Consider the following 274,657-nt stretch of genomic DNA (forward strand, 5'->3'; position numbering starts at 1 on the left):
TCTAATTATTTGAGGCATTTAATTTCTGACACCAACACATCAATAAACACATGTAAATATGGTCACTCAAATCCCACCAGTTAGCAGGACGTCATTCAAATATTCATGAATTCATTAAGAATATAGTTATATCTTTTTAAAGAAGGTGAATAATGGAAATGAAAACAAAATTAATAAATTTCCATAGAACATTCATAGATATTCCAAAAGAAATTTAAGGAATATAGGGTTGGGAGTCCAGTTTGAGAAACAATTGTTATTGGCTATTCTTTGATGCATTTAAAAATATATTGGTTTCTTTTATGTTTAGACATGGCTAAGTGCTACATTCAAAGGGAAAGGTGAGTGGGCCTGGGGGAGAGGACCCCAGCAGTCAGTTCAATGTGAGAATGCAGTGCTAGAGTCACGGTGCCACAGGAGTGCCAAGTAGCCTGAATGGCCCAAGAGCAGAGCAGTGAGAATAAGCTTCATGGGAGGAGAAGCTGAATGGAGCCTTAGGCAGACAGTACAGAACAGTGACATGCATCCCGAAGGGTGGTCCATGAAAGGGGGGCTCAGGGCATCCCAGGACTCATAGAGAAACACCACACACAGAAAGATCTGGTATGGCCATCAGAGTAATGATGCTAAGGCTATGCTCAATTTTGATCATTGAGGTCAACATATTTTACCCAGTCAATTAAATCAATGACTTTCCTTCACCCTTTCTTCTCTCTACCCGGTGAATCAACAACTGTGTAGCAAGCAGAATTAACTGACAGGCTGCTTTGCCAACTGTAGCCCTTATACCACATTAGACCATATTAGATTCAATATTCTACCCCCAGCAATCAGGTTCCTGGGAAGAGTAGCCATGACCATGCTTTAGGAATGCGTGGTCCTCTTATGTGTTACTTTGTAGTGAGTGAGTTGGGAAAAGTCCTTACCGGGTGTATTGGTTGTGGTCCCAGGCACTGAAGGTTTGCCAGTGACATCAACACAGGGACTTGATTAAGGTTTCTAAAGCTTAGTTTCAGCTAATACTGATTAAATTCTTAATTTTCAAGCTTTAATTTTTTGAATAGGCTACACATTTATATGGTATAACATTCAGAAGATATAAAACAATATTTAGTGAAAAATCTTCTTTCCACTGGTGTCCCTAACCACTCATTTCCCCTCCCCTGAGGAAACCAATATTGCAGTCTTGGTCTCCTTCCAGAGATAATTTATGCACAGACAAGCAATCACATATATATTCTTAAAGAAAATAATTGACTAGCATCAGATTTTCTTATTGTAAATGACATTGGGAATGTATTTTCTTTCATTTAAGGGGGAAATGGTTATTAGTTTTTCAAATTCTAAAATAGCACATATTTATTATAGAAAATCTAGAAACTACAAAAAGGAAAAGGAAGAAAATGAAAATTCCCCATTATCATACCATTTGGAGATAACCTCTGCTGACCTACAATGATTTATACTTCCTTCTAGTACTTTTACTTGGTGCACACAATATATTACGCTGAGGTCTTTTTGTTTTCATTTATGATAGTGTTTCAACCTTTCCGAGTCATTAAATGTGACTTCTCCACACCGTTTTTAATGGCTTGTTTGTGTAGACCATAATTTATTTACCAAGGCCTCTTGTTTGCAACTCAAGTTGATTACAATTTTACATCATTACAAACCTTCACATGTTCAGTCTTTATTGATGATGTGGTAATTTAGCTGCAAGTTTCCTAAGGGAAAAACTGTGCTTATCTTGATTAGTTATCTGCCTACAGCAGAGTGCCTGGCTGTGTGAATTTAACTATTAAAAGACCAAATTTGCAATAAAAATGCAATTTTAAGGGAAATTAAACCTCAAAAAGTATTTATCTAAGTGAAATTAAACATCAGAAAAGATTAGTTTTCTGATTTCTCAGGTAAATTGCTTTTTGGACAACTGGACAGCATTCTTTCACCTATGGCTACAAATCCTGTTGAAGACACACCAAGGGCTTGCTTATGCTCTCGCATAAAAAGAAGAATTGTGGGCTTCCCTGGTGGCGCAGTGGTTGGGAGTCCGCCTGCCGATGCAGGGGACACGGGTTCGTGCCCCGGTCCGGGAAGATCCCACATGCCGCGGAGCGGCTGGGCCTGTGAGTCACGGCCGCTGAGCCTGCGCATCCGGAGCCTGTGCTCCGCAACGGGAGGGGCCACAACAGTGAGAGGCCCGGGTACCGCAAAAAAAAAAAAAAAAAAAGAAGAAGAAGAAGAATTGTGACCAAGGCTCTTAAATACAATAACAAGGTCACAAAAAGGGTCTTCATTTTTGGTAAGCCGCACTCTCTGTGATTCTTGCTGTAGTAGGACAGAAGGGTACACTTTACACCACTGGAATAAAAAGGCTCTAGGGCACCCATATCAGCTGAAAACATCACATAAAACACTCTCCACATATGACTGTAAGACAATGCCATTCAACACATTACAAAAAGCTACTTTCTGTAAACAATCCCCTGTTCCTCAGGGAAGGTCTGTTTTAAAAGATGATGGTCACTAGGCAATGGTGGTCTAAGTTTACTTTTCTTCTAAGCCAGGCAACTGACCCCTTTTAGCTTGGTCAGTCTGCAAAGAAATTTTTTCCACCCTTAACTGTGAGTCTCTGTGGTGGGAACAAAGAAGGATGCTTCCAGGGCAAGAGGCAGACAAGGGAAAGAGGAAGGCAGATAGAGCAGGACGTCATGGAAGTTCCACTTGTGACTCAGCCAAAGGTTAACACCCGAAGTTAAAAAGAATGTCCAGAGACTGCCGGACCCTGTGTTGACAAAGCCTTTGCCCGGCCATAAAGACATCCACAAAGACCAGGGACACTGAGTGCTTGGTGGTAACAAGAGTGTCAGGGACCATTGCATTGGGACTCCTCCTCTCAAGGGAAACATGCACAGTCAGGCCCAGGTCTAGGTTTACCCTTGAGCATGTGAAAAGAAGTCCCCTGCAAATCTTTGACTTTGAAAACATTTACAGAGAGAGAAGAGAAACAATCGCAGGCTATTTTCTTCTCTGGCAACTAGACGTTTGTCTATGAGCAGCAGGAAGCTCTTTCCTGCGTCTGTCTTTCCCTGAAGGTTATGAAAATCACCTCCACTTCTCGTTAATTTTTTCTATGATGATCCTTAAGATGCTGATGGAGAAATTTCCAGTAATCCCGGAATGATACTTTTAACCTTAACTTGGCCCATGTGTACCCCAAATGCATCTGACTTCACAATGGATCCAACACACCAGAGAAATTACAGTTCTGCCTCTCTCAGCAAAAGTTCATAAAGTCAGCACTGTAAACTTTGAAACATATGCCACCATTCTTTTTTTTTTAACTTTTATTTTTAAATAATTATCGACTCACAGAATGTTTTAAAAATAGTAGAGAGAGTTCCCTGTAGTTTTCCCCCAGCTTCCAATATGAACATCTTATATAGTTATATCAAAGCCAGGAAACGGACATTGACATTGGTGCTACTGCTACTATTCATTTTGACTTCTGACAGCATAAGAACTGAAAGTCCTAAAACCTAAGAGAACGAATAAATTCCATCTCCTGATAAGATCTACTGCTACCAGCTTCAAGTTCTCCACACTTCACCCTGCTCAGACTCCTTTGGTTTTGTAATACGCATGCCTTCTTTAGGCAGAGAAATGCGGTTCCTATAATCCCTCATCTTGAACACACAGAGCAGACCTCCCTTGCCCCTCCTTCCTCGTGCCCAAGAGAGGCTTCCATCCTTCTACCAGGAAGGGGAGGTGCAATCTTTGGGGGGGTCTCCCCTGGTGCTGTACTTTAATGGTCTTTTGCTTTTTAACATTTTTGGGGAAATAATTATAGATTCACAGAAAGCGGCAAAAATAATACAGAGGAGTCCTTGGTACCCTTCACCCAGTTTCTCCCGGCGCTTACTTTAATGTTCATTTGTTAGGTTACAACGTTTGGAAAAAATAATCAATTTCTGTTTGTTTTTTTTTTAACTAGGAAATATAGAAACTTTCCTTTAAGTCCTTTCATCCAGTGAAAGGAAATCTATCATACCCAAGACTCTCTTATTCAAGTGACTGGGGCTAATTATTAACCAGTTAATTGAAAATGTTGGAACCATAAAACGATACACAGATCTTAGATACCTCATTTTAATTTGGCTCATGTCAAGATGTAAAATCAATCTTTTGGTATAGGGCTGTAGGAAAACTATTTGTACCTCAATGGAAAATGATGTGTTGTCTATAGTGTACTTTTCTGCCTTATCAGATTGATTCTGTACATCTATAGTGTGGGTAACTGCTAGACATGCAAATTCTGTCCCATCTGGTAGAGATGGGCTTCCCCCTCTCCTGTGGAAGAGCCAGTCTGTGTCTATTTGTATATTCAATTCAAAATTACTCCATGTAATTTAAAAAAATTTTTTCTTTGAAGCACTTATAACATCCGCCTGGTTCTTTCATTTGATGAGTTTAATAGAATCTTAACATGTGTTCATTTTTATATCTGAATGAGAGTCATGATTTTATCTTTTTGTTAGGGTCAAGGCTATTTCCTTTGAATATTTGTCCACTGTTGAGAGTTACTTCTCTTTTTTTCAAAAACCACACTCATAACATGTCACAGACAACAACGATTTCCAGTTTCACTCTCTGTAAAGTGGAAATAGAGCTTAAAGATTGGCAAGCTGAGTACTTCTAGATTTGTAAAACTGCTTGTTCCTTGCCCCAGTCACTTTCTCCCAGGGTGGGTTTTACCCATTCCTAACTCCATAGCAATGTTACTTAGTGACTCACCTCCATCTAGGGCTTCCAAAGCATTCATCCTAAGTTTCACAGAAATAAGAACTTTTTTCTTTTGAGACAGGCTGTGATCTGGAACCTGGGACCCTTTGCTGCAGTGCTTGCACCTGGACAAATGTCTCCTCCAGCAACAGAATACAAAGAAACTATAAGGCACTAAAAATAACTGCACACATGCGCAGTTGGGGCGAATTATGAACAACAAGATACAAAAAGGCCACCAATCAACTGCCGCTTCTGAGGAGCTGGGAGCAAAAGCAGGGTCCTGTGCATGATCCCTGCGCAGGGCACCACCAAGGAGGTGGGCAGACCACCTAAGCCCCCCCTCTGGCCCCCCCAGATCCACCCCCACCCTCGCCCCATTAAGGGACCAGCTCGCCCCTCCCCCAGCCCCCAGGGAGCGAGCAAGGGCACCTGTTACTTGTTTTTGCTCCCTGGTGCTACAGCACGAGTCCCAGTAAAGCCTTGCTTGAATTCCTTGTCTGGTCTCTTATAATTTCTATTGATTAAAGAGTCCAATATAGATACGGGGGGGGAGGGGGGGATGAACTGGGAGATTGGGATTGACATATATACACTACTATGTATAAAATAGACAACTAATGAGAACCAACTGTAGAGCACAGAGAACTCTACTCAGTGCTCTGTGGTGACCTAAATGGGAAGGAAATCCAAAAAAGAGGGATATATGTGCATGTATGAGATTCACTTTGCTGTACAGCAGAAACATACAACTTTGTAAAGCAACTATACTCCAATAAAAATTAATAAAAAAAAATAAAGAGTCCAAGGACCCAGGTTGGTAACACTTTTACACTTATATTTCATTAATTTATAGCTTATATTTCACTATCTGGGGAAAGAATATTTCAGGAGGGCGAACAGTAAATATAAAGCCCTGTTTGCACTCAGGGTAAAATTCTACTTCCATTACCCAGTTTAAAAAAATCAAACCTGGGTGGGGATGGGAGGAGGATTTTGTCAGTGACTGGGCCCCGAGCATGGCTACTGGTGATGTTTGCTTTCTCTGTTGCCCTCTGGACCAGCATCTTGGGTAGGTTCAAGGGCACAAGGGGACCTGGCCACGGCGAGAGTGGATTCTAAGCTGCTGGGAGGGTGCCGTCCAGGGCAGCCCTGGCAGAGTTGGCTTCACTGGGGCCCCACTGCTGGTGTCCATTGATTTGACTGTCTTCACCCTTCTTGTCAGGCTGTGGGACCTCCTTTAGTCTGTTTGCATTCCATCCTCTGGTTCACAGCCAGGCTCCTTCCAAGTCTGTCCCATGTCTGTCCTAGCAGCTTGACGGACACCTATAGGAAACCCAGACTGACCAGCCCCTTCCCTGAACTTCCTTATTATCTCTCTGCAGCCCTTTTCCTCCAGGTGCTAATTTCCTTCCAGGTGTATTTCCCTGTGCTTTGTCCTTTGGGTCAGTACATTCAGGGTTCTCTGAATCTACAAGCTTGTACGTTATTCACAATTTGCTTTCTCCTCTGCAGCCATGCTCATCGCTCTGGGCCCAGAAAAAAGTCTCCTGACTCCATCTCCCACTGAGCCCTCCTTTCTTGAAAGGCAATGAGCTGCAGTTAAAGGCCCACCTCATATGCACACACGATAGTTCATCCAATTCGTCCTAGAGAGCTGAGTTCAGATACATGATGTTATTTTGATACATAGAATTTAAGAAGGGTAGTTTGTTTTCTTTCACATTTGTACCTTACATCACCCTGGGAGGTATGAAGGCATGTATGTTTTATGATCCCTGTCAAATGACACATGACACATGAGAAAAATGATCAGAGACTGTAATTAACCTGACCAAGGTCACACAGCTAGTAGGTGTCTTTATTCAGTGCATGGGCCCCTTGGCCCATCATCTCTGATTCCTATACCCTACAAACTTCCTTTTGGTACACTTTGGATAGGATAGGTGTGGCCCAGGGGCATAAATTATTTTATTTTTTTTTAGAAATTATTTTATATTTATCAGTTTTCTGATGTTTGGTTTATAAGCTCCCAAATTGTAAGTTCTATTTAAAATGAAGGGCCGTTGATTACAATAATCAATTATGTGCTCACTGAGATACCCATGTGTATCTAAATAGATGAGGGAATAAAGAGCGATATGTCCCAAATACTAGGCACCTAATTTTATACAATTAACAGGTACCTTTCAGTAAAGGGAGACACATCACCTTTTGCTTCTCTTATGTAAATAAATTTATTCTTCCACAGAATGGTTCTGTGGAATTTCTTTTTCCCATTAGTCGTCATTTACTCCTTGTCCTGTTCTTTCAGGAAATGTAGTTGGGGTCTTAAAGACAGGCTTGCAGCTTTGCATTAGCACTTGGCCTTCATCAAGAAGATGGAAAAGTTTTCAATAGAAGGAAGAAACCTACTAATTATGTATTCTTTTGAAGACATCCTTTCAGTTAAAGAGTTCTTCAAAGGACAAAAAAGTGGCATTCAGGTAACGACTTTCTGGAGTTTTGCTTAAAATTTCACTGCAGTTAAAAATTAATACTTCTTTGTCCATTATCTGTGAATGATTCAAGAACCAGGTTAATTTATCAGTCAGGAGGAAGGACCCCTGTGAAACTGAGTAGGGTGAGGGGGAGAGCAGGCTCTGGGGCTTGGAAGGTGGGGGCAAACTCCTGCCAACTTGAGCAAAGAGATGGGATCAGGGGCTCCCTCTTGTGGGGGGCTCTGGGTGAGTGAGGCCTGGGGGGCTCAGCTTGCCCCATGGAAGCCTCAGTCACAGAGGGATTCTCCACCTCCAGCAGGGCGGGGAGCTGGGGGAAGGAGCCTCAAGTAAAGAAAAAGGCAGACGCCTTTCTCCCTGGGACTTCTGAGCTCTGAAATCTGAGTGCCCATTGGCCCATTCCCAGAGGCGGAGCAGTCATCATGCCCCACCTCATCTTGCAATTCCTGCTCAGCCCCTCCCAGCAACCATGCAGGCTTTGGAGGGCATCATACAAAGATGCCTCCATTTTTCTGTTTGAGATTTTATTTATGCTCTCCTCACTTCTTGAAAGGCACTGAGCTACAGTTAAAGGTCCTTCCCATACACACTTTGAAAAATGTTGAGACCAGAGTAGAATTATAACAGTTGAGAGGTGAAAGATAGGAGGGAGGCCAATAACCTCAGAAAGATACTTTAGGTGAGCCTAAGGCATAGCCAAAAAAACCCCACAAACAAACAAAAAACAACCCGACAAGAGGCACACTTTTCCATAGCACTAAATTCCTAGAGAAGCTTGTAGGGCATTTGAATTGGGGCTTATGGCAACATAATGGTGTCTTTAATAGATACTTTTAGAACATATAATCTTCAAATGATCATTATTATATTAGCATTTTACAAAAGCCCTTGGCATATAATATTATAAACCCTGTCTCTGTGACAGCATTTCTATTTGAGTAAGAAACTCTTAGTATATAATTTTGGCTGGACTCTGTGTGTGTGTGTGTGTGTGTGTGTGTGTGTTTTCTGAGTTTCCGTATACTCCACGTGCCCTTGCTGCCACATTCCACCAGGCAGCCTCTTCTTTATTTCCATGTAGCACAGTGGAAAGCAGAGTGTGTTTGCCTGCAACTGTTTCTGACTGCTGTTCTCCAAAAGCCCAAGCCTTGGTTTATATGGCAGAGAGAAATTCCCATTGCCCAGTGATTATCCTGTGCTTCCCAAGGTTCCCTCTCTCTTAGTAATGATGCGGGGTCATGTGACTTGCTCTGGCCAATGAGCTGTGAGTGGAAGCAAACATATGATTGCATCAATATAATTGTGTGTGTGTGTGTGTGTATACGTGCGTATTAACATAAAATGTTTGCATTTGTTCTGTAACTTGATTAAAAAATAACTCAATAACATACCTTGGAGATCTTTCTACATTATTATAAATAAACTTATTTTTTAAACTACTATATTACAGTGAGAATATACCATAATTTCAACTACTTCGTTATTGATGGACATTTAGATGATTTCCATTATTTTGCTATTATAAAAACACTTTTACATATTCTCAAGGAAACCAAGTGGAACGGCTTGGTAGAAAAGTATGTACTTTTACAATTTTTTAAAAACTGATTTAAAAAATATTCTATTATGGCTTACCTGGTGGTGCAGTGGTTGAGAGTCTGCCTGCTGATGCAGGGGACACGGGTTTGTGCCCCGGTCTGGGAAGATCCCACATGCCGCGGAGCGCCTGGGCCCGTGGGCCATGGCCACTGAGCCTGCGCGTCTGGAGCCTGTGCTCCACACCGGGAGAGGCCACAACAGTGAGAGGCCCACCTACTGCAAAAAAAAAAAAAAAAAAAAAAAAAAAATCTATTAAATTCAAATTACTGGTATTTTACCTGGAATTTTCACAATTAGATTCATCAGTGAGAATGTTGTAATTCGTTTAATGTTATCCTCTTCCTCTCTTCCCTCTTCCCTTCACTCCTCAAGAAGTGTGAGTATTGATCTAATTGGATCAGATTTCAGGATGCTACTGGCGCCAAGGTTAGAGTGTGAAGCTGTCCACCAGGTGTGTTTCTCCCTCTGGCACTTAGCTCTTTCGCAAAGGGGAGAAGAGGGCAGCAAAACCAGAGCTTAGGTCTTCTGGTGGGCAGACCCTCTTCTCTCCTCCTCCCACCCATATTTGCCCCTCCAGGATTGGCAAGACGCTGGTAGAGAGATCTGAGCTTAGAAGCAGAGAGAGGCCCTAGCCTTGTGCCCAAGTCTTGTGCACACAAAGTGTTGCCAGGTCACCCTGACCTAGGGTTAGAGGGCCCTAAGATGAGGAAATGTCTTATCTCCCCTTGCCATTTCCAGTTTGTCTACTCCTCTCCTTAGGAACCACAAGATGAGGATGACTCAGCCAAGGCAAGATTCAGGCCCATTCCTGAATATCGCTGCCATATGATCAAAATCTCATCCCAGGAGTGTTGGTTTTGCCAGCTTTTGGTGTAAGCATCTATTTTGAAGAGTGATTTAAAATTTTCAAGTGTTTGGGACTTCCTGCTTAGATAACATATTGTTGTTCAAGTCTTAATTCAGCTATTGGGATATGACTGTAGACTCAAAGGCATCCAGTTCATTGAAAAGCGACACTGAGTTGCCAAGGGGTTGATTAACAGGAAGTGTGGAAGGCAGAGGCAATTAGAAAATGGACCTGCTTTATGCCATTTAAAATTGAAATGTGTTCTGTTACAAGCCCGTTCAAGTCCAGTGAGGTTTTCATTGTGGCATTAATATCCAGTTCTAAGTGAATACTGTACAGCTGAGACGGCAGAACATTTCTTTTGGAGAAAGCTAAAGCCAACAATTGATCATCACAGCATGTAAGTACGAGGGTGGGGTGTTGAGGCAGGCTGCCTGGGTTCAAGTTCTCCAGCCACCCTTTACTTGCTGAGTAGCCTTGGAGAAGTTGCTTGATCTTATGTCTCAGTTTCCTTGTCCGTCAAATGGGGATAATCATGGTATTTCCCTCCTGGAGTTTTTGTGAGGATTGAATGAAGTGATATATTTAAAGTGCTTAGAGCATTGTCTGGCATTCAAGAAATTCTAGCTATTATTTTTAAATGTCGAGTAACAGTGAACATAGTAATTGTCAAGGGCAGAAGAGTTATCCTTAAAAGCTCTGTTCCTCATGGAAGATGTTAGGTTGAGAGCCGCGAGCCTACAGTCACTCCTCAAACAAAGAACAGTGAATTGAAGAACATCACAATATATACAAATGTCTGTTTGGACCTTGCCCACCCCAACTATCTCAGGCAGCCCCTGGGCAGCCAAACTCGCTGGACCAACAGTGCCAACCAAGGTTCAAGAGCAACTGCTGCCTGATCCAGGTGCTTCACTCTCCACTTCCTCCTTTCTTTTTTTTTTTTTTTTTTTTTGCAGTACGCGGGCCTCTCACTGTTGTGGCCTCTCCCGTTGCGGAGCACAGGCTCTGGACGCACAGGCTTAGCGGCCACAGCTCACGGGCCCAGCCGCTCCGCGGCATGTGGGATCTCCCCGGACCGGGGCACGAACCCGTGTCCCCTGCATCAGCAGGCGGACTCTCAACCACTGTGCCACCAGGGAAGCCCCACTTCCTCCTTTCTATTTGGGAATGCTACTGTGTAGCATTAATTCTCTCTCAGACTCTTTCTCATACATACATACAATTCTCTTGAATTAACATTCTAATTTTTCTCTGGTTCCAGTTTCTGTGGTGGGCTCAGGAAAATTGCTTTTCCTCCTTTTTTTCATTTATCATCATCCCTGCCCCTTGCCCACCGAGATTCTAATCATGACCATAAGCCCAGCAGTGCCAGTGATAGGCTTGTTTAAGGAAAAGGAAAAACCATTCAACCTGAAAAGTAACCAGCACAAAGGTCAAATAACAATGTGAGGGCTGTCACACGGCAGGACGCAGTGCCAGGAATGTGGCACTGACAACTGATGCTCTGAGTCTGGACAGGTGGAAAGAAATGACTGGGGCTGGTGTGTCCCCAAGGGCCAAGTGAAGACAGAGGAGCTTGAGCTCGCCCTGTAGGCCCTGGGCAGGTCTGTGGCTCCCAAGTTGTGGTAATTCAGGTGAAGGGGGTGTTGGAGTAACGGCACGTGTGATCAAAGGGAGGGACCAGGTTAGTCTCCCTGCTGGAGGGTTTGAGTTGTGGACAAAGAGGCTGAAAGTACAATACGGGCCCTGAATGATAAACTCAGGTTAGACATTACTTTAAGGATGGGAGTGAAATAAAAATGTCAATTACTGAGTTTGATGGTAGGATACAAAATATCTGTAAAATGTAAATTCAAAACAAACGTGTGACAGTTCAGTCCAATGGCATATCACAACTGTGCTAAAGGTATTCTTATGCCAGACCAGCAAACAAAAATGAGGTGAACCATCCTGTGGCTGGCTGAAGTCCGTATCAGCTTTGCAATACTTCAAAATGACCTAAACTGCTCACTTATCTGTCTACAATTTAAATAATTAATATTTAACATTCCCAAAGAATTTATGCTTATAGGCACATAAACATAAATGACAGAAGCACAGAGTCATCTGCAGTGACTTGCATATAATTGGCAAGTGTCCCAGGGAAGGGACAAGGCATGGGGTGATGGTGGAGACAGGAGCGCCTGGTGTCACAGCACGAGGCAGTGGGTTTTGGCTCAGCGGATGCTGTGTGCTCCGTCTCACCCACGTGACCCAAGAATATGAGTCTGGCAGGGTGTGGACAGCAGGGATTAAGGTGGCATTGGCAAACGTGGGTGTGGGCGTGGCCGCTGTGCTACTAGCCTTCTGAACAGGATCTTCAGTACTGCTGAGTTTTTGTTTGTTTTTTGGGGGTGTGGTTGGCAGACGTCATTTGCAGGGCCAATGGTACACAATCTACTACCTTTGCGTAATGATTTATGATCTGAGATCAAACCTTTCCGTACTTTTAAAGTTATAAAGGCATTAAAAGAATGTAGGAAAAGTAAACCCCGGAGACGAAGTAGACTTTTCTGTCGAGGACAGAATTATTCAGTTCTAATATTAACTATGTTTTATTAGATCTTTGAGCCTACAAATAATCTGGTCACTTTTTGAGTTTTAAAATCTAAGACAGGGCTTCCCTGGTGGCGCAGTGGTTGTGAGTCCGCCTGCCGATGCAGGGGACACGGGTTCGTGCCCCGGCCCCGGAGGATCCCACATGCCGCGGAGCGCCTGGGCCCGTGAGCCATGGCCGCTGAGCCTGCGCGTCGGGAGCCTGTGCTCCGCAACGGGAGAGGCCACAGCAGTGAGAGGCCCGCGTACCGGAAAAAAAAAAAAAAAAAATCTAAGTCACAGTTTAATACCCCAATACATATAGTAAAACAATTCTTGCCTGTGGGATCTCCTCTTAAGGATTTAAAGACGCTTTTCACAAGCACAATTTTATTTCCGAGTGACTGAAAAATCACAGGCGCATATTTTGAGCTCTTTGCTTACTCGTTAAGCTACAGATAAAGTAAGAGAAAATAATGCCTATAGGAATACTTATATCCAAAGATATGAGGAATTTTGGTAACTGAAGCGCCCTACCCAACCTGTTGCAAATTTGCAAAACCGCACCTCACTGTTCTTCCAATCCGTCTGTCTCAGCCGGACCCGGTACCCAGTCCCGCGCCGCCCCACGGGGGAACCGCCTGGGAGCCCCACCCCCTCTCCTCTGGCTCCGCCTCCAAGGGGGCCTTGATTGGCGGTGTCCGAGCAACCGCGGCGACGCAGTGGCGACGCAGAGGTCAACAGGTTGCGCTCGGGTCACAGAGATATCGAAAGGCTGGAATCCTATCGCGCCAAGCGCGGATCCTGCGCCCGCTTTATCAACCAACGGGATGCGTGGCTCGCCCGTCCTCTCGGGCCAGACGGCGCCCCGAGCATGGGGGGTGGGGGTGGCTGCTGAACAGGAATCGCCTTGTCTTTCATCTGACAGGTTGCCTAGTAAGTGTGGGATACTATACCCTCACGTCAGAACCTCTGAGGTGCCGAGGTTTCCAGCAAGCTGCGTAGGGAAACCTTAGGATCATACAGTTTCCGAGCTGGACTAGCCCCCGCTTACAGATGCGGAAAGAGGCCCAGAAAAGCGCAGCGACTTGCTCTGACTCACTTCACTAATTCCTACGAGGGTCATACCCAGAAACAAGGAACCGACCCTTCCTATTTCAGAGCTCTTTGCACCATACCTCACTCCCAGGGAAAGCTCGGTCTCTCTGGTAGAGAACCAGCTTAGAAAAGTTTTGCCTGTACTATAGGCCAGCAGTAATAAGGTGAAGCAGGTAGAGTTTTCCAAATATTTAAGCTGAATTAATGCATAATTAAGTCATGCACGGTCCCTCAACCTCTGACCACATAGGACCCGCTCTCTTAAGGCGTCAGGACTTCCACAGGGGCTCACCGCGGGACAGCCCTGGGGCAGCTCTTGACCGCCTAGAACCGGCAGACCCTAGCAGCCCCAGGCTGGCTGTACACGGAGCCCCTAGTTACCTTGGTTGGGACCTTTTGGACTGTGCCAGCTTAATCAACTTTATATTTTTTCTCCAAATTCTGCCTGCCCGACCCTGCCTTCAGCTCAGACTTTCACTTCTTTTTTTTTTCTTTTTTCTTTTTTCCATTTATACTTCCTCTTTCTATTTAGGAACCCCCTTTCTATTTCCCCAAACTTTGGCTCTTGGGATAGCTTTTAAAACTTAGGGAAGTGCTCAACTGGGATTTGTGGTTTCTAACTTCTGGGTTCCTCTATATTGTAATAACCTCAGAAGAAGAAACTGAATTATAATAGTAATCATAACAGCATAGTAATCTCTGGGAAATGTCTGTTTAAAGAGACAGCTCTTTCCTGCCCTGAGAATCTTTGCCTTGTTTGAAGCTCAGGATTCTCAGTAATTCTGAGTGATCAATTTAATTCAACTCAACACCTGTACAAAGTACCTGCTGTGTATCAGGCACTTTGCTGAGGACATTCATGTAGTTCGTCCCTGTAGTCATTGAACCTTCTTTCAATCTAGGCAGGACAAACCTGAAGTGGCCAAGGCCGTATGGGTGAAGTATCAAAGCAAAAACTAGGGCTTTCCCAGGGGGAGGATGCAGAAGGTTGGTGAGAGGATCTGGAGAGTCTTAATGAAGGAGCAGTGTTGGAAATGGGCCTTCAAGGCTAAGATTCCATGCGGGAGAACGACCTGAGAGCAGCTTAGATGTAGGAAAGCAGGAAGGCTGTGTGGAAGGGTTGCTTGGTCAGTTTACTTGACAGCTTTGCTCTCGAAGGCTTCCTTGCTCTGATAGAGTAGCTCTTACCCCATCTGAGTAAATGATCCCTTCCGTCGGAGGTGCCCTTTCTCTCCTTCCTTCTTTGTTTTCTCTGGATAAGTTCAACTTTCCAGTCTTTCATTTCCAACAAAATGGGTATTCTCAAGCTAAAAAGCCTGAAGAATCAAGATCTGAATTAGAATGACTCATGTAGGTTCTCTGATCCAGTAGAGCCAACCAGACTTAAAAAAACACTTTTATTTAAAAAAGAATCATTCGAATGCAAAAGGGACTGGGGCATACACCTTACTTAGCTGGAGGATTCAGTTGCCTTTTGTTTGGAATGGAGAACACGTCCCTTTGGGTTAAAAACAAAAGCTATGACTCTTCTGAAATCTTCTTGAAGGTTCCAAATCCAGTTTAGTAGTCTTAGTAGGACAGTTTATGTAGCTGTGCTCCCTTTTTAGCCTAGGGCGTGTAGCTTCCTCTAGTAAGAAGACTACAGGAGGTGGATGAATGTGTTGGAGAAGGAGAAAGATTAACTGGAAATGGTGAAATAGTTAAAAAATATTCTGGGACTTCCTTTTTCTTGTTTCTGTTGGAACCACTGGCCAAATTTAAAAGTTCTTCAGCTGGCAGTCTCTGTTGGACAGATCTCAAAAAGAGAGTAGAAGCATATTGGTCTGCCTTCCTTGCTCTTTTCATGTTCTGTGATTCTAAAGGAGGAGGAGGAGGAGCCCAAACGTCATAGCTCTGGGGACATGGTGGGTAAAAAGAGGCTTGGAGAGGGCTTCCCTGGTGGCGCAGTGGTTGAGAGTCCGCCTGCCGAGGCAGGGGACGCGGGTTCGTGCCCCGGTCCGGGAGGACCCCACGTGCCACGGAGCGACTGGGCCCATGAGCCATGGCCGCTGAGCCTGCGCATCTGGAGCCTGTGCTCCGCAACGCGAGAGGCCCACGTACCGCAAAAAAAAAAAAAAAAAAAAAAAAAAGAGGCTTGGAGAAAAAGTGGGTATATGAAACAAAGTACTAAAGGGTAATGACTATTTTTTTGTTTTAGCTTCAAAACATCCATGTATTAACTCACAAACATGCAGTAATATAAAGGGTAATGACCTTAAAGGAATTTATTTGTACATAGTTCTTTCCAATACATCATGTGCTCACCCACACATAACTCATGTATTGCCACATTTGTTCCTTGCAGTGGACCTGGGAGTTAGGGTGTATTACCAATGTAGAGAGGAGGAATCGCTTGCCTAAAATGGCACAATGGACCTACACAGAGTTTTCATTCTAAATCTTCCCACTCCTACATGATGCTCTCCAGATACTCTTGTAACATTCTCATCAAATTGAGCCCTTGTAGAAAGATCTTCACCAATAGCATGGGTTTGTGTACCTTTGGAATTCAACATATATGGACAATACAAATTCACATAAACCTTAAAGTAGAAATCATTATCTTTAAAAACTTGAAAATGATGAGCCAGGAAGCTTATTGAGCCTGAGCTCTGATCATAGAGGTTAGTGCCCTGTCTTCAGTGAGGACCCAGGAGCCCTGATGGACAGCAGTCTTACTGGAAGGAATCCATAAGCTTGTACCGTAGGACCAGGTTGGAGGTCACTTATCACCATGGCAGAGTGGTTAAGAAACGGCTTTGACTTCTGCTTCTGCTTTACTGGCTATGGGTCCTGAACAAGTTCTTTACATTCTTGAGGCTTCCAATTCCTCAAAGGTAAGTGGGGTGATAGCAGTGGGTAACGGATACGATGATGAAGAATTTGTGGGTAGTGTCTTTAAAAAGCTCAGTTCCTGGCCAACAAATGGAAGTTGCTGCAGTTGGTTTTATTACTGTAAAGTTCACAGAACATAGACTCTGGAGTGGGTTAGAATCTCAGCTACACCCCCCACCAGCTGTGAGAACTGGGCAAGTTAGTTAAGCACTCTGTCTTGGTTTCCTCATCTGTAAGATGGGAATAATAGTACTACCTACCTCATAAGGTTATTGTAAGGAAAAGTATATACTACACAGAACATATATAAAGTTAAATAAATGTTTGCTAATAATAATACTTCTGACTTCTTTTCACGAAACCTCCCCAGCGTGGGTCCGATTGATTTCTGTTTGAATTTGCATGTCATAACACTGATACTTTCAAAAAGTAGGGTTAGAGCTTTAGAAATGGGAAAAGCGAGTTTTTCCATTGTTGAAAAATGTTACATTCCAGGGAAACACATTTATATGCATTGCACGTTCTAGATACAGAGGGAAGCAGAGGTTTCTACTCTTTCTCCAAGTCATGAGGCCCTGCCCGAAGTTGCAATGAGTGGGTTAAGATTACACTACAGTCAGGCTCCTCCTTCCCTGTGTGGGCACCAGCTATGTTTAGGCAGGGCTGGATCAGTTCGGTGTGTTGTATATTGCATTGAGTCTGGTTGGTTCCAGAACAGCTGGCTACATGAGCCAGAATGTTTAAGTACAACTTTCGAGTGAAGTCCCAGAGAATGAAACATGGGAAGGTGAGTCCCTGTATTCTATCAGGGCTGAGCCTCTGTCTGGTTCCCTCCATGTCCCTAGCTCCCAGTTAGCCACTCCACCTGAGAAAAGGTTTGTTTCCTTTCAGCGTTTTATCCTCTTTATCCTCTTTGGAAGAGAAAGGTCAGGTGTGATTATAACTGGAATACTGATGTGTCATGAAGGTTCAGGAATGAATGTTTATTCTCCAAAATGGAAGAGTTTTATATTTTTCTGATGATAAAAGTAAATCTTGGTTTAGAAGTGTTTAAGTAGTGTAAAAGTTTAAACAATATAGAAAAGGCGAAGACTACACGTGCCTCCACCACACAGAGAAAACTACTGTAAAAATTGGCATATATCTTTCTAGATGTTTTTCTGAGTGTCTGTGGGTATACACATGTAGATATTGAGTTTTATGGATACCTTTTAGCCATACATGTAGATATCTTCTTTGCCAACAAATATACAGTTTGTATTACAATTTTTACCTGATAGAATTCCAGCGAATGGTTGCACTGTAATTTATATTAAACCAATCCTTGGTTGATGTTAGATTGTTTCCAAGTTTTCGGGAAGTCTGATGTTGACAATTGCCCTTACAGGAGGTCCCTATGACTTAGATCCTAGTTCAGAGATGGAGGTACCAGGCTCATCTTCCACCATCTCTGAGCAGCAGCTGCGGTGGCAAGAGGGACCAGACCAGACCAGAGCAACACCAGAACAGACTTGGCCAAGCAGAGTCTCATCTCTTCTGAGGAATGGCTTCAACTGCATGGGCTTAAGAGCAACAAATTGACCTTGAAACAGATCTTGTCGCAGATTGGATTTCCACATTGTGAAGGTATAATACTCACAAAGCAACACTGGCTGGAGAACCCAACCAGCATGCTGCCCTTTAGCCTTTGAGGAGGTCACATCAGTTCTGAAGGTCCCTCAAAAGCACAGGTCTCTGAGTTTATTTTGATCTCACATCCTTATGGGTAAAAAAGGTTTGCGCACGGACCCCCAATATATGTATCAATATGTTATTTAGATGTACAGTCATCAATCCACATATTAAATATTAATAATGCTTAATTTCATTCTTTCTTCTTTTAAAGATAAAATAAAAGATAAATAGGAGTTATACCCCTTGTACCCCGCAGATGTCTTGCTCACCCCGTGGCATATGCAAACCCTTTTGGAGGCTATTGATTAGAACAATAGCTGTGTGTGGTTTCAGGGAGAAGGTGCTATTTTCCTGTTGTGACCTGCCTGTTAATGGTCCAGTATTTTCTTAAATGTCTTGGTTAGAATGTTAGTTTTCAAGTCCCAGGAGTACCGCCCTCCAACAGGGAATATGGAAATGTGTGAGGGTTTTTTTTTTTAAATGACGTGTTGACTTGAGTTGCTACTGAAATGTAGGGCCTGGGGACCAGGGATACTGAGTGTCTTACATTGTGTGATTGCCCACCCATTGGGTCTGTGCTGGTCCACATTTCAGTAACACCCCACCTGAGGGAAACAGTCCTTCAATCAGGGCAATTTTCATTACTAGGATTTTATTCTGAATTTGTCAGTTAATTAATCAATTAAACATATTTTTTGAGCAGCCATTAATACTGTGTTTTTCACATTTTTCACCAGTTCCCTTGACAGCTTTGTTCCATGCTGGTAATAAGGAAGATCTAGGGGATGTGGGTGTTACAGACTGATCTGGGGCCCCATCCTAACGGCAAGGCCTTGCTCTTCAGGGCTCAAGCTGTGCTTTCTTATTTATCCTTCCACAAAGGCTAGTACAGCCGACCCTGTACCATCTAAATACCTTTTAGATGTGGGGGAGTCTGCCAGAGTCAGGGTCTGTGGGATTCCTTTCTAAAGAAACAAACTGAAAGCAGTTTTATCTCATGTTTCAAATAATTATAATTCAGTCATTAATATTAGCAAAATAGCAATTCTTTATATTTTGTCAAGGATTTTTCCATTTAAGATCATGAAGGATATTGCTCCGTAATTTTCTTTTCATGTCCTTGTTAGGTTTTGGCATCAGGATTATGCTGGCCTCGTAAAATGATTTGGAAGTATTCCCTTCTCCTCTATGTTCTGGTGGTGTTTGTATATAATTAGTACTATTTCAACTTTAAATGTTTGATAGAACTCACCAGCGAAACTTATCTGAACCTGGAGTTTATAGGAAAAGTTTGATAAGAAATTCAATTTCTGTAATTGACGTAGAACTATTCAGGTTTTCAGTTTCATCATGTCAGTTTTGGAAAGTTGTGTTTTTCAAGAAATTTGTCCCTTTCATGAACATTTTCTAATATATTGGCAAAACATTTTTCAAAATATTCCCTTAACATTTTTTAAGTACCTATAGAAGCAGTAGTGATGTTCCCTCTTTCGTTCTTGATATTGATAATTTGTGTTTTCTCTCACTTTTCTTGATAAGTCTTGTTAGGGGTGTATCATACCTCTTTTCAAATAATCAAATTTTGGGTTTGTTGATTTTTTTTTTTCAATCCCTTGTTTTCTATTTCATTGATATCTGCTTTGATATTTATTATTTATTTCCTTCTACTTACTTTGAGTTTAACTTGCATTTCTTTTTCTATTTTAAGGTGGAAACGTAGATAAATGATTATAAATCTTTCTTCTCTTCTCATATAAGTATTTAAAGTTATAAGTATTCCTCTAAGCATTGCTTAGGCTGAATCGCAGACATCTTGATAGGTGGTGTTTTCATTATTATTGAGTTTAAAGTATTTATTTCCTCTTTTTCTTAGATTCATATTCTTAGATTTCTTAGATTCATAATCTTTTTTCTTAGATTCATGTTTTTTAAGAAATGCGTTTAATTTCCAAATATGTTAGGACTTTTAAAGATATCTTTTTTGTAGTTGGATTTCTAATTCACTTCTATTGAGGTCAGAGAACATCTATTAGTCTTTGTAATTGACTGACATTTAACTTATGGCCCAGCGTGTATCTTGCTGCACATTTCATACATGCTTGAAAAGAATGTGTATTCTGCAGTTGTTAGGTGGTATCTATAAAGGTTAATTAGGTCCAGATGCTTGGTAGTATTGTAGAGATGTTCTATGTCTTCAGTGTTTTTTTTTTCTAGTGGATTTGTCCATTTCTCCCTTTAGTTCTGTCAGTTTTGTTTGTGTAGTGTGAAGCTCTAAATGCATACACATTTAAGATTTTAATATCTGTCTGATGAATTGGCAAATTTTAATAATTTTGAAATGCCCATCTTTATATCACATGGTAGCCCTTGTTTTGACATTTACTTTGTCTAATATTAATATAACCACTACAGCTTCCCTGTGCTTCATTTTTACATGGCATGCATGTTTAGACTCTTCACTTTCAAATTATCTGTACTCTCTGTCTTTAAAGAGTGCCCCTTTAACCCAGTCTCATAATCTGTCTTTTAACTGTAGTTTGGGTCTCTACATTTAATGTAGTAATTGACTTAGATTTAGGTTTACCATTTCACTGTTTGTTTTCCATTTGTCCCATCACTTTCTTTCGCCTCTGTTTCTCCTTTCCTGACCTCTTTTGGGTACATTGAATATTTTTGTATTTCATTTAATTCCATTTTTATTTTCCATTTGAATTGCAATAGGATTTTAAGGTATACCATTTTCAAAAAAATAAAGTTGTTTTTTAAAATTTTTTATTTATTTTATTTTTGGCTGTGTTGGGTCTTCGTTGTGGTGCGCGGGCTTCTCATTGCGGTGGCTTCTCTTGTTGTGGAGCATTGGCTCTAGGCACACAGGCTTCAGTAGTTATGGCACACAGGCTCAGTAGTTGTGGCACGCGGGCTCAGAGGTTGTGGAGCACGGGCTAAGTTGCTCCGCGGCATGTGGGATCTTCCCAGACCAGGGCTCGAACCTGTGTCCCCTGCGTTGGCAGGCGGATTCTTAACCACTGCGCCACCAGGGAAGCCCAAGGTATACCTTTTTGCATTGCATTTTCAGTGGTTGCTCTAGTGATTATACCCGTAACTTGTCACGGTCTGGTAAAAGTTAGCTTTGCACTACTTCACGTAAAATGTAAGACTCTTATAACAGTATAGCTCCACTTATCCCCCACACCTGTCCTTGGTGTTATTGTTTTAGTATATTTTATTTTTACATATATCATAAACCTCACAATCCAGTGTTATAATTATTGCTTTAAAAAGTCATTTGTCTTTTAAAGAAATTGAGTGGGAAAAAATAGCATCTTAAAATCCACATATTTACTGTTTATAATATTCATCCTTCCTGTAAGATTTGAAATTCCATCTGGTGTTTTTTCCTAAAGAATTTCTTTTAAGCATTTCTTGTAGTGCTGGTCTGCTGGTGACAGAGTTTTCTCAGTTTTTGTTCATCTGATATTGTCTTTATTTTTTTTCTCTTTTTTTGGATGATTGATTGATTGACAGTTTTTAAATTCTGAAGTGATATATTCACAGGAAGTTGCAAAGATAATATAAAGAGATCCCACATACCCTTCATCCAATTCTCCCACTGGTATGTCTTATAAAATCATAGTATAATACCAAATCCAGGAATTTGACATTGATACACTGTGTGTGACTAATTCTATGTAATTTTATTTCCTGTTTAGATTTGTGTAACCACCACCACAATCAAGATACAGAACTGTTTATCACCACAAAGATCTCCCTTCCTTGTGGTACCCCTTTATAGGCATACAGATACTCTATCTCCCCAAATCCTTAACTCCTGGCAACCATCAGTCTGTTTTTCACATCTATAATTGTCTCATTTAGAGAGTGTTTATATATATGGAATCATATAGTACATGACCTTTTGGGACTGGCAGTTTTTTCACTTGGTATTATTTCTTTGAGGTTCATGCAAGTTGTTGCATGTATCAATAGCTTGTTTCTTTTTATTACAGAGTAGTATTCCATGGTATGGATGTACCACTGTTTGTTTAACCAGTCACCCATTAAAAGACATCTAGGTTGTTTCCAGTTTACAGATATTACAAGTAAAGCTGCTGTGAATAATTGTTTACAGGTTTTTATGTGAACATAAATTTTCACTTTTCTGGGATAAATGCCCAGGAATGCAATTGCTAGGTGGTATGTTAAGTGTATGTTTTGTTTTTATTTTGTTTTGTTAAGAAACTTGCCAAACTGTTTTCCAGAGTTGTTGTACTATTCACATCAGTAATATATGAGGGATCCAGTTTTTCCACATCATATCAGCATTTGGTATTGTCACCATTTAAAAATTTTAGCTGTTTTAACAGTTGTGTAGTGATATTTCACCGTGGTTTCAATCTGTATTTCCCTAATGTCTAGTTTTGTCGAATACCTTTTCATGTGCTTATTTGCTATATATCGTCTTTGGCAAAATAAATGTTTCTTCATGTCTTTTGATTGTTTTCTAATTAGATTGGTGTCTTAAATATTCATTATGTATTCTAGACAGAAGTCCTTTGTCACATACGTGTTTCACAGATATATTCTCCTAGTCTGTAACTTCTTTTTTCATCCTTTTAACAGAGTTTCTCAGTGCACAGGTGATGAGATCCAATTTATTTTTTTCTTGTATAGATCTTGCTAAGTCTTAGAGTTTTTCTCCCCCCTTTTCTTCCTGAAACTTTTGATATTACACTCTACATTTAGCCTGTGATTAATTTATTTTTTGTATAAGGTTGATTTTTTTGGACTATGGATATCCAATTTCTCCAGCACCTTTTATTGAAAAGACTATCCTTTCTCTTTTGAATTGCTTTTCTATCTTTGTTAAAAATTAGCTGGTTGTACTTATATGGGGCTATTTCTGGGTCCTCTGTTTTGTTCTGTTCATCTGTATGTCTGTCTCTCCACCAAACCCCATACTCTTGATTACTATAATTATATAATGTCTTGACATTGGGTAGACTGATTCCTCCCTCTTTATTCTTTTTTCACAATTGTCTTAACTACTGCTCTATTTTCTTTGCCTCTCCATATAAATTTTAGAATAACCATGTCTGTCTACAAAAATATTGCTGGGATTTTGATAGGAATTGCATTAAACCAGTATATCAATTTAAGGAGAAGTGGCATATTTACTATGTTGAGTCTTTCAGTCCATGAATATGGAGTATCTCTTCATTTATTTACATCTTTGATTTCCTTCATCACCTGTCTTGTAATTTTCAGTGTACAAGTATTGGACATGTTTTGTTAGATTTACTGCGTATTTCATTTTTCTGAGCAATTATAAATGAAACTGTATTTTTGATTTTGGTTTCCACATGTTCATTGCTAGTATGTAGAAATATGGTTGATTTTTTAATGTTGATCTTCTATCCAGTGACCTTATTGAACTCACATATTAGTTCTACGAGGTTTTCTTTGGTTGTTGTTGATTCCTTGGGATTTCTAGGTAGACCATCATGTCACCTCCAAATAGGGAAGGTTTTTATTCTTCCTTTCTGATCTATATGCCTTTTATTTCCTTGTCTTGTCGTGATGGCTAGAACTTGCAGTATTATGTTGAATAGAAGTGGTAAGAGTAGACATCCTTACCTCATTTCAGATCTTAGGAGAAAGGTTTCAGTCTTTAACCATTAAGTATGATGTTAGGTTTTTGGTAGATTAAAAAAAAAATCAAGTTAAGGAAGGTCTCTTATATTTCTAGTTTTCTGAGAATTTTTATCATGAATGGGTGTTAGATTTTGTCAAATGCTTTTTCTGTGTCAGTTGAAAGGTTCATGTGATTTTTCTTCCCTAGCCTGTTAATTTGGTTGATTATATTGATTTTTGAATATTGAACCAGCCTTGTATCCTGGAATAAACATGACTCTATCATGTTGTATAATTCTTTTTATACTATATATTGCTGAATTCTACTTGCTAATTTTGTGTTAAGGAGTTTTGCATCTGTATTCATGAAGGATGTTGGTCTGTAGTTTCTCTTTTTTTATACTGCCTTTGTCAGGTTTTGGTATCAGGGTAATGCTGGCTTCATAAAATGAGTTGGGAAATGTTCCCTTATCTTCTATATTATGGAAAATATTGTATAGAATTTAATTCTTTCTGTGTTCAGTAGAATTATCCAGAGAACTTATCCAAGCCTGGGGATTTCTTTTTCTAGAAGTTTTTAAATTACAAATTTCTTTCCTTAATAAGGTATAGGACTATTCAAATGATCTATTTTGTATTGAATGAGTTGTGGTAGTTTGAGTTTTTTGAGGAATTGATTCATTTCATCTAAGTTTTAATTTATGTGTGCAGAGTTGTTTGTAGTATTCCATTATTCTTTTGATTCTGTAGGGTTTTAAGTGATAGTCCCTGTTTCATTCCTGGTATCAGTAATTCATGTCTTCTCTCTTTTTATCTTTGTCAGTCTTGCTAGGGGTTTGTCAATTTTATTGATCTTATTAAAATACCAGTTTTTAATTTAATTGATTTTCTCTATTTTTCTTTGTTTAATTTCATTGATTTCTGCCTTGATCTTTATTATTTCCTTCTGCATGCTTTGGATTTTATTTTGCTCTTCTTTTTCTAGTTTCTTCAGGTGGGAGCTTTAGATTATTGATCTGGGACTTTTCAGCTCTTCTTATGTCAGGATTTAGTGCTATAAATTTCTCTCTTGAGACTGCTTAAGCTGTGTCCCTCAAATTTTCATATGTTGTATTATCATTTCATTTCATTATCAATTCATTGTATATCATTTCAGTTAAGAAAGTATTTTTTATTTCTGTTGAGACTTCTTTGATTCAAGGATTTTTTTTTTAGAAGCATGTTATTTAGTTTCCAAGAGTTTGGAGATTTTTCTCTTATCTTTTTGTTATTGATTTCTAGTTTGTTTCCACCTTGGACAGAGAACATACTCAGTTTCAATTCTTTTAAATTTTTCGAGGTTTGTTTTCTAGCCCTGGATATGGTTTACCTTGGTATATATTCTGTGGTACTTGAATGTGTATTCTTCTGTTGTTGTATGGAGTAATTTTAAAAATAAATGCCAATTAGATCCTGTTTATGATGGAGTTGTTGAGTATTCTTGCTGATTTTCTGTTTAGTTATTCTATCAATTGTTGACAGGAGTGATATTGAAATCTCCAACTATAATTGTGGATTTGTCTGTTTCTACTTTCAGTTCTATCAGTTTTTACTTTACATATTTGCAGCTCTGTTGTTTGGTGCATGTACATTTAGAATTGCAAAGTCTTCCTAGCAGATTGACACTTTTATAATTATATAATGTTCTCCTCTATCCTTAGTAATATTCTTTCCTCTGTAGTTTACTTTTTTTACATTATATGGCCAATCCTGCTTTCTTTTTTTTAATATTTACATGACTTATCTTTTTTGCCCTTTTACTTTTAACTTATATATCATTATATTTGAAGCAAGTTTTTATAGACACCTTATTATTGGGTCAGTTTTAAAATCCTCTTTGCCAATCTCTTTAAATTGTTGTATCTAGACCAATTATATTTAATGTAATTATTTATATGTTAGAGTTTGTCTGACATTTTATTTTTTGTTTTCTGTTTTTTTCCTGTTTTCCATTTATTTCTTTTTCTTGCCTATCTTTGGGTTACTTAAACATTTTTCAGAATTTTAAAAAGTTTATCTATAGTATTTTTTGAGTGTATCTCTTCACACAGCTCTTTTAGTGGTTGTGCTAGGTATTACATTATAAATATGTAACTTATCAAAGTCTACTGGTGTCAGCATTTTATCAGTTTGAATGAAGAATGGTAACTATTTCCCTTTATGTCCCTTTAATCTCCTCATTTATAATATGCTTTATTGTTTTTCTTCATACATTGAGAATCACATTAGGCTGTACTATACTTTTTGATTCAACCATCAAGCAGTTTAGAAAATTCAAGAAGAGAAATCTGTTTTATTTACCCATATTTATGCTTACTGTTTTCTTCCTTCCTGATGTTTCAAGGTTCTTTTATCATCTCCTTCCTGTTTATAGAACTTCCTTTATTTATTCTGTAAGAATAGCTCTGCTAGCAACATTTTTTTTTCTTTGTCTGACAATATCTTTATTTCTCCTTCATTCCTGAAGAATAATTTCACCAGATATAAGATTTGGGGTTGACAGTTCTTTTCTTTTAGCACTTAAAAGACATTGTGCTACTTCCTTCTGGCTTCTGTGATTTCTGATGAGAAATCCACTGTCATTAGAATTGATTACCTATATTAGTATGTAAATGTTTTTACCCTAATGTTTCTTTATTCAGTTCATTACATCTCCTTTATACACTTTCATATCATGTCCTCATTTTTAATCTCTTACAAGAATTTATGCATTTTACATCTGTTGATATTTATCATATTGGAAGTTAAAACTAAAACCCTTAAAAATATTTATTAATTCATGTAAAAGTAACAAACCCATTATATGTTAACATAACATTTTTAAGAAAAATGTTTTATAAAATAAAAATGGTAGAGAGAAGAGTGGCACTGTTTTACCTTTTTGAAAATCCCTTTAATATTTGTCCTAATAGAAAACAGCTAGATTCCCATATCTGCTTTTTTAAAAATAACAGCTTTATTGAGATGTAATTCACATACTATACGATTCACCCATTTAAAGTGTGCAATTCAATATTTACAGATATGTGCAACCATCATCACAGTCAACTTTAGAACATTTTCATCACTGCAGAAAGAAACTGTGTATTTTTTAGCTATGCACCCTGTCCATCAGGCCCCAGCCCAAAGCAGTCTACTTTCTGTCTCTATAGATTTTTTTGTTCTGGACATTTTATATAAATGGAGTCATATAATATGTGGTGTTTTGTGACTGACATCTTTCACTTAAAAAAATTAATTAATTTTTGGCTGAGTTGGGTCTTCATTGCTGCGTGTGGGCTTTCTCTAGTTATGGCGAGTGGGGGCTACTCTTCATTGTGGTGTGCGGTCTTCTCATTACGGTGGCTTCTCTTGTTGCGGATCACGGGCTCTAGGTGCGTGGGCTTCAATAGTTGTGGCACACAGGTTCAGTAGTTGTGGCTTGCAGGCTCTAGAGCGCAGGCTCAGTCGTTGTGGTGCACGGGCTTAGTTGCTCTGCAGCATGGGGGATCTTCCCGGACCAGGGCTCGAACCTGTGTCCCCTGCATTGGCAGGTGGATTCTTAACCACTGCACCACCAGGGAAGTCCCTGACATCTTTCACTTAATGTGATGTTTTAAAGATTCATCCATGTTGTAGCATGTACCAGAACTTTATTCATTTTATGGCCAAATAAAATCAGGAGATGAATTGTATGGATATTCCACAGTTTGTTTATCCACTTACCAGTTGATGGGTGGAGAGCTGATTCTTATTCTAGCAAGCAGTTAACTTGGTTGGACTCAAACTCTAAACTCTGCCTCCCTTATTAAATGAATGCAAATCTCACCAATTTCCTTTTTTCAAGGATTAATGCTACTCCAGTTTCTGCCTGTTCTTGATTGCTCTCTAGTGCCTTCAAGTAGCTATTTTAATATTTTGTCCAGGGCTTATAATTTTTTTTCTGTGTGAGAGTTAGCCAAGAAAATCTACTTCACCATTATTGGATGGGGAATTCACAATGACTTAATTTTATTTGGCAATACAGCTATGGAGCCTTATATAGATTCATCTTCTTCAATTCTCAGAAAATAGCCCTCTCTCTTGACTCCAGATAAATGCCTTAGGTAAAGAGAGAATGCTGCTGGTGATTTGACGCTGCTCTGTAAATGTCAGTCAAGATGTTGAAATCAGGGGCTTCCCTGGTGGCGCAGTGGTTGAGAGTCCGCCTGCCGATGCAGGGGACATGGGTTCGTGCCCCGGTCTGGGAAGATCCCACATGCCGCGGAGTGGCTAGGCCCGTGAGCCATGGCCGCTGAGCCTGCGCATCCAGAGCCTGTGCTCCACAACAGGAGAGGTCACAACAGTGAGAGGCCCACGTACCGCAAAGAAAAAAAAAAAAAAAAGAATGTTGAAATCTTAGAAATGAAGATTTTAAAGATTGAGAGATTTATTGAGTGAGGTTATTGCTGGTGGGATTCAAGTATCCATTCTTTGCTCTTTACTATTATGGACATTGAACTTCAAGACTTGTGAATTTTATCATTCCTGGTGATTTGGGACCAAACCTGGTCTCTAAAATTCAGCCTTGCCCCTTCTGCCTTTTCCAAGTAGGCTGTGATCCTGCCTCCCTAGAAAGGCAAAGGAAAGGAAGTGTTGGATCAAAGAGTACCACTCTCTCTACCACCTTTAGGACTTAATAATACTAACAGTAACAACAACAATAAAATAATTATCACAATAAAACGGCTCCATGAAGCCTTACCTCATCTCTGTCCTGCCAAATCATAATTAGTCCTTGAAACCTTCTGTTAGTTCTGCGAAGGAGTAAACATATGTTTCAGGAAGCAGTGTACTCCCATTCTGTAAGCACTGTATCTAGCACATAGCGGGTGCTCAATGAGTGTTTATGGGATGGATGTTGAACAGCTGAGCATATGCACTGAGAAGAAAGTGGTCTTGACATCCTGTATGAGTGTTCTGACTCTATTCCCTACTTGCTTCATCTCACTCATTTATTCATGAATCCCCACTCGAGAGAACAGTAGATAATATCTAAGTTTAATTTTTAAAATTCTGAAAACTAAGCCCAAGTCCTGAATAAAAGATTTCCGGAATTAAACACAGTTTCTATGTCATCTTTTTGACCTCTGCCTTAATCATTCTGGACAAAAGAACCAGGAGACCAAGAAACAAACCCTGTTCTTCCTCCCCGTTCATTCATGTATTACAGGATTTCACGTCATAAACAGTCACATTTATCATAGCACCTAGAAATACTTCATTATCTAGAACAGAATACTAAGCATCATGGATTATTGGTGTCCCTGGGGATATCATCTGATGTCAGAGAATAGCATTTTGAAATAAAAATAAGTGTTGATAATGTACCATTTTGACTGCTTTTCTTTATAAACATGCAGATTATGTGACGTCTCTGGGGAGACTTGTGGCTTCCCAGTATGCAGACAGCCTGTTTCCACGGATCTACACAACGGAAGATGGCAGAGCGTACAATGTAAGTCGGAGTTCCCTCGATGGCCAGGTCCTGAGACACGCAACTGAGGTCTGCATGGAGAGGCAGGCAGGCCAAGGTCTTATCAGGGCTGGAGGATTTCTTCTGACTGTGTGTAGACAGTGGTGAATGTCACGGCCCAGGAACTGGGGAGAGAAGCACTTGACCCATTAGAGATGAGAGCAGAAAGGTCTTGACCAGAGGTGAAAACCTTTGCATATCAACACTTTGTTTTGCCTGGAAAATAGAGAAACAAAGCAGTATGACAGAAGTTAGCTGGAAGGCAAGCGCAAGCTGCTGTTGTCTGGTAGATGCTCTAGGAATAGAGGATCCCTGATGCAGGTAGTAGTGGACAGAGATTGAGCGGCACCTCTTACTGGAGTCCTTCATTCCCAGCAATTCAACACGTGATTCCTGCGCACCCTTAACATGTCAGGCGCTGTGCACACCCCGGCCACCACAGGGAGCTCCAGAGACACACGTCCCATCATGTTGCTTCATGGATACTTTTTCATGTCACTGTACATTCATGTACCACCTGGATGGTTATTTCTTAACATTTAAAAAATGTACATTACTCTTATTTTTATTTTATTTTGGTGGCGCCGCGCAGCTTTTTTTTATCTGAACCACCTTAAAATCAATGTGGCAGTATTGAAAACATCTGTCTTTGCCATCTAATTCCACCCGCATGGCCCCTATGACATGGTCCCACCCTGGTTTCTGTGTTATGGTAGAGGTTTGTAGTAAGTGCCGTGAACTCTGGCGAGGGAGTTAGGAATTCTGCTGACACGGGGGTTTGGGGAGGGGGCTGGGATGAGAACGAAAGGAGTTGAAGGCAGAGGGGCCAGCATGAAACCGTAGAATTACATGGTGTGTTCCAAAGACACATTTTCCTTAACCATTTAGGTGTTTGGGGGTGTTGTGAAGATTGTTAGAGTTGTTTTTTTTTTTTTTTTTTTTTTGCAGTACGCGGGCCTCTCACTGCTGCGGCCTCTCCAGTTGCGGAGCACAGGCTCCGGACGAGCAGGCCCAGTGGCCACGGCTCACGGGCCCAGCCACTCCATGGCATGTGGGATCCTCCCCGACCAGGGCACGAACCCATGTCCCCTGCATCAGCAGGCGGACCCTCAACCACTGCGCCACCAGGGAAGCCCTGTTTTTTTTTTAAGTACCAGATCTTTTAACGTCTGATTCTTCACAGCATAGGGTACACTTTTTTCTTATTCCTTTTGTCTGTCTCCTGCCTCCCTACACCCTAAAAGGCCTTGCACGATTTTGCTTGACCTGTGTGAACGATGCTTTATTTGTAAGTCACCTTTCAGGGGCAGCCCCTAGAGTGTTGGTGGCAGCTCTGGGTGATCAAGTGATCCAGGTACAGTGGAGCTTGGCCTGAGAGACAAGAGGACATAGGACAAAGGCTGTGAGCGGGAGGCTGGGTAGTGGGGTGGCATCCCTTAGAGGAAGCCAGGCAGATGTGCTGGTATGTTTAGAAGCATTTTCAGAAATATTTTTGGCATATTATGCTTAGGCAGATGTTTCAGTGAGACTTTTTTTTTCATCTGCCTTTGCTGATCTCTCTTTTCTTCTACCTAATTTCTCCCCCAGCCCAACCCAGTTTTCTCTGGAGTGTCTGAATTTTATCTAGATTTGTTGAATACAAATTTTTTAAATTTAATTTTTATTTTTTATTAGAGTACATTGTTTATTGACATTGTTGTGTTAGTTTCAGGTGTACAAAGTGATTTAGTTATACATATACACATATCCATTCTTTTTCAGATTCTTTTCCCATATGTTATTACAGATTATTGAGTAGAGTTCTCTGTGTTATACAGTAGGTCCTTGTTGATTTTATATATAGTAGTGTGTATATGTTAATCCCAAACTTCTGATTTATCCTCCCCCCCACCACCTTTCCCCTTTGGTTACCATAAGTTTGTTCTCAAAGTCTGTTGAGTCTGTTTCCATTCTGTAAATAAGTCCATTTGTATCATTTTTTAAAATTCCACATATAAGTGATATCATATGATATTTGTCTTTCTTGTCTGACTTCACTTAGTATGATAATCTCTAGGTTGAATACAAATTTGATGTCATTTATGAAATGATACAATTCAACGCCAGATGCAAATATAATACAGATGCATTTTTTGTTATATTCATTCGTTTTATTTTTCAGATTCCATAATATTTGTCTTTCTCTGTCTGACTTATTTCACTGAGCATAATATCCTCCAGATCCATCCATGTTGTTGCAAATGGCAAGATTTCATTATTTTTTATGGCTGAGTAAAATTCTATCTGAGTAATATTCTATTCTATTGTGTGATATATGTATATATATATATATATATATATCACATCTCCTTTATCCGTTCATATGTTGATGGATACTTACGTTGCTCCCATATCTTCCATTATCTGGCTACTGTAAATAATGCTGCTATGAACACTGGGCTGCATGTATACCTACGAATTAGTATTTTCATTTTCTTTGTATATATACCCAGGAGAATTGCTGGATTATATGCCAGTTCTATTTTTAGTTTTTTGAAGAACTTCCATACTGTTTTTCATAGGGGCTGCACCAATTACATTCCCACCAACAGTGTAGGAGGGTTCCGTTTTCTCCATTTCCTGAGCATTTGTTATTTGTCGTCTTTTTGATGATAGCCATTCTGACAGATGTGAGCTGATATCTCATTGTGGTTTTGATTTGCATTTCTCTGCTGATTAGTGACGTTGAGTGTCTTTTCATGTGCCTGTTGATCATCTGTATGTCTTCTTTGGGAAAATATCTATTTAGATCTTCTGCCCATTTTTTCAATTTTTTTTATGGAGATTTTTTTCTTTATTGAGAAACTTAAGACTTGGGTACATCAAATAAAATCAATTTCTGGGGGGAAAAAATCAAAACTCGCAATAGAAAAAAAAAAGTTAACACTGTCTGTGCCATATCAGAACCCAGAGAATATAATCTTTCAATTGAAAAATTCTAGGCGCATTGACCTTTTGATACAAAATGACTTATTTTTTTTTTTTTGCGGTAGGCGGGCCTCTCACTGTTGTGGCCTCTCCCCTTGCGGAGCACAGGCTCCGGACGCACAGGCTCAGCGGCCATGGCTCACGGGCCTAGCTGCTCTGCGGCATGTGGGATCTTCCCAGACCGGGGCACGAACCCGTGTCCCCTGCATCGGCAGGCGGACTCTCAACCACTGCACCACCAGGGAAGCCCCAAAATGACTTATTAAATTTGCAATTTGTGGTTCTTGGTGTTGAGGTCCATAGGACAAGCTAGGGCATCTTCAAACCCTGAGCTGAATTCCATGAGGGTTTATTTGGCTTTTGAATCGGTTTGTCCTTGTCTAAGAGGTAGCAGCAGCAACAGAGCCCACCTTCTGGGCACCTTCTTTCTTGGCATGATGAGCCTGTAGGACCGCCACAGCTTCATCCACCTTGGAGCTGAGAGACTCGGGGACTCCAGCATGTGCAGCAGCTCCGAGTTGTCAATCTCCAGCAGCATCCCCGTAATCTTCCCGGCCAGGTTTGAGTGCATCGTCTGGATGAGCAGGAACAAACGTTCACCCAACATCTGCTTCTGTTCCTGGGGAGGGGGCGGTGCTGCGGCCAGCATGGAGGCAGTCAGCGGCTCCTGCCCCTGCACATGGGGTGCAGGCTGGGGTGCCTGCAGGGGCCAGTTGGCAGAGTGAGGGCTGTGGACACTGGAGGCATATCTGTAAGGTGCAACAGCCCGAGCAGCAGCGGCAGCAACAGCAGCATGAGGTGCTAGGTTCTGCCCAGCTGCGGAAACACCTCCAGACTGGCAGCTGTCAGTCAGCCCTTGCTGGGTGGCACCAGCCCCACCAAAGTCCATAGCCAAGCGGTCTGAGCACTCAGACCCGACTCTGAGTGGTAGTAGGGAGGCTGTGAGAGGCTGGAGCATTACCAGCTGGAGCCAGATGGCAAAGAGCTGGATGACGCCCAGACTGGCATATAGCACTTGGCATTCCTTGGACGCCTTGAGGTCTCCCACCTTGCTGCCAGTGTGGATTAGGCCTCATCTGTGCTAATTGGTTAGGTTATACGGAGGTCTTCCCTGAGCCTGTGGAACTGCTGGCACAAAGTAGCCCCCAGCTGCAGGCTGGAAGTGAGTTAAGATGGCATTGGCAGGGAGCGGTCTTATCCCAACCATCCAATGCATATACTGGTTGGTCAGGTGAGCCTTTCTCTCTTCCTGATGCATATACTGGTAGGTCAGGTGAGCCTTTCTCTCTTCCTTTCTCTGGGCCAGGGCGACATACAGTGGCTTGGAGCCCATGATGCGTCCGTTCATCTCTGTGACTGCTTTGGTTGCCTCTTCAGGGGATGAGAAGCAGACAAAGCCAAACCCTTTGCTTCTCCCATCCTCCAGCATTACCTTAGCACTGGTGATTGATCCAAAAGGAGAAAACTCTTTCCTTAACTTCTCATCATCAGTGGTGTCATCCAAGTTCTTAATGTAGAGATTCACCCCCTGATAGTGACTAATTCCCTCCTGTTTCAGCTGTTCAAATTTTCGCTTTTGTGACAAAGCAAAAGAGAGGCATGGACATATATACACTACCAAACGTAAGGTAGATAGATAGTGGGAAGCAGTCGCAGAGCACAGGGAGATCAGCTCGGTGCTTTGTGACCGCCTGGAGGGGTGGGATGGGGAGGGTGGGAGGGAGGGTGATGCATGAGGGAAGGGATGTGGGAACAGATGTATATGTATGACTGATTCACTTTGTTATAAAGCAGAAACTAATAAAAAAAATTTTTTCGCTTTAACTCGGCCTGCTGTTCCACTTTCTTCTGTGCACCGCCAAAGAAAATGACTTTCCCACTGATTTCTTTTCCATTCATCTCTTCCACGGCCTTATTGGAATCCTCGTGCTTTTCGTAACTCACAAAGCCAAAGCCTTTGGATTTCCCACTGGGATCTCTCGTCACCTTGACACTTACCAAACTGGCTGAATAGCTCTTTCAGACTCTCATCATCCACCTCTTCCCCAGAGTTTTTGATATAAGCATTGGTGAATTCCTTGGCTTTGGCTCCAAGCTCAGTTTCTCGCTCTTTTCGAGACTTGAATCTGCCCACAAACACTTTGTGGTCATTGAGGAGCATGCAGTTCATCTTCTCGATGGCCTTGTCGGCAGCCTCCTGGGTCTCGGAGTGGACAAAGACGTAACCCTTAGAGCCGTTCTCATCACACACCACCTTGCAGGACAGAATGTTTCCAAAAGCAGAAAAAGTATCATAAAGTGCCTTGTTATCTATAGATTTGTCCAGGTTTTTGATGAAGATGTTTCCCACGCCAGATTTTCTCAAAGAGATCCCTCTTTCTCAAAGAGATCCCTCTTTCTCAAGGAGATCCCTCTGAGACCACATGTTACGGATTGGCTTTCTCTTAATCACATCAAAGTTCATGGTATCCAAAGCCCGCTCAGCGTCAGCCGGCTGCCGGAAGTTGACATACGCATAACCCAGGGAGCAGCGGGTGATCATATCGCGGCACACCCAGGTGGACAGCACAGGCCCCGCAGGACTTAACTTTTCGTTTAGCACGGCCTCGGTGACATCTGAGTGCAGGCCACCCACGTACAGGGAGGCCATGGGGTAGCTGCTGGCTGCAGCGTTCATCTCCCCACCACCCTGAGCCCCGCCAGGAGAACTTCTTAGAGGGACCACACAGGACAAAGGGGGTTTCCGCTCGGAGCCGTGGCCCGTGCCGCGGCTCACAGGGGCCAGTGAAGCTCAGAGAAGCTGGAGTCGGCTCCACGGGCCGGAGACTGCCAAACCGCAGACAAAAGGCCCTCAAGAACAATATGGCCCTCCCTGGGAGTTTGCAGTTTTCAGCTGTCTGGCAGCTCCCAATTTCAAAAAATGAAAAAAATTAAAACGGGGACTGTCCTCCAAATTACAAAAATTCTTCCAGAGGCAACCCTGTGGTGCCCACGGTGGCCTCCGGAACGTGCGTTTCTCTATAAATATAGGCCTCAGGCTCCCGGCGGTTTAAGATTACGGCAGCCCGGGGAAACGGGAAACCAAATATTTGTCGGTGCCGACTCGGCAAGGCCCCGGGCTGCCCGAGCGCGCAGGCGCCACCCACGCCAGGCAGGCAAAGGGCAGCGCGGACACGTGCAGCGCGGAGGCCGGCGCGCGGGGGGCGGGTGCGGCGGGCTCGGGGGTGTCACGCGGCACGGCCGGGCGGCGTGCGGAAGTGCGCGGACGCGAGCGCGCGAGCTGCTCACCACCGGACCGCGGGCGGCGGCGGCTGCAGCGTAGGGCAGGCCGGAAGCGTGCTAAAGTGACTTACCCGCGGGTTCTCTGAGGAGGATTCACTCTTTTTCTTTCTTTCTTTCTTTTTGTTTTAAAAGACTTAAGAGCGTTTCCGGTTTTTTTTTCTTTTTTTATCTTTTTCTGTTTTTTTTTTTTTTTTTCTTCAGGCTGCTAGGCCTGAAAGCGGCGGAGGCTGCGGCGACCCCGGGCGGAGAGTGAGTTGTTTGTTTTTTTGATATTAATTTGTATGCCTCTATATTTTGGATATTAATTCCTTATCAGTCATATCATTTGCAAATATTTTCTCCCATTCAGAAGGTTATCTTTTCATTTTGCCAGTGGTTTCATGTGTTGTGCAAAAGCTTTTCAGTTTAATTAGGTCCCATTTGTTCACTTTTGCTTTTGTTTCCTTTGCCTTAGGAGACAGATTCAAAAAGATATTGCTGTGATTTATGTCAAAGAGTGTTCTGCCTATGTTTTCCCTAGGAGTTTTATGGTTTCCAGTATTACATTTAGGTCTTTAATTCATTTTGAGGTTATTTTTGTATGCGGTGTGAGAAAATATTCTAATTTTATTCTTTTACAAGTAGCTGTCTAGTTTTCCCAGCCTCTTTCGCATAAATTAATTGACCATAAATGCATGGGTTTATTTATGGGCTGTATGTTCTGTGTCGTTGATCTATGTGTCTGTTTTTGTGCCAGTACCATACTGTTTTGATTGCTGGCTTTGTAGTGTAGTCTGAAGTCAGGGAACATGATACCTCCAGCTCTGTTCTTCTTTCTCAAGATTGCTTTGGCTATTCGCGGTCTTTTGTGTTTTCATACAAATTTTTATAATTATTTGTTCTAGTTCTGTGAAAAATGCCATTGGTATTTTGATAAGGCTGGCGTTAAATATATAGGTTGCCTTGGGTAGTATGGTCATTTTAACAATATTAATTCTTCCAATCCGTGAACACAGTATATCTTTCTATCTGTTTGTGTCATCTTTAATTTCTTTCATTAGTGTCTTAATAGTTTTCTGAGTACAGGTCTTTTACCTCCTTAGGTTTATTCCTAGGTATTTTATTCTTTTTGATGTGATCGTAAATGGGAGTGTTTTCTTAATTTCTCTTTGTGATGGTTCATTGTTGGTGTATAGAACTAAAACAAATTTCTGTATACTAATTTTGTATCCTGAATTCATTGATGAACTCTGGTAGTTTTTTGGTGGTGTCTTTAGGATTTTCTATACATAGTATCTTGTCATTTGCAAATAGTGACAGTTTTACTTCTTCCTTGCCAATTTGAATTCCTTTTATTTCTTTTTTGTCGGATTGCTCTGGCTAAGACTTACAATACTATGTTGAATTAAAGTGGCAAGAGCAGGCATCCTCGTCTTGTTCCTGATCTTAGAGGAAATGCTTTCAGCTTTTCACCATCAAGTATGCTGTTAGCTATAGGTTTATCATATATTGCCTTTATTTTGTCGAGGTATGTTCCCTCTATATCCACTTTGTGTAGAGTTTTTTTTTTTAATCATAAATGGATGTTAAGTTTTGTCAAAACCTTTTTCTGCATCCATTGAGATGATCATATGATTTTTATTCTTCAGTTTGTTAAAGTGGTGTATCGCATTTATTGATTTGCAGGTGCTGAACCATCCTTGCATCTCTGGGATAAATCCCACTTGATCATGATATATGATCCTTTTAATGTATTTTTGGATTTGGTTTGCTAATATTTTGTTGAAGATTTTTGCATCTATGTTAATCAGTGATAAGCCTGTAATTTTCTCTTTTTGTGATAATCTGGTTTTGGTATCAGGGTGATGCTGGCCTGGTAGAACGAGTTTGGAAGTATTCTTTCCTTTGCAATTTTTGTGGAATAGTTTGAGAAGGATAGGTGTTAACTCTTCTCTAAATGTTTGGTAGAATTCACCTGTGAAGCCATCTGGTTCTACACTTTTGTTTTGGGGGATTTGTTGGGTTTTTTTAAATTACTGATTCAATTTCATTACTGATAATTGGCCTGTTCATATTTTCTATTTCTTCCTGGTTCCATCTGGGAGATTTGTGCATTTCTTCTAGGTTGTTCATTTTATTGGTGTATAGTTGTTCATAGCAATCTCTTATGATCCTTTGTATTTCTGTAGTGTTGGTTGTAAGTTTTTCTTTTTCATTACTGGTTTTATTGATTTGGGCACTCTCTTTTTTTTCTGTATGAGTCTGGCTAAAGGTTTATCAGTTTTGTTTATCTTTTCAAAGAACCAACTCTTAGTTTCATTGTTATTTTCATTGCTTCTTTAGTCTGTATTTCATTTATTTCTGCTCTGATCTTGATGATTTCCTTCTTTCTACTAACTCCGTGTTTTGTTTGTTCATCTTTTTCTAGTTCCTTTAGGAACTTTTTTCCCCTCTGCCTTTGCTAATCTCTCTTTTCTTCTACCTAGTTTCTTAAAGTACCCCTGAGCATTTTCAGATAAAAATCATTCTGTAACTAGAAAGATTAAACACAATCTGGAAACACATTTTTTTAAAAAGAGTGCTATATTTTTGAATAGATTTTATCACCATGTTTCCTTCTATGGGGAATTATCCAAGCGTTTTTCAGTTGAAAGATTGGAAGACTTCCTCCTGGATTATGTGGAGTTTGAAGGATCATCTATGAAACTGTTATTAATGTACAGTTCTTGATGGCATAGCCCATGACTCAGTGGGCCCTATTGTTCCTGGCTGCAGTGTGGTTCAAATGACTTGATTTGGTGTGCTTTTATTAATTTTATTTTATTTTGTTACTTTTATTTTCATTAAGTTGACAGCCAAATCAGAACTGATCTATCAGTATGTGGAACACTTAACACAAGCTGTGGAGAGCTACAAGCAGCGGATGGACTGGCTCACCAGCAACAGCCGGCAGATATTTGGTGTCATCTTGGAACAGTGCATCACCATAGTGCTGGATTTTGGCGGCATGCTGGAGGAGGAGCTTAATCTGTGCCAAGATACTCTAATCATGGTCCTCCAGGAGCAGGTGGCTCACATAGCCAAGTTCAATATCATATGGTGAGTTCCCATAGGAAAGGAGTATTTCCCTGAAATTTCATGAGTAATTTTCATGTATTTGGAGTTAAGGAGCATAACTAACACAGTTAGATCTGTGGGGAGGGAGGAGCTATAATCTTGTAATTTCCTAGAATATATCATTCCAGCAGAAAACCCACAATGAGTAAATCTTAAAAACTTTTATCTGCTTTGTATATGGCATCTTAGTTTTCAAATTAGAAGAGACTTTAAAACATTGTTTTCTTCAGCGTATGGTATGGCAAGGTCAAAATATAAGAATATAAATTCTTAAAATTAAAATTCCTTCACACGTTTTAGACTTTAGATTCAATAATGAATTCCAATGTCACAAATTTCACTGCTTTTCAGATTGAGTTTGCAGCTCAAATTGATTTCCCCTGTAAGTTGACCCCCTTTAATCAGAACAACAGGTGGCTGGCTTTATAGACTTTCCCATATTTCAGAGTTTTCACAATCAATTTTTTACAGATTCTTGGATTCAAGAGAATTTGGACTTTAGCACTGACTTCTCATGTGGAACAGTGGCTGTACTTCCCTGACAGAAAACGTCTGGATGAGAGGGACATCTATCTAATTGAGTTTTTCTTTTTTAAGTAAAATATTTTCAGCTAAACAGATGACACCTTTGAGGATGCTGCCTAATTGTGTTCTATCCCAGGTTTCTATTTCTGTCGCAGTTATATTATTGAAGGAATTAAGTGATTAAGTCTACAGTGCTTTAGCTTCCTTGGAAATGTGTAGCATAGATGCCACTCAGCCAGATTCTCTACCCAAAGGGCCACACAGAGGTAAGGCAGCCTCTGTATCTGGAGGTGGGCTAGGAGGGGCAAATCAGGCTGATTCATTTAGTCCAGGATTCACATAATTCTTATAATTACAAATTCATAAGTGATTTATAAAATTCATTTAATTATAAACACAGAGATAAACTCAAGTGGCCCTTGTTTTTTTGGGGGTATTCCATCACATTTCTAAGCTCAAATTAAATGATTGAATCAAAATGTCCCAGGATTTAAAAACTTATGCTCTGCTGAACGCAGAACAATACTATTTTTGATCCAAAAAAGGTAACTGATGGGAATCTTTCAGAACAATGAAAACAATGTAATAAAAGAATTAGAAATAAAATTGTGGAGTAACAAAATTGTTGCTGATTTGTAAATCTTAATGCTGTGAATCCTTAGAAACTTAACTATTCACAGAAGACAGTTGCATCTAAACCTTCCTATTTATGAAAATAACTTTCCCCAATAATTTTTTTGACATTAAAATTTTTTTATTGAAATATAGTTGATTTACAATGTGGTGTTAGTTTTAGGTATACAGCAAAGTGATTCGGTTTTATATATTTATATATATATATTCCTTTTTAGATTCTTTTCCATTATAGGTTATTACAAGATACTGAGCGTAGTTCCCTGTGCACGTTCCTCAGTAATTTTAATGCAATTGTTAATGTTCGAATTTTTGAGATTTTAAAATTATCCTGTAAACGTTGTTTTTCCCAGTCAGTACAGCTTATGGAAGGTCATAGTGCTTTGGAAACCTGCCTTAAACAGCTCACCTGTTTTCTTGGTAACTTTGAGAGGGCTGGGAGATGTGTTTTCTTTCTCTCAGCTCTGGTGACATTAGGTGTCTTGCTGCTTGTAGCTGTGAGACTGAGGGCTGACAGCTACATTGACCACTGCCAGTGACAGCCCCATGCGGTCCCTTTCAGGGTTTCTCAAGAGCCTGTGAAATGGCAGGAAGGTGCTGTTCCTGTGACGGCACAATCCATAGCCGCTGCCATCAGCTGGGTTGAGAAATCGCCTTTTGAGCTGGCTCTGAGCCAGACTAGCCGCTTAGACGCTCTGCTGGAGGCGAGGAAAGACGAATCGGTAAGTGTGTGTCTGTGTCTGCTCCCACATCACGAAGGTGGCTTTGCGCTTATTCCTTCACACTCAGTATCCGCATACTGCCTTCCAGCTGAGCTTGGGCCCTTCCAATTGCATCCCACAGAGACTGCATCCTTGGCATTCAAGAGCCCCAGCAGTCTTAATCCTGTTCACCTCTGAATTTGGAACCAATTGATAAATAGGTGACAGGCCCCGGATGGGGATCAAAAGAGCATCTCTGGTGATGGCAGGGCTGGACCAACCAAAATGAGACTCTAACACCTGAGCCTGGCTGGGCTTCCCCTAGGGGGCGTCATTGGGGCCGCAGGGCAGGCCCTTATTTAGCCGCTGCCAGGAGAGCCACGTGCTGCTCACAGCCCCCGAGCATTGAGAAGGGAAGGGAGTGAGGCCGTGAGTGTGCATCTCTAATGCTTCAATTCCACTCTTGCTCTCCTGACAATTAGATAAACCCATCTCTTATGGGAGGAGAGGTTGGAAGACTTGTCACTGAACCTTGAGGATGAGGAAATAGGGTTTCCCAGCATCCATGCTCTGAATCTTTCCCAGTTCCTCCTCTTCACAGATGGGTCCATCATGTGCTTTCCAAGGGGAAGTGTATCCCAGTCAGTGTGTCATCCATTCTTGAATGCCGATGCATTCACATAAGCTTTTTGATAAGGACCTTTCGGATATAAAGCTTTACCTGGAAGAAGTGATTAACTGGTGGTGGTTTATATCTCTTTTAGCCACAAGAGTGTGTTTTTGTGAGCAGCTCTAATGGTGGGACTGTTAAGGGTGGTGACAGGCTAGAGAGGAAGTACTCTGGGCACATGAGGTCCTTAGGCCAACCTTACTCCCCAGGTAGGGATAAGTCTGCTTTCTCTTGGGATACAGATGCTTAACTAATCCTTACTAATTGATTAATATTAATACTTAATTGCTTCTTCCACTCTGGAATCCCGGGGATTCTGCAGGTTTCAAGCTTTACTCTGCCGCATTAAGAAGTCCTTTCTTGGGCAAGGTGGCCATGTGCTGGCACCTTCAAAGGAGAGCTCCCAGTGGTCACCAGACTGTGTTTATTGATACCGAGGGTGATGGTTTGAAATTGGAAACATACTGTTTATCCTCAGAAAGCCAGAGGAACAAATGTTTCCCATTAAAGAAGAATGAAATGCAAGCAGCTTTGTTCTTTGGCCTTTTAAGTTTGTTTTAACATCATTTAAAATTTCAAATGTCTGGACACCTTAATAAGCATTCAAGAAATGGAATATTTCACAGGCTCTTGGATGTGTGTGTGTGTGTGCGCGCGCATGTGCACGTACAGGTGTGCTCTCCTTCTTTGTCTGTTTACCTGGCTCCCCGGTCATAGGTGGTTCTGGCAACCCGACCTGACTGCAAGATTTCCTGGTGACCTTGACTTTCTGTTTTACTTCCCTCTGGTTTGTATGTCTCCTTTCTCTGGAGGGTTTTTCCCTAGCCCAGGAAATGTGTAACAATTTAGTGAGTTCCAGGGAAGTTCTGTAGAAGAGGGATAACCAAGAAAGAAGCTTCCAGGCACTGGTCATCAAATGTCACGTGAAAACTCTTGAGAAGAGACCATGGGGTATGAAAGATGCTAAACATATTCAGACCATGGTATTCTTCACCCAGAGCTTATATCTGGTTGTGGTCCTGAGGAAAAGTTTAGTAAATGCAACTGCCGCACATATAAAAATGCATGCTCTGTGTCTTATGAGGAGTAAAGAAAAGCATGCATGGGGACTTCCCTGGCAGTCCAGTGATTAAGACTCCACACTTCCACTGCAGGGGGCATGGGTCTGATCCCTGGTTGGGGAACTAAGATCCTGCATATCTTGCAGAGCGGACAAAAACAACCCCAGAAAAGCATGCATGTGTTAGGGGTGGGGAGAGAAACGGTTCCCATAAAGATCTGCTGCTCTGCCCTGAGCCCCTCATGTCCACCCCAGTGAGTTTCCAGTTGATCCATGTGGCTGCAGTTTGCTATGAACAGAAAGGATTTAAGGCTTAAGAAATGTTTTGAACAGTAAATCTAAAACCCCAGTCTTTTCCTACTCATGATAACCTGCTTTGAGTTTTCATCTTCCTCCATGAGTGGATCCTGAGAGGAACCAAGAAAGTGGGTATTGTCTTGTGTTCAGAGATTAACAGGGAAGTGGGTTTTTGTACCTGTCCACGTGAAGAAGGAGGGCTGACTGATGGGCTTGGTTACGATGAAGGAGGATGCCCAGAGGCCACTGGCCTCCAGGACTGGTCTTTGTAACCATGGGTGGGCCAGGAAGATTTACCAGAGACAGATGACAGAGCGTGAGCCTTCGGGTCCAGGAAGAGCCCGGGCAGAGCGTGGGGTCTATTTAACTCGTGTATCTCATAGTGGCACATGAAGAGCACTGTTGATGGATGAGTTACTGGTGTACCCTGTAAAAAAGAACCTGGTGCATGGGAAGGGCGGCCCTTGGAGTATTGAGGAGTTGTTTAGAGGGGCTGGTGCTGCCTTCAGAGCCCAGGCATGTGTCTGGCACAGGGTTTCTACTCTGCAGCGCCCTCTGGTCTCTGGATGCATCTTTTGGAAGTTGGTAGCTTCCGTGGCCTTTTTGAGGAGGGGTGCTGTGTCAGTCAGGAGGCCCTGGATGGCCTGCTGACCAGGACGAGAAGGGTCCTTAGGAAAGAGATGGCTGTTTATCCAAAGCCCCAGTTCCCAGCTACCTAAGGGAGGGACCTGCCTTCTGCTTTCAAAGGCACCTGTATTTCTCTTTGTGTTCTCTCATCCTCTCTTGCATCTACCTGATAGGCACACATTTGTTTACTTTTCAAAAAAAAAGTCATATTCACTGAGAGACTAAGTGGGTGAATTAGAGGCAGACCCACATGATTCCATAAGGAACCTTCACCAGCAGACAGTGAGCAGAAGGCCTGGCCACATCAGTCATGACCCTGGCATTTCATTTTCTTCCTTGCTGCGGCTCAGACAGGCATCACATCTTTTCATCTTTGCCTTAGCATTGCCTAGTAATGGCAGTGCCTAGCATGGGCTCGATAAATGTTTGTTGAACAGTGAAGGAATAGAAAGGAAATAATGTCGATATTCTCGAGATTGGGGGTTAGATGTGGATCCCAGAGATTCCCATCCCCAAGCTATGGTACGGATTTGAGTTTTTTTTTTTTTTTTGCGGTATGCGGGCCTCTCACTGCTGTGGCCTCTCCCGTTGCGGAACACAGGCTCCGGACGCGCCGGCTCAGCGGCCATGGCTCACGGGCCCAGCCGCTCCGCGGCATGTGGGATCTTCCCAGACTGGGGCACGAACCCGTGTCCCCTGCATCGGCAGGCGGACTCTCAACCACTGCGCCACCAGGAAAGCCCTGGATTTGAATTTTTTTGAATTGAAAGGAGGTGGTCTGCATGGGACCAGGTGGGTGAATTTGCTGAGCCTTGTATGCCTGTGATGGGGATGTTGGGTTGGAATAGGGATCCTGAAGCCCAGGAGGCCGGAACGTTGGTGGCGGTCAGCGGTGTGAGGAGGAATCTGAGAAAGGAGCTGGATCAATAGCAAGGGGCAGCCACCACCCTGGGGGAGGGCGTGGTCAGAAAAATCCAAATGGGCTGAACCAGGGAGGGCGGCCCCAGGCGCAGGGAAGATCTGGAAGTTAGTTCCAAGCTCTGGAGTCGGTCAGCACTGTTGTAATGGTCAAAGTTATATGAAGGATAAGACAGATTTTGCTGGGCCTCTCACTGCTGTTTTGGTTGACTTTCATTTTTGTTTCCTTGCAAAGTGGGAATTCTTACACCCAGAGGCCTTGGGAGCTTCTGACACGCCGGAGCAGACGGCGGGCAGAGTGGAAGCAGCTGCTCCCAGTTTGGTTCTTCTTTTCCCCAAAACCCATGGCTGGGAAGATGGCAAGACCTCCTTGGTCAGGTGGATTGCAGGTTAACCTTGGGAAGCTGCAGAGCATGTGGCCCGACAGAATGAGACATATCAAGTGAAAACATAAAGGCTCCAACCTATTTTACGTAGTATAAAGTGGCAAGAGTTTTTGAGTCATGGTTAAATAGCTGCATGGAGCCCAAATATTTTTTATGTCTGGTGTTATCAAATTCGGTACAAATCAGCATTTAAGGCGATGCTGGTCAGTGCAGAAGCTGCTCCAGGTCCCCTTGCCCTCAAGGAGCACAGAGGTACTGGTTAAGGAGTGAGGATTCCCAGGAGGGTAATTCCCTTGAGCCAGACAACCTCCTGGACCCAACTTTTGGTCAGTGGTAGTGAGATTGGGGGTAGGAGCCTTGGATGGTGTGGGGACCAAGGAGGTGAAAACAGTGCCCACCCCTGGCCACCTTCTCGTCTCATGATCGCACCTCTCCATTTCTGGGAGTCCCCATCATCTCTAACATGTGAGGACCAGTCTCGCCATGATGAGCTGACAGACTGCAGCGGCTGAACAAAGCAAAGGACACAAGTTCGTGAGCTCAGGCAGGCTGGGTTCACTGGCTGCTCAGCCGGGTCAAATAACCTGTCCAGGCCTCAGTTTCTGCATCTGTAAACTGGTCATGATAACAAGCATTCAAATTGATGTTAGCTGCTCATCCCCAATAGCAGACGGCCTCAAAGCCATTTCACTTTCAAAGGCATTTTGCCAAATTTGGGGGGATAGTAGTAGGTAGCATATTTATCGTCCTCTCTGTTTTTCTAAATGTCATTATGTGAGCAGAAAGGAGAGGCAGAAAGGCAGTGTGCAGATGGAGGTGAGGCAGCTGGTCTCTGGGAAAGTGTATCCCTGGAAATCTAGAGCACAGGTAACGGGGAGTTGACCGAAAACACAGGCAACTAAGAAGCTGAGTAAGGACCTTAGTGAATAGTGAATAGCCCCATAGCCTTAATTAATGAAGGAAAGGAAATCCTGACTCACTGCTGGCTATAGCAATTTCTAGTTTGCTGAAGTCTCGAGGGAAAAAACATCTCTGTGTGAGGATTTCAGGCTCTTGGGTTATTGCCAGAGCAAAGAAGCTGTGTTTACGCAGCATGCAGTGGAGACAGAGGGAGTCAGAAGCTGCCGACAGACCAGCCAGAGTTGTTTGTCCTCACTCACTTCCCTGTTGATCTACCAAACCCTAGAATATACTCCCTGGGTCTGTTCCCCTGTCTTGAGCCATGTGTGTTCTTAGACCCTCTGAGAGGATGAAGCTGTCCTCATGCTAAACTTGGGCACCAACACAGCTGGTAAACTAGTAACTGCAGCTCACTGGAGCCTATTCAAGACGTCTTACAGAAGGTAGTGTCTAACACCGGGAAGAGAACAACATAGAATGCATTTTCTGGAAGAACAGTATTAGTTGTATAATTAGGAATCTGGAGAACACTTTCTTCCTCCTGTCAGTGTTTTTTCTGCTTCTCAGGTGACTGACTGGGAGAAATGTACAACCTTGCTCAGTCTTTACCACCCATGAGGTACTTCTGAAAATCAGGGACTTCGTGATGAAGGGCCTGAGAGAGAGAGTCATGGGGGCAGGAAGACTCTTTGTGCCCAGCCTGGGGAGGAATGTTGCTGAAGTAGGCTGGGCTCAGCTCCCACCCCGGCGGTCTCCTAACTCCCAGCCTGGCCCCTCTGCCACCCTCTCCCCACCTGCCTTCTTGGGCACAGCCTGCCCCCTGCTGCCGCAGACCAGGTGTCCTAAGCAGCTGGGAGCTGACCCTCAGCCCACCTCTCTCTGGGCCAGGTAGCTTTAAGTCCCAGCTTTGAACTCGAGGTCAGGTAATTGACTATTTACCTTCAGCTAATTGGGGATGTGTGATTAGAAGCTCATGAATCCTAAAGGGCTGGTGACATCTGTTTATCCCTTAAAACACAATACAGGGACTCCCCTGGTGGTCCAGTGGTTAAGACTCCCCTCTCCCAATGCAGGGGCCCACGTTTGATCCCTGGTCAGGGAACTAGATCCCACATGCATGCCGCAACTAAGAGTTTGCATGCCACAACTAAGACCCAGTGCAGCCAAATATATAAATATTTTTAAAAACACAATATATTTGCTGGGGGTTTCTGCCCCAGTTATTTGTGGAGACAATCACTTAGGGTGCTTTTAGGGGCAGGTTTAGATGATATGTGTTCCTGGCTCTACCTGTGGTTTTACTTTCTGTGATTTATATATGTACATAAGTGTATGCCATCTTGCTGAAGCTCAGTCATGAAGTCAACTGCATAATCTCCCTTTTCACAAGTGAAGAAACTGAACCTAAACCACTTGCCCGAGGTTACAGAACTCCTCAGTGGCAGGGGAGACCCTTAGAGCAGTGTAGTTAAGGGTGAGGCCCAGTGGATGGCATCGACATCTTTAAATTAAGCAGGGCATCGTCTCCTACCTGGGTGAGGTATTCATCTCCCAGATTCCTGGTTTAAAGGGTGTGTGTGTGTGTGTGTGTGTGTGTGTGTGTGGGTGTGTGTGGGTGGGTGGGTGTGGGTGTGTGTGGGTGTGTGGGTGTGTGGGTGTGTGTTTCCTGACTCCTGGCCTGGCGTGGCTCCTGACTGGCCATGTGAAATCAGGACAGCCTCACCTCCCCCAGGCGAGTGTGTGTCCCGGAGGTGAGACCAGCTGGGAGTATGCCCTCCTTCCCACACACAGCCTCAGACTGAGGATGCCTGAGCCGGCACTGCAGGATTCTGGCACCGCCATAGGGAATTGCTAATAAACTTCCTGCCCCCAGTGGCCGGGTGGACACATCCTTCATTCGTGGACTTGAGAATAGCTGCTCCTGACCTGCATAATTTATTCGTGGGCTCAGAGGAAGCTCTTCTCCAAATCCACCAACCATATCCTTCCCATGCAAAGCCTAACACTTCTTAGCACCGGGCCTTGAATATCTTACTTCCTGAATTTGGCCCCAGCACATGGTCATGAAACATTGAGCAGTGCTCCTCTTCTTTCTGCCCACTTATTTTTTTAAAGAGGCAGGTTTATAGAGAGTATATTGCCGATGAGTCTGGTTCACAGCTAGGGTGCATCAGGGAAATAAACTGTTGGTGTCACTGTTCTGCAGGTTGAATCCATTTATTACTTTGTGGTGGGGGATGTTCCAGAGGAATCCAAGGAGCTTCTCCTTCAGAGGGCTTTGGAGGTCCCATATCCTGTCTGCACGGTGTCCTTCAATGCCAGAAGAGAGGGTACGACAGCTTTCTTAAAGGATCTGAGTGCCAAGACCCGAAGCAGGTAGGCAGAAAACGTGCTGTGGGAAGACCGCAAGCGAGCTGCGTGCTTGCCCGTAGTCGACAGTGGGTCTTGATTCCTAACGGTCTTCCTGACCGGTCGGTTGCTGTGTTCTCCTCTTTCCAGTAGTCTTTAGTCTCCATTCACCTTTGCTCCTCTACCTGGCATTAATCCTGCCTTTTTTTCTGATGCTTTGACATTTTGGGGTCTTGCTGACCCTGGCAGACGGCGCCTCCCAAGGTTAGCTGATTCCTAAAGACGGTAAAAGACTCACCCGGGACGGAATGCACCTTTTATGTGCAAACTAACCAATCCAGCCCACACTCTGAATCCAGGCTCTCATACCCTAAGCACTGTCCCCTGCCCCAGTCACCCCAGGGCCAGGTACCTGACAGCTCAGGACGGCACCTGCTGAAATCATTCAAACTAGCCAATCCTAAGCCTGCTTACCCTGCCTCACCCATTTCTCTCTGCAGGATCCACAAGAAAGACTTGCCCATGTTTTCCCCTTGTTCTCTCTGCTTCCTGACCAAAGCCGGGGCTTCCCTGTGTGGCCCTGTGTGGTGTGGCATGCCCCCATCTCTTTGGAACAATATTAGTCGGTTCTGGCTGCCACAAGAAAACACCACAGACTGCGTGGCTTAAGTGACATATTTATTTCTCACAATTCTGAAGGCTGGGAAGTCCAAGACCAAGGTGCTAGCAGATTCTGTTTCTGGTGAGAACTCTCTTTCTCTCTTGTAGGCAGCTGCCCTCTTTCTTGCTGTGTCCTTCCATCCTTCCATGGAGGACAGAGAGAGACAGACAGAGACAGAGAGAGAGAGAGGGAGACACAGACAGAGAGAGAGAGGGCGTGTAAACTCTTTGGTGTCTCTTCTTAAAAGGATACCAATCCTATTGGATCAGGGCCCCACCCCTATGACCTCATTTAACCTTAATTACCTTCTTATAAGTCCTATCTCCAAATACAATCCCATTGAAGATTAAGGCTTCAACACAGATATTTGGGGAGGTGAGGGGCGGGGGCACAATTCAGTCCATAGCAGAAACTGTGAGTGGCAGACTATCTTTTTTTTTAACATCTTTATTGGAGTATAATTGCTTTACAATGGTGTATTAGTTTCTGCTGTATAACAAAGTGAATCAGCTATACATATACATACATCCCCATATCTCCTCCCTCTTGCGTCTCCCTCCCACCCTCCCTATCCCACCCCTCTAGGTGGGCATAAAGCACCAAGCTGATCTCCCTGTGCTATGTGGCTGCTTCCCACTAGCTATCTGTTTTACATTTGGTAGTGTATATATGTCCATGCCTCTCTCTCACTTCATCCCAGCTTACCCTTCCCACTCCCCGTGTCCTCAAGTCCATTCTCTACATCTGTGTCTTTATTCCTATCCTGCCCCTAGGTTCTTCAGAACCTTTTTTTTTTTTTGAGATACCATATATATGTATTAGCATATGGTTTTTGTTTTCCTCTTTCTGACTTACTTCACTCTGTATGACAAACTCTAGGTCCATCCAACTCACTACAAATAACTCAATTAAGTTTATTTTTTATGGCTGAGTAATATTCCATAGTATATATGCACCACATCTTCTTTATCGATTCATCTGTTGATGGACACTTAGGTTGCTTCCATGTCCTGGCTCTTGTAAATAGAGCTACAGTGAACATTGAGGTACATGACTCTTTGAATTATGGTTTTCTCAGGGTATAGGCCCAGTAGTGGGATTGCTGGGTCATATGGTAGTTCTGTTTTTAGCTTCTTAAGGAACCTCCATACTATTCTCCATAGTGGCTGTATCAATTTACATTCCCACCAACAGTGCAAGAGGGTTCCCTTTTCTCCACACCCTCTCCAGCATTTATTGTTTGTAGATTTTTTGATGACGGCCATTCTGACTGGTGTGAGGTGATACCTGACTGTAGTTTTCATTTGCATTTCTCTAATGATTACTGATGTCGAGCATTGTTTCATGTGTTTGTTGGTGATCTGTATATCTTGTTCGGAGGAATGTCTGTTTAGGTCTTCTGCCCATTTTTGGATTGGGTTGTTTGTTTTTTTGATATTGAGTTGCATGAGCTGCTTGTAAATTTAGGAGGTTAATCCTTTGTCAGTTGCTTCATTTGCAAATATTTTCTCCCATTCTGAGGGTTGTCTTTTTGTCTTGTTTATGGTTTCCTTTGCTGTGCAAAAGCTTTGAAGTTACATTAGGTCCCATTTTTTAATTTTTGTTTTTATTTCCATTTCTCTAGGAGGTGGGTCAAAAAGGATCTTGCTGTGATTTATGTCCTAGAGTGTTCTGACTAGGTTTTCCTCTAAGAGTTTTATAGTGTGTGGCCTTACATTTAGGTCTTTAATCCAGTTTGAGTTTATTTTTGTGTATGGTGTTAGGGGGTGTTCTGATTTCATTCTTTTACATGTAGCTGTCCTGTTTTCCCAGCAAAACTTATTGAAGAGGCTGTCTTTTCTCCATTGTATAGTCTTGCCTCCTTTATCAAAAATAAGGTGACCATAGGTGTGTGGGTTTATCTCTGGGCTTTGTATCCTGTTCCATTGATCTATATTTCTGTTTTTGTGCCGGTACCATACTGTCTTGATTACTGTAGCTTTGTAGTATAGTCTGAAGTCAGGGAGCCTGATTCCGCCAGCTCTGCTTTTCTTTCTCAAGATTGCTTTGCTATTCAGGGTCTTTTGTGTTTCCATACAAATTGTGAAATTTTTTGTTCTAGTTCTGTGAAAAATGCCATTGGTAGTTGGATAGGGATTGCATTGAATCTGGAGATTGCTTTGGATAGTATAGTAATTTTCACAATGTTGATTCTTCCAGTCCAGGAACATGGTGTATCTCTCTATCTGTTTGTATTATCTTTGATTTCTTTCGTCAGTGTCTTATGGTTTTCTGCATACAGGTCTTTTGTCTCGTTAGGTCGGTTTATTCCTAGATATTTTATTCTTTTTGTTGCCATGGTAAATGGGAGTGTTTCCTTCATTTCTGTTTCAGATTTTTCATCATTAGTGTACAGGAATGCCAGAGATTTCTGTGCATTAATTTTGTATCCTGCTACTTTACCAAATTCATTAATTAGCTCTAGTAATTTTCTGGTAGCATCTTTAGGATTCTCTATGTATAGTATCATGTCATCTGCAAACAGTGACAGCTTTACTTCTTCTTTTCCGATTTGGATTCCCTTTATTTCTTTTTCTTCTCTGATTGCTGTGGCTAAAAATTCCAAAACTGTTGAATAATAGTGGTGAGAGTGGGCAACCTTGTGTTGTTCCTGATCTTAGTGGAAATGGTTTCAGTTTTTCACCATGAGAACGATATTGGCTGTGGGTTTGTCATATATGGCCTTTATTATTTTGAGGTAAGTTCCCTCTATGCCTACTTTCTGGAGAGTTTTTATCATAAATGGGTGTTGAATTTTGTCAGAAGCTTTTTCTGCATCTATTGAGATGTTGATATGGTTTTTCTCTTTCAGTTTGTTAATATGGTTTATCACATTGATTGATTTGCATATATTGAAGAATCCTTGCATTCTTGTGATAAACCCCACTTGATCATGGTGTATGATTCTTTTAATGTGCTGTTGGATTCTGTTTGCTAGTATTTTGTTGAGGATTTTTGCATCTATTTTCATCAGTGATGCTGCCTATGGTTTTCTTTCTTTGGGACATCTTTGTCTGGTTTTGGTATCATGCTGATGGTGGCCTCGTAGAATGAGTTTGGGAGTGTTCCTCCCTCTGCTATGTTTTGGAAGAGTTTGAGAAGGAGAGGTGTTAGCTCTTCTCTAAATGTTTGCTAGAATTCACCTGTGAAGCCATCTGGTCCTGGTTTTTTTTTTTGTTGAATGATTTTTAATCATAGTCTCAATTTCAGTGCTTGTGATTGGTCTGTTTTTATTTTCTGTTTCTTCCTGGTTCAGCCTCGGAAGGTTGTGCTTTTCTAAGAATTTGTCCAGTTCTTCCAGGTTGTCCATTTTATTGGCATATAGTTGCTTGTAGTAATCTCTTATGATCCTTTGTATTTCTGCAGTGTCAGTTGTTACTTTCCTTTTTCATTTCTAATTCTACTGATTTGTGTCTTCTCCTTTTTTTTCTTGATGAGTCTGGCTAATGGTTTATCAATTTTGTTTATCTTCTCAAAGAACGAGCTTTTAGTTTTATTGATCTTTGCTATTGTTTCCTTCATTTCTTTTTCATTTATTTCTGATCTGATATTTATGATTTCTTTCCTTCTGCTAACTTTGGGGTTTTTTTGTTCTTCTTTCTCTGGTTGCTTTAGGTGTAAGGTTAGGTTGTTTATTTGAGATGTTTCTTGTTTCTTGAGGTAGGATTATATTGCTATAAACTTCCCTCTCAGAGCTGCTTTTGCTCCATCCCATAGGTTTTGGGTCGTCGTGTTTTCATTGTCATTTTTCTCTAGGTATTTTTTGATTTCCTCTTTGATTTCTTCAGTGATGTCTTGGTTATTAAGTAGTGTATTGTTTAGCCTCCATGTGTTTCTATTTTTTACAGGTTTTTCCCTGTAATTGATATCTAGTCTCATAGCATTGTGGTCATAAAAGATACTTGATACGATTTCAATTTTGTTAAATTTACCAAGGCTTGATTTGTGACCCAAGATATGATCTATCCTGGAGAATGTTCCATGAGCACTTGAGAAGATAGTGTATTCTGTTGTCTTTGGATGGAATGTCCTATGAATATCAAGTAAGTCCATCGTGTTTAATGTGTCATTTAAAGCTTGTGTTTCCTTATTTATTTTCATTTTGGATGATCTGTCCATTGGTGAAAGTGGGGTGTTAAAGTCTCCTACTATGAATGTGTTACTGTTGATTTCCCCTTTTATGGCTGTTAGCATTTGCCTTATGTATTGAGGTGCTCCTATGTTGGGTGCATAAATATTTACAATTGCTGTATCTTCTTCAATTGATCCCTGATCATTATTTAGTGTCCTTCTTTGTCTCTTGCAATAGTCTTTATTTTAAAGTCTATTTTGTGTGATATGAGAATTGCTACTCCAGCTTTCTTTTGATTTCCATTCGCATGGAATATCTTTTTCCATCCCCTCACTTTCAGTCTGTATGTGTCCCTAGGTCTGAATTGGGTCTCTTGTAGACAGCATATGTATGGGTCTTGTTTTTGTATCCATTCAGCCAGTCTGTGTGTTTTGGTTGGAGCATTTGATACATTTACATTTAAGGTAATTATCGATATGTATGTTCCTATTACCATTTTCTTAACTGTTTTGGGTTTGTTATTCTGGGCCTTTTCCTTCTCTTGTGTTTCCTGCCTAGAGAAGTTTCTTTAGCATTTGTTGTAAAGCTGCTTTGGTGGTGCTGAATTCTGTTAGTTTTTGCTTATCTGTAAAGGTTTTAATTTCTCCGTGGAATCTGAGTGAGATCCTTGCTGGGTAGAGTAACCTTGTTTGTAGGTTCTTCCCTTTCATCACGTAAAATACGTCCTGCCACTCCCTTCTGGCTTGCAGAGTTTCTGCTTAATGATTAGCTCTTAACCTTATGGGGATTCCCTTGTATGTTATTTGTTGTTTTTCCCTTGCTGCTTTTAATATTTTTTCTTTGTATTTAATTTTTGATAGTTTGATTAATATGTCTTGGCATGTTTCTCCTTGGATTTATCCTGTATGTGACTCTGCACTTCCTGGACTTGATTGACTATTTCCTTTCCCATATTAAGGAAGTTTTCAAGTATAATCTCTTCAAATATTTTCTCAGTCCCTTTTTCTCTTCTTCTTCTGGGACTCCTATAATTCAAATGTTGGTGTGTTTAATGTTGTCCCAGTGGTCTCTGAGACTGTCCTCAAGTCTTTTCATTATTTTTCTTTATTCTGCTCTGTGGTAGTTATTTCCACTGTTTTATTTTCCAGGTCACTTATCCGTTCTTCTGCCTCAGTTATTCTGCTATTGATTCCTTCTAGAGAATTTTGTATTTCATTTATTGTGTTGTTCATCATTGTTTGTTAGCTCTTTCATTCTTCTAGGTCCTTGTTAAACATTTCTTCTATTTTCTCCTTTCTGTTTCCAAGATTTTGGATCATCTTTACTATTATTACTCTGTATTCTTTTTCAGGTAGACTTCCTGTTTCCTCTTCATTTGTTTGCTCTGGTGGGTTTTTACCTTACTCCTTCATCTGGTGTGTGTTTCTCTGTCTTCTCATTTTACTTAACTTACTGTGTTTGTGGTCTCCTTTTCACAGGCTGCAGGTTTGTAGTTCCCGTTGTTTTCGGTTTCTGCCCCCAGTGACTAAGGTTGGTTCAGTGGGTTGTGTAGGCTTCTTGGTGGAGGGGACTGGTGCCTGAGTTCTGGTGGATGAGGCTGGATCTTGTCTTACTAGTGGGCAGGACCGGGTCCAGTGGTGTGTTTTCAGGTGTCTGTGACCTTATTACGATTTTAGGCAGCTTCTCTGCTAATTGGTGGGGTTGTATTCCTGTCTTGCTAGTTGTTTGGCATAGGGTGTCCAGCACTGTAGCTTGTTGGTCATTGAGTGGATCTGGGTCTTAGCGTTGATATGGAGATCTCTGGGACAGCTTTCGCCGTTTGATATTCCATGGAGCCGGGATGTCTCTGGTGGACCAATGTCCTGAACTCGGCTCTCCTACCTCAGAGGCACAGGCCTGACACCTGGCTGGAGCACCAAGACCCTGTCAACCACATGGCTCAGAAGAAAAGGGAGAAAAACAGAAAGAAAGAAAGAAAAATAAATAAAATAAAATAAAGTTATTAAAATAAAATATTTTAAAAAATTATTAAAAATAAAAAATTAAAATGTAATTAAAAAAGAGAAAGAAAGGAAGAAGAGAACAACCAAACCAAAAAACAAATCCACCAATGATAACAGGTGCTAAAAACTATACTAAAAAAAAAGGACAGACAAAGCCCTAGGGCAAATCGTAAAAGCAAAGCTATACAGACAAAATCACACAAAGAAGCATACACATACAGACTCACAAAAAGAGAAAAAGGAAAAAAATACATATATATATATATTTTTTTTTTTAAAAAAGGGGGAAGAGAGCAACCAAATTAATAAACAAATCTACCAGTGATAATAAACTCTAAATACTAAACTAAGATAAACATAAAACCAGGAACAAATTAAATGCAGAAAGCAAACCCCAAGTCTACAGTTGCTCCCAAAGTCCACCGCCTCAATTTTGGGATGATTTGCTGTCTATTCAGATATTCCACAGATACGGCGTACATCAAGTTGATTGTGGAGATTTAATCTGCTGCTCCTGAGGCTTCTGGGAGAGATTTGCCTTTCTCTTCTTTGTTCGCACAGCTCCTGGGGTTCAGCTTTGGATTTGGCCCCGCCTCTGCGTGTAGGTCGCCTGAGGGCGTCTGTTCTTCGCTCAGAGAGGACGGGGTTAAAGGAGCCGCTGATCTGGGGGCTCTGGCTCACTCAGGCTGGGGGGAGAGAGGGTTATGGAGCGCGGGGCGAGCCTGGTGACGTTGCACCAGCCTGAGGCGTGCCGTGCGCTCTCCCGGGGAAGTTGTCCCTGGATCACAGGACCCTAGCAGTGGCAGGCTGCACAGGCTCCCCGGAAGGGAGGTGTGGATAGTGACCTGTGCTCGCACACAGGCTTCTTAGTGGCGGCAGCAGCAGCAGCCTTAGCACCTCATGCCCGTCTCTGGGGTCCACGCTGTTAGCCGCGGCTCACGCCCGTCTCTGGAGCTCATTTAGGCGGTGCTCTGAATCCCCTCTCCTCGCGCACCCTGTAACAATGGTCTCTTGCCTCTTAGGCAGATCCAGACTTTTCCTCGGACTCCCTCCTGTCTAGCTGTGGTGCACTAACCCCTTCAGGCTGTGTTCACGCCGCCCACCTCAGTCCTCTCCCTGTGCTCCGACCGAAGCCTGAGCCTCAGCTCCCAGCCCCCACCCGCCCCGGCGGGTGAACAGACAAGCCTCTCCGAGGGGCTGGTGAGTGCTGGTTGGCACTGATCCTCTTTGCGGGAATCTCTCTGCTTTGCCCTCTGCACCCCAGTTGCTGCGCTCTCCTCTGTGGCTCAGAAGCTTCCGCCCTGCGACCCCCTGTCTCTGCCAGTGAAGGGCCTTCCTAGTGTGTGGAAACCTTTCCTCCTTCACAGCTCCCTCCCACTGGTGCAGGTCCCGTCCCCATTCTTTTGTCTCTGTTTTTCCTCTTTTCTTTTGCTCTACCCAGGTACGTGGGGAGTTTCTTGCCTTTTGGGAGGTCTGAGGTCTTCTGCCAGTGTTCAGTAGGTGTTCTGTAGGTGTTGTTCCATGTGTAGATGTATTTCTGTTGTATCTGTGGGGAGGAAGGTGATCTCCGCGTCTTACTCCTCCGCCATCTTGAAGGTCTCCTTGTAAACTCTCTTTTCAGTGGTAGCCGTCTCCTGATCTGTTGGCCTCACTATACCTGAATAATGATAATAATATCTACATTTCAAAACAACCCCGTCTGTGCATGTGAGAGAGTTTGTGTCTCTTGTAGAGAGAAACCAGCTACTTATGTGGTTACAAGGAGAATGACTGAGTTCTTTCCTAAGTCAGCCTGTCTAAAATGGGTAAAATGCCCACTCTTGAGCATTTGTTCTCAAATTTAGTTGCTCATCATATTGGCCTGGGAGACGTGGGCTCCACCTTGCAGGCTGATTTTGCACAGTAGAGGGGAGTCTGGGAATATGCAGTTAGGCTTTCATTTTGCAAAGCCTTTCACTACCTAGGAATCTTGATTAAAATGCAGATATCTTGACCACAGTCTCAGAGATTCTGATTTTTAGGGTCTAGGGAGGAACAGGGATATGCATTTTTTTTTTTTTTTTTTTTTTTTTCAGTACGCGGGCCTCTCACTGCTGTGGCTTCTCCCATTGCGGAGCACAGGCTCCGGACGCTTAGGCTCAGCGGCCATGGCTCATGGGCCCAGCCGCTCCGCGGCATGTGGGATCCTCCCGGACCAGGGCACGAACCCGCATCCCCTGCATCGGCAGGCGGACTCTCAACCACTGCGCCACCAGGGAAGCCCGGATATGCATTTTTAACAGGATCCCTGGTGATTCTGAAGACCAGTGCTCTGGCTTCTCATAAGCTCTTTGAAATCTTTTAACAGCAGGTGCTTGGTTTCAATTCTGGGCTCTTGAAACCCCCAAATACAGAAGGGGCTCACTGCCCCCACTTTCGCTAGTGGAGAGAGAAAAACCCAGCTGGCAGGGCCACATTTCTTGCTGGTCCTCTGCTCAGCTCACGTGGGACACTCTCTGGGAAGGTGAGAGGCCAGGGAGTAATTTAACACAGGAGAAGCTGCATTTCGGCCCCTGACTTTCAGGCCATGCTCCGTGGAGTGCGGGTTCTGCAGAAGAGGACGGGGTACACCCGGGCCCTTCTGTCCCTCCTCTAGTCCTGGAAAGTGAGGCCAACCCACGACCAGCAGTGCCCCTGCCTGCTCTGCTACCTGCCAGCCCACCTCCTCCCGGGGGTCCTGGATGGTCTCAGTGCATCTTTTGCTGTTGAGCCCCAGCTGAAGAGCAGTTATTATCAAACTGTAAAGGGCGTGTCCTGAGCATTTCAGCTTGCAGGGAGGCTGGACTCTGTGTCCCCCAGTGCCTGAGGCTGTGTCTGGACAGAGCCACCAGCTCTCAGGCACAGCGCTACACTCCTCAGACTCTCCAAAGAGCCTGTCTTAATGGTGATTTGCTTTCTGCACAAGCGAGGCTGTATTAGCCAGAGGAAATGTCTGCCCTGTTCTCTTTCCTAATCTGGAGAACAGATCAGAGTAGAAAATTCTGGGCAAAGGCTTTGGCACTCAGAGTGTGAGGGCTGTCAGGACAAACCTCGATCATCCCCGCATCTGTCCTGCAAGGAGGTCGTGGTGAGACAGGTGGGGACCTGGGACCCTTTACTGCAGTGCCTGCAGCTGGACAAACGTCTCCTCCAGCAACAGAATGCAAAAGAACTATAAGGGACTAAAAATAACCGCATGCATGGGTAGTCGGAGCAAGTTATGAACAACAAAATACAAAAAGGCCAAAACCCAGCTGCCATTTCTGAGGGCCTGGGAGCAAAAGCAGGGTCCTGAGCATGATCCCTGTGCACAGCACCACCAAGGGGGTGGGCAGACCACCTAAGCCCCCCCTCCAGCCCCACCCACTGATCCGCCTCCACCCTCACTGCTTAGCAAGGGAACCTGCTACTTGTTTTCATGCCCTTGTGCTGCAGCAAGAGTCCCAATAAAGCCTTGCCTGAATTTCTCTGGCCTCTTTTATCAATTTCTATTGATTAAAGAGTCTGAGAACCTAGGTTGGTAACAGTGGGACGAAGGAAACTGGGTATTTCTGTTTTGGAGGAAGCCCCTGCTGTCATTGTCCCAGTGTCACCTGAAACCCTTTAGAAATAGACAAGACTGAGGCCTTCTATGGCCGAGGCAAGGCCCACAGACCTCTCCCGCCATCTGCCCATCCTTCTGTCCATCCCAGCTCACGTTTCAGGATTCTTTTTGTGTCATGAGTGGTGATAGGCAGGGATGGTACTCTTGAGAGGCTGGAGGAGCATTACTCAGAGATCTCCTCTGCCATGTGAAAGAAATTTCCTGCTATTACTGATTTTTTGGATTCCGGACAACTGGCTTTGAGGGTGCGATTTGGCTGATCATCACCTGGAACACTACACCAGTGTTTAAAAAAAATTTTTTAATTGAAATACGGTTGATTTCCAATGGTGTATTAGTTTCAGGTATACGGCAAAGTGATTCAGTTTTATACACATATATGTGTATATATGTATACATGTGTGTATATATATATATATATATATATATATATATTCTTTTTTAGATTCTTTTCCATTATAGGTTATTACAAGATATTGAGTATAGTTCCCTGTGCTATACAGTAGGTCCTTGTTGGTTATCTATTTTATACACAGTAGTGTACATATTTTAATCCCAAACTCCTAATTTATGCCTGCCCCCCTTCCCCCTTTGGTCACTATAAGTTTGTCTTCTATGCCATGAGTCTATTTCTGTTTTGTAAATAAGTTCATTTGTATCTTTTTTTTTTTAGATTCCACGTATAAGTGATATCGTATGATATTTGTCTTTGTCTGGCTTACTTCACTTAGTATGATAATCTCTAGATCCATCCATGTTGCTGCAAATGGCATTATTTCATTCTTTTCAAGGCTGAGTAATATTCCATTGTATATATGTGCCACATCTTCTTTATCCATTCATCTGTCAGTGGACATTTATATTGCTTCCATGTCTTGACTGTTGTGAATAGTGCTGCTATGAACATTGGTACGTGAGCACTTTTTTAGCTTCAAGTTGCTCATGAATGCCCTGGGGATCTTGTTAAAGTGCACATTCTGACTCGGCATATCCAGGTGGGGCCCAGGGAACTTGCATCCCTAGCCAGCTCCCAGGTCCTGCTGCTGCTCCTAGGACCACACTTTGAGAGGTTGCCTTAAAAACGTGCCCACACTGAGTTCTTTTCATTATTGCCGATGCTCAGGTCCTGGGGAAGTGTGTATTTGCCAGGTGAAAGTTGACTGAAGCCCATCAGCAGTGGGCAGGTGAGCCAGCGCTGTCTCTTATCACCAGCTTTCAACAGTGAACCCGCAGGGCTCTGGGCACTGTTGGGCCTCTCATTAGCCTCTGGGCTTGTCAAAACTGTGTTTATATGATTGAGCCCTGGGAACAAAAGAATAAGTCTAAGCACAGGGTATCATTTTTCCACGGTCGATAAATACCATTTGGTTGAGCTAAGTATCCTCTAATGAACAGAAGAGTCATCAGTTAAAATCCCAATGGCTGGGCTTCCCTGGTGGCGCAGTGGTTGAGAGTCCGCCTGCCAATGCAGGGAACACGGGTTCGTGCCCCGGTCCAGGAAGATCCCACATGTCGTGGAGCGGCTGGGCCGTGAGACATGGCCACTGAGCCTGCGCGTCTGGAGCCTGTGCTCTGCAACGGGAGAGGCCACAACAGTGAGAGGCCTGCGTACCGCAAAAAAAAAAAAAAAAAAAAAATTCCACCTTCCTGTCTTTTATTTGTGGGAATTGACAAGGCATAGGGAAAAGCAGTGAACACCTGGAAGACACTTAGCACCACAGAAGAGCAAGTTCACAGTCTTGGGAGAATGAATAGTTAATGCGCAGATACCACTTACTAGCCTGATGCGGCATATCTCTTCCTGTTTCAGATTCCATGCATTTGCAGAGAGAACAGAGAGCCTGTAACTTCCTGCCTTCGCCATTCAGGATGGCGACAGTGTAATTACTTGGAATTCAAGGAAACTGAAAGGAAAACTCCCTCCAGGTACCTGGGATGGAAAAGAAACGGTGTACTTTATGTCTTAATAACTTCAGGTGATCCCTAGCCTTAGCACTAGGGCAGGACTCACCGTATCTTTTGTATTATTCCTGTGGTGCAAGGGCAGAGTTCATCGATGTTAGTGGGAAACTTGGCAGCCTGGCAACCAGGCATAAGTGTATTACCTAGGGAAGTGGCCTCAGTGAGATGTGTTTCCTAACTTGGGAAACTTCTGGAGACACGGCCCCAGGCGTGTCAGCGCACTTAGTTCTTGGCAAGGCAGAGCTGCTCTGTTGCCCAGGTTGGCTGGAAGCTGTAGCGAGGATGCCCTCACTTCTTGTGGGTTTTCTGTTGCTTCCCCATCAGTGATGGCGGTGTTTCTAGATGCACATGAGGGATGGACCTGCCTCTTGTGAGGGCCAAGGCCACACAGGAACCTCTATGGAGGCTGAATGAACTTCCCCTTTCATTCAAAGGATGTGATCAGAGAGTTTAACAGGCGTAGAGAACGAGGTCAGGAAATAAGTGAGAAATAGTACTGTGATTCGGGAAACCAGGACTACAAGGTTCCTCAGAAAGAAGGAGATGGGAGCTTCTCTGGGGAGCTGATGAAATTGCCAAGTGCCAAATACACTGAGTAAACGCCGCCGAGAAGAGCAGGGAAGGCAGCTCCTGTGGGACTGTGACATGATGCAGCGCAGGGGTAGTTAGAAGTCTGAGAAAGCCCATCCCCACCTCCACCTTCCTGCTCATTTTTACTTATCAACAGAAGGATTTCTAGCTTCAAACAAGGCAGGAATTACTCTTTGGGGGTTGTTTGGGGCTGGGGGAGAAGCTGCCATGCCTTTGAAAGTACACGTGCTTGCAAGTTTCCTCTGTTTACATAACTGTTGCAAAGGCTCCTGGGAGAAGGGCCCTGGGACTGGGTAGGAGGCGTTTGCAATCCCGGGCTAGGGGGTCAGGTGGAGACCCAGGCAGGGGGTTGAATCACAGAGTGTGTCCTAGACACACACTTTGTGGATTCAGATTCTTAGTGCCTCAAAGCAGAGCTGGGGAGAGGTCCCGTCGGGCTCGTCAGGGCCGCTGCCTTAGGTAACTTACAGCTTTGCTCTGATGGTGAGGTGGACATCTCCAGGGAATTTGAGAAAATGTCAATTGATAAGCAAGATTGATGCTAATCTAAGAAAAAAAATAATTTAGGATGTATGCCATGCCTTTGAAAGTAATTTACAAGATTAAGCCTAGTGGGCAATGAATCAATGAAGGTAAAGAATGTGAGATGTCACCAGCTCACCAAGGTGTGCCAATGACCATAAATGGGGTTTAATTTGGGCCTATGTGTTCCTTGGCAACTTAGTTATAGAGGGAAGCATGTCTGGCTGCATAGCTTACACTTTCAACAACTACCATCTTTCCAACCCCTGTGAAGCATACAAATCAAATTACAGATAAAAACATTTTTCTTAGAATGAAATGCTCAGAGCGTGGCCTGCCATTCTAATGCCATTTCAGTGATCACATGTTCTGAATTTGGGAAGAGTGTCCCCGATCCTAAATATGTGATCTTGTCTCCTCAATCCCTCAGAATGTCCCAGAAATGCCAACATTTCAGAGCCTACCTCTCCCACTCAAAAACTGGCCAGAAATCCTTGAGACGATTTTTGTGTGGAAAATGTGTGGTTTTCAACCTCACTTGGACTCAGAGGCAGTTCTCCAATCTTTCCCTGATCAGTTTCCCCTCCCTGCTTCTCCATCATTTGTCTCAAGCATTTATCAGTATGAGTTTCCTCAGGCCCTCTCTAGTTTGGCAAGGGAGGGTGTCTCCTCGGGAGATAATTTTGCCTTCTGTTGTGTAGAAAAGCCAGACTATCAAGTGAGGGGCTAGAGAAGCATTGCTCAGAGACGTGAACTGGCAACTGAAAGAAATGTCCTGCTGTTTCTGACTTTGAGGTTTCTAGATAATTGGCTTTTTAGCCTGTGAGTTACCATCACCCCATGTACCAGATCAATGCGAAAAACCTCTGTAGTCAAAATAATAGTTTTAAAAATTGTTGTGAAATATACATAACAGAAAATTTGCCATTGTAACCATTTCTAAGTGTTAAGTATATTCCCTAAATTCAGTAGTGAGGTGTCAAGTACATTCACCTTGTTGTGCAACCCAGTCTCCAGAACTGTCTTCATTTCGGAAAATTGAAACTCTGTACCCATTAAACAACTTCCCATTTGTCCCTCCCCACAGCCCTCAGCACTTAACATTCTACTTTCTGTCTCTGAATCTGACTGCACTAGATACCCGATATAAGTGGAGTCATACAATATTTGTCATTTTGTAACTGCCTTATTTTATTTAGCATAGTGTTCTCAAGGTTCATTCATGTCATAGCATGAGTCAGAATTTCCTTCCTTTTAAGGGCTGAATAATATTCTGGGGTGTGTGTGTGTGTATAGGGTGCAATATCTCATACTATCTCATGACATGATCCCAGCCATCCACACCTCCTGAAGCAAATCTCTCTGTTTCTAGAAAGGAATGGCTTCTCACCTTCACGAGGGTGGGGCTGGAGCCCTGGCTTGCACCGGGATCCCAGGACGTTGGCAGCACTTGGCTGGGTGGGTCATAATCTCAGGCTCCCAGGAGTTGAGTTCATGAACCTGGGCACTGAGTAGACTTCTCCCCTTTCCCTTCCAGGGATGACTTTCTGCCTTAGAAATTCTGCTTTCTTCCGGCACAGGCTCCATCCCATGTAGGAATGCTCCATCAGCCTCTGATGGATTCCCCTTACTGGGGTGAGCAGGATCTGTGATTTAGATGTAAGAAGCATGGGGGATCTAATATGGCAGGTGACGCTGACCTGAAGCTGTAGCTCTACACTTCTCCTCCTCATAGCCATCCTTCCCCTTGGCTTTCTGCCCAGAGTTGGGTGGGTCCCTGCTCATGTTTATATTCACAGGGCATACAGCAGGGGGGTGGCTGCTCTGTTGTGTAGCCAGCACCTTCCATGTAGGTGTCCTTGCCTCTTTCTCTGTTTAACTACTCTCTTTGACTATTTACTGGGGAGGGGATAGGGTGCCAACAGAGCCTAGATTGCTATGGGACCAGAGTGATGATGCCACCTTCTGGAGCTCCTCTGAGCCACCCAGTCTCCTGAAGTTTGGGTTTCCTTCCCTGTTAATGAGTGTGGGTTCTCTTCACAGTCTCTGTGTACTGTGAAATATTCATCTCACTTATAAGCAAAATAAAACAGAGGCATGTTGACTTTCCCCAAACTCCAGGCATTTTTCCTTGGAAAAGATTTCTCTCCAGGACTGAGCAACACTTTCCCCATTCTTGCCCTGGGTCTGGGCTCTCCCTCCCCCACAGTCTCCTAGCAGTCACTGACCGCAGGTTAAGGAGAAGGCCTGATAGGCAGGTAGCGGGGGTCTCCTTGTCTTGACACCTGGCTTGTAGAGATCTGTGGACAGTGCTCCTGCCTATCTTCCTAAAGTCTTTAAACATGGTGTTACTGAATGCAAGTTCATGTGCCTGATCCATAGTGAGGCCAAACAGTACTGAAATGTCAGAGTTTGGAGCAGAGAAAGGTTTACTGCAGGGACCCACAAGGAGATGGGTGGCTTGTGCCCCCAAAACCCCAAACTCCTTGAAGGGTTTCAGCAAAGCACTTTTAAAGGCCAGGTGAGGGAGGGGTGTGGTTAGTTGTTGCAGACTTCTTGGTGTTGGATTCCTTTGCTCTTGCAGCTGTCCACATAGGTCAGGTCACGATGTTCCTGTAAACCTCCAACAAGACAAATGTTATTCTCTGTTCTGCAACTTTCTATCTCTGTATGAATGGGCTCTTAAAGGTCAGAGCCCTGAGAGTAGGCTATCCTGTATATTTCAGGCTCTAGGCAACATTCTTTTACAAAAGGTGCAGAGCCAGCATGACTAAGCACAAGCAACAAAGCACAAAGGGTTAAAGTAAAAGGAACAGATCTAACATGGAGTCAGATTTGTTCTTCCCTGTTACAGTGTCAGCCAGGGCTTGGCTGCAGTGATGGTCTTCATCTGTCCTGTCTAGTAGAGCTTTGGCTGCTGCTGCTGCTGAAATAGTCCTTCTTTCCTCAGAGTCTGAAATAGTGGCCTGAAAATCATCTTCTACACCCCTCTATTTCTGGGTCTTCTCAGGGAGTCAGGGAAACTAATCATTAAAGCAAACTCCAACAAGTGACCTTTTTGCTGATTGCTTTGTGTCTGATCAGGACTTAAAAGTATTCTGTGATATTCTTTGAAACTCGTTTTCATCCCAGGCCACCGGTGTTCCCCAAGTCAGCAGTGACTTCTGAGAGGCCACACCCCTCAGCACTCCAGTTCCTCCTGGGTTACAGCCATCCACTGGAGATGAACTGGCTCCGGTGTAATGGTTTGTGGGGGGACACTGCCCACTGCCCCTGGCAGGCTCAAGTGAGGCCCCCTAAGTGGCAGATATGAATGTCTGGTCACAAAAACAAGTCCAGCCAGACACTTTCTTTGATTTCTAGAATTCAGTTTAATTTTTGATTCCAGTACCCTTCTATCCCAGTGGATTGGGGGGAAATTAACCCCAGTCATTACCAGGGACTCCTCCTGAGCTTTTCCCACAGCTTGGAGATCCTAGGCAGTGCTAAGGCATTGGGAGGGGTGTCTAGTAATTAGACATCTCTTCCTGCAAACCGCCCTATAAATACCCATTGTCCCCTGTCTCATGGCCACTCCAGGTAGAGCAGTTCTCTGCTGCTCCCATGCTGGCTTTGGATGTGGGAGTCGTTTGCAGACTCTGCCCCCACCCCCGTTCACCCTGCGCCTTCCTCCCAAGGTGCTGCAAAGACACGGAGCCAGTTCCCACCCTCTCCTGGGATGCTCTCCTCCTCTCCCCCAAGCCAAGGGGAACCTCCTTCTAATCTGGGATGACTCCTCTCTACCTCCTGCTTCTTAAAGCTGCCTGCTCGGTAAACCCCAGTGCCTCTCCTCAGGGGTTAGGCTTAAAAAGAAAAAGCCAGAATGTCTCGCAGCCTATTTCATCTTTCTGCTCTGCCTTCTTTAGGGCAAGGAGAATGGCTGCTTGAATGTGGAGGGAGTGGGTAGGGAGGAGGAAGTATAGGGATAACAGATTACCATCAAAAATATGATCCAACGACACGCATAAGTACGACCTTTTTATGAGAGTGAAACCCTAACCCCAGGATGGGTTTTCTGTGGAGGTAGATAATATAACTAGTTACTTTGTTTTTTGATTTTATAAAATAACACTTCAGGAATCAATGCTGGAGAATGGAAAATGGAGAGTTCGTGTGCTATTAAGTTGGTGCCACATGTAGCTTTGGAGCTGTTTTGTTAAATATGGGAGCCACTGACCACATGTGGCTACTGAGCACTGAAATGTGAGTCCAATTTGAGATGTGCTGTAAGTATAAAATACACCCTGGATTTCAAAGACTGAGTGAGGAAAAAAATGTAAATTATGACATGAATAGTTTTTAATATAGATTATATGTCAAAATGATAATATGAACATATGGGTTGTATCAAATATATTAATAAAATTAAGTTTTTCCTAAGATTTGGCTACTAGAAAATTGGAAATTATACATGTGGTTTACCTACTATTGAATTAGTATTGGATAGCGCTGCTCTAGAGCCATGCTAGCTGCCCCGTCGATTAAGTAGCTGTGTAACTTTGGGAAAGTCATTTAACCTTTCTGCTTCCTTTCCTCATCTATAAAATGGGAATAATAGATTGTTATTACTATATTATATTATGCTATATTATATTAGTTGTGTTAAATGATGAGGAGACAGAGAGGAATAAGGCACTGTCCTATGTTCAATGAACGCAAATACAGTAAAATCAAGAGCCTGGGCTTTGGAGTCAGGCCTGGGTTTGGATTTGTCACTTAGCTGTGTGATCGTGGTTGAGGTACTTAACTAATCTGAGCTTTAGCTTTCTTATTTATGAATGGGGATGATGATGTTTACCTTATGGGTTGTTAGGAATATATATATATATGCGTGTGTGTATATATGTGTATATGTGTGTATACACTGTATGAAACACTGTGTGTATACACACACACGTACACACACACACGCACAGTGTTTTATGTAGTACCTGGCACATAGTTAGCCAGTCAATAATTATAACTGCTGTTATGGCCATGACCATCATCATCCTGTGGGTTACCCTACTGTTATTACCACTAGGTAAGCAACTTAAAGGCTAAGTTTTTTTTATCACCTTTACTTTTCTTCTGTCATCCCAATTCTCATGTTTGTTTTAGTTTTAATAGTTTTTTAATAGTTCTGCTATTAAGTACATTCTGTTCTCACTTATAGTCCATCTCCTTTGGTTTCCCCAGCCACCTCTTGGTTGGCTAAAATTTATCTTCTAATAGTTTCCTCAAGGAGGGGATCAGAGGAACAATATTCCCAGGGTTTCCAAATATTCTTTTCTACGTCTTTATACTTAAGGGACAGCTTGGCTGGATAGAACGCCCTTGGCTCACTTTTTGTTTGTCTTGTGTGTGTTATGGGTGGTGCTCCAGTGTCTTCTCATAGTGTGTGCTGCTGAGAAGAAATCCAAGGCCAACTTGATTTTTTTCTTTTGTAAGTGACTTTATCTTTTTGCCTAGTTGCTCAGAGGTTTCTTTTATTCCACCAGCTTTATTGAGATAAAATTGACATATAGTATTGTGAAAATTTAAGGTGTACAATGTAATACACATATATATTGTGAAATGATTATCACACTAAGCTTAGTTAATGCATCCTTCACCTCACATAATTACATTTTTGTGTGTGTGGTGAAAACATTCAATTAGCAACCTTCAAGTGTATAATACTGTATTGTTAAATATAGTCACCACACTGTACATTAGATCCCCAGGACTTATTCATCTAATAACTGAAAGTTTGCACCCTTTGACCAATTTCTCCCCATTTCTCTCAGCCCCAGCCCGTGGCAACCACCATTCTACTCTCTCTTTCTATGAGTTTGGCTTTTTTTGTTTCCACATATAAGTGAGATCATACAGTATTTGTCTTTCTCTATCTGACTTATTTCACTTAGCATAATGCCCTCAAGGTCCATCCATGTTGTTGCAAATGACAGGATTTCCTTCTTTCTCATGGATGAGTAATATTGCATTGATACACTTCAAATTTTTATACCCATAAAAAATATATAAAATCACATTTTCTTTATCCATTTATCTGTCATTGGATGCTTCGGTTACTTCCATGTCTTGAATATTGTAAGTAATGCTGGAATGAACATGGGAGTGTAGATATCTCTTCAAAATAGTAATTTCATTTCCTTTGGGTATATACCCAGAAGTGGGATTGCTGGATCATATGGTACTTCTGTTTTCAATTTTTTTGAGGAACCTCCATCCTGTTTTCCATAGTGGCTTCACCAATTTACATTTCGCACCAACAGGGCACAAAAGTTCCCTTTTCACTACCTCCACACCAACACTGTTGTCTTTTTGATAATAGCCATTCTAACAGGTGTGCAGGGATATCTTTTGCATTTCCCTGGTAATTAGTGATGTTGAGTACCTTCCCATGTATCTGTTGGCCATTTGTATGTCTTTTCTGGAAAAATATCTATTCAAATCCTTTGTCCATTTTAACTGGATTGTTTGTATTTTGCTATTAAGTTGTATGAGTTCCTTATATATTTTGCATATTAACTTCCTCTAAGATAGATGGTTTGTAAATATTTACTTCCATTCTGTAAGTTGCCTTTTGTTTTGCTGATTGTTTCTTTTGCTGTGCAGAAGATTTTTAGTTTGATGTAGCCCCACTTGTTTATTTTTGCTTTTGTTGCTTGCTCTATTGGTGTCATATCCAAAAAAATTGTTGCCAAAACCAGTATCAAGGAGCTTTCCCCCTATGTTTTCTTCTAGTATTTTACAGTTTCAGGTCTTATGTTTAAGTCTTTAATCTGTTGCAAGTTAATTTGGTGAGTGGTATAATATAGGGGTCCAGTTTCATTCTTCCGCATGTGCATATTCAGTTTTTCCAACACCATTTATTGAAGAGACTATAATTTTTCTATTGAGGATTCTTGGCTCCCTTGTCAGGTATTAGTTGACTGTATATGCATGGGTTTATTTCTGGGTTCTTTATTCAGTTCCATTGGTCTGTGTGTCACTTTTATGCCAGTACCATATTGTTTTGATTACTATTGTGTTGCAATAGAGCTTGAAATCAGGAATCATGATGCCTCCAGCTTTGTTCTTATTTCCCAGGATTGCTTTGGATATTCAGGGTCTTATTTGGTTCCATATGAATTTTAGGATTGTTTTTTCTATTTCTGTGAAAAATGCCTTTGGAATTAAAAAAAATTATTAATTAGTTAATTTATTTAATTTTTGGCTGCATTGGGTCTTCATTGCTACTCACGGGCCTTCTCTAGTTGCAGCGAGCGGGGGCTACTCTTCATTGCAGTGCATGGGCTTCTCATTGTGGTGGCTTCTCTTGTTGGGAGCACAGGCTCTAGGCACGCGGGCTTCAGTAGCTGTGGCACGTGGGCTCAGTAGTTGTGGCTCACGGGCTCTAGAGCGCAGGCTCAGTAGTTGTGGCACACAGGCTTAGTTGCTCCACGGCATGTGGGATCTTCCCGGACCAGGGCTCGAACCCCTGTCCCCTGCATTGGCAAGCAGATTCTTAACCACTGTGCCACCAGGGAAGCCCCCTTTGGGATTTTAGTAGGAATTGCCTTGAATCTATAGATGGCTTTGGGTAATATAGACACTTTAACAGTATTAATTATTCTAATTCACAAATGAGATATTTTTCCATTTATTTGTGTCTTCATCAATTTATTTTATCAATGTCTTATAATTTGTCAGTGTACAGATCTTTCAACATTTTGGTTAAATTTATTTCTAAGTATTTTATTATTTTTGATGCTATTATAAGTGGGATTGTTTTCTTTATATCTTTTTCAGATAATTTGTTGTTAGTATATAGAAACACAACTGATTTTTGCCTGTTGATTTTGTATCCTGCAACTTTACTGAATTTGTTTATTAGTTCTAATAGGTTTTTTGGTGGAGTTTTTAAGATCATATCATCTGCAAACAGAGACTATTTTACTTCTGCCTGTCTGATTTGGATGTATTTATTTATTTTTCTTGCCTGATTGCTCTTGCTAGGACTTCCAGTGCTATGCTGAATGGGAGTAGTGAGAGTGGAAACTCTTTTCTTGTTCCTGATCTTAGTGGGAAATCTTTCAGCCTTTCACCACTGAGTATGTTAGCTGTGAGTTTGTCATATATGGTTTTTATTATGTTGAGGTATATTCCTTCTGTACCCAATTTCTTGAGAGTTCACTTTGTGTTCATTTATCATGAAAGCATGTTGAATTTTGTGAAATGCTTTTTCTACATCTATTGAGAGAATCATAATTTGGTGTATCACATTTATTAATTTGTGTATGTTGAACAATCTTTGCATCCCAGGGATAAATCCTACTTGATCATGGTGTATGAACCTTTTAATGTGATGTTGAATTTGGTCTGCTAGTATTTTGTTGAGAATTTTTGCATACATACTCATTAGTGATATTAGTCTATAGTAAACTTTTCTTGTAGTGTCATTATTTGGCTTTGGTATAAGGGTAGTGCTGGCCTCATAAAATGAGCTTGGAAGTGCTCCCTCTTTTCCAGTTTTTTGGAAGAGCTTGAGGAGGATTGGTATTAATTCTTAATCTGTTCAGATTTTCCTTTTTTTTTTTTTTTTTTTACAATTTAGATTGGTTTAATCTTGAAATGTAATCCAATAAGACTAAAAACTAAACATTTCACGTCCTGTACCAAATAGTAAAATACTTGAAGGCCTTCAGGATCCTTTGACTGATTAACATCAATAAGAGAAACTATTTTTGATGTGGTAAAAGAAATGTGTTCATCTCCAATTACAATTTCAAGCTCCTGCCAGCCAACCCTGTCAGAGGGCGGCCACAAAGCATCATCTTCTTTTGTAATTTACTGTCATCAATAATTCTCTTCAGTTCTTCCATTACACTCTTGTGTACCTAAGCCTCCCTTCTGATCATGACATCATTTTTATAATTGCTGTTGTTGGCATATCTAAGTTTTCTGTCCGGCCAAAACTCAAACTCCAGAAACTCGTGTCTAAACTTGCCCTTGTGCCTTACATAGTAGCGTAGGTAAAAACCACTGGCCATAGCCATCCTTGTCCCCGAAAAGCCCGCCGAAGGCCCAAACGACATGCCTCCAGGCACCTGGCCCAGATTTTCTTTTTCTTCATGATTCAGTGTTGGTAGTTTCTGTATTTCTAGGAATTTATCCATTCTTTTAGGTTATCCAATTTGTTGGCATGTGATTATTTATAATAGTCTCTTATGATCCTTTGTATTTCTATTGTGTCATATTTAGATTTCATTTCTAATTTTATTTGAGTCTTTGCTCTTTTTTTGGGGGGTCCATATGGTTTATTGAATGGATGGATGGAGAGAAAATGATGATGATGAGCAGCTGCCAACTCAAGAAAAAAACTCTTGGTTATTGAAGTCATCCAGGCACAGCAGAGGGACCAGGGCCAGCCTTCCCTGGCCCTCCAAGGGCACTGCTGTCAGGACTCAGAGCCAGCTAAAGGGGACGCCAAGCCCCCAGTCCCAGCGCTTTGCCCCTGATCTCTCATGCTGAGTGAACAGTTCTCCTTTGATGCTCTGAGCAGGCAGCAGGGAGCTCTTCACGTGGAGACCTCACTGTCCATTCTCTGCCCCACTGGTGTCCACGAACAATAGGAATCTTGGGGAGAAATACCAGCAATCCCAGATCCCAAGTCACCCCAAGGTCACTGACTCATGGGACTTCCTCAACAGTCTCCAGATCTGAGGCTGACCTGTTATCTGTGAGCCAGACATGCCTCTTGGGGGCACCATGTTGCATCTGTGGAGTCCACTAAGCAAAGGCACTGTCTCAGGGTTTCTACCTCCCACCGAACCGATCTGAACTCGTTCCAGTGTGAGATCCAAATATAGATGTATTGACTGGTTTCTGCCAGGAGACTCCTTAACTTCAAAGACAAAGTGAATCCCTGCAGTCGGGGCGCTAGCCTGGTCACCATATCACAGGGGTGGGGTGGGGAGCAAAGGCCTGAGCTCTGAAGGGAATGGCAGGAGAAAAAAGATAGTGTGTGAAAGATCCAGGGTTTGGAAGGGACAACTGGGCCCTTCAAACATGGAAAAATGTCTTTCAGTGACTCCTCTCCCAGTACTATCGATGACCAGGGCACAGGCAACCCATGATCACTGAGTCTTTGCTCTTTTTTCTTAGTCTAGCTAAAGGTTTGTCAATTTTATCTTTCCAAAATACTGTCTTAGTTTTGTTATACATATTGTAGCTTATTTATTATTGTAGCTTATTATAGTTGTTTTTAATATTATTGTTTAACTTCTGTGCTAGAGATAAAAGTGATATACACACCACGATTACAACATTTGGGTGTTCTGAATTGAACTATATAATTACCTTTACCAGTGAGTTTTATACTTTTATGTATTTTTAAGTTGTTACTTAGCATCCTTTCATTTCAACTCCCTTTAGGATTTCTGTAAGGTAGATGTAGTGATGATGAACTTCCTTTGCTTTTGTTTGTCTGTGAAATTCTTTATCTCGCCTTCATTTCTGAAGGACAGTTTTGCTGGGTATAGTTTTCTTGGTTGGCAGTTTTTTGCTTTTAGCACTTTGAATATTTCATATCATCTCATTCCCTCATGGCCTGAAGACTTTCTGCAGAGAAATCTGCTGATAGCCTTATGGGGTTCCCTTGTTCATGATAAGTCATTTTTCTCTTGCTGCTTTCAAAATTTTCTCTTTGTCTTTGATTTTTTTTTTTTTTTTTTTTTTGCGGTAGGCGGGCCTCTCACTGTTGTGGCCTCTCCCCTTGCAGAGCACAGGCTCCGGATGCGCAGGCTCAGCAGCCATGGCTCACGGGCCTAGCCGCTCTGCGGCATGTGGGATCTTCCCAGACCGGGGCACGAACCCGTGTCCCCTGCATCGGCAGGCGGACTCTCAACCACTGCGCCACCAGGGAAGCCCTGTCTTTGATTTTTTACATTTTGATGATAGTGTGTCTCAGAGTGATCTCCTTTGGGTTGGTCTTGCTTGGGGTCCTTGGGGTCCTTTGAGATTCTTCTACTTAGATGTCCATATCTCTTTCTAGATTTGGGAAGTTTTCAGCTATTATTTCTTTAAATAATCTTTCTGCCCCTTTCTGTCTTTTCCTTCTGGGACTCCTATGTTGTGAATATTCATTTGCTTGAAGGTGTCCCATAATTCATATAGGTTTTCTTCACTCTTTTTCATTCTTTTTCCTTTTTGTTCTTCTAATCGGCTAATTTCAAGTGTTCTGTCTTCAAGTTTTCTGATTCTGCTTCATGATCAAGTATGTTGTTGAGGCTCTCTATAGAATTTTTCAGTTCTGACATTGTATTCTTCAGGTTCAGGATTTCTGTTTTGGTTCTTTTTTATGGTTTCTGTTTCTTTATTAAACTCATTTTGTTCATGCATTGTTTTCCTGATTTTGTTCAGTTATCTGTGTTCTTGCATTTTACTGAGCTTCTTTAAGATGATTATTTTGAATTCTTTTTCAAGTAATCTGTAGGTCTCCATTTCTTTGGGGTCAGTTACTGGAGCTTTATTAATTCCTTTGATGGTGTCATCTTTGCCTGATTCTTAATGATTCATGTAGCCTTGCATTGGTATCTGTACATTTGAAGAAGCATACACTTCTTCCAGTCTTTACAGATTGATTTCCATAGGTAAAAACCTTCTCCTGTCTGTTCCCTGGGCTGATGGACTACCTCTGAAATCTCAGTTGTGCTGGGTTAGACCCAGTTATGTGGCTGTTGCTGGGTCTGTAGTGGGATCTTCAGTTGGCAGGCTTGTTATCAGGGGCTGGGACAGGTGTGGATCCTGTCTGGTCTCTGGGTGAATGGGACTACCTCCAGTACCTTGTTCAGTAGAATGTTGTGGGATAAGGATCCTCTTCAGGTTGGATCCTCTTCAGGTTCCACAGTTGGGTCCTTAGACAGCAGGTCTATTACTAGGTGTGCAGGGGGCATGGCTCCCACTAGATCCCTGGGAGGACTGATGCCTGGTCACTGGATGGGCCCCTAGGTGGGCAGGACTGGCCCTGGACCATGGCTGAGAGGGGCTGGAATGGGGCCCCAGGGTTGTTTGAGATTCTATAGCGATGTTTGAGGTCTACAGTCCTGGCCCTGGAGGCACAGATGTGTATGTCTCCCACCAGGTCCCGGGGCAGGTTGGGCTCAGTGGTGTGGACTGAGGCTGGGAGGGCCTGGAACTGAGTATATGTCCTTTTCAGAGTCTCTTGGAGCACAGACAGTAGTGTGTACTACTGGGTCCCTTGCTGGCAGGTCTGCTGGTGGACTGAAGCTGTGTTGAGGTTGGAGCCCAGTACAGGGCCCTTCTGGGAGTTCAGACTGGAGAGTGTCCCACTGGGGCCCTGGACCCTAAGGACTGCTGGCAGACAGAGGCTGTGAGGGGGTTAGAGGAAAGTATGGGGCCCTTTCTGGATCTCTGGGGATATAGACAGATATTTCTCCTGTAGGATCCCTGTGCCAGCAAGACTGTGGACAATGGCTGGGATGGGCTGGAGCCCAATTACAGGGCCTATTCAGAATCTACAGTCTGACTGAGTTTGGGGGCTTACCTCCAGGGACTCCCAGACTGTGGCCAAGAGGGGCTGGAACTGGTTCACGGGCCAATTCAGGGTCCACAGCTGGGACTGAGGGCTACATGTCTATTACCTGATACTCGGGTGAGCATGGCTCCTCCTGGGTCCTTTGGCATATAGTGCTGGGGACAGGACCAAGCCAAACAGGGCTGTAGTCAAGTCCTCAGGGGCACAAAGCTGTTTCTGTTTCTGTAGTGGGGATCATGGTTGGTAAGTCAGCAGCATGGGGCAGACCTGCCTTCTCAAAACACCTCTTCTTGGTCTTGGACTTCACAATCTCCTACCTGGATCCCAAAGCTCCTATGAAGGCACTTTCAAAGCTCCTATGAAGGCACTTTTGTCCGTGGGTGGATGCCAAATTATTGTTGTTGAGGCAGGGATATGATCAAGGAATATCTTATTCAGCCATTTTGCTCCAAAGGATTCTTTTTTTTATCTTTAAATCCATTAAGTCCTAGGATATGTCTCAACCTTGACTGCTGTGTTTGATATTCCCTGGTATGTAGTGTACCCTTTAATATGAACATCTAAGACTTCTATTTCAGGCAAGTTTCCTTGAACTATACCTTAAAATACTTCTCTGCTCTGTTGTTTTATTTATTACTATTTTTAAATTTAACAAACACTTGGACATTGCATGGAATATGCCAGGCACTGTTCCAGCCTCTTATCAAATTTTAACCCACTTAAACTTCCTAACAGCCCTATGGAGTTGGTACTAATATTATCCTCAATTTAGTGATGGGGAAACCAAGAAAGAAAGTGGTTAAGAAACTTGTCCAAATTCACATTCACTTCATTGACATGAAGTCAAACACTTCATTTTCTTAACCGTTGTGCCAGGCTGGTTTTCTTCTTTGGTGACTCTCTTTATGTATAAAGTATGATAGCTCTCCTTTGACTGTCTCCTATTATTTTCTCTCTAATGTTTTAGAATACTTTATTTCTGCTTGTGTTCACCTTGTCTGGTTTCTTATAGTGAGTTCCAGCATATATTTTCTTTGTTGATTTCCCACCATTTTCATCTTAATTTCTGTGATTTTTTTCTTCTTTCCTGACTTTTTCATATTTCATCTCTTCCTGTTATCTTGCCATCACATTCTTGAGTTTTTGCATGTCTGCTTTGTTTTCTTCCTTCAAGGAGATGATGGCTTCATATATATTTTTAAATTCATGGTGAAATATTGGATCATAATTTTCATGTATTCCCTGGTAACATTTTTAGTGAGTGTTATTCATCTCTTGGTAATTTTGCTGCTCTTTCCCTCATTTTTTTCTTATGTTCTTCTTTGGATGCTGTGTGCTGGCTTCCTCTTTATTATTCACCACTGAAAGGACACAAGATAGGTATCTGCTGGTGGTTCATATGGCAGATGGTGTGGGGAAGGGGCTATGCTTCATGGCTAAAGGCACTCTTCTTTGCTGTTACTGAGAGTGGTTCCTGCAAATAAGTTTTCTCTGGGTGATAGTTTGTGATGCTCTCCCTCTTGCCTTTCTGAACCAAGTCGGCAGACCCCAACAGATAAATGGGCAAAAGAAGTTAAATACAAAAATGTTCAATTTCACTACTGTTCACTACTAATTGACATTAATTTCTTTATCAAAGCAAATTCAGCTGGAAACAGTGAGATATTATTTTTATGCTAATTCAGGTTCAGTGAAATGGGTATTCCATATACACTGCTGATGTGACTTAGATTGTCTTAAAACTTTTTTTTGGAAAGCAATTCAGTGTGAGAGATTACCCCAAAATGTTTAATCATGTTGATCCGGTATTTTCACTACTAGAAATCTATCTCCCCCAGAAGTCTAAAGTACAGAAAGAAATACACCACCAAAAAGATATTCACACCATTCACTGATTAACCTTTCTTTCTCCACTGATGTATGTGGATTCCTTTGCAATATATCAATATTACATTCCTGTATGTGATAGGCTTGCCCTGGGCCATCTACTCTGCTTCATTGCCCTGTCGCACTCTACTCTTGATTGGTAATGACCTTTTGACATCCAATTTGTTTTTCTATCTGCCCTGTATATTTACTGTAGATGTGAAAAATGGGTTTGATGTTATCCGAATAAACGTTCATTTTGTGTATTGCTGGACTGAATATTCTAAGTGGTGAGCACATATATTCTCGGTTTCTGTGCTGTCTTATTCAACACACACTTTTTCAACACACACACATGTGAGCACATGTATTCTTGGTTTCTGTGCTGTCTTATTCAACACATGCTTTTTCTCATAATATACACTGGCTTTTAAAGCTTTTCATTTTTTGCCCCCAATACATTTTCCTTTCTTCCTTTCTTTTTCTTTTCTCCACTCCTCCCCTACCCTGTTTATTAGTATAGATTTGGGTAGGTCCAGTGATATAATTTGAAAGCAAATAAAAGATTGAGTTGTGAGGAGACGTTCAAGATGGCGGAGGAGTGAGACCTGGAGATCGCCTTCTTCCCCACAAATACACCAGAAATTCATCTACAAATGGAACAACTCCTACAGAACACCTACTGAACGCTGGCAGAAGACCTCAGACCTCCCAAAAGGCAAGAAACTCCCCCACGTACCTGGGTAGGGCAAAAGAAAAAAGGAAAAACAGAGATGAAAGAATAGGGACGGGACCTGCTCCAGTGGGAGGGAGCCGTGAAGGAGGAAAGGTTTCCACACACTAGAAGCCCCTTCGCGGGTGGAGACTGCGGGTGGCGGGAGAGAATAAGCTTCGGAGCCGCGGAGGAGAGCGCAGCAACAGAGGTGCAGAGGGCAAAGCGGAGAGATTCCCGCACAGAGGGTCAGTGCTGACCGGCACTCACCAGCCCGAGAGGCTTGTCTGCTCACCCGCCGGGGCGGGCGGGGCTGGGAGCTGAGGCTCGGGCTTCGGTCGGAGCGCAGGGAGAGGACTGGGGTTGGCTGCGTGAAAACAGCCTGAAGGGGACTAGTGCGCCACGGCTAGCCGGGAGGGAGTCCGGGGAAAAGTCTGGAGCTGCCGAAGAGGCAAGAGACCGTTTCGGGGTGCACGAGGAGAGGGGATTCAGAGCACCGCCTAAATGAGGTCTAGAGACGGGTGCGCGCCGCGGCTATCAGCGCGGACACCAGAGACGGGCATGAGACGCTAAGACTGCTGCTGCAGCCACCAAGAAGCCTGTGTGTGAGCACAGGTCACTGTCCACACCTCCCCCCCCTCCCCGGGAGCCTGTGCAGCCCGCCACTGCCAGGGTCCCGTGATCCAGGGACAACTTCCCCAGGAGAACGCACGGCGTGCCTCAGGCTGGTGCAACGTCATGCTAGCCTCTGCTGCCGCAGGCTCGCCCCGCACTCCATACCACTCCCTCCCCCAGGCCTGAGTGAGCCAGAGCCCCCGAATCAGCTGCTCCTTTAACCCCGTCCTGTCTGAGCAGAGAACAGACGCCCTCAGGTGACCTACACGCAGAGGCGGCGCCAAATCCAAAGGTGAAACCCAGGAGCTGTGCGAACAGAGAAGAGAAAGGGAAATCTCTCCCAGCAGCCTCAGGAGCAGCGGATTAAATCTCCACAATCAACCTGATGTACGCTGTATCTGTGGAATACCTGAATAGACAATGAATCATCCCAAATTGAGGCAGTGGACTTTGGGAGCAAGATATCACAAAGAAAGAAAACTACAGGCCTGTATCACTGATGAACATAGACATAAAAATCCTCAACAAAATACTAGCAAACAGAATCCAACAGCACATTAAAAGGATCATACACCATGATCAAGTGGGGTTTATCCCAGGAATGCAAGGATTCTTCAATATACGCAAATCAATGAGATACACCATGTTAACAAATTGAAAGAGAAAAACCGTATGATAATCTCAATAGATGCAGAAAAAGCTTTTGACAAAATTCAACGCCCATTTATGATAAAAGCCCTCCATAAAGTAGGCATAGAGGGAACTTACCTCAACATAATAAGGCCATATATGACAGACCCACAGCCAATATCGTTCTCATGGTGAAAAACTGAAACCATTTCCCCTAAGATCAGGAACAAGACAAGGTTGCCCACTCTCACCACTATTATTCAACATAGTTTTGGAAGTTTTAGCCACAGCAGTCAGACAAGAAAAAGAAATAAAAGGAATCCAAATCGGAAAAGAAGTAAAGCTGTCATTGTTTGCAGATGACGTGATACTATACATAGAGAATCCTAAAGATGCTACCAGAAAACTCCTAGAGCTAATCAATGAATTTGGTAAAGTAGCAGGATACAAAATTGATGCACAGAAATCTCTTGCATTCCTGTACACCAATGATGAAAAATCTGAAAGAAAAATTAAGGAAACCCTCCCATTTAACATTGCAACAAAAAGAATAAAACACCTAGGAATAAACCTACCTCTGGAGACAAAAGACCTGTATACAGAAAACTATAAGACACTGATGAAAGAAATTAAAGATGATACAAACAGATGGAGAGATATACCATGTTCTTGGATTGGAGGATTCAATATTGTGAAAATGACTATACTACCCAAAGCAATGTACAGATTCAGTGCAATCCCTATCAAACTACCAATGGCATTTTTCACAGAACTAGAACAAAAAATTTCACAATTTGTATGGAAACACAAAAGACCCCGAGTAGCCAAAGCAATCTTGAGAAAGAAAAACAGAGCTGGAGGAATCAGGCTCTCTGACTTCAGACTATACTACAAAGCTACAGTAATCAAGACAGAATGGTACTGGCACAAAAACAGAAATATAGATCAATGGAACAGGTTAGAAAGCCCAGAAATAAGCCCACACACCTATGGTCACCTTATCTTTGATAAAGGAGGCAAGACTATACAATGGAGAAAAGACAGCCTCTTCAATAAGTGGTGCTGGGAAAACAGGACAGCTACATGTAAAAGAATGAAATCAGAACCCTCCCTAACAGCATACACAAAAATAAACTCAAAATGGATTAAAGACCTAAATGTAAGGCCAGACACCATAAAACTCTTAGAGGAAAACCTAGTCAGAACACTTTAGGACATAAATCACAGGAAGATCCTTTTGACCCACCTCCTAGAGAAATGGAAATAAAAACAAAAATAAACAAATGGGACCTAATGAAACAAAGGCTTTTGCACAGCAAAGGAGACCATAAACAAGATGAAAAGACAACCCTCAGAATGGGAGAAAATATTTGCAAATGAAGCAACTGACAAAGGACTAATCTCCAAAATTTACAAGCAGCTCATGCAGCTCAATAACAAAAAAACAAACAAGCCAATCCAAAAATTGACAGAAGACCTAAATAGACATTTCTCCAAAGAAGATATACAGACAGCCAACAAACACATGAAAGAATGTTCAGCATCACTAATCATTAGAGAAATGCAAATCAAAACTACAGTGAGGTATCAACTCACAGCAGTCAGAATGGCCATCATCAAAAAATGTACGAACAGTAAATGCTGGAGAGGGTGTGGAGAAAAGGGAACCCTCTTGCACTGTTGGTGGGAATGTAAATTGATACAGCCACTATGGAGAACAGTATGGAGCTTCCTTAAACTAAAAATAGAACTACCTTACGGACCCAGCAATCCCACTCCTGGGCATATACCCTGAGAAAACCATAATTCAAATAGAGTCATGTACCACAGTCTTCACTGTAGCTCTGTATACAATATTCAGGACATGGAAGCAACCTAAGTGTCCATCAACAAATGAATGGATAAAGAAGATGTGGCACATATATACAATGGAATATTACTCAGCCTTAAAAAGAAACAAAATTGAGTTATCTGTAGTGAGGTGGATGGACCTAGAGTCTGTCATACAGAGTGAAGTAAGTCAGAAAGAGAAAAACAAATACCGTATGCTAACACATATATATGGAATCTAAAAAAGAAAAAAATGGTTATGAAGTACCTAGGGGTAGGATAGGAATAATGATGCAGATGTAGAGAATGGAGAATGGACTTGTGGACACGGGGAATGGGAAGGGTAAGATGGGACAAAGTGAGAGAGTGGCATGGACATATGTACACTACCAAATGTAAAATAGATAGCTAGTGGGAAGCAGCCGCATAGCACAGGGAGATCAGCTCGGTGTTTTGTGACCACCTAGAGGGGTGGGATAGGGAGGGTGGGAGGGAGATGCAAGAGGGAGGAGATATGGGGATATATGTGTATGTATAGCTGATTCGCTTTGTTATAAAGCAGAAACTAACACACCATTGTAAAGCACTTATACTCCAATAAAGATGTTTAAATAAAAAAAGATTGAGTTGTATCAGCAGTTTGCTTACTGCAGCTTTCCTTGCCAATGTATTAAAAAGCCTTTAAAAATTTGGACCAATTATATTGCATTTGTGCCCATTACGGATTCAAGATTTAAAAGGCTATAATTATTCTCTAAAGTTTCCGAAGTCCTTTGGGCTACTCCAACTCAGATTAGGGGTGACTGGATAAATTAGATAAATGCATAGCTACAGGTTCTTATTTCATATAATTTTGATGAGTGATACTTGTACATAAATAGATATTTGTAGGAATCTGCATTTCTTGTAATGGGTTTGATAAATGAATCGTAATAGTATCTACAAATAAGTTAACTATGTGTGAATTTTAACGAACTTTTAGGCCTCATATTTTGGGGCAAATCCTTACATCATCCTCTTACCCTCAGATAGCAAAAAGTAGTTATAGGCTGAGAACAATTTTGTCTTGTTTCTTGCTTCCTTGCAAAGACAGGAATAGATACATTGTGTACAATCATTTCTTTATTCTCTGCTTGCTTTGGATTCTTATATGTACTTGGAAGAATTTCCCCCCAGATTGAATTTTTTCCTGTTTGCTCATTTTCCCAGGACTGCTCTTTTTGGGTGATAGAAAGCTTTTCCAGTGTTTTGACACAGGCAATATGTGCTACTTAGGGTGGTACATTAAATAGTGCATTACATTAAAAATTTTTTTCTACATTACTTCCTAAGAGTTCATGGGCAGTTTTCTTTGGCTGTCAGGAATGTTTAGAGAGAGGACAGGAAGAGGACTAAGGTTCATGGCACCTACTGCGTCAGCCCCGCTGAGCACTTGTGCATATGGTGGTGCTGCCCACCTCAGGAATCAAGAGTAAATTGCCTCTCACCTCTGATTCTGTGCCGTCCAAAGACCTTCCCCTGGATTTCTGAGAACTCTTAGGGGAGCGGGGATACCCTTCTATTCTCCTTGCCCTCTGGGATCCTCTGTTTGCCTGGCGCTGTGTCTGGTTTTTCCATGCTAGTCTGGATGAAAATTCAGCTCCTCTCTTTATTCCCTCCCACCATCCTCCTCGCACACTCTTCATTAGGTGTGATTCTTTTAAAAATATATTTATTTATTTATTTGGCTGTGCCGAGTCTTAGTTGAGGCCTGCGGGATCTTTAGTTTTGGCATGCAGGATCTTTTTAGTCGTGGCATGTGGGAATCTTTCAGTTGCGGCATGCATGCAGGATTTAGTTCCATGACCAGGGATCGAACCCTGTCCCCTGCATTGGGAGTGTGGAGTCTTAACTGCTGGACCACCAGGGAAGTCCCCATTAGGTGATATTTTAATAGCTCCTGCTGAGCCACTGGAAGAGGAAAGAGTGACATACATCCTCCCTGGCTCCTCCCTTCTGTTTCTTCCTTTTGCCTCCTGAAGCTTCTCAACATTTCTTTTCAAGAGCAAAGCCTGCCACTGAGTCTCCCCTCCAATCCTGACGGCTGTGTGTTGTACTTGGGGTTCACTGAGCTTCTTGGACCTGCTGGTTTATAGTTTTCATCAAATTAGTAATACTTTCGCCATTATTTCTTGATCACAGGTCTACAGGTCAACTGCAGATTGATTAATTGAGGAGGGACGTGTCCTCCTTTAACTAGTGCTCTCCAGGATATATTTCTGTTGTGGCATTCAGCATGAGCAGTGAGCACAAGCGTCAAGCCAAGCCATGCAGCCCTACTTAAGGCCTCTGCTCATGTCACACCCACTAATATTCTGTTGGCCAGCGCAAATGACATGACCAAGTCCCACATCAAGCAGATGAGGACATCTACTTCACTCACACTGAGGTGGGCAGGGAAATGAATATTCGCTAAACAATAATGCAAGCTCTCACAATGTTTTATTCTTGCATGATTCTTCTTTTGGTTCTGGCAAACAGTGTTTGCTGGAAAGTTAATCAACTTTGGAGGCAGACCTGGATTCAAACCCTAGTTAGTTTTGCCACTAACTACTTGTGTGACTTTAGGTAAGTTACCTAACCTTTCTGAGCTATGTTCTCTTAGTTGTAAAAATGGGAAAAATCACATTTACCTCATATGATTGTTGGGGGAATTAAGGCATATAACACCCATGGTAATGTTTAATACAAAATTGACATTCAATTAATATTAGTTTCCTTTTAGGATTCCAAGTGGGCTTTTATTGTAGACATTGGCTCTAGAAAGTGAAATAATCCAACAGGATAGTGAGCATTTTCAGACTAGTTATGATGCTAACCAGTTTATTTGCATGCATAGTGATGGATGGGAATCGGAATTTGGACGTAGGAAGTGAATATTGTACTGATTAGCTGCGTCCCGATTGGAGGTGGATCCATTTCCAAGGTTTATATTAAGGGTAGGTGACCAGGACCTTTCTAGAGGAAATCAGGCGCACCTGTTCATCTACTAGCAGTGGTACATAGGATTATACTGTGGGGCCCTTTCTGGGCATGACTTTCCCCCATTTCCCTATTGTCACATTGGGTGCAGTGAGAGGTGTGAATGGTGCAGGAATATTTGTCAGTTGGACATGGTAATTTTCAGTTCTCAGAAGCTTTCATGATTGCATGGGATGGATTGTTCTGCATGGGAGCTGGGTTATTGCTGACTTGGGAAGGAACTTTAACTGCTGGTCCTTTCCAGGGACTGTATCTTTAAGGGGTACAGTCCTAATTCCATGGGAAGCTGCTCCTTAAGTTAGGAAAGCCTTGTGGGCCCAGAGTGAGGGGTCTACGTAGTGGTCTGGGGGCTCCCTCTCAGGAAGGAAAAAGGCTTCTGATCTCTAGGGTTCGGAGCAGACCTCATCTTTTACTTTGTTTTTTCTCTTCCTGTTTTGTCCTCAAATTTTTAATTGAACTGAAATAGTAAGTATGGACTGAGAAAATCACATTAGAGTAAAATTTTTCACTGAGGGCCTGGCATCAGCCTCAACAAAAGTCAATAATTTTGGCATTGATGTGGCTAGCTCGAAATCCGGACTCATCGGTGAAGCTGACAGTGCACCCATTTTCCATGCCAGGCTCTTCAGAATTAAGAATGCAAGGCATCCAGTGGTAGGATGAGCACCCAGGCTGATGGCTGTGGTTGGAGCTCTGAGCTCCCACTTCAAGCCAGAGCTGGTATCTCATACCAGAGCAGGAGGAAGGGGAGGGGAGGGGGAGGGAGGGGAAGGAAGAAGGAGAGGAAGATGCAGACACTTGAGGGGCAGTCTTAACTTTAGCGTGTTTCATATGTACAACCACAGCCCACAGCTCAGGACCCCCTCATGGCTCCAGATCAGGGTTAGGCAGCTCAACACCTTTCACTTCTAGCCCCATCTCCCGCCATCAGCCATCATTAGTAGATCTGTGATCGCCTCTTCCTTCTGATCCTGGACTCCCCTCGGCCAGCTCAGCCCAGCATGCTGGCCAGCCTCTGCTCCTTGAGCAGAAGCGGCAAATAGGTTCAGTGTGCTCATCACCATATTTTGCTCATGGGATAAGAGAAAGCCTGCAATGAATAAGTAAAAAGGAGTGAGTTTTGGAAAAGATGAAAACTCTAATTTGAAAAGATACATCTACTCCAATGTTCATAGCAGAACTATTTACAATAGGCAAGACATGGAAACAACCTAAATGTCCATTGACAGATGAATGGATAAAGAAGATGTGGTACATATATATGATGGAATATTACTCAGACATAAAAAGAATGAACTAATGCCATTTGCAGCAACATGGATGGACCTAGAGATTATCATACTAAGTGAAGTAAGTCAGAGAAAGACAAATATGATATCACTTATATGTGGAATCTAAAAAACGGATACAAATGAACCTATTTGCAGAACAGAAATAGACTCAAAAACATTGAAAACACACTTATGGTTACCAAGGGGGAAAGGGTCGGGGAGGGATCAATTAGGAATTTGGGATTAACAGATACACATGACTACATACAAAATAGATAAACAACAAGGACTTACTGTACAGCACAGGGAACTATATTCAATGCTTTGTAATAGCCTATAATAGAAAAGTATCTGAAAAAGCATATACACACACATATATGTATAGTATAACTGAGTCACTTTGCGGTACCCCTGACATTGTAAATCAACTATACTTCAATTTTTTTAAAATGGGGGAAAAAAGGAGTGAATTTCAGGTAATAGGAAAAGACAGTGTTTTTCTGAGAGAGTTTTTGTTTGTGTCCAGTACTTCTGGCAAAATGGTGTTAGAAAATCTGTTCTGCTCAACAGTATTATTCTGAAGTCCAGAAATGGTGTAGCTGTAAAAATTTGGCTGATTCTACCTTTGGAAACTGTAATTTTTTGTGTGTTGGTGGAGAAAAATGCATGAACGAAACTCAATATTACAAAACCAAAATTTATTTGTTTTAAGGTATGTTCAGGCTGACAGGCTGAAGGAGAAAAAACAACCAAGTCCTTATTCTTGGAAGACACTTGTGATCTTTAATTAGGTATTTAAAGTTTGCTGGCCCATCACTCAGGCTTGCCTTGGCTTCTTTGTTTGTAAGCTCTAATTTAATATAGAAGCACTGACTGGTGCCTGTTCATGGGCTACTGAGAGCAGTTCTCTCAGAGGTCTCCTTCCTGCTCCCTAGAACTCAGTTTAATTCAGTGGACGGAGCTGGAGCAGCTGCACTTCCAAAATTGCTGCCACATTCCTGTTTACAAGGCTGAGACTTTATCTCCGAAGTCCTGCTCCTTCTAATAATGGCTTGCCTTGGATTTCTTATTACTGCTGTGAGACAGTCCTCTTGTTAGCAAAGCATTTATGAAGCACCTTCTGTGTGCTTTAGTGTCTCGCTAGGGGTGAGGAGGAGTTTCAGAAGGAATAAAAGACAAGTTTCCTATTCACGGAACCCTAAACTCTTAGGATATCAATTATGCTTCTGCTTGATGATTTCAAAGTTGCTCCTTCACAAAAAGGAGGGGATATATGTATACGTATAGCTGATTCACTTTGCTGTACAGCAGAAACTAACACAACATTGTAAAGCAATTATACTCCAATAAAAATTAATTTAAAAAAATAATAAAAGTGGGGAAAAAAAGTTGCTCCTTCCCATCACAACTGCAGGATCTCAGTTTAGGATTTAAGAATTGCCCACCTACACTCAACCCTCTTGTTCCCTTAGTTCACACCTTCACCTAATGCGTAGGAAGGTATAGTTTTCCCCACCAGAGAGTAAGTCCCTTTAAGGGCAGGGACCCCCTGTATTTTTTTCCCCCATAGTGGGTTTAAATCCTGGGTTCCTTGTTTATTCTTAGCCTGTCACCAGGACCCCTGCACTGCTCACTGGAACCCTCTGTTGGCACCGGGCAGTGGTGGGCTCAGCTCAGTTCTTTAGTCACCAAGATAATCAATCCCTTAGAATCACACTGAAATAATCAAGTGGGTTCAGACATCCTGCATCACCTAACAAAACATTGAAGCATAGAGAAACCTCTGAAAAATCTTTTAAAAATTAAATTGAATTACTAGGAAAAAGAGCTAGTGTAGATTTCTGATTACATTTGAATACGCTTGTTCTGATTTCAAGGTGAGGGATCTCCTCCACATATATTATTTGAAAGTGGAGCATTGTGCTGAGCTCCGGGGTTACAATGATGAAAAAGGGGGTCCCTCTCTTCAAGAAGCTGATGTTCTGGAGCAGCCTGCAGGGTGTCAGGGATGTACCAAGGAGAGTAGTTACAAAAAGGGATAAACGTAGTCTGTCCTCAAAGTAATAACAGTTTGATAAGGGATGCAGTATGCCGATAGTAGAAGCTCAACACTGGAGAGCTCTCAGAGTTAGTAGAACCCATCGGGGCTGCCTGTGGGTGACTGCCAATCCCAGCACAGGCAGATTACAGCTAAGCAAGCAGGTGTGTGCTACAACTCAGCAGAGTGCAGCATTAGGTCCTGACCTTGGTGGTACAACTCACCAACCATCATCGTCTACAGATCAGAATTACAAACTGGGTGGTTTCCATACCAGGAAAAGATGAGCCTATAAGCCCCTTGAAGGAAACTAAAAGCAACCAGTACATAACAGATGAGGTTTGCTTACACAAATCCTGCATTGTGGTAATTTTTGAGGATATACAAGGACACTGCTCCACATGGAAAGAGTATGGGGAGGGGGAGTTGAGACAGACTTGAGGCTGAAGCCTGACTTCATCACTTATTAGTTGTGTGGCCTTGGGCAAGTTCCTTAACTTCTCTGAACCACAGTTTGCTCATCTGTTAAGTGGGAGTGATGAGCCCTACTTGGGTGATGGTTGTAAGAACAAATGAAGTAGTATGTTTAAGTGCCCAACACAGTGACTGGCACATAGTAGGTACAAAGTCAGTTCTACTTTCCCCCCTTCCTCCTTCTTTATGTATCAACAGGAAGCAGCCATTATGAAATACATCTAAAATAAATGACACTCTTAGAAATAGTAGAATATCATGAACCATATCAATGAGAGTGGCCTGGCACGGGTATCTGGAAGATGGTATGTCAAGGACTCTCTGACACCTTGAAGGTCAGACACAAAAAGAGCTCTGACCCTTCAGGAGCATTTCTTTAGGGCAGAAATAGGGACATCAGGGTATTAGAATACCATTCCCAGAAATCACCCAACTTTTTTTGTTTTTTCTCCAAGCATATGCTGGATAGAAATAATTTGCGTACATGTCTGACTTGCCTGAGAGACTAAAGCTTCGCAAACTTTTGTTGCAAGAGAATCACGGGGATGTTTATTTTTATTTATTTATTTATTTATTTATTTATTTATTTATGGCTGTGTTGGCTCTTCGTTTCTGTGTGAGGGCTTTCTCTAGTTGCGGCGAGTGGGGGCCACTCCTCATCGCGGTGCGCAGGCCTGTCACTATCGCGGCCTCTCGTTGCGGAGCACAGGCTCCAGACGCACAGGCTCCGTATTTGTGGCTCACGGGGCTAGTCGCTCCGCGGCATGTGGGATCTTCCCAGACCAGGGCTTGAACCCATGTCCCCTGCATCGGCAGGCAGACTCTCAACCACTGTGCCACCAGGGAAGCCCCACGGGGATGTTTGTAAGAGTACAATTTCCTGGATTCCCACCCTCAGAGTGAGTCTGGGGTGTGGCCTAGGAATCTGCATTTTGATAAGATGATTGGGGGTTCTGACACAAGTTCTGAGGACCACACTTTGGGAAGACCACCCTGGAGGGGGAGCCGCTTCAAAGCTCACACTGTTTCCTATTCACTGTGTATTTCCAGTGCCCAGATATCATGGGCGTTGATTGAGTTTTGTTGAAGAAATGAACGAATGACGATTCTCCGAGAAGATGTCCTGTTGTGAAAAGGATATTTTTAAATGATTGGCTTCCTGGTTTCTAGGTTAGTCTCTTGTGAATTTGAAGAAATAATGAGTCTCCTAAAACTTACTCATTCCTGAATGACCTGGCAGAGCTGGGAAGAGACCCCTCTAAGTGAGTGAGACCCAGTCCCCAGTAGCCTGTGTGACCTACCATCCCCCAAACGGGTTTCCATTGAGGGCAGGGGGCAGAGTAGATGCTAGTGTGGGATCGGTCCCGCAAAACAGCCGTCCTAGCCTTACTGTTTCTCTCTTGGTGCAGAGTTGGTTGATAGAAATCAGTGAGCAGCCCTGTGAGCATCTTACAATTCTTTTGGGGCACTGTAAGTCCCTGAGAACCAAAAGAAGCGCAGGCCTTTTATGTGATTAGAAGAGCTGAAAAACAAAAACTTTGATAAATTTGCTCTAAAGGAAACGCATAAAGTTCCTTCGAATTTACCATTTCATTAAACACTTACCTTTGAGTTGGTGTCTTCTGAATGGCATTAGCGATTCTAAATAGAATAGATTTATCCAACTAAACTTTATTCATGGGCATTTTGGGCATTTTCTCTTTAGATATTGCTTCTCTGTTCTTGTGCCTGTGTCTTTATCACCTGTTTGCTAGTAGCCCCCAGAGTCTGGGGTCATGCTTCTTACTGGGTTTTGTGGAACACTTGCTCTGTACCATGGGGAGAAGAGTTATGGTTTATATACAGGTTTTCTATGTGAATATTGGACAATTAGACTGCATTCCATTTGCATTTTACAGTGTTACACTTAGAAGAAAGAGGCCCCAGGAGATGGTACCATAGCCGCCTATTAAGAGTTGTCTATACTTGATATTTGAAACTGCTCTTAAGGCATCATGATGTTTGTGAAACACATATATTCATTGTCCCAAGAAAACGTTTGATATTTATCAAGATGGTGAAATGACTCTATTTGCTTTAAATTAATTAATGGTTAATTTCCATAGGGCGAGACTGAGCAAAATATCTTAATATGTAATTTAACACAAGGAACTGGGAATGCTTCCATTACAACAAAAACTACTGATTTCACCACTTTCAATCCCTTTATGGATGTAATATACACCCTTTACCAGATGCATATTATAATTTTAGGTCTCTGGGGATTTTAATTACCTCATTGTTCATTATTATTTTTAGATGTTATATCACTTTCTGAAAATAGAGGTGCTGTGTTTTCCTGAAAATACTGCCTTTTATAGTCATATTCAACTCTTTCAGATCCTCAAGACTGAGTAGGCATTTAGGGCTCAGGCAGTCAGCAGAGTCTCCACCCAGGGGGGCCAGTTCTTCCCCCAGGAGTCCTGGGCGACGGGGAAAGGGCCACAGCGGGACCCAGGGGATGGTCTGGGATTCACGGTTGCTGAGGGTGGTTTTAATTTAATTTAATATCCCTTCCCTTCCTGCCCCTGGTATTGCTAATATTTCAGATATGGGGGTGGGGGGGGTGGGGGCCTTGCCTTGCTGTGGCACGAGGACCTAAAAAGAAATGACTCACTGCTCTAGGGCATGTCACTGTTAATGTCTGGAACACCTAGGGTATAGCCATATGCTCAAATGATATAAGTCTGTTACCATTCAGAAGAGTTTCTTGCATTATTGGGGGTTGTCGGTTGTGAGAGCAATCCCTTGAGGAAGGAACGCATTAGGTGCTCCGTCATTGTTTCTTTATAATAAAGAGAAATGAAAAGAAGGAAGGATAGGAATCCTTCCTGGAAACACTGGATCCTGTGCTGAGTGCCGTGGAGGATACAAAGAGAGAAGAGACATTCTGCCCTTGCAAACATAAACCGTAATCCGACACAGCAGGCTGATACTGCAGGAAAGCTGTAGATCACAGCTCTCGGGCCCCAGGATGGCCCTGGACCCACCGCTGAGTAGTGAGCTATGTTGTAAGCAGCTGCTTACTAAAAATAAAGCCTCGTGTTTGTGAAGGACTGACTTAAATTAGCCTGAATTCAAGGTCTGGATGCACTAATTCACCATCTCCGGCTGATGCTTCTTTATGCTCTTTGGAATTGGAGGTTGGCCTGCCAGGCAGCCAGAAATTGCATATGGCGCCAGCCTCTTTAATTGCGTGTGGCCTGACAGTGTGTCCTGGCAGCAAAAGCACGGAGAGCAGTGGTTGTGGCTGGTTCATTTCATGGGAATTGAAAAGGAGCAAGAGGCAGATGGCTGTTCCCTGAGGTGACGGGGCAGAGCTTGATGGTGGAGGCAGGCTGCTGCCTTGAATGAAGGGTGGGGCTGGGTGAGTGCAGTGGAGGGCTCCGAGCCCCCTGATGGGGAGCACGAGGGAGTGCAGGGGCCCTGGAGGGCTGGGAGGACGGTGCTCCTACTGGGTTCATGGTGGCAGACTATTAGAGGGGGTGTCATGGCGGGGGCCTTGAACCCTGGATTTGAATGCCAGCTCAGGGGTTCACTGGCAGTGCCCACCCACCACACATACTAAGTGCTCAACAAATATTTGCCACGTGAATAGATGAATGACTTGGGCTCTGACAACTGGACTTTATCCTACAAGTGAGACAAGGAAGATTTAACAGGGAGGTGGTATTTGGTGGCAGGTGGGCTCTTCCCGACACATCAAAACGTATCTGACCTGGGTCTCCTTCATATGTTAAACAAGCCAGTCAGTACCAGGTGCTGACAACAAACAGCAGCTTGATGTGGCATCACCTCCAGCCAGTGTCAGCATTCTGTGAGCCTTCAGGTGGTTACCACAAGGCCTACGGGGGATGTCAGGGGTTGGGGTGGGAGGGGGCAGTTGGGGCTGGAGGACCTTTTAGGTCACCTGGGTGTCTGTTTGAGGAGCCATATCCTGTCTCTGTGCGCAGCAGGATCCGCTGTGGTTTCATCTCCTTTCTGGTTTGGCCTGGAGAACTTCAAACTCACAAAGCTCTCTGAATACTGAAATCTCCTGTGCCTTGTCCTCCACGCTCTTCCGTTTCCAGTGGGGCTGTCCCCCTTGGTTGCAGCTGTCTGATTTCCCAGCTAAGCTCCTTAGAAGTGACCCAGATAAAAATGGCAGCCCTTCCTGACTGCCTGTCGAATAACTTGAAATAAAACCTCTACCTTCTAAGTCAGGCTTTTTATTGCCTGTGGTTTTTCCTGTCTGCTAGCTGGTTTTGTTTCATTATGTTTTGTTTTTAAAGCAAACCAAGTGAAATGGGTAGTTTTGAGTTGTTTTGTTTTCTGATCACCAGCGTAGGAATCTGTAGCTGCCTGATTATAACGACTAAACCAGTGGAGTGAGAGTCTGATGACTGCTTGCTCAGGAGAGCACATCCCAGGTCACTGCTGCCCCGTAAACGCACTCTCCTGTCCTTGGATCAGCCAGCGGCAGCTGTGTTTCCTTGGAAGTTCTTCCTTTGAGGCTGAAGGAGTAGTCTGCTTCTTCTTAAGATGTTATTGACAAGCCTGGGGGAAATGGAAAGCCTTGACTCATTTGAAACTTTTAAAGAGAGGATTCTGCTACTTAACACCTCCAGGCTAAAGCAAGCAGCTGGAAGCCAGTTTTGCTTTCACAGGGTTAGAAAATCCTGGGGGCTCCAGGTTTGCAATGGGCAGCAGCCTGCGATATTTTTGGAGTTCCAGCGTGGAGCTGGGTACTCATCACGTTTCACTCCTCGGGCTATTGATGGCTGTGGAGCCCTGATGGCCATCCATCTCTGTCAGGGCTCGTCACTTGCTTCTTAATAAATATAGCTATTAATACTCTCTCACTTGATCTGGCCAACTTCAGGAGGGCCAGAGCTCTGGTTTCCCTTAATTCCGCCCCACCCTTCTGGACTACATTTTAAAAGTCAGAAACATCAACTCTGGTCTGCCCTGGTAGCTTAAGGTCAGTCTTTTGGCCCAGGGTGGACGAATCTCCTGGGGCGGCCCCTACACCTGATGGCTGTTCTCTTTCTCTGTGGTTGTGGGATCTCAGGCATCTGTGGACTGTTAAGTGGGATGCCATCAGCAGCTTGGGTAGGTACCTCTATAAACCAGCCGTCCCTTTTCCAGGACACCTAGTCAGGGTGGCTGAGTTGGTACAGTTACACCAACTTGGGTTTGACACCCTGCTCTGCCACTCTTGAGGGTATGACCTTGGACAACTAACTGGCTGCACCTCAGTTTACACAACTGTGAAATGGGGACAGGAATAGAATTTGCCTGGAGAATTGTCGTGAAGAGAGATGAGACAATGTTTCAAAAGGCCTAAGCACAATGCCAGGCACGTAGCAGGTACCCCAAAAAGGCATTTATCATTAGAGAATCGGGACTCAGCTTACTTAAGTAATAACAGCATCAGTGTTCTCTGAGCTGACTGTACACAGTCTGTGAAGTAGATTTCTTGTGCATGTTTGTTTTTAAATAAACTTTTATTGGAATGGAGTCTTTAGAGAATATGTCTGCTAAATTCTTGTCTGAGCAACCTTTTAGAAGCACCCCAGAGCACGGACTCCCCTGTAGCCCCCACGATGCTGTGAGTGGTGCCAGGCTGGCAGCTGGGCCCGCGGCTGCCACTGAAAATGGGTGAGTGGCATCTTCTAAGCACGGTTGCCTGTTGGAGTCACTGCTGGCCTCGTATGCACAGCAGGCTCTGGCGGAGAGAACTGTAGGTTCACATACAGTTGTAAGAAATAACAGAAATGCCCACGTGCTCTTTACTGGGTTTCCCCCATGGTAGCATCTTGCAAAACTATAGGACGGTATCACAACAAGGATATTGATAGCGATGCTCTCAGGACACCACCCCAGGTTCCCGCGTGTTGCGTTTTACAGTCATACCCACCCCCCTCCTGCTCCTACACCCTCCTTAACCTCTGGAAATTACTAATCTGTTAGAGCCAGGATCTTGGTGGAGGCAGAGTGTCCCAGCCTTGGACTTCTTACCCATGGGATGAACGTCTATTGACTGCAAAAGTGATATAACTACCTATATTAATTGAGCCATATCATTTAAAAAATGTCATACAGCCAAACCAAACCCTTAACTGAGACAGGAGAGGTCCAGAAAAGGAGGCCAAAGAGTTGTTACTACATTAGGGAAAAATAGAGTTGTGAAGGTGGTTTCAAAGAAGCAGGAACTCTCAGCTTCATCAAGAAAGGTGAGGGGTTGTTACTTTCATATACCATTGAGTTTCCCTTGCTCACAGTGATCACCCTGGCTTTTACTGGGTGCTTCTGAATATTTTTATTCTTTATCTTATTTGAGTATTATCAATAAATTCATCTTAAAATATCCTGGCTGCCACACGTATTTCCTTTATAAGGAGTTATGACCTCCCCAAGTCTGCATTGATGATTTCTTCAGATGACAGCATTGTCTTGGGGATTTCACTTCTGAATCTCAGAAAGACGTTAGTGGGGCAAATGGAAGATGATGTTCAGAAATGTTCTAGAAACTTGGCCAGGCCGTGCCAGGCTTGCTAGGACCACCAGAGCATTCTGGGGCCTTCCACAGCTGCCTGCTCACACGTGTTTCCCTTCCAGGAGCTGGGGTCAGAGAGGACGTGTTTCTCATCTGGAGGGAGATTCAGGAAGCCAGCAGCACGTTGGCCCAGATCCAGAGTCTGGTGGCTGAGCCTCCCAATACCGACGTGGCCACAACAGACCACGGTGGGTGCTGTTTACGGGCACGAGTATAAAAGTCATAACTGCTACTGGTTGGGGATGGGGGCTGTTTCCGTGTTCCTTACCAAGGAGAGCTCCTTAGCCCAGCTCCTGAGGGGACTCTCCAGAGCTCTGCTGTGCTCTGTGTGTGTGTGTGTGTGTATGTGTGTGCACATGTGTGTGTCTGTAGGTTGTCAAAGCAAAATCAGACTTCTATTCAAGGACTATTGCAAGAGGGGAAAAGAGACCTTAGTATGGAAGTGGGCTCAGTTATGAATAAACATGGACCAGTGGGGATTTACAGCCAAGGAGCAGGGTGGAGGGTTGGTGGGTGGAAAATTACCGAGAAGAAACATCAGGGTGAAAAGGGGATTTCTGGATAAACCTATCTGACAGGATTCTTGCTGAAGGCCGGGGTGACCAGACATCACCTGGGGGACAGGGGTAATGAGGAATTTGCTCAGGTATGGAGGGTGGGGGATCCTGGTAAACTGTCTTCTCAGGAGTTTTGCTAAAATTAGGCTATGCAAAGACAAACACGGAAGTCCATAGGTCAAGATCCAGTTGAAAAGAGGATTCAGAGGAGCCTGAGTTTGGAGTGAGAAATCTGGTTGTAAATCCCAGCTCCATCACTAGATTAACCTGAGTCAATCTCTTTGAGCCTTAATTTATTCTCCTGTTAAATAATTGATAACATCAGTCTTAAGAGATTATTGTAAAAATTAAGTAAAAGAATGCATGCTTTGCACCAAACAGGTACTTGGTAAATGTTAGCTCGATCTTTTCTCTTTCACAGTTAGGGCGGTGAGGATACTGATTCTTCTTCCTGAGCTCTTGAGGTAGTAAAGGATTTTCCTCTGTAGGGGACTGGTTTCATTTAGGGCACGGCTGGTAAAAGCAGTAGCTAACAAAGCACATAACCTTACATGTCAGGCACTGTTCTAAGCACTTCACGAGTATTAGCTTTCATCGTTACCACAATCTTATAAGATAGCTGCTACTTTTATCTGCATTTAAGGTTAAGTAACTTGCCCAAGGCCAAGCTAGAAGTAACGAAGCCAGGATTCAAAACCTAGTTCCTTAGTAAAAATACTGATGTCTGGCTCCCACCCCAGACATTCTGATTTAATCCATGAAGGATGCAATCTGGACATTGGGAGTTTTGAGAGTTCCCCAGGCAATCCTAATGTGCAGCAAAGTTTGGAAGCCCCTGCCATGCTGTATTGCCTCCTGGTACCCTGCCTGTGTTACAGAGGCATCAGTGGGGGAGGAGAGCAAGAAGGCCAGGCTGGCTGGGGTCAGGGATGCAGTTGAAGAGGAGAAGCGGGGAAGGGGACATGAATAGAGGGAGGAGGAGATAGAAGGCATGGGTGAGCTTGCCCTGTGCGACTTAATAAATTCCTGGCAACAGTGACGTTTTCCTGTGAGTGGGTGTCCTGACTTGGGTCTGGGGCAGCAGCAGCTGCAGTTGCGTCCCCAGGACCAGCTGTGTGGGGTTTCCAAGGAGGGGCCCAATCAGGCTTGTCTGGAGGGGCTGCTCACTTGTGGTGACACCCGTCCCCCCTCAGCGTGAGCGTAGAGTCAAGGACTCAGAGAGTCCTCCGTCATCCTGAGAGAATGAAAATGAAACAGGGGACCTGGGATAAGGCAAACATTCATGCCAGACAAATACTCGCTGCGAAGGTGTTTGTTTGGGGGAGTGCTATGGACTGAACTCTGTTCCCCTAAATTCAGACATTGAAGCCCTAACCCCAGTGTGTCTATATTTGGAGAAAGGGCCTTTAAGGAGGTAAAGTTACATGAGATCATAAGGGTGGGACCCTAATCTAATAGAACTGGTGTCCTAATAAGAAGAGAAAGAGACACTGGAGACCTCTCTCTCTTCACACATCACTTGAGGACACAGCCAGAAGGTTGCCATTTACAAGCCAAGAAGAGATGCTTCACCAGAAACCATACCTGCAGGCACCTTGATCTTGGACTTCCAGGCTTCACAACTTCTGTTGTTTAAGCCACCCGGTCTTTAGTATTTTGTTATGGCATATTGAGCAGACTGACAGAAGGAATATTGAAGCTTGGGGTAATCTTGAGGGTTAACGGAAGGTTTTTAGATGTTGTTTCTAAAGGAAACAGAAGAGCTCTTGGCCTCCGTAATCTTTAGAAGGATAGCTTGTCATCCCTTTGTTTCAATCTAATACACACACAGAACTAAAAACCAAAATAACTCCAAGCATAAACTTTCAAAACATGCTTTTTTTTTTTTTTTGGCTGCATTGGGTCTTAGTTGTGGCGCACAGGCTCTCTCGTTGAGGTGCACGAGCTCGGTGGTTGTGGCATGCGGGCTTAGCTGCCCCGCAGCATGTGGGAACCTAATACCCCGACCAGGGATTGAACCCGTGTTGCCTGCATTAGAAGGCGGATTCTTTACCATTGGACGACCAGGGAAGTCCCAAAAGATGCTTTAAATGTACCGTTTCTATTTTTTTTTAATTAATTAATTTAATTTTATTTTTATTTTTGGCTGCGTTGGGTCTTTGTTGCTGTGCACTGGCTTTCTCTAGTTGCAGCGAGCGGAGGCTACTCGTTGTTGCAGTGCATGGGCTTTTCATTGTGGTGGCTTCTCTCATTGTAGAGCATGGGCTCTAGGCGCGCAGGCTTCAGTAGTTGTGGCACGTGGGCTCAGTACTTGTAGCTTGTGGGCTCTAGAGCTCAGGCTCAGTAGCTGTGGCGCACGGGCTTAGTTGCTCGGCAGCATGTGGGATCTTCCCAGACCAGGGCTCGAACCCGTGTCCCCTGAACTGGCGGGCGGATTCTTAACCACTGCGCCACCAGGGAAGTCCCTACCATTTCTATTTAAAAAGGAAAATTTGGTCAGGACCTTTCCACTGTTGGATACCAAAAGAGGCTTTTGTAACCTTGCTTTGGCCCCAAAGGCCACATGTAGCGTCTGACTTGCTCCCGTTGCCGCCCACAGCCCAATGTTATTGAAGCAAAGGCTGTGTCAGCCCAAGACCCTGCATCTGCTTTGTGTGAGGGCAGCAGCCATTTTCCATTTTTGCCTGCCCAAAGCCTGCAGGCCAGAGGAGATATGGTAGCCATCTGGAGAGGGGAAGGGTAGGATGGAGGAGGTCAGGTGAGCTGTCATTACACGTGGAACCTTCATGTGAATTAGACAAAGTCTTCCTTCCTGGACATAGCGGCCCCCGCCTGCCCCCTCGGCTGGGTGCACTGGTTCAGGGACCAACTGGCACCTATAGGACCAGGACCAGGAGGGCAGTTCCTGGCAGGGATGACTCATCAGCCTGATACCTGGAATAAGAAGATGCGGAGGCCACACAATCTGGCCGTTCGTAATTTTGACCTCTTTTAATTACTAAGAGCAGTGCATGAGAATTCCCTCAGGGAAAAAAAAAAACTGACAAAAATATATGAAACATTGGTTTTTAAAGGTGCTTGACACTAAGCAACAAAGGCCAGTGGTCTCTGAGATACAGGAAAATCCAAGGTAAACTCTGATTGTCCCACCTTAATGCTTAGTGCTTTGAGAGAGGAAGAGAGGAAGTTTGCTGTACTCTACCTGGGATCCTTCTCCCTACACCAGGCCATGGTGTAGGGAGAAGGATCCCAGGTAGAGCACAGCAAACTTCCAGGTTTGAGAGATAGAGTTAGGAGTCCAGGGAGATCAAGATATCAAGATTTCACGGGACAAAGTACCAGAGAGGAGAGAGGTGCACAGAGAGAGAACTCTGGAAATCTGCAAAGAGCCCCTCTTGTGATTGCTGCTCAATATTGATCATTCTATGAGGAAATTACCTGAGGCTGGGGAAGATCCATTGGAAAGAATTAGAAAGAAAGGGTTTAGAGGTCACACAGGGCTAGGAACAGTGCCTGTTCTTACCAGCCTGATTGGAAAAATTTATGTCACAGAGCACTGGGTAGACTACTTGGGAAGGTCTTGCCTCAGTAATGGGGACTGACTAGCCTTAAACTGAGCTCTGGGCCCTTCTAAGAAATCATCAAAGCAAGACATGAAAGTGGAGAGTTCTTTATGGGTAACTTAACTGCATCTCAGAACAAAGCTCAAGAAGATTTATAAGAATATAAAATCATCTAGTACCCAACAAGGTAAAATTCACAACAATTGGTATCCAATCAAAGTTTACTAGGCACGAAAAGAAGAAAACTGACACAGATGTTAGAATTGGCAGAAAAAGACATTCAAACAGTTACAACTGTATTCCATATGTTCAAAAAGTTAAGTGGAGACAGGGAAGTATTTTTAAAAAATACATGTTGAACTTTTAGAGATGAAAATTTTTAGGGAAGAAAATATCTTACTTGAAAACATGCTGAATGGGATCAATGGCAGATTAGACATTGCAGGGAAAAAGATTAGTGATCTTGAAGGCATAGCAATAGAAACTGTCCAAAATGAGACATACGGAGCAAAAAACCCAATAATAAATAACAGATAAAAACAAATAACAAAAGAGCGTCAGTGAACTGTAGGACAACTTCAAGTACACAAATATACATCTAGATGGAATTCCGGAGGACAGGGGAGGAGGGAGAATAGAAATATATTTGGAGAAATAAAGATTGAAAATTTTCCGAATTTGATGAAAATTATAACTTAGAGATCCAAGAAATTTGATGAATGCCAAGTACAAGAAGATGAGGGGAACTGTACCAAAGGAGAACACAATCAATTTGCTTGAAACCACTAATGAAGAGAAAATGTTAAAAGCAAGCAGAGCAAAAAAGACATTTTCTGTAAAAGGAACAGAGGGAAGCATGACAGCAGATTTCTTGCTGCAAGTGAAAAGACAGTGGAGTAACATCTTATTTGTTTCATTCAGTACCTTAAATTCTCAATCTAGAATTCTATATTTTGTGAAAATATCTTTCAAAAACAAAGGCAAAAATAAAGGCATTTTCACATGTACAACAGCTGAAAGAGTTCATTATCAGCTCATCTGCACTGCAGGAAAAGTTAGAGGGGATCCTCCAGGCAGAAGGAGCATGTGATACTTTTATATGGAAAGAAATGAATGGTGATACGGTTCTACACAAAGGAACTAAGGACACTGGAAATAACTGCATACTTGGTTGGTTCAGAATATCAAACTCAATGTCAAAAGACAAGGAAAAGGCAAAAGGTCCATTCAGGCTCCGTAGGAAGTTCCGTCAAGGAGCTCTATGGGAGTTTTGAGCTTTTTTTTTAACAAGCGGAGAAAGAGATAATGCTCATTTTTATTGGCATTGTATTAGATAACTGGCCGGATTTCCCTGTAGTCATTGGTGATGGTGAAGTACACAGGTTTGGAGCTACAAAGGCAGTAATCTTGTCTCTGCTCACCCCTGTGTGACCCTGGGCAAGACATTTATCATCTGTGCCTCGGTTTCCTTATTTGCAAAAGTGGGATGACGATAATACCTACCCAGTGTGCTGTTGTGAGAATTAAATGAGAAAATATATGTAAAACACTTACAACTGTGCTGACACTTAGAATGTAACGATAGCATTAAAAAAGTTTGATCCATTTATTTATTCTTTTGTTTATTGAATACTCACTATACGTAGCTCTGTGCCAGACAGTGAGTATAATGACGAAAAACAGACATGGAATGGCCCCTAATAAAGCAGGATCTTGTACCATTTCTTGTTCAGAAAGGGTAGAAAATCAGAAGCACATGGAAGTATAATTCCCACCTGGGGTAGTATGACTAAGGAAAGGGGTGAGCTCCTGAGGTTTTTGGGGTAAAGGAAAGCCTCGCTGAGGAAATGACCCTGGAGCTGATATCTGAGGGTTGAGGGGGTGAGTTAATGAGATGAAGGGTGGGAGTAAGGGAAGAATTTATGCTAGGCAGCAGAATAGCACATGCAAAGGTCCTGAGGCAGGAAGGAGCATGGCACTTTAGTTGAGCTGGAAAAGATGAGTGTGGCCAGAGCTCAGAATTCAAGTTAGCAATTGGCCTGTGATGAGTCTGGAAAAATACATAAGGACCAGACCATGCTGGGTCTGGAGTCCATGGCATGAGAAGTCAGTTCTTAATTTCAGACCAATGGGAACCCAGTGGAAGCTTTTAAGCAAGGGAATGATAAGATCAGATTTGCATTTAGAAAAAAAACCACTTTGACTATTGTGTGGGAAAAGATTGGAGGGGAGGGACCAAGTGAGGATGAGGGAAGAGAGTTAGGATGTTAGTATAGACAAGAAATGAAAGAATATTGGACTAGGGTGATAGTATGTGAAGATGATGCTAAGCGGGCAGATCTGAGGGAGAATTCAGATATTGAACCTGGCAGGACTTAGGGTTAAAAAAGATATAGGTGTCAAAGCTAAGCTCCTAGATGAATATTGATGAAGCTGATTAATAAGCAGCAAGTGAGAGTGCTAGAAAGGGCCAGTATTTTGTTTAACTCAAGCATACATTTTCTCATGGGTAGTGAGCTCTGTATTTTCTAGACAAAAAAGACAAACATAAAAACATCTGCATAAGAGTAGCATGTAATGCTTCCACAAATCAGTGTTAAGGCTCTCACTGAAAAAATCCCCCCAAAATGTGGAAGAAGAATTATTTCATTAGGATTCTGTAGATGTGGTGCATTTAATTCAGGAAGGTTATTGGAATGTAATACAAGATATGATGAAATGTCAAAGCTAGAATCATGTTGTTAGAAAGTGACTGTGTTAAATGAAAATAAAAATTCAACTTATCAAGATTTGTGGGATGCAGCAAAAGCAGTGCTTAGAGGGAAATTTATAGCATTGAATGCAATTAAATTAAAAGAGAAGACAGATCCAAAGTCAATAAGCTTCCACCTTAGGAAACTAGAAAAAGAGGAGCAAATTAAAGGCAAAGTACACAGAAGAAAATAATGATTAAAAATTGGATCAGAGGGCTTCCCTGGTGGCGCCGTGGTTGAGAGTCTGCCTGCCGATGCAGGGGACGTGGGTTCATGCCCCGGTCCGGGAAGATCCCACATGCCGTGGAGCGGCTGGGCCCGTGAGCCATGGCCGCTGAGCCTGCGCATCTGGAGCCTGTGCTCCGCAATGGGAGAGGCCACAACAGTGAGAGGCCTGCAACCCCCCCCCCAAAAAAAAATTGGAGCAGATATTAATGAAGTTGAAAACAAAATCTGTAAAGAAAATCAACAAAATCAAAAGCTGGTTCTGGTTCTTTGAAAAGTCCATAAAATCAATAAGCTTCTAGTCAGGCTAGCTAAGAATGAAAGAGAAAACACAAATTACAAATATCAGAGATGAAAGAGAAAACATCACTAGGGATCCCATATTAAGAGGATAATAAAGGAATATTATGAACAACTCTGTGCCTACAAAATTGATAACCTGGATGAAATGGACCAATTCCTTGAAAGGCACAATCTGTCAAATCTCCCACAAGAAGAAACAAACAATCTTAATAGGCCTATATCTGTTAAAGAAATTGAATCAATAACAAACAACTGTCCACAACAGAAAGCACCAGGCCCTAAAAGTGACTCCTGAAAGCATCAAGAGACAAGTGACTCATCACATGCAAGTGATCCTCAGTACAATTAACAACTGATTTCTCATCAGACACCATAGAGGTCAGAGGCAGTGGGATGAAATATTCAAAGTGGTGAAAGAAAAAGTCTGTCAATCAAGGATACTATATCTGGGAAAATTATCCATCAAAAGGAGGAGAAATGAACACATTCAAGATAAACAAAAACTGAGAGATTTCATTGCTAGAAAACTTGCCCTATAAAAAATAATGAAGGGCTTCCCTGGTGGCGCAGTGGTTGAGAGTCCGCCTGCTGATGCAGGGGACACGGGTTCGTGCCCCGGTCTGGGAAGATCCCACATGCTGCGGAGCAGCTGGGCCCGTGAGCCATGGCCGCTGAGCCTGTGCGTCCAGAGCCTGTGCTCCGCAATGGGAGAGGCCACAACAGTGAGAGGCCCGCGTAAAGCAAAAAAAAAAAAAAAAAAAAAAATAATGAAGAAAGTCTTTAAGGATGAGATGAAAGGGTATTAGAGAGTAACTTGAATCCACATTATAAAGATAACTACATGGATAAATATAAAAGACAGTATAAATGTAGCTTTTGTTTGAACTTATTCTCCTATTTGATTTAAAAGACAACTGCACATAGCAATAATTATAAATATGTGTTGATGGACACATAATGTATAAAGATATAATTTATATGAGAATAACAGCACAAGGAGTGGGGAGAGAATGGAACTATATAGGTGCAAAGCTTTTGTGTACCTATTGAGATTAATTTGGCATTTATCCAAACTAGATTGTGGTAAGTTAAGATATTAAGTGTAGTCCTGAGGGCAGCCACTAAAAATATAACTCAAAAAAATTTAGTAAAAGAAATGCTGGGGCTTCCCTGGTGGCGCAGTGATTGAGGGTCCGCCTGCCGATGCAGGGGACACGGGTTCGTGCCCCGGTCCGGGAAAATCCCACATGCCATGGGGCGGCTGGGCCCGTGAGCCATGGCTGCTGAGCCTGTGCGTCTGGAGCCTGTGCTCCGCAATGGGAGAGGCCACAACAGTGAGAGGCCCGCATACTGCCAAAAAAAAAAACATGTTCCAACCGTATGCTGTCTACAAAATACACACTTTAGATTGAAAGACACAAATAGGATGAAAGTCAAGGATGGAAAAAGACATACAAATAGTAACAATCAAAGAGCTGGAGTGGCTATGCTAATTTTGGACAAAATAGATTATAAAACAAAAAATTTTTACAAAGAAACATCTGATAATGATAGAAGGGTCAACTTACCAAGAAGGTATTATAATTGTAAACATATATGCACCTAACAGCAGATCTTTAAGCAAAAACTGGCAAATTGAAAGGAGAAATAGTTCAACAAAAATAGTTGAAAACTTCAATATCCTACTTTCAATAATGAATGGAGGGACTTCCCCGGTGGTCCAGTGGTTAAGGCTCCGTGCTTCCATTGCAGGGGGCACGGGTTCGATCCCTGGTCAGGGGACTAAGATCCCACATGTCGCAAGGTGGCAAAAAAAAAAAAAAAAAAAATGAATGGAATAACCAGGCAGAAGATCAATAGAAAACTTTAACAACACAATAAATCAACTAGACTTAATAGGTATCTATAGATATCTGTTCCACGCAACAGCAGTATAATACACATTTTTCTCAAATGCACCCAGCTTATTCTCCAGAAGAGACCATATGTTGGACCATAAAATAAGTCTCGATAAATTTAAAAGGATTAAAATAATACAAAACATGTGCTCTGTTGATGTAAGATCAAAAAAGTGGCAACTATTTTAATTTCCCAAGGGAAGCAGATTCAGATCTCTTGTCTTGGTTTAATTTTAGTATTCCCACTCTAAGAATTGCCATTCTCACTACCGCAAGAATTTCAGGTTCTTAACCTTAAATTCCCAAACTCCATTAATCCTTTTCTCATTTCTTAATCTTGATTTTTCCACTTGGTACCAAACATCTTGAATGGGTCTGTGTTTCTCTTGCCGTGTCATGCTATCTTTTAAAGAAATAGTTGCCTTTGGTATAATTTATTGCCTATGTCACTGATCCTCAGCTATTTTGAATTTATTTTCAATGTCATTTTAGACATAGACACATGAAATGTGTGGCTTTCGAAATTCTTCTCTTGGAGTCTGTGCTCTACTGGGGGGTTCTTCCTCGCCTTCATGCAGGTTTGTCATGTGCTATTGCTCCTTATCTCTCAGTGTCTAGTTGCAGGTATCATCAGAAAGGAAACATTCTTCCTGCAGCTACCTCATCCACAGACTACTTGTAATTTTTTTTAAGCTTCCTTCTTTCAGAATCACGAGGCAGAAGAAAAAAAAATTAGAAAACAGAACGATACCTTTGAGAGGCATTAGCTCCTCTCCCACATCCTATCCATTATCCGTGCTTTATGTTCTTTATTTTTGCATCTGCTTCTTTTTTGCCTCTTTGTTCATTTAACTTCCTTCCCCTCCTGCTTACACCCCCTGAAGATTATAGGAGTTAGAGAACTCAGGGTTGGGATCGTTTTCCTGCTTGTTTATAGAAGTTGCATAAACCATGGAACCCTTCTTTTCAACAGATTCTACTTTGATTTTTACAAGCATTACAAGTAGGAAGTAAAAATCATTTTCAGGGGAGAAAGGGCCTAGAATTCATCAAGATTCTTTCCCAATCTCCCATGAACGTAATGGTTGCACACGCTAATCGTCGTTCCCAAGATTATTCAACAGTCCACTCGGGGCAGACTCTAGAGCTGCCAGTTTGGACTCAGGCACATATTAGAGATATGACTTCAGGCACGTCACTGCATCTCCTTGTACCCCTGCCCTCATGTGTGCAACCCCTGGGGCACTCCAGAGAACCATTACCCCAATCTGCCAAGTGAATCGGTTGTGGAGAATATCAGTGGGTACCTTTCTCTGCCCTTCCATCTCCTCCTCCCCCTGGCTTGGCTCCCCTCCCAGTGCTGAGCAAAAATGCTCAGCCCTCGGTGCTTTAACAAGTGTAGATGAACAGAAAATATCAGTCAGTCATCAAGTGCAGTGAACAAAGTGTGTAACTGCCTGGAGACAGTCTACTCTCCTGAGCCACGCTGTCAGCACCTGTCTCTTGGGCTCCTGACCCAGGTGGGCCTCATCGTCCCACCTCCAGCGAACCCTCAGTCCTACCAGCTGCTGCCCTGCTGAGCCTTTTGAAATCTCACCCATCTCACCAGCAGGAGTGTCCGGATTTCTTTCCCTGGCAGTTGCACCCTTTCTCCTTCCTCTCTCTCCCTTCCCAGCTGTCCTCAATTCTTCCTGCCTCCCTCTCTCTCTTTCCTTCTCTTCTCTTCTGTTTCCTTCCTTCCTTCCCTCCTTTCCTCCTTCCCTCCTTCCCTCCCTCCCACCTTCCCTCCTTCCTTCCTTCCTCTCTCTTTCTCTTCTCTCTCGCTTGCTTGCTGTTGGACACCACTTCCAGCTTCTTTGTAACTGTTTCACAGTGCCACTTCCCACATGGTGTGCCACTTTTCCTGTGCCACTTCCCACGTGCCACTTTCCACATGGTGTGCCACTTTTCCTGTGCCACTTCCCACGTGCCACTTTCCACATGGTGTGCCACTTTTCCTGTGCCACTTCCCACATGGTAGCCAAGGGTTGGTTTACTGTCTCATGACACTTGTGATAACAGGGATGTTGGACAGTGTGTACCAAGCTGTGATCTATCAAATAAAAGCCCTACACAATGTTCTGTGGAGAAAGCGCCTAGACTAAATGCCTTTAGGAAATACTATTCATGCCTCTGCTCATGGTCAGACCCACTGCTGATTCCTACAACAAAAGCTTAGACAAGTCCTTCTTTGAAAAACCTGTTGAAACTGTTTATTTTCAAGCTCTCCAAACTTTTTGCTAAGGAACCCTCTTTCTGAGTAATAGCCACTGACATGCAGTAGAAGTAGAGTCTGTGGAACACACTGTGGGAAACATTGAACTTGATGCTCTGTGAGGTTGGTTCCAGATCTAGAGCTGTAGTTTAGTCCTTAGCTGACTGTTCCCTTGAAAGGCACATGGACCATGGCAGGAATGAGGTGCTGGACAAGTAACTTTCAGTGGAGGAGGATGGGCCTCTTAGTCATGGTTCTTCAGAGACACAAAACCAATAGGATATGTGTATATATAAGTGTGTGTGTGTGTGTATGTGTGTGTATGTATACATGTGTGTATATAGAGAGAGATTTAAGGAATTAGCTCACATAACTGTGGAAGCCAGCATGTCCAAAATCTGCAGGGCAGGCCAGCAGGCTGGAGACCCAGGGAAGAGCTGGTATTGCAGTTTGGGTCTAAAAGCAGAATTCCCTCTTCCTCAGGGGATGTCAGTCTGTCTTCTACTAAGGCTTCAACTGAATAGAGATGCCCACTCACAATATGGAGGATTATCTGCTTTACTCAAAGTCTGTTCATTTAAATATTAATCTCACTTTTAAAATACCTTCATAGAAACATCTAGAATAATGTTTGTCAGATATCTGGGTAGTGTGGCCCGGCCAAGTTGACACATAAGATTAACCATCGCCAAGGGGAGGGTAATTATGGTGGCTCTAAGTCCTTGATGGTTGTGAGCCTCTAGGGGAGGAGTGGGCACTGATGGACTGGGTCCAGTTTGTCTTTTTGCTGTGGCCCTGGCTGTAGCTGTGATGCTTCAAAAGCACTGGCCGGTAGGTCTTACTCGTTGAAAAATGTTCTGAGATTGATACGTGGGACAGGGACCGGGTGGCAGGTAAGTTAGCCTGTGACATGGATGTGATCTGCCCATGGATTAGAGAGAATCTAGGGTGCACTGTGAGGTCACATCTCTATCATAAATGAAGGTATTTTCCTTGGCTCCATAGGTGAGAATTTATGTAGCACAGTTAATTAAGATAACTGCAGGGGAATGGGAAGGACCCCTTAGTGAGTGACTCTAATGAATGGATGACTCCCTCGACACTCCTCTCCTCTCCCTGGGAAAATGAGGCTCAGATGGGGGTGGTGTAATCAGCACTGAAAGTGAAAAGATTTCACCCTTTCTCTCCTTTCTTCAGCTTTGGGGCACCTAGGCTCTTTGGTGTTGTATGCTTGGCTGCCCCTTCTTGCCTTTATGAAGTTCAAGTTGCTTTGGGGTCTTCCTCCAACCCCTTTTCAGAGGGTAATTGGGAGCCTGAATCATACCCTCGGGGTGACTGCACTGCCTGGTCCTGGGTGAAGCTACAGTCAAAAATTAGTCTCTGGCTCTTTAAAAATCCCTTCTTAGAATTTGTTTGATGTGTTTTTAGGAAATTCTGTTATGATTGGCTTGAATTTCTAATTGATAAAAGGCTCTTGTCTTTTCAAAAGAAAGCAACCCAAAACAGAGCAGAGCATGTGATAGGTGTGTGTGTTGCTATGGAAATAACTGAATGAAAAGTTTATTTCCTACTACACCTATTGATCATAAAGGAGGGAGGAGAATAAAGGAGGAGTAAAGAGGAGACAAAGGCTCAGAATGTAATCAACAATAATTGAGGAAAAATAGTCACCCAAAGGGTTTCTCCAAGGAGGCTGACCCCACTGACAAAAATGCCTCCAATTTCCTTTTGCTTTTTCCCTGCGATGCAGGAGAACTTGCAGGAGAACCTTGGGATCAGAAACTCTGGGAAACCTCTGATTTCAGTCCCCTGTGTAGATTGAAAAGACACTTTGTGAATCATGTAGAAACCAACTGCTGACATCGGGGATGGTGTCCAGAGGGGCTTTTGATGCCAGATTGGTTTAAAGTTCAAAAGCCAAAATCAAGCTTCTTTGAGAAGTTCCAGCTCCAGGAGGTTTCAGAGTGCATTATTTAAAAGCTGTTCTATTAAAATTTGAGGACATATGTAACATTAATGGACAGATCCTTTATGTATTATTGAGAAATAATTGGCTCTCAAGTGTTTTATTTCTTCAAATATTATTCTAATTATATATCCCCTTAAATATAGTAATGGATAAATATGGGTAATATTTTTGTTTCCCATTAAAAGTATAATTTAACTTGAATCTGTCTGATAGAAGCATAAATGAAGGGATCACCAAATCATAATTTAGAAAAAGCTCTTTTCATCTTACCCTAGTGCTTGGCTGCACAGAATAATCACCTAGGGAACTTTGAAAAATCTCAATGTCCAGATCAGTTAAAACAGAATCTAATGCATGGGGCCCGGGCATCAGTATGTTTTAAAACTCCTCAGAGGATTCCAGTGTGCAGTGTTGAGAACCACTGATCCAAGTGAAAATAAACTCTGTAGGGCTGGTGGACCTAATATGTGGTAGTACCCGTTTTAAAAACCACCCCTCTGCATAGCACCTTCTCCGGGTTCTCCTAAGGCTCTACTGGTCCCACTGGGGCTAAGAGCTCAGGCCCCTTTCTGCCTTCCTTCCAGGGGCATGCAGACAAATGTTGTCAACCACTCTCTGGAATAAGAAAGCCCTCATTTGTAGCATCTGCTGATTTTCATATTTTGTAAATGCTCCCGGTCCATGCTCCATGGTCAGTTTCACCACGCGGTACCACTGAGCCTGGAGTCGGAAGGGAAGGGGGCACAGTCAGCTCCCACGGGCCAGCCCCAGACACCATGCCTCCTCTGTGCCCACCCTCAGATACCCCACTCTCCCTTAGGTGGCCATAGGGGTTTTGAGCCACATGGATAGATACTTTGCTGTTTGTATGATAAGCTGGCTTCTCTGGTGTTCTGCGAGGGTAACATAACACCTCCTCCCACTTAGAGTACAGATAAGATTGGGAAAACACCAAGGGAATGCGCCTAAGGCTAGGGATATTTGGGCAATTGGCCTTCTTGCTGTAATTGATCATGTGAGCCTAAAGTGAGTCATAGATACAGATCCAGGCACCTGAGCTGACATGAGGTTCTTGAGCCTGCAGAGTTGAGAGCCAGGCTCTGAATCAGGACAAATTCACCAAGTTAACAGGGGAGCTCCTGTCCCTGATTCCCCTCCCCCCTCATTACAACGCACTTTCACATAACTTTTCATATTGAATCACTTCGATGCCCTTAGGAAGGCCAAGCAGATGCTACCTGCAGGTGAAGAATTCCACTGAAGCTCAGAGAGGTTAAATGGGGTGACTCACCCAAGTTTGAGCAACTTGCCCAAGCTAGTAAGTAATGGGGCCAGGACTTGAACCCAGAGCTTCTGACCCTACGGTTAATGCTCTCCTGCCTTGCCTATCAGCCACCTCCCCCTCTTCATGGGTCCAGTCAATTTAGGCAGCAGAGGAAGTGAAATGAAAAGTAGCAGATTCCTGCCTTCCAGTCTTGTGAACCAATTCTCTGCCAGTCCTGCTTTGGAAAGCATGCTTCCTGAGAAGAATGTGAGCTAACAAAGAACATGTTTCTTTAAAATATTAAGTTGAGGATGACATATGAAAGTCTTGTGTCATATGAACGGCTGATGAATTGTGATTCCAAAACTACAATTAGGAGCAACCTCTGCCGAAAATGAGTCAAATCCAGAGGACGCCTGGGACTCTGAGAAGTGGCTATAGAAATACGGTTTGAAATCCCAGAAGCTGTCATTTTATGATGTCATTGCTGACTGCTCTTTCCGCTATGCTGATGGAGTTGTTGATATAAAAGCCAAACCAGAGAACGAGTCGGTGCAGACCAGTGCGGTAAGTGAAGTGAACCCCTAGACGGGGATGCCCTGGGAGGGGCATCTAGGACCAGGGCTGGACCCAGGGCAGGACCAAGGTTGAAAGGCAGCGTGAATGCTGCCTTTGAAGAAGGATGCCCCTCTGTTCCCTGCCTTACACTTTTCTGAATGCTACTTGTGGGAGTGGAGCTCAAGTCTGAGAATGGCTTCTAGATATAAGTGAATTAGACAATAATTATACATAAGCCAGGAGCTGTGCTTATAGAAATTCAGGCATTGTGTCCAAAAAGAAGCCCTTTGTTTCCCCATATTGAATGGAAGAGAGAAACTGCTGGTGAATATGCCCCAAAGCAGGCATTTCTACGGTCCTCTTAGACCGTCACTATATTGGAGCTACATTATTCAAGTGGCTACCAGCCAGCATTTACTGGATTTCCAGTAAACATAAAATTATATTCTCTAAGGGGTTATAGTGTGGTAAGGGTCTATACTGTAAACTTTTGAAAGGTGTAGTTCCATTGTGACAATGGGCCTGAAAGGAACACAGCTTCTCAAAATGCCTGACTCTGGCTCATAGTGGAAGGATAATGATCTGTAGTAGTGGCTCCTAACCTTTAGTGTGCATGAGTCACTGGGTTTGAGGCCGGGCCCAGGAAAGTGCATTTATAACAATCCCCAGATGATGCTGAAGCTGCTGATCTGGGAGCCACACTTTGAGAAACACTGATGTGTAGAACAGGACCCAGAAGACTGTCCAAAGCTTAGAATTATAGAAAGACTAAAAAGTGTCTCCATATGAAACAGAAAATCAGGGTAAAATGAATATTGTAAATTTGTAAAACTGAGGGAAATCTCTTTTAGAAGGTCATGAAAACCCAGGTACACACTGAAGTGAGAGCTAAAATGCAAGCGACAGAGCAGACATGTCAGTCACGGCAGCCCAGCAGAGACTACTTGGAGAGGAAATCAATGTCCTTCCCAAATGCAGTGTCCCTTTATGTATTCTCTAAGGCTCTGATTCAGTGTCAAGATCATCACTGCAAAGTCTCTCAATCCTACAGAGGTGAAACCCCAGTCTCTTTGACACTCCCTCTTAGGCTGCATGGCCACTGATTCCACACGTCCACCCGAGGAAGTGCTGTTTTTCTTTGGGGCCACATTAGCCACATGACGTTGTGGTTTTGCCCTCTGATTGCCTTTTACAATGAACTGCAAGGAGGAGAATATCGAAATTGAATGAGAAAAAATGCAGAATTGACGCAAGACTTGTTTCCTGGCTTACATATTGGGATCCAGAGTAATTGCGACATTGCAGGGAAATCTCATTTGTGGGTTTCCTCCCCCAGTACCGTTTTCTGATTTTGTAGACCTTATTCAGTAATGTTATTAGTTCAGGAAATCATACCTAATTAAATTTTCATTTTTAAAATACTTTAGGCCCTGGATATTTTAAAATATGAATTCATGTCAATTTGAACATAGCTACTGCAGGCTCCCAACGGTGTGGTATGCACAGGTCTTCTCTAATACTGATTTTTTCCTTTGCTTTCTTGACAAATTTAAATGAAATTTTACAGGGATGGTTTGAAGAATTTGGCTTTATAAATGGGGAATTTTACCTCAAACTTCTGACACTAACAAATTATAATATAGTGAAAGTTGAGAAGTGTACAGTATAGCTGTCCTTGTTCACCAATATTGATGAAAAAGGGACAATTTTATTTTTTATTTATTTTATTTTATTTTGCGGTACGTGGGCCTCTCACTGCTATGGCTTCTCCCATTGCGGGGCACAGGCTCCGGAAGCGCAGGCCCAGCGGCCATGGCTCACGGGCCCAGCCGCTCCGCGGCATGTGGGATCTTCCAGGACCGGAGCATGAACCTGTGTCCCCTGCATCTGCAGGCGGACTCTCAACCACTGCGCCACCAGGGAAGCCCGAAAATTTTATTTTTAGTATTTGGGGCTATGTATCTGAAACTGGATTTATACCTAAAACTGTTATGTGTATATAAGGTAGAAAGAAACTGAAGCTGTAAAATAGGTTGATTCTTCAGGGTTCCCCCAGACTCCCACTGGGAAGGACCCCCTAGACTTTTAACTATAAAAACTGCTTTGTAAGTATGGATCCAGGAAATTGAGACACTGAGAAATAAACGACGAAAAATGCCTTGCTGTGTAGCATTTCTAAGATGGATGAGCAGGGGAGGAGAGGAGACAAAAATGCATTTCTAATTAGGGAGTTGCAGGCAAAGTCTAGTAACTTGATGTCTTGGGGCACCCCTTGAAGTCACGTTGCATTCATGGCCACTTAGGTTGCTTGAGCACAAAGCCAGCCCTGATGTTCAGAGACCCACCCTAGTCTCATCACTTATTCCTCCAACAAATATTTATTGAGCCTTCACAATGTACCAGGCAGTGTGGTATGGTGGAAAGTACACCGGACTTGAATGAGAAGACTTGGGTGTAAATACTGCTTCTACCAGTTCCTAAATATGAGATGTTGAGCAAATAATTTAACCTGTTTGAGTCTCACTCTCCACATCTGTAAAATGGGTGGTGTAAAGTCTAAATTTGAAACTTGAACATATGAGCACCGTGCCTGGCACTTAGGAGATGCCCACTAGATGTTGCCTTCCTTGTTTTCTTTATTACAAACATGGTGAGTCAGAAAGGAGCATTTATGGAATGCCTACCCACTTTATATGCAAGGTGAATCCTTGTGCTCTTGTGTCACACATGAGAAAATGAAGTCCCAGGGCCTCCAAGGGTTTAGACGACTCAGCTGAGATCTCGTGGTAAGTAGAGGCAGGGTTTGAATTCACATCTCTTGGGCTCTCAACACTGTGCTTTTCCCATTTGGACACTGGTGCTGGACACCTGTGTTCTTGTAACTTCTGGTCTGGTGTGTTTCCATTTGGAAATGCACGAGGCACGGTTGGGAAATGCCACATGATGGGATTCAGAGTAGGGAGCACATGGTGAGACAGAGAGAGGATGTGTTTCTCCTTCCATCTTTGCACTGCGCTGGAGACATGGTTCGCCTTCCTGGCTGCCTTGAGAACATCAGGACTGATCCCATTATGTGCTTCAACCCTGCCTACATCAGTCACCCCTGGACCCCCGGATTCTCATCCCTGTGTGGCTCTGGCATCCTTTCTGTGAGCCTCTTCCATCCCCCCCTGACTCTTAAAACCCCTCCACTGTGCTCTCTGGAACTGGAAGTCATTAGCAAACCCTCCGTAGCCTCGCATACTCTGAAATGTTCCCTTCACCTGCTTGTCTGGGTTCTTGCTCAGGGACCCTAGTTTCTCTCCCATTCTCCCTGGATCTGTGGGCACAGAGGAGGGTGGTGACCTCCTTGTTCCTCTTTGCTGTTTCTTGATCATTCTCCCTCTCTCTTCCCAGGTCATCAGAATGTACCACCCAAGGTACCTTCTGTATCTGACACCCACTGAGCCTCAGGTCACCCCCATCCATCCCTGAAGATTATAGCTTCTGGCTTGCTGTCACTGGCTCCAACTGTTTCCATCCTTAGTGATGTCAGTTCCTCGTGGATGACCCTTCCCATACCCAGACCTTTCATTTATCTGACCTGTTCAGTGACTTTCTCCTCCATTCCTTCTCTTCCATCCTGCCATGGCATACCCTTGACCTCGTCATTGCAAATAACTGTGTAATCATAACCCACATAATCAATTCCAGAGGTCCCACTCTTTTTAGGTCATTTCCTCCACTACCCTAATTCCAGTCTTTCAGCCCCATGGGGATATACAGCTGGTTGTTTCTGTGACCTTTTCTCTGTCCTCTGTCCTTTGTCCCTCTCATCATCCTCAGCTACTCCCCCTGCCTTACATTCTTGCACTCATGTGGCAAAACCCCAACCTTTGTTAAACCCAGCTTTCTGCCTTATACCCGTGCAATTGACTCTGATGAAGGAAACTGGAGAAAAACTCACAGCCACCTGGTTTCACTTTAAATGCCTGACGTCTGATTTCAGGCAGAGCTTTTGTGCCGCTGCCCAGCATCCTGCTCGGGTTTACAATCCACTCTGACTCCTATTCTCTAAGATGCCTGCCTCCTCTCTCCTCACACCTCCAACACCTCCTCCTCCCCACCCGCTCTTAGCAGGAGACCTTGCTTCGCAGTTCACTGAACACTGAAGTGAACATCCATGAACATTTGCCTGCACGTTACAAATCCCCGGGCATCTGCACCTGTTTCTTCTAGGATGGCTGACTTGTCCTCACCAACCAACCCTTCCACGTGTGCACTGACCCCTATCCCCTCTTTCATCCATTCTCCCCCTTTCTAGTCTGTGTCATTAATATTGTCCTCATTTCTAGATCTTTCCTGTCAGCATAAAAACATGGCGGTACTTCTCCCATCTTAAAAATACACTTCTTTGACCCCCATCTTTGTCTCTGGTTCTGTCTCTTTGGCCTTATTCCTCTGTTCATTTTTGGAACCCAATGCCTCAATAGTTTTGTAAATTCTTTTTCTCTAATTCCATAGTTCTCCCATGCTCTCTTGTATACACTCCAATCAGGCAAAGGTCTCACTCTTTCTGAGGATCCCTGAATTGCTAAATTCAGAGGTTAATTCTCAGTCTCTTTCTCACTTGACCTGTTATCACCAGTTGCTATTGTTGGTTACTTCCATGAAATTCTTTTGCTTGCAGAAAATACACTGTCTTGTTTTTCTGCCTAGCTCACTGGCTAATCTTTTTTTTTTTTTTAAATCAGAGAATTTTATGAAACACTTTATTTTTTTAAAAAAATTTTATTGGAGTATAGTTGCTTTACAATGTTGTGTTAGTTTCTACTGTACAGCAAAGTGAATCAGCTATATGTGTACATATATCCCCTCTTTTTTGGATTTCCTTCTCGTTTAGGTCACCCAGAGCACTGAGTAGAGTTTCCTGTGCTATACAGCCGGTTCTCATTAGTTATGTATTTTATACATAGTATCAATTGTGTATAAATGTCAATCCCCATCTCCCAATTCATCCTGGCTAATCTTAGTCTTCCTTGTTATTTCTTTCTCATTTTCCCACTCTCTATCTGCCGAAGGGCCTCAAGGCGCAGTCCCTGGACCTCTTCTCTATCTGCTCTCATTCTCTGGATGACCTCCTCCAGCCCCATGGCTTTTTTTTTTTTTTTTTTTTTTTTTTTTGCGGTACTCAGGCTTCTCACTGTTGTGGCCTCTCCCGTTGCGGAGCACAGGTTCCGGACGCGCAGGCTCAGCGGCCATGGCCCACGGGCCCAGCCGCTCCGCGGCACGTGGGATCCTCCCAGACTGGGGTACGAACCCGCGTCCCCTGCATCGGCAGGCGGACTCTCAACCACTGTGCCACCGTGGAAGCCCCCAGCCCCGTGGCTTTTAATACTGGGTACGTGCTGGTGATTTCCAACTTTAAATCTCCAGCCCTGCATCCTTCCATGGCCTTTGCTGGACTACTTGCCATGTTACTGAGATGTCTAATAGGCATCTGGAACCTAACACATCAGACACTGAATCCCCATCTTTCCGTTCAAGGCTGCTCTCCCATAATCTTCCTCCCATCAATTTATTGCCACTCCACTTTTTTAGTTTTTTGGGCCAAGAACCTGGGAGTCATTCCTGACTCCCCTCTTTTATCTCATACCCACATCTGACCTCTCATTAAATCCTGTCAGTTCTACCTTCATAATATATCTGTAAATCAGAATCTGGCCACTTCTCACCATTCCTACCCCTGGTCCATGCCGCCTCACTGATCTCCTGACTCTGCCCTTGACTATCTACAGTCTATTCTCAGCAGAGTATCCACAGTTATCCTTTAAAATGAAAAAAGGGGGCTTCCCTGGTGGCACAGTGGTTAAGAATCTACCTGCCAATACAAGGGACACAGGTTTGAGCCCTGGTCCGGGAGGATCCCACATGCTGCAGAGCAACTAAGCCCGTGCGCCACAACTACCTAGCCTGCGTTCTAGAGCCCGCGAGCCACAACTACTGAGGGCGCGTGCCACAAATATTGAAGCCCGTGCGCCTAGAGCCCAGGCTCCGCGACAAACCACCGCAATGAGAAGCCCATGCACCATTCACTGAAATTAAAGCCTGCGCACAGCAATGAAGACCCAACGCAGCCATAAATAAATAAATAAATAAATTTATTTAAAAAAACCCCGAAAACTGTTTAGAAATGAAACTTTTAAACTGTGAGTAAGACAAGTATAAATTGTGTCATTTTTCTAAGAGAATAGATCTGGAAAGTTCTCATCACAAGAAAAAAATTGTAACTGTGGGGTGATGAATGTTAACTAAACTTATCATGGTGATCATTTCCCCGTATATCCATATATCAAATCATTATGTTGTACCCCTAAAACTAATAAAATGTTAAATGTCAGTTGTATCTCAATTTAAAAACATTGTGTCGCTTCTTATGTTAAGGCCCTTGGATGGTTCCTTTTTTCATTCAGAGGACAAGCCAGAATCATTTCCATCAGTGAGCAAGCTTTACAGCATCTGCTTCCTGGTTCTTCTCCTCCTATTTCTCTGGCTTCATCTTGCTCTTTCCCTCACTATGTTTCGGCTATACTGCCCTTCCTAAAAGTCTACAGACATGCTAGGCAAACACTTACCTAAGGGCTTTTGTCGTTGATGTGTCCTCAGACTCCCCTCAGACCTCCAAAGGGCCACACGCTTTGTCCCCTCAGGTTTCACTCATATTTCATCTTCTCTTTGAGGCTTTCCCTTCTAGGTTTTAACTTGCCCCTTCCCCTCCCCTGTCCCTCAGCATTCTCTCTTCTTCCTGGCCTTATTTGTCTCCACAGCATTTGTCATCCTCTGACCTGCTAGATGAGTATTGGTTTATCATCTGGCTCTTTTCCTGTCATGTGAGCTCCAGGAAGGCAGGGATTTTGGTCTTCTTTTATGGATTGTGTTCCTGGTGCCTAGAACAGGGCCTGGCGGAGTGGTGCTTGATGCATTTATAAACTGGTTGGATGAGTGATAGAGACAGTCCTTCAGAAAGCTCTCTTTGTGGGAAGACTTTGTCCTTGGGCCAGTTCCGTGTGTCCAGGAAGGACACTAGATGTGGTGTGGGGTTCTTTACTACTTTTCTTCGATTGGGTCTGGGAGTAACAGTGGAAAGATGCTTGGGGTGTCTTAAGTCCCACCTCCTCTAGATCTCCCTGACCCTCTAGTCCATTGTGAACTCTTTCTTCTTTGACAGAACTTGCCCAATCATTACTGTCTCAACCCAGGACCAGGTACTGGGTGCTAGTGTTCTACATTGCTACTTTCTATGTGTTTGTATATGTAGGTGTGTGCCTGTGTGTGTGTTTAGCATCTCCCTGCTGGAAACATTAGCTTCTTTGGGCACAAATGGGATTGTCCGTGTCTTTCTGACCGTCATTCACGACATCCAGCACAGGGCTCCATATGGAGTAGGCCCCGGTAATATGTTTGGTTGAACCAACTGTTGAATGATTTTATGGTGGGAGTGAGTGCTAGGAGCTGTATAAATAAGGCAGAGGTGGAGGTACCATCTGGGGACTTTTCTTCTTTGAATGGTTTCTGAGTGGCTTCTGTCCTATGTCTTTTCCTTAGGAGACCAACAAGAAGACAGTGTATGTGAAATACTGCAGCAGATTTGTCCATGCTCCCTGGAAGGATGGGAGCTTGGTCCACGTCTGCATTACCAAGGAGAAGTACACATGGTACAGTGAGAGAATTCATGCAGTCCTGGCCCGGATCCAGAGGAGGTTGGTGTATTGCATGAGGGTACATTGCATGATCCAGTCTCTCTTGAAATTCAAGTCTGCTTGAGCTCTTGGTAAAGCCCAACCAAGAAAAATGGCCAATAAGCATTGTTACGTCAAGATTACCATCTGATGGTTTGCTGTTGGCCTCATTGTTAATAACCAAAGGGTATGTTTGGATGCAGATTCTGAGCCGCCTTGATGCCAGTGCAGACTCTGAAAAACAGCAAACAAAGATGTAGTTATCATGTTGATTGTGCATCACTGTAGGAGGCAAAGGAACACTTCTGCTTATGTCTTGCATTTTTTGTGGGCCTCAGGTGCATAGCAGGCTGTATGACACCTGTCCTCTGTACTCTTGAATATTACCTTTCAAGGCAACTGTTACAATGTTGTGAAACATTTACATGCAATGGAATAATATATACATATACATATGAGAAATCTGCTAAAAATAACTTCATGTGATCCCTCTCAACCCTGCTGGTTCTCAAAATATGGTAATGCTCGTAAGAGTCTAGTGTACTAGGCTGTGACCTCAACATCAGCTCCATGGGGTGACCTAGCTCAATGCTTTCATCTCGCTGATGCCAAGGGAGGTGCTCTAGATGATGCTCTAGAATATGAAGACCACATCCATTTAAGTGCATGGGCCCTAAGGTCACATAGAGCTGGATTCTAATCCCCGTCTGCTATTTTCTGTGACCCTGGGCAGGTTAGTCAGTGTCTTTGTACATCAGCTTTCTCATTTATAAAGCAGGAATGATAATGCCATTTACAAAATGTGTTCTGTGGATTAGATTAGATACTAAGTGTAATGAGTTTAGGCTAGTACCCAGCCTGTAGTAGTCACTTGCAATCAGAGCTTTTTCCCTCCTTCCATGTTTTCTGTTATAAACCACAAGCTGCAGACACCTGTCTCCCCCCATATATACTCTGCAGAGCCCCAGTTTCTCAAAACCCAGCTGGTGATGGGTTACTCAGAAAAAGTAATCCTTGCTTCTGGAGTCTTCTGTGCTTGTGGTTTTGGGATTGACTCCCTAAGGAGAGTAGTTTGGATTTCAAGTCTGGGGAAAAGGAAGCTGCTTAGAAGATACCCCACCTGGCAGCTCCTGGGTCTGTTTGTCCCTCTCCTCCCACCAGGTATCAAGGGTTGCTGGGAAGATTTCTCTCCTCTTGTATTTTCTGGAAGACTTCATGGAGAATTAGTATCATCTCCCCCGTAAATGTTCATTGAATTCACCATTGAAGCCATCTGGGCCTGGAGTTTTTCCTTGTGGGAACGTTTTTTTTGTTTGTTTGTTTTTTAACTGCATTCAATTTCTTCAAATATACATAGAGCTGATATTGGTCATTTATGTCATCTTTATTTTCTAAGTCTGACTGGAGGTTATCTGTCCTATCAATCTTTTCAAATAACTGGCTTTTGGTTTCACTGTTGTTTTGTTTTGTTTTGTTTCTCTGTAGGGTTTTCTCCTTTCTATGCCATTGATTTCTACTCTTATCTTTATTATTTCCTTCTTTCTCTTTACTTTGGGTTTAAGTTTTTTAAGATAGATACTTAGATCACTGATCTTGACCTGCCTTTCTAATATAAACATTTAATTTTATAAATTTCCCTCTGAGTAGTGCTTTAGCTGTCTCTCACAAATTTTGATATGTTGTATTTCATTTCATTCATCTCAAAACATTTTCTTTTTTTTAATTTAATTTAATTTAATTTTTTTTATTAGTTTCTGCTTTATAACAAAGTGAATCAGTCATACATATACATCTGTTCCCACATCCCTTCCCTCATGCATCTCCCTCCCTCCCACCCTCCCCATCCCACCCCTCCAGGCGGTCACAAAGCACTGAGCTGATCTCCCTGTGCTCTGCGGCTGCTTCCCACTATCTATCTACCTTACGTTTGGTAGTGTATATATGTCCATGCCTCTCTTTCGCTTTGTCACAGCTTACCCTTCCCCCTCCCCATATCCTCAAGTCCATTCTCAAGTAGGTCTGTGTCTTTATTCCCGTTTTACCCCTAGGTTCTTCATGACATTTTGTTTTTAATTCCATGTATATGTGTTAGCATACAGTATTTGTCTTTCTCTTTCTGACTTACTTCACTCTGTATGACAGACTCTAGGTCTATCCACCTCATTACAAATAGCTCAGTTTCGTTTCTTTTTATGGCTGAGTAATATTCCATTGTATATATGTGCCACATCTTCTTTATCCATTCATCCGATGATGGACACTTAGGTTGTTTCCAGCTCCGGGCTATTGTGAATAGAGCTGCAGTGAACATTTTGGTACATGTCTCTTTTTGAATTATGGTTTTCTCAGGGTATATGCCTAGTAGTGGGATTGCTGGATCATATGGTAGTTCTATTTTTAGTTTTTTAAGGAACCTCCATACTGTTCTCCATAGTGGCTGTACCAATTCACATTCCCACCAGCAGTGCAAGAGTGTTCCCTTTTCTCCACACCCTCTCCAGCATTTATTGTTTCTAGATTTCTTGATGATGGCCATTATGACTGGTGTGAGATGATATCTCATTGTAGTTTTGATTTGCATTTCTCTAATGATTAATGATGTTGAGCATTCTTTCATGTGTTTGTTGGCAATCTGTATATCTTCTTTGGAGAAATGCCTATTTAAGTCTTCTGCCCATTTTTGGATTGGGTTGTTTGTTTTTTTGCTACTGAGCTGCATGAGCTGTTTATAAATTTTGGAGATTAATCCTTTGTCAGTTGCTTCATTTGCAAATATTTCCTCCCATTCTGAGGGTTGTCTTTTGGTCTTGTTTATGGTTTCCTTTGCTGTGCAAAAGCTTTGAAGTTTCATTAGGTCCCATTTGTTTATCTTTGTTTTTATTTCCATTTCTCTAGGAGGTGGGTCCAAAAGGATCTTGCTGTGATTTATGTCATAGAGTGTTCTGCCTATGTTTTTCAAAACATTTTCTAATTTCCCCTTTGATTTCTTCTTTGACCAAAGGGTTACTTCCCAAGTATTTGTGGATTTTTCCTGATAGCTTTTAATTTCACTGTGGACAGAGAAATACTGTATGATTTCAGTTCTTATAAATCTGTTGAGATCTGTTTTGTGGCCCAGAACGTGAAGAAAAAACCACTTTTGTTGGGTGGAGTATACTTTAAATATCTCAGCTCAAGTTGGTTGATAGTATTATTCAAATCTTCCATATTATTACTGATTTTCTGCTTAATTGTTCTATAAATTATTGAGAGAAGGGTGTTAGAATCTCCAACTATAGTTGTGTATTTGTCCAATTTTTCTTTCAGTTCTAAAATTTTTTCTTCATGTAATTTGAAGCTCGATTAGCCAATACATGTACATTTAGTGTTGTTAGGTCCTCTTGATGAATCAACTCCCTTATTATTATGAAATGTCCCTTTTTATCTTTGGTAATATTCTTTGTTATGGAATCTGCTTTGTCTAGTATCAGTATAGCTACTCTGGCTTTCTTTTGTTATTTTCTGCAGGATTTTTCTTTTTTCTGTCCTTTTACCTTTACCTATATGTATCTTATATTAAAATAGGCTTCTTGTCAACAGAATATGTAAGGATATTATTTTTAATCCAATCTGACAATCTCTGCGTTTCATTGGAGTGTTAAGATCATTTATATTTAATGTGATTATTGATTTACTTGGATTTAAACCTAAGATCTTGCTGTTTGTTTTCTATTTGTTCCACCTATTTGTTCTTTGTTCCCTTTTTACTCTTATTCTGCCTACTTTTGTTTGAGTATTTTTTACGATTCCATTTTATCCCCACTATTGGCTTGTTAACTCTTCCTCTTTGTCTTGTTTTGTTGTGGTGTGACTACTTTAGCATTTACAATACACATCTTTAACTTATCACAGTCTAGCTTCAAATAATAATATATTGCTTCACGTACATCATGAAAGTCTTCAGCTTCCATTCCCTTTCTGACTTGTCTATTGCTGTCCTACACTTTACTTCCACATATGCTATAAACCCAAAATACATTATAAACAATCAATTGTCTTATAAACAGATATAAAATGAGAATAAATGTATTTTGTATTTATTCACATATTTGTGATTTCTGTTGCTCTGTACTCTTTTTGTATAGATCCTAGCACAGGTCTGTTGGTGATGCATTCTCTCAGCTGTTTTAGTCTGAAAAACTCTTGAATTTACTTTTATTTTTGGAAGGTATTTTTGCTAAATATAGAATTCTAGGTTTACAGTTTTATCTTTTAATACTTTAAAAATCGTTCCCCATTCTTTATGGCTTGCATGATGAGAAGTCACCTATTATTCCTATGTTGTCTCTGGTTCCTTTTAAGATTTTTTTCTTTATCACTAAATTCCAGCCATTATATTATGATGTGTCGTGGTGTTGTGTTTTTTTTTTTTTTTCTTTCTATTTGGGTTCTTTGAGCTTCTTGGATCTGTGGGTGTATTGTTTTCATCAAAACTGGAAACATTTGATTGTATTTCTTTAAATATTTTTCTGTGCCCCTTTCCCCCTCCTTAGTGTCTAATTACACATGTGTTAGACTCCTTGATATTGTTCCATGGGTTGCTTATTCTGTTATATTTTTTAAACCTTTTTCTCTCAGTGTTTTATTTTGAATTGTTTACTATTACTATGTCTTTCTTAAAATTCCCTGATCTTTTCCTCTGATAGTGTCTACTTCACTGTTAATAGCATGCAGTGTATTTTTCATTTCAGTCATTGTATATCTCTAGACGTTTCCTCAGAGGATTTTTTTTGGATCTTCCATTCCTCTCCTCATTCTGTTCCTACTTTACCTTCTTGAACATATGGATTATGTTTGCAATAGCTGCATAACATCCTTTTTTGCAAATTCTATCATCTGTGTCATTTTGAGGTATGTTTCTTTTGATGTGTCTTTCCTCTGGTTATGGGTCATATTTTCCTGCTTCTCTGTGTGCCTGGTAATTTTCTACTGGATGCCAGATATTTTGAATTCTACATTGTTGGGTACTGGATTTTGATGCATTTTTTTATGTGTGTTCTGTGATGCAGTTGTTACTTGGAATGCAGTAAGTTACTCTGGGGCTTGCTTTTAAGTTATGTCAGCGTAGGTGCAGGGGAGCCTTTAGTTCAGGACTAATTTGGTCCTATTATTAAGGCAATACCCTTGTGAGGACTCTACTTGAGGCCACATGCATTATGGAGGCTTTTCCACTCTGGCTGATTGGAAGATGAACTATTTCTAGACTTGTGTGAGCTCTGAGGGGTTGGTCCATCTATTACTTTTTTGGTGATTTATTCCCTGGCTTCAGTAGTTTCTTCACACACATGCCCTGATCATAACTTAGCCAGAATCTCCAGGGCATCCTTCTGCAGATATCTGGGGCACATTCTCTCTCCCTTTCAATCTCTCTTTCCATCCCTCTCTGACGCTCTTTCTCTCCTATGCAGTGATCTCCTCTTCAGTGTTTTGCCCTGTAAAGTCTAGTTGATTGGGCCTTGCCTAACTCAGAACTCAGTTTTAAGTTGTTTTTTTTTTGTCTGCCCCACCTTCTCCCCCAGGGTTTGCCTGCAACCATGAATTTAATCTACATCCTGTGATGGGATCCTGAGCCTGGACCACAGAAGCAGTCCTGCTTACATGACCACCTAGCGCTTGGTTATTACTGAGATCTGGGATTGCTTGATTCTATCCATAAGCTTCACTGAAGCCTCAGGAATGTGCTGGCATTACTAGCTTGACTGCAGTCAGCAGGGTTAGAAGAATAAATGGTGTGAAGTCATAGCTAAAGGCCTCAAAAATATCAGATGACTGGAAGTAATTTACTTTTGGCTTTGGAGCCCAGTATTGGAATTATTTTTCTGTCCTATTGATTCTCCTCTGTAGATGTATCGTTAAGTTCTTAGGACGATGCTCTGAGTGCCACAGGCTCTAACCATTCCCTTTCAACTATTTCCTGCCTAGGATTAAATGGCTACAGGATGGGAGTCAAGTCCTTTTTGGAAAAGTGCCTAGTGATTGTGTCTACATTCTCATTGACACATCTCACTCAGTGAAGGGGAAACTGGACCTGGTGATGAACAAGATCATCCAGCTCATACAGGTGAGATGGAGCTGTCGGGATCAGGCACCTGGGGGCCTGAGTATCATGAGTGCATCTCCGCCAGTCAACACCTGTAGTGGTTATCAGAGATGCACAGGCCAGGTTTGCACTCAGAAATCACAGAAAAGCCACTTCAGAAAAAGTCTCCCTTTTGCCAGTGAGAGCATCATCGGTTCTTTGCAAGCAGACCCTTCCTTCTGTGGGTCCTTCCTATAATATATATGGGTTGCTAAGGAAATTTCTACGTCCATTGCCCCAAGTTTTCTCTATCCTGGAATCTATGGTGTGCACACGCCTCCATTGTTTTCCAGATACTCTTCAGCTCGGCATGCTTATTTTAATTACCAGTGCGTGTTAGGGATGCTGCATGCACTGGCCCCAGAACTAATGTGTGGGAGGAGCGTGGGCTGTTGGTCAGGAGCTTCTGGTCCTTATACCACCTGTGCTGCCTCTGAGTTGTGCTACCCAAAGCAGGCTGCTAACACTCCCTACCTCCTAGTTCCCACACATATAAATGGGTATCAGAGTACTGTCATGACTTGGTAGTACTGATGTGAGTAGGAACCATAGAAAACAATTGCAGGGAGTGTTTGACAAATACAAAATAGAATTTTTAATTTGATGAACTTCTGCTGGAGAAACATGAGCTGATTGATGGAAGGCAAGTGAATAAAATAGCTTTACCAAAAAGATGTTGACCAAAGCGATAACACCGTTTTGGATTCTTTTAAGCATTTAGTGTGCATATTCAGTATACCATTAATGTCAGTATTAAACACAAGATATAATATCACATTATATATATAAACCTATACATATATGTGACATATATATATGTTTATACATATATACATTTGTAAATTTTTAATATCCAAACTGTGTGTAAATTTTATTTAAATGCCTTTTGAACTAGAAAAGATTTTCTCTATTGAATGTAATTTTTAGCTTCTAGAACTGAAAAGAGATATCAAACGATTAAAATGTATCAAACCCTGACCTGTCCTAATCTTTTCTCACACATAAGTAGTTTCATGGCTAAATAATAATTGTCTCTTACAGGAACAGCTGAAGTATAAAAGGAAATTCAATTTTGTGCACTTTGATGCTTAAGCCGTTGCTTGGCGGGAAAAACTTGTTGAAATTGATGAGGATAATTTGAAAGGGGCCCAGGCCTGGGTTAGAGACATTAAGGTAAGAAGGAGGCTGGGTCTGGGAGAAGGATAGAGATCAGGATAGAAATGCTTGAGAAAGTGCTTTGAACGCCAGGGATAGCCATGGCTTCGCATAGACGTTCATTTTGCTTACAGAGGTCATGTTAATTCAATCTTTTCTGTCACTATCTAACATTTAGATAAGCTTCTGTTGACAGCACTGCTCTTGGCTCAAGTCTCAGCACTTTTATGAAAACAAATTTCAAAGTATAATTTTTTTTTACTTAAACATTCATATTTGTTTCTTCTGATGCTTCATTCTTGCTTCAAATGATATATTACAGCTGCTTTTAACAGTGGACTTTGTTCAAAAGTAATGAACTTATGGAAACACACAATACAGTGTGAGTGGTAAGGGCTGAAAGCAAGGAGAGAGATAGGGCATCAGGATATCGTAAGAAGGTGAAATACTTTCTTCAGGCCTGCATTTTACTTGGAGAACTTTAAAGCTGCTGCTCTTGGCCTTTACACAGACTACTGGGGAGAATTTGCCCTTCCTCAAATTTTCTCTTGTCTTGAACTTAATTTTAAAAGTTCTTTTTCTAGAACCACATAGCATTCCAGATATTTAAGATATACTAAAACTGAGACCAAGAGTTATTCTTAGAAGTCCAATATGGATCGCAAGTATCTTTACAATAGTTCAGTGCCTGAGTTTCGAGTCCTGGATTTGACAGGAAGCCACACATGGGCGTTAGTGACGCTCCCTGAATATTAACCAAGCAGAACTTGCACTGTCATTGGGATGTTCTGGAGTTCCCTTGGGATTTGTTTTTTTAAAAATGGAAGGAGGGGGAATTCCCTGGCAGTCCAGTGGTTAGGATTCGCGCTTTCACTGCCAAAGGCCCGGGTTCGATCCCTGGTTAGGGAACTAAGATCCCACAAGCTGCACAGCATGGCCAAATAAATAAATAAATAAATAAAATTAAGATGGGAGGAGGAAATCTATAAGAAATATTAACGCCTGTAAAATTTTGTCCTAACTGGCTACCTTATGCTGGGATAGAATATTAAATTCATAACCAATTTGTTAAATGTCCAGGATTATCCATTGAAGTTCCCTTGGGATATATGTTGTCTTCTTTTACAGTAGGAAATATCTTAATTCAGAGCCCACTAATTTAGGGTTTGTGATAACAAGATATTATATGTGTAATCTCATTGGGTAAAAACATAAGTGTGTTCTGCTTTGTGTAAAAATCACTGATGAATAGTATCAGCCATCTAAGTGGCTAAAAATATGTCAGCTCATTTTTTTGTAAAGTGTGATTGTGCTCTCTTCAAAAGTTTGAAGAACGCTTGCTTGCTTGCTGAATGTGCAAAATTCATTTTCAAGAAGACCAGATTCCTCTATTATTCTTTGGACTGGTTTGGCCCAGGAATCAACCCAGTAAGTTCAGGAACGACACTCAGACATTCTGAGCCTGACGCGTGCTGGTGTCACAGAGCAGTGGTCGGCTGGCCTAGCCAGTCCTTGGGTCAGAGAATTTAAAAATTTTTAGTTATTGTTATTTTTAAGTTCTAAAAGTTCCATTTGATTCTCCTTCATGTCTTTTTTTTTCTCTGATGAGACCTTCGTTTTCTTTGCTGATGCATTTTAGTTTTCATTTGTTTCAAGACTGTTGGTAATGGCTAGCTGAAGTATTTGTTTCATGGCTAATCTAAAATTTTTGTCGAATAATTCTAACATATTTGTCTTCCTGCTGTCGGTATCGATTATCTTTTTCATTTCAGGTTGAGAGCTTCCTGCTTCTTGGTGCGATGGACTGATTATCAATTGAATCCTAGACATTTTTGTTTCATGTTATGAGACTCTGGATATTCTTCTAGCCTCCTATTTAGTTGGCTGTGTCTCACACTGCTCTGTCAGGGGGATGGGTGGGCCCTGCCTCATATTTCCAGGTGCAGGTTGAAGTTCAGGTTCCCCACTCAAACTCTGTTGACACCTGATGGGGAGGAGTACTTCGTTACTGCTGGGTGGGAGAGGACAGCATGGAGCAGGGAGGACGTGGTACGGTTGGTGGGGATGAAAGTCCCAGCTCACTACTTGGCTTCTTTGTATACCACTCTGGCAGAAGCGTTAGGTGATTTATTGTATTTATCCTACTTGGTGTTATCTGACCTTCTTGGGCCCAAGGGGTTATGTCTGTCATTGTTTTTGGAAAATTCTCAGCCATTTTTTTTTTCAAATATTTCGTCTGTCCTGTTTTCCCTCTTCTCCTATGTTTCCAATTAAATGTATATCAGACCATTTGATACTGTTCCACAGCTCTCTGATGCTCTTTTCTGTTTTGATTTGCTCTTTTTTCTCTTTGTATTTTAATTTGGGTAATTCCTATTCCTCTGTCTTCACGTTCACTAGTTCTTTCCTTGGCTGTTTTGAATCTACAGTCATGCCTCTGTATCTACAGGGTCCTCATTCATGGATTCAACCAACCCCAGATGGAAATTTTTTTTTAATTCCAGAAAATTCCAAAAAACAAAACTTGAATTTGCTGCATGCTGGCAACTATTTACATAGCATTTGAACTGTATTAGGTATTATACATAATCTAGAGAAGATTTAAAGTATATGGGAGGATGGGACTTCCCTGGTGGTGCAGTGGTTAAGAATCCTCCTGCCAATGCAGGGGACACGGGTTCGAGCCCTGGTCTGGAAAGATCCCACATGCTGCGAAGCAACTAAGCCCGTGCACCACAACTACTGAGCCTGCGCACCTAGAGCCTGTGCTCTGCAACAAGAGAAGCCACTGCAATGAGAAGCCCGCACACCAAAACATAGAGTAGCCCCGGCTCACCACAACTAGAGAAAGCCCGCGTGCAGCAACAAAGACCCAATGCAGCCAAAAATAAATAAATAAATAAATTTATTTTAAAAATAAATAAAGTATATGTGAGGATGTGCATAGGTTATATGCAAATACTATGTCATTTTATATAAGGGACTTGAGCATCTGCAGATTTTGGTATCTGTCAGAGGGAGAGAGTCCTGGACCAACCCCTGTGGATACCAAGGAACAACTGTACTCTGAACTCTTTGAAAGACTTCTTCACCATCCCACTGAGTTTTTTATTGTTAGCATTTTTATTCTATTATTTCTTAAGGTTCCATCTCTGCTGAAATTACCCACCTGCTCTTGAATGTTGTTCACCTTTGCCATTAGAAGTTTTAAATGTATGAATCACAGTTATTTTAAATTTTCTGTCGTGTGGTTTCAGCATCTGTGTCATATCTGTTTTTGTTTCTGATGAGTAGTTTTGTCTCTCGGTAGTATGTTGCTTACTCTTCTATTTATATGCTTATTTTTTGTTAAAAGCTGGACATCATGTGCAGTATATAGAGACTGAGATAAATATTTTTAATGCCTGGAAATGAGCATGCCTTTCTTTGTGGGGTGGGTTAAAATTACTCTAATTAGGAGTTGGGCTGGGTTTGAGGTTTGTTTGTTTGCACCATATCCCTCTAATTCTTGTAGCGACACTTTGTGTTAGGGTAGGGGATGACCTGCCAGAGGGTTGTCTGCTTCATCTTCGGCTTTTGATTTTTCCCTTCACACTGGGCCTCAAAGAGAGCATTTCTCTTGAAAGTTATTTGTTAGTTGCTGTTTCTAGGGGAGTGATGGGGTGGGTGTTCTCTGAATAAGCCTCAGTCTTAATCAGGCATGGTGTCCAGGAGTCTCAGGGGTGTGGCCTTCTCAGTGTCTCTGAGCCCAGCACATAGCCCTGCTCCTTCCTCAGGTGTAGAGAGTTTGTTGTTTCCTCTTTCCTTCCCCCAGCCTTCCTGGGTTTTGACCAGTGCCCTAGGGTGAGCGTGTTCATTGTTGCCCCCCACCCCATATACACACACAGATTAAGGCTTTTGTTCTGCTGGGGAGAGTGAGGAGAGGGTCTCTATGGAGATTCCTGTGTTTCTCTCCCCCAGTTCTGCACTGTGAAAAAGACTTTCTCTAGACTCTCCTAGTCTATTCTGTGAGCACCCTGTGGGGTTTGTGACAAAACAGCCTTCAAGAGAGCGCGGATGCCCCCATATCTGTGGCCCCTCACCAACGTACACCTGGCAGCCTCCACTGATTCACCAGTCACCCCAGCCCAACTCTTCTTTTAGTGTCTGGCTGCATCCTGTCCCAGAAAGCCAAGGCTGGCCTCTTGCCTGACTCTCCAGGGGCCCATCCCTCCCCAGATTTGGGGCCACTTGGTTGCCCTGTGACCTGAGCCCTCTCATGGGCGTAACAAAAGTCATGTACTTGCTGTTTGTCTGGCTTTTTTTCATTCTGAGTTTTGGAGTGACACCTTTGCCAGTTCTGTACCTCCCTGGGCAGAAACTGCAGGAGTTTTACAACTTTACAGTTTCCTGTACCTCTGGATTGCTCATGACACCACACTCATGTTTGCTGAATACTGGGTGTCGTGAATCAATCCTGGTTGGAAACTAACATGGTCCCCGCCCGGGGGGAATCCAGGCTGCATGTTTAAGCCGTGCTGACAGCTGAATGAACAGTAACTGAGTTAGTGTCTGCCACAGAAACACACAAAGGTAAGATTGAATTAAGAGCTCTGTCGTCAGGCCAGGAGATCCATCGTCCTGGCTTCTAGCTATCCTGGGACTGTCTGCATAGATGCTTTTATGACATATTCAGGGATTTGTCTTCTTGGAATTCCTGGACTTAAATTATTATCTCAATCTAATTTAAGTGTATCTTTTATTTCACAAGTACTTTTCTTTTTGGAAGCAGAGAATAAATAACACTTGTTTGTGAGATCGTTTTTGAGATTCAAGTATGTACTTGGTATGTCTCTCTCTCTCTCTTTTCTGTAGATTGGAAGTTCCACAAACACCTTGAGTGCCCTGCAAATTGCTTTTGCTGATAAAGAAACACAAGTAATCTACCTTTTGACAGATGGGAGACCTGACCAGGTACTTATCAAAGTTGGGAACAAAGAGGGACTCACTAATCCCCTGAAAGTGAATGCTGAGAGTGGGTTTGGGGGACCTTTTCCACTGCTACTAAAAAGCTGTTGAGAGATACTTGCTTGGCTTAGGGACACAGAACTGAGGTAAAAACACACACACTAAGAAATTCCTTTGTCTACTACAACAGTGAGGATAATTTAAGTGACAGTGAGTGTTGTTTGGTTAATTTGATGCACACCCATAGACCTGGAGACCAACCCCATGAAAGGAGATGTATGCCTTCCATGGAAGACTAGTTTATATTTTATTATAAACTAAGAGTGAGGAGATTCTTTTTGATTTTTTTCCTTTGGGGACGCTGAATCTAAAACATGTCACTGCACAGTGTCCTTGGTTTTATCCCCAATTTTAACTCAGTAATCATTTAAACAAAAGCATGCCTTTCTGGTGAAATGTTCTTTGTTTTGTTTAGCCTGACTGGAAAATATTTGAAAAGTTTTAGCGGCGTCTGTTCATCTTCTTTTGAGCTTTGTGAATGAAAGACTAATGCTCTGGGCATTAAATAAATATACGGATGTGCAGGCCAGTACAATGTAAATTAACCACTAAAATAAATTAGTATCAACTTGTTTCCTTCATTGTGAACTGTCTGCATGTGAAGACTGCTAGACAAATATTGTAAAATATCCGGTGTCAAATGGTCCAGGGCTTAAATACTAAAGCAACTGGATCTTACTACAGTGTTAGATTTATGGCCACGAAGTTGTATAAAGTGAAATTTTATTTGGAATGATTTTCCTATCAACTTCACTACACTTTCTATTGGGAGGCAATTTATCGTGCCTTGTTTATGTTCCTTGTGTGGCGGCTGCCCGTTTGAGGCCACAGAGGTGAATAATATCCTGCCCTAGGGGAGCTTGCACATTGGAGGATGTGCTAAGCATATCCAGTTAATTCTGATGAGATGTAGGGGGCGGAGTTGCCTGTGCTACGGGCTGTACGGGAGCACAGTGATGAATTCTGCTGTACACGGTGGAGAGGAGGCCAGACAAGGTTCCACCGAGGAGGGTGCACTTCAGCTGTGTCTGGAAGGAGAAGAAATTTCCTAAACAGGGGAGATTACTGGTATCCTGGGCAGAAGGAACAGAGGTGTGAAAATATGTGGGCTGCTCTGGGGAACAACCCGAGAGCAATGAACGGAACAGTGTCAGGGCCGAGTCTCGGAGGTTTGGTTGGGGGAGATTGTGAAGGTCCTTGAATGTCACACAGAAAGGATGGGCTTTACCTCAGTAGGGACTCTCAGAGGAGCAGATGGTCCCATCCACCTGTGCGTTAGAGATATGCCTCTAATGCACAGGTGGATGGGAGAGCCAGGGAAAGACTAGATCTTGGGCTGCTGAGGTCCCACCTCAGGGAGGAGCAGCAGAAATGCGGAGGAGGGGACCCTTCAGAGATGAGATCATAGAAGTAGCATCAAAGGACTTGGTGGCCAGTTTGGGGGCAGGAGGTGTGGGGCTGGGTGAGGAACAAGGGAGAAAGGGGTTAAGGTGACTGATTTCTGGTTTCTAGTAATTGTTATTAACTGACTGAAATCTAAAGAAGGAGAGACCTGGGGGTTTCTGGTGGAGGAAGCTGAGTTTGAGCACCTGGAGTTCACGGCTGTCCAAAAGCCCCTCGAAGGATGGGGCTGGCATTTGGGGGAAGAAGTAGGCTGCAGGTTCTGACTTGCAAGTCATCTGGACAGAGGATCTTTTTCTTGTTAATAAATCCTGACTGATTTTATTGTAATTTAGAAAATATAAGTAAGCATATAATCATAAGGAAGAATAAGATGTAAATTGTTCATAATTCAATTTTCTGCTCTTTCTCATCTAATATATGCATTTTTCCAAGTCATGAGAAATTCTTCAGAAACATCGTTCTCAATGGGTGCATCATATTAAATGACATAGATTTAATAAAACTACCTTAAAAATTGACTTGATTTAATTTTTGAATAGTAATACATTCACATGGTACAAATGACAAAGGTACGAAAGGATAGAATGTAGAGAAAATCCTCCCTCCCACCTCCTTTCACCAGCTATGAGGCAGGTGATATTACCAGTTTCTTGCATCTTCTTTGAGAGATAGTTTGCTATGCAGACAGATATTTGTTTATGTATATTTCCTTTTAAAATACATAAATGGTAGCATATTACATGCACAATTCTGCAACTGTATTAATAAAACAATATACCTCGGAGATTGCTTAATATCATTTCATAAGGAGCTTCCTTGTTTTTTCTATAGCTGCCTACTATTCCATCACACAGCTACTTAGTCATGTCCCCCAGTGATGAATGTTTAGGTTATTTCAATCTTCCTGTTATATACAAGGTTGCAAAAGTATATATCACATATATCATTTTGCACATGTGTATCTGTAGCATAAATTCTGAGAAGTGAACTCAGTTAAAAGGTATATGTTTTGGTAGATACTGCCAGATAGCCCTTGAAGAAGATTTACCAAGTACCACTGTATCAGCAGTGTTTTGAGAAGGATTCTTGGTCTACAGTCCATCATAGACTAATGAGGGTCTGGAATCTCCCAAAATTATATAAAAAATGCACTCATACATTTCTCTGGGGAGAAGATCAGTAGCTTGCTCCCTAATTCCCAGAGGGTCTGTGGTCCACTTAACGATATGGCACTAGGGAAATGAATGAGCTGGAATCAGAAATATGCAAGTTACTGAAAAAGTGATTTATAAACTCTTATTCAGGCATTTCATATTTGTATCTGCCTTTTCCCCACAAGCAATCTACTTATTTTGCATTATTCCTCAGACTCTCTCAGAAAAACAAATGGATATTTGATATTCATGTTCTATATAGAGGACATTAAGATGTACCACTCAATCTCGATTTGTTTTTGAATTTTCACTGACTGTAGGACCTGAATATGTAAGACCAATGTCATTATTCCTGGTACTCCGCAGAATTTTCTACTTGGAAGAACACACAGAGATGCTGTTCAGGATTCAATTCCATGAACATCAGCGTGCTGCTTGTTTATTAAATGTCCAGGGCAGAATTATATAGAAGATAAGTCTTTTAATTAATCAAGTTCAAAGGGTTCTTCATGAACCTGGGATTGCTAGGTGTCCTTTGGTGGGCATCTGTAGGTGCAGATGGACACTGCAGGGCCTCTGTCAGGAGCAGCCCAGCACATCTTTGGCTGTGGTTATTTGGGGACTTCTTTGAAGTTAGGGACTCACCCTCGCAAGAATGGACGTGAGGAAGGTATCTGCACCGTTCTAAACAAAAATGGATGGATAATAAAGCCCCACGTAGGGTATGTGAGGGATGAGGGCAGGGGAAGGCACAGGGTGACCCCCTCTGCACAAACAAACCTCCTTCAGGCTGTTGGGAGAACCATCCCTGCCTTTCTTGGCACCCCAAGTTGACCTTTGTGGTGAAAGGAACATCTGGCCGCACACCTGTTTAGACTTGGGACGAGGGCACTGGGGGAGAGTGTCTCAGGTGTGCTGCTTGGCCCCATCTTAGGGACCGACAGGACCTCTGAGGGGAACAGACTAAGGACTCTTGGGCTGAGAAAGGCTTCCTCGGTGTCCTACAGACATGGCCCCCGCATTGCACAGCCCTGCGAGCTGAGCTACTATAGTAAGTGGCTGGGAAGAGTCAGGGTGACTCAGGCTCTGGTGGTGAAAGGCTTACTTCAACAAACTGAGTCTTCTTTTAAGCTGTGAGGACACCCACCAGCAAAAAGGATTCTTGGGGGCTGCAGGGTTGGGGCAGGAGGACAGGCGTGGCTCTCTTCCGTTGCAGGGATGGAGCTCCTTCTGCAATCAAGGTGCAGCCCCACCTTCTGCCCAACTCTCCACCACCACGCTGGGCACTAGAACCTCGTGCCAGTTTAGCAAACACTACCTGGGGCTGTGTGCTGGTAGGGGGCTCACAGCAATGCACATAAGAGACTTTCTCATGTTCATGCTCTCTTGAGTTGTCAGGACTGATGGAAATAAACAGCTTTAGAGCCAGAGACCTGGGTTAGAGCTCATCCCCAGCACTGCCCATCTGAATGACCCTGGGCAAGTGCCCCCGATGTGAATTTCCTCATCCGTGACTTAGAGCTAATGCTCCCTCCTCAAGGGTTGCTATGAGTGAATGAGGTGATGTTCTCGTGAATGCATTACATGGAGATTACACACACACACACACACACACACACACACACACATACACACATATATTTTTTGCCACCTGGCATGTGGAATCTTAGTTCCTCCACCAGGGATCGAACCTGTGCCCCCTGCACTGGAAGCACGGAGTCTTAACCACTGGACCACCAGGGAAGTCCCTAAACACTGGGTTTTTTTTTTTGGGGGGGTTGTTTTTGTTTTGGCATTCCACGGTTATTTACTGAGCACCTTTTATATGCCAGCTACTGCTATCAGTCTGGGATACCGTGGGGAGGAAGATAGAAAACATACCTGCCTTCAGTGAAGCTTCTGTTTTATGGTGAGATAGGCAATGAGCAAATGACTCTATGAAATAATGTCAGGTAGCGTATGAAAGATGAAAATGCTGCCCACAGTCCCTGGCACCCACACTGTTGGCACTAAATCAACGTTAGTTTCTCTCCCTTCCCAAATATCTCAGCTGTAAGTCAATGTAGGAGTAATTTCTAGCTAAAACCCTATCTATCAAATTAACAGAATTTAGGTCTAGCATCTCCGGTCTGGTATATGGGGCTGAGGAGCAGTGGCCAGGAGTCCTGTAAGAAATGAGGATAATGATAGTGCCTTCCATGGTGGGTTGTAGGGGGGATGCAGGGAGAGAGCACAAGCAGAGCCCTTAGTGCCCAGCACATGGTAAGTCCTCAAAATGGAAGCTAGGTTGAAGGAACAGCAGGCAGCAGAGAGGGCTTTGCTCTGTCCTTGAAGTTGACAAGAAGGATGGGATCAGCCCTCAGCTAGGTTAGGTTGCTGTTTGGTTAGGAACCAGCCGATGGGCAGAGGGGAGGGGAGAGAAGAGAGGAGGAGAGGTGTGGGTGGGCTTATGGGCAGGGACAGGTTCAAGGCTGGTCAGATACAGAGACTGAAGCCATGTGTAAGTGGTGGCTGGAATGAGACCAGTCTCTGGGGGACCACTCAACTGGCCATCTCCCAGTGGTGAGTCCAGAGGCCTCCCTCATCCCCCTGCCTCCCCAGGGCTCATAGAAAACGTATAGGAAGGGTTAACAGTCAAAGGATAGGAACTGGGGGTGGAGAGTGGGAACTGGCTGAAGGAGCCAGCAATTTGGGTCCATCAAAGAACGACTGAGAAACACAGAGGCAGTGGAAGCAAGACAATCAGAGGCACTTCTGAGGGTGCTCAGCTGGGTGTGGTGGTGCTGGTAGAGAGGTGGCAGGGCAGTTCATCAGTCATCTTACCTGAGAGTCGGGTCATGTTTATGGAGAGTCAGTCCTTACCAAGAGACGGTCTTTGTTGCAAATGGCGGGGAAACAAATAGTCTGGCATTGCTTCTAGTGGTAAAAACTCTTTGAATCTAGTCTTACCACTTAAGAGGTTGATGACCCTAGGAAACTTCATCCTTCTGAGCCTCAGTTTCTCCATTTTTAAGTGGAGTCCATATCCATACCTACTGTGCCAATTAGGGTTTCATGTTACTGGGAAAAAAAGCAAAAGAGCAGACGAATGATGGCTGAAACAATGGAGAGATTTATATCCCTATGGCTACGAAGCCCAGAGGAAGGTAGTCTAGGTTATACAGCTATTCAAGGACATCTCCAAGAAATAGGCTTCCTTTAATCTTTATGCTTCACTGTCTTTGTGTGTGACGTCCACCCTCATGGTTACAAAAGAGCTGCTCCACTTCTAGGCAGAGTGTCCACTTTCCAGGGGGCAGGGGTGAAAAGGGGAGGATATTAGCTCTTTTGTTAAGTCTTTGTCTTTTTTATTGCCAAAAACAATCTCTCCCTTGAGACTTCTGCTTATATCTCAATGGACAGACCTAGCCACACCTAGCTGCAAAAAAGGTGTCAGAAGATGAGTTTGTATGTGTGTATGTGTTGTGTGTGTTTGTTTGTTTTTAACTAAGTATGTTGCTACCATGAAAAGAAAACCAGGGCTCTGACAGTAAAAAGAAAAGGAGGGGCTTCCCTGGTGGTGCAGTGGTTGAGAGTCCGCCTGCCGATGCGGGGGACACGGGTTCGTGCCCCGGTCCGGGAAGATCCCACATGCCGCGGAGCGGCTGGGCCCGTGAGCCATGGCCACTGAGCCTGCGCGTCCGCAATGGAGAGGCCACAACGGTGAGAGGCCCGCATACCGCAAAAAAAAAAAAAAAAAAAAAAAGGAGAGGTAGGCAACTAGCAGTCTTTCCAAAACTCTCTCACAAGATGGTTGTGAGGATCACCTGGGATATTATGTCCCCAGCAGAGTGCCCAGCACATGGAAGGACCCTAAATCAATGTCTCTTTTTTCACTCTGTGGGAGACACATTGACCATGGTCTAGAAATTACTTTTTGGGAGTAGATGCTTTGGAAGCCACATGGAGATCTGGTGGCCTCACTCTGTAGAATCCCAATAGCCAAGGTGTATTACCCATGACCCTAATACTTTCAGTGCTCAGAAGTATAGCCCAGCACTTTAAAAGCATGGACTCTAGGCTTAGGTGCACTGAAATTGAGTAGTTTGGTTAGTCAAATATTTCTCCCAGATTTTTTCCCACCAACTGTGAGCCCTCATAGGGGAAGAGCTGAGTCATTGGTCTTAATACTCTCACTATCTGGCAGTGTTTGCTTTGTTTATTGAATTGAATTTACACCTTTCCAAGAAGTCACTGTCCACTGTATACAGGATTACTATTTGAGAATTTCACTATCTAGAACAAATACTAGGGATTTTCACGTCTTTTTTTGTTTTCTTTCTGTCTCCCTCTCTCTTTCCATCTCCCCTTTTCCCCTCAAAATGTATCATTTCAGCCACCTAAAATGGTTATAGAGCAGGCCAAAGGTTTTCAGAAAGTTCCTATTTACACCATCTCCTTCTGTTACAATGATGAGATTGCAAATGGATTTTTGAAAGAGCTTGCTTCTTTGACTGGAGGAGAGTTCCATTCTTACAGTTTCGGTTACAAGGATCCCTGTCCTCCAGAGGCTGTTCAGGTAAGAGCTTAATGGGCTGAGAAGAGAGTGTTCACTTATTTCAGCACTAATGGCTGGAGGCCCATGGATGAGACTTTAATTGGGAAAACAGCAACCACAAGGACAACTAAGTTGAGAAAATGAATCACTTAACTGAGTGTACTACAAAATGTGGTCTAAGGACATCCTGAGCTAAGGCACCTGTGACAATGCAGATTCCTGGGTCCTACTTCAGAGCTACTAAATCAGGCTCTAGGCATAGAGGCCTAGGAATCTTAATATATATTTTTTTCTATGCTTTTTATTATGGAAAGTTTCAAACAAACACAAAAGTAGGAGAGTATATGGACCATGTACCTATCAGTCAAATTTAACAATTATCAACATTTTGCCAAACTTCAGGAATCTGTATTTTTAACAAGCATCCTGGGGGTCCATACATAAAGTTTGTTAACCACTGCCTGTTTACAGACATTTGTGGGAAACTTTCAAAAAATTCAGATGTTAGGTAGTTGTCTTCTGACTTCTCAGGCTATATAACCACATGACACCTGATAAAGCAATCTATTCTAATGCACTAATGGGAGAAAGTAAATAAAATTCTATGCTCCAGTCTTCCAGTCTTGGCCTGAAGATATGCATTTCAAGAATGCCCTTGTATGGGCTTCCCTGGTGGCACAGTGGTTAAGAATCCGCCTGCCAATGCAGGAGACATGGGTTTGAGCCCTGGTTCAGGAAGATCCTCCATGCCACAGAGCAACTAAGCCCATGTGCCACAACTACTGAGCCTGTGTTCTAAAGCCTGTGAGCCACAACCACTGAGCCCGCACGCCTACAGCCTGTGCTCCGCAACAAGAGAAGCCACTGTAATGAGAAGCCCACGCACCGCAACGAAAGAGTAGTCCCCGCTTGTCACAACTAGAGAAATCCTGCACGCAGCAACAAAGACCCAACACAGCCAAATAAATAAATAAACAAATAAATAAATTTTAAAAATTCTTAAAAAAAAAAAAAAAAGAATGCCCTTCTAGAGAATGTGGTTTTTGTCTTACTGTCTGCTCTAAGGAGTGACAAACCAGAGTACTGATCAATGCTTACATGTGAGGAAACTACCAGAGTCTGGAGAATGAATCATCCAAAGGAATTGGAGGGAACAGTACTCTGAGCTCACACAAGGCAGAGAATACTGACTACTTCCATCAGTTATACTGGAAAACCTCCTAATCTTATGGGCATTGGGTAGAATTTAAAGAATGATCTTCCCTTACCAGTGGGAACAACCAAACACTGCTCCAGTTCTGTCTAGAAAATCTTAAATGCAAGACCTGAAAGGATCAGTCCATTTCCAAGGAACTTAACTGCATCTCTGAACACACCCCAAGAATAATTATAGGAAAGCAAAAATATCCACCACTCAACAAAGTAAAATCCACAATTTCTGACATCCAATCAAATAGTAGCAGGTATGCAAAGAAGCAGAAAAATACAGGTCCATAATGAGAAGAAACAAACAGAAAAATTGAAACATGTAAAACTGACTCAGATGTTAGTATTAGAGCATGAAAACAGTTATTGTAACTGTATTTGATATGTTCAAAAAGTTAGGGAGAGACATGGAAGATACAAGTAAGACACAAATCAAGCTTCTGGAGATAAAAAAGTACCATGTATGAGATAAAAAAATACATGTAATAGGATGAACAGCAGATCAGACATTGCAGAACAAAAGATTAGTAAACTTCAAGATAGGAATAGAAATATCCAAAATGTAACATAGAAAAGAAAGAATTAAAACCAAAAAAACCCAGAAAAATAGAAAACAAGGCATCAGTGAGCTGTGGAAAAATTCAAGTAGCTTAAACATATATGAAGCAATAGTGACCAGAAATTTTACAAGTTGGATTAAAACTGTATACCCACAGATCCAAGAAACTCAATGAATCCCAAGCACAATAAACATGAAGAAGACTACACCAAGTTACATCAGAATCAAACTTCTCAAAAACAGTGACAAAGAGAAAATTTTAAAAGAAGGTGAATTATGTCCAGAGGAACAAAGATAAGAATGACAGCAGATTTCTCATGAGAAACAATGCAAGTGAAGAGAGAGTGATGTGACATTTTTAAAGTCCTGAAAGAAAAACAACTGTCAGTGTAGAATCTATACACAATATATTTCAAAAAGCAAAGTTAATAAAGATATACAAAAACTGAAATAAGTCATTATCGATAAACCTGCAGTACAAGAAATGTTAAAGAGAGTACTATACGTAGAAGGAAAATCATACAAGATAGAAATACAGATCTACACTAAGGAATGAAGAGCAAAGGAAATGGTAACTGCATGGGTAAATATGTAAGTTTTTTTACTTTGTTATTTAAATCTAATTATAAATAACTGGAGGGATTTCCAGTTCCAGCAATAATGGGGTAGCCCCATTCCTCCTAGGTCCTCTGTCTTACAGCTTAAAAGCCCTGGACATAACACAACAAACAAGCAAAGGAAGACTCTGAAAAGTAGAAAGAAGGGGGTGGAATGCCTTGAGGACCTCAGAACCTAAGGAAGGACATGGCATGAGTTCTCTGGGTTTTGTTATTGTCTTCCATATACCCCAGATTGGGGCACTGCCGAAGCCTCCAACCTGGAATCCCTAACAGGCACAGACCCAAAAAATGACCCAAGAACAACCTATTTCCCCTAGCTTAGCCAAAGACCTTTTTGGCAGTACCTGCCCTACTCCAGCCATACACCAATGGGAAGACTACATCCCCTTCCCCAGGATTTCAGTGGAGCTGAACAGGGAGATGATCTTCCATTACCACCCACCTGCTCCATGGAAGGAAGTGATGGTGCTCTGATATCCCTGTCAGGTGGTATCAGTATATCTGCCCAGAGAGCTAATATTCCAGCCCCGACATGGTGGAAGCCAGTGGCAATGCTTCTCTGCTGGGGTAGTGTGAGCGAAGCTGAGTGGAAAGTTGATTCTCCAAACCCCACCAGGGAGAAGCAGGTGTGCTGCAAATCCTGTGCTAGGGTAGTATCAGAGGATTGAGAGGGAAGCTGATCATCCATCCCGCCCCACTCCAGTAGAAGTAAGCAGTGCCCTCATTCCCTAAGCAGGGTATTGTCCAAGGTGTCCAGTGGCAAGCTGAACCACTGTCCCACCAGGCAGTACTGAGACTTAACAAGGCACTGTGAGATCAGGGGCGTCACTGCTCTTCTTCACCACAGCCTTCATGGCAGAGGGATCAGCAAGGAGCTAAGCTTCCACAAACACCCAGCATCAATGAAAATGAAAAAGTAAGTGTGGGCTAGGGATAGTGACACTCCACTTTCCCCCATCCCTTGTGTCAGTGAGGCTTGGTGGGAAGCTGCCTCCACAACACCCACCAGCATAAGATAGATGAGGTAGTGTGAAATAGGACTAACCCCACAGCGGTCCTCCCCCAGTGGAGAGCTGAGCCTCTACCTCTATCCAGCATCAACAAGGTCAAAGGAGGTGTGCTATGTGGGACTACTCAGTGCTCTGTTAACTCCTACCCTTAGGAGCTCTGACTGTGAACAAAGTGGAGATAACTGTCCCATGAAAAGAGAGCTGAACTCCTGACTCTGGCCACTGTGACAGTTTGCCTTGATGAAAACAGCTGAAAAAAAAAATCACCAGATACACAGGTATGCCCAAATGAAAATGAACTTTAACTATAAAAGTTCCCAAATATATAAAACATGTTCCAGAAAAACAGGTTTACTGGAGTGAGAGGACTAGCCAGAGGGACACAGCCACAAGTGGCCCTCTCTGGGAAGCCTCTTTATCCCCATGGTCCTGAGACTCCACCTCTGTACAGAGACACCAGAGTGGGAGGGAAAAATAGGCAGGAGGGACCCAGCCCAAGCAAATTGTCCACTCCAGGAAAACCCTTTATCAATGGCTCAAAGAAAAGTTCTCAATTTGCTTAGAATGAAAACAAAAATGCACATCAAACTATGTGGAACGCAGCTAAAACAGTGTTGGGAGTGAAATTTATAGCACTAAATGCTTATGTTGGAAACAAGGAAACGTATTGAATCAACAATCTGCATTCTCACCCCAAGAAACTAGAACAAGAAGAGCAAAATAAACCCAAAGCAATCAGAAGGAAGGAAACAATGAAGATAAGAGCATAAAATCAGTGAAATTGAAAATAGTAAAACAGTAGAGAAAATCAATGAGACAAAAAGCTGTTCCTTTGAAAAAAAATTCAAGAATTTGATAAAACCTCTCAGAAGGCTGACAAAGACAAAGAGAGTAGACACAAAGCACTAACATCAGGAATGAAATAGGGGACATCACAGTAGATCTCACAATCATTAAAAGATAATAAAAGGAATACCACAAACAACTTTGCATTCATAAATTTGACAACTTAGAAAAAAAATGGACCACTTCCACAAAATCCAGCAACTACCAAAATTCAACCAAGATAAAATGGACAATGTGAATAGCACTAAAATCATAAAATAAACTGAATTTATAATTTTAAAACTTCTGAAAAATATCAAGGCTCAGATGGCTCCATGGAGAATTTTACCAAACAGTTAAAAAATAATTAAACCAATTTATTTCAAGAAATAGGAGAGGGCTTCCCTGGTGGCGCAGTGGTTGAGAGTCCGCCTGCCAATGCAGGGGACACGGGTTCATGCCCCGGTCCGGGAAGATCCCACATGCCACAGAGCGGCTGGGCCCGTGAGCCATGGCCGCTGAGCCTGCGCGTCCGGAGCCTGTGCTCTGCAACAGGAGAGGCCACGGCAGTGAGAGGCCCACGTACCACAAAAAAAAAAAAAAAAAAAAAAAAAGAAATAGGAGAGATCACTTCTTAATTCTCTTTATGAGACCAGTATTGCCTTGACACCAAAACCAGAAGATAGTATTAAAAAAAAAAGAAAAAGAAATCCACAGACCAATATACCAATGAACAACGATGCAAAAATCCTCAATAATATATTAGTAACCTGAATCCAGCAGTGTATAAAAGAATTATACATTATGACCAAGGGGGATTTTATTCAGATATACAAGGCTGGTTTGACATTAGAAAATCAGTCAGTGTAATCAAGCATATTAACTGGCTAAAGAAGAGAAATCATATGGTCATATTATTGGGCACAAATAGCCTTGACCAAATGCAACACCCATTAATAATAAAAATCTCTCAGCAAAATAGAAATAGAGGGGAACTTCTTCAACTTACATCAACTTAATACCTACGAGTAAAATCATACTTAATAGTGAAAGATTGAATAATTTCCTCCTAAGATCAAGAAAGTGGCAAAGGCATCCACTTTCACCACTCATATTTAACATACTACTGGAAGCTGTACCCATGACAACAAGGCAAGGGAATAAACAAAAGGCATACAGATAGGAAAGGAAGAAAGAGACCTGTCCCTATTTGCTTGTAACATGTTTTCTACACATAAAACCCCAAGGAGCTAAAAAACAAAACAAAACTCCTAGAACTATTAAGTGAGTTCGGCAAGGCCACTGGTTACAAGATCAGCACACAAAATTCAATCACATTTTGAGAAGTCAAAATTAAATATTCAATATTATTTACAATTGCTCCAAAGAATATGAAATACTTAGATATACATTTTTAAAATATGTACAGGATTTCTATGCTGAAAATTACAAAAGGCTGAAGAAAGAAATCAAAGAAAACCTAAATAAATGGACAGGCATATACCTTCTTCATGGATTGGATGACTGAACATATTAGAGATCTATTTGATTTATAGATTTAATTCAATTCCTGTCAAAATCCCAGAAAGGTTTTTTACAGACATGGTCAAGCTTATTCTAAAATCTATATGGCAAGTCACAGGCCCTAGAAAACCCTACAAATCTTGAAAAAGAAGAATAAAGTGGGAGAAATAATTGAAGTATTAAGGCTTACAGTGTAGCTGCGTTAGTTAAGGCAGTATGGCTTTGGTGGAGAAACAGACACCTAGACTAATGGATAGAGTATAGAACCCAGAAGTATACCCACACAGTATGCCAAACTGATTTTTGACAAAGGTACAAAAGCAATTCAATGGGGGAAGGAGAGCCTTTTCAAAAAATGGTTGGAGCAATTGGACATTCATAGACAAAATAGTGAACCTCAACCTGAACCTCAACCTAAACCTCACCCTTCATGCAAATATTAATTCAAAATGGATTATGGCCTTAAATGTAAAACATAAAACTATAAAAATTCTGGAAAGAAATATGGAAGAAAAGCTCAAGGACCTTGGGCTAGGCAAAGAATTTTTAGTCTTGAGACCAAAAGCATGATCCATAAAAGAAAAGATTGATAAATTGGACCTCATCAAAAATAAAACCTTTTGCTTTGCAAAAGACCCTGTTAACAGGATGAAAAGACTGGGAGTGTCTGCTGTTCCCTTGGGAGAAACTGGGTGAAGAGTACATGGGATCTCCCTGTATTATTTATTACAGCTGCATGAAATCTACAGTTATTTAATTTTAAAAAGGCAATTTACTGGTAAAGCAAAAAATAATAATAAATTCAACATCTAGTGATAAACTGCTCAAAAGACACAAATTACCAAAACTCTCTCAAGAAGAAATAGATAACCTGAACGGCCTTACATCTATTTAAGAAGTTGAATTTGTAGTTAAAAACTTTTATGCATAGAAGCCTCCTGGCCCAGATTGCTTTACTGCTGATTTACATCAAACATTTAAAGGAGAAAATAATATCAGTTCTACACAAACTCTTCTAGGAAAGTGAAAGGAGGGAATACTTTCATATGAGGCAAGCATTAACCTGATACCAGACCCTCACAAATACAATCAGACAAGAAACTTATCGGCTAATATTCCTTACGCATACAGAAGTCGAATGCGTAATGACCAAGTTGGGTTTATCCCAGAAATGCAAGTTTTGTTTAACATTTGAAAATTGATATACAATTCACCAAATTAACATACTTTATTAAAAAATTTACAGTCATCTCAATTTATGCAGAAAAAGTTTTGACAAAATCCAACACACTTTTCTAATGAAAGCTCTCAGCAAAATATGAACAGAACAGACTTCCTCATTCTGTTAAATGGCACTTAGGAAAAACCTACAGCTAACACCATACTCTAATAGTAAAAGATTGTACGGTTTCCCCCTCATATCAGTAAAATGACAAGGTTGTCTGCTTTCACCACTCCTATTCAACAGTGTAATGGAAATTCTAGTTAGCCCAATAAACCAGAGGGCAGGAAAACCATCCAGAATGGAAAGGATGAAGTAAAACAGTCTTTATTTTCATTCAACGTGGTTATGTATGTAGAAAATCCAGTGGAATATACAAAAATGCTGCTGGAACTAATCAGTGAATTTAGCAAGATTGTAGAATACAAGGTCAACATACAAAAATGAATTTTGTTTCTACGTATTAGCAAAGAAAAATAAAAATTGAAATAAAAGTTATCATTTACAATAGCATCAAAAATACGAAACATGTAGGGACAAATTTGTCAAAATATGTGAAAGGGCCTGTATACTGAAAACTACAAAACATTGCTGAGGGATGTATCTTGTTTATGGGTCAGAAGATATCACAGTGTTAATATGTGCATTCTCTCTCAGTTGATCTTTAGATTCATCACAATCCCAATCAAAATCTCAGCAGACCTTTTAAATTAAAAATTGACAAACTAATTCCATGGAAACTTTGAAAAAGAAAATCAAAGTTGGAGGACTAATACTACCTGATCTCAAGACATATAAAGCTGTAGTTATCAAGACAGGGTGGTATTAGTGTAAAGATAGATATATAGATCAGCAGAACAGAATAGCAAAACCAGAAATAGACTGATACATATGTAGACAACTGATTTTCAACAAAGATGCAAAGGCAATTCAGTGGGAAAAGGATATAGCTTTTATTCCCCCCCAAAATGGTGTTGGAACAATTGGACAAAATAAACACAATTTCCTCCATACATCATGCTGTATTCAAAAATTAATATGATACATGGATCAAAATGATACATGGATCCAAATGTAAAATCTAGGTCTTTTTCCAAGTAAAGGAGAACATATGAAAAACCCTTTGAGACAGTGTGTTAGCCCCCAAAAAATTTTTAATAGGATATCAAAAGCATAGTCTCTTTAAGAACAAACTGATAAATTTGAGTTGATCAAAATTAAAAGCTTGTCTTTAAAAAACAATGCTAAGATAATGAAAAGACAAGTTGTAGACTGGGAGAAAATGTTTTCAAATTGTATATCTAATAAAGGACTAGTATCCAGAACATATAAAGGTCTCTCAAAACTCAAAGAAACAAAAAATGAGCAAAAGATTTGGACAGACACTTCATCAAAGAAGATATATGCATGGCAAACAAGATCATGAAAAGATGGTTAACATCATTCGTCATTAGGGAAATACACATTAACCATGATGAGATACCACTACACAGCTATTAGAATGGCTAAAATTAAGACAACTGACCTCATCAAGTGTTTGCAATTATATGAAGGAACTAGAACTCTCATTCATTACTGGAGGGAATGTAAACTAGTACAACCATTCTGGAAAAGTTTGATAGTTTTTCTAAAAGTACAACATCACCAGCCATATGATCCAACCATTCCATTCCTATTTATTTACCCAAGAGAAATGAAAGCAGACGTCCATACAAAGACTTGTGCACAAATGTTCACGGCTTTAGTATTTATAATAGCCCAAACCTGGAAACTCAAATGTCCGTCCACAGGTGACTAAATTTTGAATTCGGTATGTAATAGAATACTACTCAGCCATAAAAATGAATGTACTACTGATTTATGCTACATCATGGGTGAATCTCAAAATAATTATAAAAGTAAAGCAAGCTAGACCAAAAAAGGAGTATATACTATATGAGTCCATTTAAATAAACTTCCAGAAAGTCGAAACTAATATTATATAATGACAGAAAGGAGATGAGTAGTTGGTTGGGGGAAGAGAGGTTTTGAGGCAAAGGAAAGGTAGATTTACAGTGGGAAACTAGGAGCCTTTCGGGGGTAATGGATATGTTTATTATCTTCATTGCAGTGATGACTTCACAGGTATGAATGTCAAAACTATTCAAATGGCACACTTCACGTACATTCAGTTTATTATAAATGAATTATACCTCAATTGGGCTGTCTAAAAAAGGAATAATATAAGAACTACATGAAATTCCTTAGATTCTTCTTTTCCTGATACAGTTCATTTTCTGTTAGAAAAGTTTGAAATCTGAACTCTAATCTCGTAATGCATTAACTTATTTTGGCATAATGAAGATCTGACTCTTTTAATTAAGGAAATGGAGCAGGGACGCAGTGACCTGGAGAAGGTACAAGACCTTTACACGGAGTCCTTGGTCATGGACTGGTGGTACAACGGGGAAAAAGATGGAGACAAGTGAGCACAGCAGAGCTCCCACTTCCCCATCACAGGGGGTCCTTTAGGATGCTCTGCTGGATCTCTTTGCCACTTCTTTCTGCAATGCTTTGTGAGATTTAAAGAATCACATAGTATGATTACGTTAGGATTTTTGTTTAAGCAAAGGGAACTCATAATCTAGTAAATTAATAATGATTGGCGGACTTTCCTGGTGGTGCAGTGGTTAAGAATCCGCCTGCCAATGTAGGAGACACGGGTTCGAGCCCTGGTCTGAGAATATCCCACATGCCACGGAGTAACTAAGCCCATGTGCCACAACTACTGAGCCTGCGCTCCAGAGCCCACGAGCCACAACTACCGAGGCCGCGTGCCACAACTACTGAAGCCCACGTGCCTAGAGCCCGTGCTCCGCAACAAGAGAAGCCAGCGCAATGAGAAGCCTGCGCACCGCAATGAAGAGTAGCCCCCACTCACCACAACTAGAGAAAGCCCGGGCACAGCAACGAAGACCCAACGCAGCCAAAAATAAAAATAAATAAATTTTTAATATATTAAAAAAATAATAATGATTGGCTTAGAGAGGCCACATAGTCATCCTTATATGTAGATTCTGAAACCCTTGCATGGGCCCTAAGGATGTCTCATTTCCACCCAGTGTGGACAGTATCCCCCACCAACTGAAGCAGTGACAGAGCAGAGCAGAAGTGCTGTGTCATGAAGGAGATCTGACTCAGGGTCAGGAGGTCAAGGTCCAGACTTCACTCTGTGTGACCTTGGTGGATCTCCATATGGTCCATTGCCATGGGTCTCAGTTTCCTCATCTTTAAAATGATGTCTGTGGTGGTAGGATTTGGGATAGATGATTCCTCAGATCTTTTCCCATCCTGTATTCTAATATGTTTATTTTGGGGGGGGGTTTGTTTGGTTGGTTGGTTTGGGGGTTTTTTGGCCGTGCCACATGGCTTGTGGGATCTTAGTTCCCCAACCAGGGATTGAACCTGGGCCTTCGGCAGTGAGGGCGCAGAGTCCTAACCACTGGACCGCCAGGGAATTCCCTCTAATATGTTTCTAACTAGTAGTTCTTAAATAAAGATCAAAACCACCCTAACAAACACTCAGAAAACGTGTCAAATCTTATTTAAATGATTTCACATTGTACACATATTCAAGCGTCACAGCTTCATATAAATACCCCATCAGGAGGATGTCTTTTTATTTAAAAGAGGGATAGCAAAATGGAAAGAAGTTGAAAATACATATTAATCAGGATTTCTCCTTCTTCGAAATTTATTGTCTTCCTCTTAGCAAACTAAGCATTTAATATGGGCTGGGGGCAGGGCATGAGCATGGAATCAGTAAAAAGATAAACGTTATACCAAGGCATCTCTTATAATGAGATTTTACAGCATTACTTTTTAAAAATTTGTTTGGGAAAGCTTAGATACATCTCCTAAATCTGGAGAGTTTAAGCAAATAAACTAAGAAATAAATGAGCAGCACATCAGTGTCAATTATCTTCTCTATACTTTCAGCTAGTACCTTACCTGTCTTCTTCCCCTTGCTTAATCAAACTAAAAAATCTCAGGACAACATGACCAGCTATTGCTTGGAAGTTGGTTTGGTCAGTTGACTGTATCTGCTATTGATTGACTAGTAGATGTATTCTTGATTTTTTTATATGTATATATGTTTTAGGGGCTATAAGGAGCAGGTTCTAGAGTCATGCAGAGGACTATTTTAATCCAGGCTTCCAACATGTTACATTACATGTTAGTAACTTTGGGCAAGCTACTTAACCTCACTGAGCCTCAACTTCCTCATCTATAAGAGGGGAATAATGGTCATCATAGGGTTGTTGGGTGGATTAAATGAGGGCATACCTGGCACATAATAAGAGCTCTGAATTAATATAAAGAAAAGAGTAAAATGCAGTGCCTCATTCTATAGATATTATGCTTCTGTACTTCCTTATAACATATCGTTAGGAAAAGTTAATTCGCCTACCTAGCTGTGGTTGAAAACAGATTGTTTGAGTTTTTTACCAGGTGGAATAAATGTTACAGCCTCCAAATCTCATCTCCCTTCTTTCTTTTTTCAAACATTTACTGAGTACAAATCATACGCCAGGTGAACTGGGGTGCACAGATGAATGTAAGCCTGGGCGCTTGTCACAGGATGCAGTGTGGTGGGGCATCATGGGACACTGGGCGGGTGCTCCGTGGAGATGGACTTGGAGGGGGAGGTGAAGGAAGGAGGGCGTGCTTTACAGTGTTGGAGCAGGAGGTTGTTCTGGAAACTCCTTTCTGTGGCTGCTGTGTTCAGAGTGTCAGAGAAGGTGTGTCTGGGAAAATATTTAGGAATTTTGGGGGATCCCTCCTGGCCCGAGATCTTCAACAGTATGTTTTGCCATGATCTGGTGCTGGCAGAGGGTTCAAGGCAGGGGTTTCCCTTCTCTGGCTTTTATAAGAGCTAGCTGTTCAACCCTTTAGTTAGAGAAAAGGGTTTCTATAATGCTTTCTGCTTTACAACAGACTCTGGAGTTAATCCTCTCATCAGCTCCATGCTGTTAGGGCCCAGCTGATGTTTCCTTCAGTTTGAGGGTGAGGGAAGTGATGAAATTTAGAGGATTGAGCAACTGCACTTAGTCACTTAGCTGGGAAGGAACAAAGCTGTGGTGTGAGCCAGGGCTGGGCTCCTGTCCACTCTTCTGCGGGGGCAGAGATAAATGACTATTCTTATTTTAACCAAATACAAGGGGAGAGACTCACTTCTTAAGCTTGCAGCATTCAACACGATTGTATTGATCTAACTCTGCCTTCTTGATGGAAATTTTGTTTCCCCCTCCTTTTTTTTTTCTTTCATCTTCTTTGTCTACTTTTTATCTAAAACAGGCATCAAAAAGAAATCTGTTCCATTGTTTCAACCCCAGAAAAATGTGCAAAATCTCACACTGATGTCGAATCAACACGAATGTCGAAAGTACCAGGGGACCTGTCAAGTCAAAAGATTCAGAAAAAGAAAGTCCTCCATGCAGGTATCAGTGAACAAAATGGTTTGACTCTCATTACTAGTTTTCCTTCAATGCAAGAAGGTAGAATAAAGCTAAAGCCCCATAATATTTTTAAAGAAGACTAAACCTGTGTTTTTTTAATTGAAATTTTTATCGAAGTGATTATACATTCACATGCAGTTATGAGAAATAATACAGAGAGCTCCCGTATATCTGCTCTTCACCCAGCTTCCCCCAACGGTAACATCTTGAAAAAATAGTACAATTTTGCAACCAGGAGATCGACATTGATACAATCCACGATCTTACTCAGATTGCCCCAGTTTTACATGTGTTCATTTATGTGTGTGTGTGTGTGTGTACTTGTATATGATTTTATCATACATGGTTTCATATTTCCACCATCACAGTCAAGATACAAAACATCTCCATCACCACAGGAATCCCTGGCATTGCTCTTTTATAACCACAGCCATCTCCCTCTGACACCCTTTCCCAACTCTTGGGAACCACTAAGTTCTCCATCTCTAAAATGTTGTCATTTCAAAAATGTTATATAAAATGGAATTATACAGCATATAACCTCTGGGTTTTGGCTTTTTTCACTCAACATATTTTCCTTGGGATTCATCCAGATTTTTGGCGGGTATCAACAGTTCAATCCTTTTCATTACAGAGTAGTATCCTGTGATATGGATGTACCGGAGTTGGTTTAACCATTCATCTGTTGAAGGACATCTGGGTTGTTTCCAGTTTGGGGCTATCACGAATACAGCAGTTATAAACATTTTTGTACAGGTTTTATGTGAACATACTTTTTCATTTCTTTAAGATAAAGCCCAAGGGTGCCATTGCTGAGTCGTATAGTATTGAATGTTTAGTTTTATAAGAAACTGCCAGACTATTTGCTGGAGTGGCTGTGCCATTTTAAATTATCACAGCAAAGAATGAGTGATTCAGTTTCTCCACATTCTCACCAGAACTTGGTATTGATTGTCGCTATTTTCTATTTTAACTGTTCTGATAGGTGTGTAACATCTGAAGGTGGTTTTTACTTGCATTCCCCTAATGACTTAGTGATACTGAACATCTTTTTATGTGCTCATTCACAATATATCCTCTTCAGTGAAATAAATATCCTCTTCCATATATCCTTTTCAGTGAAATGTCTGTGCCCATGTGCTTTGCCCATTTTCTACGTGGATCGTTTTTTTTTTTTTTTTTTTCTTTTTGTGGTATGCGGGCCTCTCACTGTTGTGGCCTCTCCCGTTGCGGAGCACAGGCTCCGGATGCGCAGGCCCAGCGGCCATGGCTCACGGGCCCAGCCGCTCCGCGGCATATGGGATCCTCCCAGACTGGGGCACGAACCCATATCCCCTGCATCGGCAGGTGGACTCTCAACCACTGCGCCACCAGGGAGGCCCGATCGTTTGTTTTTTATTGGTGAATTTTGAGAGTTCTTCATGTATTCTAGATACTAGGTCTTTATCAGATATGTCATTTGCAAATGTTTTCTCCCAGTCTGTAGCTTGTCTTTTCATCCTTTAATTAGGGTCTTTGGCCAAGCAAAAGCTTTTCATTTTGATAAGATCCAATTTATCAGTCTTTCCTTTATGGATCATGGTTTTGGTGTCAAATCTAAGAACTCTTTCCCTAACCCTAATTCCTGAAGATTAGGTTTTATGTTTTTTCCTACAGATTTTGTAGGTTTATATTTCACGTTTAAGTCCATGATTCACTTGAGTTAATTTTTGTATAAGGTGTGAGTTTTAGATCAAGGTTTTTTATGTTTGTTTGTTTGTTGTTTGGCCTATAGATGTTGCTTCGGCAGCATTTGTTGAAAAGGCTATACTTACTCCATTGAATTAATTTTGCACCTTTGCCAAAGATCATCTGGGCATATCTGCATGGGTTAAATCTAGATTATATGTTCTGTTTCAGTGATCTATGTATATATCTCTCCACATAGATCACTGATCAATGTCTTCATTAATGTAACTACAAGGTAAGCTTTAATATCAGATACAGTGATTCTTCCAACTTTATTTTTCTTCTGCAAAATTATTTTAGCTATTCTAGGGCCTGAAATTTCTGCTTAAATTTTAGAATATGTTTGTCTCTGTTTACTAAAAAACCTCTCAGATTTTGATAGGAATTGCATTAAACCTGTACATCAATTTGGGAACAACTGACATCTCTACAAGGTTGATTCATCCAGCCTCTGAATGTGGCATGACCCATGAACATGACCCCTGACTGTGACCATGTATTTAAATCTTCTTTGACGTCTTACAAGCAGCATTTTGTAATTTTCAGCTTACACATTCTGTACATATTTTGTTAAGTATATACCTAATTATTTCATTTTAGTATTTGGAACAATTACAAATGGTATTGGTTTTTTAATATAGGTTGCTGTATGTTCATTGTTAGTGTATCAACATGTGATTGATTTTGTGTGTTGATCCCATAATGAACAACCTTACAGAACTCACTTAATGATGCTAAGAGTTTTTTGGGTTTTGTGGGTGTTTTTTTAAAAAATTTTGGTGTGTGTGTGTGTGAATTCCTTACTGTTTTCACATATACAATATGTTATCTGCAAATTTGGACAGTTTTATCTTCTTTTCCAGTCTTTCTGGCTTTATCTCTTTTTCTTGCCTTGTTGGCAGAAGCTAGAACTTCCAGCACTATGTTTAATAAGGGTGATGAGAGTGGGCATCCTTGCCTTTATCCTGGTCTTAAGGGGGAAAGATACTCAATCTTTCACCAGTAAATATGATTTTAGCTGTAGGTTTATTGTAGATATTCTTTATCAAGTTGAGGAAGTTCCCCTCATTCCCAGTTTTCTGAGAGTTTTTATCATGAACTGGTACTGGATTTTGTCAAATGCCCTTTCTGTATCAAATGATATATCATATGGTTTTTCTTCTTTAGTCTATTGATATGATGGTGGATTACATTGATTGCTTGAAATGTTGAAGCAGCCTTGTATGTCTGGGATATCTTCCACTTGGCCTTAGTGTTTATTTGCAGTGCTTTTGAGTGTATCTCTTTGTATGGTTTCTCTGGGTATAACAGCATATAAATATAACTTATAACGCTCTTCTGGTATCAACATTTTACCACTTTTTGTCAGTGTGGACATCTTACTTCGATTTAGGTTTCTTTGCCTTCCCCAGTTTTAAATATCATTGTCTTGAGTATCAGGTGATACTACAATTTTTATTTAAATCATCAAATATGATTTCTAAATCTCAAGAGGAAAGGATAATCTATTGTATTTCCCATATTTTTGCTCTCTTTTGTTCTTTCTTCCTTCCTGATTCTCCAAAATTCCTTCTTTTATCATTTCCTGTCTGTTTGAGGAACTTCCTGTGTTCAGTCTTTAAAGGTAGGTCTGCTAGCCACAATTCTTTTTTATTTTTTCTTTGTCTAGGAATGTTTTTATTTTCTCTTCGTTCCTGAAGGACATTTTTGCCATATTCAGAATTTGCAGTTGATTGTACTTTCCTGTCTGTAGTTGAAAAACATAGTGCCTCTTCCTCGGGCCTCCTACTTTTTAAATGTGAAATTTGCTGTTGTTCAAACTGGTGCTTCCCTCTAGGTACTGGGTCCTTCCTCTCTGGCTTGCTTTAAAATTTTTTTCTTTGTCTCGAATTTTCAGTGTTTAACTATAACGCATCTTGGCATGGATTTCCTTGGGTTTACTCTGTTTGGGGTTTGCACAGCTTCTTGATTTGTATGTTGTATCTTTCACCAAATTGGGGAAGTTTTCGTCTATTACTTCTTCAAATGGTCTCTCAGTCCCACTTTTTTCCTCCCTGTCTTGGGACTCTGATAATATGAATGTTGGGTATTTTGCTATTATTCTACAGGTCCCTGAGGCTTTGTTTATCTTTTCTTATTGTATTTTCTCTCTGTTGTTAAAATTGGCTGAATTCTATTTTTATGTCCCCAGAGTTCTCTGATACTGCCCTCTGCCATTTTCACTCTACCATGGAGCTCATCCAACAAATTTTTTAAATTTCTCTTATTTTATTTTTCAGTTCTACAATTTCCACTTGGAAACGTTTATAACTTCAGTTTCTTAGCTGAGATTTTCTATTTGTTTATTTGTTTCAAGAGAACTTGTAATTAATTGCTGAAACATGTTTCTGACATGCTTTGAGATCCTTGTCAGGTAATTCCAGCTTCTGGCTCATCATGGTATTGGCATCATTTGATTGTTTTTTCTCTATCAAGGTGTGATTTTCTTTATTCCTGCTATGATGGATGATTTTTTTACAGTATCCTGAATGTTTTGTCTATTATGTTAGGGACTCTGGATGCTGTGTAAATCTTTTATTTTAGGAAGCAGTTGTCCTGTTTAAAATTAGCCCATAGGTCATGACCTGCTCTTGTGGGTTGTGGTTCCAGTGGTAATTTCATTTTCACAGCCTTTGTGGTGCTATTTTGGTGCTTGTTTTCCTGGTGTCACTGGGGCTCCTACTGGTGCTGCCTGAGGGAACAGAGGAGTATCCCAGGCCAGGATGCTGGATGCCTCTCAGTGGAGGAAGGTTGTGGTGGCTTCCCCTGCCACACACACACTGTCTCTTGTGTGTCCCCATGTCTCTGGGCAGGAGAAGAGAGCCTCAACCCTATAGGGGCCAAGAGGCATTGGCTGAAGCTTGGTCCCTCTTGCATGATCTGTCCATTTGCCCTGGTGTCTCTGTCTTAAGCCCATGGGGACAAAGAGGATTCCCATACTGGGCCACTTGTGCAGCAGCATCCCTTCTGCCTGTCTTGCCTGCCCATTCCAGTAAACGTGACTTTTGCTAGAAATGCTACTTGCCACTCATCCTGAACATTTTAATGGCCTTTTGTCATTTGTACCATGTCACTTAGATTTGGGATTGTTGCTGTTGGTAGGCATCCCTGTGCTGAGTTTTTATTCCGTTTCAATTTTTAATTTAGAAGAGTGATGAAATGTGGTGACTGACTGTACAGAGCTGGGGGAGTAGTTAAATGCTTGAATCCACTGCCAGATCAATATACTTTTACTCATTATTTGCAAAGTTTGGGAATAGTACAATTGTTATGTTTGGGGACTTCGGGAGCTAAATTTCATTTTCATTTGGACACACCTCTTGTTTTTGCCCAGCGATTTTGATCAAGGTGGCCTGCCAGTGTAGTCAGGGGCAGGAGTTCAACTCTCCTATGTGGATCATTCATCTCTTTTGCTCACAGACATAGCTCCTGAGAAAATTTATCCTTCTTAATTCCTTGTTACAGAGGCAACCAAAACAGGAATCACCCTGTTTGTTGCCTAGGAAAACAAATAACACATAGCACACTCCTAACTCCATGCATGGAGACTACTGGTGTTATCTTCCTGTGCAAAAGATAGACAATGCAGGGCTTCCCTGGTGGCGCAGTGGTTGAAAGTCTGCCTGCCGATGCAGGAGACACGGGTTCGTGCCCCGGTTCGGGAAGGTCCCACATGCTGCGGAGTGGCTGGGCCCATGAGCCATGGCCGCTGAGCCTGCGCATCTGGAGCCTGTGCTCCGCAACGGGAGAGGCCAGAGTAGTGAGAGGCCCGCGTACTGAAAAAAAAAAAAAAAAAAAAGATAGACAATGCAGATTATTAGCTAATTTTCACTCTAATTGTCTAATTTCTTGTAAGAGAGGGTAAGTCCCTTCTTGTCGAAAATAGGACGCATTTCATTTGTGAATACTACATAATGCCTTGGTACTACAGAAGGCATCCTGGTCGTGAAGTACAGAACACATTTACAATTAGTGTGGTTTCTGTGACCACATGGGAAGAGTAATCAACATGTCTTGGTACAAACTTATTATACTCTAAAGCACACAGATTCAATGTCAGAATTTGATAAGTGTCTACTTGCTAGTTGAAAGGACCCAACAGAGGGTAGAAAATAACATAAATAAAGGCTTAGACAGCAACTGTGGTCAGCAGAGTTTATAAAATGAACTACGGAGATGTCCTGCTCTAAACCCTGCAAGCTGTGAATGTGATGGGGCATCACTCCCATGATTCTGGGAGTGATAAGAGTGTTATGTGACCTCGGCCAGGTTCTCTAGGAGAGCCCAGTGTACTCATGTGAGCCCCTGAAAGCAGGGTCTTTTACCAGCTGGTGGCAGAAGAGAAAGTCAGAGAGATTTGGGGCATGGGGGCACCAGTGTGCCATTGTTGGCTTGAAGATAGAGGGGGCCCATAAGTAGGAATGGGGGTGCTTAAGGAGCTGAGACAGGACCCCAGCTGACAGCCAGCAAGGAAGTGGGACCTCAGTCCTGCAACTGCAAGGAAATAAATTCTGCCAACAACCTGAATGAGCTCGGAAACAAATTTCTCTCCAAGAGGGGCAGAGTTTGAACTCAGATCAGTGGAACAAGCCATTACCGCAGCATTTACTTGGTGGCAGTACTGTCCCCCTGAGGGTTGGGAGACTGAACCTGCTTTCTTTTTAAAGGATCCAAGAATGTAGTTGCATCTCATGAAATACCTCCTTCCAACCCACATTCCTTTTACCCTTCTCCCTGTGGTACCCACAGAACCAACTAAAACCAGCCTACTCAGGAGCCAGCTGTCCACCCTCAGGAGCTCAGCTTGCGGTGAGAGGAAGGACGGCCTTTCCAATTCCAGCAGCTGGAACACTCCAAGTGACAGAGGCAAGCCAGCAAGGGTCTCTATGTCGGGAAGCCCAGGGTGGTCTCCTCTCCCCAGTGTGTCTGCTCCTGAAAGAGCTGGGTAGAGGTACTTTGGGGGGAAACAAATCATTTTTAAGTGAGTCCAGAGAGCTTCCACTTCAAAGGACTCCCTTGTAAATCAGGTCGTCTTGCTTTAGTGAACTGGATTTTCTTAAGGTCAGACTTGCATATATGGTGCCTGGGTGTTTAATATACCCGTGGCTCGTATAACCGCGGCACTGGTGGTGATGCTTGCTGTCACTCCGTGGTTTGAATGTGAAAACCTAATACTTCATAGTTGGTTTATTTTCTTCCCCTCATTCACAGGTGGCGCCATCCGACAAGCCCCTCTCTGATCCATATTGTCAGCCTTTTGGGGGCTAAATGTGAGGAAAATGAGACTTTTCCACTCAATTGTTATGACTATTGATAATATCATTATTCTTAAAACAGTAAATTTTAAGAGTAAATTTCCTAAAAGTTTAATTCCTGTAGCACTTTTCCCTATCTTTCAAAGAGTTGATAAATAATAAACCCCCAGCTAAACACACACATCCACACAAGCCCCTAAGTAGTAGGAAGCACCTGAGGGAAAATTTACACCTGTTGTTACTGAGCCATAGCTTAATCAAACCTTGTGTTCTTCAGTGCTGATCCGTGTGATGCCTTTTCCTCTGTTTCAGTTAACCTGCCCTATTTCCTAAATCTGCTACGTGCATAGTCCTTTAAGGGGCTTATCCCATGATGATTGGGATATGACTTCTTAGGCATTTAACTAGCTCACTCCCAAACACCCCTTCCTTCTACATGCTGCTGATTCAACTAGCTCATATCCCTTTTCATTTATGAATCCAAGCTTCTATAAGGATATGCATTAAAAACTCCAAATAATAATTTGAAAATATGAACTTATAATGAAACAGGGCCTAGTAGGGATTTTGGGTTTCTGCACAGAGCTGAGGAATTACAGAATAAGCTATCGAAACCTGAAATGTTGAACAAGGCTCTCCTGTGTAATTTGGGGGAAGTCTAATGAGGGCCACATTGAACAATTATTGGTTCATGGTATTCTTACTTGACATTTTAAAAATATGTTTTCTGGAGAATGAGTATGTCTCATCCTTTTATGGAGAGAGATCTCAATGGGTATGGGGTGAGATAGATTAGCAAAGCAATGAGAGTACCCTATTTACTCTTGCATTGGTCTTTAGTGTCCATTGCAAATGAATCTTACCTAGAACCTCCTCTGACAGATCAGTTCTGGGAAAAATAGTCCATTTATTAGCCCTCAGTCACAACTGAACTCAGAGATAAGTGTGATCCTTTTGCATTTTGATATAAACCCCATATAAGAGGAAATTATACAGCTGCCATTTCCCTTTCCACAGAAATGGGCATCCTGCTGACAAATGAGTTTCCAGATGACAAGTCATTAGAAAGACTGACTAGCGAAGGAAGCCAAGTTTATCACCAAGAGTGAGTAATTTTACTGGGACAGTTTTGTTGTGTTTTTGTTTGATATAAGTTTTAAAACGTCACAGTCTCGTGTTCTTAGTTCTGCAGGAATGTCTTCAGCAAACTGGCTCAAGATCCATGGCTTGGTGGCCAAGAAGCTCACCATCATGGATGCTTTGTCCATGACCACCATCCCTCACAGCCCCACCTACGTCCTCGTTCTGGACAAGCATGTCGTTTCCAAGGTCTTTGATAAGGTAAAACTGATTTTCTATATGTCCCTGCTTGATATAGTTTTCATTTCCTGCCTAAATAGTCATCCACTTGACATCTTGTACAGAAATGTATTTCAGCCATTGGGAAAAAATTATTTGCAAAGGCAGTAAAAAGGAGAGAGAGAAGCTCTTAAGCATTTTTGCTTCTAAACTGAGAAGAACAATTTCTTCTTTGTTGGGTTGGCAGTTCATGGCTCGTTGCTGATGGGTGGCATTGTGGAGCTGCAGAAATGTCTGAAAAGCCTCTAGGTCAGAGTCATGAGTCACGAGTGAATATCAGTCTGTATCAAAGGACAGGGAGAGCTTGTGAGAGATTTTGTCCATCCTTTGCTTACCTTCTCTTCCTAAATACAGTGGCATCTTTTCCATCATAAAAGTCTCCAAAGGAAAAAGTCAGAAAGAGGTAGGGAGAGAGACACAGAGACAAAGATACAGAAAAAGAGAGAGATTGAGAGAGAGGATCGGGAGTGAGCCAGAGCACAAGAGCCATGAGAAAGTGAGAGTCATGTCCTGGAAGGAGAAAAAAAGTTTCCGGTAGGAGGGCGCAAGTTGGGGTTAACTGTGGAGGAAAGCCAAGCACTGTAAAGTTTGCCTTGAATTGGGCAACTGGAAAGTCCTTGCCCTACGCAAGAACGGATCCAGTGGAGCAGCCAGATTGCACAGAGATGAGGAACACAAGAGAAACAAGAATAGGAAGATTGAACCCTGGTGCTTCCCGGCAAATATAGCAGCAACTAATGATTTAAATAGGAATGTGTCAAGCTTTACAGCCACTAAGTTGAAATAATATCCTTAAAAGACCTTATCTCATGCTGAAATTTTACAGAGGGTATGTAGGAAATTTGGGATTTGCTTCCAAATAATCTGGATGGTGGGAGTAGTTGGGCTAAGGGAGGAGTAGATAAAGCAAGATTGGCCATGAGCTGATAATTGTTAAATTTGGATAATAAGAATATTGAGTGGGGGGAGGGTCATTCTACTATTCTCTCTGCTTTTTTATATATTTGGAGGTTTCCATAGTAAAAAGTTGAGAAAAAGCAAAGGCAGGGAAATTAAAAAAAAAAAAGGCTTTATCTAACTGGTCTTGCAATAGCTGAAATTTGATGTATTTGGAAGAAGCAGATAAATTGGTGGACTTTTTCTGTTAGTCACATTTAAGAGATTATACCCATGGAGTTTGATATGCATCCTGATTTGACATGACCAGCAGTTCTTGCTCTGGAGGTTGGGTATATGACCCCATAGGCTGGGTTCCTGATGACTTTGCCTCAAGGTGAGCGGTCCTATCCCTGGCTGTGACCTTGTGACTGGAAGATTCTATTTCTACCTTCAGTGAACTCTAACCTGATAAGTCAGATACCAACTTATCATTTGAATTCGACTTCTTCCAAAAGCAAGAGAGAGAAACTGAATGCTGATTTATTCCTTCTAGGAAGTTTGGTGACAGCTTCTCATATTCTGTGCACTTATTTTATTAATATTCTTGAGTTTTGTTTGAAAGAAAATATATTTGGTGAACTATCCCTGGAAATAGAATTTTCTGGTACTTATATGTCTCCTTCTAAGCCTCCCAACAACCTGAGATACATTGAAAAGTAAATACTCAAAAAACAAATATGAGAAGGTAGGAAAGCAAGCACATAAAATCAAAGGAAAGATTTATAGATTGAATACATAAAAATGTTATTTTACATTAGAAACATATAAATAAAATGAAGGCAAATCTCGGAAAAATATTTTTAACATATACAACAAAGAGTTACAGGAGTAATATGTTAAATATGTGTTTGCATGTGTGTATCCACGTAAGTTAGCACGTGCATGTGGTGTGTGCATGTGTATAAAACAGAGTTCAGTATACACACAAACATGCACATGCACCCATACCATAAAGGAATAAGAAAGTGATAAATATCCCAGTGGAAAATCTAGGGGAAAAAGTTTAAAAATAAAAAATCAAAAACCACATAGAAAAATATTTCTTGCTGGTAACCAAATAAATGCATTTTTGGAAAAATGCAAATTAAAAAAAAATTAGACAACTTCCCCCCATCATCAAATTTGTAAGGTGAAAAAATACTAATAAACAGTGGTGGTGAAAATAGAATGGAATTAGAACTTTTACATCCTGCTGGGGGGAGTATAAGTCGGTATAATCTTGGCAGTATGTTCAGAGGTGTTAAGGGCTTACAACTTTTCCTCCAGCAAATTCATATGTAGATATTCCATAATCTACAGAAAGAAATAATCAGAAATACTGAAGAATATATTCAGAGAATAATTATTGCTGCCTTATATCTAACAATGAGAAAATTGAAAACTACCTAAATATCCAATAAGTACACCCATATGATTGAATGTCATACGTTCATTAAATATCATGTTTCTGAAGAATAAGTAATGACATGAGGAAAAGCTCTCAATACAATGCTAAATGAAAAAATCAGGGTACAAAACCGCATAGATAGTACATTAATTTGGTTACACATGTGTATGATGTAGACATAGCACTCTTTCTCTCTCCCTTTTCTCTTTTACCAAAATGTTACTAGTGTTTATCTGAGGGGTGAGATTATTGGAGATCTGGGGGTTTGTTTATATAATTTTTAGTTTTTGTTGTAGTTCTTTCAACTCTGAACATACATTAATGATATGCTGAGAAAAAAAAAAGTTAAGAAAAACAGACCTGAAACAAGAGATAAAATAGTTTAAATGCAAAGGACACTTGATTTTTAATTAATTTATTGGTTTATTTTTATTTGATGAGTAATATATGAGTATATTCTTGTATAGAATGACCATATGGAAGTCTTTAGAGGAAAATGTCAAAGCTTCTCTCTCCACCAACCTCATTTATGAAGGAAACACTCTCAGTAGTTTGGTGAATATCCTGCTAATCCTTTTCAACACACACACACACACACACACACACACACATATATGAATACATTATATATATTTTTACACATGCACATAACAATTTTAATATACAAAACAGTTTTAATAAGGTAATTCCTTATTAAATTTGCTATTTTATCTTTTAAAAACATATGTCTTAGAGACTTTTTTCTGTGTGTAGATATGGGTCTATCTCATTTTTGTTAGTTGCAAATTTCTTCCCCATTGTTAATGGACATTTACATTGTGTCCTTCCTCCATTACAAACAATCCTGTAATGGATTTCCTTGCACAGAGGCTTCTGAGCACGTCTACAAGTCTGTCTTTGTGATAGATGGATTGCTGGACCCAAAGGATGTGTACATTTAAATATTTGACAGATTAAACCAAATCACCCTCCAAATAGATTCTATATTTCCACTAGTTTATATTCAGAAAGACAGCCATTTTCCTAAGAGGAACTGTATACCATACTTGTTGATAAGCATTAGTTCTACAAGTGTAGAGATACTTTGAAAACCCTAAAAATAGTGTGCAGATCTGATATCTTATTCAACTTGTCATCTCCTCATATTTAGAAGAAATAAACATAGTAACTCACTGCAGCAGTTTGAAATTTGCTCTCCAGGCTGTATGCAATGTATCTGGACTCTGGGGATAATAATATACCTACTCTGAGACTGTTATACTGTGTATAGTATAGTGAATATATATAGTATAGGTATATATATGTAGTATAAAAAGAAGTAATGCATATAATGGGCTGCAAGCACTGAATAAACGTTGGCTTTTATTATAAAAATATTCAATAAATATTACATTGCCTACTGTATGCAGGCTCTGAGCTGGGCTAGACTACAGCCTACCCAATCACAACTTACAGTCTCATGGAGGAACTAGCAATTAAAATAAGAAGTTCTAGTTAAATGTGATGAGTGGGAAGAGCAGAGTGAAGATGCCTCAGAGTCCCCTAACCACCTTGAGTTGGCAGAGAGGGCTTTGGACCTGGCCTGGAAAGTTCAGACCTGGGGGATCTGATCAGTCCAGGTTTGGACCTAGGGGAGGAGGAGTTACGAGGGTGATGAGCGACCTAGGGGGAAGTCTAAGGGTCAGAGGAAGTTTGTCATTCCAAAGAAAGTTTAGTGCAACTGGAGGAAGGCGTGAAAGCTGGTGAAGGTCGAGTTAAGGATTTTTTGAAGGTCATCCTGAGGGAAACGAAAGGGTTTTTAGCAGAGGACAGAGAAGATCAGGTTTGGTCTTTGGCTACTATGTGGGAAAGGGTTGTAGAGGTTCAAGGCTGGGACGATGGGGGGCAGTCAGGAGGCAAGGTCTAGGTGGCTGTGATCCAGGTGACAACGCTGAGGATGGATCCAAGGCTCTCTATAAAGTCAAGTCGACAGGACTAAACCACATGGGGCTAAGAGAGAGAAAAATGTTGAGTGACTTCCAAGAAGGAAAAAATGGAAGAGTAGTGAGGGTCCTGTTTTTCTGGAGAATCTGTCTTCTGACTCCAGAAGGCAAAGCCAAGGGAAGAGGATGTATATTTTTTCACGTGCATCCCACCATGGGCACCTGTGCTCGTGCCTTCTGTGGCTTTGTAAATTCTCATCACAAGCCTGTGGGTACGTAGCACACGACATGCTCTCCCCCCTCCATTATTGCTCATGAGAGCAAGAATCATGATGATGAAGGAAATATACTGCAATAAATTCCAATTTCACCCTCAAAGCACACTTACATCTTTTGTTTAATATTTCCTCTGATGGAAAGAATGGGAAAACAATGATCGAAAAATATAATCCCACTGAGTGAGATATATAGATTTCTGAGATTTGGACTTAACAGTTTTTTGAAAAAGTAGACTGGAGCCGAAAAGGAAACATGAATCTTAACCCACTTCACTGAGAATTGTAATTGCCTTTTACTCCTGTGTTCTGTGTGCAGCCACATCTGTCTGGGTAGAATCGTAAAGCAGCATTTGGCTGTATCCCCAGCTACTTGTTTCATTCATGACTTATGTATCGCCTGTTTCTTCTTCTGGAACACAATGCTATTTTGGTTTTCATGTTTCTTGGACCAGCATCAAATCTGTCACCTCGGAAATGAAGTGTTGAGCAGGGAGGTTGCCCTAGCAACTCTTCATTACAAGATGCTAACTGGCACTTTCAGTTTTCAGTGGACCAGATAAGTTTAATCTTAGCTTTTTCAAAAAGATTAATTCATCACCAAGTCATATACAGAGTAAAACTGTTTTAGTTATTTGATGAATCTGGAATTTAAAGCTCTTTATTGCCAGTGGCTTTGAAAAAAAAGAAACAATTTGGGAACATTAGTTTGCATCGTTGAAAAGTCCACTACATCACCACCACCACCATCATCATCATCATGTCTTACCAGCACTGCATCAAAGCTTCCTGCTTTGTCCTAATCTGGGCAAGTAGTGGGGTTGCTGGGTCATATGGTAATTCTATTTTTAGTTATTTAAGGAACCTCCATACTGTTCTCCATAGTGGCTGTATCAATTTACATTCCCACCAACATTGCAAGAGGGTTCCCTTTTCTCCACACCCTCTCCAGCATTTGTTGTTTCTAGATTTTCTGATGATGCCCATTCTAACCAGTGTGAGGTGATACCTCATTGTAGTTTTGATTTGCATTTCTCTAATAATTAGTGATGTTGAGCAGCTTTTCACGTGCCTCTTGGCCATCTGTATGTCTTCTTTGAGAAATGGCTATTTAGGTCTTCTACCCATTTTTGGATTGGGTTGTTTGCTTTTTTAATATTGAGCTGCATGAGCTGTTTATATATTTTGGAGATTAACCCTTTGTCCATTGATTCATTTGCAAATATTTTCTCCCATTCTGAGGGTTGTCTTTTTGTCTTGTTTATGGTTTCCTTTGCTGTGCAAAAGCTTTGAAGTTTCATTAGGTCTAATTTGTTTATTTTTGTTTTTATTTCCATTACTCTAGGAGGAGGGTCAAAAAAGATCTTGCTGTGATTTATGTCAAAGAGTGTTCTTCCTATGTTTTCCTAGAAGAGTTTTAAAGTGTCTAGTCTTACATTTAGGTCTTTAATCCATTTTGAGTTTATTTTTGTGTATGGTGTTAGAGGGTGTTCTAATTTCATTCTTTTCCATGTAGCTGTCCAGTTTTCCCAGCACCACTTATTGAAGAGACTGTCTTTTCTTCATTGTGTATGCTTGCCTCCTTTGTCATAGATTAGTTGACCATAGCTGCGTGGGTTTATCTCTGGACTTTCTATCCTGTTCCATGGATCTATATTTCTGTTTTTGTGCCAGTACCATATTGTTTTGATTACTATAGCTTTGTAGTATAGTCTGAAGTCAGGGAGTCTGATTCCTCCAGCTCCGTTTTCTTCTCTCAAGATTGCTTTGGCTATTCAGGGTCTTTTGTGTCTCCATCTAGTAAAAAATGCCATTGGTAATTTGACAGGGATTGCATTGAATCTGTAGATTGCTTTGGGTAGTATAGTCATTTTCACAATATTGATTCTTCCAATCCAAGAACATGGTATATCTCTCCATCTGTTTGTGTCATCTTTGATTTCTTTCATCAGTGTCTTATAGTTTTCTGAGTACAGGTCTTTTACCTCCCTAGGTAGGTTTATTCCTAGGTATTTTATTCTTTTTGTTGCAGTGGTGACTGGGATTGTCTCCTTAATTTCTCTTTCTGGTCTTTCGTTGTTAATGGATAGGAATGCAAGAGATTTCTGTGCGTTAATTTTGTATCCTGCAACTTCACCAAATTCATTGATTAGCTCTAGTAGTTTTCTCATGGCATCTTTAAGATTATCTATGTACAGTATCGTGTCATCTGCCAACAGTGACAGTTTTACTTCTTGTTTTCCAATTTGTGTTACTTTTATTTCTTTTTCTTCTCTGATTGCCATGGCTAGGACTTCCAAAACTCTGTTGAATAATAATGGCGAGAGTGGACATCCTTGTCTTGTTCCTGATCTTAGTGGAAATGCTTTCAGTTTTTCACCATTGAGAATGATGTTTGCTGTGGGTTTGTCATATATGGCCTTTATTATGTTGAGGTAGGTTCCCTCTATGCCCACTTTCTGGAGAGTTTTTTTTATCATAAGTGGGTATTGAATTTTGTCAAAAGCTTTTTCTGCATCTATTGAGATGATCATATGGTTTTTATTCTTTAATTTGTTAATATGGTGTATCACATTGATTGATTTGTGTACATTGAAGAATCCTTGTATCCCTGGGATAAATTCTACCTGATCATGGTGTATGATCTTTTTAATGTGTTGTTGGATTCTGTGTGTTAGTATTTTGTTGAGGATTTTTACATCTATATTCATCAGTTACATTGGTCTGTAATTTTCTTTTTTTGTAGTATCTTTGTCTGGTTTTGGTATCAGGGTGATGGTGGCCTCATAGAATGAATTTGGGAGTGTTCCTTCCTCTGCAGTTTTTTGGAAGAGTTTGAGAAGGATGGTTGTTAGTTCTTCTCTGAATGATAGAATTCACGTGTGAAGCCATTTGGTCCAGGACTTCTGTTTGTTGGAAGATTTTCAATCACAGTTTCAATTTCATTACTTGTGATTGGTCTGTTCATATTTTCTATTTCTTCCTGGTTCAGTCTTGGATGTTATACCTTTCTAAGAATTTGTCCATTTCTTGCAGGTTGTCCATTTTATTGGCATAGAATTGGCTTGTACTAGTCTCTCATGATGCTTTGTATTTCTGTGCCGTCCGTTGTAACTTCTCCTTTTTCATTTCTATTTTTATTGATTTGAGTCCTCTCCCTCTTTTTCCTGATGAGTCTGGGTAAAGGTTTATCAATTTTGTTTATCTTCTCAAAGAACCAGCTTTTAGTTTTATTGATCTTTGCTATTGTTTTCTTTGTTTCTATTTCATTTATTTCTGTTCTGATCTTTATGATTTCTTTCCTTCTACTAACTTTGGGTTTTGTTTGTTCTTCTTTCCCTAGTTCCTTTAGGTGTAAGGTTAGATTGTTTATTTGCGATTTTTCCTGTTTCTTATTGTACTGCTATAAACTTCCCTCTTAGAACTGCTTTTGCTGCATCCCATAGGTTTTGGATCATCGTGTTTTCATTGTCATTTGTCTCTAGGTATTTTTTAATTTCCTCTTTGATATCTTCAGTGATTTCTTGGTTATTTGGTAACATATTATTTAGCCTCCATGTGTTTGTGTTTTTTACATTTTTTCCCCTGTAATTTATTTCTAATCTCATAGCATTGTGGTCGGAAAAGATGCTTGATATGATTTCAATTTTCTTAAATTTACTGAGGCTTGATTTGTGACCCAAGGTGTGATCTATCCTGGATAATGTTCCGTGTGCACTTGAGAAGAAAGTTTAATCTGCTGTTTTCGGGTGGAATGTCCTATAAATATCAATTAAATATATCTGTTCTATTGTCATTTAAAGCTTGTGTTTCCTTATTAATTTTCTGTCTGGATGATCTGTTCACCTGTGTAAGTGAGGTGTTAAAGTCCCCCACTATTATTGTGTTACTGTCAGTTTCCTCTTTTATAGCTGTTAGCAGTTGCCTTATGTATGGAGGTGCTCCTATGTTGGGTGCATATATATTTATAACTGTTGTATCTTCTTCTTGGATTGATCCCTTGATCATTATGTAGTGTCCTTCCTTGTTTCTTGTAACATTCTTTATTTTAAAGTCTATTTTATCTGATATGAGTATTGGTACTCCAGTTTTCTTTTGATTTCCATTTGCATGGATATCTTTTTCCATCCCCTCACTTTCAGTCTGTATGTGTCCCTAGGTCTGAAGTGGGTCTCTTGTAGATTACATATATATGGGTCTTGCTTTTGTATCCATTCAGCGAGCTTGTGTCTTTTGGTTGGAGCATTTACTCCATTCACATTTAAGATGATTATCAATATGTATGTTCCTATTACCATTTTCTTAATTGTTTTGGGTTTGTTTTTGTAGGTCCTTTTCTTCTCTTATGTTTCCCACTTAGAGATGTTCCTTTAGCATTTTGTTGTAGAGCTGGTTTGGTGGTGCTGAGTTCTCTTAGCTTTTGCTTGTCTATAAAGCTTTTGATTTGTTTGTCAAATCTGAATGAGATCCTTGCCAGGTAGAGTAATCTTGGATGTACGTTCTTTGCTTTCATCACTTTAAATACATCATGCCACTCCCTTTTGGCTTGTAGAGTTCCTGCTGAGAAATCAGCTGTTAACCTTATGGGAATTCCCTTGTATGTTGTCGTTTTTCCCTTGTTGCTTTTTTTTTTTTTTTTTTTTTTTTGTGGTACGCGGGCCTCTCACTGTTGTGGCCTCTCCCGTTGCAGAGCACAGGCCCCGGATGAGCAGGCTCAGCGGCCATGGCTCACGGGCCCAGCTGCTCTGCGGCATGTGGGATCTTCCTGGACCGGGGCACGAACCCATCCCCTGCATCGGCAGGCGGACTCTCAACCACTGCGCCCCCAGGGAAGCCCTCCCTTGTTGCTTTTAGTAGTTTTCTTTGTCTTTAATTTTTGTCAATTTGATTATTCGGCATGTTTCTCCTTGGGTTTATCCTGCCTGGGACTCTCTGTGCTTCCTGGACTTGGGTGGCTATTTCCTTTTCCATGTTAGGGAAGTTTTTGACTATAAGCTCTTCAAATATTTCCTTGGTTCCTTTCTCTCTCTCCTCTCCTTCGGGACCCCTATAGTGCAAATGTTGGTGCATTTAAAGTTGTCCCAGAGATCTCTTATGCTGTCTTCATTTCTTTTCATTCTTTTTTCTGTATTCTCTTCCATGGCAGTGTTTTCCACCATTCTGTCTTTCAGGTCACTTATCCGTTCTTCTGCTTCAGTTATTCTGCTATTGATTCCTTCTAGTGTAGTTTTCATTTCAGTTATTGTATTGTTCATCTCTGTTTGTTTGTTCTTTAATTCTTCTAGGTCTTTGTTAAACATTTCTTGCATCTTCTTGATCTTTGCCTCCATTTTTTTTCCGAGATCCTGGATCATCTTCACCATCATTATTCTGAATTCTTTTTCTGGAAGGTTGCCTATCTCCACTTCATTTAGTTGTTTTTCTGGGGTTTTATCTTGTTACTTCATTTGGTACATAGTCCTCTGCCTTTTCATTTTGTCTCTCTTTCTGTGAAAGTGGTTTTCATTCCACAGGCTGCCGGACTGTAGTTCTTCTTGCTTCTGCTGTCTGCCTTGTGGTGGATGAGGATATCTAAGAGGTTTGTGCAGTCTTCCTGATGGGAGGGACTGGTGGTGGGCAGAGCTAGGTTTTGCTCTGGTGAGCAGAGCTTAGTAAAATTTAATCTGCTTGTCTGTTGATGGATGGGGCTGAGTTCCCTCCCTGTTGGTTGTTCGGCCTGAGGCGACTCAGCACTGGAGCCTACAGGCTCTTTGGAGGGGCTAATGGCAGACTCTGGGAGGGCTCACGCCAAGGAATACTTCCCAGAACTTCTGCTGCCAGTGTCCTTGTCCCCATGGTAAGCCACAGCTGTCCCCCACCTCTTCAGGAGACCCTCCAACACTAGCAGGTAGGTCTGGTTCAGTCTCCCCTGGGGTCACTGCTCCTTCTCCCTGGGTCCTGATGTGTACACTACTTTGTGTGTGCCCTCCAAGAGTGGAGTCTCTGTTTCACCCAGTGCTCAGTGCTGTCGAAGTCCTGCAGTCAAATCCCGCTAGCCTTCAAAGTCTGATTTGCTGGGAATTCCTCCTCCTGCTGCCCATCCCCCAGGTTGGGAAGCCTGAAGTGCAGCTCAGAACCTTCACTCCAGTGGGAGGACTTCTGTGGTGTAAGTGTTCTCCAGTTTGTGACTCACCCACCCAGTGGTTATGGGATTTGATTTTATTGTGATTGCACCCCTCCTACCATCTCATTGCAGCTTCTCCTTTGTCTTTGGATGTGGGATATCTTTTTTGGTGAGTTCCAGTGTCTTCCTGTCGATGATTGTTCAGCAGTTAGTTGTGCTTCTGGTGCTCTCGCAAGAGGGAGTGAGCACATGTCCTTCTACTCTGCCATCTTGAAGCTACAATCCCGTTATTGATAAAACTATTCTTAATAGAATTGATAAAACTATTCTCACCTATTGACAAAATTAGTGGTTAAGGTGTTTCTCTGGTCTAACACTGGGAAAAATTCTAACAGAATCAACCCAAACTAGGGCTGTCCATGAATTCCAGGAATTTTGGTCAGTATCTCTCACTCCCTGCCTCCCCCCTGCCCTCCCCCTTCCTCCCTCTGCCTTCCATCCCTCACGGTTAAAATCTCACACAGGGTGTGATTAGCATCAATTTGGTAAGGCTTCTAGGTTTACCTCAAGAGAATTGAAGTAGGTCATACCTTGAGGTTCCCTTTTATTTTCAAACAGTGTCCAGAGGGGTCTCCCATTAGTTGTTAATGCTTGATTTGCCTTATAAGAGGTAGCAAGTATCTTTGACCAATAGAATGAAATGGAAGCAAGGGTATACCAGTTCCAAGCACAGGCATTAAGGCTTCTTGGCTATTTCTGCTTATTCATTTGTGCCTGGGAACATGCCTGGTCAAGCTAGAGACACGTGGGGCAGAGCCAAGTCCCCCCAGTCATTCCAAGAAGTCATTCCTAGATCAGCCAACAGCTAGTTGGTTGTTCCATTATTTTGTTTTGAAAACATAAACAGTTCTATATATGTATTCATATCTCTGTATTACTTTCCTAGGTTTGCTGTGACAAAGTGTACCACCAACTGGGTGGCTTAGAAATTGGTTTATTCTTTCACAATTCTGGATGCTGGAAGTCTGAAATCTAAGTGTTGGCAGGGCCATGCTTCCTCTGACTGCTCTAAGGAAGAGCCCTTCCTTGACTGTTCCTAGCTTCTGGTAGTGGAATCCTTGGCATCCCTTGTCTTGGAGCTGCATTACTCCAGTCTCTGCCTCTGTCATCACATGGCCTGGCCTTCTCTGTCTCTGTGTCTGCATTTCCCTCTTCTTATTAAAAAAAAAGAGAAAAAAAGAAAGAGGTAACAAGTAAAACATGTTCAGGAGGTGTGACCAGGTGGTTTCATTCCCTCTCAAATAGTGTCAGTTTCCTCATTAATCACACTGTCCTCCCCACCTGCTTCCCTACAGAAGCTGGGAAGCCATTGTTCTGATCCCCCAAGTCCCTGTGAGAGTACCCTTTATGACCTCATAGTCACACAAAACTTGACATCGTCAAGAGAATAGCCCATGGGACCTCCACGTGACTACCATGTTGTAAAAACTAAGACCACAGACTGAACGTGTGGAGTATGACTTTGTCTTTCCCCAAACCTGCATGCAGAAAGGAATGAGAGTGGGTGGACACGAGCCAAATTTGAACTCCTCCCACACTGAAGTCCATGATGGCCACGCAAGGCATGAGATACAAATCCACCAAAGAGGGAGGTAGAACATTAAACAATGGGTTTTCTTTACTCACCATCAGTCAGGCATCCAACGGATCCTAGTGAAATGGTACAATGCTGCTAAATATTTCGTGGTGTTGATTTGCAGTTGAGCCATAAGCTGGCAATTTGCAGAGCTATTTATAGACTTCTAGAGGGGTCTTTTTCCCAGGGGAGATAAATATGTAAGGGTCTTCCATTTTGTTGAGACTGATTATTTTTCCTCTGAAAGTTTATGTGAAATTTTAAGAGACGGTGTTTTTTGTTTGTTTGGTTAGGTTTTTTTTATTCCACTTCTGCAAATTTCATTAAGTTTTCAGAGTCCAGTCAACTCAACTTTTAACCCACTGTTTTGGCTTCTTCTCTTTGACAAAGATTGCTTAGAAGCCACATGATGAATTCTTGTGTCTGACAAGTAGCAAGGTTTGACTATTCAGCCAAACTAAATTTCTTGCTTTTCAGCCTTCTGAATCTTTGGCTATTTTGTTTGTTTCTTTTGGTCTTGATGTTTTAATTGCAAAATTATGTAGTTTGCAATTTCAATATCTATTTTTTTACATGACTTTATTATTTAAAATACTGTTCTTTTTCTCATCCATTTGTTCGTAACGGCACTCTGTTCTTACACTTTTATATGACTGTTACATCTTTGAACAACCTAATCATACTTAATTTTAATCATAATTCATATAAAGTTACTGTTAGGTGGCTCGTAAAATTAATTTCTACTCACATGAATTGATGTTCTGATTGTTGATTTGCTCAGCTACTGTTTTTAGCATTTTTGTGTGTGTATTTAGGAATTTTAGTATGTTGGCACATTTTTTTTTTTTTTGCGGTATGCGGGCCTCTCACTGTTGTGGCCTCTCCCGTTGTGGAGCACAGGCTCTGGATGCACAGGCTCAGCGGCCATGGCTCACGGGCCCAGCTGCTCCGCAGCATGTGGGATCTTCTCGGACCGGGGCATGAACCCGTGTCCCCTGCATTGGCAGGCGGACTCTCAACCACTGCACCACCAGGGAAGCCCGGTTGGCACATTTTGACAAGATTTTTAAAAATCTGTTTTTTTGTCTGTCTTCTGTTTTGAAGTTACCAAAATCCATCCCCTTGTATCCCAGTCATTGGTATTTAGAGCTCTTGTCCCATGATGATACTGGGATAGTGTAGATTGAGGGTGGCTTGGTTCAGTTTTGGTTGTTAGACTGCACTAGTGTCCTCTCTCACCAGGCAGGGCCTTCTTGCAGGGGTGAGAGAACCTCATACTAGTGCTGGCTTCAGGCACTGAGCCTGACTCAGAGTCCCACTTGCTTTCCGGGAGTTGAGCTCCCACCGCCCCTGCCATCTTTGCCTACGAGAGTCAACAAACACACAACTTCAGCCCTGCTGACTTATTCAACTTTTTGTCTCTAGAAATACATCAACCATGCATCTTTCTTTTTCCTTCTCTCCTTCTTCCTTTCCCTTCTCTCCTTCTTCCTTTCCTTCCTTTCTTTTTATGCATTTTTTTCCTTAAATAACAACAATACAATTTTTGTATGATTTTGAAGGCAAACGGGAACATAAAACATGAGCTCTGTATCAGCTGGATTGGAAGTAAAAATTTACTTCTTAAAAGTGATTCCCGGGCTTCCCTGGTGGCGCAGTGGTTGAGAGTCTGCCTGCCGATGCAGGGGACACGGGTTCGTGCCCCGGTCCGGGAGGATCCCACATGCCGCGGAGCGGCTGGGCCCGTGAGCCATGGCCGCTGAGCCTGCGCGTCTGGAGCCTGTGCTCCGCAACGGGAGAGGCCACAACAGTGAGAGGCCCGTGTACAGCAAAAAAAAAGTGATTCCCACATTTAAAAAAATTAACATATCAATTTATTGAAATTACTGATAGAATATATTCTGAAAGTAAATATCACAGGTCCCTGTTGTCAAGTCCAAAGCTTTCTTTCATCTTATTATGATTAATTAGTTTTTTTAAAATTAATTTTTATTGGTGTATAGTTGCTTTGATTCCCCACGTTTCTAAAATGCCTACATGCTCCTCGTGGTTGGAATCATACACAGTATCGAAACACTGTTAGACCTTGTATTCTCCTGTTAGACTTCTTCTTTTTATGTAACTATTAAGATATGGAAGAAGCCTTTTTGCAAACATACATTTATTCATTTATCAACAGATATTTGTTGAGGGCCAGGCAGTGTTCTAGGTGATAGGAATACAGCAGTGAATGAAACAAAGTAATATGCAGACAGGTAAATGTAAAATATTACAGGTACTTTTAAGATAGCATGGAATTAGAGGCATCCCCAAACCCAGAAGGAAGCATCAGACACAGAAAGAACTCAAAAAGTTGCCCTCTCATTCTGGTACTCTGTTGTTCTTACAGAAAGTGGTTTCATTGATCACTAAGCCTTCTTTATTTGACATGTATAAGGATCTCTTATAAATTGATAAAGAAAATGGTCAAAAGATATTAGCTATAATCAGATATTCTTAAGAGAAAATCAAATTTAAAATAAATATGTGAGAAAGATGTTTAACCCAGCTAGTAATTTACAAAGTAGCAACAATGAGATTCTGTTTCTTATTGCCTATGCCCTTCTATTTGACAGAGGCTTATTAAGATAACACTTGATTCTGATTTGGGTTTCCTGAAACAGGTTTTTTTGGGGGGAGGGGGTGGTATTTTTTAAATATATTGTTTTAAAAATTGGAAGGAAAAGGTTAGCAGTGATATCTCTGATTCTTTTTTTTTAATTTTCTGTATTTTCTAATTTCTCTACAAATATAATGTATTGATTTTATAGTCAGAAAAACATACTGTACAGCCATTGGATCCATTTCTGAAGGCACAAGTTAACCTATCAAGTGACCCTTTCCTTTGGCATTGGCATATAGGTGTTCCCTCTGGCACATGTGTGCAATGACACAAATAAGATGACTTTAATTAACCCCCAAGGAGTGAAGCTTAATATCTACAAGCAAAAAATGGAACAGGCAATTAAGTCCTACGAAAAGTGAGTATTACACCTGGCTACTCTTTAATGGATGTGGAATTTGTTTTGGCTTGTTTTCTCTTCTTTTAGCTTAAATTTTTCATCTGGTGCAGCTATTTAACAATGACCCATAAGGAATATTAACAGTAGCAGCAGCTAACATAAGGGGCTTCCTCTGTGCCAGCACTGCGTTAAGTACTGGGTTGGCCAAAAAGTTCGTTCGGGTTTTTTCCGTAAGATGTTACAGAAAAACCCGAGCAAACTTTTTGGCCAACCCAACACTTTACCTGAGTATGTCCAACAGGGTTTTCAAGAAACCATCTTCCCTTTCCAAACTCTGTAGAAATCTCATGTTTCCATGAACTTTTTAAAGCTTTGCTTTTAGCAGAGTGAATTGGACCATTTTAGCATCTAACATTCTGTAAAGTGACACCACACCACAATAAAGAGATAAAATGCCACAATAATGAGATAATTTATTTAAACAATTTTTATATCAAAATCAAGAAGATGACCAAGTTGACTACAGTGAAAACTGTACTCTTAAATAGCCACTGTGTTAGTACTGAGATAGGGGGCCTTTTTTCTCAAGGGCAAATAACCCAGGGTTTGCCAGGCAACTGCCAGGCTGGAGAAGGAGACCCAGATGGGAAGGAGACCCAGGGTTCTCGAATCCCAGCCCCTTCCTGGGGCCTGGCTCCTTCCGGCCTGGCCTGGGAGCCTGCCTTGGAAAGTTGGTGGAGGACACAGCTCTGGGGCTGGAATCTCACCCTCACCCAGCTCTCTAATCACCTCCGCACCCTGCCCCTCAGCACTTAATTAGTCCTTGGTGCACACGCTTAATTAAACTTTGAGCTACCCAGCGCCTCCAGGCAAGCCTATTCTTGGTTCTGGAAGCTGTGCAATTGGGTTTTCATTGCCTACCATGTGGTTGGGAAAAAGGTAATAAAGTACGCCAAAGTGAACCACGGGGCCCAGGCCAGCATTTACTGATCTGTTGTCATTTTTGCAGTGTGTCTACTGTGTATTCAAAAAAAGTATAAAGCCTGACCTCTGTTGCCTGGAGTGCACGACCCAGCCCAGAGGCTGGCCTTTCCGCCCCACGCCCATCCCAGTCCTCTCCAAATCTCCTTACACTTGAGCCTCCTCCACTGCCCTTGCCTGAGAACTGGGGCTGTGTCCCACGGGCTCCTGCAGCTGCCTCCACGGGCTTCTCAGGACTTCTCTGAGTCTTTGTGGGCCCTTCGTTTCTCTCAAAGGCAGGCTGAACTCTGCCAAGGCTCGCCCTCCCCCGTGGGCCTGAGACTTTGCTCTGCAGTTACCCTCTTACTGGTGCTGGCCCTCTTCTCCGCCTCCCCACCCCTGCACCAGGCAGTCCTTCCCTTGCCTTGAAGCTCCACTGCCCCCTTCCTGCCCCCTCCCACCAGCTGTCCTCTTTCTTCCCTTCCTGCCTCAGCGCCAGTGGCCCTCCCCAGAGAGGCCTTTCCCCAACGACTCTGCACCACCCACCTTGCGTGTGGCCCTCGGAGCGCTCACAGCTTCTGTACAGGCCTGTCCTTTCCCTGCGAGGATGTCGGCCCCCGAAGGCAGGGGCTGGGCTGCTTGCGTTCCCCCTGGTCTTCTCCTCTTCCTAGCAGGTGTCACTATATATATATATATATATTTGACTGTTGGAATTTAATTTGAATTTGATCTAATTCAAGTTTACTTATTAAAATTGATCCAATTCAGTTATTCAAAATGAAATATAATAGTATCATTCATATTGTAATTTAATTTGTTTGACTCATTCAAATATTTGAGTGCTGTAATTACCTGGTCTGTGAAAGCCTGATGCAAGGCCATGAACTGGGGCTTTGAGGTCAGATAGCTCGGGGGTTTCATTCTTGGCTCTGACAGCTACTTGACAGGTCATATGACACTTGTGAGCTTCATTTGCAAGGTCTGGCTCACGGGGCAGTTGTGAGGGTTATGTAAATTATATATAAAGAGCAACTAATGTTAATTATTTCCCTCTTTCATTCCCTATATCTGCTGATGCTAAAATAACCATAAATACATGGAATGGAAGGGTCACACAGCTCTTCCCACTGAGCTGACCCTTTCCCGAGAGTTTCCAGAAGGACAGGGACCCTTCCTTCCCAGGCAGAAGAGAGTCCTTCGTTAATGGCGAAACCAAAATACAGACATAGTAGTGATTTGTTCCAGTTCTAACTCCCAATGAGTGAATCTGGAAAAGCCTTTTAGTACCCTTAGAGGAATATTATACTATATTGTTTTTTAAAATGATATTAATTTAAATATGATCATTAACATTTATTTTAATATGATTACTATTTGATATTATTGATTGCATTAGTATTAATTATTTGGTATTAATAACTTGATGTTTATTTTAAATGAATTATTTATTTAATATTATTATTTAATAATATTAACATTAATATTATACAGAACAAAGCTTTTTTTTTTTTTGCTTTATAACAAATTTAATCAGTTATACATATACATATGTTCCCATATCCCCTCCCTTTTGCGTCTCCCTCCCACCCTCCCTATCCCACCCCTCCAGGCGGTCACAAAGCACCGAGCTGATCTCCCTGTGCTATGCGGCTGCTTCCCACTAGCTATCTACCTTACGTTTGGTAGTGTATATATGTCCATGCCGCTCTTTCACTTTGTCACAGCTTACCCTTCCCCCTCCCCATATCCTCAAGTCCATTCTCTAATAGGTCTGTGTCTTTATTCCTGTCTTACCCCTATGTTCTTCATGACATTTTTTTTTCTTAAATTCCATATATATGTGTCAGCATACAGTATTTGTCTTTCTCTTTCTGACTTACTTCACTCTGTATGACAGACTCTAGGTCCATCCACCTCATTACAAGTAGCTCAATTTCATTTCTTTTTATGGCTGAGTAATATTCCATTGTATATATGTGCCACATCTTCTTTACCCATTCATCTGATGATGGACACTTAGGTTGTTTCCATCTCCGGGCTATTGTAAATAGGGCTGCTATGAACATTTTGGTACATGTCTCTTTTTGAATTATGGTTTTCTCAGGGTATATGCCCAGTAGTGGGATTGCTGGGTCATATGGTAGCACTATTTGTAGTTTTTTAAGGAACCTCCATACCGTTCTCCATAGTGGCTGTACCAATTCACATTCCCACCAGCAGTGCAAGAGTGTTCCTTTTTTTCCACACCCTCTCCAGCATTTATTGTTTCTAGATTTTTGATGATGGCCATTCTGACTGGTGTGAGATGATATCTCATTGTAGTTTTGATTTGCATTTCTCTAATGAGCAAAGATGTTGAGCATCCTTTCATGTGTTTGTTGGCAGTCTGTATATCTTCTGTGGAGAAATGTCTATTTAGGTCTTCTGCCCATTTTTGGATTGGGTTGTTTGTTTTTTTGTTATTGAGCTGCATGAGCTGCTTATAAATTTTGGAGATTAATCCTTTGTCAGTTGCTTCATTGGCAAATATTTTCTCCCATTCTGAGGGTTGTCTTTTGGTCTTGTTTATGGTTTCCTTTGCTGTGCAAAAGCTTTTAAGTTTCATTAGGTCCCATGTGTTTATTTTTGTCTTTATTTCCATTTCTCTAGGAGGTGGGTCAAAAAGGATCTTGCTGTGATTTATGTCTTAGAGTGTTCTACCTATGTTTTCCTCTAAGAGTTTGATAGTGTCTGGCCTTACATTTAGGTCTTTAATCCATTTTGAGCTTATTTTTGTGTATGGTGTTAGGGAGTGATCTAATCTCATACTTTTACATGTCCCTATCCAGTTTTCCCAGCACCACTTATTGAAGAGACTGTCCTTTCTCCACTGTACATTCCTGCCTCCTTTATCAAAGATAAGGTGACCATATGTGCGTGGGTTTATCTCTGGGCTCTCTATCCTGTTCCATTGATCTATCTTTCTGTTTTTGTGCTAGTACCATAATGTCTTGATTACTGTAGCTTTGTAGTATAGTCTGAAGTCAGGGAGCCTGATTCCTCCAGCTCCATTTTTCGTTCTCAAGATTGCTTTGGCTATTCGGGGTCTTTTGTGTTTCCATACAAATTGTGAAATTTTTTGTTCTAGTTCTGTGAAAAATGCCATTGGTAGTTTGATAGGGATTGCATTGAATCTGTAGATTGCTTTGGGTAGTAGAGTCATTTTCACAATGTTGATTCTTCCAATCCAAGAACATGGTACATCTCTCCATCTATTTGTATCATCTTTAATTTCTTTCATCAGTGTCTTATAATTTTCTGCATACAGGTCTTTTGTCTCCTTAGGTAGGTTTATTCCTAGATATTTTATTCTTTTTGTTGCAATGGTAAATGGGAGTGTTTTCTTGATTTCACTTTCAGATTTTTCATCATTAGTATATAGGAATGCCAGAGATTTCTATGCATTAATTTTGTATCCTGCAACTTTACCAAATTCATTGATTAGCTCTATTAGTTTTCTGGTAGCATCTGTAGGATTCTCTATGTATAGTATCATGTCATCTGCAAACAGTGACAGCTTTACTTCTTCTTTTCCGATTTGGATTCCTTTTATTTCCTTTTCTTCTCTGATTGCTGTGGCTAAAACTTCCAAAACTATGTTGAATAATAGTGGTGAGAGTGGGCAACCTTGTCTTGTTCCTGATCTTAGTGGAAATGGTTTCAGTTTTTCACCATTGAGGACGATGCTGGCTGTGGGTTTGTCATATATGGCCTTTATTATGTTGAGGAAAGTTCCCTCTATGCCTACTTTCTGCAGGGTTTTTATCATAAATGGGTGTTGAATTTTGTCGAAAGCTTTCTCTGCATCTATTGAGATGATCATATGGTTTTTCTCCTTCAATTTGTTAATATGGTGTATCACGTTGATTGATTTGCGTATATTGAAGAATCCTTGCATTCCTGGAATAAACCCCACTTGATCATGGTGTATGATCCTTTTAATGTGCTGTTGGATTCTGTTTGCTAGTATTTTGTTGAGGATTTTTGCATCTATGTTCATCAGTGATATTGGCCTGTAGTTTTCTTTCTTTGTGACATCCTTGTCTGGTTTTGGTATCAAGGTGATGGTGGCCTCGTAGAATGAGTTTGGGAGTGTTCCTCCCTCTGCTATATTTTGGAAGAGTTTGAGAAGGATAGGTGTTAGCTCTTCTCTAAATGCTTGATAGAATTCGCCTGTGAAGCCATCTGGTCCTGGGCTTTTGTTTGTTGGAAGATTTTTTATCACAGTTTCAATTTCAGTGCTTGTGATTGGTCTGTTCATATTTTCTATTTCTTCCTGATTCAGTCTTGGCAGGTTGTGCATTTCTAAGAATTTGTCCATTTCTTCCAGGTTGTCCATTTTATTGGCATAGAGTTGCTTGTAGTAATCTCTCATGATCTTTTGTATTTCTGCAGTGTCAGTTGTTACTTCTCCTTTTTCATTTCTAATTCTACTGATTTGAGTCTTCTCCCTTTTTTTCTTGATGAATCTGGCTAATGGTTTATCAATTTTGTTTATCTTCTCAAAGAACCAGCTTTTAGTTTTATTGATCTTTGCTATCGTTTCCTTCATTTCTTTTTCATTTATTTCTGATCTGATTTTTATGATTTCTTTCCTTCTGCTAACTTTGGGATGTTTTTGTTCTTCTTTCTCTAATTGCTTTAGGTGCAAGGTTAGGTTGTTTATTCGAGATGTTTCCTGTTTCTTAAGGTGGGATTGTATTGCTATAAACTTCCCTCTTAGAACTGCTTTTGCTGCATCCCATAGGTTTTGGGTCGTCGTGTCTCCATTGTCATTTGTTTCTAGGTATTTTTTAATTTCCCCTTTGATTTCTTCATTGATCACTTTGTTATTAAGTAGTGTATTGTTTAGCCTCCATGTGTTTGTATTTTTTACAGCTCTTTTCCTGTAATTGATATCTAGTCTCATAGCATTGTGGTCGGAAAAGATACTTGATACAATTTCAATTTTCTTAAATTTACCAAGGCTTGATTTGTGACCCAAGATATGATCTATCCTGGAGAATGTTCCATGAGCACTTGAGAAAAATGTGTATTCTGTTGTTTTTGGATGGAATGTCCTATGAATATCAATTAAGTCCATCTTGTTTAATGTATCATTTAAAGCTTGTGTTTCCTTATTTATTTTCATTTTGGATGATCTGTCCATTGGTGAAAGTGGGGTGTTAAAGTCCCTAACTATGAATGTGTTACTGTTGATTTCCCCTTTTATGGCTGTTAGTATTTGCCTTATGTATTGAGGTGCTCCTATGTTGGGTGCATAAATATTTACAATTGCTGTATCTTCTTCAATTGATCCCTGATCATTATTTAGTGTCCTTCTTTGTCTCTTGCAATAGTCTTTATTTTAAAGTCTATTTTGTGTGGTATGAGAATTGCTACTCCAGCTTTCTTTTGATTTCCATTCGCATGGAATATCTTTTTCCAACCCCTCACTTTCAGTCTGTATGTGTCCCTAGGTCTGAATTGGGTCTCTTGTAGACAGCATATGTACGGGTCTTGTTTTTGTATCCATTCAGCCAGTCTGTGTGTTTTGGTTGGAGCATTTAATCCATTTACATTTAAGGTAATTATCAATATGTATGTTCCTATTACCATTTTCTTAACTGTTTTGGGTTTGTTATTCTGGGCCTTTTCCTTCTCTTGTGTTTCCTGCCTAGAGAAGTTTCTTTAGCATTTGTTGTAAAGCTGCTTTGGTGGTGCTGAATTCTCTTAGTTTTTGCTTATCTGTAAAGGTTTTAATTTATTTATTTATTATTGTTATTTAATAATATTAACATTAATATTATACAGAACAAAGCTTCTTGATCTTTTGTATTCAATAGTATTGAAGAATTTTGCTGGCATAAATGTCAGTTCCCTTTTCCATCTTGCTTCATCTTTCTAAAGATAGGCAGAATGTGAAAAGATGAAAAGTAACTAATGAAACTTAGTTTATCCCCATCTCATCCCCAATAAAACATTTCTAAGGAGTTTCCCACCACAAGAAAGCCAGATATAACCCTAAGTCCGTATGGTTAGGGATGACCAAATGAGTGGGAAGCTCACAGTCCTCTGGCCAAAATAGTGACATAAACTAGCAGTTTTGGTCACACTTAGTGCCCATGTGTAGGAGTCCTTCTCGTTCAATATTTTAAGAATTACAGAAGCCGTTTTGGCTTTGTGTGTCTGAGCATAAGCTCTGAGTGAGGATTACCAGGGTTGGCTGGATTCTGGAGTGATTTTTCCACAGCTTGTGTTGTGAATCTAAGGTCAAGGTCTCAGCCCTCAGATCCACAGGAGAAGCTTCAGTTCTGGCTCAGGAACCAGGCATAGTAGCCTCTGCTTATCATCGATTTGCTTGGGCTGCTGACTAGACTTCTGAAGTATCATTAGTTACAAGTTGCTTTGCAAATGAGCCACTTGGTACAAGTGGATTTGCAAACTAGAGGTAGAGAAAGCTAGTAAACGCTACACTCAGCCAAATTTCAGTCTCCTAAAACAAACAGGAAAACTGTGGTTTGTCAAATCCCAGCATCCCACAAGGACTGCCCTCGTCCCGCACGCTTAGAGGCTTTCCCACGTTTGCCTTCCGGGACAGTGGAGCCGGGATTCACACACTCTCTGCTGCCCTCAGCTCACACCCACTCGCTTTTTCTGCCCTGTGTGCTTTGAAATAGTTCAGTGAAGGTGGAAAACAGAGGAATAATAGAGGTTATGAAAATACCCTCTTGGAAAAATATTTTCTGAAGAACCGAATTAAAATTAGAGACATGTCCTAGCTAATTGGACCCACACTCACCAACTGTTTCTGAGTGTCTAAGCCTCACCCTCCTTCAGAAGCTGGAGGGAATGAGCCTTAGTTATTCCTGGTCACTTTATACCATACAGCTCACTTAATCCTCGCAACTCCAGCGGTAGGTGGTGTTATCTTTGTTTTATCAATAAGAAAACAGTGTTTCAAAAAGTTATGTAACAGGTTCACACAGTGGCAAAGTGGAGATGCTGAGATTTGAACCCAGACCCACGTAGCTCCCAAGCCCTTGTCGCACTCCCAGCCTCCCTACTCTACTGCCTGCACTTTCAAGGTTTAGACTTAAAAGGATTTACAGTTTTGTTTTGTTTTGTTTTTTTCCCCAGCAATGCACGCAAGCCTTAGAAGCCCTGATCATTGTTTCATCAACCACATCATTAAAGAAAACCATTTCCAAATAGGCCCCAAAGAACCAAGAACATCAAGAGACACAGGAGCCGAGCTGGCTTATTTCCCACTTCCTGACTCTTCCTGTCATTTACAGAGCATTTACCTGTGTCAGACACAGTTCTGTGTGCGGTGCACATAACTTGCTCATTGAGTCTGCACTGCAGCACTGTGAGGGAGGTACTGTGATTACCCCCTTTCTACAGAAAAGTTGGCTGCTGGCCCGAAGTCTCCCAGCTGATAAGAGGAGGAGCTAGCTGAGCTTTGGACCCAGGCAGTCTGGCTCCAGGGTCTGTGCTTTTCACCACCATGCCAGACCCCCTTTCCATGATCTCACCAGGCCTGTGATGGGAGATCAGGGCAGGATAACACCACCTAAAGTGTGCTCCCAGAGCCCTGTGCCACAGATGCTGGGTCCAAGGATTAGACGCATGCCTCCTGGGGAGAGGCAGTATTCTCCCACCCCATTTTATTGAAGCTTTTTTGCTTCATGGAACACCAGCTCACAGCCTGTGGAGCCAGTGTTCTGTGCCCTGTGCCCTAGTAAGCCTGATTTGGGTGATGATGTAGCACTACAGAGCTGGGCTGGAAGCTCTGGAAAAAGCACCACTGATTAGTAACAAGAAAAGGAGCTGTAACTACCTGATAGAAAGCACTGGCTCCAACTTCCTCGTTTCTTCTTAGGTTGCCAGCATCTCTCTGCAAACACGTTCAGTGAGCTTTAGTCTCAGCCCCACCAACTCTCGGTGCTGGATAAGTAAGGCGCTTCATCTGTCTGCCCCTCTTAGCGTCTGCATTTGGAAAACAAGGAGATCAGGCTGGTTGATCTCTAAAGTGTGTCCCAATCCTCTTATTTATGACCCTATTAACCTTTTTTTTTTTTTTTTTGCTCTGAGAATCCAGACAGAAGAATGCCAACAGAAGGCAGGCTAAGGGCACACATATTTTTCCTTATGAAGAAAAGCAGTGGGTGTTTAGAAACATCTTCATGCAGAGATAATGAGGACCAGTTTGTTTGCTGCCTTTTCTCAGACCGGGTTTTACCTGATCCAGCTGAGAGCTGTGCCCTCCTTTAATATTTAGCAGGATTGCCACAAAGCCATGAGGCGTCTGCAGTGATGCTGAGGATGGGAGGGAGACACATCCAATCTCTTTGAGCGAGTGGCAATGACATGGTCCAGCGGTGGTGGTGCTGCGTGGCTTGGGATCTTGCTGCCCAGGGTCAGCTTTTTGTCATGAAATGAACTGTTGCTACTAAATAACTATTGTTGATTTTTTTTTAAAACAGGCGCCTGAATAAAATTGTTTGGCAAGCATTATCTCAAGAGGAAAAGAAAAAGTAAGCCAGTTTCTTCTCACTTTTTAAAAGTTTTTAAAATTTTGGTGAAATTCACATAACCTACAATTAACAGTTTTTAAATGTACAATTCAGTGGTATTTAAGTTATTCAAAATGTGCAAACCACCACCTCCCTCTAGTTTCAAAACTTTTCTATCATCTCAGAAAACACCTTGTACCATTAAGTACTCCTTCCCCGTTCCTCTCTCCCCGTCTGGTAACCACCAATCTGCTTTCTGTCTCTCTGAATCTGCATATTCTGGATATATCATATGAAAGGAATAATATATCATGTGACCTTTTGTGTCTGGCTTCTTTTACTTAGTTAATGTAAAAATTTAATGTTTTCAAGGTGCCTCCAAGTTGTAAGCATATGTAGTATTTCCTTCCTTGTTATGCCTGAGTAATGATCCATTTTATGTATATACCACAGTTTGTTTATCCATTCTCCCACTGATGGATATTTGGGTTGTGTCTACTTTGGGGCTTTTATGAACAATGCTGAAAAATACCTAGAAGTTTCTGTGTGGACATGTGTTCTCATTTCTCTTGAGTACATACCTAGCCGTGGATATTCTGGGTCACAGAGTAATTCTGTGTTTAACTTTTTGAGCAACTGCCAAACTTCTCATTTACTTTCCGCAACTGCATCTTTTTACATTCCCACCTCGTACATACAGCAATGTATGAGGGTTCTTGTTTCTCCACATTATTGCTGACACTTGTTATTTTTCTTGTTTTAAAAAACTGAAGTTGGGCTTCCCTGGTGGTGCAGTGGTTAAGAAACCGCCTGCCAATGCAGGGAACACGGGTTCGAGCCCTGGTCCGGGAAGATCCCCTTAGCGGAGCAGCTAAGCCTGTGCTCTACAACTACTGAGCCTGTGCTCTACAGCCCATGAGCCACAACTACTGAGCCCATATGCCACAACTACTGAAGCCCGTGCACCTAGAGCCCATGCTCCACAATAAGAGAAGCCACTGCAATGAGAAGCCCACGCACCGCAACCAAGAGTAGCCCCCACTCACCACAACTAAAGAAAGCCTGCGTGCAGCAACGAAGACCCAATGCAGCCAATAAATAAATAAATTTATATAAATAAATAAAAATAAAAAACTGAAGTCATCCTAGTGGGTGTGAAGTAATATCTCATTGTGGTTTTCACTTGCATTTCCTTAACAATCAATACTGTTGAACATTGTTTTGTGTGCTTGTTGGTCATGTGTACATCTTCTTCGGAGAAATATCTATTCAGGTCTTTTGCCCATTTGTAAATTGAGTAGTTTGTATTTTGTTGTTGAGTTGTAAGAGTTCTAGATATCAAGCCTTATCAGATATATGATTTGTCAATATTTTCTCCCATTCTATAGACTGTCTTTTCACATTCTTGATAATGTCCTTATTTTGCCCAAAAGGTTTTAATTTCTAGGAAGTCAGTTTATCTATTTTTCCTTTCATTGCTCATGATTTGGTGTCAAATCTAAGAATCTATTGCCAAATATGAAGTCATGAAGATTTACCACTGTGTTTTCTTCTAATACTTTTATGGTTTTAGCTGTTACATTTAGGTCATTGATCCATCTTGAGTGAATTTTTGTATATGGAGTGAGGTAGGGGTTCAACTTCTTTTTTTTGCATGAAGATACCCATTTTTTTTCTAGTAACATTTGTATAAGAGACTATTTTCTAGTATCATTTGTTTAAGAGACTATATTGAACAGTCTTGGCATATTTGTCGAAAACCAATAACCATATATATTTGCATTTATTTCTGAACTCTCTTTCTATTCCATTGGTCTATATGCTTATTTTTATACCAGTACCACACTCTTCTGACAACTGTAGTTTTGTAGTGAGTTTTGAAATTGGGAAGTGAAAGTCTCCTAACTTTGTTCTTCTATTTCAAAATTGTTTTGTTATTCGTGGCCCATTGAAGTTCCATATGAATTTGAGGATTAGCTTTTTCATTCCTGCAAAAAAACCATTGGAACTTTGATAGGGATTACACTAAATATGTAGGTCACTTTGGAGAGTATTCCCAAGTTAACAATAAGTCTTCCAACTCATGAACATGGGATATATCTCCATTTATTTAAGTCTTCAGTTTTCTTCAGCAATATTTTATAGTTTTCGGTATACAAGTCTTTTACCTTTATATTATTTTGTTCTTTTGGATACTATTGTAAATGGAATTGTTTTCTTAATTTTATTTCCAGCATATAGAAATACAACTAGTATTGCTAGTATGTAGAAATACAACTTATTTTTTGTGTGTTGATCTCGTACCTTACAACTTTGCTGACTTTATTAGTTCTGGTAGTTTTGCAGCGGGAGGAATCTATGGAATATTCTATGTATAGAAATAGTCATCTACAAACAGAGATAGTTTTACTTCTTTCCAACTTGTATGTCTTTTATTTCTTTCTCTTGCTTAATTGATTTGAGAATTCCAGTATGATATTGTTTTTTTGTTTTGTTTTGTTTTTGTTTTTGTTTTTTGTTTTTTGCGGTACGCAGGCCTCTCACTGTTGTGGTCTGTCCCATTGCGGAGCACAGGCTCCAGACGTGCAGGCTCAGTCATGGCTCACGGGCCCAGCCGCTCCACGGCATGTGGGATCTTCCCAGACCGGGGCACGAACCCATGTCCCCTGCATCGGCAGGCGGACTCTCAACCACTGCGCCACCAGGGAAACCCTCCAGTATAATATTGAATAGCAGTGGTGAAAGAAGGCATTCTTGTCTTGTTCCTGATCACAGGGAGAAAACTTTCAGTCTTTTTTCATTGAGCAGGATGTTAGTCGTGGGTTTTTCATAAATGCCCTTTATCATGATAAGGAAGTTCTCTTGTATTCCAAGTTGATTGTTTTTATCATGAAAGTGTGTTTGTGGAGTTTTGTCAAATGCTTTTTCTGCATCTATTGAGGTGATCATGTGGGTATTTTTTCCTCTGTTCTATTGATGTAGTGTATTAAATCAATTGATTTTCTTAGGTTGAACCACTCTTGCATTCTTGGGATAAATCCCACTTAGTCATGGTGTATAATCCTTTTAATGGTCTATTGGATTTGTTTTGCTAGTAATATGGTGAGGCTATTTAGTTCTATATTCATAAGCAGAAATGTTCGTGTAGTTTGCTTTTCTTTAGCATCTTTGTCTGGCATTGGTATCAGATGAATCTTGTCCTCATATAATGTATTTGGAAGTGACTTCTCTCTTCTGTTTTTTGGGGATTGAATAGGATTGATGTTAACTGATCTTTTTATGTTTGGTAGAATTCATCAGTGAGGCCTTTTGGTCCTGGACTTTTCTTTGTTGGGGGATTTTTGATTACTGATTCAATGTCTTTATTATAGGCTGTAGAGATTGTCTATTTTGTGTGAAGTCAGTTTTGGCAATTTGTGTGTTTCTAGGAATTTGTCCATTTGTATAGATTATCTAATTTGAAAACATACAGTTGTTCATATTATTCTCTATAATCCTTTTAATTTTTGTCAGATCAATAGTAATGTCCTTGCTTTTGTTTCTGATTTTAGTAGTTCTGTCTTTTCTCCTTTTAGTCAGCCTAGCTAAAGCTTTGCCAATTTTGTTGATATTGTCAAAAACCAACTTTTCATTCTGTTGATTCTGTTATTTTTCTATTCTCTCTTTTGTTTATCTCTGCTCTAATCTTTAATATTTCCTTCCTTCTGCTGGCTTTGGGTTTAGTTTTCTCTTCTTTTTCTTGTTCCTTAAGGTGTACACCTAGGTTGTTGATTTGAGATCTTTCTTTCTTTTTACTAGACATTTACAGCCAGAAATTTCCCTCTGACCATTGGCTTTGCTGCATCCCATGTGTTTTTATATGTTGTGTTTTCATTTTTATTCATCTCAACGTATTTTCTAATTCCCAATTTCTAGTAGTGATTTCTTCTTTGACCCATTGGTTGTTTAAGAGTGTGGTGTTTAAATTTATACATATATACTTCCAGTTTTCCAGTTTTATCTCTGTTATTTCTAGCTTCATTCCACTGTTCTGGAAAAGGTACTCTATATGATTTGATCTTTAAAATATTTTGAGAATTTCCTTATGACCTAACATATGGTCTATCCTGGAGAATGTTGCATGTGCATTTAAGAATACTTGTTTTACTGTTGTTGGGTGAGGTGTTCTATATATAAGTCTAGTTGTTTTATAGTGTTTTCTAGTTCTCTGTTTCCTTTGTGATCTTCTGTCTGGTTGTTCTATTATTGAAAGTGGGATATTGAAGTCTCCTTTTTGTACAACTGTCTATATCTTCCTTCGAGTTTGTCAATGTTTGCTTCATATACTTTTGGGCTCTGTTGATAGATGCATATGTATTTACAGTTGTTATATCTTCTTGATGATTTGACATTTTTATTAATATAAATAATGTCCTTCTTTTTCTCTTGTAAAAGTGTATGACTTAAGATCTATTTTATCTGATATTAGTATAATCATTCCAGCTCTCTTTTGGTTATTATTTGCATGGAATATCTTTTTTCATTTTATCATGTTCAACCTATTTGTGTCTTTAAGTCTAAAGTGGGTCTCTTTATAGTAGCGTATAGTTGGATCATGGTTTTTTTAATCCATTCTGCCTATCTCTGTCTTTTAACTGGTGAGTTTAATGCATTTACATTTACAGTAACTACTGATAATGAAGGACTTACTTCTGTCATTGTGCTATTTGTTTGGTATATGTCTTGTCTATTTTGTTTCTCAATTCCTCCAATATCACCTTCTTGTGTATTTGATTTTTCTTCTAATGTATCATTATGATCCCTCTTCATTTCCTTTTTTACATAGTTTTTCATTATTTTCTTAATGATTACATGGAGATTACAGTTAACATCCTAAATGTATAACAAAGTAGTTTGAATTGATATCAACTCATTTTCAATAGTGTACATTATCTCTGTTTCTATCCAGCTCATCCCCTCTTTATATTGTTATTGTCACAAATTACATCTTTTACATTATGTGTCCATTAACATAGTTTTATAATCATTGTTTTATGCATTTGTCTTTTAAATAATATAGGAAACAAAAGAGGAGTTACATACCAAAAATACAAGAATATTAGCTTTTATATTTACGTATGTAGTCATCTTTGCCAGTCATCTTTTTTTTTTTTTTTTTTTGTGGTACACGGGCCTCTCACTGTTGTGGCCTCTCCCGCTGTGGAGCACAGGCTCCGGACATGCAGGCTCAGCGGCCATGGCTCACAGGCCTAGCCGCTCCGCGGCATGTGGGATCTTCCCGGACCGGGGCACGAACCCATGTCCCCTGCATCGGCAGGCGGACTCTCAACCACTGCGCCACCAGGGAAGCCCTGCCAGTCATCTTTATTTCTTCGTATGGCCAGTGTAACTTGTCTTCCAGTGTCCTCTTATTTCATCCTGAAGAGCTCTCTTTAGCATTTCCTGTATGGGGAAGCCCTACTAGCAACAAACACCCTTGGTTTTTATTATGTTTTAACAAATGTGTTAATTTCTCCTTCATTTGTGAAGGATACTTTTGCCAGATATAGAATCCTTGCTTGATAGTGTTTTCCTCTCAGCATTCTAAATATACCGTATCAATGGACTTCTCTGGTGGTCCAGTGATTAAGACTCCACGCTTCCAGTGCAGGGGGCATGGGTTCGATCCCTGTTCAGGGAACTGAGATCCCACATGCCATGCAGCACGGCCTAAATAAATAAACAAACAAACCCTATCACTGCCTTCTGGACTTCATGGTTTCTGATAAGAAATCAGCTGTTGATCTTATTGAGGATTTCTTGTTCATGAGCCACTTTTGTTCCTTTCAAGATTCTCTGTCTTTGTCTTTGTCTTCAACAGTTTGATTATAGTATAGTGTCTTGGTATAGCTCTCTTTGAGTGTATTCTGCTTTTCGTTCACTGTGCCTCTTGGATTGTGTAGATGTATGTCTTCCATCAAATTTGGAGAGTTTTTGGCCATTATTTCATTTTTGCCAAATATTTTCACCCTTTTCTCTCTCATTTCCTTTTGGCACTCTCATAATGCGTATGTTGTTAAGCTTGATAGAATCCCATATGTCCTTTAGACTCTTCTTCATTCTTGTATTCTTTCTGCTCCAGACACTATGTAATCTCATTTGATCTATCTGCAAGTTTGCTGATTCTTTCTCCTGCCTGCTCAAGTCTACTGTTAAAAGTCTCTAATGAATTTTTCATTTCACCTATATTACTTTTCAGCTCTAGAATTTCTGTTTGGTTCATTTTCATAATTTCTCTTTATTGATATTGCGTAGTTGCTCATATATCATTCTCAGGATTTCATTTAGTTCTTTGTCCATGGTTCCCTTCACCTCTTTGAGCATATTTAAGACAGTTATTTTAAAGTCTTTCTCTACCAAATCCAGTGTCTGGACTTCATCTGTCAGTTTATTTTTTTCCATGTGAATGGGTTATATACTTCCATGCTTCTTTGTATTCTTTGTAATTTTTTATTGAGAACAGAACGTTTTGGACATTGTAACATAGTAACTCTGGAAATTAGATTCTCTACCCTCCCCAGAAATTTCTGTTGTTGCCTGATGAAGGCTGCAGTTGTCTGTTTAGTGTCTTTCCACACTATTTTTTCAAAGTCTGTATTCCTTGTCATGTGTGTTCACTGAAGTATTGTTTCATCTCTGTGGTCAGCCCTTGACCTGACAGAGATTTCCCTAAATGCCAGCCTCTCTCTTCATCAAGCATTCCCCTGGATACAGTAAGTATTCAACTAGATTCCAGAGTTCCAAAATAGCTAATTCTATCAATAGTTGTTTTGGTGAAAAGACAAATTCCTTGATTTCTCTACTCCACCATCTTGCATGACATCACTTCCCTCCTCACTATCTAAAGCAAGGTTTGGGTAAGTTATGAGGCCTTTATTATATTGAGATAGTTTCCTTCTATTCCTAGTTTGTTGAGTGTTTGACTTTTTAATCACGAAGAGTGTTGAATTTTGTCATAATTTTGCTGTATCAATTGAGATGATCAAGTGGTTTTTTTCCTTCATTCTGTTACTGTGATGTATTATATTGATTCATTTTTGTATGTTGCATTCCAGGAATAAAATCTCACTCTTCATGGTGTATAATCCTTTCATAATATGCTGTTGAATTTGGTTTGCTAGTATTGTGTTGAGGATTTTTGAATCAATGTTCACAAGGAATATTGGGCTGTAGTTTTCTTGTGGTATCTTTGTCTGGCTTTGGTATCAAGGTAATGCTGGCATCATAGAATGAGTTTCAAAATGTTCCCTCCTCTTAAATATTTGGAAGTATTTGTGGAGGATTGGTGTTAATTCTTCTTTGAATGTGTGGTAGCACTCTCCATGGAAGCTACATAGTGCTGAGCTCAAGTTTGTTGGAAATTATTTGCTTACTGATTCAGTCTCCTTACTAGTTATAGGTCTGTTCAGATTTTTTATTTCTTCCTGATTCAGTCTTAGTTGGTTATAATTTTATAGGAATTTATCCATTTCTTCTAGGTTATCCATTTTGTTGGTGTCTAATGGATCATAGTAGTCTTTTATGATCCTTTTTATTTCTGTGACAACAGTTGTAATGTTCTCTCTTTCCTTTCTGATTCTAGTTATTTGAATCTTCTCTTTTTTCCTCTTAATCTAGCTAATAAGCATTTGTCAGTTTTGTTGTTCTTTCCAGAATCTAACTCTTAGTTTCATAGATTTTTTTCTATTGTTTTTCTATACTCTATTTCACTTATTTCTGCTCTAATCTTTATTTCCTTCTTTCTGCTAACTTAGGTTTAGTTTATTCTCCATTTTCCCAGTTCCTTTAGGCGTAAAGTTAGGTTGTTGATTTGAGATTTTTCCTCTTTTTTAATGTAAATATTTAGCACTATAAATTTCCCTCTTATGACTGCTTTTGCTCTATCTTAGACATTTTGATATGTTGTGTTTTTATTTTTAAATATCTCAAGATATTTTATAATCTCCCTTATGATTTCTTCTTTGACCCATTGGTTGTTTAAGAGTGGGTTGTTTAATTTCCACATATTTGTGTATTTTCCAGTTTTTCTTCTGCTACTGATTTCTAGTTTTATTCCATTGTTATTGGAGATTATACTTTATATGATTTAATCTTAAAAACTTTTAACACTTGTGTTCTTACATGTGGTTTATCCTGGAGAGAATGTTCCACGTGCACTTAAGAAGAATATGTATTCTGCTGTTCGCTGGTGATGTGTTCTGTATATGTCTGTTAGGTCTAATTAAACTATAGTGTTTTTCAAGTCCTCTGTTTCTTTATTGGTCTTCTGTTTGGTGGTTCTATCCATTATTGAAATCTCCTCCTTTTATACTGTTTCTTTCTATTTCTCCCTTCAATTCTGTTTATGTTTGCTTCTATATTTGGGAGCTCTGAAATTAGGTGCATATATATTTATGATTGTCAAATCTTCCTGGTGGATAGACCCTTTTACCATTATATAATGTCCTTCTTTGTCCTTGTAACAATTTATGACTTAAAATAGTCATAATTTGCTTATTTATTTCTTTTGATTGACGAAGTGTGCTTTTGAAGCTCTCTAGTGAATTTTTCAGTTATTGTATTCTTTTTATATATATATCTTTATTGGAGTATAATTGCTTTACAGTGTTGTGTTAGTTTCTGCTGTACAACAAAGTGGATCAGCTATATGTATATATATATATATCCCTGTATCCCCTCTTGAGCCTCCCTCCCACTCTCCCTATCCAACCCCATTAGGTCGTCACAAAGTACGAAGCAGGTCTCCCTGTGCAATGCAGCAGCTTCCCACTAGCCATCCATTTTGCTCAGTTATTGTATTCTTCAGATCCAGAATTTCTGTTTGGTTCTTTTTATAATCTCTATATCTGTTGATATTCTCATTTTGTTCATGCATCATTTTCCTGATTTCATTTAGTTGTCTGTATTCTCCTTGAGCTCACTGAGCATTTTTAAGACAGTTATTTTCGATTGTTTGTCAGGTAATTCATAAATCTCCTTTCTTTAGGGTAGATTTCTGGAGATTATTTTGTTCCTTTGATTGGGCCATCTTTCTCTGTTTCTTTGTATGCCTTAGTATATTTAGGCAATATTTGGGCATTTGATAAAACAAACACTTCTCCCAGTCTTTACAGATGGCTTCTTACAGGGGAAGACCTCCACCAATCGTTCTGGCTAGAGATTCTGGGACCCTCTCACACCTTTTCTGGGGTTATGTCTTCTCTAGGCTTGTGCATGTCATTTCCCAGCTGAAGAGGTTTTGCCCCTGTTTTTTTCTCAGGAACCTGTAATCTCTGCTCTCCCTGGTGTCTGTCTTTAGTACTGCAGTATCTCTGGTGCTGTAAGCACCCATGAAATTTGCCTTTGTTCTCAGCTGCCCCAACCTGGCATCCAAAGTATACTGCCATTTTTATCAACATTCTGAGTCAAGTGAGACAGAAGCCAGTCTCTCGGGCAGCCCCACAAAAGACCAAAATGTTGGATACATGTTGAATAGGAGTTTTCTCCCAGCTGCTCTGCAGTGTGCCAGGGAAGGTGAGGGGCTTGGCCAGACAAAATACAACACATTTTCCTACTCGCTTCAATGCCTACTCTTCTTGGCTTTGTGCTCCTGGAGGGCAGGTACATTTTAACTGGTTTCTAGAATTCTCACAAAGGCAGTTTGGTCTTTATATGGTTAGTCACCATCTTTGTGGGAATGAGGGCCTGGGGTTTCTCATTTCACCATTTTGCTGACATCACACCAATTTAGATTTTTTAATAAGCATTTTTAATGTCTTCTGTTGACAACTTTGTTTGTGGATTGAGTCCTGTGACTGTACTGGTTTAACAGTGTGCTCTTCCAACACCCAACGTCTAAAAAATGCCATGACATTTTCAACAATAAGAGAATGACAATTATGAAATGTTTTTCCTCCCTCATGTCCCTCAATCAATCAATCTCTGTACCCTCTTCCATGAGTATCTGACTCAGAAGTACTGGGACTGGAAACAGAATCCAGGACTTGGGACCTCCACACCCCACTGTGTTCCCCTGGAATCACACAGCTTGTTCATCAGCTGATAGAAAGTTTGGCTTCTGTTCTTTGTGTACCAAAACAGTGAAGCCAGAAAGTTTAGGCCTATTTAGGCTTACAAGAGGAGAGAAGATAAAAATAGCTAAAATGAGCTAATAGGAGAATTACTGCACTGAGACAAATATTTGAGTTTAGTGTTTGCTTTGTTTTCCAGAGTCACTGCTAGGCACAGTTGTGTGAAATTTCTTTGAAACTCACTGTTGGTTCTGCCAAATGTTAGACCTAGGGAGAAAGGAATGGGTTCCAAATACGGTGAAAAAATTGTTGAAAAAATAACTTACGTGTATCAAACTTCTATAAAATCAGATCATCAAATTAGGTAATGGGGAAAAGTGCCTACCATGCCTCGGAGATGATTGTTTCTAACTTGCATAAACTACCAAAGCCCTGGCGGGCCAGAAGGCATGGCTGTGATTCTGTCAACTGACACCTGCCATCTGCTTTGACAGATGTTTCTCAGGGGAGGGTTTACAGAAAAAACATCTTTCCATATGTTTTCTAAAATGATCACTTTATGTTTCTCTTTCTTCTTCTTCTTTTTTTAGGTTAGGTGCAAACAAACCAATGTGTTACTTAGAAAACAAGGCAGCTTTAAACAAGGCATTAGAACGGTTGAACTGGCCCATTTCATTGAAGGAGCTGTCAGTGCTGGAGAATGAAATCCTAGCTGGGAAAATGTACATGCAGCAGGCCATGGAACTCCAGGAGGCTGCCAGGAAGAAGAATCATGTGAGCAGGGCCCTTGAAGAGGTGTGTACCGTGGAGGTGTTTGTATTCCCTCCCTCCCTCCTATCCCAAGCCCTTGCCATTCCTGTGCTGGCCTCCCCTCTCTCCCACCTCCCACTGCACTGATTTCTAAGAGTTACAGCCAACCCACTTAAGGTCTCAGGACTTCTTTCAACAGAAAGGAAATGCCATTTGATTTTACTCTGGCCTTATTTTTAAAACAGTACATGCTTTAATTGAAAAATAAAGCTAAACAGAAGTATTGTGTAGTGATTAAAAGCCTGGACTTTGATATGAGCCAGACCAAAGTCCAGCCTCAGATCTGCCACCTAATCCCTGTGTGATCTTGGCCAGTGACTGTGTCTCTCTAAACCTTAGGGGTTTTTTTTTAATCTGTAAAATAAGAGTGTTAATAGTATCTGCCTCATAGGCTTCTTATGGAAGCAAAATGAGCATTTAAAGTACTTAATATTGAAAGCTCCCCCCATAAGTGTTTGCAATTATTATTACTAGTAAAACAGACCTTCTACAAGGAAAATTTATTTTCTGGCAGCCATATTATTTATTACCACTTTGTATCATTTACTTTTAATTGTTTTTCTTCCTTGAATAAATTTTACACATAATTGCAGTTAGAGTATCCATAATCATTTTATGGTCTGCTTTTCAATTTAGCATTGTCTCATGTATTTTCTCTGTGTTTTTGCTGAATCATCAGACTGATATTTTTTGTGGTTACATAATATTCCATGGTGTGTAAATACCCTGATTTGTTTAACTCTTCACTGGATGTTGGACATTTGAGGGTTTTTTCCAGTTTTCTTCTCTTTCACATCATGTTTTAATGCTTCTGTAGTGCATATAGTTGAACTATTTTGCTAGGATAAATTCTTAGGTGTGGGATTCTTGGACCAAAGGACATGAACACTTGAGGGCTCTAAATACTTGCAGCCTGTGTAATATCCTCCTTCTGACTATAGTAGGGTGTGTGTAAACCTGGAACAGTTCATGCAGAATCTTACTGAGTTCTATATAATTTTCATATATTCACCATATGATAGTCTAAAAGATATATCCAAGGAACTGACCTTTGAGATTCATCTTTTTTGATTTCAGTCTTTGCTAAGTGATACCAGCTTTGCCTGGTTTTAAATTCTGTATTTGCTGTTCTAGATTCTTGTGTTTTATTTGCTTATTTTTATTTAATTTTATTTTTCCCCTGCAAATGGCTTTTTTTCCTTCAGTGTAGAAAGCTATTTCTTTTGTGCAGAGTACAAAAGTTTTATCATATCTTTATTTTTATTTATATTTTTGTTTTTATTTATTTAATTTATTTATATATATTGGGAGGGGGGTGGTTGTTTTTATTCAAAGTGACCTTCTCAAAGAGTTGTTCAGTCTTTCTTTGGAAGGCACCATCTGATGACCCCAAACATGTGGCTGTCTATTGGCCTTCCTCACGTAGATGCCCTGTAAACACCAAAAATCAAGAAGACTGAATTCAAATGAATTAAATCCCTCTCCCTGGAAATCTGCTCTTCTTTTCCTCATGCTTCTTCCTCTCTGTTCTTTCATTTATTCATTGAAATATGTATGAGTTCCTATGAGGTACCAAGCCCTATTCTAGGCACTAGAGGTACCTAAACACATGGACCAAGTCCCACTCTTATTCTAGTTGAGGTGAACAGATAGGTTCTAAATGATGGACTTTTGCATGTTGAGCTCTGGTGACATTACTGCCTAACAGCAGAATTTGCAAGCATTATTCTTTTATCTATACTTTATATTAAATGTTAAAATGGGAAGTGTTGCTAATGAAGTGAAAAGAAGCCTCTTGTGTTTCAGAACGTACTGTAGTCTCCTGAATTTGTGGGAATCAAAAGCTCATTGTTCATGGGATATTAATCAATTGCTCTATTTCTTTATTCCCTTGTCCACAGAGTGGGAATTAAAATAATTTCCACAATTTCTTCATCCAAAAACATTTGTTCACTCCCTACCATGGATCAAATTCTGTCCTTGGCACAGGTGGTCTCAGCCTGCCACATTCTTCTCTCTTTCCTTGGGGCCTCCCAAGGTGATACTATACATTGGACACAAAATAGGGGTTTGTTAACAGCAATGGAGACATGGACCCAGCCTAGTGGAGGAGACATACTGGCCTAGAACATAACCTCTGTGAGAGCTGAGACCTTGTCTGGCCTTACTTGTAGCTGTATCCATAGCTACATCCACTGAGAATGATGCCTGGCACACAGTGGACACGCAAAAATATTTATTGAAGGAATGAAACCCAGATCCTTATAGCAGAGTATTATAAATATGACAACAGAGGCATAGCCATAGAACAACTGGAAGATGGGAAAAAGTGAACGATTCTGGCTGAGGCGTTGAGGAAGTCTTCATGGGGGGGATGAGTGAATTTGGTCTGGAAGGATGTGTAGGAATTTGAGGGGGGGTGTGTGAGAAATGTTCTGAGTGAGAGAAACTGTTTGTGCAAAGGCAGGAAGGTGGAAAGAACATGGCATGTTCACCAGGGGCATGGCAGGAGACAAGACGGGAAAGGGAAGATGGCCTCAGAATACAAGGAACTTGGAAATCTCTCCTAGGATCAGGAACCAAGTCTGTAGGAAATGGATACCAGCAAGGAATTTTCAGCAAGTGGAGGACATGAATAGATTTGTGTCTTGGAAAGATTATTTTGGCAGCAAGATGAGGCTCAGTGTAGGGGGGAAAGACCAAAACCAGGTGCAGACTCCACTGAGAGGTGTTGAGTCCTTGAGTCAAGCCGGTATAGTGGGGAGGGAATGGGTGAAAGAGATACCAGTTGGTGGAAAGTGAATGTGTGGGGTGAGCCAGAGGGCAACGTTGAGGATACCCACAAACTTCCCGTCTTGGACAACTGGGAGACAGAGGCACGGTTAACCACCACATCTGTGTCACCTCTGCTCCGCAGAGAGACAGCCCCTCTGTCATTCTCTAACCCCTTCCCACATTTTTGTTTTCTTCACAGCACGTTTCGTTTCACCACCTGACATTATGTACGTATTTGTTCATCATCTGTTCATCATCTGGAATGAGGGTGGGACTTGGTCCCTTGTGTTCTGGGTATTCCTAGTGTTGCTGGAGTATTGCTTGGCACCTTGTAGGCACTCCCAGGTATTCGAATGAATACCTGAATGAAAGAACAAGAGGAAGAGGTACCATGAGAGGCAGAGTGGATTTTCAGGGAAAGGTAACTCACTTTAGGTCCTCTTGATTCTTAGATGTCCACAGGGCATCCCGGCAAGAAAGGCCGACAGGCAGCCATGTGTTTGGAGCTTAGGAGAGAAGTCCATGTTAAAGAGATAGATTTGGAGGTCATTTGAGGTGCTGAGAAAGGAAGAGGCGACTGTGGAGAGGGCCAAGACAGGAAAGCTAGAGGAGCAGAAGGCCCAGGGTAGGGAGCTTTGATGTCAGAGCCTGAGGAGGAGAGACGGCAAGAGCCCTGGGTCTGGAGTCAGAGAGACCTGAATGCAAGTCTCAGCACTTCCAGACATGGACCTTCCTTAGGCACTCTAAGCCTAGATCCCTCATCCTTAAATTAGAAAAATCATAGTAGCCACCTGCAAGATGGTTGTGAGACAATGCACATAATATGCTCAGTACAGTGTGCCACGCTAAATGCTCAACAGGAAATGCCCTCAACACCCCTTGCCCGTCATTGCTATTTCCACTGTTAAAATATTACTGAGGAGTTTGGAAAGTCATACAGGATGATGTCTGAAAACCATTTGATTTTCAAGAGGGAGATCATTCGTGATCTTAGCCAGAACCATTTTGGTGGCATTTTGGGAGTGGAAGCCAGTGTGCAGAGGATGGAGAAGTAGAGAGCAGTGGAGAAAGTAAATACAGGAAGTGCAGACTTTTTGTTCAAGATCTTCCTAGAAAGCAAAGGAGAAAAAATGGAGGGAACTTGATGTGGGAGCCAGAGTGAGGAAGACATTGAGTTTGTGTAATGGTATTGATGAGTCCACTGCTGCCCCCTTTCTTGGTCAGGGGCTAAGGCTGTCCTTTCACTGCCCTGTCTCTATATAGGGTGACCAAAGCCCCCACTGTCAGTTCAGGAAAGCACCCATGTGCCCAGGACAATAGCCCATAGGTAATGAATGGGCGGGGAGGGGTTCATAGGTGGCAGCTCATCTACACAGTTCTTTCCACTCTCAACATGGCCCTCTGCAATGGAAGATTTTCTGTATTATTTTCTTAAAACGGTACTTCTCCTTACCATGTGTGATGTATTGTGTGGTATTTTTATTCCATTTTTATCGTGCTCTGTTGAGTTGATTTCATGACCTGCTAACAAGTCTCATCCTTCAGCGTGGAAAATGGTTCGGACCAAAGCTCAAGATTGCAAGGCCTTTTGAGATCCTGGGGTGAAAATCCATCATAGATGCAAGTCATTTTTATTGACTCATATAAAGAAAGTCTCACTTTAAATTTTTTTAGCAGAGGCCAAAGATTTTGATCAATGACTGTAATTTGGAGAGGAAGAAACCATCTGTTTTTCATTAAGACCCCCTAAAGTTTATTGATAACAAGTAACAAAAGGTGATCAAAGTTGGTCGGAATGGGATGCCCAATCAGAAATGCCCACATGTGTTCAGAAGGGAGTGGTCACTATTTGATCCACTCCAGAATATGTTTTGGAGTCTGGAGGTCTGTGGCTCTCTGATTCTTTCCCCTACAGTATGCTGGCACCCAAAGTAGCTGCCGCATTGGTTCCTGAGTTTGGGACAGCTTCATGATTTTTCTGTTGGTGAGGATCAGAGGTGGGGAGAAGTGGCTATACATGCCAGTGTCTGGCTAGAATGCGCCCTGCTTTTCCACTCAGGCTCTCACTGGCAGTCCCTTGCTGGCCCCAGGATCAGACGTAGGGCAAGAATCATTATCCCACCTGCTCTGCCCAGCACCTTATACTGGACACATTCCATGATTAATTGTCCCTCCATATTTCTGTAATCCGCTAGTTTTGTGGCATCCCTGGAGACAGGTGCTTGGCTTACTGACTACATAATGAAAGATCTTAATTCTGAAATTGTAAATTCCACTTGAAAGCTCCTTTCACCAGCACCCCTCTTGTTGCCATGATTGCAGAGTCCAACGTCATTGGCCACTCCTGAGCCCTCAGAGCTGCAGTATGGTGGAAATCACCAAGGGCATCTGAGTTGTAATTAACCTTCCCAAGTTTTCGCTGGGAGCCTGGTCTAGGGCAGCTCCAGCTATGTTGTCCTGCAGCATTTCCTTAGTAAATAAGGATTGTTCTCCAGAGCAAATCCCACAGAATCCAGGCCCAGAAAGATCCAATGGGCTTTCTGCACCCAACCTTGGCTGCCTTGAAAAACTCGGAGGCAGAAAGTCTTGTTAAATTTTAAGTAGCTCTAAGCAACCCTAATAGAGGCCTTGGAAATGTACTTACATAGTTGGCTGTACGTGGTTACTTTTCCAGGTTGAGACTGGCAAGCATTGTGGAGTCTCTAGCTTTGAAGAATGACGAATTGAGTGCTTCACTCCATGGAAAACTGTCCAGGAGAAAGAGAGTGTTAGGAAAATGCACAGCAGGAGGGAGGATATGGGGGAGGCTGGGTGAGATGGGAAATGGAGAATGAAGGGACGAAAAGAGACCACGTGGATTTGAAAACATTATACTGGGTTGTGACTTTGACACTACACAGGAGAACGTTAGTTGGGGAGACTTAGAGAGAAATTTCTTTGAGTTGTATATAAAATGAAGTCAGAATAAGTAGCGTCATTTGTTATATCTGCTCCCAAATAATAATTGGACCATTTGTCATCCTTGCATTGTAACCCATCCTCTTACAGCTCTCATTATTCCCTCTTTAAGGGGAGAACGGAGGCATCACACCTTAACCCTTTATGACTAGCCGGCCTTTCTCATTCCACAAGTAAAACCTTTAGTCTCTTCTGCTGATACTTGGGTCTGGTAGGAGGACTGACTCCTTAGTGACAGTGACACAGAAGATCCCCTGGTGCAAGGGTGGGGCATTAGCAGGTGTGGGTTGTGCATCAGTGATGCCATCACACGGAGAATGACACGTGCACATTCAGGCCAGTGCCTTGGTGATACATTAACATATGGAAACCAGACCCCTGATGGGTTCCTGAGAGATAATGGTAGGACATGTGGCCAGGGTGGGACTGAAATCCCAGAGAGAGTGAGGTGCCTGGATGGGATGGGCGAGGATGCCAAAGAGAAGATGCTGCCATGTCGTGATCATGCCACAGTTAGCTGGGGATTTAAGGAGAGGATCCTGCCCAGGAAGACCAGCCACTGAAGGAAATTCACAGAAGGGAAGAAAAACTCACACCAACTCTAAAATCCAGAAAGGTTTCTGTCTAGTATCCTGATGTTTAGGAGTGGGAAGGAGGGTATCAGCTCCAGGGACAAAAATCACTGCCAGATTGTCTTTTCATTCTAAAGCTGGAGACAACCATCTTGGCTGGAGATTTCAGCTGGGTGGACCCTAGCACTTTTTTGCCACTAGGCTCATCTTTTTTCATTGGCATAAATTCTACCCTAAACAGGTTTGGGGATGGTCATTGACCTCCCAGTCTGAAGGAGGAAAACCAAATGTGGAGGGCTTATCAGGAGGGTCCAGGCAGGAAACAGAATCCCATTCAGTCACTTCAAGTGAAGAAACATTAATGAAGGGACTATCTGCAGAGGCGGAGGCAGGTCTAAGGCAGCCAAAAGGGGATTTCACCCCAGCACTGGCAATAGCAGGAATTTGTCACCACCCCCAGACTTGAAGGGTGGAGGAAAATAGTGCTACTGGAGCCTGTAAGAGTGAAGGCCACTAGCCAGAGTAGGAGGTATTCCTAGAGAGACAAAGGGCAGGGAGGGAGCACAGAGCCAATACCCCAGTCTTCTTCCCCCTGCTGCCCTCTGACCTCTCACCTCCCATTGGCTCAGCCTATTGGAAAGTCAGCCAACAAGAGAAATTGGGTCATGTTGTCCTTGGGGGTTCAGCCTCCTGGGGCATGGAGCAGGACAGGGCAGAGAATGGACCTGGGGGCAGGTGGATGGCCCAGAGTAACCAGCACAGAGATCTCTTGAAAAGTTTTCTTAAAGGCTCAGCATTTCTTTTTATTCCATCACCTCGTGTGAGGTATCTGTATACAACCACAGCAGACAGCTGGCGGTGGTCCACGCTCCAGGCAATGACACAGAAGTGGCTCCAGTGTATGGCTGTGGTGCATCTCTGGAGTAGCTGCCTGTAGATAACTATGTCAGTAACATCTGAATTGCCAGCCACAGCGCTGTAGTAATGTTCAGGTTTAAATACTTAAAACATTTCAAGTTTTTCTCTCTTTGATTCTTCCCTAAAAGAGCAACAAGGGAGTATTCCCTGAGAAGATGTTACAAGTGTGCTCTTCAAGCTAGGGAAATCGTCCGATTCAGCATCTAATGCATATTTATTAGGTTCCTTTGCTACTACCAAAACAAACAAACAAAAACCACCCAAAATAAGTTCACCCTCCCACAAAAGCCCTTTGAGTTGCTGTTGACTGAGATTTGACTGATTTTACTGATTTTACTGTCAGAATGGTTAAGTCTTCTCCCTTGCCCAGTGCTGGGGACCTGTCTGGGGGCTGTCTGGTAGTTCAGGGCATCAGCCTGTAATTGTTTCCTGCGCTTCCTAAGCAGCCCCTCACACAGCACAGGAACCACATCGGGAAGAGGAGAAGGCCAAGCAGCTCACCAGTCCTGATCTGCTCAGGAAGCAGCCCCTGGAGAGGGGAAGTGGAAACCCACACAGAAGTTTTGGGGACACGTGTTGCTCACGCTGTGTTTCCTAAAGTTATGATGTTCCCTGAGGAGGAGGGGGAAACAGCTCCGAAAAAGCACGACCCTAATGCTGCTTTGGATTTTAAAGCACGGCTAAGTGCCTGAGGCTTCTGAAAGGGGACGATAGTTCTCTCTGCACGTCCTCCTGGCCGCAGCTTCCGCCTTAAGCCTTGGGCTCACGCACGGTGTCCTCAGTGTCCCTGGGAGCCCAGCGCCGACCTGCTGTGCTTGTGAGAGATCTTGCAAGGAGTCTTAGCTTCCTCTTCAGACCAGAGCGGCTGAGGCAGGAAATTCCACCCAGAGCTTCACTTCTTTAGCCTTATGGTTTGACTCCTGTTAAAATGCAAATAGCCTAGGAAGGAAAGCACTCCAAGTCCTTTCAATTCTTTACCATGGGTCGGTCACTCCGCTGCCTAGAGGGGCTGGGCAGGAGTTTGCCACCCCTGATTTACGTTTTCCTGTAAGGTCTTTTTCTCATTTTCTCTCCAGAACCCATTTCCAAAAGGGATGCAGACCCTGGATACTCTTGTGGTGGAGAAACCCCTCTAAGTCTAGACGAAGGGAGAGACAGTGAAGGTCAGAAAATGCTCCAGGCTGGCTGTATCCTCCTCACCAAGGTTTTAGAAAGAGTTGAATTATTCAGAGACAGTTTGCAAATATTCTGGTCTTATAATTAGGTATCCTAGCGAGAGGAAAGGTCAGAACATGCCTGACACTAAGTGTATTATCTTGATTAGCACAGTCACAGACTTCACTTGGCTTTAAGGACAAAACATGGACAGATAAGCCCTTGGAACTGCCGCTAGTACAGTTTGGGGATTGGGTCCAGCAGAGTTCAGTGATTTGGGACAGGAAAAAATATAGTGGCTTTATGACAAGATTTTGAGCCGAAGACTAGTTCTAGTTACATCATGGAAGTGCATTCTGTACCTTATGTGGAAACATGTTGTTTGTTAAATGGAAAATTCTAAAGCATCAAACATTTAGTAACTTTACTCCACCAATGCAAACCTGAGAGCATGACCTTGAAACTAAGTAATGAAATGAAAGGAGGGTAGACCATGTTGGATCCTGATCTGCATCACCTGATAATTGAAGCTGGCAAAGAAGTGAATTGGATTCTCTGAATTTTGGAGACAAGGCAAAATCAAATTATCCAGTGGACAGCATCCCTAACTGCCAGCATCATTGCCTATCTGACTTCCTCACTGAAACTGGCAGTTTGTAAAGAATGTTATTTTATTTTATTTTGTTTTTTTATTTTTATTTTATTTTATTTTTGGCCGCACCGTGCAGCATGTGGGATCTTAGTTCCTGGACCAGGGATCAAACCCGCACCCCCGGCATTGGAAGTGCAGAGTCTTAACCACTGGACTGCCAGGGAAGTCCCCATAGATTTCATTCTAAAGCCCAGTAGCATGCTTGTATTGTGCACGTGCATAGGTGACTGATGGCAGGAAAGGAGCAGGGAAGCTAATGTCCTCTAGTATGGGCTGTAAGGGGTCTCTAAAGTCTTCGGCAAGACTCAAAAACAGCGGGATATCATCTTTCTGGAAAGGTGCTGTCCACTTTGTGGCTGAAGGGATGGTGTGTCTAGCTGCCCTGATCGATGTCCTTCCATCCTGGAAGACCAATGCTCTATTTCTGTGAATGAACCATTGTATTAATGCTGGCCCTGTTGGTTTGTTTCGCCACAGCTTCTCTGCTCTATCTGTGGTGTCGGTGAGTTGCCTCTGCAGGGATATGGAAGAATCACTGAGTATACAGTGAGCAGTTCCTTCCATAAAGCTACGTGCTGCAGAAACAGCCAGAAATGAATTCTTGCCCATGGTAGTAACTGTTGGAAACAAGAGCAGAGTGAATGTGAGTGTGCAAAGCCCTTTAGTAGCTGTAATGATTCTTTCAGGTAAACTCACAGATGTGTGAATGACTCGAATGGGAGGTGATACTTTTCAGTGATTTAAAAAGGCAGTTTCTCAGGTGGCATTTTCAGTGTGTTAATAATGAACACCGGCAGCCCTCTGTATCGCTTCCGTTCATTGCTGCTGCCCTTGCAGGGAAGGTCCTCACAGAGTGAGTGGTTTTCCTATATCAGATGAATTGGGAAGTGAGTGACAACTATGGAAAAAAAAAAAAAAAAAGAGCTCCCTGATGATTTCTGGCAACTGACTTCACAGATTTGTACATGTGAAACTGTAGAAAGCAATCACATTGGTTAGCTTCTGGCTAGTATATTGAGAGAATCAGTATTTGGAATCTAGAGATCAAAAGGGGCTATTTAAATAAATTATGTGATTATACTCATTTAGAATTTTGAAAAGGAGTTTTAAATGTATCTAGGCATAGGTTCTAATAAATGTCTGGTCTGTTGATGAAATCTAAAGGGGAAAAATCGCTTTCCGGAATCGATGTGGACATCTTTTGTAATAACAGGTTGTTACTGGTCTGGAGGTGATAAGACTGTCTGATGCCTCAGGGACCAACAGCACCTCCCTGGCTGATTGGTCTTTGATATGAACACTGATGGTGTGAAGTAAGGTGGCTTTGGAGGTTCACTTTATGTACAGGTGAGGTATTTATGCAACAGCTGATTTAATTTGGCTTATTCCAAATTCTCAAGATTCTAAATTCTATCAATAATGAGAATATACTGTACATGGAATCTTCCATCGAGGAACTGACTGTAGGAAACTGTGGTGTGGGCATCTCTTTGGAGTATTATGATGGAAAACACTGCTATTCATGTCACAGTTCTGGCCATTACATTTCCCTTATATTGTAAAAACTACAAGCAAGGGTATCATGCTGTGTTCCTGTCCGTGTACACACATAGCCTGATGGTTTCTCCAGTACTGCAGAAAGGCTAGTAAGGCCTAGACTCTCCTGGACAGATATGAGAGGATGTTAGAGATCATTTATTTTATCCCCTTATTTTGCACATGTAGAAACTGAAGCCCAGAAATGTTAATAGATTGCCCAAAGTCACACAGCCACCTGGACAGCACTCAGTCCCATTTCTCCTGTCTCCTGGTCCAGTCTCCTCCCTTTGAGACCATTTCAGATGGGCAGGAGGTCATTCTGATTGCCCACGGGAAGGAGTGCTTAGGTTTCTTCTCTGCGTGAAGCCCAGGAACAGGCAAATGACATTCACCAGCTACCAATGATGTTGGGCCATCCTCTTTGACGTATTGAGTACATCGGTAAAAATAGAAATTCCATGAGAATAGAGGGTCCCCAGCAAAATTCAACTAGATGGGAACATCATAAACAAAAGGGTGGTGTTCATCTTACATTTTTGTCTGTGGCCACATAGGCTACAAGCAACACAGGTCTGAAGACTTGATCATATCCCACCATCCTGCAAGAGACTTTAAGCCCTTAGTTCATTATTTCTTCCCTGAGGACCTAGCTCTAACTTTTCAGCTCCCAGGAAATAAAGCATACTCCCATCTCTTTTAGTGAACCTGAAAAGTATCACCAAACAGATACAAATGATAGATGGCTGCAAAATGCTCAGTTATATCAGGGCACCAGGGAAATGAGCTAAAGGTTTCAGGAGCCCAAACCATACTGAACATGAATCATGACCCAAGAATAAGTGGTATTCACACCACCTGAAGTTATTTAAATTTTTATTGTCAATTGCCTCATAAATTAGAGACTTGCTTAAGTGAAGGCCAGCAGATGAACTCATAAAATATGCATCGAATACTTTATTGATGATATAGCTATAGCAGTGCAAAAAGATGGCATCAAAATGCATGTGAAAACAGTTTATATTGGCCTTGTATCATGGAGAAGAGGGGCACTTGATGGTCTGCAAAGATGAGAAGCTGGTGAATGATGTCATTGGGTGCTTTGATTGGGTTGGAGGACTAATTTCTTTGAGAAATCCAAAAATTAATAAGTTAAGGGTCAAGAAAGAAAAAAATGAAAAAAATCTGGGTGGGAAGACCCCCATTTTCTACAATATAGCAATTTGAAGAAAAAGGCCTATTTTGTTTATTTTTTGATTTAAGAGTAGATTCAGAAACTTCTATGTTCATTCACTTCTTCAGCCCACTATCTGCAAAATACCATGAGCAGTTACACAGGGGAAACAAGAAGTAGATGGCTGCCTATTTTAACCTTTTTTAAGAAGGCAGATGTATACAAATATAATTTTCACACCATAAAATTCACCTATTTCAATTCAGTGATTTTTAGCAAAACTGACAGAGCTTCAACCACCACTACAATCCAGTTTCAGAACATTTCTATCACCCAGAAAATATCCCTCATGCCTATTTGGAGCCAGTCTCCATTTACACCTCAAGCCCCAGGTAACCACTAATCAATTTCTGTCTCTATAAATTTGTGTTTTCTGTAAGTTTCGTATATAAATGGCTGAGTAATATTCCATTGCATTGATATACCACATTTGTTTACCCATTTCCCCAGTCCACTGACGTTTGGATTATTTCCATCTTTCCATTACTGTGAATAATGCTGATATGAACATTCACATAAAGGTGTTTGTGTGATAAAAATTTCTATTTCTCGGGCTTCCCTGGTGGTGCAGTGGTTGAGAGTCTGCCTGTCAATTCAGGGGACACGGGTTCGTGCCCCAGTCCCGGAGGATCCAACATGCCATGGAGCGGCTGGCCCCGTGAGCCATGGCCGCTGGGCCTGCGTGTCCGGAGCCTGTGCTCTGCAACGGGAGAGGCCACAACAGTGAGAGGCCCACATACCACAAAAAAGAAAAAAAAAAAATTTCTATTTCTCTTGGCTAGATGTCTAATAGTGGTATTTCCAGGGCATACAGTAAGTTTATGTTTAATTTTTAAAGAAACTGCCAAAAGCTTTTCCAAAGTGTCAAAAATCAATTGACCATAAATGTAAGGATTTATTTCTGGACTCTGAATACTGTTCCACTGATCATATGACTGTCCTTAATTCAGGAGCACACTTTCTTGATTACTGAAGGTTTAGAGTAAGTTTTGAAATTAAGAAGAGTAAGTCCGCCAGTTTGTTCTTTTGCAAAATTATTTTGGCTCTTCTGGGTCATTCATATTTATGTGTAAATTTTAAGATCAGCATCTCAATTTTGGCAAAATAAAATACTGGGATTTTGTTTGATTTATGTAGAATCTATAGATCAGTTTGGTAAAAATGACTATTTTAACAATATCAAGTTTTCTCGTCCATTAACATGATATTCAACTTCTTAGATCTTTCATTTCTCTCAGCAGTGTTTTGTAGTTTTCAGTGTATGAGCTTTTCATTTATTTTTGATAAATTTATTCCTTAGTCTGTTCTTTTTGATTCTATAAATGGAATTCTTTTCTTAATTTTATTTTCAGACTGTTCATTATTAGTACACAGAAATACAATTTTTTCTTTTTTGTATATTTAACTTGCATCATGACATCTTGCAGAACTTGTTAACTCTAGTAGTGTTTGTGTGCTTTCCCCAGGGTTTTCCACATATAGGATTATATCATTTATGAAGAAAGACAACTTTACCCGTTCCTTTCCAATCTGGATGCCTTTATTTTTTTCTTGCCTGATTGCACTGGCTAGAACATCAAGTACAATGTTAAGTAGAAGTTGCAAGAGTGCCTGGCCTTGTTTCTGATCTTAAGGTGAAATCATCCCATATTTCACCATTAAGTGTCATGCTTGCTGTAGGCTTTTTACAGATGCTTTTCATCAAGTTGAGGAAGTCTCCTTCTATTCCTGGTTTGTTGAGAGTCTTTATCATGAAAGGCTGTTGGATTTTGTCAGATGCTCCTTCTTCATGCATTAAGATAATAATATGGTTTTATTCTTTACCATATTAATTTGGAGTATTACATTAACTGTGGATGCATAATTATGGATGTTAAATTAGCTATGCATTCCTTGGATAACTCCTCCTTGGTCATTGTGTATAATTCTTCTCATATGTTGCTGGATTTTTTGCTGATATTTTCTTAAGAGATTTTTGCATCTATATTCATGAGGAATATAGGACTGTAGTGTTCTTTTTCTTGTGATGTCTTTGCCTGTTTTGGTATTGGGGTAATACTTGGCCTTCCCTTTTCTAATATAAGTGACCTTCCTAGTAATTTCTGGTTTCCTAGGGTTCCTCTTGTCAGTCCTTCAGCCAGAAATCCAGGGTTTTATGTCCCTAACTCAGTCATGTGCTTCCACATATTGTGCTTGCCTTTGGAACCAAACAGAGGCTAGATACATAGAGAGAGAGAACCGTGGGTGTTCACCCACCCTGTTGGAGCAAGATTCCACTCCTGCAGAGTTTTGGCTCCTTCAGGCTCGTATTGCCAACACTGCTGCCACTGCACAGAATTGCTTAGGGACTGAGGTCTGAGTATGGAGGGAGAAAGGGGAGAAGGATTTCTGTATTCTCTCCAAGGGTTAGGAGTTCCTTTTCCCATTCCTCAAGCCAGAACTAGAGGGCTTCTTTTAGAGCTCTCTCTGTCTATACCCTGGAGCCCACTTCTGTGTTTTGGGCTGTCTTGAGGTCAGGCCAGGGAATACCAGAGGAAAAAAATGGTAAACACCCTACCAATTTGGTAGTACTTTGAATTCTTGTCTTCTTTTCCAACCCATTTGCTACCAATCGCTTTTCAGAATTCTTAAATAGATTTTACCTAGAAACCCAAACACTATATGTCTGTTTTTTATTTTGTTTTCTAGTAATTCATTTTAAATTTATTTTACAGGATCATTGGTCCTCACATTGATTGGAAATCAAAAATAATGACTTTTCTGGATGATGGAATGGAGGCTTTTGGGGTTTTTTTGGAGGAGTAGTGGAGATTGGGTCTTTCTACTAATGATCAGTCATCAAGCAGAGAAAATAGGACTTTAGATAGAATTGGACTTTACAGATCAAAAATGAAGCTACCAGTTTCTTCCTGTAGTGGACACAGCAATCATATTCACTCCAAGCCTTGATTCATGTGGTAGCATTTGGAAATAACAGAGCAGTACTTTCCTTTGTTTTTTCTGAAACTGCCTGGGGGTGAAGTCTTCCCAGAGAGATTATAACTGAGCTGGGCTTTGAAGGGGTTATCTGGAACACAAAGGCCCTTGCTCATTTTTAAATATCTTTTTTTCTCTGTTCTTCAGATTGGATGATTTCTGTTCATTTGTCTTCAGGTCTCTTTCCTCCATCGTATCATTTCTGCTATTTAGCCCTTCCAGATATTGTTGTTGTTTTTTTTTACTTCTAAAATTTCCATTTTTTTTTTATAGTTCCTTTTTCTCTGCTGAAAACAACTACCTTACTGTTCATTTCAAGAGTATTTACTGGGCTTCCCTGGTGGCGCAGTGGTTGAGAGTCCGCCTGCCGATGCAGGGGACACGGGTTCCTGCCCTGGTCCGGGAGGATCCCACATGCCGTGGAGCGGCTGGGCCCGTAAGCCATGGCCGCTGAGACTGGCGTCCAGAGCCTGTGCTCCCAATGGGAGAGGCCATAATAGTGAGAGGCCCGCATACTGCAAAAAAAAAAAAAAGAGTATTTACCTTTACCTCATGTACTATGGTTGTAACTGCTGATCTGCATCTTAATCTGATTATTCCAACACCTGAGCCATCTAAATACTGTGATCTGTTGATTTCCTTTTACCTTGAGAATTGGTCATGTTTGCTTGCTTCTTTTGTATGTTGCATTTTGGATCGTGTATGCATATATTGAATATTATAGTTTAAAACTCTGGATCCTGTTTAAATTCTCTGGAAAAGGCTGCCTTTTTTTGTTTTGTTTTAACAAAGCTTGATTAGATTTAGACTGTAAATTCTGCCTCATTTTCTATGTGCAGTGTTTCCCATATCAGTTCAGTTTTAAAAACCTGTTCCCAACAGCATAGAACAGAAAGTACTCCAGAGTAAATATACAGTATATGCATGTCCTGTAATTCCTCAACAGTGTGATTCTAAGTAAAGAATCGCACGCTATCCTGTATCTATGACTTTCACTGTCGGCACTTACTTTTTCTATCAACTATTAATGTTTTATTTTTTTTTAGCAACAGAAAATTCAAGGAACTTCAACAAAGAAAAACAAATCCAAAAAATTGGATCCACTCAAAGGCCAGAAGGTTATTGCAAGATGTGACGAAAATTGCTTTTATTTTCCAGGTAGGCATTTTATGTTGTAAGATTCCTTTGTTACATAATATGATATTGGGAACCAGAAGTTCTCACACTCTGCTTTCCCTAGCACACTGACACTTCATGAGCTCTGCTGAGGTATTCCACTTCTAAATTGAAATGATGAAGTTTCTCCCCATATTTGTGGGGAAGTCACAGCCAGAAAAACTTACTTTAATCTTTCTTTTGTTTAGTAAAGTTTTCCTGCATACCTACTATGTTCCACATATGTAATATCTAGCGTAGTGAGCAGACCCCAGAAGAAAATCCTTGTTTTCATGAAGCTTACATGCAAGTAGAGGAGACAGACAAGCAATCAAATAAGTAAAATACGTAGTGTGTCAGATACAGGGCTATGAAGGGAAATGAAGCCACGAAGAGGGTTGAGCGTGTCAAAGGTGAAGCTCGCGATTCTAGATATGGTGGTCAAGGAAGAGCTTCCAGGGAAGGCATATTAATAAGGAGTTTTAAAAGGAGCCACGAGGGGTTCCCTGGTGGCACAGTGGTTGAGAGTCCGCCTGCTGATGCAGGGGACACGGGTTCGTGCCCCGGTCTGGGAAGATCCCACATGCCGCAGAGCAGCTGGGCCCGTGAGCCATGGCCACTGAGCCTGCGCGTCTGGAGCCTGTGCTCCGCAACGGGAGAGGCCACAACAATGAGAGACCCGTGTACCGCAAAAAAAAAAAAGGAACCATGAGATTATCTCAGGGAGAGTTCTAAACACAGGGAACAGCAGTACGAAGTCCTGAGGATGGAGTGCCCATGACACCCTCTTCCTTGAAGGAAGAGGCCAGTGTGACTGGACCCGAGAGGTTTGCCCAAGACTTTCTGGGGCATGTGATCCTGAAGGAATCAGCCAGGTGAAGTTAAGCAAGAGCTTCATGAATAATGAAAATGATATGTGTGAAGATCTAGAGGTGAAGAAAAACATTTTATGCCTGGAGAAATAAAATAGATTATGGCTGGAACCTAGAATGCAAAGGAAGGGTAGAAAGTAAGAAAGCTCTTCGGAGAGGTGAGTGTGTGGCTGTTCATAAAGGGTTATGTTAGGAAGTTTGAACTTTACTGGGGAGTCACATTTAAAGCAGGAAGAAACACAATCACACTTGAAGTTTTAAAAGGATCCCTCCCAGTGCTGTGTGAAGAGTATATACGGAGTGGATTAGGATGTCACTCGGGTCCCTGGCTTGGGTCATAAGGTAAAGGATGGTACCTATAGGAGATGGTGGTATGGACAGGAAGATAACGAGGTGTGTCTGGGACGTGACGAATTGTAGGTGCACCACAAGATGCTAAAGTTGTCAGAGAAGCAATTGGAGATAATGGGTCCAGAGTCTGGAGGAGGAAATCTGTCAGGAGATAGAGAGTTTTGACACGTCAGCACAAAGGTAGTCATTGAAATCATGGTAAAGGCCTATTGGGAAAGAGAGCTTAGAGAAAGAACCCTGAGGAAGAGCTGTCAAGCAGAAAGACTGTACCTCAAAATATAGCTGATGTTAACGTAGGCATTATCTGTCAGTCACCAGTTAAGTAGTTCTTTATTAAACTTAATTTAATCTGCTTTTTAAGTGAGAAAAATACTTCATCAGGAGTTTGGGTTTCCAGCAGGCATATGTGTAGAACTTATAACTAGGATATTTTATTTGAAATTTGGTAACTGTGCTTTGAAGTTGACTGGTTGAGAGAAAAATGGATCCAGGCATTTGAGATGAGCTCCTAGGCTGAGGCATGAAACTTTTCTTTGCCAGAGCAGGGCCTGAGAACCTCCTATTTCTCTGGGGCTTAGATTTGCTGAGAGGTGATCATAGGAGGCCACCGTGCTTGGTTTTCTGAATCTGAGCCATGGAGCAGGATCCAAGGCTAATTTAGCAGTTGAATGAAAATGCTGAAAATGACAGGATTCCAAATGGCTGGACTAGGGCTTGAGATCAGTTTGCTGGCCAGGGTCCCAGAAAAAAATAATATTGCTCAAACTTTTCCCCCAACCATCCCTGTGTGATAAGGAAATGCAGAAGACCTACCGCTGCTGATCTGGGGAAGTAGAGGAAACAGGTAACACATAGCCACATGCAATACCTAAGGCCATGCCAGCAATGATTATTGCCCTGGTTGTTTTTAAGTATGCAGCTAGAAGCAGACAGCACACAGTCCTAATAGCTCCATGGGATTTGGCTATTTGGGAATTTTTAATCTGTGGCTCAGGTAAGTCACTTGAAAGGTAATAAATATTTGATGGGAATCCCCTGGCAGTCAAGTGGTAAGTGGTTAGGTCTTGGCACGTTCACTGCCAGGGCCCGGGTTCAGTCAGTCCCTGGTCAGGGAACTAAGATCCTGCAAGCCACGTAGTGTGGCCAGAAAAAAAAAAAAAAAAGCTAATAACATAAACACTTGAATTTAGTCATATAATCAGTTATTTTGATTAGTGGCGAGTTAGTAAATATTGACTCAGCTGAATTAAATGATGATGCATCGGTTAAGGATGGACTTAGTTTCTGTTTCCCTCCCCACAGCCCCCCTTTACACTCCCCTCCCCCCTACAAAGTTAATGTATGTTTTCTTTAACTGGGCACTTCAACTCTATTTTACCCTCATAGAGTTATTTTTTCAAAAAAAATAATTTTAAACTTCCAGAAAATTTGCAAGAATAATAGAGGACTCCTGTATACTTTTACCCAGATTTACCAATTTTTAACATTTTGTCACATTTATTTTACCAATCTATTATTTTATTTTCCCGTTCTCTGTCTCTCTGTCTCCTTCCCTCTACCGTAACACACACATTATTTTTTCCTGAACTTTTGAGATTAGGTAACATCATACCCCTTTGCCCCTTAATACATGTATTTCTCAAGAACAAGGGTATTCTCTTAATATTACCACAGTCAAGTTATAAAATTCAGGGAAGTTGATATTATATAGTTTTATCTATATATTTCAATTTGGTTAATTGCCCCAAGAATAGCCTTCATAGCATTTTTTTCCCTCTAGTATAGGTCCCAATTCATAATTGTTATTGCATTTAGTTATTTCTCTTTAGTCTTCTTTAATCTAGGATCATTCTCTAGCCTTTTCCATCATCTTTCATGATACTGACACTATTTAACAGTAAGGCCAATTATGTTATGGAATGTTCCTCAATTTGGGTTAAATTAGATTCGGGTTATGTGTTTCCAGCCAAAATGTTATGTGATATCATTGATGCCACATCCCTCTCAGGGCAACCTATCCAAAGGCACATGATGTCCACGTACCCTCATTAGTGATGTTCATTTAGATCACCTGGTCACTGCAGGCGACTATTTTTACCCCTTACAAAAAAGAAGGCCACATAGAGTTTTGGGGCATGATATTCACTGATGACTCCTTTTCTGATAACTTTTGTTCAAAACCTCCTAAATGTTTTTAATGAAAAATAGCTTTAAACTGTACCTGAGCAGAAGGTGGCTTTGGAGCAATGGGATCCGAGCATCCCTCAGTCAAGGCCAGGTCTACACTAGAGCAGAGCTGGCCCAGTTGCAGCTGCCATCCTTGGGAATCAGGTCAGGGAGTTCCGTATGACTAACTCCATTCAGGGGTCAGTGCGGATTCACTAGTTGAGGAAGGATTGCGTTGTGCAGAACAGAAGGGACAAGCTGATGGACTGGCTTATTAGGATGCTGAAAGGCAAGGAGGCAGACACACTTCAGAACCTTATTTTAAATCGTTATTTGTAGGAATTGGATCATCCTTCCCATTGTTCAGCAAGAAGCAGCATTTTATCTCAGGAAGTTCACAGTGATGAAAAGTCTGGGCCGCAAGATTTCTGCACTATGTCGTTGGAATAAGTTATAACGGAAGAAAAAGGCTGGGGCAGGGGAGGACTGAATACTTTCTTAGGGGTCATGATTTAGGGTCAGACAATCCTAAGTTTTTATTTATTCGAAGTCTGCTTCTTGCCTCTACCAGCCATGTGACTGGAATCACTGAAGTTCTCTGAGCCTGTTTCCATATCTTGCCAAATGAGATTTAAAACAGTTAAGCCCCCCCATAAGATCATGATGTAGATTAAATATGATAATGTACAGCATCTTGAAATTGGAAAGTGTTCATTACCTGTAGAGTATTTCTATCATCTCCTCTTGGGAGATATAAACAACTTACCTGGGGGTAGAGGGAGCTGCTTGGAGTTTAAACACTTTAACAACAGTTTTAAAACTTCACGAGCAATTTGAAAAGGCAGAACAGTGGGCTATAAAGGAAACCTCTGAGACTAAAGAAGAAGAGAATGTGATGACTAGACGTGTAGGCTGGCGTTCAGTGGAGGGGGGCAGGTGGAGGGGATGCTTCTGGTGGAGCAGAACTGACGCCTTTTTCAGGAAATGGGATTCGAGCCGGGCTGTGAATATCAGAAGGTTCTTATAGCCGGAGGTTAAAAAAAAAATCCACTCTCCAGCCTGAGAAATTCCTGTTTGGAGCGAAGATTGAAAACCATTCCTGCTTCTTTCACCAAATGAACTCACCCATGCTGTCTGCCTAGACTGTTTCTTCACTCCCCTGGCCTCTGGGCATAGGCAGTGTTTTTGCTGAGGGTTTCAACTAAGGTGTGCCCCCTTTTCCCCCGCACCTGGGTACAGGAGAGCCCCCTGGCTGAGGTGGGGAGGCCGACTCGTACCCAGGAAGATGACGGAGTAGAGATGCTTCTTTCTGCCTGCTGGTCCAACCTCCAGAGCCCAGTCCACGTAACATGGTCCCAGGAGACGTTTCAGAGCAGGAAACACCATCTCATCTCTCTGAGGCTGAGGGCAAAGAGAAACAGCAGTGTGAGGGCAGCCAGAAATCGGAAGCTGATCTTGAATCGGGGCCTAGAAATGGTAGCAACTCCGTACTGAGGTGGAGAAGGGGTAAGTGCAGAGGCTGAGCCACGACCGAACAGGCCAGCAGCTCTGGGTCCTCCCGCCTCGGAGGACAGCCAGGTGTCAACACCGTGAGGCTGGTTCTAGAGTTAGATTGGAAGAAACTACACTAATTTCTGGAGGCGAACAAAGGTCCACACCTGCAGAGTTTGGAACATAAAAGAGCTGGTAGTCTAAATGCCCATCGACAGACGAATGGATAAAGAAGATGTGGTACGTATATACAATGGAATATTACTCAGCCATAAAAAGGAACAAAATTGGGTCATTTGTAGAGACGTGGATGGATCTAGAGAGTGTCATACAGAGTGAAGTAAGTCAGAAAGAGAAAAAAATATATCATATATTAACCCATATATGTGGAACCTAGAAAAATGGTACAGATGAACTGGTTTGCAGGGCAGAAATAGAGACACAGATGTAGAGAACAAACGTATGGACACCAAGGGGGGAAGTGGCGGGGGGAGGTGGTGGTGGGATGAGCTGGGAGATTGGGATTGACATGTATACACTGATATGTATAAAATGGATGACTAATAAGAACCTGCTGTATAAAAAAATAAATACAATTAAATTAAAAAAAATACAAGACACTAAGTGAGCTATTTTGCTTGTTATCAGAATAAAAGATGAGGAAAGAGATTAAAAAAAAAAAAAGCTGGTAGTAACATACCAAAAGTCTAGGTCTAACGATCTCGAGCAGGGGTCGGCAGCCTTCTTCTGTAAAAGGCAGCTGATACATGGCTTAGACGCTGCAGGCCATACAGTCGCACAGCTACTCAGGCAGATACCTGAAAAACTGCATCCCAGGTTTAAGACTGGATTCTGCAAAGTCCCAAAGGCTAAGAATTTGAGGAGGGTCCCACTGGCCAACAAGGTCATCTTGGCAGCCCAGACCTTTACCCCTGCCTGGGTCAGGGCCAGGGTCAGGGTGGGTTGGGATGGGTTTGTGTGCTGGGGATGCTAGGATTCTCCTCAACTCAGAGGGGTTCTTTGTTTTCATAATAGGAATTCTTTCTAAAAAGTAGTGTTAGTTTTCCTAATTAAAAGGGTAGAGTCAGTTTATGGTAGAAAATGTGTAAACCATGTGTAAAGAATATTTCAGAAACCAAACGGAACATTTAGTCCAATAAGAAAACAGACAATATAAAGCTGGTTTTCATGTGCGTGTGGTGTTTTTTAAAAAAGTAAGTTTTCCGTTTCTTTGGCCATTTAAAACAAGACACCTGGACTTGAGATGAAAATCAGCAGCCGTTTCTTTGCCACCTGAAAGCATATAGGACTTTGCCAACGCCGGTGTGTGAGCTGGGGCGAGGATGCCGGGCACTCATGCTGTGGGAGCCCAGTGGGGACGAGCACATTTCTGTCTCAAACTAGGGGGTCCAAGTGCAGCTGTTACTGCCGGGGAAGTCAAAATGGCCCCCCAGTATTTATAATCCCTTTTAAATGGGAAAATATAATAAATTTCAACTAGGATAAATGACAAAATATGTGAACCTTAACACCAATATTTTCTTTTCCTGTTACAATAATCTCTGCACATAACTAAAAGACAAGAAAACTTCTTACTTCTTTTTTTCTTCCTTTTCTGATTGTACATTTTAGAGACACTATGGGGTGTGTAATATTAGATGAAAAGCTGAGGATGAAAATTCATATTTCCGTTCACTTTCACAATTTAACAATGATTTTCCTTTTTTAAATTTTTATTGGAGTATAGTTGATTTACAATGTTGTGTTAGTTTCAGGTGTACAGCAAAGTGAATCAGTTATACATATACCTACATCCACTCTTTTTTAGATTCTGTTCCCATATAGGTCATTACAGAGTACTGAGTAGTGTTCCCTGTGCTGGACAGTAGGTCCTTATTAGTTATTTATTTTATATATAGTAGTGTGTATACTAACAACGATTTTCTGTCTCCAAGTATTATAGAAGGAAATATGACTAAAATAAATAAGGGGATCAGACGTTAGGAAGTGTCCAGGGAAAGGATATTTCTAGAAACACTGTACCCAGCAGGATGGCTGCTGGTAATGCTGGTTGAACAAGTTTCCACGCATTCTCTTAGCTTCCCAGCTCAGCTCTAGAGCAGAGCATGGCACTGCACTCTGAGTTGGTCAACCCCAGCAGGCATCATAGAGTATCCAGTGTTATCTGGTGGAGAAACCAAGGGGCACACTGATGTAAGCAGGCAAAGTGCTGTAACTTAGCTTGACCAACAGGATGGGGCAAGCCTAAGGGAATAGGCATTGCCTTTCTGTTTTATTTTAAATGTGATTCTTTACAGGGGTTGTGAAGAAGTGTGTGAGCCCCACCCACGCGCTCGTGGGCTTCAGGTATGGAAACACCAAGGTCGTGCCCATCTCGTTCATCACACCTGTGGGGGGCGCCATGCCCTGCCCACTGCTCCAGGTACCTGCTCCAGCCATCTGCTCCTGGGCCCCTTTTCACCATTCCTAGAGCTCTGGATAACAGTGACCCCTGTTCCTATGACCCCTTGCCTAGCAATTTCTTTGCTCCTGACCCTGATCTGCTAACGCCCCGTTAAATAGCTCAGGACTGCACAGACCTGCTTGCATTGCCCCTGAGGCTCTTGTTGCTTTACAGACAATAGATGGTCATGGGCGGGAGTTGCTGTAACTGCTGGTGCTCTTGAAGCTTTCACTGCAGAAGATTATACTAAAACAGATTTAATAACAAAGGCAGAGGTAGCCCTTTCCTTGACGTTGTAGTCAGTTGATGCCAGACCTTGATGCCATAATGCAGTTACCCCTGAACATGCATTCCAGGGGTGAGCCGGGCTGATGTGTTCTCATCTGCTTATAAATTCATCAGAGCTGCGCCGTGTCTGGCACATCCTCCTGTGCTATCCTCATCCCCGCACCAAGGCGAGAGTGTAGAGAGAAAACCCCCCAAAGCTGCACTGCTGCTGTTTCTTGGATAGTGTGAGTCAGGAGGAAGAGTGCTGAGGAGTGCTCATAGGATTCACATTGGTTGTCTGTTCCCACCTCCCCTGGGCAGACTCAGAGGGCACATCAGTGCACTCTGCCCCTGACCGTGAATCCTCTCCATCTGACAGATGCCCTGCAGCTTTGTATGTCCCTTCACAAGACTCTCTTTCTGCTGGAAGTTCTCTCTTGTGCCTTTGTCCCATGGATTCCAGGTGTGAGCTTGGGAACCACATTAAAGAAATCTGCTCCTGTCCTCTGTCCCTGACAACCCTTCAGACACAGGAGGGCACCGTCCATTCTCTCCCAGGCCCTCATGTGAAACATGACAGCTTCCTTCAACCAGTCTTTGTAAGATATGGTTTCCAGACCCCTCACCATCTGGCTGACTGTCCCTGAGACCCTTGTCAGGGGAAGCCCTGCTAAAATGCGGCTTCCCCAAACTGGTCACAAAATTCCACCTATGGCCCAATGAGCCCAGAGAATTTTGGAAGTAGCAACTCTTTCCAACTGAGGAAAAAAATATGTCTTTGAATTCTAGCATCAGTACTTGCTCGTCATCTTGGGGTGTTTTAAAACAAGCTTATATGCATATTGTCTCTAAGATGGATAAGCAAAATATTTGCCGTGAAAGATGTTCTCATCTACAGGTTGGAGATTATGTGTTTGCCAAAATTGTGATACCCCGAAGATTTGACTTCTATGTCCCCGCCATTGTCATAGCAGTTCCAAATCCAGATGTGGCCGAAGATAAAGTCTACACAGTTTTAAAATGTAACAACCGGAGAGTAAGTAGACTTTCACTTAGAAACGAACATTCTCGCTAGGCAGAAAGTGGCTTCCTTTTACCCCTGCCTTTCTTGCAGGCAATGCCTGGCTCTCTCCTGGCACCGCCAGATGTCTCGGAAGAGCGATCTCCCTGTCTGTTTCTATTCCCCTGCACGTTCACCCCCTGTGGTTAGAGTTCTGTCCGCTGTACAACATAAAATCCGCCTTTGCTAAGGTCTCCCTGGCCTCCTAACTCCTCTCTGTCAGATGGTCTTTGGGGCTCTTGTTCCACGTTTGGGGTCTGGGGAGGCTCGCTCCAATTCTGGCTTCGTCAACAGCCTCCCCAGGTTCTTACAGCCCCACTCTCTCTCCCTGCTGCTACTGCTGCTGTTCCCTCTGTATTTTTCCTAAAAGTTTTCGAAAAAAATCATTATCAGTTTACAAATCTGATAATGTCACTTGCCTACCTGACGTGGCCCCTGTCCCTCACCCCTCTACACACATGCACACACGCACACTTCTCAGCAACCTCAAGGAAAAGCCCAGCCCGACCCCCCGCCTGCCCTGTGAGCTTGGCTACCAGCCCTATGGAAGGTTCACTGCTTCCCGAACACAGTGGGCTTTCCCAAGTCCCTGGGTTTTAACCCTTCCCGGACCGCCCTCCCCATCTTCTTTCCATAAAAACTCCTGTCACCCAAAGACGCTGCCTGATTTCTGCTGAGGCCCTCAGGTTCCCCTGCACACTGTCCTGCCTTCCTCCTGCCCCGGCTCCCTCACCAATCTCCCAACTCCTTAAAGGCAGGGACCGGGTCCTATCCATCTTTGCATCCCTGGTACCGCTGCTGATGAAGAGCAAGTTCTCACAATTGCTTTAAAAGGTACTTGAATGAATGATGTTTTCTAATGGAAATAACATGTTTTGATGGCCCACTTAATACGCCTGGAAAATGGATTGGCAAGTGAAAAGCAGCAAACGAAAGAGTCGTGCTAACTTATTCAGCACTTACTATGTGGCACAGGTACTAACCCAGGTGCTTCACACATAGTGAACAGCTGGCTGCTCAGAACACTGTGAGGTTGGTACTCTTATCCCCATTTTCAGATAAGGAACCTGAAGCAGAGAGGTGAAGTCACACCCAGGGTGAGCGGTGTTACAGGCATTTGAACCCAGGCAGTCTGGTTCTGTGGCCCGCACTCTAAATGTCTATGCCCAACTGCCTAGTAAACAGAACAAAAATATCTAATCAATTCTTTTTTTTTAAACATCTTTATTGAAGTATAATTGCTTTACATTGTTGTGTTAGTTTCTGCTGTATAACAAAGTGACACTCTAATCGATTCTTGACTGTAGCATGGGGTATGTCCATCAGGGAAGGGGTCATGATGAATGAATTTTAGGATGAAGGGATGAAATGTCGGATGGATGAGTGAAGGCTGTCAGAGCCAGTGGCCCCAGGAGCACTGTATCCCATCCGACAGAACAAGAGGGAGAAAGGGCATCTTCTCATCAACCCAGGAAAAACCGTGAGAGATAATGGACTTTCCTGGAGCTGTTTGGATGACATTGAAGGAGCCTGGAAGGGCAGCGGGTGGGAAGCATCTCTGCTTCCAGGTGGCCCTGCTCTAGGGACATCTACCAGGCAAGAGAGGAGAAAGCAGATCAAGGGACGTTTGACGAGATGCCCGTGGGTGGGTCCCAGGTGTGGGGAGAGATGAAGCTGGTGACCCAGGATCCCTGAGGAAGAGCCTCAGAGCCCAGGAAGGACCTTGGAGGTTACCCCCCTTGGCACTGGGGCCCTGGACTAGATGGCATGGTCTTGCGGATGGATGCTGAGGACAATTCTGATAGAAATTCTGGGAGACCCAGGGGCTGACAGTGGGACATACAGCATGGGGTGGTGGTGATACGTTATAAGTCCAGGAAAGAGATGGCCAAGGCTGGAATTAAGCTAGAAAGGAAGGTGGTTATATGAAGGTGTGTGTCTGTGTGTGTTTGTGTGCACGCGTGTACATCAGTGGATGCACGTGCACGCACACACACACACACCTTGACAAATGGTGGACTTGACAAATGATCCAGGATGTGGAGAAATGACAGGAAGGACTCAATGATGACTTTTATTCGGCGTAAAATTATCAAGCTAGACTCTGCATTTACGCTGCCCTCTTAAGTATCACCGGAACAGGATAATGGCTGGTAGCTATTACAGTGGGTTGAGCTAGGTTAAAATTACATCTGAATTGTGGACATTTCTGATTTAAGTTGAATGAACTCTTTTGGTATTATTACAGGAATTTTGCCCTCGGAGTGCACTTATTAAGATCAGCCAAAGCAAACATGCTCTCTCTTGTGCTCATATTAAGTCTCCCCCAATTCAGGAGGATTCAAAAGTGTAAGTGGACCCAACTTTCTACTTTCTGAATTTTATTTATATCTTTGCACTTTTAATCTGTTTCTTAATCTTTTAATCTGAGATCCACCATCTCTACATACTTGGGGAGAAAAGCAAAGGTGGAGGACTTCCTACCAAAGTGCAAGTCTATGATGATTGTTCCTTCAACGTCACAGCTTTTACCTGCTGGTTATTTGTCTATCTTGTTCTAATCTCAAATTCAACATTATGTATTTTACTGACCCTTCAGCAAAGCTTTCAATCCTGTCATGACTCTGAAGGGATTATTTTCCTCTTATTTGTAAGGATTCAAGGTCTTCTAATGAAGCCTCACTATAAAGCACAGGTTAGATTAAGTTGCACTTGGGACTAATCACCCATCACCTCTCCCTGTTGGGGGTGAGAGTGAGGTGCTGGCCCTGGCTTGCCTGTGCTCAGGTGAGTGTGGGTGGGTGGCTGGTGGTTTCCAGGGGCAACAGTGGGGTAAACACGTTTTCATCTGAGGCAGCAGGATGACTAACAGCTGGAAAGGTGGATTAAAGCGAAATCAGTAAGAAAAAGCTGAGGCCTGAAGAGCAGGCGAGACCAAGTCCATGGGGCCAACGAGGGGCATCAAAGTTGGAGTCAGAACCCTGACCTTGGAGGTGAAGGTGGATTTTGAGCACGGGCTGAGCCGTCTTTGGGTGCCAACCTTCAATCTCCCAGTGGCCTCACCTTGTGCTTCATAAACAGAAACCACCAGACGTTCTCTTCCTGTGCTGCTTTCCTCACCTCTGGGCTTGTGGAAGCCTGGATCTCTCCCCCTGATGTCAGAGTCCCTCCTCCTCCGATGCTGATCCGTCCAGCAGGCCTGTCCCCCACTGCCCAGGTCCTTGCTCTGTGATTTACCCCTGGACTCTCCTCCCCTCTCTCCTTAGCTCCTCTCCACCGATTCCTTCACCTCTGCAAAACCCCCAAATTGCCTCTTCTGTTTGCACACACACACGCATGTGTGCACACACGATCCTAAATAACTAGACCTCCTTGCCTGCTGCAGTGTGACCCAGCACCCTCCTCTCCCTTCGCCACCCACATCTGAAACCGCACAACTCAGATTGGGACTTGAACCCACGGCCTGGGATCGAATCCAGCCAAAATCCAGATGGGGAGTTGAACCCACTGTATTTTAACTGAGATCACACACCCGGTCTCACACACCTGGAAGCTCAGGTTCTTTATGTCGCATCACAGAAAGAATTCAGTGGAGAGACAAAGTGATAGGTAAGAGGTGGATTTATTTAGAGAGAAACACGTTCCGTAAACAGCAAATACTTCTCAGCTCGGCTCTCAGTGCTCTCACTTCCTGAGGCCTCCTCCTCCCACCTCCTCCTGCCCTGAGGTCCCGCCATCTCCCCTAAGTGCTGAGCAGAGGAATCTTCCTCACATGTAAATCTGCTCTAGCCCCTCCCCCACGACCCCCCCCCATCCCTCTTCTTATCCTAGCTTAGCCTTTTGTTGCCCTGAACCAGGCCTGCCTAGCTAGCTGGCCTTACTTCTCCCCTAGCCACTCCCCAACAGACCTCCCAAAAGCCCCTCTGCACACTAACCATACTAAATTTGTAAACTAACCATTAAAAAAACTTGCAGGGCTTCCCTGGTGGCACAGTGGTTGAGAGTCCGCCTGCCGATGCAGGGGAGATGGGTTCGTGCCCTGGTCTGGGAAGATCCCACATGCTGCGGAGCAGCTGGGCCCGTGAGCCATGGCTGCTGAGCCTGCGCGTCCGGAGCCTGTGCTCCGCAACGGGAGAGGCCACAACAGTGAAAGGACCGCATACCGCAAAAAACAAAACAAAACAAAAAAAAAACCTTGCAGTTTTTTTTCCCATGCTGTGCTTTTTCAAGGCTCTGTGCCTTTGCAGAGACTTAAGTATCTCCTCCCTGGAATGCTATTCTTGCCCTTGGCCACCTGGGGAACTCCAACACTGAACACAAGCCCTGTGTTCCAGGACTCCAGCCCTGTGTGGTGAGGTGATCCACTGCATCCTGTAGATGTTTTTTTTGTTTGTTCGTTCTGCAGTACGCAGGCCTCTCACTGTTGTGGCCTCTCCTGTTGCAGAGCACAGGCTCCGGACGCGCAGGCTCAGTGGCCATGGCTCACGGGCCCAGCCGCTCCGCGGCATGTGGGATCCTCCCGGACCGGGGCACGAACCTGTGTCCCCTGCATCGGCAGGCGGACTCTCAACCACTGCACCACCAGGGGAGCCCTGTGTAGATGTTTTTATTATAGGAATTTTACCTTGTGTTGGGCCATGTACTTTCAGGACCATCATCCCTACTAGGCGTCAGTCCTTGAAAGTGGGGGCAAGGTTCTATCTGCTTCTAAATCCTGGTTGCCAGGGTCCAGCCCACAGGATGTACCCGAGGACTCTTTGAAGAATGAACCAATGAACACACAAATACTAGGGGATGCCCAGCAAGGCTCCTTGAGGGGCATGTAGTTCCACAGAGAAGCTTCTATTAGGTATGATTGTTGAAAATATATTCTACAATCCTTCAGTCTTTTTCTAGATGAATATATCATTTTAAATAAGAGCACTTTTCTTGGTATCAAAATCCTACTCAAACAATATGATATCCAAATTACAGTACATTATAAAGGACTATGGATACATGTGTCTAGGTATTGTCTAGGTACCATCTTCACTAAACTCAGTATTATCAATCACTATTTTAGAATTAAAATTCAGTTCTTTCTATGCTGAGAAAAACCTTTCATTATTTTCTGCCTTAGTACTACCCCAGGCCTTATTTAAAGCTCTGCTGCTAGTTGCCTACCCCAGCTCCTGGGGCTTTACACAGCGGAAGCGTTCATTGACCCCCTTGTCTCCCATTGTAATTTCCACTGTTTTGTTGCTCTAGCTGCCTCTCCGCTAGAAAGAGACTGCATTTAATTCTCCTAAACAGAGGTCACATCCAGCCCGCTACGTTCAGAGCTTAATCTGTCTCTGTTTCCATAATCAGGGCTGGTAGATGTGAGCACACAGAATAAAGGGGTAGGTCTTATTTTGTATCTACACTGGGATTTCCTTCTGGTAGGTCCTTTCTCATCAGAAACTCTTTCTCACTTCCTTTCTAAATGTGCCACCTCCCTTTGGTTGTTCTTTAATAATCTTCACACTCTTACCCCAGATGAGACCATTAAAAAAAAAAAAAAGTCATGGTGCTTTCTTCATGGGCTAATTAAAGAAATGTACTGTAGGTTACAACTTCAACGGGATATCATATGGCTAAATTTAATTTTAAAATACTGAATCCACTATAACCATCCATTTGGGGTTGGTAAGACAAGGGGTATATGGCCCCAAACAGCTGTGGACCAGGATGCCAGACATCCAGCTCTCCACCCTCCGCCCCTCCTCTTTTCCTTCCTTCTTGGGGTCTTCAGTTTGGGGTCACTGAGAGTATTTTCTGCAAGCCCTTCCTCTGGTTCCTAACAAGGCTGGTACACAGTGAGAGGCAGGAAGAAAAGTATTTAGAAGGTAAAGGGTTCAAAATTGATTGAATATGGCCACAGCTGATACAAATTTTCATTTTCAATTCAAAATTCGACACAAATGATTCTTTTTTTTTTTTTTTTATGGTACGCGGGCCTCTCACTATTGTGGCCTCTCCCATTGCGGAGCACAGGCTCCGGACGCGCAGGCTCAGCGGCCATGGCTCACGGGCCTAGCCGCTCCACGGCATGTGGGATCTTCCTGGACCGGGGCATGAACCCGTGTCCCCTGCATCAGCAGGTGGACTCTCAACCACTGCGCCACCAGGGAAGCCCAACACAAATGATTCTTGAAGACTTATAGCAAGGTTGTCTTGCAAAATATGTTACCCATTTTGCTAAATTCCAAATAACTAGTCCTTAAAGGAGAGAGTTTTAGTATTACCATGTTTGTGATGTGAAGTCAGGTGAGGCTCTTCCAATTTTCTCTTTCCTTGGAAACCTGATGATTGCATTCTCTGATGGCACCACTGAAAGAGGTGTGTCTGGTGGAGGGAAATGATTGCTCTTGCCTTGCCTTACCTTCAGTAAAGTCCCTGAGCTTTTTCTGCATTTCGTGCCATCAGAGATGTCTGTTCTGAATGAAAATATTCCCTAACCTGTCAGTAACTTTCTCCATTTAGAGAACACACATGTAATTTCTCCTAACTCCAAAAAGCAAGGGGGCCAGAAGGAATTTTCCTTCATTTTGGCATCCTCCCTCCTTGCCAGGCAGGAGATTCACAGCACGAGGTCTTCCCTGACTACCTGCCCTGGGGTCCTGTTCACATCAGAAGGCTGCGGCCTCCGGCTCCTTCAGGGAAAGCGTGTTTGGTGGGCTTAATGCTCTGACTTCCGGTTTTCTCCATTGAAGGGAAGTGCCTCTAGCAGGTGTTACTCAGCCACCCGCAGGTGGGGACCACGTGCTCCTCTGGGCAGGGCGCCTCTGGTGCCATGTAACTGGCAGGAAACCCCTCCCAGCCGAGCTGGAATCCATCCTCCCTTCCCTGTTGACAGAACAAGGCTTGGGCAAATGACCTTCAAGTTTCCTCTTTAAGAAGGTTCACCACAGAGGGAGTTTGATTTCTCGAAAAACTGAGCAGCATTCTAAATGGGATCACAGGAGAACCAGATTGGACTAATCATTTTCTCTGTGCTCCGGAAAAATCACTGGGCGTCTGAAGGAGGTTGCTGGGCAGTGAGATCCTGAAGACAAGAGTGTTCTTCCCTTGGTGCACGATTGTAACTGTGTGGTCTTGGGGACGTGGCTGGGTAGGAGAATCCTGGAGGGGAGAGCCCCCTCCCAGCGTTCTGATGTGGTTTGTCTGGGTCTGCAGCCAGCTCTTAATTCCTATTACACAAAATATTAGCCTCTCGATACCTTTCTTTGAGCAGTTTAGCAATTTTCCATCAAGCTATTCGGATTTAGGACTGTGCCCCCAAAGGAAATGATAATTCCCATATTGTTGAACCCTCCTCCCCTTATCCATGTAGCCTGGCCTCACATTGCCTTCCTGACAGCAGGGATATTGTCATCGATTAGAACTTCAAGATTCAGTGGTGCCTCTGAGATGAATCACTTCCCATCCTCTCACCCGGTCACTACTGACTATTTTTCCCTTAGAAGGAGCTGTGCCTCTGGAAATCATTAAGCCTGTGTATGTCATTAGCTCCCTCGGCCCCTTCTGGTCAGATCAGGAGCCCCATTTCCTAAGGCCTGGAAAACAAGCAGTTCCGCCATAACCCTGTCTGTGAGTGTCCTACCTTATCCAGAGGGACAGGTGCCATTGCCTGTCCTCAGAAGGCGTGCTGGTACTTGGGACAAGAACACAGAGAGTCATGGCGGTTCGTTACCCCGGAGGGCCGGTGAGAGCAACCTGGACAGCAAAAACTGCCTTCTCTTATCAGTCTCTCCTTTTTATGCCCCTTCCGTTGTTAAAACTCAGGGGCCTCCTGGTCCTCATCAAATGTCTATCCGGTGCCTACCCCAGACGTCCTCCTGTTCTTCATGTTCTAGGATGGCCTTGCCAACAGAGACACACTTAGGGCAGAGTAGACATGAGGCCTCAGGGAACCAACAAGAATATGGGCTAACTGACAATGCCCGGTCAGGTGAATGCGGTGGATTTTGACCCAATGGACAGGATGCTCAGAACTCTTCCCCAAAGTGGAACGAGCTGCTCTGAAGAGCCCGTGAAGGCACGGTGCCTGGCTCCTCCACGATCCCCTGCAGTGTTGACCAACTCTGTAGCCTAAAATAATTAATAGGGCACTAAGTCTAACTCAGTTTTGGCATGAAATAGGGCAAAAGAAAGCCATTTAGCAGGGCCCTTCCAGGTGTGCTGGTGGAGAATGTCCACTGGCTGAAGTCGGGAGCATGGCCACCCTTCCCCTTCCCACAGAGCAGGGTGAGGGTGCGTGGGGGGGCCGGGGGGCGTGGATAAGCGCTTTCACATCAGATTCACACCCCCCCTGCTCCCCCATCCTATAAGAGGGCATTTCCTTGTGGAATACCTTGAATTTGGTCTACATCAGTCATTCTGGGGAACATAATAGGGTGGCCTAGCAGCATCTGCTCGGTTGATGTAAAGGCTTTTCCTTGATCAAAATCCCGGCCCATTTTTATTCGAATCGTGCTAACTTATACTGTTTTATGCTTATTCAAAAAGTAATGCATAGTTAATATAATTTAGGAATTCAAAGCAAAAAACAAAAGGAATATCAAAACCATCCGTAGTTCCACATTTCAACAGTCATCACCATTTGCATTTTGATGTATATCGTTCTAGAGTGTTTTCTCTGCTATTTTGCTGCTTTTTCCTCAAAATAGAAACCTTTGTTTCTCTTAATCATTTATGACAGTTGAAAAAAGGTTTCTTAATGTGGAGAAAGTGACAGTTCTCCTGGAATCCGTTTCTCTGAGGCAACTATTAAGAGATGGATGTGAAGGTTTCCAATCATCCCCCATATTCACAATCTTAATAACGGAAATGAACACGTAACATACATTCTGTTTTGCACCATTTTTTTTCTACTTAATATGTTACTTGCATCTTTACATGACAAGGGCACTTCTTCTTTCATTATTGCCTGCCTCAAATTTAATTGTTCAGGTGGTCCACCACTTATGTGACCAACCCCCTACTGAGGGAGGGCTGGACACACGTTGCTTCTTGGTCTTTCATGCTCTTCTTCCTGGGTTCCTTCCAAGATCATCTCCTAGTGTCCTTCAGGTGGGCAGGTAGGCCCCTCCTCTACCTTACTCTTTGGGTGCCTTTAGTACACCCGGAAAACTCTCTTCTTCGCATTCCTTCCTTGCTGCTCTTCCGTCGGAGAGCTGATAGGTTATAGACTGGACTGCGGCCAATTCTAATATATGGGAAACAGAGAAAACCTCTGAAAAGGACATAGTATGTATCAACTTAGTCTCCTCTGGAGCAGGGTAGCGATTTGCGGGAGAATTGATGGTAGTGTGGTGGATAAGATTTTAGATTTCAAAGAACAGGGTCGGTGATTACAGTCTTGCAGCATGATTTCAAGTTGAGTCTCTGAGAACCTGGCCTCACAGAACTTACCCATCCACACAGGCGCTGGCCTTCTATTTAAAGATAATCTTGTTGGTGGTCTCCTGGGAAGCCTTTTTCCAATGCTACTGCTATTGCTAAGGCCAAGTTTTTTATGTAGTACAATATACATAACATAAAATTGACCATTTTAACCATTTTTAAGCATGCAGTTCAGTGGCATTAAGTACATTCACATGGTTGTGCAACCATCACCACCATTCATCTCCAGAGCTTTGTTTCAATTTCTCAAATTGAAACTCTGCACCCATGAACACGGACTCCCCACTCCCTCTTCCCCTCAGCCTTTGGCAACCACCGTTTTTTTTTTTTTTTTTTTTTTTTTTCTTTCTGCGGTATGCGGGCCTCTCACTCTTGTGGCCTCTCCCGTTGCGGAGCACAGGCTCCGGATGCGCAGGCCCAGCGGCCATGGCTCACGGGCCCAGCCGCTCCGCGGCATATGGGATCCTCCCAGACCGGGGCACGAACCCGCATCCTCTGCATCGGCAGGCGGACTCTCAACCACTGCGCCACCAGGGAGGCCCGCAACCACCGTTTTATGTTCTGTCTCTGTGATTTTGACAACTCTGGGTACCTCATCTACATGGAATCATAGTGTTTGCCATTTTGTGACTGGCTTATTTCACTCAGCTTAATGTTTGTCCATGTTACAGCAAATGCCAGAATTTCCTCCCTTTTTAAGGCTAAACAATACTCCATTGCATGTATATATCATATTTTGTGTGTTCATTTATCTGTCAATGAACACTTGGGCTTCTTTTACCTTTTGGCTATTGTGAATAATGCTGCTATGAACATCAGTGTACAGATATCTGTTTGGGTCCCTGCTTTTATTCTTGTGAGTATATACCCATAAGTGGAATTTCTGGATTATATAATTCTATTTTTAGTATTTTGAGGAACTGCCACACTGTTTCCCACAGCAGCTGTACCACTTCACATTCCCATCAGTGCACAAGGATTCCATTTCTCTACATCCTTGCCAACACTTGTTACTTCCTGATTTTTTTTCTTCTTTTTTTGGCAATAGCTATCCTAATGCGTGTGAACTGGTCAGGCCAATTTTTTAATGTCTCTTGGAAATCACCTCCTGAGTCCTTGAGCCAATCTTTGAAAAGTATCACATGTGGTGAATCTTGATCCTTTGAAGAGGAATTTTTTTAAAATTAATTTATTAATTTATTTATTTTTGCTGTGTTGGGTCTTCGTTTCTGTGCAAGGGCTTTCTCTAGTTGTGGCAAGCGGGGGCCACTCTTCATCGCGGTGCGCGGGCCTCTCACTATCGCGGCCTCTCTTGTTGCGGAGCGCAGGCTCCAGACGCGCAGGCTCAGCAGTTGTGGCTCACGGGCCCAGCTGCTCCGCGGCATGTGGGATCCTCCCAGACCAGGGCTCGAACCCGTGTCCCCTGCATTAGCAGGCAGATTCTCAACCACTGCGCCACCAGGGAAGCCCTGAAGAGGGATTTGATTGATGAAATTTTCTATTTAAAAGTAACTAAAAATCTGGGCTTCCCTGGTGACGCAGTGGTTGGGAGTCCGCCTGCAGATGCAGGGGACACGGGTTCGTGCCCTGGTCTGGAAGGATGCCACATGCCGCGGAGCGGCTGGGCCCGTGAGCCATGGCCGCTGAGCCTGCGCGTCCGGAGCCTGTGCTCCGCAACAGGAGAGGCCACAACAGTGAGAGGCCCGCGTACCACACACACACAAAAAAAGTAACTAAAAATCTTTTTCCACTCTAATTTTTTTCTTGACAATTTCCAAAAGGAAAACTGGGTGATCAAGGTGGCAGGTACTGATTATGGGAACAAAATAAGGTTGAACAGCTGGTGTCCTTACTTTACCCTAAAGGCCCTGAAAAGGCAAGTTCCCGAAATGGTATGCCATGATGGCCTGGCTGAGATGGGGTCGTGGTGTTCCCAAGATGCCTTCTTTGAAGGATGACACTTCTAGATAAATAAACTGCCTGATATATTTTCTTTTATTTTTTTATACCCTTTGACCAACATCTCCCCATTTCTCCCACCTCCCCAGCCCCTGGCAACCATCATGCTACTCTCTGTTTCTGTGAGTTTGGCTCTTTTTAGATTCACATATGAGTGAGATCATACAGTATTTGTCTTTCTCTGTCTGACATATTTCAGTTAGCATAATGCTCTCAAGGTCCATCCATGTTGTCACAAATGGCAAATTTCCTTCTTTCTTAACGGCTAAATAATATTCCATGTATATCACATTTTCTTTATCCATTCATCCATCAGTGGACACTTAGGTTGTTACCATGTCTTGACTATTGTCAATAATGCTGCAATGAACATGAGAGTGGAGATATCTCTTCAAGATACTGATTTCATTTCCTTTGGGTATATACCCAGAAGTGGAATTGCTGGATCACATGGTAGTTCTACTTTTAATTTTTTGAGGAACCTCCATACTATTTTCCATAGTGGCAGTACCAGTTTACATTCCCACCAGCAGTGCATGAGGTTTCCTTTTTCTCCACATCCTCACCACACTTGTTATCTCTTGGCTTGAACATTTCTGTAGACACAGCAGCCATCAAGACCAGGATAATCCTGATCTATCTCTCTCACTCTCTTTCTCTGTCTCTAGGGAAGACATGGAGATAAAGAACTCTACTGTCCTAATACGGCCAATCAAAGTTAACACTGGGGATTTACAAGCACTAAGACAGGAGAACCCTAGAAGGAAGAAAAAGAAAGCCACCAAGAGGCTACCTCTCCAGGAGATGGTCTCCTCGGACTCAGGTGACTCTTCCCATGGAAACAGGTCCCGAGAGTCCTACCCCAAAACACACCCCAAGCCCAGGCTGGGAGAGGGACAACATCATTTCTCTCAGGAACACCCTGAAACATCTCTCAAGGATAGTGCACGTAAGATCACTCCCCAGTTTCCGGGCCAGTTTAGGCCCCAGGACAGCAAAAACTCTAACACCCTTAAGTAACGCTTACATCCGCTTCCCCAGAGAAGGTCCTCGGCCGGGGTCTAGGAGTCAACCAGCCACACCATCGCTGCTACACCTCCACCTCGAGCAGCCCTGCCCTGCCCTTATAAAGCCACCCACAGCAGCAAAGGGCTGAGGAGCATCACTGAGAAACCTGAAAGAAGTCTAGTGGCAACCATGTTTAAGAGAACCAGTGTTCCTCCTGGGCTGCCCTCAGCTGCCAGACATTGTGGAACTAGCCCCTCTGCTGAGGTAAGGCCATGCTTCATTCTACCTCTGCCTTCCCCAGTTGTAACAAAGGTAGACTTCCCTGCCATCCTCCACCTGGATCTGTTTGAGCTTATTAGTTCTGGCTTTTCTGGACCATTCTTTATCCTATTATTTTCCCTGCCCCCACAAAACAGATTGAATACCATCTTCTGGTAGCCTCCCCATACCCATAAATTTAATCTGATAGATTACCATCATAGGGTTTTCAAATTTTTTGAAATCTGTAGTTCTAATCTTGAAATTATGTAGTTTTAATCCAAGCCTGCAGTCTTGTTTTAAATTGATTATCTCATCAGAATTAGAGATTTTATCATTAAATGTTAGGACTGAAATTAAGACCTAGTAACTTGTCTGAGAGCTGCAAGACTGAACATTGCCTATTTTACTGTTTTCTGAAAATTTTTATTGAGCTCTCCCTAATTAGTTTTATCTGTAGTCTGTTGTAGGTACCTCTGAGCGTGGAACCAGAATAAAAACTCTTACACTGGAAACACTTCAGAACTATTGGGCTGTTACTGTTTTCTTTGAACACATTTTAGCAATGAGGTACCAAAGTATTCACTTAAAAAAAATTTTAGTAAAATTACCATCATTAATTTTAAAAATGAAATATTCTCCCAAATTGTTGTCTTCTAGTCAATAATAGCCCTAGGGCTAGATAATAGTAGAGTACAGATTATTAATAAGAAAACTATTGGATGCTTTTTACAAATAGAAATGATAGGGCAGGGCTTCCCTGGTGGCGCAGTGGTTTAGAGTCCGCCTACCGATGCAGGGGACGCGGGTTCGTGCCCCGGTCTGGGAGGATCCCACATGCCGCGGAGCGGCTGGGCCTGTGAGCCATGGCCGCTGAGCCTGCGCGTCCGGAGCCTGTGCTCCGCAACGGGAGAGGCCACAACAGTGAGAGGCCCGCGTACCGAAAAAAAAAAAAGAAAAAGAAATGATAGGGCAGCGTTGTGATACTCTAAAATCCACAACCTAATTAAAAGTGATACTTACATTCTCAAAAGCTAGGGGGTCACCAGGGTTATGGTGAAGAATTTAACCACTTCCAAAAATATCCAAAAATATGTAAGACGAAGGGACATCAGCTCAGCATCAGGCTAAAAGTAGTAAGGCAGGGAGGAAGAAATTGAGGAGTGAGGAAATGACCTTGGAACAAGGCTGGGGACAGTGTCCTGTCACTGGACATCCTGTCACCCAGAACCCGGGCAGGAAGGCTCTGGAGCAGTCGTCTGGGTTTGGTCTGCCCAGTGGAGAATTGGGGGGTGGGGGTGGGGCAGGTAGGAAAGAATCCATTCACACAGTCAAAGTGATTCATTCATGCATGAGTGCATTCATGTAAGCCTGCATGTATTCATTCAATTATTCAACAAGCAATTGAGTGCTCACAGTGAGCCAGGCTGCAGAGAGACCATGAGACTATTCTACCCCTCTTCATCTCCACGGGGATGCAAGGATGAACCACAGGACAAATATATGAAATAGTGTATTGATATTATGTTACAATGCATGATATGCTCAGTGACATCAAGTGATTTGTTCAGTGTGTTGTCCTTCAATGATAATGCCCAGTTCTATGTGTTGGGGAAGACTGCAATAATGACTACGTATTTCCACTTCCAGCCAGCATGGAATAACAGGAACTGGATTTCCACCCCAACCCCCATCCCCCACCTGAAACAACTAAAACACCTGATAAAATGTATGCAACAACAGTTTCCAAAACATTGGACAGAAGCATTGATCTCTGAGAAACAATCGAAGTGAGCCCTGTGAGTGCCCTACTTACTGTCTAGAGACAGTTTCCAGGCTGCAGCAAATGGAGGGGATGCATTACCGTCCATCCTTCATGTGCATCTGTATGCATTGCCTCAGGTAATTTGTGTATTTGATTTTCACTGAATGAATCTGCACTTTTAGCGTGTGACAAAAGAAGTAATAAAAGGGATTCAATCTGTTAAAAATAATAGCTATATATCCAGATTTTATAGCCTACCCTATATAATTGGCCTGGGTCATAAGTCAGGTGCAGAGGCATCAGGATGAAGTGACAGGTAGCCACACAGAACTGTGTGGAATGCATACAGGGTGATAAGCTCTTACCAGAAGAAAGGGAACAGATGGTTCAAGAAGAGACTGGATGACCACTTGAATGATGTAAAAAAGATTCATGCATCAAGTGGCAGAATCACCAACATTACCTCTAAGTTCCTTTCAACTTCAGGAATCTATGGATCAATAACCTAGTCCATTACCAACTCAGAGCAGTTCAACATAGATGAAAAACCATCCTTATAAAAGGGAGGAGGAGTTGTGGCAAACACAATTAGATAAGAAAAATTAATTAGGGGAATAGAATTGAAAAAGAAGTAAAATTATATTTGCACGTGATAAGAGAATATACCTGAAAAACCTGAGAGAATAAATAATAATACTAATTGAAACAAAAAAATAATTCAGTGAGGTGGCAGGATAGAAATTTAATATACAGAAATCAATAGTCTTCATATATACAAATAACGATCAATTACAAGATATATTGGTAATGAAAACCTCATTTACAGTAGAAACATAGAAAACTAAATATAGTCAATTCTCATAAATCTCATTTGAAAAATGGCAGTTCTGTTCTATAAAGTCATCTCTAAAACTAAATTTAGCAAATACTGAATTATGGCCCTTAGGGGTTAGGTTCCTGTGAGCCTCTGGTCACATCATTTCTACCAACTGATCAATATCTAACATTCTTTTATGTGTGTTTCTGTTTAAAGACACCTTATTTAATATGTATTATTGAATTATTAACATAGAATTCATGGCCAACAGCACTATAAATCATGCCTGAAGGAAACTAACACATATTTTCTTTGTAAGGCACATCACAGCCTTCTTGCACTTAAGAACACTAGACAGCACTTCAACACTACTTCATTTTAAACAGTGAAATCACCAATAGTAAACACAAAAATGTGAAAAACATGGCACTAAATATGCCATGAAAAGGACACTATTTTACAGTAAGAGAGCTGAAACAAGAGACAGAAAGGTGACTCAGATTTTCACCACTCTGAGCCTATGCATATCTACAAAATACTTTGAGTATTGATGTTGGAGTTAGGAATAAGTTTTAGTGACTAGGTGAATCACAAATATGAAATCCATGAATAATGAGGATCAACTGTAGCTTGAATAAACTTAACAATAAACAAAAACAATATGGGGAAAACTTTAAAACACTCCTGAAAGACACAAAATTCCACTTAATAAATATCCCTTGTTTTTAGATAGAATGACTCAACATCATGAAGATGTTAGTTCTCCCTGAGCTCATTTATTTATTTTTTATTTATTTATTTTTGGCTGTGTTGGGTCTTCGTTGCTGTGCACGGGCTTTCTCTAGTTGCGGCGACTGGGGACTACTCTTTGTTGCAGTGCGCGAGCCTCTCATTGCGGTAGCTTCTCGTTGCGGAGCACGGGCTCTAGGTGTGCAGGCTTCAGCAGTTGTGGCTCACAGGCTCTAGAGCGCAGGCTCAGTAGTTGTGGCGCATGGGCTTAGTTGCTCCACAGCATGTGCGATCTTCCCAGACCAGGGCTCGAACCTGTGTCCCCTGCATTGGCAGGTGGATTCTTAACCACTGAGCCACCAGGGAAGCCCGTGAGCTCATTTATTAATGTACCACAATCCCAATAAAAATAACAGCAAATATTTTATAAGGCTTGAAAAGTTGATAATAAAGTTCCTATGGAAAAATAAATATGTGAGAGTAACTATAAAATACTGAAAAAGAAAAGCCATGAGGACGGACTTGTAAGAACACATAAAACACTATAACACCTTCACGCTTAAAATTGTATGGTGCTAGCACAAGAAAAGAGAAATAGACCAATGGGATAGAATAGAGTCTAGAAACGGACCCAAATAAAAATGGAAATTTAATATATCATAAAGAGTTTAGTATATCATAAACTCTTAAAAATTGAGGGGGGAAAATGACCAAAAACATGGCAGAAAAACAGGCAAAGGACATCAACTATTTGCAAATATATAAACCTAAAAGTTTGAAAAGATATTTAACTTCACTCATGTTAAGAGAAATATAAATTAAAACTACATTTAGAGAACTTCCAGAAATGTGGCAATGTGAAGTGGTAATCCAAATCCCTTAACTAATCCCTTAATTAATCTTAATTTTAAGACCTGGATAAAATGTTTTTAAAAGTCAACAAGTATTTAAATTCACAAGAAAATGTTCAAAAGCATACAGAATGTGGAGAGTTTAGTCTCCAAAAACTGCAACTGGAAGAGGTAAGAATTGTGAGGTGGTGACACTCTGGCCTAAGGGCACTCCCCAGTTTTCATGGCCAAGGCCACAGAACACTACAGTCTGACTGGCTCAAGGTGCCAGAGATACGAGTTCAAGGGTAGAAAAGAAGCGAAAATTTAAAGACGACATCTTGGCAGCAAGAAACCACAGAAAGAGTGAGTCATGAAATCTAAATATAAACTGTTTTTATTCCTGGCTGATCACTAAACTATTTAAGCATGTACAGGGGAGAACCCAGGGAGCCCTATTCAAAACCGAAATAGGCAGAAAACAGAGGAATTTCATGAAATAGAACTGCATGGAGTAAAGTCTGTGTGTTTGCTCCTTGTTAACTGCAGTGTATTTCCAAATCATGTACAGCTTGGGCAGCAGTAATCTAGTCCTGTGGGATTATAGTGTCAGGGGACAGACTCCAAGGCTGGCAATGCAGTTGAAAATTTAAGGAGGGAAATCACTGAAAGAGTGAGCTCCAAAATCTGACACCAAATTATGTAGCCATAGAGGAAACACCCAAGGTGCCAGGATTGAAAAGCAGCAATGACAGACCATAAAAACAGTTAAAATGTGAGCTGCTTCATATTACAGGAGAGAAAAGTTTGCAGTTTGAATACAGGCAAGTTAACTTCCTACTAGAATAGGAAAAAAAAAAAAGCAGACAACAGACCAAAAATAAATAAACAAAAACCTTGAAGAACACAGTAGACTACAACATTGCTAGAATATACTGCCTACAGTGTCTTATTTCTGAATCAAAAAACTTAGACATGAAAAGGAATGGGAAAATGTGTTCCATTCTAATGGCTAAAAGACAGTCAATAGAAACTTTGAGTCCAGATGTTGTATTTAACAAACTTCAAAGCAACAATCATAAATATGTACAGAGAATTAAAGGAAAACAATGAAGAAATGAATAGGGAATCTCAATAGATAAGTGAAGGTATTAAAAATGCAAAAGGAAAATTCTAGAGCTGAGAAGTACAACAAAACATATTAAATGGACTGAACAGCAGGAGGAGAGATCGGAAGAATCATTGAACTTGAAGATAGATTAATAAAAATTTCCCAATTCAACAAAAAGAACAGAAAGGGGATTAGAGAAAAGTAAACAGAACCTCAGAGACCTGTGGGATGATTTCAAAATATGTGAAATTGAAGACCTAGAAGAAAAGGAGACAGGAAAAGAGAAAGAAAAAACATATTCAGAGGCAATGACTGAAAACTTCCAAAATGTGATGGAAAACATTAGTAGATCCTAGAAGCCTAAATAATCCCAAGCATGATAAATACAAAGAAAACCACTCCAGGCACGTCACAGTCAAACTGCTGAATAATGATAGCAAGTAAATCTTGAAAGTGACCAGAGAAGAGCAGTGTGTTACATTCCAGGAAACAATGACACAATATCAATGACTTCTCAACAAAAACTATGGCAGCCAGAAGATATTGGGACAGGAAAGTGCAGAAAGAGGAAAATAACAAAAATATGTAACAAGGAATTGTATATTCAGTGGAACTAACCTTCAACAATAAAGGCAAGAGAAATTCCACTTCCAGTACATTTGAAAACGTAAACTCTTAACACAGAACCCTCTGACAGACAGCATACAAATAACAACTACCCAGAGATCCTGAAAAGTCACCAAAGACAGGCAGATTCTGATGTAGTGAGTTTCCTGTTACCATATTTTTTTAGCTTGAGGGAACCTGAGGCAGGACGTGGTCAGTACCATATGGGCAGGTTTAATCTCTGAATGAAAACATAGTCTTTCTGACTTGAAAAACCAGAAAACAGAGTTTGGAGAAACTATAGCTTCTGAAAAGTGCAGAGAGAATCCCAGCAAGGAGAGAGCCAGAGACAGGGAACCAAAAATATTGTGTATACAAACTCTTCCCATATTTCTGACTGACGTCTTAACCACACATGCACAATCAGGTTACAGGATCGCCATCCAAGGTTAAAAAATTACATGGAAATTTGAGCTGCCACCAAAGAGGCAGAGATTTCCATTTAAGTTCAACAAAGTTAACGTCTGTTAAAACAAAAATATCTAGGCTTCTGAGGAATGTTACAGAATCCAGCATCTCTACAAGCTAATATGCACAAAGTCTGAGATACAATTTTAAATTATTCAATATATAAACATGTGATCCAGTTTCAAGAGAAAAGGCAACAAACTAACCCTGATATGACCCAGATGTTGGATTATCAGACAAGAACTTTAAAGCAGCTATTATAACTATGTCCATTGAGGTAAAGAAAAACATGCTTATAATTAATGAAAAGACAGGAAATCCCAGCAGAGAAAAAGACTGTTAAAAATGGAAATTCTAGAACAAAAAATTATATCTTAAGTTTAAAAAAAAAACAACACTGACTGGACTTATGAGCAGAATAGACCAAGGAAAGAGTTAATGGAACTGAGATTGATCAAAGAAATTGTTTGGTCTGAAAAAGAGATAAAAGACTTTTTTCATGGACTTTGGGGACTTTGGAGAATATCAAAAAATCTAATACCCTTTGTAACTGGAGTTTTAAAATGAGAGAGAGGAAGGAAAGAATATTTGGAGATACACTGGCTGAAAAATACCACAAATTTCTTGAAAGATACAAATTTATAGATTCAAGAAGTTCAGTGAACCCCAAACAGAATAAATAAGAAGAAAATTACTCCATGATGGTTAAAATGTTGAGAACCAAACATAAAGAGAAAATCTCGAAAGCTTCCAGATGAAAAATGACACATCACATAAAGGAACAATAACTAGAAATCACTGACTTCTCATCAGAAACTATAGAAGCTAGAAGGCAGTGAAACAACATCATTAAATTGTTGAAAGAAAATAAAACCTCTCAACCCAAAAGTGTATCATCTGAAAATATCCTTCAAAAATGAAATAAAAATAAAGGCATTTTCAGATAAAAGTAAACCAAGAGAAGTTATTATGAGAATACTTGTACTGTAAGAAATGCTAGAGGAAATTCTTCAGTCTGAAGAGAAATGATGCAATATAGAAAATCAGATCTTAAAGATGTAATGAACAGCTTCTGAAATGGTATCTAGGAAATACTTGTTAACTATTTTTCCTCTCAGTTTTCATGGTATACATATAGATATAATACATATGACAACTATGGCTTGAAAGGCAACTGGTAGAGTGGTAAATGGATTTATATGACTGCAAGGTTTCTACATTTTACATAGGTGTGGATACTAACTTTTTTCTTTTGACACTTAAGTAGACTAAAAATTTTAAAAATAAAAATAAAATAAAATATAAAATAAATTAAAATAAACAAGATTATCTTAACTACCTCAACTTAAATTCCAAATCCTGGAAAACTTTCTTTTCCAGCATGCATGGTAGATTTACCAAGATAGCCCATATGCTTGGCCATAAAATAAGTCTCAATAAATTTAAAGGAATTACAATCATACAGAACACGTTTTTGGACCACAGTGAAATTAAATGAGAAACCAATGGCAATAAGATATTCATTAAAATCTCAAAATATTTGGAAATTAAACACATTTCTGAATAATCGATAGAACAAAGAAGAAACTGCAAGATAAAATGGCCAATTCTAAAGTTAGTTCTTTGAAAGAAATCAACAAAAGAGAAAAACCTCTAATTAGTCAAACAGAAGAGAAACAACACAAATTAACACGAAGAGGAGTTATCACTAGAGACCCTACAGGCATTAAAAGCATAATGGGAGATTGGTTCAGGATGGCAGAGTAGAAGGACGTGCGCTCACTCCCTCTTGTGAGAGCACCAGAATTAGAACTAACTGCTGAATAATCATCGACAGGAAGACACTGGAACTGTTTTGGTGACAAAAAAGATACCCCACATCCAAAGACAAAGGAGAAACGACAGTGAGACGATAAGAGGGGCACAATCACAGTAAAATCACATCCCATAACTGCTGGGTGGGTGACTCATAAACTGAAGAACACTTATGCCACAGAAGTCCTCCCACTGGAGTGAAGGTTCCGAGCCCCACATCAGGCTTCCCAACCTGGGGGTCTGGCAACGGGAGGAGGAATTCCCAGAGAAACAGACTTTGAAGGCCAGCGGGATTTGATTGCAGGACTTCAACGGGACAGGGGGAAACAGAGACTCCACTGTCGGAGGGCACACACAAAATAGTGTGCACATCAGGACCCAGGGGGAAGGAGCAGTGACCCCACAGGAGACGGAACAAGACCTACCTGCTTGTGTTGGAGGGTCTCCTGCAGAGGCGGAGGGTGGCTCTGTTTCACTGTGAGGACAAGGACACCAGCAGCAGAAATTCTGGGAAGTACTCCTTGGCGTGAGCCCTCCCAGAGTCTGCCATTAGCCCCTCCAAAGAGCCTGCAGGCTCCAGTGCTGGGTCACCACAGGCCAAACAACCAATAGAGATGGAACTCAGCCCCACCCATCAGCAGACAAGCAGATGAAAGTTTTACTAAGCTCTGCTCACCCGAGCAACACCCAGCTCTGTCCACCACCAGTCCCTCCAATCAGGAAGCTTGCACAACCCTCTTAGATAGCCTCATCCACCACAGAGCAGACAGCAGAAGCAAGAAGAACTACAGTCCGTCCAGCAGCCTGTGGAACAAAAACCACATTCACAGAAAGGTAGACAAAATGAAAAGGCCGAGGGCTATGTTCCAATGAAGGAACAAGATAAAACCCCAGAAAAACAACTAAATGAAGTGGAGATAGGCAACCTTCCAGAAAAAGAATTCAGAATAATGATAGTGAAGATGACCCAGGACCTCAGAAAAAGAATGGAGGCAAAAATCAAGAAGATGCAAGAAATGTTTAACAAACACCTAGAAGAATTAAAGAACAAACAGAGATGAACCATACAATAACTGAAATGAAAACTACACTAGAAGGAATCAATAGCAGAATAACTGAGGCAGAAGAACGGATAAGTGACCTGGAAGACAGAATGGTGGAAATCACTGCCACAGAACAGAATAAAGAAAAAAGAATGAAAAGAAATGAAGACACCGAAGAGACCTCTAGAGCAACATTAAACACCAGCATTCACATTATAGGGGTCCCAGAAGGAGAAGAGAGAGAGAAAGGACCCGAGACAATATTTGAAGAGCTTAGAGTCGAAAACTTCCCTAACATGGGAAAGGAAATTGCCACCCAAGTCCAGGAAGCTCAGAGAGTCCCAGGCAGGATAAACCCAAGGAGAAACATGCTGAGACACATAGTAATCAAATGGACAAAGATTAAAGACAAAGAAAAGTTATTAAAAGCAAAAATGGAAAAATGACAAATAACATACAAGGGAACTCCCATGAGGTTAACAGCTGATTTCTCAGCAGAAACTCTACAAGCCAGAAAGGAGTGGCATGATATACTTAAAGTTATGAAAGGGAAGAACGTACAACCAGCATTGCTCTACCCAGCAAGGATATAATTCAGATTCGATGGAGAAATCAAAAGCTTTATAGACAAGCAAAAGCTAAGAGAATTCAGCACCACCAAACCAGCTCTACAACAAATGCGAAAGGAACGTCTCTAAGTGGGAAACACAAGAGAAGAAAAGGACCTACAAAAGCAAACCCAAAACAATTAAGAAAACGGTAGTAGGATATACATATTGACAATTACCTTAAATGTGAAAGGATTAAATGCTCCAAACAAACACAGGCTCGCTGAACAAGACCCATATATATGCTGTCTACAAGAGACCCATTTCAGACCTAGGGACACATACAGACTGAAAGTGAGGAGATGGAAAAAGATGTTCCATGCAAATGGAAGTCAAAAGAAAGCTGGAGGGCTTCCCTGGTGGCGCAGTGGTTGAGAGTCCGCCTGCCGATGCAGGGGATACGGGTTCGTGCTCCGGGACGATCCCACATGCCGTGGGGCGTCTGGGCCCATGGGCCATGGCTGCTGAGCCTGCATGTCCGGAGCCTGTGCTCCACAACAGGAGAGGCCACAGCAGTGAGAGGCCCACGTACCCCCCCCCAAAAAAAGCTGGAGTACCAATACTCATATCACATAAAATAGACTTTAAAATAAAGAATTTTATAAGAGACAAGGAAGGACACTACATAATGATCAAGGGATCAATCCAAGAAGAAGATATAACACTTATAAATATGTATGCATCCAACATAGGAGCACCTCCATACATAAGACTAATGCTAACAGCTAAAAAAGAGGAAATCGACAGTAACACAATAATAGTGGGAGACTTTAATACCCCACTTACACTGATAGACAGATCATCCAGACAGAAAATTAATAAGGAAACACAAGCTTTAAGTGACACAATAGAGCAGATAGATTTAATTGATATTTATAGGACATTCCACCTGAAAACAGCAGATTACACTTTCTTCTCAAGTGCACACAGAACATTCTCCAGGATAGATCACATCTTGGGTCACAAATCAAGTCTCGGTAAATTTAAGAAAATTGAAATCACATCAAACATCTTTTCCGACCACAACGCTGTCAGGTTAGAAATAAATTACAAGGGGAAAAAAGGTAAAAAACACAAACACATGGAGGCTAAACATTACGTTCCTAAATAACCAAGAGATCACTGAAGAAATCGAAGAGGAAATCAAGAAATACCTAGAGACAAATGACAATGAAAACACGACAATCCAAAACCTATGGGATGCAGCAAAAGCCATTCTAAGAGGGAAGTTTATAGCAATACAATCCTACCTCAAGAAAAAAGAAAAATCTCAAATAGACAATCTAACTTTACACCTAAAGGAAGTAGAGAAAGAAGAACAAAACCCAAAGTTAGTAGAAAGAAAGAAATCATAAAGATCAGATCAGATATAAATGAAATAGAAACAAAGAAAACAATAGCAAAGACAAATAAAAGTAAAAGCTGGTTCTTTGAGAAGATGAACAAAATTGATAAACCTTTTGCCAGACTCATCAAGAAAAAGAGGGAGAGGACTCAAATCAATAGAATTAGAAATGAAAAAGGAGAAGTTAAAATGGACGCCACAGAAATACGAAGCATCATAAGAGACTACTACAAGCAATTCTATGCCAATAAAATGGACAACCTGCAAGGAATGGACAAATTCTTAGAAAGGTATAACCTTCCAAGACTGAACCAGGAAGAAATAGAAAATATGAACAGACCAATCACAAGTAATGAAATTGCAACTGTGATTAAAAATCTTTCAACAAAAAAAAGTCTTGGACCAGATGGCTTCACAGATGAATTCTATCAAACATTTAGAGAAGAGCTAACACCCATCGTTCTCAAACTCTTCCAAAAAACTTCAGAGGAAGGAACACTCCCAAATTCATTCTATGAAGCCACCATCACCCTGATACCAAAACCAGACAAAGATACTACAAAAAAAGAGTATTACATACCAATATCACTGATGAATATAGATGCAAAAATCCTCAACAAAATACTAACAAACGGAATCCAACAACACATTAAAAGGATCATACACCATGATCGGGTAGGATTTATCCCAGTTATGCAAGAATTCTTCAATATACACAAATCAATCAATGTGATACACCATATTAACAAATTGAAGAATAAAAACCATATGATCATCTCAATAGATGCAGAAAAAGCTTTTGACAAACTTCAATACCCATTTATTGTAAGAAAAACTCTCCAGAAAGTGGGCATAGAGGGAAGCTACCTCAACATAATAAAGGCCATATATGACAAACCCACAGCAAACATGATTCTCAGTGGTGAAAAACTGAAAGCATTTCCTCTAGGATCAGGAGCAAGGCAAGGATGTCCACTCTCGCCACTATTATTCAACATAGTTTTGGAAGTCCTAGCCACAGCAATCATAGAAGAAAAAGAAAAAAAAAGAATACAAATTGGAAAAGAAGAAGTAAAACTGTCTGTCACTGTTTGCAGATGACATGATACTGTACATAGATTATCCTAAAGATGCCACCAGAAAACTACTAGAGCTAATCAATGAATTTGGTGAAGTTGCAGGATACAAAATTAATGCACAGAAATCTCTTGCATTCCTATCCACTAACAACGAAAGATCAGAAAGAGAAATTAAGGAGACAATCCCATTCACCACTACAACAAAAAGAACAAAATACCTAGGAATAAACCTACCTAAGGAGACAAACGACCTGTACTCAGAAAACTATAAGACACTGATGAAATAAATCAAAGATGACACAAAGAGATGGAGAGATATATCATGTTCTTGGATTGGAAGTCTCAATATTGTGAAAATGACTATACTACCCAAAGCAATCCACAGATTCAATGCATGCCTATCAAATTACCAATGGTATTTTTTACAGAACTAGAACAAAAAATCTTAAAATTTGTATGGAGACACAAAAGACCCCTAATAGCCAAAGCAATCTTTTTTTTTTTTTTTTTTTTTGCGGTACGCGGGCCTCTCACTGTTGTGCCCTCTCCCATTGCGGAGCACAGGCTCCGGACGCGCAGGCTCAGTGGCCATGTCTCACGGCCCAGCCGCTCCACGACATGTGGGATCTTCCTGGACCGGGCACGAACCTGTGTCCCCTGCATCGGCAGGTGGACTCTCAACCACTGCGCCACCAGAGAAGCCCCCAGCCAAAGCAATCTTGAGGGGAAAAAAATGGAGCTGGAAGAATTGGACTCCCTGACTTCAGACTGTACTACAAAGCTACAGTAATCACGACAATATGGTACTGGCATGAGAACAGAAATATAGATCCATGGAACAGGATAGAAAGCCCAGAGATAAACCCATGCACCTATGGTCAACTAATCTATGACAAAGGAGGCAAGGATATACAATGGAGAAAAGACAGTCTCTTCAATAAGTGGTGCTGGGAAAACTGGACAGCTACATGGAAAAGAATGAAATTAGAACACTCCCTAACACCATACACAAAAATAAACTCAAAATGGATTAAAGACCTAAATATAAGACCAGACATTATAAAACTCTTAGAGGAAAAATAGGAAGAACACTCTTTGACATATCACATATCATAGCAAGATCTTTTTTGACCCACCTCCTAGAATAATGGAAATAAAAACAAAAATATACAAATGGGACCTAATGAAACATAAAAGCTTTTGCACAGCCAAGGAAACTACAAACAAGACAAAAAGACAACCCTCAGAATGGGAGAAAATATTTGCTAATGAATCAATGGACAAAGGATTAATCTCCAATATAAACAACTCATGCAGCTCAATATTAAAAAAAGAAACAACCCAATCCAAAAATGGGCAGAAGACCTAATTAGACATTTCTCCAAAGAAGACATACAGATGGCCAAGAGGCACGTGAAAAGCTGCTCAACATCACTAATTATTAGAGACCTACAGATCAAAACTACAATGAGGTATCACCTCTCACCAGTTAGAATGGACATCATCAGAAAATCTACAAACAACAAATGCTGGAGAGGGTGTGGAGAAAAGGGAACCCTCTTGCTCTGTTGTTGGGAATGTAAATTGATACAGCCACTATGGAGAACAGTATGGAGTTTCCTTAAGAAACTAAAAATAGAATTATCATCTGACCCAGCAATCCCACTACTGGGCATATACCCAGAGAGAACCATAATTCAAAAGACACATGCACCCCAATGTTCACTGCAGCACTATTTACAATAGCCAGGTCATGGAAGCAACCTAAATGCCCATTGACAGACAAATGGATAAAGAAGATGTGGTACATATATATAATGGAATATTACTCAGCCATAAAAAGGAACGAAATTGGGTCATTTGTAGAGACGTGGATGGACCTAGAGACTGTCATACAGAGTGAAGTAAGTCAGAAAGAGAAAAACAAATATCATATATTAATGCATATATGTGGAATCTAGAAAAATGGTACAGATCAACCGGTTTGCAAGGCAGAAATAGAGGCACAGATGTAGAGAACAAACATATGGGCACCAAAGGGGGAAAGTAAGGGGGAGGTGGTGGTGGGATGAATTGGGAGATTGGGATTGACATATATACACTAATATGTATAAAATAGATAACTAATAAGAACCTGACATATAAAAATAAATAAAATAAAATTCAAGAATAAAAAAAAGCATAATGAAAGAATATTATGAGCAATTTTTTTCCTGAAAAATTCAAAAACTAACAAGAAATGGACCTTGAAAAATACAACAAATCAAAACTGACATAAAATGAAGCACAAAATCCAAATCATTTTATCTATTAAAGACATGTAATTTGTTATCAAAACCCTTTCTACAAAAGTAGCTCTGGGCTCAGATGGTTTCACTGATGAATTTTATCAAAGACTGGAAGAATAGCACCAATCTTACACAAACCCTTTCAGAAAATAGAGGAAGAGGTTCACACTTTTCAACTTGCATGAGCCTAGCATAACTCTAACATCAGAACGAAAGTTAAAGCAGAGGCAAATTACTATATTAAGCTAATCAAATCCAACAATACATAAAACAGATGCTACCGCATGACCGTGTCAGGTTCATCCCAGGAACGAAAGATTGTTTTAACAATCAGAACTCTGTGAGTAGAATTCAATTCATTCCAACATAAAGGACCATCTCTCTAGATGGAGAAAAATGTATTTGACATAATTCAGGATCCATTCATGATACAAACTTTCAAGAAAATAGGAGATGATCCTTTATGTTGGAATAAATTATTTCTGTCTAGGAGAAACCCATTAGCTCAAGAGCCTGCTGGCACCAAACTCAAAATTTTGCACATCTAATTACTTTTAAAATAGTCCAAACAAGCATATTCCTAGCTATTTAAACCCTGCCTGCTTTGCATACCCCATGAAACCTCACTGAACAGCAGTTCCCTACCTATTGATAGGGCCTTGCAATTATTAGGTCCCAAGCAGCTGCTGCCCTTTGGCGGTCTCCCACCCGGAGACTCCCTCCCTGCCTTGTTGCTGAGTGACTCCACCTAGACACATAAGCCCTCTCCCCGACCTTCCTCTCCCCAGCCGGTCCCTTGCCTGCTTTCTGGACGTGGTCCTCACTGTAAGCCTTTGAAAGCCCTCATGGTGTGAGGGACTTTCTCTCATTCAACCCTATCCAAGTGTCACCCACTTGGATAGCTTGTTGTGGTGTGTTATTGCCTCCCCTGATGATTTCTTTTTTCTTGATCAGTCCCCAGATCCCTCAAACCCTGTACAGACATCTACCAAAAAAACAAAAAACTGCAGCTACCATCACACTTAACGGTGAAAGGATGAACACTTTCCCCTATAACTGGGAACAAGGGAAGGATCCTCATTCCACCACTTCCATTAAACATTGTGCTGAAGTTCCTAGTCAGTGCAATAGGCAAGAAAAAGAAATAAAAGTCATGACAATCAGTAAATAAGTTAAAAAAACTATTCTTAAAATTCTATTTAAAATAGTGTCCAAAACCACAAAGTACTTAATATAATAAATTTAACCAAAAAAAATAACAACCTCTATGTTGTAAACTATAAAACATTCCTTAGAAAAATTAAAGAAGACCAAAATAAGTAGATATACCATGTTAATAGATTGGAAAAATCAAGATTATTAAGATGTGAATTGTCCTCAAATTTACCTATAGATTCAATGTAATTGCACACATAATTCCAGCTGGTTTTTTGATAGAAACTGAGAATCTGATTCTAAAAATGGACGTGGAAATGTAAAGGAACTAGACTTTCCAAAGCATTCTTGACAAGGGACAATGTTGAGTGATTTAAACTACCTGATTTCGAGGCTTAGTCTAAAGCTACAATAAACAATAATGTGGTGTTGGTGAAAGAATAGCCATATGGCCAACTGATTTTCAACAAAAGTGGCAAGGCAACTGAATGAGAAAAGAAATTATTTTCAACAAATGATACTGGAAATACTGGATAAGCATATGAAAAAAAGTGAACAGCAGCCTTTCCATCATACCATAAATAAAAATTAACTTGAAAGGTATCATAGACCTATATGTAAATTCTAAGACTAAAAAACAGCTAGAACATAAGAGAAAATCTTTGTGACCATGAGAGGAGGCCAATATTTCTTTGCCAGGTCAAGGTCACAAAAGCAATAAACATAAAAGAAAAAATTAATAGATTAATTTTCATCAAAGTTTAAAACTTCTGCTCAATACCAAGAAGGAAATGAATAAATATGCCACAGATTAGAAGAAACTATTTGCAAAACATATTATCTGATAAAGAACTGGTATTTAGGGTATCAAAGTAACTCTTACAACTCAATAATAAAAAAGCGGACCACCCCAATTTTTTTTAAGTTTAAGATTTTATTGTGTACTTCACAAAAGGAGATATATGATTGGCCATAAGTGCGTGAAAAACTGCTCAACATCATTAGTCATCAGGGAAACTCTGATGGTCTTTTTTCTTGTGTCACCTTGGCTAGGATACAGTCCCCAGTTATTCAATCCAACACTAACCTAGGTGTTGCAATGAAGATTTGGGTTTTTTTTTTTAATATTTTGAAAATATTGGGATGTGGGGTCTTAGTTCCCTGACCAGTTCTCTAAGTTCTTTTCTTATTCAATTGCCTTGACCAGGGGGCTGGGATCGAACCCGAGCCCCCTGCAGTGGAAACCTGCAGTGGAAGCATGGAGTCTTAACCACCAGACTGCCAGGGAAGTCCCTGAAGGTATTTTGTAGATATGATTAAAGTCCATAACTAGTTTTCCTTAAGAGAGATTATCCCAGATAATCTGGGTGTGTCTGATTCAATCAGTTGAAGGCCTTGAGAGCAGAACTGAAGCTTCCTCGATGAAGGAGAAATTCTTCCTGTGGACAGCAGCTTCAGCCAGTGCTCAAGGGTTCCAGCCTGCCCTTTGTGTGTCACTTTGGCTGGACCAGAAAGATCAGAGGTGAGGACTGGGCAGGGTGTTGTCTGGCAACACTTCAGCAGACCCTGGAGGAAACAACTGACTCCATCTGAAGGATGCTGTACTGTGATCTTTAGATCTATAAGAACTAAGGCAGAAATAACACATATCCTGCTACATTCTAGGGCTGCTTCTCTCTTGTGGGTTTCCTGGGACAGTGGGCTCACCATCTTCCAAAAGACGGACCACACAGGGATATTCAGGGTTCCAGGAATATTCTGGGGCTAAATGGCCAACCTCAGACTCTTGCTTATATCCTATTTCCAACCCCCAGCATCCAAAAGACGGCGGTGTCTAACTGGGAGGTCTTTTTCTCTTTTTCTTTCTTTCTTTCTCTTTCATGTTGGGTCTTAGTTGAGGCACACGGGATCTTTCACTGCAGTGCGCAGGCTCTTCGTTGCAGCACGCAGGCTTCTCTCTAGTTGCAGTGTGTGGGCTCTCTAGTTGCAGCTCACAGGCTTAGTTTCCCTGTGGCACGTGGGATCTTAGTTCCCCAACCAGGGATCAAACCCGCATTCCCTGCATTGGACGGCAGATTCTTAACCACTGGACCACCAGGGAAGTCCCGGGAGGTCTTTTTCCTTTCCTTTCCCAAGGGCTAGGATTTGGTTGGTGGTCTGGGGACTTTTAGTTCCGGGATTGCTCTGGGGGTTAATTGAATAATGCTCTCTCCTCCTCCTTTTTCACATCTCCTCTCTTTGTTAATATATTTAACCTACACCTTGCATCCAGCAGAGGAACATCTCCTTTGCTGTTTTGCTGGGGCTGAGATCCTGAGAAACACATCAAGTTCTACCAACAGCCCAGTTCCCAAGGCACATCTCACATCTCTGCTCCCTGGGCAATGATCTATTTACCTTCCCTAAGAATTATCTGTATGCATGTTTGAATTATTCTAGACACTTCTGGAGAGGCCTCTGGGGTTTCTGCTCACTCCCCATGACATCCCCTTGAGTGTCCAGGCAAGGTGGCATTTAACCAGGAGTCTGCATCAGGCAGGCCTTCTCTGAACCCTGCAAGAGTGTGTCACTGCCAAAGTTTTGCTTGTGATGCAAAGGCTGGGATGACTCAGTCTCCTTGAGATGGCCCTTTTCACTTATAAGCAACTCCGCCATCATTTGGATTTACGCTCTGATTGCTGGAGCGTATCATGAGGTTTCAAACCTCTCTCTCCAGGATTTTTTGGAGGCACAACCTAACAACCCTACCTATGTTACCAGGAACCTTCATTCGTGTTCCTCTGCTTCCAGAATAAATTTGAATATAAACGATTCACCTCCTGCCGGGAATATAAAATTATATTCCTTATATGTGAGTCTTCCCAGTACTCCACCCTCTCCTGTAGAACAAAGTAGAAACTGTTCAAGGTAGGAATTACACCCTACAGTGGAGACGTGCAACTTTAATATGCCTAAAAATTGCCCTGTTGAAAATGCAGAATCCTTGGCTCCACTCCCAGATGTTTGAATGCAGAGGGTCTGGCATTGTGTATTTTGAACAGGCTCCTGGGCAGGATCTCAGCAAATCACACACAGGGAACAAGTACCTGAGAAGCTGATTGGAGAGGAGATGCTCCAGCTCATTATACTTCTTCCTCCCAGGTCTGGGCCCCTAACACCCTCCGTCCAGGGCCAAGGAGAGCTTGATGGCTTCCAAGACCCAGAGCCAGTTCACTTCTTGACTGTTAGGCTTGTGGTCCCTACAGGAGGTCCTCTGGGCACCTAGAGGGAACACCGTGCCTGCCTCACAGGCTCTCGTGGGGATGAAATGGATAGACAACTTAGAACAGGGTGTGGCACACAGTGAGAACTCAGTAAATCTTAGTTGTTCTATAATCATTACCATTGCTACTAGCATCAATAACACTCCCACTGAGAGATGGCAGGGGGCCTCCTAAATCCCTCCACCCTCATACCTTGTGAGGAAGAGATCACCACTCAGAGCAGCCAAGATCCATGCAGGACAAATTATAACCGTGAGCTCAGCATCAGCACCAAATTCCTTTCACCTAATCTTCCTCTCACTGGGAGACTTTCTGGGGATTTCACCCTCTGCAGCCCACCCGGCAGAGAGCTGTCCTCCACTGAGAAGTTACCATCCCGTCATCCTTCTCCATGAGTTTCCTTCCTTTGTGCCACTGTAGTCCCCAGATACATCTCTGTCATTCCAGACATGCATGGTGGTCTCACTCTCTTCTAGCTCCCTCCTTCCAGGCATCGAGTGCCTGGTGGGGGAACCTCACCAAACACCCCTTTGAGACAAAGTGCTATGAATCTCCCCCCAAGACACCAATGACCGTATTGAGCTTTAGCACACTTACTGGTGTCCCCAAAACAGTCCTTCAGAAGCAAGTCAACCGTTGTTCCAGGGGGAGAAGGGCTGTGTCTTATATGACCTTGAGGCTTTGCCCCTTTTGTGAAAAAGGGTAGGAAGTCTTTTTCAATGTGGCCAGGTGAGCCAAGCACATAGTAAGTACTCAATACATATTTGTGAAGTGGATGGACCTTTAGGCAACCTTGCTCCTGGGCTCCAAAATTCCCTCACAGGGGTATGTGTATGTAGAGAAATAACTCACTCTGGGCCTCAGCAGTGGCCAGCGTGGACTGGCTGGTGCCTCCCCAGCACCCCCTGGGGCATGGGGATTGGACGGGATCTCTACATTACCCAGAGTCTGCAGGAAGGCCCACCCTGTCCTTTCTGATTTGGCCTCCCATAAAGAGGCACATGGAGTATGGCCTGGCCATACCTGTCCCCTTACACCAGCTGTTTGGTCCCTATGTGATGATATTTTGCATTGTATGTCCAATATCCTCTGGCTAACGTAACAGGTGAGCCAGATGCTACAGTCAGGAGTAAAATGGGTCTGGCCCAGGAATACTTTGTGCCAGTTTGCCCACTACTAGGTATGATTATCTAAACCAAAAAGGAAGATGCCCTCATCTCACAGCTGATTGCTGTTTGCGGGCAACCGATGAGGTAACACGGGGGCTGCCGACCTCACCAGTGATGGGGAGATGAGCATTTACTGAGTCCTCAGTAGCTAACCCATCTGAAAGCTGGCCATTCAAGATAAGGTCACAGTGACCTCAGCTTGCTTCTCCTGAGACAGGCTGGGATCTGGGACCTGGGACCCTTTGCTGCAGTGCTTGCACCTGGACAAACGTCTCTTCCAGCAACAGAATACAAAGAAACGATAAGGGACTAAAAATAACTGCACCCATGCGCAGCTGGGGCAAAATATGAACAATAAGATACAAAAAGGCCAAAATCCAACTGCCACCTCTGAGGATCTGGGAGCAAAAGCAGGGTCCTGCGCATGATCCCTGCACACAGCACCACCGAGGGGGTGGGCAGACCACCTAAGCGCCCCCTCTGACCCCCAAAGATCCACCCCTCCCCCTGCCCCCGGGGGAGCGAGCAAGGGCACCTGTTACTTGTTTTCACTCCCTGGTGCTACAGCACGAGTCCCAGTAAAGCCTTGCTTGAATTCCTCATCTGGCCTCTTATCAATTTCTACTGATTAAAGAGTCCAAGGACCCAGGTAGGTAACCCTCCCGCCCTGTTAACCTTCACAGTGACTCTGCAGGGGGGTTGGATGGACTGAGAATGTCAGAGACACGTCAACGACGATTGTGGACTGAGGGTTCACACCCCTCTGCCTGGGTGTCTGTTGGGAGAATTCTGAGTCCCAGAAGGACCTGGGGGCCCAGTTTCCTGGTGTGACAGAGACCCCAGGAACCCAGCTTAAATGTGAGCTAAAGAACGCACCACTGTGCCAACCTAGCGCTATGGTAGTGGACACCTCTCCTGTGCCTCAGTCTCCCCCTTTGTTGTTATGAAAAGTAAATGAATTGATTCACAAGTGCTTTGCCGTGTGTGGCTCAGAGTATGTGTAGTGGAGGTGTTAACTATTATTACCAGCAGAGCACATGTTTTCTCAGCATCTCTCTCTAAATAACAAGCAGGTTTATAAAGTATCTTCTACGAAAAGGGCAAGGTTTAGCTCTCCCAAAGCACAAAGCCGTCAGTTTGTTTGATCCGCAAAATTCTGTGCTTTCTTCTCAGTAGGCTGAAGGCATAACAGGGGACATGAGGGGCAGGAGATCTGGCTGGAAAGAGAGCCAGAACCTGATAACAGAAGTTAGTCATTGGTGAGTTGCAAAACAAACTCCCCATTTAAACTTGAGCCAGGGAATTCCCTGGTGGTCCAGTGGTTAGGGCTCCATGCTTCCACTGCAGGGGGCACGGGCTCGACTCTTGGTTTGAGAATTAAGATTCCGCCTGCTGCACGGCCTGGCAAAAAAACCAAAAAACCAAAACAAAACAAAAAACCAACTTGAGCTAATTACTCCCCACTCTGGGCCTAGTTTTTTTAGCTGCACAATGGCAGTTTTGAGGAATGGGGTCAGGTAGGTGGGAGGAGATCTCCTGCCTCCAGTGATCCCTAAAGAACCTCCCATATTTGCCTCCTACAATCTCCTTCCCCACTCTCCTTCCACAACCAAAACAAGCATTTGTGGTAACCGTGGGACCCATGCAACACACAGAGGATGTGAGCACACACGGGGCAGGAGAAAATGGTGGAGATACCGGCATCCCCAAGTGGTAGGTGGAAGCCAGGGTGGGGAGGGGTTGGAACAGAGAAGAGAAGTGAAAAGGAGGGAGAGAAAGGAGAAAGAAAAGAGAAAGACTGAAAGGAAAATAATGGAAGGAAGGAGGGGGAGAGGGGCAGAAGAAAACAGATAAATTCCTTTATCTTTAGCCACTCGGTAAGAAATCAGAATTTTACAGAGAAGACAAATTCAAAAGCCGCACTTCACAAAGAGTCAAATGGAAATGTGAAATACCCTTGTCTCCTCTAAAAGATATTATTCACTGCTCTGGGCCACGGCCAATGTGTACTGTGTCCACTGACAGATAAGCAGGATACATTTGCATAAGTTAAAGGTCTGATCTTGTGAATAATAAACTGTGTGAAGTCATTCCAGAGGGTCTGAATCACTTCCCCTGGAAACCTTTACTTCATCAGCTCAGCCTCCACTTGAGGGTTTGAAATTCTAGGTGCTTGTGACTTGTTGTTGAGCTGTTCCTTACTCTAATAGGGTCAAAACAAACCATGTTCCCTTCATCAGTGGCTTTCAAACACCTCCAGTACGTGAGGGCCACTTCATCATATCAAATGTTAGACCTCGTCCCTGTTCCCCCAGGAATTTTAACATCCAGCATTGAAACAGGCAAGATAATAAACATCTGTAGGATGAGAAATAAATCAGGTGGTTATTGACATGTAGGGGAAATGAGGACCTTCTTCCAGAAAAGCGTTCACTGGAATTTGAGCATTTTGACATATATCATCCCCATTATCTATGTGGTAGGGAAAAGCTCCTCCCCCTAGTTGCATTCCTGGAGCTTGGTACCCAAAGCTAGGATTCACACACTTAGCACGTATTTATTGAGCTGCTACTATGTGCCAGACTTTATTCTTGGCACTGGGATATGTAGTAATAAACAAAGGAGATAAAAATCCCTGTCCTCATGGTGCTTACAGATTATGAGGGTGATAGAAAATAAACGATATATGTAGTATGTCGGAGAAAAGTGTGATGGAGAAAAATGAAGCAGGAAAGGGAGATCGGGCGTGTGGGTGGGAAGGAATACGGGTCTTTATGTTTTGAATAGGGTCTCGGGAAATGCCTTCCTGAGAAATTATATATGAGCAAAGACAGGAAGGAAGTGATGGGGGAGCCACATGGATGACTGTGCCAGACAGAGGGAGGAGCAGGTGCAAAGGCCCCGAGGCAGAAACAGGCCTGGCTCTTTGACAAAGCTGATGAGGGGCAAGGGTGGAAGCAGTGGGACCTGTTAGGAGGCAGCTGCCGTGATCCAGGCCAGACATGACACAAAGGATAACATTGGAGGTGATGAGAAGTCCTCAAGTCTAGATTTTTTTTAAGGTAGAACTGGTGAAATTTGCTCCTGGAGTGGATGTGGGTTATAAAAGAAACAGAGGAATCAGAGATGTCTCTAAGGTTTTAGTCCTGAGCGCCGAAGGTTGACATGGCCATAACAAGAACATCTTCAGTAACGCAATTCAAATCAGAGCATCCTAACACTCCCAGGAAGTGAGTTGTGGAAGAGGGAAAAGCTGGGACCAGACTCTGGAGGATGAATTCCTACCCTCCTTCACCCATAGGCACCAAACATATCCCATTCTCATCCCACTCTACTCCTGTTTTAGTGGTTACTGACTTTAAAAAAATATTTAATACAATTTTTAAATGAGGTATAATTTATATATAATAAAATGCATAGACTTTTAAATTTTTTATTTTATTTATCTTATTTTTGGGTGCGTTGGGTCTTCATTGCTGCGCGCGGGCTTCCTCTAGTTGCGGTGAGCGAGGGCTACTCTTCATTGCGGTGCACGGGCTTCTCATTGTGGTGGCTTCTCTTGTTGTGGAGCATGGCCTCTAGGCATGTGGGCTTCAGTAGTTGTGGCACGAGAGCTCAGTAGTTGTGTCTTGCGGGCTCTAGAGTGCAGGCTCAGTAGTTGTGGCGCACGGGCTTATTTGCTCTGCGGCGTGGGGGATCTTCCCGGACCAGGGCTTGAACCTGCGTCCCCTGCATCGGCAGGTGGATTCTTCACCACTGCGCCACCAGGGAAGCCCAAATGCATAGATCTTAAGGGCTCAGTTCAATGAGTTTTGACAACTGTAAACACCTGTGACAACAACACCCCAAACCAGATATAGAATATTTCCATCACCCCAGAAAGGTCCTTCACACTCAGCTGCAGCCACCTCCTCCCTGACCCCCAGGGGACTAATGTTCTGATTTCTCTGTACCATGGATCAGCCCAGCCCATTCTAGGACTTCATGTAAATAGAATCGTACTGTGTGTTCTCTTGTGTCTGAATTCTTTTCCTCAACAGAAAGCTTTTGAGAATCATCCCCACTGTTGCCTGACTCAGTGGTCTTTCTTTCTCCTTGCTGAGTAGTGTTTCATGTTTGAATACATCAGAATCTGTGGATCCCTTCATCTATTGATGGACATTCGGGTTATTTCCAATTTGGGGCTATTATAAACAAAGCTGCTATGAACCTTTGTGTACAAACCATTTTGAAGATGTATGTTTTAATTTCTCTTGATAAAATATCTGAGTGGAAATGCAGTGTTGTGAAGTAAGTGTACAGTTAACTTCCTAAGAAAGTGCCGCATAGTTTTCCAAAGTGGTTGCGTCATTTTACTTTCCCGTGAACTATGTGTGTGTTGCTCCATATTCTCTCCAAACCTGCTGGCATTCTTTTAACATTAGTCATTGCAGTGGGTGTGTAGTAGTATTTCATTGTGGTTTTTATTTACATTTCTAATTTGTAATTTGATTACTAATGACACTGAGTACTTTTCATTTGTATATTTGTTATCCATATATATTCTTTGGTGAAATGTCTGTTCAAATATTTTTCCCATCTTTTAATTGGGTTGTCTTTTTATTATTGATTTATAGAAATGGTTATATACTTTGGAAATGAGTCCTTTGTCAGATATATGTATTTTGAATATTTTATATCTATATACTTCCTTTTTAAATATTTATTTTGAAATAATTTGACTTACAGAAAAGCTGCAAAAATAGTCCCCCAAATTTCCATATATCCTTCACCCAGGACCCATAAATGTTAATATTTTACCAATTGCCATGTCGACTTTATCACTCTCCCTGCCCCACGTGCGTGCACACGCGCGCGCGCGCGCACACACACACACACACTTTTTTCTGAACCATTTGACACTAAGTGACAGAGATTGTGCTTCTTTATCTCATACTTCAATGAGTGTTATCTATAAACAAGGACATCCTCTTACTTAACCACAGTACAGTTATCAAAATCAGTAAATTAACAGTGACACACACTATTATCTAATCTATAGATCTTGTTCAAAATTCATCAGTTGTCTCATGATGTCCTTGATAGGAAAAGAAAACAATTGCTAGAGTCAAGGATCCAAACCAAAATCATGTTGCCCTTAGTTGTCATTTATCTTTAGTCTTCTTTAATCTGGAACAGTCCCTCTGACAGGCAGACAGACTGCTTGTCTGTCCATCTGTCTGCCTGTCAGTCTGTATGTTATTGAATTATTGTCTTTCATGACCTGGACAGTGTTGAAGAGTACGTACCATTTATTTTGTAGACTATCGTCTTCATTTTCCTAATGGTATCTTTTGATGAGAAGAAACTTTTGTTTTGATGAAGTACAATTTATTGTGGTTTTTTTTTTATGGTTAGTGACTTTTGGTCCTGTCTAAGAAAATTTTGCTTACCCCCAAATTATGAAAATATTCTGTTTTTTTTGTTTCTATGCATTTTGGTTGCACCTTTTATATTTAGGCCTATCTATGATCCATCTCAAATTAAATTTCCTGTGTAGACTGAGATAGGAGTTGAGATTTGGTTTTATTCATACATATCCTAGTTGTTTCACCACCATTTCTTAAAAATGAATTTCCTTTCCCCACTGAATTGCCTTGGCACCTTTATCAAAATTCAATTGACCATATATACATGGGTTTTTACTGGAGTTTCTATTTTGTTCCACTAGCCTGTTCTCAGGCCAGTACCACACTGTAACTACTGTAGCTTTACAGTTTTGAGATCAAGTGGTATAAATCCTACAACTTTGTTCTTTTTTTTCAAGATCATTTTATCTAATCTAGATCCTTTGCATTTCCATAAAATTTTAGAATCCAATTTCTTTAAATAAAAAAAAAAGCCTGTTGGGGTTTTGATTGGGACTGCATGAAATATATAGATTAATTTGGGGGGAAATCTTTAAATGATTGGGATTTCATAAACATATACCATGACATGATATATATTTACTTTTATTTAGGTCTTCTTTAATTTTTCTTAGCAACATTTTACAAGTCTTGCGCATAGCCTTAGATTTATTCTTAAGTAATTATGTCTATGATGCTACTATAAATGGTATTTTTAAAATTTCATTTTCTGTTGTTTGTTGCTAGAATATATAGAAGTACAATTGAGTTTGTAAATTAACTTTGTATTCTGCAATCTTATTAAATTCACTTATTTGTTCTAATATTTTTATAGATTAAATAGGTTTTTCTACATACACAATCATGCTTTCTTTGAGTAATGACAGTTATGTTCTCATCTTCATGCCACTTGTTTATTTTCTTTTTTTCTGTATTGTACTGGCTAGGACTTTCAGTACAGAGGTGAATAGAATGGCTGAAATTGAACATTCTTGCCTTGTTCCTGATCTCTGTCTTCAAATTAAGCATGATGTTAACTGTAAGCTGTTCTAAGATGACTTTTATCAACTTGAGGAAATTCCTTTCTATTCCTAATTTGCTGAGAGTTGAGAGTTTTTTCTGGTTTTTCGTTTTTTGTGTTTTTTTTTTTTTAACATGAATGAGTGTTGAGTTTTGTGACAGAGACCATCTGGCCCGAAAGCCTAGAATATTTACTATCCAGCCCCTTAAGAAAAAGTTTCTGACCCTTTCTCTAGATAAAAATATAAAAGACACCCTGGTTCATAGCACATTTATCAATTTGGATCTAATCAAGAGACAGAAACCACACAATAATTTAAACAGGATAAGGTTAATATAAAGACCATTAAACTACAATAAAAGGGTAACCGTTAAGATGTAAGAGAATCTGCATGACACCCAGGGCTGAAAGGGAGTAACCAAGGAAGGACAAACTTGGAGTGGGACCCCCCCCCCATCCCCAAGGCTAGCATTTAGACTTTTTTGGATCTGGCACAATTGCAGCCCAGTAGATGGCAGAGAAGTTCACTGGTTTGCACAGGTCTGAGCTGATCTGCAGTTGCTGGGCCAGCAAGAAACAACTCACAGAATGCAGGTGGGGTAAGCCACAACCAGTGGCTGGTCACACCGGTGTGCAAAGAAAGCGGGGGCACCAGTGTAAGATGGAGATCTGGAGCTGTGGTGCTTGTGTCAGAAGGGTTATGGCGCCAAAAGTCCAAGGAGACAAACCTGGGGGGTGGGGCATAGGGAAGCAGATGGAGTTGCAGTACCAGTGCAGGCAGGATGGGCTGCAGCATTCGGTGTCCATGCTGAGAGAGCTGCAGGAAGGCAACCACCAGCTCGGGCTGAGGCTGAGACATCATCAAAGGACTGTGTGTTCTAGGTATATGGGGGGTGGGGGGAAAGCACCACTGGTCATTCTCACATCCTCATTGTTGACCGGTGGTGCAGCCGCCAGAAGCAGCACAAGAGTCCCTTCCTGCTTCCTCTACTGAGAAAGCTTAACATCTTGCACTCTGTACAAAACAAATGCTTAAAGTAATACCGGGGAGCAGGTAATACTGGGGAGCTAAAAGGTAATGACTTGATAACTGACATAGTATGGTTGAAGAACGGGGTATGCTGGGCAATCAAGTATTTGACCCACCCAAAATTCTATTAGAGCATCTTGGAATAAAAGTGAAAACTAGGTGCTTTTTTTTTTTTTAACAGATGAAGAACCCGAGTCCCACATTAAATTAATTGCTCAAATTTACAGAGATTTTAAGTAAAATTCTAGACTTCATGTCAAAATAAATCCAGTTGTATTACAGAGTTAATATTAAGAATAAAAACATGTAAAACCCTCAAAAAAAAAAAGAGTAGACACCATATGTGTAGTGGAATTTTGCTTCTAGGCCTTCAACGAATTGAATGAATCTCAGTGGGAAATGTTTGCAAGTCTGTAGAATAAATATTATCATAGCTCAAATAAAAAGACAAACCAACTGGGGAAAATATTTTCATCAAATAAACCAGAGAGAATCTCTCTCAGTATTGCACAAAACCTCATGAAAATTGAAAGGAAAAACATCAACTTTAATGTAAAGTTGGACACGAACAGATGATTCACCAAGAGGAAACACAAGTAACAGACATGAGAAAATGTTCAATTTTACTACATCTTATTGAGATGCAACTTAAAACTATAGTAGGGTACAGTTTAGCATGAAATGTGAAAAATAAAATAGAATACTGGTGGAAAAAAACGGTGGAACTGGCAAATGTTTGATGGCAATAGAAATTGCTAAAACTTCTCTTGAATTCAGATGTTTATATCTCTGGAGTAATCCTACTTCTGGGAACCTAAGGAAATAATACTTCTACCTTATAACCTAAAATAATTACAAAAAATAGGAAAAGGCTCTATGCATGTGTTTTTGGCAGTCATTTAAAGGATTGAAAAATAGGAAATAATTTAAATGTACATAAAAAGGTCAATAGTTGTGTAAATCATTCTATTGATTATACAATTCATTTGACCATGATCATGGCCAGTGATAAAAGATTTGGCCACGACTAAAAAGCATTGGAAACTAATTCAGCAAGATAGGCTATTTCTCAAGATAATTAAAAGCAGAATAACAAAATTGTATTTACATGTTATTATGACTGTGAAAGAGAATATGTGTATGTGCAGAAAATCTAGAACATAACCTAAAATGTTACATTCTCACCTCTTTTCTATGTGATCTGTTTCTATTAAGTCAGCTTTATTTCTCCTTAACTTTTTGCCAATTTTGTGGAGACACATCATCCTGAGGCTTAGCGTCACCTTGAATGAGGTCTGCTAAGCCATGTCTCCTCTTCCTGTACTGGGGTGGCTGATTTTTCAGGACCCTAATGCAGAACCTTATACTTGTTCCCGTTACATTTTTCTCTTGGTCTGTATTTTCAGCCCATTGCTGAAAGCGCTCAAGGTTATTTTGGATCCTGATTTACACCCCTTATTTGCCATATGTCCTGAGTGCATGTTAGCCATACATTCTATCTGTATTAAAATGTACAGGAAGACTCCACATGTTTACCCCAGGCCCTGATGAGAATGTGGTCCTGAGTAGTTGAGCTCCAGGGTACATCACATCTATTAATGAGCACCTGTGATGACATTCATGCTACCATCCACTAGAACAGCCTCGCATCAGTACACATCTGCCAGCTTTAACCATTAGCAGAGGTTAATTGTCCTCTTTTGTGGGTGGAAAATGAAGGCTTTAGGCTTAGAGGAAAGCTCGTGTGATGTTCCCAGGCCAGGGCCAGGTTCGGTGGTAATGGGGGTCAAGTTTGCCCTCAGTGTCCAGTGTCTGTCGCCTGGGCCCTTGACCCCTCTGATACCACCCACCCCCCTGCCATGGCATCCACACCATCCCACCCTCACTGGTCTCCAGCATCATCAGATGATCTTCTCAGTCTTATCAGAACTTTTTATTTGATTCTTTATCCACACTCTATCACCTGGAGCTATCTGCATTTTAACAGGGATCAAAGTTTGAAAATAGAGGGATGAAATTCTGAGGGTGGAATTGCAGGCACTGGTGGTCAGAAAGAGGAGATGGGGGCCTTTTTGGCAGCTCCTACCTGTCCACTGCCTGCAAGGCTGGCCTGAAGGGGGTGTCTCCTGGGACAAGGTAGATTAGACCCTACAGCACCACGGTCCTCCTCAGGCTTTTAATGATATTTGGATAGAATTCGTAACTCTTCACATATCATTAATTTAAGTTAATTTTCCTTCCATTCTTCCAACTGCCAGGTAGGTGAGGGAAACATGTCATCATCATTGTCTGAGAAGGAAACAGGCAAAGTGAGCCTTAAAATCTAAAAACAACTGCTTCTTCCCACCTCGGGGACTTTTCTCCCCAGATGGCTTTGCACTGATGGGAGAATTTTTGCTGGGGAAACTGGTTCATCATTGCTTCTCCTGTGAACCTTGCCTGCCTCTGCATAAATATTTTATTTCCTAAAAGCCATTCCTACAAATTGCCTTATCGTTTACCAAGGATCTAGACCATCTGCCAGGGTAGGCCCACACCCTCCCCCTTACTGATAACTGGGCTTATCCATTTGCATTTCTACTTCTCATCTGCTAGTCTGGCTTATCTGCTTATCAGATTGTGTGTTCTTTAGCACAATGGACACCATATGGCCCCCAGCAGAAGTAGCTGCCTTGTTGCCCACCTATGGGCACAAATTATGTGCCTTCCAACCCTAGCCTATAATTATCAGGTCACCAAGACATCTGAAATTTGTTTGTACTGGGCAGATTTTACATAATTAGAATAGCAAAAATTTAGTTCCTCTCCCCAGTTTATGAAATCAAAGTGCATCATGTGCACCCAGAATAAACAACAAATTGTATATTTACAGAGTAAAACTGAAAGACCTAAAGCTACAAGAAACATCACTGAATCTTAATATTGATTGAAAAAAAATCCCAGAATTACACCATTTCTAAATTTTAAAACAAAACTACATATCATTGGGGAGTCCCCTAAGCCACACCTATACAGGCTTATACTTGGACTCAATCCTTCTGGGCATGGCTAGTATTTATCCTTTCATTTCTCTGGCATTGAAATCACAGGTGAATAGAACTGGTCCCACCAGGTTCCCTGGGGCCAGCCTTCCTCAGCCCCTGATGGCTGGGTGCCACCCTTTTCCCCACAGACCCCTTCTCATTTCTTTAGTGAGTCCTAGCTGAGGCTGAAACAACCTAGGATTCACCTAGTCCTCCCCCTCTCCGAGTCTCACCTGCCCCATCAGAATGAAGAAGTGATGCCTTCTCCATAGCACCCTTCAAACTGTGGACTCCCTCTTCTGGCACAAGGCTTTGGGTTTCTGAAGATCCCTCTGCTGGGTGTCTGGATACCATGGACCTGTTAGGACATCCTGCTAACTTGTCTGGGATTGCCTGGTGCTGATAATGTCCTGCATCTTGATAAAGGATTGCTGTCCCTTCCACACTGTGCCATACACACCTGCTTGTACCTCAGAGGAAGCTTATTAAGCAATAGGACAGGGCTTCCCTGGTGGCGCAGTGGTTGAGAGTCCGCCTGCCGATGCAGGGGACGCGGGTTCGTGCCCCGGTCCAGGAAGATCCCACATGCCGCGGAGCGGCTGGGCCCGTGAGCCATGGCCTCTGATCCTGCACGTCTGGAGCCTGTGCTCCGCAACGGGAGAGGCCACAACAGTCAGAGGCCGGCGTACCGCAAAAAGAAAAAAAAAAAAAATAAAGCAATAGGACAGGTCCCCAGAGGCCACCCCACTCAGTGTGCCTTTGACCCTATCTGGACCTTCCATCCTGGCAGTCCAGGATCTTGCTGCTGGATGGCTTTCCAGGCAAATTCACAGATATATCTTCTCCGGGCTCTTTCTGCTCATTTCCCGTCTCAGTTCATCTGTTTCCACATTCCAGGTGCCAAAAGTTCTTCAGTTATAACTCTAGCCACCCACATAATTTCCTACAGGGCAATTACATGCTCCATCCTGTAGTGGATGTTCTACTTCATCAGATTCAGTGCACTTCTCCATTTTATAGTCAATTTTGTAAGGTCTTGCTTTCCCCCTCATATCTTAGAAATGGTCTGCATTTCAAAAACAAAGTCCAAATGGATTTTTCATTTCAAGTCTTATGCCTTAAAATTGTCTCACGATAGGGCTCCCCTGGTGGCGCAGTGGTTGAGAGCCTGCCTGCCGATGCAGGGGACACGGGTTCGTGCCCCGGTCTGGGAAGATCCCACATGCTGCGGAGCGGCTGGGCCCGTGAGCCATGGCTGCTGAGCCTGCGCGTCCGGAGCCTGTGCTTCGCAACGCGAGAGGCCACAACAATGAGAGGCCCACATACCACACACACACACAAAAATGTCTCATGATAGCTACTACTTTCTCCAAAATCAGCATTTAAGATTCTTTAGAAGCTCTGAAATGTTTCTGGGCAACAGAGGATAACCACCTGCTTCCTGTCTTCCCTGAGGACAAGCCAACAGGAAACAGCATTAACTTGTATGGTAAATTACGGGGATTAGAGGAAATACAGCATTTCCCAATAATGAGGGCTGAAAACAAAATTGCACAGGGTAACTGATGTATGTTGGAGACTTGCTGGATTAAGGAGACTAAAGGTCTTAATGAGGCCATAGTCTCATGAATTATGTTTTCTCGTGTGTTAAATTCACTTCAGATTTCTTCCAGGAGCCCAAATGATAAAACAAGAACTCTCCTCCAATTTGTGGCTTCAGCTTTGTTTTGTTGATTCACCACTTCCATTCATTTGCTTTCATATAACCAGAATCCTTTGAATCTGAACAATTAAGCCTGACTTTTCAAGGAAATTTTTGCTAGGCTTTACTTCCCGTCTCTAAGATGAATGTGTGTACATGTGCACGTGCCATTCTAATTCTTTATTTCTCCAGTGAATAGTATACACTTCATCTCTCCCTTGAAATGTTGCATGAACTTGAAAACTTGTCTTCTAAAGACAATTTGCTCCATGAATAGACAGTCTGATATATATGTTCAGGAAATGTCACATACTTGAAGCCCTCAGAGAAACCTCTGGTTTTCAGGCTGCTGGGGGAACTGCTCCTTCGGAGTTTCTTACTCTAAGAGTGTTACTCATGGGAACCCAGGACCCAGAGGCTTCTTGTCCCAGACAAGAAGGCTCCTAGGACCTGTTCCTTCCATCTAGAACCTAAGTGAAAGGGAGGTGAGATTAGGTCTTCATCCTGAATATGTCCTTAGATAAATGACTTCTGTGGAGAAAGTGAGTTTGGAGAAACGTGGAGGCTTTGTTAAAGTTATTTTCTTTGAAAAGAGTTTAAGAAACTCATAAACTCTTCCACAGAGGGCAACGAATACCAGCTGGATTGGTGGGGTTTAATTTTTGAGTCGGGGAATCTGTGTTGTCCGGTGTGATAGAAGGAAACCAACATTCTGCAAGGAGAATACACAATATCCCTGAGAGACATTTGTTTCTAAAACCCTCCCCCTAAGATTGTAAACGAGTTTAAGGGGATATACATTCCCACCTTTAAACTTCAAACTCCCAGATCTCCGCTGTGTCCTCGTGCCCCATGGATTACACTACTGGTAAAACATCCCAGGAAGGAGTCCAAGGAGGCCGTTCGCAGTTAGGGGAGAGTCCGGATTTGACAGACGGACTTTCCTGCTTTCTTGCTCCTGGCTCGCCCCTCTTCCCTTGGAGGGCACAGTGATGCGAACGAGTGGCTTCTGCCTCTTCCGGGACCGCCTCTGAGGCTCCAGAGCCTCACCTGACTTTCGCAGAGAGAGGCGGGCAACCGGCTCCTTCCGCCTCCTGAAGAGGAGGGTCCTGGGGCCCGAGTGTGTGGGAGGGAGTGAGGCCGGAGCTGCGGCCCGGAGCGAGGAGGAGTCGCTCTGCCAGACACAGGCGCGCCGTGGAGAGCTCAAACTTTGAAGTGGGGTAAGGATTTTAGGGGCCCTTGCTGGGAGGTGCGCGGGGGACGCAGACTCCAGTCACCGTGTGGATTAAAGAAGTACGCCCAGGGCAGTGGGGTGGCGGAGCCCGAGGGCGGGCGCGGAGCTCTCCGCACCCCCCCGGTGCTGAAACGGGCCACATCTCGGCAGGAAAGGAAGGAGCAGAAAGGAAGGAGCCAGCTCTGGCATCTGCTCCCACCCGCGGCGCACACACACACACACACACACACACACACACACACACACACTCCCTCCCTCCCTCCAGCAGGGATCAAAGGACTAGAAGGCGTCCCCTGCGCCTCCTAAGTCTATCGCACCCCTTTCTACGCACGTCCCGCAGACGCGCTGGGCCAAGTCGGGAGCCGTCAGGGCAGGAGGCAGAAGAAGCTGGGCTCCTTCAGCAGAAGGATGGACACCACCCCCGAGACACCTCCCCAAGAGACCCTGTACCCGGAGGCCTCGCTGCCTTGTTCCCCAGGCTCCAGAACCGGCTCCCGCGCAGAGACTCCCCGAGTACGCGCGGCGCGGGGGAAAGTTGTGTCCATGGCTTGGAGGGGGCAGGAGCCAAGGGGAACCCCGCCGGAGTCGGGGGACTGCGTCTGCCGGGCCTTAGCCGTGAGGATGCAAAGAGACAGGTGGGCTGCGGAGGAGGCAAAGAATGAAAATGCTTTGGGGGAGTGAGCAGTCACTCTTTTTTTTTTTAAATGACAAAATCATAATCCGCGATCTTGGCTGCTCTGGCCTTAGGGACTTAGTGCTCAGGAGCGAGGAGAAGGGGCGGGGTGGGGGAGGGCCTCAAATCCTTTGTAAACCGCTAACCGGATAATCACACGGGCCCTCTGTCCTCGTCCTCCGGCTTTTCTCCCCAGCTCAGCCCTCACCCCCGCTCCCGACGCCCCGACGGGCGCGCGGCCAGCAGCCCCTCGCGCTCCGGCAACCCTGGGCAAGGGCTGGATGACTGGAGGAAGGGCCGATTCGTTTTTCTCTCCGTGTGATTCCCCAGTTCACAGCTGCCCTGCTTTGTGCTGTTGTTGAGACTAAAATTTGTCATTCTGAAGTGCGTGTCTCTAGTTAGACACGGCATGTGGCCGAGGATCAGTGGGGCAAGAGCAGAGGGGACCCGGAGCCCGCGGCTGGGACCCCGTGGCGGCGGACGCGGTGCCGGGGACACGCAATTCTTTCGCTCAGGGCTCTCCCTGCCAGCGGTTCCGCCGGCGCAACCCCCCTCCTGGAAACCCGACGGCACGACGGTGGGCGTTACTCATCAAATATTCCGGAGGGGCGAAGCTGGGGCCGCGCCTTCCCTGGTACCTCACACCCTGGGGCAGTGACTGGCTACCGGGTTTCGGGCTCTACCCCGGAGTGTTCAGTCCAGACCCCTGTCTCTATGGACCTGTCCACCAGCCCCTCCCTCACGCACACACGCACACACACACTTTCATTCATAAGAACGGGCAACGACATCGTTGTCTAGGCATGGGGTGATGTACTCCCTGAATGAGAAATCAGTGGAGGGGGCGATGGGAAGCCGGGCCGGGAGGAGGGAGGTGACCCCTGTCACAGCCACTCCCTGAGCTAGGTCCTTGTACGCCAAAGTCCCGGATTCTGCTAGGTCAGGGAAGCGAGTTAGCATTTCACTGAGCTAGAGGGACTCCCTTGGCGCGGAGCGGGTGTGGCAGGAAAGACGCGAACTTCCCTTGCTTCGCAAGAACGCCCGAGCGCATGCACTTTTCCTTCTCAGCCTCTGTTCTGTCATAAACGGGGCCCTCGTCGGGCGTGGGATGCCAGGAGAGGGTGACTGGCTGCTCTCTGGGTGACTGGTCGCCACAAGATCTCAGTCACTTTACCTGGGACTTTGGCCGGGACTGCGTGTGCCTCTTGCCTTTGATGCGCCTGTATTTCTGCCTCTTCTGTCGTCATTCACTATCTGCCGGCGATTGCTGCGGCTGGTTAATAATGGGGTTGCCATGGCGACCAGTTTCCCGTCGCCATGGTACCCAGGAGGTAAACAGTTGGAAGCCACAGAGGCTCTTCAGTAGCTCCCCCCCCACCCCCAGATCTTGCACAGGCTGCGGGATTCCTGTAGTTGTGAGGGAGGGATGGCAATGATCACATGCTGTGGTCCCCTCTTCCCTCCCAACCCACACTGTCTAGCCGCCTGTTCACCTGAAACCCTCTCTTAATCCCTGCCAATCACTGCGGCCTCCAGGTTGGGATGGGTCAAGCTTTTACCTCCATCCCCCAACTGCTACAATGAGGCTGGGGTAAATGGTTTTCCCTCTGACCTAATTCATGTCAGCTGCACACTGTCTACTCCTGAGTACAAATGACAAGGCTAAGCCCTGCGGGAGACAAAATTAATTAAACAAACACAGTCCCTGGCCTCCGGACATCATGGTGTAGAGATGGCCTCTGCTCTGGGCTGCAATAGGGGTGATAACAGTGTCCCAGAGTAGAGAGAAGTGGGAGTGACAGACCCCTCCCCCAGGGGAGGCCATAATGGAGTTGAAACTAAGGAATTTCAACGGCTGAGCAAGAGGGAAAACGTCTCTCTAGGCAGAGGGACTAGCAGGAGCCGAGATGTGCGTTTGCTCAGGAGAGGATGGGCCCTGCTGTGGTAACACATAGACTCGTAATTGGGGCAGAGCCGCGCGCAACCCTTAGCGCACGACAGTTATCGCGAGATCCTGAGCACGCGAGACCCTGAGTGCGCGAGACCCTGAGCGCACGAGAGCCGGAGTGCTCCGGGAGATTGGCGGTCTGACTCCACCGAGGAGCACAGCTGTGGTGTTGTCGTAGCAGAAGTGCGGCGAGAGGCGGACCTTGGCCTTCTCCCCTGGGCCCTCCAGGCCCTCCGGTCTCCGAGCCTGAGGGTGAGCTGGGGGGGTGGCCCGGGGACAGGCTGAGGGCTGTGTCCCCCAGAGCTCCAGAGTCCTCTTCACTGCCACCCACTGGCCGGGCCCAGGCCTTGAGGCAGCAGCGAACCCCTCCCCCATCCCTGCCTCCGCAACTTCATGGCGGCGGCCGTCTCCATGGGTCGCAGTCCCTGGAGGCCTCGGCAACGGGAGTATATGGACACAGCCATGAAGGTAACAGCTTCAACCAGCTTCAGTCTTTCCGTTCAAGTTTCAAAACTTGGTCCAGCTTAGACCAGTTGTCCACCCCTAGGAGGTGGCCAGAGGTCAGGGTTAAATTGCAAGGACATTGCACGTCGTGACTGCAGGTCCACCTCTGTCGTGGGGCTATTCTCAAAGAAGGGCAGTTGTGGTGAGTGGGACATTTACCTGATTGGTATTTGCTACAACATGTGGTCCTGTTGATGCTCTGCAAATGATTCTCTCCAGTTTAAATGAAAAGCCTGAGGGCCAACTGGGTGCAGCGTGCCTGGCTTCCTCAGTGATGATGGCTGGGCGGGGTCTGGGGACCTGGCCCCGAGGGCGCCACCAACTGAGATCTGCCTCCTCAGCGGAGCCTGGGCATTGGCCGCAGTACCCAGACTGGGCGCTGGATAAACACTCCCGGGCAGGGTAAGCGACCTGCACAGGCTCCTCTTAGGCAGGACCTGGACCTCGGAGGGCGGAAGTTCAGCCTCGGGACCTTGCCCTTTCTTGTCAGAATAGAGAAAGACATTTGTTTTGGTGGAGATTTAGGGGAACATCATGACCTGACCGAGACCCGACCTCAAGAACAAAGGATCGGACACCCAAGAAGTTAGCAACAACTAACCACGCCCCTCCCTCACCTTTCCTACAAAAGGGCTTTGCTGAAAGCTTTCAGGGAGTTCAGGGTTTTTAAGGCATGAGCCACCTGTCTCCTTGCATGGCCCTGCGATAAACCTTCCTCTGCTGTAAACTCCGACATTTTGGTATTGTTTGGACTCACTGTGCGTCAGGCACACGGACTTGCGTTCGGTAACAGACCCAGAACGTCTCAGTGGCTTAGCCCATGGCCTATGCGATGTCTGAGGTTCCGAGGCATTGGGGGGCCCTGCATCATGGTGGGGACTATGCTGGCCAGATCCTGCCACCCAGCCCTCAGCTGGCCTGGAAGGGGGACTGAGAAATACAGCCAGTACTAGGGTGGGCTTTGGTGAGCAGTCTCTGCCACCAGGTGGGATGAGAAAATTCATGCCACTCTTAAGGGAAGGATGAGTAATTTCATTTAAATGGAGCATCCCTTTTAGGCTAATATGATCCAGGTTACAAAAAAGTCTTGAATGTCAAGCTAAGACTGCATGCTGGAGAAAATAGGCAACCTCTGAAAGTTTCTGAGTGACATGATTAGAACTATTGTGTAGAAAGACCCCAGTGTTAGTCTAGAAGATTCATTCATTCTTTCATTCCACACTCATTGAGTACCTCCTGAGTGCCAGGCCTTGGATGAGTTGCAGAGGTGAAACTAAACATGGGAGATGCGCAAAAGGAATTGTTTCAACAGTCCTGGGGAGGGGAGAACAGGGCCTGGACAGAGGTGGGAACAGAACTCAAGAAGGCCAAGAGCTGTCTCTGGCTTGTTCGAGCCCTGGCACATGGTTAGGGCTCAGTGCATTTCTGACTTAGTGAATGGATGAGTGGAAGGCAACAGAGGAGACAGATAGTTGGTGGTGTAACTGAAGGACTTGGTGATGGTGGATCTGGGGAAGTGAGGGAGAGGGAGGCGTGGAAGCTTATGCGAGGCTTAGCTGGGTGATTAGTTGGCTGCAGGTGTCGTTCATGGGGCATTAACCAGAATAAGACTGAGGGGAGGAAGGGTATATTTGGGACGGTGCCATTCAGGACATTTAGTTTTGTACCAGCAAAAACTTCCTGGAGGGCTTCCCTGGTAGCGCAGTGGTTGAGAGTCCGCCTGCCGATGCAGGAGACACGGGTTCATGCCCCGGTCCGGGAAGATCCCACATGCCGCGGAGCGGCTGGGCCCGTGAGCCATGGCCGCTGAGTCTGCGCGTCTGGAGCCTGTGCTCCGCAACGGGAGAGGCCACAACAGTGAGAGGCCCGCGTACCGCGCAAAAAAAAAAAAAAAAAGCTTCCTGGATATACTGTATCCTCCCTCACATGGCCCACACCTTGGCCCTCATCTGATCCCCTTTTTGAGGAGCTTCACACATTCCGTCTTGTACTATAATAATGCAGTGTAGGGATTTAAAAAACACGAAAAACAAAACAGGCTTTTGTTCCCCAGTTCTGCCACTGGGTGACTTTGAATAAGTTGTTAACCATTCCAAGTCTCAGTTTCTTCATGTGTAAGTTGGTAGTAGTAGTTATAACATCTGCCTCATTGAGTTGTTGGGAGAAGAAATGAAGCAATTGGTGTGAATTTCTTAGTACAGTGCCTGGCATGGCAAGTGCTCAAAGTTGGATATGACCATCTTATAATTACCTATAATGACAATGTGTTACTTTTATATCATATCCCAAAAGTTAATTAAGGGAAAAAACACGCTTTACCTCCTGTGTCTGCAGCTAGCCTTGGGGAAACAGTCCTTAGGGAAGGAAGGGAGGTCCTTTGCCTGGCCTTGATGACTCTGTGTGTGTGTGTGTGTGTGTGTGTGTGTGTGTGTGTGTTGGGAGGTGGGAGGAGAAGATGGAATTCTGGGCAGAGCATCTATAGGGCTGGCTACAGAGCTCCGGGTTCTCCAGCCCTAGATACATCTAGAAAGCACTTTCATCCTTTTGCAATCTCAACCTGAGCAACTGAATCCTATTGCAAAATAGTCATTTAGAAACTGAGTGCACTTAAAGCTCAGGAAACCAGAGTCCCATTAGTTCTGAGTCATCTCTACAGAAGACCAAGACACTTTCTAGGCATGAGGCAAGCCTCTGTCTGGTGGTTGAGTGACATAATTGATAACCTTGTTACAATTTCGGTGGGCTCTTTTTTACCCAGAATCTCTTCCTGTCTGGGGGAACAATGTTAGCTTTTCTTCTCGGGCAGGAATTGAAAATCTACAGCTGGTGTGTGCAAGCTTCCCTTTGCTTGTGTTATAAAAGTGCATAGAGTTGAGAAGAGGGAGGACTCCACCTCCCAGCCATTCAGAGGTTTCCTTGAAAAACAAAATTCAAGTCTCCTAACTCAGACTTATTCTTCCTATTTTGGTGCAGTGACATTCCTGGGTTTGCCTAGCCTCTACTCTGCAGAAAAGGGAGAACAGAGATTCTGACTTCCATTTCCCTTCATCAACCGGGAAGCTCAGCTCTGAGCACAGCTGGACACATCCTCATGGTCTAAGACCTGAGCTACCCTTTTGGACATTCCTTGGGCAGATGGAGGAAAGTCCCAGAAATTGGCCTCATTTCTTGAGAGGCAGTGGATTAAGCTTTCAGGCTTTACAGTTAGATTGCCTGCTACAGTCCTGGCTGTGTGAACTGTGTACCTTGGTTTGCTCATCTATAAAATAGGGATAATAGTTGTACTTACTTCATAGGGTTATTGTGAGAATTAAATAAGTTGATACATGGGGAGAAGTACCTAGCATCATGTAAACTCTCAAAAATGTGATCATTATCAGTATTTTTATTAATATGATATTTTGACCTTTCTCCCCTTTAGTATATTTATGTTTCGTGAGTTTCTTCTAGCAGACATTGTGAGTTTTGCATTTGAAAAGTGTTTTGGGGGCTTCCCTGGTGGCGCAGTGGTTGAGAGTCCGCCTGCCGATGCAGGGGACACGGGTTCGTGCCCCGGTCCGGGAAGATCCCACATGCCGCGGAGCGGCTGGGCCCGTGAGCCATGGCCGCTGAGCCTGCGCGTCCGGAGCCTGTGCTCGGCAACGGGAGAGGCCACAACAGTGAGAGGCCCGCGCACCGCAAAAAAAAAAAAAAGAAAAGTGTTTTGATTTTAGATTTAACACTACTTCTTTTTTAGGTATAACTCACATGTGATGAAAGTCTTCTAAAGTATATATTTCAGTTATTTTTTAGTATATTCACAGCTGTGCAACCATTAACTCGATATAACGTTTAAACTTTTTGTAGGGCCAGGTCACTCAAGATGGCTGTTCTCTTGCCCTCTGTTCATCCCCTGCCCAACCAATGCCGGCTTCACCTGTATCTTACACACCTGACTGACCTTCCTACGTACTTGCCCCAGCCCCCAGCTAGTGATTATTCTTATGGAATGGGTGGTGAGGGGCGTGCCCCTCTGCTGGTTTCCCTGGTAACTAATGAGCCCACCTGCCGTCAATTCTCCTATAAATGGTAATCCCCCCTTCCTTTTGGGGGCAAAGACTGCCACCAGGTCCTGTCTGCCCTGAGCCACACACAGTGGGGTGTTGCTCCAGGACCTTGCTTCAGACGTGTAAGGTCCCCCCATCCATTAAACCATTGATGTCTCTGTTGCTGACTCCAGGCTCTTTGTTCGGTCTTAAAGCTGGGCAAGCGCAAGCCTTGTAGGCCTGCGGGATGCAGCCCAACACTTTTCAACACTCCAAAAAGAAACCCTGAACCCATTATCAGACATTTTCTTTTCTGACTCCCCTCCCCATCCTTGCCCCTGGCAGTCACTAATCTATTTTCTGTCTCTATGGATTTGCCTATTCTGGACATTTCATGTAAACGGAATTATACAATATGTGGCCTTTTGTGTCCGGCTTGTTTACTTAGCATAATGTTTTCCAGGTTCATCCATGTTGTAGCAGGTATCAGTATTTTATCCTTCTTAATTGCCAAATAAAATTCCACCTGAATAACATTTCATTATATAGATATACCACATTTTGTTTATCCAGTTATCAGCTGATGGACATTTAGGTTGTTTCCATTTGGGGGCTATTATGAATGATGCTGCTGTGAACATTGAAATACAAGTTGTGTGGACATATGTTTTCATTAGGTATATGCCTATGAGTGGAACTCTTGGGTCATATTGTGATTATTTTTAGTATTTTGAGGAACTGCGCTGTTGTTTTCCAAAGTGGCTGCACCATTTACATTTCCACGAGCAGTGTATGAAGATTCCAACTTCTTCACCTCCTTACCATCACTTGTAATTGTCTGTTTTTTTAATTATAGCCATTGTAGGCAGTGTGGAGTGGTTATCTCATCATGATTTTGACTGACATTTCTCCGTAACTAAATATGTTAAGCATTTCTTCATGTGCTTGCTGAACATTTGTAATTTCCTTCAGAGAAATGTCTGTTCAAATCCTTTGCCCATTATTTAATTGGGTTATTTGTCTTTTTATTATTGAGTTGTAGTAGTTCTTTATATATTCTGGGTACAAGTCTCTTACCAATATATGATTTTAAATTATTTTTTCCATTCTGTGGGTTGCCTTTTTACTTTCTTGGTGGTATCGTTTGAAGCACAAAGGTTTTTTTTGTGTGTGTGTGTGTTTTAATGAAGCACAATCTAATTTTTATTTTAGTCACTTATACTTTTGGTGTAATATATAAGAAACCACTGCTTAATCCAAGGTTGTGAAGATTTACTCCTATGTTTTCTTCTAGGAATTTTACAGTTTTAACCCTTACATTTAAGTCTATGATCTATTTTGAGTTAATTTTCATGTATGGTATATATTCTTTAACATGTGAATATCCAGTTTTCCCAGCAACGTTTGTTGAAAAGACTATTTATTCTTTCCCTCATTGAGTTATCTTGGCACCCTTGTTGAAAATCAGTTGGCCATAGGTGTATGAGTTTACTTTTTGTACTCTCAATTCTATTCCATTGACCTATATATCTATCCTTCCACCAGTACCACTCTGTCTTGATTACTGTAGCTTTGTAATAGGTTTTGAAATCAGAAAGTGTGAGTCCTCCAACTTTGTTCTTCTTTATCAGGATTTCAAGTTTGTTTTGGCTACTCTGGGTCCCTTGAATTTCCATGTAAATTTTAGAATCAGCCTGACAATTCCTGCAAAAATTCCAGAAGGGATTTGATAAGGATTGTATTGAATCTGTAGATCAATTGGGGAAGTATTGCCATCTTAACTATTAATTTTTCTGATCTGTGAGCAGGAGATATCTTTCCACTTATTTACATGTTTTTAATTTCTTTCAACAATTTTTATAGTTTTCAGTGTACAAAGCTTTCATTTCCTTGATTGAATTTATTCCTAAGTATTTTATTCTTTTTACTGCTACTAAAAATGGGACTGTTTTCTTAATTTCATCTTCTTATTATTTATTGATAGTGTATAGAAATACAACTGATTTTTCTATGCTGATCGTGTATCCTGCAATACTACTAAACTCAATTAATTCTAATAGTTTTTTAGTGGATTCCCTGTGATTTTCTATATACCAGATCATGTCATCTGCAAATAGAGATAGATTTACTTCTTCTTTTCCAATCTGATGCCTTTATTTATTTTTCTTGCCTAATGGCCCTGGCGAGCCATACCATGTTGCATAGAGGTGATGAGAATGGATGTCTTTGTCTTATTCCTGATCTTAGGGGGAAAGCATTCAGTCTTTCACCATTATGTTGTTAGCTGTGGCTTTGTCATAGATGCCCTTAATCAGGTTGAGGACGTTTCCTTCTAGTCCTAGTTTATTGACAGTTTTTAACTTGAAAATATGTTGTATTTTGTCAAATGCTTTTCTTGTGTCTGTTGAGATGATCATATGTTTTTTACCCTTTATTCTACTAATATGGTGTATTATGCTGATTGTTTTGAATGATAAGTCAACTTTGCATTCCTAGGATAAATATCACTTGGGCATGGTGTAAAATCCTTCCTATATGTTGCTAGATTTGGTTCACTAGTATTTTGTTGAGGATCTTTGCATATTAATATAATTTTCAAAATGCCCTCTCACGTTAAGGTCTGATATTCAACTTGTTTATACTTATATTGTGCCATGTCCAGAGAATATTATTAATAATATTAATATTATATAGTTTTTTCCCCTTTCTGTTTTTGAAGCTCTGGAATATTTTTATTTTCTCCACATAGGATCACACTCACAGAAAATATGAGAGGACCCTTGGGTACAATATTTGCACTGTAGAGTTTTGTCCCATCATGGAACTTCTGAAACAGAAGGACCTTTAATAATCAACTTGGCCTTGGTTTTCAACTCTGTTCCACAGAGTTCCCTAAGGTATTCTGTATGCATTTTAAGGGTTTTTTTAAATGTATATTTAAGTATTTTAAAAGCCCAAATAAATAAAGATAGCATTGATTGACATGTGTTCTGTACCAAACTTTACTATATTGGATATCATAAAACCCTAGCTCTTAGCATACTGCCTGGCACATAGTAAGTGCTCAGTAAAAAAGCACTGGATGGATGATTTCAAATTTGGTGTATTTCTTTTAGTGGGAGGCTCCTGGTTCCTCTGTTGGCTTCAAAGTTTCTGCAGACATCTCAAAGTGGAATCATTCTCTGCCTCAACCCTGCCCCTCCCACAGTCCCTGCCTCAGTGGGCAGCACCACCGACCCCCATGCCAGCCGTCACGGCAGCGTGACCCCTCATCCTTGATCAGTTACCATGTCCCGGTGCTTCTATCCATCGGGTAGCTGTGGGGTTTTTTAAATTTATTTATTTTTATTTTTGGCTGCATTAGGTCTTCATTGCTGCACACGGGCTTTCTCTAGTTGCAGCGAATGGGGGCTACTCTTCGTTGTGGTGCGCGGGCTTCTCATTGCGGTGGCTTCTCTGTTGCAGCTAGGCACGCAGGCATCAGTAGTTGTGGCGCACGGGCTTAGTTGCTCCCTGAATATATCCTCCCCAATGGATATATCCTCCCCAGTGTAGCCAGGGTGGCCTTTACACATCTGACCACATCCCTGATGGGCTCAGAGGTAAAGCCCAAGCTCCGTGACTCAACCTTCAGGACCCTCTGGTATACGTCATCTGCCCCCCTAGACTTGTAAGGTCCTTGAGAACAGTCATTGTCTTATATTCCTTTGTATCTCCTGTGGTCAGCCAGAAACTAAGTTACGTAAATGAATACAGCTTTTAAAAATCAAGACTATTTTTTACCTATTGAGAAAATTATAAAATTTAAAACTGTGGACTTAAAGTATCAAACATCAGAGATGAACCAGGACTATCTGAGCCAACGGCTGCCCCCTGCTGAGTAACTCGTGGTGAGCGGAGACCACCTCCATGTGGGGGACTTCAGTGCAGTGCTCTGGGCTCCTGGCACTGACCTCCCTTTGGATATGAAATTAATTGAGTCCTGGAATTAGTCACTGGGCAATTTCTGGAAATCACCATCTTTCTCTGGAGTGGTCTGTCCTGACTTCTGACACACTTAAACCATGTGGCTGCTCAAGAGAGCCTGTGCCCATCTGCTTCAGAGAAACTGTCCTCAGGAATTCATCTTCCTTCCGGAAGACTGTGGTCAGAAGTCATGCAGTTGGCCTGTCCTTGCGTCCACCACGCCAGCTGTGTGCTCACATCAGCTTTCTTTCCTCATCAGTCAGAGGGACACCTTCCAGTGTTGGCTGAAGGGAAGGTGTTCATGGTCAGACTTCTAGCGTCAGGATCGTGCCACCGATAGGTCTTACCTATTTCGTTGCTTGTACAAGCTGTTTGACGTCACCGAGTCTCGATGTAGTCATCTTTATTTTTTTTAGTTTCTTTAAATTAATTTATTTATATATGTTTGGCTGCATTGGGTCTCTGTTGCTGCGCGCGGGCTTTCTCTAGTTGCGGCGAGGGGGGGCTACTCTTCACTGCAGTGCGTGGCCTTCTCATTGCGGTGGCTTCTCTTGTTGTGTAGCACTGGCTCTAGGCATGGCGGGCTTCAGTAGTTGTGGCACGTGGGCTCCGTAGTTGTGGCTCACAGGCTCTAGAGCACAGGCTCAGTGGTTGTGGTGCACGGGCTTAGTTGCTCTGTGGCATGTGGGATCTTCCCGGACCAGGGCTCGAACCAATGTCCCCTGCATTGGCAGGTAGATTCCTAACCACTGCACCACTGGAGAAGTCCCTCAATTTAGTCATCTTTAAACGGAGACAAAAGTTGTAAATATTTGATGAGGTTATTGTGAAGATTAAATGAGATGAAGTGTGTACTAGGTTGAACGTCACATTGTAAAGGTTTGATAAATGTCAAGTACTTAGGTTTTTTATGCTTTGTTTTAAAACAAGATTTTGGGGAGTTACTAAAACATGTGCAAAATTATAAGATTAACATAGGGTAAATGAGAAAGCCAGAGTTAGGAGGGAAATTGCATCGTTAAAGAGAATCGTGAGGGTTTTAGCTTTCTTACATTGGATACCAACTTGGCCATTCATTCACTCATTTGCTGAATCAGCGCTTAACTTTGAGCAGCCCTTGGGAATTCCCTGGCGGTCCAGTAGTTAGGACTTCGTGCTTCCACTGCTGGAGGCCCAGGTTCAATCCCTGGTCGGGGAACTAAGATCCTGCAAGCCACGAGGTGCGGCAAAAAGCAAAACAAAACAAACAAACAAAAAAACCTTTGAGCAGCTCTCCACATGCAGCGTATACAAAGGAGTAAAAGGC

The 274,657-nt window shown here is 42.3% G+C and overlaps 1 protein-coding gene and 2 pseudogenes across 3 annotated transcripts; 1 reads left to right on the plus strand and 2 right to left on the minus strand.

Moving 5' to 3' along the window:
* Positions 1-13,166: 13,166 nt before the first annotated feature.
* On the plus strand, positions 13,167-230,463 carry VWA3B (von Willebrand factor A domain containing 3B). Its single transcript, XM_081254147.1, is given in 33 exon segments — positions 13,167-13,239; positions 17,663-17,752; positions 17,755-17,901; positions 29,001-29,095; positions 35,564-35,611; positions 38,190-38,440; positions 40,179-40,338; positions 47,382-47,551; positions 59,732-59,765; positions 59,769-59,847; positions 92,655-92,780; positions 107,755-107,816; positions 107,820-107,945; positions 115,521-115,675; positions 121,616-121,754; positions 122,814-122,861; positions 122,865-122,945; positions 127,782-127,880; positions 134,868-135,050; positions 144,332-144,459; positions 147,333-147,475; positions 154,010-154,126; positions 155,533-155,620; positions 155,700-155,856; positions 171,038-171,156; positions 180,606-180,656; positions 191,275-191,479; positions 207,317-207,428; positions 214,624-214,748; positions 215,935-216,072; positions 218,345-218,445; positions 228,150-228,753; positions 230,398-230,463. Coding segments are annotated over 31 exon segments (3,897 nt in total). The 5' UTR covers positions 13,167-13,239; positions 17,663-17,694; the 3' UTR covers positions 228,502-228,753; positions 230,398-230,463.
* Positions 32,461-34,757, minus strand: LOC308627772 (polyadenylate-binding protein 4-like; annotated as a pseudogene). The gene is made up of 2 exons: positions 33,899-34,757; positions 32,461-33,653 (listed from the first exon to the last, which is right to left on the minus strand). The product of its transcript is annotated as a polyadenylate-binding protein 4-like (transcript).
* LOC308627773 (protein mago nashi homolog 2-like) lies at positions 69,376-70,058 on the minus strand (annotated as a pseudogene). Its single transcript has one exon. The product of its transcript is annotated as a protein mago nashi homolog 2-like (transcript).
* Positions 230,464-274,657: the final 44,194 nt, after the last annotated feature.

This window comes from Mesoplodon bidens (assembly GCF_964165515.1).
Source record: "Mesoplodon bidens genome assembly, chromosome: 14".
In the NCBI taxonomy this organism is placed as follows: Eukaryota; Metazoa; Chordata; class Mammalia; order Artiodactyla; family Ziphiidae; genus Mesoplodon; species Mesoplodon bidens.